This window comes from Scyliorhinus canicula, chromosome 21 (assembly GCF_902713615.1).
Source record: "Scyliorhinus canicula chromosome 21, sScyCan1.1, whole genome shotgun sequence".
Lineage (NCBI taxonomy): Eukaryota > Metazoa > Chordata > Chondrichthyes > Carcharhiniformes > Scyliorhinidae > Scyliorhinus > Scyliorhinus canicula.
Window position 1 is genome coordinate 61,692,784 of NC_052166.1, and position 242,054 is coordinate 61,934,837.

A 242,054-nucleotide genomic window follows, 5' to 3' on the forward strand; every position below is an offset into this window, starting at 1 on the left:
GAGATGGACGTGAGGGAGGGAGATGGGGGTGAGGGAGGGAGATAGAAGTGAGGGAGGGAGATGGACGTGAGGGAGGGAGATGGGGTGAGGGAGGGAGATGGGGTGAGGGAGGGAGATGTAGGCGAGGGAGGGAGATGGAGGTGAGGGAGGTAGATGGAGGCGAGGGAGGGAGATGGTGAGAGGGGTAAAGGGGGTTAACCAGCTGAGGTCCTCATCCCGTCTGCCTAGCACTGTGATTTACAGGTGCGCATCTCCTATTCCAGCCCGACCCACATGACAGCCACTCAGGCTCGCGCTCTCTCAAATACAAACTCCCAGACACTGGGCCCCAACCACTGCTGGGCATGTCAGAACTACAATTCCCACCAGGCACCACGGCTAGGTCACCCCTCATTGCATATTGCCGCTCCTCACCGCACAAGTACATGGCACCACAGGCAGCGTGGGTAATGTAGTTCCGACCGGTGAGTGTGTCAGGGAAGAGCTGCTAACCCTCCCCTCCTTGGTGATTGGCTCAGCAGAGTGATTGACATGTAAATTCTGGAAGGAATTGAAAGTAGTTCTGCCCTAGATTGGCTGCGAGAGACTCGCTTATCGTTTTGGAGTCCCCATGGCGTTTGAGGGCCCTGGGCCTAGGCACGGTGTGTTTCATTGTAAATCTGCCCTTGCTTCAAACTCATGATCGCTGCCACCATGTTGTGTTGTCTGCTTTACACAAATTCACCAATTTTACACACAGGATTATACGCAGGTCTGGTATATTTTAAATGCATTACAGGATGCCTCAGCAGACAGATCTACTTTATGGATTCAGCAACCATTACTCACAGAGACAGCACAGCGACACTTTCTAAACACACGACTCATGTTGCTTTACATCCTGGTCACTGCTCGTTTGCGGTGATTTCACAACATTGATTATATGGGTATTGGATATTTACCAGGAGCTTTCGGAGGCGGGGGAAACTCCAGTGAAGAAGCTTAAGGGCAAGTGGGAGGATGAACTAGGAGGAGAGATAGGGGCGGAGCTATGGACGGATGCCCTAAACAGGGTTAATTCCTCATCGTGCGCCAGGCTTAGCCTGATACAATTTAAGGTAGTCCACCTGGCACACATGACAACGGCTAGGATGAGTACGTTTTTCAGGGTAGAGGTGCGCGGGAGGCCCAGCAAATCGTGTCCACATGATTTGGGCATGCCCGAAGCTTCGAGGGTTTTGGCAGGATTTTGCTAAGGCAATGTCCACGGTACTAAAAACAAGGGTGGTGCCGAGTCTGGAGGCACCGATCTTTAGAGTGTCGGAAGGTCCGGGAGTTCAGGGGGCGAAAGAGGCCAACGTCTTGGCCTTTGCCTCCCTGGTAGCCTGGAGACGGATCTTGTTAATGCGGAGGGACTTGAAGCCCCAGAGTGTAGAGACCTGGATTAGTGACATGGCTGGGTTCCTCAGTCTCGAGAAAATAAAGTTTGCCTTAAGAGGGTCAATGTTAGGGTTCACCCGGAGGTGGCAGCCGTTTGTCGACTTTCTCAGGGAAAATTAAAATGTCAGCAGATGCAGTATTCCAAAGGGGGGAGTGTTGTTGTATGGTTGAGGTGCATGAAGATTGGGCTGGGGCGGGGGGGGGGGGGGGGGGGGGGGGGGGTGTTTATTTTACCATGTTGAAGTCATTGTTTATGTTACTGTTATAAAAATGTTCAAATCCCTTAATAAAATATTATTTTTTTTAAATTGATTATATGGAATGTTGACTGGCACAACCCACAATGATTGCTCCTCTCTCGGTACAGCACTGTAGTTCCAACCTCGATTAGCTGCTCAAGTCTTAACAATGGAGCGTTATCCCACAACCGACTGACCAAAAACAAATGGAGATACTTAAAAATTAGTTATGAAGCTGTCGTTTCTTGCCTCGAGGAGTCAGGTAATGTATACAAGGGCAAGATACTATAATCTAGACTAAAGGGCAATTCAACTCTGACTTCCAAGCACCTGTAATGACAATGCAGCGGTGTTCAATCCCACTTGTCTACCAATACAAGTCTTGCAGAGTGACTTGAGTTAAAAATGAATCTCAGCCTCGAATATACTCAACGGCTGAACTTCCACAGCTTACTGTGTTTGTGAATTCCAGAAATTCACAAAGCTTTGAGTGATGTGGGGGAATGAGCATGCTTTCCAGAAAGTAACATGGACTCAATGGGCTGAAAGGTCTCCTTATGTGCCATAATCATTCTATCGCTGGAATTTTTCAACAAAGCCCCTTTGCTCCCCCACCTCGCACACACACACACACACACACACACATCGGCAGGACCGGAAGACCTTGCCAGAATAAAGCTCTGAAAATTCCGACCTATGGCTCTAACAGGCAATCAAATCTGATTACACGGGGAACACAACTGTTCTGTCTGTGGTGTTCTTTGTGATTTAAAAAAAATTTTTTTTAGAATGCCCAATTCATTTTTTCCAATTAAGGGGCAATTTAGAGTGGCCAACCCGCACATCTAGAACATAGAACATAGAACAGTACAGCACAGAACAGGCCCTTCGGCCCTCGATGTTGTGCCGAGCAATGATCACCCTACTCAAACCCACGTATCCACCCTATACCCGTAACCCAACAACCCCCCCCCCCCCCCCCCCCCACAATCTTACTTTTTAGGACACTACGGGCAATTTAGCATGGCCAATCCACCTAACCCGCACATCTTTGGACTGTGGGAGGAAACCGGAGCACCCGGAGGAAACCCACGCACACACACGGGGAGGACGTGCAGACTCCGCACAGACAGTGACCCAGCCGGGAATCGAACGTGGGACCCTGGAGCTGTGAAGCATTTATGCTAACCACCATGCTACCGTGCTGCCCAATTTTAGAACAGTACAGCACAGAACAGGCCCTTCGGCCCTCGATGTTGTGCCGAGCAATGATCACCCCACTCAAGCCCACGTATACCTATCCCAGTAACCCAACCCCCCATTAACCTTATTTTATTTTTTTTTAGGACACTAAAGGCAATTTAGCCTGGCCAATCCACCTAACCCGCACATCTTTGGACTCTGGGAGGAAACCGGAGCACCTGGAGGAAACCCACGCACACACGGGGAGGATGTGCAGACTCCGCACAGACAGTGACCCAGCCGAGAATCGAACCTGGGACCCTGGAGCTGTGAAGCATTTATGCTAACCACCATGCTACCGTGCTGCCCTTTTTTTTTCTGAAAACAAAAGTTGCCCATTTCTAGCCTGCACATCTTTGGGTTGTGGGGGCAAAACCCACGCAAACACGGGGAGAATGTGCAAAACTCCACACGGACAGTGACCCAGAGCCGGGATAGAACCTGGGACCTCGGCGCCGTGAGGCAGCAGTGCTAACCACTAAGCCACCATGTTGCCCACTTTGTGATTCTTTATATCAGGATGGATCCCCAACGGGGAAGGCTGGGATGAACCGGTTTCTTGATGGACTGGACATACCAGTCGTGGGAGAGGGCAGAAAACGGGATCTGGAAGCACCACTAGCACTGGGAGAGATCATGGAGAGCATTAGCTCCATGCAGACGGGGAAGGCGCCGGGACCGGACGGATTCCCGGCGGACTTCTACAAAAAATTCGCGACAGCGCTGGCCCCGCACCTGCGGGAGATGTTCACAGACTCGCTAGCTAGGGGCACACTGCCACCCACGTTAGCACAGGCCTCAATCTCGCTGATACCTAAGAAAGACAAAGACCCAATGGAATGTGGGTCATACAGACCCATATCTCTGCTGAACGCAGACGCCAAAATACTGGCCAAAATCCTAGCCAAAAGGCTAGAAGACTGTGTACCTGAGGTGGTCACAGAGGACCAGACGGGCTTCGTCAAAGGTAGACAGCTTACCGCGAACATCAGGCGCCTGCTGAACGTGATAATGACCCCCTCCGGGGAGAGAACACAAGAGGTGATCGTCTCCCTGGACGCAGAAAAGGCCTTCGACAGAGTCGAATGGAAATACCTCATAGAGGTACTGGAGCGGTTCGGGCTTGGAACAGGGTTCACCGCTTGGGTAAAGCTCCTATACAACGCCCCCATGGCAAGTGTACGGACCAACAATACCAACTCCCAATACTTCCAGCTGCACAGGGGCACCAGACAAGGATGCCCACTGTCCCCACTGCTGTTCGCACTAGCAATCGAACCGCTAGCAATCGCGCTCAGGGCAGCAAAAAATTGGAGGGGGATCCGAAGGGGAGGTAGAGAGCACAGAGTCTCACTCTATGCGGATGATCTGCTCCTCTATATCTCGGACCCACAAAGCAGCATGGACGGAATCATAGCGCTCCTGAAAGAGTTTGGAGCCTTCTCGGGCTACAAACTCAACATGAGCAAAAGTGAGATCTTCCCAGTACACCCGCAAGGGGGGGGGGGGGGGGGGGGGGGGGCAGCACTAAAGGGCCTGCCGTTCAAACAAGCCCGAAATAAATTCCGCTACCTGGGGATCCAAATAGCCCATGACTGGAAAGGGATCCACAAATGGAACCTCACCAGCCTGACGGAGGAAGTAAAAAAGGACCTGCAAAGATGGAACACACTCCCGCTCTCCCTCGCGGGGAGAGTCCAGACGATCAAAATGAACGTACTGCCCAGGTTCCTTTTCCTGTTTAGATCCATTCCGATCTACATCCCCAAGGCCTTTTTCAAAGCGCTGGACAAACATATCATGGCGTTCGTATGGGAGGGTAAAAATGCTAGGATCCCAAAGAAGGTCATACAAAAAACAAAATCCAGGGGGGGGCTAGCCCTCCCGAATCTACAATTCTACCACTGGGCGGCAACAGCCGAGCGAGTAAGGGGATGGATCCAGGAGCCAGAAGCCGAGTGGGTGCGTGCGGAGGAGGCCTCCTGCATGGGAACCTCCCTCCGGGCCCTCGCCACGGCAGCACTCCCATCCCCACCCAAAAAACACTCCACCAGCCCAGTGGTGACGGCCACCCTCCAATCCTGGAACCAACTGCGGCAGCAATTTGGCCTGTACAAAATGTCGGACAAGGCTCCCATCTGCAACAACCATAGGTTCACACCAGCACTGACTGACGCCACCTTCAAAAGGTGGAGGCAGGACGGGGGGACACTGACAGTCAAGGACCTATACACGGATGACAGGATCGCAACACTGGACGAACTGACAGAGAAATTTCAGCTAGCTGGGGGGAACGAGCTACGGTACCTGCAGCTCAAAAACTTCCTACGAAAGGAGACAAGGACATACCCACAACCGCCACGACAGACACTACTGGAAGACCTACTGGACGCAAGTATCCTACAGAAAGGGAACTGTAGTGACATGTATGACCGACTGGTAGATAGGGACGACACCGTACTGGACGCAACAAGAAGGAAATGGGAGGACGACCTGGGGATGGAGATAGGGTGGGGACTCTGGAGCGAAGCACTGCATAGGGTCAACTCCACCTCCACGTGCGCAAGGCTCAGCCTGACGCAACTAAAAGTGGTACATAGAGCCCACTTAACGAGAAACCGTATGAGTAGGTTCTTCCCGGAGGTGGAGGACAAATGTGAGCGGTGCCAGAGAGGCCCGGCCAACCACGCCCACATGTTCTGGTCTTGCCCCAGACTTGTGGAGTACTGGACAGCCTTCTTCGAGGCTATGTCCAAAGTGGTGGGGGTGAGGGTGGAGCCATGCCCGATAGTGGCGGTCTTCAGGGTTTCAGACCAGCCAGATCTATTCCTGGGGAGGAGGGCGGACGCCCTTGCCTTTGCCTCCCTGATTGCCCGCCGTAGAATCCTGTTTGGCTGGCGGTCAGCAGCACCACCCAGAGCTGCAGACTGGCTGTCCGACCTCTCGGAATCTCTCCAAATGGAGAAAATCAAATTCGCCATCCGAGGGTCGGACGACGGCTTCCACAGAACGTGGGAGCCATTCATGCAACTGTTCCGGGACCTGTTTGTGGCCAACGTACAGGAGGAAGAATAGTCGGGTGGCCAAGAACCAGGGGAAAATGGACGGGAATCGGGGGAAGGTAGCCGGGGGGAGGGAGGGGGGGGGGGGGGGGGGCTATGGGCTCGGTATGGGGGTTTGATGGCAAGCCAAGGCCCAAAACCAAACTATAAATAAATGCCTATAAACATGTGCCTCGGCCATATTGGGGAATGTAAAATATGTATGCTGGCTAAAGGGGGCGGCCACAATTATTGTTATGAAGATGCTTACCTGTAAATATTCATGTTAAATTTTTGTGTTTTCCTTTTTTTTTTTTCTCTCTCTCTAATAACTTGTAATTTGTCATATATAAAATATGAAAACTCAATAAAAAAACATTTAAAAAAAAAAAATATCAGGATGGATGTCGTAGTGTTTACAAAGACCACAGAAGCCAAATTCAATAACAAAGCTAACATTTATTACACTACTTATTTAAGCTCAACCACTTACTCCTATAGCAAGCAATAACCTAGTAATCTGCTATCTACACTTTACTAACACTAGTCTCTACACTATCTATAACTGTAGTCTGAACTCTCTAGACCTCTCCTCTGCAGTCTCTCCAGCCCTCTCCCAGAAGCCTGAGAGTCAGTGCTTTAGATAGTTCTGCATCTAAACAGGGGCTGTTTAGCACAGGGCTAAATCGCTGGCTTTGAAAGCAGACCAAGGCAGGCCAGCAACACAGTTCAATTCCTGTAACAGCTTCCCCGAACAGGCGCCGGAATATGGTGACTAGGGGCTTTTCACAGTAACTTCATTTGAAGGCTTCTGCTGCTGGCCTGCTTGGTCTGCTTTATAAGCCTGCGATTTAGCCTTGTGAGCTAAACCAGCCCCTTTAATTTAAGCCTACTTGCGACAATAAAGATTATTATAATGTCACACTGTCCGCAATCAAATTACGGAAAGTACAAAATATAAATGACTTTTTACATTAAACTTGATGGTTTGTATACCAAATTGTTAAGTCTTGTGGCTTTTATTCACATTCCAATGTTCTCTTCCGAGTGTGAAGCATGTTAATAAGCATCAATTCATCGTCTTTTAGAAGTTCTTCTCTGGTCGGTGGGTACCACTGCGCCATTTCTGCGGGCATGTGGGCATCCTCGTGGGCTCTGGTATCCACAGGTCCCTCAGCCTCAGTCTGACTGTGAGCTGAAGCACCAATGGCCTTTTCAGGCTGAACATTTGACCCTGTGTTGAAATCATCTCCTTCAGATGCTGCAGCTGGAGTCCGTTCTGCAAACCTGTTGCAAAACCGGCGACTGTGCGCTGAACTTGGGTTTTCCATTTCCAGTGTAGACCCAGCAGCTTCAATCTGCTGGGGACCATTCACACTTTGGTCTGGTGACGGGGGAATCAATACATTTTCCATGTGAGTTTTGGCCCCATCTGCTTGAAGACGGAGAGCTGCGCTGTTTAGCAACACTCCGTGCTCGTCTTTATCTAATGGGACTTGATGTTGCATTTCCTCGATTATTTTAAAGACGGATTTGTAGATATTTTTGGAATGGTTTGACCGATGATCACAATGTCCGATATTCAGTCTGGGCTCCCTCCTTATCGCTACGTGTTTCTGACTGGAGAACCTTCCCGCCCAGTCAATAACTGGAGATTGATCCTGCTCCAAATTAGATTCCCTGTTTATTGACGCACTGCCTCTGCAAGAGACATTTTGGAAGGATGTTGCCTCCGATCGATTGGCACATTCTTCCACATCCAGGTTGTTCTCGCTGTGTTCCATCCTGGTACCCCATTGGCTAGGCTGATCATCCTTTGAAGTGACATTTGGGGAGAGGTTTGCCTCACTGTATCCTGACCCTGGACCAGACTCCAGTGTTGTGGTGCTTTGGCTCCAAGGTTCTCGACTTTGCACACTGCAAGCAAATAGCCAACTAAAGGAAGTACTGGCTGTTCCAGCTTGGCTTATTTCATCTTCAATGATTACACTGTCTGCAATTCCAACATCTGTGGGTACTGCAGAACTCCCTCCCAACAGATTAGTTTCTTTAGTGTCAGCATGACTCCATACAAATGTGTTGCCATTGAACTGTCGAGTTTCATCCATAAAAGCAGAATTTTTACAAACTGGTGTTTCATTGAGCAGATATTCTGAAATATCTGTCACAGAATTTTGTGCGGCAAGAAAAATGTGTTCTGGCTTTTTGCATTCATCGTGAGCAAATTCTACAATGTCTGGTGTACTGATATTTGCTCCCGGCGTGTCTAATAAAGTATTCTCTTTGCCATCAATTGTATCAAACACATTGATTTCTACGGAAGCTACCAATTTGTGTCCACTTGTGAATTGATAGGTTTCATCATGATATTCACTGCCTTGTTGTAAAGTGCTCTTACAAGACTTTAGGTTGAATCTCGGTTGCTCACAGCACTGACCACAGAGAGTGACGTGACTGGCCTGTTGATGTGAAGTATCAGAAAATGCAACTCGGCTAACATGTAGGCAGTTGGAAATCTGTAGACCAATGCTTGAACTTGGCTGAACGTTTCCAGACGATGTCTGTCGCCACTCAGAGTATTTATCATCAAAGCCTCCGCTTACCTCCAATAATTCTAACGTATTATTTTCCTTATGATCATTTAGAGACTCTGGTGATTTAGAAGTGGTTTCTTCTTCCTTCACTTGGTTGGCTTTGTATGGAATACCACCTCGGATCAGGTTTTGAGCTTTACATTTAGGTTTGCTTTGTTTGAATCCCGCGCGAGTTTGAACACCATGAGAAAGGAGATGTCTAGATGCTTCACTAACTATCTCCTTGTTCATGTTGCTCCATTCTCCGATGGACGTTGAAATGGTATGAGGTCCTGGTCTGACATTTACCAATGCTAGGGTTCTTGAACAAGTCAGATTGTTTGCAACTCTTTTCTTTGTACCATGTCTAATCCCGCAGAGGAAAGTCTTCCTGTTTGGTGGATCAATACTCTTCTTATTTATTAGTTTAAGCTTCTGTTTTCCAAATGACTTGCTGTTTGAGGAAAGTATCGATGTGGAACAGGTTCGACCTGAAAACAATTAATAGAAATAATGTTTTTATAATAAACAATTGACTATTTGATTGATCCAGAGTTTGAATATGTCAATAATTTCTTCAGGCAAGTCTTTTTAGGATGTCTCTCTCTCTCTTTCAAGTAGCTATTTGACGATGGCGGCACAGTAGTGCAGTGGTTAGCACTCTTGCCTCACGGTGCTGAGGACCCAGGTTTGACCCCGGCCCCGGGTCAGTGTCCGTGTGGAGTTTGCTCATTCTCCCCGTGTCTGCGTGGGTCTCACCCCCACAACCCAAAGATGTGGATTGGACACACTAAATTGCACCTTAATTGAACAATAAATTGGGTACTTTAAATGTATTTTTAAGAAGTTATCTTTGATTTGACATCTTTGCTTAAGAGTAGCCAGTTAAACCAAACCAGGACCCAACTAACACTATCGTTAAATGGTAGAAATTCAAGTGCTGCTTATTCAAAATCCTACCTTAAGTTACAAAATGGAAAAAATAATAAACTGGGGTCTCTAACCGGCGTCTAACAGTGATGGTTTGTGGAAATTGAGCTTTATTAGCCCAGGGACATTCCAGATTTTTCAGCATTTTTACAGCACACAAGGCAGTTATTCAGGACATTGTGTCTGCACCGGTTCTCCAAAGGACCAATACACCTCGTGTCATTTACCCTCCGCTGTCTCCTTGTTCATTCTTCCTTTTCAGATAATAATCCAATTCCCTCCTCGATGCCTCAATTGAACCTGCCTCCACCACACTCTCAGGCTCTACCTTCCCAGATTTTAACCACTCGCTGTCTGAAGAAGATTCACCTCATGTCTCCATTACTTCTTTTGCCAACTGAAATAAATCAGTGCCCATTTGTTCTCAACCCTTTCACCAATGGGAACAATGTCTCCCCATCTACTCTGTCCTGACCCCTCATGGTTTGAGCACCTCAATCAAGTCTCCTCTCAACCTTCTCTTCTCCAAGAAAAACAGTCCCAAATACTCCAAACTGTCTATGTGACTGGAGTTCCTCATTCCTGGGGACCATTCTCATGAATCAAATTGGATCTCTCATCTGTACAGAATTACCTAATCCACAAGGAAATTGTATCAATCAAAGTTCCAGTGATCTCTCCCGGGAAGTGTGTGCATAGGGATGCTGGATGTGGATAGGTTGATCCACCAGTAGGTTCAACTGTGGCGCTTTCTAAGTCAATTCACCTGACACCAATCCGCTATGAAGAATAAGGTTTGGAGCACAGAGATGGCACCATGAAATTTCTTCAAAGCGAGGCAGCATTTACAGGGTGAAAGACAAATTTATTGCATTATTTCAACACCATTTTAATGCTCGCGTGAGAATCATTAAAATTGGTGCTTCGGTCCATTTGCAGAGTTCCCCAAACCTGGTGTCGGACCATTCAATTTCACCGGAGTTCAATGAAATACAATTTCTGTAATTTAACCTCTTAAAAAGCGTAACCTTGCATCCAATGAAACAATAGGGACAGCACGGTAGCATTGTGGATAGCACAATTGCTTCACAGCTCCAGGGTCCCAGGTTCGATTCCGGCTTGGGTCACTGCCTGTGCGGAGTCTGCACATCCTCCCCGTGTGTGCGTGGGTTTCCTCCGGGTGCTCCGGTTTCCTCCCACAGTCCAAAGATGTGCAGGTTAGGTGGATTGGCCATGATAAATTGCCCTTAGATTCCAAAATTGCCCTTAGTGTTGGGTGGGGTTACTGGGTTATGGGGATAGGGTGGAGGTGTTGACCTTGGGAAGACTGCTCTTTCCAAGAGCCGGTGCAGACTCGATGGGCTGAATGGCCTCCTTCTGCACTGTAAATTCTATAATAATACCTAGTCACTGATTTTCTTGTTGATTTTATGTCAGTTTCTTTCTGCTAGCAGTCAGTCCCTAAAGCTCTCAGAGCATATTTTGAACTTGTGAGCTCTATTATTCATAGACAAAGTGCCCTGCCGTTAACCCTCCCCACTCCCATCCCCTTTATTCCATCTCTGTGATAGTTTCTGTTGCAGGTTCCCACTCAGCACATTATAGTATTCAAGCAGCTCCTCCTCAGGGGGAGATCGCGAATTAGAGTTGGTAGTTGTTAATGCAGTGCTTGCAGTAACGCACTTAATTATCGATCTGTGTGGGACATGTCAATCGTGTCTGCAAGGTGTGTGTCCATCACAACAGCAGGAAATGGACCTCAATGTTCCTTCTCCTCCCAAACCCATCCATCTATATCCTAGCAAACCTGGGTCCAAGGTATTTTGATTAAATTCTTTCACACAATATCTACATTTACTCTATTGTCCTGAGGCGGATTAATTTCACTTTTACAAAATGTATTTTTTTCTCATTTGTTGTGTTGGAGACTTTTTCTACTAACATTCGCTAATATAGTAAGAAGTCTTACAACACCAGGTTAAAGTCCAACAGGTTAAGACCTACTGGACGCAAGTATCCTAGAGAAAGGGAACTGTAGTGACATGTATGACCGACTGGTAGATAGGGACGACACCGTACTGGACGCAACAAGAAGGAAATGGGAGGACGACCTGGGGATGGAGATAGGGTGGGGACTCTGGAGCGAAGCACTGCATAGAGTCAACTCCACCTCCACGTGCGCAAGGCTCAGCCTGACGCAACTAAAAGTGGTACATAGAGCCCACTTAACAAGAACCCGTATGAGTAGGTTCTTCCCGGAGGTGGAAGACAGATGTGAACGGTGCCAAAGAGGCCCGGCCAACCACGCCCACATGTTCTGGTCTTGCCCCAGACTCGTGGAGTACTGGACAGCCTTCTTCGAGGTTATGTCCAAAGTGGTGGGAGTGAGGGTGGAGCCATGCCCGATAGTGGCGGTCTTCGGGGTTTCAGAACAGCCAGATCTATTCCTGGGGAGGAGGGCGGACGCCCTTGCCTTTGCCTCCCTGATCGCCCGCCGTAGAATCCTGTTTGGCTGGCGGTCAGCAGCACCGCCCAGAGCTGCGGACTGGCTGTCCGACCTCTCGGAATCTCTCCAAATGGAGAAAATCAAATTTGCCATCCGAGGGTCGGACGACGGCTTCCACAGAACGTGGGAGCCATTCATGCAACTGTTCCGGGACCTATTTGTGGCCAATGTACAAGAGGAAGAATAGTCGGGGGAAGGTAGCGGGAGGGGGGGGGGGGGCTACAGGTTCGGTACGGGGGTTCGATGGCTAGCTAAGGCCCAAACCAAACTAAATAAACATGTTGAGGGGGGGGGGGGGGGCGGGCGCAGTTACTACTACGAAGATGCTTACCTGTAAATATGTATGTTAATTTTTGCGTGTTTGTTTGTTGTTTTTTTTTTTTTGTTCTTTTTCTCTCCTAACAATTTGTAATTTGTTCAATATAAAATATGAAAACTGAATAAAAACATTTATAAAAAAAAAAGTCCAACAGGTTTGTTTGGAATCACTAGCTTTCGGAGCGCAGCTTCTTCCTCAGGTGAGTCATTTGAGAGTCACTCACCTGAGGAAGGAGCTGCGCTCCGAAAGCTACTGATTCCAAACAAACCTGTTGGATTTTAACCTGGTGTTGTAAGACTTCTTACTGCGCCTACCCCAGTCCAACGCCGGCATCTCCACATCATTCGCTAATATGTATGAGCAGTTTGCCACCAATTCATGAGCACCTTCCACGTCTGGCAGTTGGGTGTCTCCATCTCCACTGGATAAAGCTGAATTTTGCCGTTCCTGTCCCATAGAAATTTCCGCTACATTTGAGTATCCATCAGTTTCCCTTCCATGAGTTCCTGCTTTGGGACCAATGGGATTAATTGGATCCCACTGTATTTTCCCATTTCTTCCCCCAGTACAGGCATCCACAGCTGATGCACTTTCTTTCAATCGAGTCACTTTTACAAGACGGCATGCCCCTGCTGCCATCTCATTTTGCTCTTGGTAGAATGCTTCGGGCTTATCTCCCTCCAAACTCTCCGTCTTGAGGTCCTGTGATTCCGGAGCCCTGATTTTCTTCAACTGGGAGCTTAGAGTCTCACCATAGGGAATGGGGGATCCATTCACAGTGGGCAAGTCTTGGTCTTCAATTTGAGGATCACAAGCCTCGCTGGAGCCATTTTTCAGAGACTGGTTGGCGTCGGATGAAACTTTGAGCAAGTTTCCTGCTGAATTATTGGTGCCTGCCAGATGAGTCTTGGGGACATGAACCTGATTGCTTGGATATTGACCTTCCTCCTGACTACACGAATGATGTTGTGACTTATAGAGATTCGTCAAACAAGCCCTACTTTGGAATCTTTGTTCTACTTCATACGAGCCTGAAACAGAAAAAATATCCCATTAAATAACGAGTGGTTCAATGTTCAAACACAATTTGCACCATCTCAAGTTGACAAAATGAATTTTAACTTCATAAAAAAAACAAATAAATATGTCTTTGCTCTCCAAAATTTAAACATCTGAAAGATGTCTTTGTTTTGTAAAGAGTTATAACATTATTTCTTTGAATTCTACAGTGACAAAGTGCTCGTATTACAAATTGTCTTTTTCCAGTAGGAGCTTTTATATATTTCTTAGAAAGAATATTTACATAGCACCCCCATCCATAAAGGACTTTACAACAAACGGATTGTGTATCAAGTGCAGTCATGAGGCTCAATTCTGCCATGGGCTATGGCAGATTGGTGACCTTGGCACAATTAGAAATTAAAATCCATATCGCCAAGAGGGAAGGGCTCTGTCTACCTCAGGGTAAACCCCTTCAGGTGGGGTATGGGATCATTGGGGGCTGCCTTTTCTGATTGTACCCCCCTCAAGCTCCAATCGCTACCCCTGGACTGCTACAGGCCAGCTGCTTCCATGAGGCTTGTGGCCTTCCCACACAGCGAGGGACCAACCTGCCATTGGCAAAAAGCCTAGGTATCGATTACCTATTGATGCACTATCAATTAGGATGAGACAAAAGTAGAATGTCATCGAGGCTTTATTACACAGAGATGTGTGGCCTCCTACATCAGCTGACGAAATGGCTGCTGTACGGAGAGCACACATATTTATACTCCGCCTACTGGGCGGAGCCAGCAAGCAGGGATCTATCCCTGTACCTGTAGTACAGGGGCCTTTCCGTAAAACCCATATATACAGTATAATACATCAGAGGTGACTACCACACCGGTTTCAGTGTTTCCCCACACTCTTGCCTTTCCATGTTCCACATTCCTGTCAATTCCTTTATTCTGCAGATGTGGATCAGCAGCAGCATGAGAGGAGAATTGGGAGTGTTCTTACAATGCTGCAATGCCTCACCTTCAACAGCATTTTCACTATTTCTCCGCCATTCTCTTGAAACTTTCAGATGTTCCTCGCTCTTCCCTTCATGGTATTCCTGAACATTCTGTCGCTCCTCGACTGTCAGATGTGGAGCAACCACTGAGACAGCAGCCAATTTTCTGGCATTGAATTCCATCGGTGAGTCACTCTGTCTCTTTGTTGCGGCCTTCTTCTTTGTCTCATTGCGGAGTAACGTGCGGCCCCCCAACATTCCCTTTATCCAATATTTCCGACAACAGGGAATTAGGCAGATAGCTACTGCCAGTAACAATCCACCTGGAAAGGGAAGGTTATGAAATCCAGGATTAGTCTGGAATAACTTTTGGAAAAGCAGCTTCAAACTAAACTTTACAAAACACATTATCACTCAGAAACAAGGGCCGGGATTCTCCCCTACCCGGCGGGGCGGGGGGTCCCGGCGTGTTGGTGTGGCGTCAACCACTCCAGCCACCCCAAAGGTGCGGACGTCTCCGCACCTTTAGGGGCCAAGCCCTCACATTGAGGGGCTAGGCCCGTGCCGGAGTCGTTCCCACTCCACCGGCTGGTGTGAACGGCCTTTGGCGCCACACCAGCTGGGGCCGATAGGACTTCGCCGGCCGGCGTAAGTCCGCGCATGCATCGGATCGTCAGCGGCTGCTGACGTCATACCGGTGCATGCGCAGGGGAGGGGGTCTCTTCTGCCTCTGCCATGGTGAAGACCATGGCGAAGGCGGAAGAAAAAGAGTGCCCCCACGGCACAGGCCCACCCGCCGATCGGTGGGCCCCGATCGTGGGCCAGGCCACCATGGGGACACCCCCCGGGGTCAGATCCCCCCCCCCCCCCCCCCCCCCCCCCCCCCCCCCCCCCCCCCCCCCCCCCGGTAAGGTAGGTGGTTTAATCCACGCCGGTGGGAGAAGCCTGTCAGTGGCGGGACTTTGGCCCATCGCGGACCGGCGCTCCCGTCCCTGCCGAATCTCGGGGGGCGGAGAATTCTGGACAAAGCAGTGGCAGGATTGACGCTGGCCCCCGGCGATTCTCCGACCCGGCGGGGGGTAGAGAATCCCGCCCCAGGTGCCCAAACAAAGACTTCAATTTAGATTATCTTCGGATTGTAAATTTGCCTTATCTGTGGGCTTAGAAAGGTCTGTGCTCTCTTTGAAAATCAGGTTGATCAGTGTCCAAAAGTGATCAGAGTATTCGATCACTCTTGGCTTCAGCATTGTTGCCTGAGAATAAATATGCAGGAAAGAGGAAATGGATTTTTATTTTCTTGCATTGACAAACACAGTTTAAATATTCAAAAGGCAAACAATAGCCCAAGGGTAGATAATGGACTTGGACAGGACTTTCCAGGCAGTACGTTCCAGACTCTACCCGCTCACTGCGAGAAAAGGTTTCCCGCACGTTCCTTTTGCTCCTTGTGCTGACGACTGTCAGTCTGTGCCCTCCCGATCACCTCGCCCTGAAACTCCACCACTATTCCTTCACTCTCAACGGGTCAAGATCCTGGAACTCCCTTCCTAACAGCACTGAGGATGTACCCGCGCCACATGGCCTGCAGCGGTTCAAAGCGGCGGGCAGTAAATGCCAGCAGTGCCCACATCCACAGTTTTAAGTCAGTCCATCCAGCCCAGCGCTGGTATGATGGGCTGAATGGCATTCTACTGCACTGTTCTTTCATTGTTCTTTCACCTGTATTTTGCGGGCAGCAGTGAAGGGACAGCACTTGTTGCTAACCTTGAAGAAAGCTAATCACAAAATGCTACTTGGTTCTTTGGTAGTAACGTGGCACAGTGGTTAGCACTGCCACCTCACAGCTCCAGGGAGCCAGGTTCAATTCCGGCCACGGCTGACTTGTCTGTGTGCGGTTTGCACTTTCTTCCCATGTCTGTGCGGGTTTCCTCCGGGTGCTCCGGTTTCACCCACAGTCCAAAGATATGCAGGTTAGGTGGATTGACCATGATAAATTGCCCCTTAATGTCCAACGAGTTAGGTGGGTTACTAGGTTATAGGGATAGGGTGGAGGTGTGGGCTTAAGTTGGGTGCTCTTTCCAAGGGCCGGTGTAGACTCGATGGGCCGAGTGGCCTCCTTCTGCATTGTAAATTCTATGATTCTGTGCCAATTTCATTCAGGCACCATACGGGGATCCCTGGGAGCCAGGAACAGTGAGGTCATCCAGCAGGACTGAGCAGCCAATCACATTGGTGTCAGCAAACTGGGAAGTAAAAACCATTCCATTTTTAATCATTTCTAGAGAGCAAAATAAAGATTGGGACATACAGATGGGATTAAGGCAGAAGCTCAAATATCATTCTTTAAAAATTTGATAGATTCGTCATCATTCAATGGAAAGAGTTACTCTCCAGATTTCTAAATTTATTTTTTCTTTAGGGCCAGTGAGAGTGTTCCTCAGTAATTATGTTTGAGCGCATTGTAAAAAATTTCAGCAACATCTCATTCAACAAGACTTACATTTTTCAATTATTTTTTAACAGTTTGAATATTGTGTAGGAAATTGAAGTTAATGTCCAATCACTGATTCTATACTGATTGCTTCTGTGAAGACTGCAACCATACACCCTATGATGAAGCAGCTATAGACCACTAACAGCAACTTTCATCCTTCCACATTTAATTATGTACAACCGCCAGAAATTGCTGTCAGTTTTATATGATATTAACAAAAACCAACAGGGGGTTAGTGATCCTGTCACTGGACTAATAATCCAGAGAGGCAGGGTAATGCTCTGGAGATCCCGCTATGAATCCTCCAACGATGAATGTTGTAACTTGAATTTAATTAAAACCTGGAATTAAAAGTCTAGCGATGACCATGTAACCATCATCGATGGATGTTTTAAATTCATTTACGGGATGTGGGCTTCGCTGGTTAGGCCAGCATTTATTGACCATCCCTAGTTCCCTTCAGAATGTGGTGGTGAGCTGCCTTCTTGAACCGCTGCAGTCCTTCAGGTGTAGGTACATCCACGGTGCTGTTAGGGAGGGAGTTCCAGGATGTTCCCCAGCTACATTGAAGGAACGGTGATATATTTCCAAGTCAGGGTGGTGAGAGACTTGGAAGGGGACCCTCCAGGTGGTGCTGGTCCCTGGTATCTGCTGCTCTTGTCCTTCTAGATGTTAGTGGTCATGGGTTTGGAAGGTGCTGCCTAAGGAGCCTTGGTGAGTTACTGCAGTGCATCTTGCAGATGGTACACACGGCTGCCACTGTTCGTCGGTGGTGGAGGGTTTGAATGATTGTAGAAGGGGGAGAAATCAAGCGGAGCTGCTTTGTCCTGGATGGTGCCGAGGTTCTTGAGTGTTGTTGGAGTTGCACTCATCCAGGCAAGTGGAGAATATTCCATTACACTCCTGACTTGTGCCTTGTAGATGGTGAACAGGCTTTGGGAGTCAGGTGGTGAGTTACTCACCATAGGATTACCAGCCTTTGACCTGCTCTGGTAGCCACAGTATTAATATGGCTGATCCAGTTCAGTTTCTGATCAATGTTAACCCCCAGGACGTTGATTGTGGGGATTCAGCAATGGTAATACCATTGAATGTCAAAGGGGTAGTGGTTTGCTCCTCTCTTGTAGGTCATGTCTGAAAAAACCCATCTGGTTCATTAATGTCCTTCAGGGAAGGAAACGTGCCATCCTTACCTACACGAGTCTCCAGATCCACTGCTTTGTGGTTGACCCTCAAGTGCCCTCTGAAACGGCCTGGCTAGCCACTCAGTTTCAAGGGCAATTAGGGATGGGCAAACAACACTGGCCTTGCCCGCATCCCATCAAAGAATTTTTAAAACCCAACCTCGCTTTCCAGGCTAATACAACCAGCATGTGCATCCCACTAGTTATTTATACGGCAGGTTTACCTCTTTTAAATCCTAATCTCCTCAGCTCATTTGAAATGTGACTGGTTATGCACCACATCTGGAACCTGTAGGGCTTTGGTGGAATTGGACTGAGTGGCGTGTTTTTGGCCAGGTGCAGGCACGATGGGCTCTTTCTGCGGCGTAAACCTTTGAGATCCAAAAAGAAAATAAACTTGCTTTGAAGCTATATTCTCACCTATAAATCCGTAAACCACAGCTCGAGCACCCAGGGTAGGAAGGAACTGCAAGGCTGGAGCTGTTGCAAGGAGCGGAGTGGTGGCGGCCGGCAGAGCGGTGGATGAGCAGTAACTAGGACCGAGATTCAAGATGGGTTTGCCTTTCACGTACTCCGGGCTTTGGCAGAGCAGGCTCCCTGGATCCTGGATAGCCTCGCTTTGTGATTCCAACAATAGCACCAAGTGACAGCTGCACTCCCAAGGGTTGCTGTTCAGGCGTAGATTCTGCACAGACCCAGGGACCTTGGCTAACATCACAAGATGGTTATTGTTCAGAAACAGATGGCGCAATTGCTGCAGAGGTCCGAAAGCATCTCTGTCAATGAAAATGAGCTGATTGTTGGATAAGTCTAGCTCGCTGAGAGAGTTCAGACCATAGAACGTGTCTGTGGAAATATATTGGATAACATTCGAGGCTATATTAAGTTGATTCAGCCGAGCAAGTGCCACAAATATGCGTGGAGGAAGATAAGAAACCTTATTGAATTCAATATGCAATTTATTAAGTGAAGTCAGGTCTGAAAACCATGGGGGCTTCAGCATATTGAGTGAATTTGTGTTCAGCTTCAGTTCGGTCAGGTTTTGAAGGCCTGTGAATGCCAAGCTTTCAACATTACAGCTCTCCAGTCGGTTGTTGGAAAGGTCCAGCAGCTGAAGGCGGTTTGTCTCGTTTGCTGATGTGGTAAAGGCCTGGCTTAGGAGTGACATTGTGAAATCAGTAATCGACAGGTACTCCAGGTTTGAGAAGTTTGTGAACGCTCTGGGTTCAATCCTTGTGATCGATCCTCCCTGTAGCAGAATCATTACGACCGACTTTGGCAAATCTGTCAAAACTTATACACAGAACAGGTTAAATAAATATATAAAATTGCATTGAACATGCAGCATAGAAACCGATCATTTGGCCCACCTGGTCTATGTCTGTGTTCACACTCTGCACCTCCCACCTTAGAATGTTTTTCTATTCCTTTCTCCTTCATGCGCTTATCCAGTGTCCCTTTAAATCCATCAATGTCATCCGCCTCAACTATTCCATGTGATAGTCAGCTCCACATTCTAATCCCTCTCCGAGTAAAGATGTTTCTCTGGCATAGTATTTTGGATTTCATAGAATCATAACAGAATGGTTATAGCACAGAAGGAGACCATTCAGCCCATCGTCTCTGTGCTGGCTCTCTGTCAGAGCAATTCACCTCTTTAATAATAGTAATAATCTTTATTGTCACAAGTAGGCTTACATTAACACTGAAATGAAGTTACTGTAAAAAGCCCCTAGTCCCCACATTCTGGCGCCTGTTCGGGTACATAGAGGGAGAATTCAGAATGTCCAAATTACCTAACAGCACGTCTTTCAGGACTTGTGGGAGGAAACTGGAGCACCCGGAGGAAACCCACGCAGACACAGGGGAGAATGTACAAACTCCGCACAGGCTTCCAAGGCCGGAATTGAACCAGGTCTCTGGCGCTGTGAGGCAACAGTGCTGCCCAAATCCCACAGAGTATTTTGCGAAGATATTTCAGGAGATGGTGGGGGAGGGTGGGCTCACGTCCCTTCCCGAGCTGAACTGGGCCCACAAAACACTCTGACCGACGCCCCGTCCCAATGAATCTCCGCGAGCAGTAATCATGAAGTTTCCTAGCGACCAAGAAAAAGAGCCAGTCCAGAGGTGGGCAAAGGAACATCGTGACTACAAATGGGAAGGCCATGCCATCAGGTTTTATCAGGATGTAGAAGTGGGCTGGCGAAGAAGTGGGTGGTGTTGAACAAGGCCAAAGCCGCCCTGTATAAAGGCGAGTTCTGGTTGGGTTGGTGTACCCGGCGGGGATAAGAGCGACTTTTGCGGGAAAATACTATTTTTATGATGTGCTGGAGGAGGCAGATTCCTTTGTAAAGAAGCACGGGCTGGGCGCGGGCTGATTGAGGTTTTTGGATATTGGGAATGGGCATGTTGATATGTGGAATTGTTGAGGTTCCTTGTTCATGTTCCCATTTCTCTGATCTTGTTTGGGTTGAATGTTTTGAAAGTTTAACTTGTCATAATTAAAATAATTAAAAGTGGAGTTTTTTGCATCCGGGTGATAAAGGGTTACTCGGCAGTTGTGATTTCAGACCATGCGCCAGATTTTGTTCAGTTGGCACTAGAGTCAGGTCCTTCCCAGCATTGACAATGGAAATTGGATATGGCATTATTAGCAGACAAGAGAATTTGTGAATACATGTCCACCGCCGTTGGGGAATATATTAAATTTAATAAAAGTGAGTCTTCTTGAGCGGCAGGGTGGCGCAGTGGTTAGCATTGCTGCCTCACGGCGCTGAGGTCCCAGGTTTGATTCCGGCTAGGGCAGCACGGTGGCCTAGTGGTTAGCACAACTGCCTCACGGCGCTGAGGTCCCAGGTTCGATCCCGGCTCTGGGTCACTGTCCATGTGGAGTTTGCACATTCTCCCCGTGTTTGTGTGGATTTTGCCCCCATAACCCATCAATGTGCAGGGTAGGTGGATTGGCTATGCTAAATTGCCCCTTAATTGGAAAAAATTAATTGGGTACTTTAAATTTTTTTTTAAAGCGAGGCTTCTACGTTGTGGGAAGCCCTTAAGTTAGCTATCAGGTGGGAGATAATTTCCTATAAAATGCACATGGAGAAGTCAGCGAGAAGGAGTGACACAGGCTGGTGGACTCCGTCGTTGAGGTGGACCATTAGTACTCACTTGCCCCGACCCTGGATTTGCTGGCAAGTAGGAAAAAGTTGCAGACACAATCTGAATCACCATCCATGGATAAGGCGGTGGACCGGCTGCGACTTTCAAGGGTGTTTTTTATAAACACGGGGAGAAGACCAGTTACCTTTTAGCTCACCAGCTGTGACAGTAAGCTGCTTCCCGGTAGATTGTACAGATATGGTACTCGAGCGGCAGCCTGGTTTCCATCCCGCGTCAAGTCAATGTGGCTTTTGAAACAATTTATAGAATGGAGAGTTTGGCCATGACAGATTTTTGGGGTGGACTATCCATCCCAGTGGTGCAAAGGGAGAGGTAGGAAGAGTTGGAATTCCCATTGGGAAATGAGGGAATGCATTGGGTTTATGCAGATGGGTAAAGCTCCTGGCCCTGATGGCTTCCCCATTGAATTTTATAAGACGTTTGCAGAACAATTGGTCCCTCAACGGCTTCTTGTCCCGGGATTCATTGCCCATTACACTTGCGCAGGCCTCTATTTCACTGATCCTTAAGAAAGACATTCTCTTGTGCACGACTTAGTTTGATCCAGTTCAAGGTGGTGCACAGAGCTCATTTGACCAGAGCGAGGATGAGTGGATTTTTCTCTGGGGTGGAAGTCAGGTGTGAGCACTGTCCTCGGAAGCCGGCTAACATATGTTCTAGCCTTGTCCGAGGTTAGTAAGCTTTGAGTCTCTTTCTTTAGCACTATGTCAGAGATATTTAATGTCGATCTGGAGCCATGTCCACTGGTGGCCATTTTCAGGGTGTCAGACTCGCTGGTGCAGCAGACAGGAGTGAAGATGGATGTCTTCGTCTTTGCCTCATTAATAGCCCGGATATGAGTGCTGCTTGGGAGGAGGTCTGCTGCTCTGCGCAGTGCCTTGGCTTAGTGGGGTGACCTCATGTTGTTCTTATATTTGGAGAAGGTCAAGTATACCATTAGGGGGTCAGTAGAAGGGTTCTACCTAAGATGGCAGCCATTTTTAAAGAGCTAGTCAACATCATTGTTAAGAGATTTAGTTTAATGTTGGGGGCATAATATCCAGCATGGATGGGACATACGGGGTGGAAATGCTTGTCTTTCCCGTGCTTCTTGTGGAGTGTGAGCTGTCCCACTAGTGGCATGGTACCTCAATTACCTAAGGTACAGAAGGTCAGCCAGTAAGGCACCAACCAGAGAGGAACCCAGTAGAGATAGACTGCGTAGTGCATATATCGTTTGCGTAAATAATATTTTACTCAGTGTGGACTCCCTGTGTTCTTATCAAACTGGCGACGAGGAATAACCGGGATTGCTGTCAATGCTGCAACCTATTCGGCTGAGCCACCTCCTTGATTTCTGGATCCAGGTTTGGATATCATTGATTCACCGCCATGCCTCTGTTTGGGCGGTCAGAAGCATTTGACGCTGGTGTTGAAGACTGGAATCAATATGCTGAACAAATGTGTTATTTCTTCTGGGTCAACAATACCACTTGGTGGATCGAAGGGTTCTCTCTAAGATGGCAGTCGTTCATCTTCTTTTTCAAAGAGCTAGTCACTGTCTGTTGTTAAGGTGTTTAGTTTAATGGTTGGGGGAGGGGGGTTAAATAAAGCTGTGATTTAAAAAAAATAAATTTAGTGTCCCCGATTATATTTTTCCAATTAAGGGGCAATTTAGCGTGGCCAATCCACCTAACCTGCACATCTTTGGGTTTTGGGGGTGAGACCCACGCAGACACGGGGAGAATGTGCAAACTCCACACGGACAGTGACCCAGTGCCGGGATCGAACCTGGGACCTCGGCGCCGTGAGGTAGCAATGCTAACCACTGCGCCACCGTGCCGCCCCATAAATCTGTGCTTTTGATTGTTTGTCGTGTCCTTTGTCATTGTAACTTGAATTAATTGTTTTACATTGTTTTGGTATAATGAAAACTTTTCAATAAACATATCGTTTTTAAGTTACAGTGATCGCATTCCTCTGGTGGGGAAAATGTGTAATCGAGCAACACTGAATTGAAAATGATTAACTTGAGTTGCTTCCAGCACCTGCCGGAATAGAACTCACCCTCCTGCAGGGAAGACACCAGCTTACAATTGGCCAGATTGGCGACACAGGTACAGTGGTTGGAACAAGGCGGCGCAGTGGCCGACAGCAGAGGCACCATGAGACACACGAGGAAGTAATAATCTGTTGAGAGATGCAGAGGGTTTTGGGAACAGACAAATAGAAGCAGCCCCTCAAGCTCGTCACGTCATTCAGTTGCATCCAGGGTGATCTTCACCTTCATTACATTTACCCGCCCTTGTTATACAACCCTTTAATATCTTTAACAACCTAATTAAATTTTATCAATCTCAGTTTTGAAATTTGCAATTGACCCCCCCCTCCAGTCTCAATAACATTTCGAAGGAGAGTTTTACAATACTTCTGCTACCTTTTGCATTCAGAGGTGATACCTGACATCCTCCTCAAATGGCCTGTTTCTAATTTTGCGGTCATGGCCCCTCTCTGCTGGGCTCTCCCGCCAAAGGAAATACCCTCACGGGCTGCTAGCTTTGTTTGCCTGGCAACCATAATTATATCAGGGCACCCGTCAGCCTTCTACCTGTTCTTGCTGTGTTTTGAGAGGCAAAGCATGAAGAACGATGCATTAAACGACATTAACAAGCCTGGTGACCTGCAGCAGAATGCTTAATGAAGATTAAGCATTCTGCTGACATTGGAGATGAGGCTTTCGAATGAGGCTCTGATACTGAGGAAATCCTGAAAATATTCGGCCGGTTTTTGATCAGATAGGATAGAGTGCAGAACCACAAAGAGGAAACTTAGAGGGAGCGAGGACACAGATAGTACCTTGGCCAAGATTTTTAAAAACAGCGTCTGGGAGGGGTTCGGAATTTTGCTTGGCTGGTGCTGAAAATCAGTAAAGTCTCCATCGAAAGCAGAGCACTGAATAGTCAAGAAAACAAATATAAAAGCAGAAAGCAATGGGAGCACGCAACATATGTGAAGATCACAGATGGATTAACATTGTGGCTGAGGTCCCTGTTTAGTATATCACAAGTAGTGGGGAAATCAGACTTCTGGTTTACAAATCCCAGCCTGTTGCCGTCTGCTTTGCAGAGAGTTCCCGATATCTCAGTCTAGACAGGTAAATCATTCGTCTCTGCCCTCTCTCCAGATGCTGACTCTCTTGTCTTTTTATCTTTCACTACTTTAATTATGACATTTTAAAAATAAATTTAGTATACCCAATTCATTTTTTTCCAATTAAGGGGCAATTTAGCATGGCCTGTCCACCTACCCTGCAGATCTTTGGGTTGTGGGGGCGAAACCCACGCAGACACGGGGAGAATGTGCAAACTCCACACGGACAGTGACCCAGAGCCGGGATCGAACCTGGGACCTCGGCGCTATGAGGCAGCAGGGCTAACCCACTGTGCCACCGTGCTGCCCTATTTTAATTATGACTTGACAAATTTCAAGTTATTAATCACTGATCGCAATCAGTCAACCTCAATCTCTTCTTCGTGTTCAACTATAGTGTGTACAGGAGCATTTTTCCTCAATCGCAAGTCCAGCTCTCACTTTCTTGTCGCTGTCAGTGTTGCTGGAAGTTTGCGGTGGGTGGGATGGCTCTCTCCACAGCCGCATACTGATGCTCCAACGCTCCAATGCTCCCAGGCTGTACCAGCACCGGACACTAATCAACAGCAATATTCATTGTGCATTTGAGAGCGAAATAGCGGGAAATGCGTCTGCTGATTCTTCACATTATTGGCAGGTGTTAATTGGGGACTGCACTTTGGTTTAGTCAAAAAGCTAATGCGCTATAATGGCCCAGAGGTGACTGTGCAAGAGGCTGTGTAACCTCTGGCAGGACCACACATGTAAGATGAGTGGCAAAGTGTACTGACCCTTGAATACTCTTGGTCACTTGGCCACTTATGACCACGATAGCACAGGGCAGCACAGTAGTAGAATGGTTAGCACTATTGCTTCACAGCGTCAGTGTTCCGGGTTCAATTCCCGGCTTGGGTCACTGTCTGTGTGGCGTCTGCTTGTTTTCCCCATGCCTATTTGGGTTTCCTCCAGGTGCTCCGGTTTCCTCCCACAAGTCCTGAAAGACGTGTTGTTAGGTGAATTGGAGAATCTGAATTCTCCCTCTGTGACCCGAACAGGCGCCGGAATGTGGCGATTCGGGACTTTTCACAGTAACTTCATTGCAGTGTTAATGTAAGCCTACTTGTGACAATAAAGATTATTATTACTATTACCGGTCTATGAGGGACAAAGATAGATAGGAAGAAAGGTTTCTCCTTAGTTGAGGGGTCAATATCCAAGGGGCAGAGATTTGAGGTGATGGACAAGAGATTTGGAGGGGGTTTAGGAAATACTTTTTTACTCAGACGGTGGTGGGAATCGGAAACTCGCTGCCTGAAAGGGTGGTCGGGGCAGGAACCCCCACAACAGGAGTTCTTGAAATGCCTTAGTGTATCAAGTGCTATAAAATAGGATTAGACTGGATAGGTGCTTGATGGCCACTAGGGAGGGGATGGGCCACATTTTATGCTGTAAAACTCGACGTAAGAAAAGACAACAAATTGGCAGTAACGCACAAACTTTTCTGACCACTGGGGGTCCCAAAACATTTGCACAGCCAAGAAATAGAAGTGTTGTTGTTGTAATGTTGGAAGCACAGCAGCCAATTTGTGCACAACAAGCTCCCAAACTCAACAATGTTTTAATGCCCAGATATTGGGTTTTAGTGATGTTGGTTGAGGGGTGAATATTAGTCGGGACACCAGGAAACAACCTACCTACTCTTAGAAGTTGTGACGGAATCTTTAATGTCCAGCTGAGGAAAGGCAGTCGAGGCCTCGACTCAAAGTATTGGTAAGGCAACACCCTTAACAGTGCAGCACTCCCTCAGTGCAGCGTTCCCTCAGTGCAGCGTTCCCTCGGTGCAGCGTTCCCTCGGTGCAGCGCTCCCTCAGTGTAGCATTCCCTCAGTGCAGCGCTCCCTCAGTGCAGCGTTCCCTCAGTGCAGCGTTCCCTCAGTGCAGTGTTCCCTCAGTGCAGCGTTCCCTCAGTGCAGCGCTCCCTCAGTGCAGCGCTCCCTCAGTGCAGCGCTCCCTCAGTGCTGCACTGGAGTGTCAGCCTGGGTTACATGCTCAGGTCAATGGAGTGGGGCTTCAGTCACTGGCCTTCACAGTCAGAGGCAGGATGCTACCCAGTCATTGACAGCCAACGCTGATGTTACAGAAACAACCCGAGACCCATCATTCATCCATTTCCAAATAAAGATCAACTGTGGAGTGCCTACGGTGCTGAGGACCCAGGTTCAAATCCCGGCCCTGGGTCACTATCCATGTGGAGTTTGCACATTTTCCCCGTGTCTGCGTGGGTTTCACCCCACAACCCAAAGATGTGCAGGGTAGGTGGATTGGCCAAGCTAAATTGCCCCTTAATTGGAAAAAAAAATAATTGGGTACTCTAAATATATTTTTTTTAAACTGTGGAGAATGGCGGTGTGCTGGGCGTGAAGCTTAATGATTCACTGATCAGGTTTTGCAGGTATTCATAGAATCTCTACAGTGCAGATGGAGGCCCTTCGGCCCATCGAGTCTGCACCGAACCTCTGAAAGAGCGCCCTAACCTCGGCCCAATCCCCCATCTTGTAACCCTTTATAGGGGCAATTCAGCACATCCAATCCACCTGCTGCACGTCTTTGAACTGTGGGAGGAAACCGGAGCGCCCGGAGGAAACCCACAAAGGCACGGGGCGAAAGTGCAAACTCCACACAGACTCTCGGCCGAGGTGGGAATCGAACCCTGGCGCTGTGAGGCAGAAGTGCTAACCATTGTGCCGCCGTACCGCCCCAATTGCTCTTGTCCGAGAGCAATAGAAGAAATTGCCCCAGATGCTACCAGGAGATTCTAACTATGTCCCATCCATCCACCCACCCCTCCAAAATATGCCCAAGCATATACCCTGAGTTTTCGTTAAAAGGTAGTTCAACGGCAGTCATCCTTTATCGAAATGTATGTGGAAAAACCTGTCCGGACTGATAATATAATGGAGAATACCAATGTTACAGCTGCTGCCCGAATCTTACATGCAACAATTCACCTTTAAGTGTCTAAACCTCAGCTCAGACAATGGGAAATATCAGATAGTTAGCTCCCATGTAGGTCAGAGTTAGGGTGGAAGCAGCTAGGAATCATAATCCTGACGGCTCAATGACTCCTCATGGAAAACGCCTGGTCCTCAGGCGAAGGCTGGATTAGAGACAGTTGTGCCCCCAGTGCTTGGGCAAGAGTCCCCATCCAGCCTCACTCTAAAGGGCTCCCCAACTTGGACTCTCTGCACGAGAGGATCGAAACCGGAAGGGGTACATCAAACAGAATGTATAAAATATTAAGACGACCAAAAGAAATTTGCATTCTACTTACTTTTCATCCTGTTCCAGATACATTTAATGGCATCTGAGCATCTGCAAAAACAATTCATGAGATTTGGTCTCTTTTTGCCATCTGCTTCTTGTCTTGCCGATTGCAGTTTGACAGCAGATTCTCGGGCTTTAAGCGACCAGCAGGGTTTATCCTCCCAGAGTCTCTGGTTCATTGCAGATGTTAATGAGCCGTGTTAGAAGAGATAAACATTAACAAGAGGTGACAGGTCCCCACAGCAACGGGCAAATGGGAAACTGCATCTGACTCAGGACATGTCTCAATATTCTTAATCTTCTAAATTAACACATTTATTAACTGATCAAACCCATGAGGCAACTGTAACTTGACTGGTCACTATGAGGAAATGGCTCTCCCATGGCAACATGAACCATTATTAGGATCTGAAGCAGAACCGTGTTGACCGGGACTGCCCCTTTAAGGGGGTTAACTACTCTGCAGAAATCCAAAGTTGAATCATAGAATTTACAGTGCAGAAGGAGGCCATTCGGCCTATCAAGTCTGCACCAGCCCTTGGAAAGAGCACCCTATCTAAGCCCACACCTCCACCCTATCCCCGTAACCCCACCTAACGTTTTTTGGACACTAAGGGCAATTTAGCATGGCCAATCTACTTAACCTGCACATCTTTGGACTGTGGGAGGAAACCGGAGCACCCGGAGGAAAGCCACGCACACACGGGGAGAATGTGCAGATTCCGCACAGACAATGTCCCAAGCCGGGAATCGAACCTGGGACCCTGGAGCTGTGAAGCAACTGTGCTAACCACTGTGTTACGGTGCCCCCCCCCCCCATACATTTTGATGTCTGATAAATGCTCTAATAAAAGATTGGCAACTTGCTGGCAAATTTCAGGTCAATGGCGGGCTCCTTCCTTTTGCGCCAGGGTCCCAGGTTTGATTCCCGGCTTGGGTCACTGTCCGTGCAGAGTCAGCACGTTCTCCCCGTGTCTGCGTGGGTTTACTCCGGGTGCTCCGATTTCCTCCCACAAGTCCAGAAAGACATGTTGTTCGGTGAATTACACATTCTGAATTCTCCCTCTGTGTACCCGAACAGGCGCCGGAGTGTGGCGGTTCGGGACTTTTCACAGTAACTTCATTGCAGTGTTAATGTAAGCCTACTTGTGGCAATAAAGATTATTAATTCAAAATTGTTTGGCATCGGGAACAAATTCAGTGATAAGAACAGGAGTAAGACATTCAGCCCATCAAGCTTGCTCCATCACTTTCATTAGTTAATCAACTCTATCATTTTCACTCCTATTCATTGCCTCTTTTCCAGGTCCTCTAAAACTCTTACCCCCCCCCTAGGCAAGTTTCTCTCTCCCTTTTAAACATTTCAATTCAATATGCACCTAAGGCGTATCGGGAAAGCACATGCCTCATTTTCACAACTTTTTAGGTGTGAAAAATCTTTTGCTGGATTTGCTTTTTTTTAAATCAATCAAAACACGTACCCTTCAGAGCGAACCTGGGCAAGTCCTCTCCAATTGGGTAGCATGTCTTTGATTCAAGTCGTAAGTCCTGAAACTTACACCTTCTAGATAAAAGTTATTTTTAAAATATCCTTTCCATTCTTTTGAACCCCATAAAAACATCAAAAGAGAAACTTGCATTTATATAGTGCCTTACAAACAATTAACTTATTTGAAGTGGTGGCACGGTGGCGCAGTGGTTAGCACTGCTGTCTCATGGGGCGCCGACGACCCGGGTTCGATCATGGCCCGGGTCACTGTCGGTGTGGAGTTTGCACATTCTCCCCGTGTCTGCGTGAGTCTCACCCCCACAACCCAAAAAGATGTGCAGAGTAGGTGGATTGGCCACGCGAAATTGCCCCGGGATCGAACCCGGGTCCTTGGCGTCGTGAGGCAGCAGTGCTAACCACTGCGCCACCGTGACGCCTTTGTCTGTGTGAAAATAACTGCTTCTCAGCAGAATGACTTTTGTGGGACAATAACTTCATTTTGTTGTGGGAACATCGCAAACAAGGCTCGAATGACATCTAGAAGCTGAATGTATTTTTTTAAAACTTAAACCTGATAAAACACAGCGGCCTCTGAGATTCATCAGCGATATCTCCGGGATCAATATTCGCAAGACTTCAGACTTGAGTTCGAAGGCTCGCCAACGCTTACCCTTCAGAGCGAACCTGGGCAGATTCTCTCCAATCGGGTAGCATGTCCTTGATTGAAGTCGTAAGTCCTGAAACTTACATAACTGTTTAAATAAACACATAGCTATAATAAACTTGTATTAATTCAGCTGACAGTGAATATTCAATTTTGTCTGCCTTCGTCAGTTGATGTCCCACATTGGCCACTAACACCCTTGAACTGAGTGGTTTGATTGGCCATTTCAGAGGGCAGAACAATCGCATTGTTGCGGATCTGGAGTCACGTGTCGGCCAGACCAGGTAAGGACGACAGATTTCCTTCTCTCCAGGGACATTAGTGAACCAAATGTTTCTTTTATTAAAAAAGGGCAATCGATGATAATTTAATGATCACTATTACAGAGGCTAGCTTTACATTCCAGGTGTTTTATTGATTGAATTTCAATTCTAGCAACTGCCATGGGGGGGGTGGGGTTTGAACCCATGTCCCCAGCAAGGTTGCCAACTGTGATTAAACCTATTCCTGGAGGCTTCATCACATGGCTGGACCCCATGCTCTTGTCATCAGTCAGCCAACACGTCCATCCTTGTGGGGCACGCAGAAAGACTCATTACCAAGACTGATGCTTGACAGTTTGCCATATGACCTTTTTTAAAATACCGTTTTCAATATTTTTATATCTGGTGAAGGTAAATGTTCAAAGGGAATGGCAAAATAATTCAATGTTTCTTACAGTCCCGATGATCTTTCTCCAGGGTCGCACACAGCAATGTCCTGGAGATTGATCTTCAATTTCTGGGGACTCCAGGCCAATCCTGGAGGGGTGGCAACACTAGTCACCAGACCCGTACCTGGATTTCTAACTGATGCACAATCAATGGACACGAAACGTAGATGAAGTCCGAACGAAAGGCTTTAATTAGCAAGAAGTGAACCCGGCAGCAGACGTACAGAAGAATGGCTGCCTGCCGGGGAACACGGGTTCTTATACCCCGCCTCGTAGGCGGAGCTACCTTCCTCTTAGCCAATCGGGCTGAGAGGCACATGATACCTGGGCCAATGGGCAGCGAGTCCTCTGCACTATTGGCAGCTCACACTCCCAGGTACCGTAATACCCCTAGTCATACTACCACACTAACCCAGTGACATTATCAGTGCGCCACCATCTCCCTCCCTCCCTGTTGCCCTCACCTGGCCCCATCCTGATCAGACACACTCCTATATTAACTTGCAGACAGCAGCGATGTCTTCTTCGAACCTCTTTAAATACTCAAACTGGCCTCACATGATGTCAATAAGGCCCAATCTGCAATTTGTGGCTGAGGTTTCATGGGGGGGGGGGGGGGGGGGGGGGGGAGAGCAGTGGATGCTTCCATGTACCAGGCCTAACCAGAAGAGATACCAGTCAAGTCCCTGAAATGTACAGTTTTATTAATTTGTTGCCTTTTGCTTTGAAAGCCAGGAGGAACTGAAATGTTCAACCAACCCCCCCCCCCCCCCCCCCCCCCCCCCCGCCACCCCCTGCACAGAAACCTTTGGGCTCCCGTGACATTAGCATCACTGTCAATGCAGATGGGGAAATTTGAAATCAATATAAATCTGGAATTTAAAGTCTAATTATGAACATGAAACCGTTGTCGATTGTCGTAAAAACTCAGCTGGTTTACTAATGTCTTTTTAAAAATAAATTTACAGGACCCAATTCTTTTTTTTTCAATTAAGAAGCAATTTAGCGTTGCCAATCCACCTACACTGCACATCTTAGGGTTGTGGGGGTGAGACCTGCCGTGATATGCATTAATGTAAATACACGTAGACTAGCTAGACACTAGAGGGAGCACCAGAGACATGACACACAGACATTCAACCAATAGGTCAGTAAGATAGGTTACGACCAATGGACATTCGCAATACACACAGAGGTGATACTACCACAGGGGGGCATTACACCAACCCATATATAAAGGACACAGCACACATGATCTTCCTCTTTCCAGTGGAGACACTCAGTGTGTACGCAGGGTTGATTCAACACATCAAACCCACCACCTGGATTGTAGCAGACTGGTTCGTCAGTCTGAGTAGGTATAGCACGATTAACAGGAGAGTCGAATCGACGTCGGAGAATTGTTAACAGTTTAAATAAATGTGTTGAAGCTATCTCCAAGTCTGAACCTTCCTTTGTCAGAGTGTACATCAAGGAAGCAGCTTATGCTACATCAAGAGCATAACAAAACAAGACCCACGCAGATACAGGGAGAATGTGCAAACTCAACACGGACAGTGATCCAGGGCCGGGATTGAACTTGTCACCATGAGGCAGCAGTGCTAACCACTGAGACACCGTGCCACCACTAATATCCTTTAGGGAAGCAACTCTGTTGACCTTACCTGGTCTGGCCTACATGTGACTCCAGACCCACAGCAATGTGGTTGACTCTTAATTGGAGTTGATTCTTAACTGCCCCCTCAGGGGCAATTAGGGATGGGCAATAAATGCTGGTGCAGCCTGCGATGCCCACGTCCCATGAACGAATATAAAACAACTCCCCAATTGTAAATCAAATCAGGTCGTAGAGACGTCACCACAAGGCAAGAAATAACACTTTAAATGGTGAATTCAGAAAGTTTATTAGCTATTAAAAAAGTAACAAGTTTGAAAGATAAAAAGCAAAGTGCCAATTAACAGTAATCAGCAGTAACAGTAATTAACAGTAAGAAGAGAAAGCTTAACTTTAACCATTGAACAGACTTACCACCACCCTTCTCAGATGAGGATGTGAAGAGAAGGCTCCGGTAATGTAGAAAACATGCAAAACCAGCACCTCTCGTAAACATGTCTCTACATTAACATTGCTTCTTGAGAACCCTGGGCGGGATGCTCCAATCATGGGGCTATGTCCCCACTCCAGCGTCAAAACGCGGGCGAATCACCCCCGCACCCCACCAGGACTCAGTCCGCGGCCGCCACGCCAAATTCCTGATGGGTGGGACCATGAGAGAACCACGCTGTTGGGAACTCGGTCAGCTGCACTCGCTGAATTGCGGGGGTGCCTCTGTCAATGGCCCCCTACCCGTAGTCCGCGCGCGTGATTTGCGGCGATATTCTGAGGACTGGAGAATCGCGGGAGCGGCGCGCGCCGGATTTCGGCTTGGAGAATCCTGCCCCCTTTATACCGTAAAGATGTTGAAAGCATCTTTAATCAATTATTGGAAAATAACCAATTGGTGTACAATTTGTCAATAATGAAATAAGAGTTAGCCCATTGTTTTTTTTTAAATTTAGGGTACCAAATTATTTTTTTTCCAATTAAGCCGCAATTTAGCATGGCCAATCCACCTAACCGGCACATTTTTGGGTTGTGGGGGTGAAACCCAAGTAGACACGGGGAGAATGTGCAAACTCCGCACGGACAGTGACCCAGGGCCGGGATTCAAACCTGGGTCCTCAGCGCCACAGTCCCAGTGCTAACCACTGCGCCACATGCCGCCCGCCCATTGTTTTTTTAAAGCTAATTGCACACATTGTCTCAATCTTTAAGACAATGGCTTCTTCTTAAGCTGTACCTCTTATCTTGAGTTAGCCTAAAAGTCAACCAATAATTGGTTAACATAGTTGTCTGTCGTGTAAGTTGAGACATTTTGAATAGTTGCCTATTCTTTCCTACAGCCAAGGTTAAACAAGTCACGTGCCCCTTTTTCCTGGTCTGGAAAGGGTGCATCTGACAACTCTCACAAAATTTTAAGAATCTGACTTAATGTCAATAATGTGTTTATAATTACAAAAGTTATAAAATATTTATGTTCCAGATTACAGTACCAATCTTCCCAACATATCTATGAATTACTTATTCTTTAATTGTCTCACAGTGGTTGAATATTCAACAAATCTGGTTTCCAATAATGTAGGTCTACTTTTTTGTTAATGTCTTTTGTCAATTCAGCACACAAATGCTCAATAACAAATGAATTGAAACTGCAGAATGATAGTCACACTAAAGCTACTGATTTTTAAACTACAACACCAAGTCCCGTGATGCTATCTGGGTATTCAGGATTACCCATCGTGTAACTGGACACCAGCAGGCAACTTCACCACTTAACTGCACTCGCCTCAGCGAATTGGTGACCATCTCAAACCATTGTTCTGAGAGGTATTACTCTTTGTGCGTTACTTTGTGTCTGTGGGTTTGCTTCCATCTCTCTCGGGTGCGACGCCCTTGGTTTTCGACAATTTCATGCAAAAGGCTAACATATCCGCATTCACTGCTCCAAAGAGGCTCCTCTTTTATTGGGGAGCTTGTCCCCACGGTTCTTTCACTGTTTGATGAGACCAGGATGGCAGAATCACACCTTGTGCCTGGGAAAAGGGCAGCCTCATGGCCAAGGTGTCCTTTTCTCACCCTCCTGGTTGTTGACACGTCTCCCCTCATCCACAAAGTCAGGTTACCTTCTCCAGAGATGTCTTTAATCTCTTCAATTGTCAGCCTTGCGTCTGCTGCTTGGTCACCCATGACGTCTTTCCTGATACGTGCAATGTTTTCTTGGCTTCCCTCTTTCTTTGTCGCCACACTCTCCTTGCTGTGTTGTCTTTCGATCAGACTATTCATGAAGTCAGTGCTGGAATTATGTTGGTTGTCATCTTCACCTTGGTTTAATTTTTCTGCTCTTAGTAGACGCTTTGATATATCGTAACTGCCGCCCACCACTGAAGATAAGTTCTCATCAGAATTTGTGCTTGTACAAATGGAGTCATTGCCACTCATTAGTTTGGACAATGGCACGATCATTCCAACAGGTTTGCTGTTTCCAGTTCGATCCTGCTTCATAACATCAGAACCCTGGAAGAAGGGCTTGTCCAATGCTTTTGAATTGTTTGCCGATTTGGAATGCGGAGCTGTCGTCGGTTGTTCCTCAAAGGCGGTTAGCGATGGGTCAGAGCTTCCTTGTGGTGGGGTGCCATCATCTTTTTTCATTTCCTGGTTACTTCCTACATTTGGGATGCTCCTGTTTGTTAAACCTTCCCAATCTTCAGAAAGTGATGGACACATTGGTACGTTTGTGGTGCTTGGGATTGCTTGATCACACTTTATTAATTCAGCTGATGTTTTAAGAGCGTGCTCGCCTTTCTGTTGAATCCCCAAGGCAGCCACTGGTACAAACGTTGCTGTGTTCACAGCAAAACCCAATATAGAATTGATTGCTTCTACCTCCCTATTAGACTTCGATTGGCGTTTTGATAGATTCTCTTTTGTAGCTTCCTGTTGAGGGCCCTTCTCCTGTTCAATGGTTTCTTGACTGCCTGGTGTTACCTGCTCCTTCTCCTGTTTCCTTTTTACCAGCAAAAAAACCAGCAACAAGAGCAGGAAGAACAGACCTATAAAGAAACACAGTTACACTTCATTAATGAGGAAGGTGAAGGTGAACAGCTCAGAGTTGACTGGTGGATTTAAAAGCCCTGCTTTAGAAGTAGTTCAGAGAAGGTTTACTAGACTAATACCAGGACTGTGAGGGTTGTCTTATGAGGGAAGGTTGGCGAGGTTAGGTCTGTAGCCACTAGAGAAGAGGCCACTTATCAAAACCTTTAAGATCCTGAAGATTATTGACAGGATGGATGTGGAGTGGATGTTTCCTCTTGTTGGAGAATCTAGAACTGGGGGGTCACTGTTTGAAAATAAGGGGTCGTTCATTTAAAACAGATGAGGATTGAGAATCTCTAGAACTCTCTTCCTCAAAAGACAGCGGAAGCAGAGTCTTACGGCAGAGCTACATAGATTCTTGATTAACAAGGGGATGAAATGCTGTCAGAGAAAGGCAGGAACTAGGGTTGAGGTTACTATCAGATTAACGATAATCCTATTGAATGGCGGAGTAGGCTTGAAGGACCGAGTGGCCTACTCCTGTTCCTAATTTATATGTTTGTATTGACATCTTAGCAGAACCAAAATAGTCATAACTCTGGAAAAGAAAATTAAAAAGGAAAATCTGCAAGTAATTCAGACTTAATATAACCATTACTCAATAGTATGGCTTTTCTTCTAGCAACATTGAGAGATGCTCCCTCTTTACCCTTCTAAAACTAACTGCTTCTAGCAGAGCTGTGAGAGCGGCCTTCTCGCTCACTACCCATCTCCAACTGCAACTAAATCAACTAAACTAAAATGTAATACTTCTCTATCTTATATGGCCCCAGCTGCTGAGCAACCACTGCTGGCTTATTTACTTTTCACACCGTAGCCCTCTCTAAGCACAATAGAATCACCACTGGAATTGAAACCAAACCCCACACATACAGACCTTTGTCCAGCATGAATCTAACTATAGGTTTTATCCTTCTAGGTACAGAAACATTAAATTAAGCCCACTTAAATCTAAACCTTATTTCTAATGTTTACTAATACAAATATTAATCCCTTAAAACTACCTTTATTTTCCTAACAGTATGTACAATAAAAATCTGCTGTAACATACCCAGCAGTCCCAGTAATGTTGGGAGTAGTATCGGAGGTGCTGTATGCTGGTCAGGCCAGGGTGTGCAAGTAGTTACTGGGCAATGAAAATCAGTTATGTTCCACACAGGAATTCCCTTCAAATTGGGTGGGTCATTGCAAGTAACAAAATTGCCATTCTCCAACACAGATTCATCCATGAGATCTGGAAATATTAATTGCAGAATTATTCAGATAGGAATAATCTATTGACCTCGATCAACATTTTGACTCAGTACAGGGTTTTCCAACCTCCTCGTCCAACTTAAACTTCAATAACTCTGGATGTGCACATGATAGAAGCAAACTGTGAGTGACTACAGTTCAAATTTCTAGTCTTCAATAGAATGACCAGCTTGCTTGATACATATTTCAATCTGATTTCTCAACTCATTTGTAACATTCTATCACTTCAATCTCCGATGAATACTAACGCAACATTAATACTAAATTCTTGATGAATTATGCCTTTCAGATGCCTTGAGTTCTGGAGTTGGGGACTAAGGTGCTGAGAAACAGTAGGAAAGTTAATGGGTTAATCAAGTTGATGTTTGAAAGCTTCTAGAACAAAGAAACACAATGAGGATTGAGGGAGCCGAATTAAGATACTTGGGAAGGGCAGGAGAGGGTCCTAATGAATGTCTAATCACACATAGGTCATAAATTAATCACATAACGGCACGTCGTTGTTACTCAACCCAAGAAATCATAAGTCGCTTTCAGGGTTAAAAATACACCAAAACATTCCCAATTCCTTAGAGTCAGCATGTTCTTCTAACTCAGCAAGAGTTGATTAAAACAGGTTACCTCTCAGATAAGATCCAAAATCTGAAAGTTCACAGGAGCAGCTCCAACGGTTGGAGTAAAGACTGATCTTCTGGGGCTTCGGTCCTCCAAAAGCTTCTGGCCTCAGGAAAGTCAGCTCATTGTTGGAAAGATTAAGGACGGACAGCTTCAAATTTCCCTTGAAACTATGGTCAGCTATCATGCGAATCCTATTTTGAGAGAGATCAAGTTCGACCAGATTGGAGAAATGAGGCAGTGCATCCCCTTCAATTGCCAGAATTTGGTTTCTGACCAAGGAAAGCTTGGCCAGGTTTACAGGTTTGGAAAACCAAGAGGCATTAATTGTTGTAAGTCTATTACCACCTAGTTTCAGGACAGCCAGGCTGATGAAAGAATTGAATGCTCCTTGCTCAATGTGTCGAATGTTACTGCTGACTATTCCCAACTCCGTAACAGAGAACAGGCTTGAACTGTTAAACACCGTGTTGTTGATAGTCTCAATCCCACTCAACTGCTTGAAAATTATGAGTTTTAATTTGGGGGGATATAATGAAGCTGAAAGACAAAAGATTTTAGAAGTAACTTAACTTGTAGTTAGTGCCCAGAAGAGGTTGCTATTTGCGGTATGCACTTTAACAATAAGGCAGCAGGTTTCAAAGACCCACTGTTGAAACTTAATTCATTGAAGGGGCTGACGAATAGTAACCTCTTCCTGAATTGTAGGGTGCATCTGGTGACAAACTAGGGACATTAGCAAATGTGATGGTGACATAGTGGTAACGTCACAGGGTTAGAAAATCCAGAGACCCAACCTAATGCTCTGGGGATACCGGTTCAAATCTCAGAATTTAAATTCAATTAATAAATCTGGAATATAAAACTAGCCTTAGTAACGTTGACCATGTTAGCTATCAGCAATTGTTGTAAAAGCCCATCTGGTTCAATTCCCGTACCAGCCTCCCTGAAAAGGTGCAGGAATGTGGCGACTAGGGGCTTTTCACAGTAACTTCATTTGAAGCCTACTTGTGACAATAAGCGATTTTCATTTTTTTCATTTCATAATGTCCTTTCGAGAAGGAAATCTGCCATCCTTACCTGGTCTGGCCTTCATGTGACTCCCAACCCAGAGCAATGTGGTTGACTCTTAAATGCCCCTCTGAAATAGCTGAGCAAATCACTCAGTTCAGAGGCAATTAGGGATGGGCAATAAATGCTGGCTCAGCCTATCGATGCCCACGTCCCAATGAATTAAAAAACCCGAAACATTTAGCGAAAGAAATTGTGAAATTTGAACTAATCATATTACAGAATTAGCTTGCGTCGTACATATTTCTACCCAATTTTTAAAACTCATGTGTAATATTCCGTCATTGCAGTCTCCAGTTAACCTTGATGTTACATTAATGAATTTCGTAGAATTAGGCTTTGAAAAATGAAGTTTATTTTGTACCTAATTCATTATGTACAGCTCAATTTCTGAAAATTATTTTATTTGCCAGAATTGTACTTACCATCTGGTATACTGGTACAGAATAACGTATTGTTTAATACTTTTGTACATGGGTCACTGAAATCACACCTCGAAGAATACAGTAGGCTCCAAATGTAAAGCACAGGCAATAACACTGGGGAAAGGAACAGCACACAAATCAACCAAACAAATCGTTACAAAAGCTGCAAAGCCGACTTGGTATTGATTACAGAATCTCAAAGACACTGTTGGGATGATAGAACAATGTGTATTTTGTGGAAAGGAGTCACTTATTTACGTATTCATCACTAATTTCATCAATACAGTATATCCTTTCACAACGTAGAGCCTGCAGCACATAGGCCACTCAACACATCTGCTGATGTAGATATTCCACACCCGCATCTTCCAGTTTTGTCCCCCTACCACTATATTCTCTTCTCCTAAAAGGATAATTGGGACAAGGTAGCAAGCTTATTACCCTACAAGTCTTCTGTATTCTGGGCATTTAAGAATGTGAACATGTCAGTGAATCGATAATGTATGATGTGCGTCGGGGGAAAGATCCACTAATAACTCTGGATCCTGGGTATGTGCCTACCTGAAGCAAGGGTTTTGCCCAGTGAGCAGAGTGAAAAGTGATGGCGCAAGTCGCAGAACTCCACGCTCATAGACCTACATAGATATATACATAGAACATACAGTGCAGAAGGAGGCCATTTGGCCCATCGAGTCTGCACCGACCCACTTAAGCCCTCACTTCGACCTATTCCCATAACCCAATAACCCCTCCTAACCTTTTTGGACACTCAGGGTAATTTTTCATGGCCAATCCACCTAACCTGCACGTCTTTGGACTGTGGGAGAAAACTGGAGCACCCGGAGGAAACCCATGCAGACACGGGGAGAACGTGCAGACTCTGCACAGACAGTGCCCCAGGGGGGAATCAAACCTGGGACCCTGGTGCCGTGAAGCCACAGTGCTAGCCACATGTGCTACCGTGCTGGATCTGTATTATTGAGCAGGTCCCTCAACTTTCTGGTCAGGGATGGATGTGGTGGATTTGAACTCCATGTCTCCAGATCGTTAGCCCAAATCTCTGGATCACAGTCCAGTTACGTGACCAATATACCACCTGTGTGGTTAGGTTGGAACGCTAAATCAGAGTTCAATCATTTCCAGGAAGTATTTTGGTCGATGCAACGGTAGCATGTCAAGGACATGTATCAAATCAATTCCCAGAAATTAGGAAAACGTTACATCGGTCATTTGAAGCCCACGCATAATTTAGAAGTCTACGTAATACTAACATTAGATGCATGACATTTCAGTTTGTGCAAATGTCTAACCTAGGCATCCCCAGAGATCTACTTACAATTCATGTTTCCTGTGCCTTATGCTGCCAGTGACATCCTGAACATCTGGAGGAAGCTGAGCTCTGCTGTTTCACGGCTGGCTCATGAAGATGGGATCCGACTAAGACTTTGAGACTCTCTGCAAACTCTGAAGGGCTGACTAATCCATCCCGTGATTGCAAATGTTGGGGAACATGTTTCAACAGGTGCATGTTTATCCGACAGCTGTATCTATGGATACTGGACTTTACTCTGGTCCTCTGCATGAGCAGCGGTGTGTGTAGTTCTATCTACAGGGGACATGCAGCCTGAATTGTTCCCCTGGGTAAGCCCACACACTGAGATAATGCCACTCTGTTACCGATTGATTGGCAAGGTTGTCATGCCTTGGTATACACGGAAAAGCGTTCATCCTGTGTTTTTGTTCACACTTTGGTTGATGAATCAGTCGCTGTTGTAGCCTGACCTTACATCTTGACTTACAAATACCCACACACGCTGAAAGAAAGATTTACAGTTCAAGGAAAACAAAATCACGACAGAAGAATAATTGCAAATCTTAACTGCAGCTGAACAACTGCCACAGCAAGGCACACGACAGAAGCTCGACAGATAGGTGTGAAGAGATCACAGCATGTGAGAGAGCTGTATCTGGTCTCGGTGATGGAATTTTACAGTCGGAATAACAAATTCATCTCAACCTCCTACACTATACATCAAGTCTTGGGAATGATTTTGTCCCATAAAATGGGATCCTCGTAAAATTATATATTGTTGTCTGATTGTCATGGTTGCTTCAGTGATCAGATGGGGTTAAATAAACGTCAGGGAAAAAAGTTCAGTAACAGAAGAACATAGAACATACCGTGCAGAAGGAGGCCACTTGGCCCATCGAGTCTGCACGACCCACCTAAACCCCACCTCCGCAACCCAACAACCCCTCCTAACCTTTTTTTGGTCACTAAGGGCAATTTATCATGGCCAATCCATCTAGCCTGCACGTCTTTGGACTGTGGGAGGAAACCGGAGCACCCGGAGGAAACCCACGCACACACAGGGAGAACATGCAGACTCCGCACAGACAGTGACCCAACGGGGAATCGTACCTGGGACCCTGGCGTGTGAAGCCACAGTGCTAACCACTGTGCTACTGTGCTGCCCGTTACGTCTCCCTCTCTGATACACAAACAAGTAGTTCCCATAATCACCAATTCTCCATGGAAAATACGTTGCCACTAGCAATTAACCTAGATCAGGGATTTTCAAAGTGTGGGTCGTGACCCGCAGGTGGGTCGTGTGGGTCGCGAAGGTCGGCCTGTTGGCTAAAGTGGGAGCAGGGGAAAAAAATTTTGAAGAACACTGACCTGGATCGATGCTTTTTTCCCTTCTGGCAATTAAACCAATTCTATGCTTACAAACGTTATACTCACACCCTGTCATCCACCCTAATCTACTTTACACCAAATTCACTCTGTGCCAATCCTGGGATTGGCTAACCTTTCATTATTTTAAAGGTCTAACAAAAAAGAAAATCACCTCAGAGTCTACTAAAATCCCGAGCAGAATGACTCAACTTTCTAATCCTACTGTGGTAACCAAGAGCTATTAGGAGCTCCTGGGCGGGGTTCTCCGGTTGCTGACACCGAAATCGGGTTCGGCGATCGGCCAGAGAATCCCCGTTCACGACTGAATCGGGGGCGGCGCTGCTTTTGCGGTGCTCCGCCCCCTCCAAAGCAGCGTACACTCAGAGTACGCCACGCGGCGTATCGACGGCCTCAGGATATTGCCTGAGGCCACGCCCCGATGCTCCACACCTGACCGGCCGAGTTTGTGGGTCCTCAGCGCCGTAGGCAGCAGTGCTAACACTGTGCCGCCCTGACAGTATAGTTTCTTGTTAAATGAATCCATCATCCTAGTGAGGCATCTCGTACTCTATTTTCTCTTTCAATGGCCTCGCAACACTGATCGGGGATCCTTCAGCGATTCATGTGCTACAATATGCACGGTTGTCTCCTGGGCATGTGACCCTGCAGGGTGCACACAGACTTGGAATTGCCCCATCCATGTACAAAGCACTACATTTATTAAATTACACCTGTCAAAAGTTGGCCCGTTCCATTATGATATGTAGCTGTCAATCAATATACATTCCCCATCGAACATTCCTACACTAGCACAAATCTTTGCGTCATCCATGAGCTTACGAGACAGTTTTTCATCAGCTCATTGAGAAAGAGCAATAAGAGTGGCCTCCATTCTGAACCAGGATTATTAATAATAGCATAATAATAATGTCTATGAGATGCAACCAATTCCTTCATCAATCTAAAATCTGCCAGCCAATCTCACTGTTTAGCACACTGGGCTAAATCGCTGGCTTTGAAAGCAGGCCAGCAGCACGGTTCGATTCCCGTAACAGCCTCCACGAACAGGTGCCGGAATGTGGCAACTAGGGGCTTTTCACAGTAACTTCATTTGAAGCCTACCCGTGACAATAAGCGATTTTCATTTCATTTCAATTATTGTTAAGAAGCCTGGTGTTTGGTATCGGATCGGGAATGCCATCTGGATTAGCTATATCCACCCATTTAGCATCTTCTTCAAAAACTTCTTTTTCAGCAGTCATGTTAAGAGTCTCAAATAAAGTCAGTTGTCGATTGACCAGTAGCCAGGCCACCTCGGGGGTCAAATAGTTGTGGGTTTGATGGGTTTTTGAAAACTCTCCATTTTCCTTCCTTCTAAGACTATCAGGGTTGTATTTTTTCACAATATCTTCCAACGCTGGCCCCCAATCTGCTGATTGTATAAATGAAAGCTCCAGGTGTCAGCTTGGCTCAATGGTAACAAACTCACCTCTGGATCGGGTCGCCCCAGTACAAATATAAAAGCAAAGTCATAATTGAAAGTATAATCAGATATTAACTGCACATCAAGCACTTGAGTGGTTGCAACAAATCATTAACCTGCTGCTGCCCCTCACTGCTCACCTCCCCGAAAGTCCCACAGGTTACTTGGTCTTCACGCCATGCTGTTGTATTTCAAAGTTCCCATAGCGACTTGTGTATCTGACTTCAGCAAATCCTTCTCAAACACTTTGAAGAACTTGTTTGAACTGGAAATTTCGCAAGTCCCCTGTCAGCTGGGGGCCCCACCGGCTAGAGAGGGAAGATGTGTTTGGGGCCATTTATGTCAATTTAAAAAAAAAAATTAACAAAGTTTATTTCTATAAACCTTTAAATTGCACTAAACATTTTTTAAATTGTAGGACGTGCTGGTGAAATACAGGAAACAAAGACTGGTCAGCTGCGTAAGCAGGATCCTTTATCAGAACATATCCCATTCACCTATCCTTATTTTAAATGCGAAACATGATGTGGAGATGCCGGCGTTGGACTGGGGTGAGCACAGTAGCAAATCTTACAACACCAGGTTAAAGCCCAACAGGTTTGTTTCAAATCACTAGCTGAGGACCTGAGGAAGGAGCATTGCTCCGAAAGCTAGTGATTCGAAACAAACCTGTTGGACTTTAACCTGGTGTTGTAAGACTTCTTTAAATGTTAATGGCACTGATGTGCTTTTACCTCATTTCCTGCTCTTATTTCAGAAATTCCTCACTCATGGTGCTTCCTTTTTACTTCCATCATCTTGGTACCACAGCCAACAATGATAAACATATGCTGAATTTATGCATCGTGTTAATTAATTCCTAAACGATAACCTGCTCGCGGACACTCAGTTTGGGTTCCACCAGCGAGATTCAGCTCCTGACCTCAACACAGCCTTGGTTCAGACAGGGACAAAAGAGCTGAATGCCAGAGGTGTGGTGAGAGTGATTGCCCTTGACATCAAGGTAGCATTTCACTGAGTATGGCATCAAGGAGCCCTACCTAAACTGGAGTTAATGGGAATCAGAGGCAAACTCTCCACAGGTCGGAGTCATACCTGGCACAAAAGTTGTGGTGTTTGGAGGTCAATCATCTCAGCTCCAGGACATCACTGCATGAATTCCTCAGGGTAGTGATGGACCACAACAATTTTCAGCTGTTTCATTAATGACCTTCCTGCCATCATAAGGTCAGAAGTGGGGATGTTCGCTGATGACTGCACAATGTTCAGTATCATTGGAGACTCCTCAAATACTGCAGCAAATCCAAATGCAGCAAGACCTGGACAATATAAGTGGCAAGTAATATTCGTGCCACACAAGTGCCGGGCAATGACCATTTCCAAGAGGGGATCTAACCATCGCCCCTTGACATTCAAAGGCATTACCATAGCCGAATCCTCCACTTTCAACATCCTGTGGGTTACCATTGATCAGAAACTGAACTGGGTGAGTGAAATACATACCGTGGCTACCTGAGTAGGTCAAGTGTTAGGAATCCTATGGCGAGTAACTCACCTCCAGACCCCCACCCCCCAAACCCGATCCACCATCTATAAGGCGCAAGTCAGAATGATGTCAGACACTATGCTGGCGATCTTTGGGGTGTTCAGATGCCGGGGCTGGAGGAGGGTAAGGGGGCTAATGTCGTGGCCTGCGCCTGTCTGATTGCCCAGCGACGGATGCTATTGAACTGGAGGTCGGCAGCGCTGCTGGGGGTTGTGGTTTGCTTGGAGGATTTGTAGAGTTTCTCAGGCTGGAGATGGTAAAGTTCACCCTTATGGGGTCGGAGGTTTTTTTTACATGTCGTGGAGGGCGTTTCTGTTGAAATATTTGTCGGGGGGGAGGGGGGGGGGGGATGGATGCTGATAGATTTAACAGGGGAAAAGTTGAACAAATTGTAGTACCATATTTATTTTGTGCTGTGTTGATGCGTTTGAGTGTGTTTGGAATGAATTTATTTTTGCGACACAGGATTCTGTATTCCACAGTTGATGCCAGGGACGCACAAGACAAACATCAACTTCAGCTGAAAAGATCATCAACTCGGTGAAAGACACTCTTTGTTCTTCCATAAACTTTTTGATCTCCCCCTCGAAGGAGTGTTGCAGACTGGCACATTCCAAAGCCCAGGACTGTGTGTTTAGGGACACACTCAAGCTTGGGGCAGCAGCCACCAAGGCACATTGGGAAAAGGCCACCGTGTGTGAGGCCTTTTAGCCAATCCCGATTGAGGGACTGGACCGTGCAAGATGCCTCGGACTCTGTGCTTAACCCTAACTGTATGTAACTACATTGAAGCACCGCAGAGTGCAACATGACTGATGTTTATAGTTTGAAGAGGGTTGCACTCTGCAACAAAAATATTGAAACATTTGTAAGGTTCTCGTAAGGTTCTCATTACTGTATTGAAGCACCTCAGAGCGCATCTTGATCTCCAGAAAAAAATGTGAATATCATTGCCCTTTCCTGTTACGACAATTTGAAATGATTTGTAATGTTACTTTCAGGTATTTTATTTAAAAAAGTCCATTGGGGAAAAAAAAATCATTTCAATTTAATTTAATTTCACACTCGACCCACCCTCAAGTCAGGTTACTAAGTTACACCTACTTTGCCCTGAATTATGCTCATTTCTGGGCTGTGGGTCAAAAGTAACCCAGAAACAAATTTGTGTTTGTAACATTTCACAAAACAGTCTGAATCAGAATCAAGCGAATACTGAATTATAGAAGCAGCCGTGCCACAAAATCAGGAGACGAGGAGTGTTGGGTCGGGCACAGTTGGAGGAATCCCTGCCTGAGTCACAGGGGTTGTGGGTTCTCATCCCATTCCAGCAACCTGAGCAGCAAGACGCTCCAGTGCGGATGTTAAAGCGAGGCCTGATCTGCCCTCTCATCTGGGTGCAAAATACTCCATTGCACCATTTAATTTGTTATTTTGCAAGCTTGTTTTGGTGCAGTCCTCAACATTATTAGCTATACACTAAATTTAGTATTGTCTGCAAGTTTTAACACCATGGACTGAATTTCCCAGTTCTTCATGCCAGCAGGATATTCCGGTCCCGTCAGTGATCCCACCCCCCCACAGCGCGTTCCATGGAAGTGGGGCCAGCGAACAATGGAAAATTCTGTAGACATTGGCGAATGATCCCACTGGCAGCCAATGGTAAACCACTTCCACCACTGGAAAACGTGCCATGGGGTGGGAGGTGGGGTGTGAGGCCGTTTAGCCAATTTCGATCGACGGACTGGAAATCGTGCAAGATGCCTCGGACTCTATGCTTAATCCTAACTGTATGTAACTACATTGAAGCACCACAGAGTGCAACATGACTGATGTTTATAGTTTGAAGAGGATTGCACTCTGCAACAAAATTATAGAGTTTTAACTAGGTTTAACTAGAGTTTTAAATCATTTATAAATCTGGTGAAGATCCCTTAAACCCTGTTCTCTATTAATCTGCTCTGACACACACCTTTGCCATAATTCTCTTATAGCATCGTAGAGTTCCTACAGTGCAGAAGGAGGCCATTCAACCCATTGAGTCTGCACTGATCCTCCAAAAGAGCACCCTACACCTAGGCCCACTCCCCTGCCCTATCCCCGTAACCCAGCCCAATCTTTGGGACACTTCTGGGTAGCACTTTATCCATTGCTTTCTGGAAGCACACGTACAATAACCACTGCATTATTCTCATCAATTCTTCTGAAACAACTTCAAATAATTCAATATGGTTGGTGAAACATGAGCTTTCAGGTGGACTACTTTTAATATATTCTCTTTCTCCATGTTTGCTTCTCTGATCTTTCGACAAAGATCCAGTATCCTTCCTTCCATCTACTCGGGTTACACTAGCAGATCCATAGACCCTGGAGTTAGCACCACCAATAATAATCCCATATGCACTAAGTTTATTTTTACAATCCTACATATTGTTGAAAGTTTAATGGGTAAATCTTTCCTTTCTAGTTACAGGAGTGAAAATTATAATTCATAATGGATCGAATATTTTTAGAACAGTGAAGACACAAAACAGCCTTCAGGAAAGCATATTTTTAAATTATAATGCTCCTGTGTCATAGGTCTGATAATCCTACTTGAACATTACAGAAGCATTTTTGGCATACATCTTTATTTTAAAATTACCCAATAATTAGTTGCAATTTTATACTGCTTAAAATAACTTGCATAGTGCCATCGCAATTAATCTACAAGTGAGATTGTCACGATTTGATAACACATAGAAAATAGAAGCAAGAGAAGACCTTTCAAACCTGCTCTGCCATTCACTAAGATCATGGTTGATCGTCAAGTTCAATATCCTGATCCCACCTTGCCCCCATATCCCTTGAACCTTTTTAAAATTAATTTACAGGAGGTGGGCGTCGCTGGTTAGGCCAGCAGTTATTGCCCATCCTTAATTGCCCTTCAGAAGGTTGTGGTGAGTTGCCTTCTTGAACCGCTGCAGTCCTGGTGTAGGTACACCCATTGTGCTGTTTGGTAGAGAGTTCCAGGAAATTGCCCCAGCGACAGTGAAGGAACGGCGATATAATTCCAAGTCAGCGTGGTGAGTGACTTAGAGGGGAACCTCCACGTGGTGGGGTTTCCAGGTATCTGCTGCTCTGGTCCTTCTAGATGGTAGTGGTCGTGGGTTTGGAAGGTGTTGTCTAAGTAACCTTAGTGAGTTATTGCAGTGTGAATGGTACACATGGCTGCCACGGTTTGTTGGTGGTTAAGGATTTGAATGTTTGTGGAAGCAATCAAGTGGGCTGCTTGGTCCTGGATGGTGTTAAGCTTCTTGAGTTTTGATGGAGCTGCACTCATCTAGGCAAGTGGAAAGTATTCCATTACACTCCTGACTTCTGCCTTGTAGTTGGTGGACAGGCTTTGAGGGGGAGGAGGAGGTGGTTTATTCATCACAGGATTCCTAGCCTTTGACCTGCCCTGGTAGCCAGAGTATTAATATGGCTAGTCCAGTTCAGTTTCTGATCAATGGTTTCCCCAGGATATTGGTTGTGGGGAATTCAGCGATGGTAATGCCATTGAATATCAAGGGGTGATCCTCTCTTGAAGGAGATGGTCATTGCCTGGTATTTGTGTGGCGAGAATGTTACTTGCCACTTGTCAGCCCAAGCCTGGATATTGCCCCACTCTTGCTGCATTTGGACATGAACTGCTTCAGTACCTGATGAGTCACAAATGGTGCTGAACATTGTGCAGTCATCCACAATCATCCCCACTTCGGACCTGATGATAGAAGGAAGGTCATTGATGAAGCAGCTGAAGATGGTTGGGCCTGGGACACTACCCTGAGGAACTCTTGCAGTGATGTCCTGGAGCTGAGATGATTGACCTCCAACCACCACAACCATCTTCCTTTGTGCCAGGTATGACTCCAACCAGCGGAGAGTCCCCCCACTGCCCCCTCTGATTCCCATTGACCTTTAACCCCAAGAGAGCTATATCAAATTATTTCTTGAAATTACACATGTTTTGGTCTCAACTACTTCCTGTGGTAGTGCATTCTACTGATTTACCACACTTTGAGTGAAGAAATTTCTCCTCACTTCAGTCCTAAAAGGTTTACCCATTATCTGCAAACGATAACCCCTAGTCTGGACTTCCCCACCATAGAGAACATATTTTCTGAATCTATCCTGCTTAATCCTGTTAGAATTTTATAAATTTCTGTCAGATTCTCTCCCATTCTTCTAGACTTCAATGAGTATAATCCTAACTAATTTAGTCTCTCCTCATATGTCAGTCCTACCATCCCAGGAATCAGCCTGGTAAATCTTTGCTGCATTCCCTCCATAGCAAGAACAACCTTCCTTCATACACAATACTCCAGGTGTCGCCTCACCAATGCCCTATATTGTAGTAAAACAATCCTATGTCTATACTCAAATCCTCTTGCTATGAAGGCCAACATACCATATGCCTTCTTTACTGCCTGCTGTACCTGCACACTTACTTTCAGCAACTGATGCACGAGGACACCAATGTCTCGCTGAGTATCCGCCTCTCTCAATTCACACCCATTCAAATAATAATCTGCCTTCCTATTTTTGCTACCGAAGCGGATTACCTCATATTTATCCACATTGTACTGCATCTGCCATGCATATGCCCACTCGCTCATCCTGTCCAAATCACTTTGAAGCATTTCTGCATCCTCCTCAAAGCTCACCCTCCCACCCAACTTTGTATCATCTGCAAATTTGAAGATAATGCATTTAGTTCCCTCGTCCAATTCATAAAGAAATTGTGAAGAGTTGGGGTCCTAGCACAGATCCCCAAGGTATCTCACTAGTCACTGCTTGCCAATCGGAAAAAGACCCATTTTGTTTCGAACCTTTTTGCTTCCATTCTGCTAACCAACTTTCTATCCATCTCAAGACACTACCCACAATCCCATGCGCTTTAACTTTACATAGTAATTGCTATGTGAAACCTTGTCAAAAATCTGCTGAAAGGCTAAATAAATCAAATCCACCAGTTCTCCCTGATCAACTCTACTTGTTACATCTTCAAAGAATTCTACTAGATTTGTCAAGCATGATTCCCTTTCATAACCCATGCTCACTTTGTCTGATTACACCACTACTTTCCAAATGCCGTGCTATGAAATCTGTGATAATGGACTCTTAACAATTTCCCTACTACCTATAGGCTCACTGGTCTATAGTTTCCTGTTTTCTCCCTACTTCCCTTTTTTGAATAGCGGGGTTATATTAGCTATCCTCCATCTGCAGGAACCATTCCAGAGTGCAAAGCATTTTAGAAAATGGCCACTAATGGATCTATATACCTAAGGCCACTTCCTTAAGTACTCTGCAATAAAGATTATCAGGCCCTGGAGATTTATCCACCTTCAATTCCATTAATTTCTCCAAAACCATTTTTCTAGTAATACTGATTACCTTCAGCTCCTCGCTAAAACTTGTGCTTCTCAGAACTTCCGGTTCTTCCTTTGCGAGGACAGAAGCAAAGTACGAATTTAGTTCCTCAGCCATTTCTTTGTTCCCCGTTCTGAATTCCACCGTTTCGGACTGCAAGGGGCCTACATTCATTTTGTCAATTTTTTTCTCTTTACACACCTACAGAAACTTTCTGCTAGCTTACTTTCATATTGTATTGTCCCCTCCTTAATCAATCCCTGGTCTGCCTTTGCTGAATTTTAAACTGTTCCCAATCCTCAGGTCTATTGCTTTCTTTGCTAATTTGTATGATTCTCCTTTGATTTTAATACCATCTCTAATTTCCCTTGTAAGCCATGGTTTGGCCACGGTTCCCTTTCTACTCTTGCGCCAAATTGGAATAAACAACTTTTGGAGTTCACCTGTTCATTGCTTGAATGCCTGCCATTGCCTGTCCACTGTCCTTCCTTTCAGTAATGTTTCCCCAACATAGCCAGTTCATGCCTCATTTAAAAAAAAAAATCTTTATTGTCTTTTAATAATCTTTAGGCTTACATTAACACTGCAATGAAGTTACTATGAAATGCCCCTCGTAGCCTCATTCCAGCGCCTGTTCGGGTACACAGAGGGAGAATTCAGAATGTCCAATTCACTTAATAGCACTACTTTCGGGACTTGAGAGAGGAAACCGGAGCACCCGGAGGAAACCCACGCAGACATGGGGTGAACGTGCCGACTCCGCACTGACAATGATCGAACCTGGGACCCTGGCACTGTGAAGCAACAGTGCTATCCACTGTGCTACCGTGCCGCTCATACCATCACAATTACCTTTATTGGAATGCATTCATCCATCACTGGTATGTTAATGGACCACCGCGCACAATTCAACCAATTGCTAAAAACAGAAAATGCCAGTCACAGCATCTGAAAAGGCGAGAGATTATAAATGCTTCACAAGATAGTTACAGATTCGACCCAACGCAAGTCATTCATCCAAGAGATGCAAATTGATTCCAACAGTTGCTTCTTAAATGACCCAATGGTGTTTTGTCTCCATTATTCTAATTCTGGAGGTCACAAAATGATAACCTATTATGTAGAGAATTTCCTGATATCAGCCTGAAAAGTACCTTTTATTAGTTTGAACCCACATCCCCTTTTCTATTCACACCGGTTCAATTTCAAGGAATATTCAGGATTAACCTTTCCATGTCCTTTGCAATCTTATATATCTCGAAACAATCGCTTCCTCCAGGCTGAAAAATCCAACTAATTCCAGTTTATTTATTTTGCAAATGCAAATCCCCAAAACCAAACAATCAACTCCCCATTTTCTGAGGTTAAGCTGATAGTCCTCCACTTTGTCTGTGGAGAAGGAATCCTCAGTAACATGCAGCATCTTTCATCTCTTTTCACAAGTGCAAAAGGCTACACTGCACTCAGGTTGCAGTGGTGGGGTGGGGGTGCCGAGATGAAAGACAGGGAGTGAGTGGGTTGAACAGGCCACGTGAATATGTGGTTAAGTACCATTTACCTTTCTCTGGTCTTTCCTCATAATATAATAATCATTATTATTACAAGTAATCTTACATTAACACCAATGAAGTTACTGTGAAAAGCCCCATGTCGCCACATTCTGGCAGCGGTTAGGGTATTCGGAGGGAGGATTCTGAACGGCCAAATTACCTAACACGTACATCTTTCGGTAGGGAGTGTGGCGACTAGGTGCTTTTCACAGCAACTTTGTTGCAGTGTTAATGTAAGCCTACTTGTGACAATAATAAAGATTATAATATACCGGGAGCATGATTTCCTCATCTGCTGTAAATTTTTCAATAATCTGCTGCCCACAGACACTAATCCTTCACCGTGAACATCAGATGTCAGTTTAAGATGTGGTTGGTGAACTGGAAGATGTTGCCTGCTGGCCATATGGGAGCAATAAGCTCAAAAATCTACTGCAGCTGATGATCCATCCATCTTTCATACCTTCCAAAGTGGAGCCTTGCTCAGAACGAGTTCGAAAACTGGGGGAAAAATGCTCAAAAGTTTAACAGGATAAATTAATAAAAGTAACAGACACCCTGGAGGGGGCAAAAGGCTGTAACAGTTCATTTTCTTGGGTGCAAGCAGTTATTTCAACTCTTTTGGATTATTGACTCGCTTCGGATTTTCAGCAGTGCTTGCAGTTAATGATGGCCAACAGTGCAGTAAATATAAATTGTAGTTCAGACGTACAATGAGTGACTAATAATGGCAGCAGGACAGAAGATTTGGTTAAGCCCTGAAAGCATTATCTCCATTACCTCTGTCATTGCATCACGACAATGCGGAGATCTCTCAGGTCTCTATTGATCCTGCTTATTTCTGTTGGAAGTTCAACGAGGATTGCAGATTTGCAAAACAAATGGTCTTTCAAAAATAGAATCCGGGCATTATTGTGGTTCTTGTACATTAGGACTTTACTGAAACATTTGCGGTCTTTGTTCATTTGAACCCCTATCCTCTTTTCCCACTTTCACCGGAGCAAAGCTAGGCTCTGGTTTAACTTTCTGGGTACTGCATTGTTGTACATCTCGATATGGCTGTCTCTTGGCGGCAGCTGTTGAAAGATTGACTAGCTCAGTTTTGTTGCCCGACTAATTAGCTGTCCAGGTAGGTGCTAGAGGGGAGGCACGTGTCTTTTATTCACACAAATTCTAGGGATTGAAAATCTCTCTTCCTGGTCCAGTGACCAAAAGCAAACCAGGTTTGGAAGTAGAATTTGCGCCTGTCTTTCAGGTGGGACATTGATCCGAGGCACCTTCTGCCCTCTCATGTGGATGTAAAAGATCCCATGGGGTTAATTTCAAAGAGCGAGGGAGTTATCCCTGGTGTCCTGACCAATATTTACCCTTCAATCTACATCACAAAAATAAATGATTTGATGACTATCCGAGTTTGCTATGTGCAAATTGACTGCAGCATCTTTTACATTATAACAGCAACTACACTTCAAAGGTACGTCATTGATTGTAATGTGTTTCGGACATTTGGTGATCATGACGGGCACTATATAAATTGCCAGTCTTTCTTTTTATTTCCAACATCCGCACTGTTTTAGGAGGGCGTCAGATCAGTAGGGCTACAGTGACCTCTGTTGGGAAATATTGGGACAGCAATGACTTGCAGCAATGGAACATTTTGTCTTTGTATTCAAGGTAACAATTTTAAACAAATAGGAATCATATTATGCAAGGATATAGTAGAGGAGGTAGGAAGTTTCAGGGTGGTGAGGCTACTAGAATGCAAACCCCTTTCTCAGGCAGAATGACATAGCTTTAAATTGAGGGGAGATAGATATAGGACAGAGGTCAGAGGTAGGTTCTTTACTCAGAGAGTAGTAAGGGTGTGGAATGCCCTGCCTGCTACAGTAGTGGACTCGCCAACACTAAACGCATTCAAATGGTCATTGGATAGGCATATGGACGATAAGGGAATAGTGTAGAGGGACTTCAGAGGGGTTTCACAGGATGGCGCAACATCGAGGGCCGAAGGGCCTGTACTGCGCTGTAATGTTCTATGTTCTATATCTGAAAACATGCTACAGCATAGAGTCACAACGTAAAGCAGAGACTCGGGACTGGTTGCAGAGGAACATTTGCAGAGGCCCTTGAAGGGGGAGGGGGGGGGGGGGGGGGGGGGGGGGGAGTCCAGTGGTGAGACCTCTTAAAATTGAATAGCTAGGATGCCACTAGGGTAGTTTTACATAAGTTAGTTCATTAAGGATTGAGATTAATCATAGAAAGTATGCCCAGTAATCATTATTAACCATTAAACATGTATTTTTAGGATATAGCAGTAATAAGTGATCATCTGGCTACAAGCAGTGGCTACAATGCATGATTGGATTTAGGCTAGCTAACTTGCCCGTGTTTTTGAGACACACGAGATGTGTGATCAGCAAATTACTAGTAAACACAAGTTTTTTAAATCAGTGGCCCCCGATATCCTCTGGAAGCAAAAAGGAAGTCACTTCTAATATCCTGTCCTTCTGAACCAATCTATGGAGTAAAAAGGATGCCAGTTCTGCCATCCTGACCCTCACAAACAATGGGTGCGCAGGATGCAAAGATGGGGGAATAACAACTTAGGATACTAAGATTGACATCAAGCCTTTTGTAAAACACAGCCAACAGGATGAGGTTCAATCATGGGTTGATCACAATTTTATTGACAGCTTCAGGGATTGGATCCGGCCCAACTGGGGTGGGCTATGGATTTTTGGAAATTGCATAATTGATGTGTTTTTATAAGCGTTTAGTATCGATCTTGGCATTATCCAGGTCCATCTCAGTGTACACGTAACCAAGCTTGGGTTAATAAATAGCCATCTTAACTGAGCTAAGGCCTAACAATGAGGGGCGAACCCCACGTTTAGGCTGGCTCAATACTCGGGCCTTGACAATGCTCCTACAGCCCTTTCTTGAACTTGCACTTGAGCTGAAATTGGGAGAGGGGTAAAAATAATCTAAAATGAGGAAATATTGTTCATATGGCACACTCGTAAAATATCCAAAACTGTGTGAAAGGAGCATCATCAAATAAATAGCAGTAAAGAGACATTGGGGCAGATGACCAAAACCTTGGTCTTAGAAGGTGATAAGATGCATCTTTGAAAGGAGTAGTAGAGAGTTTAGTGAGAGAACTTCAGGTATCCGAAGACATGGTTGCCAACGGTGAAGCGCTTAAAATCAAGGATGCACTAGAGATCAGAATTGAAAGAATGCAGATAGGAGAGTTGTAGCGCTGGATAATAATAACAATCTTTATTGTCGCATGTAGGCTCATATTAACACTGCAGTTACTGTGAAAAGCTCCAAGTCGCCACATTCTGGCGTGTGTTCGAGTACAGAGGGAGAATTCAGAATATCCAATTCCCCTAATAGCGCATCTTTTGAGACTTTTGGGAGGAAACCGGAGCACCCGGAGGAAACCCACGCAGACATGGAGAGAACGTGTAGACTCCGCACAGACAGTGACCCAAGCCGGGAATCGAACCTGGATCCTGAGGTAAGGCGGGATTTGTAAACCAAGGCTGAGAAATTTAAAATTGAGGCATTGTAAATCACTGAGCACAAGGGCGAGTTGGTGAACATAGGAGATGGTGGTGCAATGCTGGTGGTCACTGGATTGTTTATTTTATTCTTTCACAGGATGTGGGCATCATTGGCAAGGTTCATTATCCATCCCTAATTACCCCTGAACTGAGTGGCTTATTCAGCCATTAGAGGGCAGTTAAGAGTCAACCATATTGCTGTGGGCCTGGAGTCTAGGCTAGACCAGGAGAGATTTCTTTCGCATTATGACAGTTTATGACTAGCTTTACATTACATATTTATTTTTTTCTTCCAATTTCATCCAGATTTATTTTCAGATGAGTTGTTGAAATAATAATAAGTCTTTATTATTGTCACAAGTAGGATTACATTAACACTACAATGAGGTTACTGTGAAAATCCCCTAGTCGCCACACTCCAGCACCTGTTCGGGTACAGAGGGAGAATTCAGAATGTCCAATTCACCTAACAAACATGTCTTTCGGGACTTGTGGGAGGAAACCGGAGCACAAAGGATTATATTTTCAGTTAGCTGCAATACCAAGAGGTCTTCATCTGTCCCTAACTGATCTTGTTACAGCAACCACCCTATTCCACAAAGGCTGACCATCCCTCCAATTGCAGGTCCCATATTGACCTTGGCTATGGTATTCCATCCTAACCGCAGGTTAGTCGTCAGCCGGGCAGGAAAAGGAATGCAGAAAGAATGAGGTCCTGCTGCTCGGTTTGCTGTGGCCTTTATTGTTCCCAGCCATTATCAGTAATGTCCACAACTTGCCCACCTGCATCGAGGCAGTCATTTCTGGCTGGTTAATTAATTCCCAGATTTCACTCCACCAATTCACCATAAAGCAGATTGCACAGCACCAAAACTGCAAGAAAACCTTCAGCTAAACCTGAAAATCAGCACAAAATTGATTAGAGGTGCACAAATGCACATTTGCCAGAGGGGACAATAACAAAAAGGAGACACTTTTTGTGTACAGCATACAAACTAAAACTACACTAGATCGTGGGGAGGAGTGGAATAGAAACTTACAAATGCCTGCAGGAAGTATTTATACTTAGCATGTACTTCTCAAAGCACCACAGAGTCCCTAAAACTACAGTTACGCGCATAATAAATTCTACCGTTCCTTCTTTTGTACCCAGCATCAACATTGCCATACCACAAATAGTGGCCGCGATTGCATGAATTGTGTTAACTGTTTCTCTACTGGAGCACTCATGTGAAAGAAACCATGCACAAATGTGGAAAGTCACAAAACATGTCGCCTCGCCAGACTTCACTTGTAGCTTCCTGCATGAAGTACACCACCATTTCATGTTGAGCGATGGTGGATTTTTTTCTTTTAGAGAGTGCTTCAGTGATTCTATGCATAGCTTGGCGTCAGTGATTTGTTGTAAATCAACCCTTACTCCGATCACAGAGTCAATGTTCTCTCAAATACACAGATGTGAAAAAATTGCAAAAAAATATGATGAACAAAATTAAAGTGATGGGAATCAAAATAATACAAATGACTTGATCGGTACAGTTCACCGCTCTTTATTAATTTTTCAGTGCTTTTCAAAATAAATATGTTTAATATGTCAAACATACAAGTGGACAAAACATTTAGGTGATGACGAGAAGCATGGTAAAGTTACAAAAAATGATGCCATTACCGTGATCTGTGTAGTAATACTCAAACCTTTAGAAAACAATTGAGGAGTCTTTAAGTATTTACAGTTCCAACAGACCAGCTATCCATACATATATTTACAAAACGCTGCAACATATTTCAAACTCTCAATCCATGTCACACTTCTGATTTTAAAATACACAGAATCAAAAGTAAAAATAAAAAAGCAGTGGAAGACAAACTTGCATTTGTTAGCTCTAGACCTCACTGTCAACATAGAGATTATTTCACCAAATGCATCAGTGCAACCTGGTTTTCCTGGTATCTGCAGTTTACCACAATGTAAACTGTAATTAGTGTGCTATTACATTGGACTGTGACAGCTTGTTTTGAATATGGTCCATTGAAAAAGTGCTCTCTTTGAAAATATTTCCCTTTCAAAAGATCAAGCTAATTGCACTTCCTTTATACCAAGTAATTCTCCCCATAAGCTCCGCAATGCTGTCTGTACGCTCAGCCCTGGGAAACATTGCTTTCATGAGAATAACATGGGTAGAAAAGAAGTGCATTTGCATGTCAATATAAAAACTTTTTGTTTCCATTGTTTTCACTTGACATGTTTAGGGCAACCACATTGTCTAACTATGAGGAGGAATTTGCTTTTACACTTGTACAAAGAATCTACTGCTTAAATTATCTTTGTGGGCACTCTAAATTTATTTTTTTAAATACCTGAAAAAGTCACAATTAGCTAGCTTCATCCATCTCTTGAATTGGACCATTAAAAACTGCTCTAAGACTTTTGAAATAAAACGTGGCGCTTTTTAAAATCCTCGCAGCTTGCTAAAGAAATTTTAAGATATTTCAATTATTCAGGGGAAAATAGTTAAAGACAGAAGTAGCTTTTTTGAGTATCAGTATCATCTAACTTTACAAATAATAATAAAAAAGCATTTGGGTTCAAATGCCTGAAAGTTACTCGGAAACAAAAGGGCCCAAAACATTTGAAAGGGCAGGCAGTTACTATCTGAATGTAACATAAAATGGGCAAGTTACCCAGTATACTCAAAGTGAAACAAGTCTGGATGTTCTGATTTGCATTACCTTAAAATAAATAGGATTTCACTAATAATATTCAGAAAATCTGAACCAGTCTCCTGTATCAGGGAATTGTGATGATACAAGAACAAGTTGAACTGACAGCAATTCATCAATGTTACCTTAACCCCAAGACGATTTGGAATTTAAATGTCTATTTTCAGCAACATGTACAAACGTATTAATTTTCAGTTTTGCTGGCAGGAGTGCAGAAAGAAGCAGGTAGCAGGATACAACTGTATACTTTGCTGCCATTCACTGGGTTTTAACTGAATGACACAAAGGAGCGCACGCACACACACATGCAGTTAAAATTAAATATTACATGTGAAGAGTTGGCTGTAACAATGGAGAATCTGCCCAATGAGGAAATGTCTCCCTATTCACCAGCTTGCTTATGTGGAAGCAACTTTCCTCTGTTGACTCACCATAGACAACATCATAGGTGTATATTATAAATACATTTAAGTTTAATAAATTTTAAATCTAGTTCACATTTACAAAAAAAATAAGTACTTTCATTGGATTCTGATACAGGATGTGTCCAAGAATCCACAATGAAAACACTAAATAGCCTGTTTTTCATGTGCTGGCAAGCCCGTTGAGTACTAATGGTACTTTCTGTTCTGATTTCAAATTACCAGCGTTTTGGGGGGGATCCATTTTAACTAATAAAATTGTTGTATAGAAAACAACAATGGGTTTATAAGGTTCTGACACAATGGTTGATCTGATGGTAAATTTCCACCAAACTGGCTAACCTACATTCCGAATGGGGAACTGGAGTTTTGGCAAGTATTCCATGGTATCCGACCTCTGCTGACGCTTTCATATCTTCTCCACAACTAGTCACATGCACAAGTATTTTAAAAAGGTCTCAAAAGGCTTCACTGTTTTAACATGCAACATTTCGACTGCAATTTGGCTCAACTTACTTGGAAGTATTTGTAAAGTCTGCAGTAAAGTTCCGTAGCAAAAAGAAAAACTTGCAATGCTGAGTGGCAAATAATCAGAAAATTCTGTGCTGTTTGCACAAGTGATGGTTTTATGTTAGTGGAGATGAAGCTGTGTACATTTTCAACCTTCCTTGTTGCAAGTGGGATTTTCAAAGTGACAAAGCTTTCTGGACAGAGGAGAAAACAGTTCACATAAAGGGTGTTATTAAAGGACACTTTGCCTTTAGGATAAGGTTATCCAAAGTAAAATTGGAATAACACACATTTTGTTGGGCCATATATTATACTTAATACCAAGTTACATACAGTACCTATCCTTTATTATGGACACAGCTCACATCACTTGGGAGATACAAAGAGTCAGCAAAGAGACATCAAGAGGGATGGGGAAAGCGGGGGAAAGTGACGTCAAAACGGAGGAGCAGCCACGATCCCATCAAATGACAGAGCAGGATTGAAGGGCTGAATAGCCGCCACCTGCTCCTATTTTCCATGTTTTTGTGAAACAGTCCCTTCACGAGAGGGCAGGTCAGCTACTAGGGTTGTATTAGATAAGTGGCGCTTTCCCCGGGAACTGAGAACCCCGTCCATCATCCTTGTGGCTTTGGGCACCTAGAACAACTACAATTATAAATTCACCTGGTTAAGCCGGATAGTTCCATCAGGAGTACCGGATTGTATCGCTGTCCTGGTAACGAGGGGGTCAGTGTATCTCTGTATTCAGCGTCTGTCCTGGAATGAGGGGGAGTCAGTATATCGCTGTATTCAGGGTCTGTCCTGGGAATGGGTGGTCAGTGTATCGCTGTATCCAGCGTCTGTCCTGGGAATGAGGGGTCAGTGAATCGCTGTATCCAACGTCTGTCCTGGGAATGAGGGGTCAGTGTATCGCTGTATCCAACGTCTGTCTTGGGAATGAGGGGGGTCAGTGTATCTCTGTATCCAGTGTCTGTCCTGGGAATGAGGGGTCAGTGTATCGCTTAATCCAACGTCTGTCTTGGGAATGAGGGGTCAGTGTATCGCTGTATCCAGCTTCTGTCCTGGGAAATTAGGGGGTCAGTGTATCGCTGTATCCAGGGTCTTCGATATCCAGGGTCTGTCCTGGGAATGGGGCAGGGGGTCAGTGTATCTCTGTATCAAGGGCCTGTCCTGGGAATGAGGGAAGGGGGGGGGCAGTGTATCGCTGTATGCAGGGTCTGTCCTGGGAATGGGGGGGGGGGGGGGGGGGGGGGGGGGGGGTCCAGTGTATAGCTGTATCCAGGGTGTGTCCTGGGAATGAGGGGGGTCAGTGTATCTCTGTATCCAGCGTCTGTCCTGGGAATGAGGGGGTCAGTGCATCGCTGTATCCAACGTCTGTCCTGGGAATGAGGGGGGTCAGTGTATCGCCATATTCAGGGTCTGTCCTGGGAATGAGGGTGGTCAGTGTATCGCTGTATCCAGCGTCTGTCCTAGGAATGAGGGTGGTCAGTGTATCGCTGTATCCAGGGTCTGTCCTAGGAATGAGGGTGGTCAGTGTATCGCTGTATCCAGGGTATGTCCTGGGAATGAGGGGAGCAGTGTATCTCTGTATCCAGCATCTGGCCTGGGAATGAGGGTGGTCAGTGTAACGCTGTATCCAGGGTCTGTCCTGGGAATGAGGGGGGTCAGTGTATCGCCATATTCAGGGTCTGTCCTGGGAATGAGGGTGGTCAGTGTATCGCTGTATCCAGCGTCTGTCCTAGGAATGAGGTGGTCAGTGTATCTCTGTATCCAGGGTCTGTCCTGGGAATGAGTGTCAGTGTATCGCTGTATCCAGGGTCTGTCCTGGGAATGAGGGGGGGTCAGTGTATCGCTGTATCCATGGTCTGTCCTGGGAATGAGGGGGGGGTCAGTGTATCGTTGTATCCATGGTCTGTCCTGGAATGAGGGGGGGTTAGTGTATCGCTGTATCCAGGGTCTGTCCTGGGAATGAGGGGGGGGTCAGTGTATCGCTGTATCCATGGTCTGTCCTGGGAATGAGGGGAGGTCAGTGTATCACTGTATCCAGGGTCTGTCCTGGGAATGAGGGGGGGGGGGGGGGTCAGTGTATCACTGTACCCAGGGTCTGTCCTGGGAATGAGGGGGGGTCAGTGTACCACTGTATCTAGGGTCTGTCCTGGGAATGAGAGGGTCAGTGTATCGTTGTATCCAGGCTGTGTCTGGGAACGAGGGTGTCAGTGTATCGCTGCATCCAGGGTCTGTCCTGGGAATGGGGGGGGGAAGGGCAGTGTATCGCTGTATCCGGGGTCTGTCCTGGGAACGAGGGGGTCAGTGTATAACTGTATCCAGCCCCTGTCCTGGGAACGAGGGGGTCAGTATGTCCATGTACATAGATTCCTGAAAGTTGCCACCCAGATTGATAGGGTTGTTAAGAAGGCGTACGGTGTGTTAGCTTTTATTGGTAAAGGGATTGAGTTTCGGAGCCACGAGGTCATGTTGCAGCTGTACAAAACTCTGGTGCGGCCACATTTGGAGTATTGCGTGCAATTCTAGTCGCCGCATTATAGGAAGGATGTGGAGGCATTGGAAAGGGTGCAGAGGAGATTTACCAGGATGTTGCCTGGTATGGAGGGAAGATCTTTTGAGGAAAGGCTGAGGGACTTGAGGCTGTTTTCGTTAGAGAGAAGAAAGTTAAGAGGTGACTTAATTGAGGCATACAAGATGATCAGAGGATTAGATAGGGTGGACAGTGAGAGCCTTTTTCCTCGGATGGTGATGCCTAGCACAAGGGGACATAGCTTTAAATTGAGGGGAGATAGATATAGGACAGATGTCAGAGGTAGGTTCTTTATTTAGAGAGTAGTAAGGGCATGGAATGCCCTGCCTGCAACAGTAGTGGACTCGCCAACATTAAGGGCATTTAAATGGTCATTGGATAAACATATGGATGATAAGAGAATAGTAATAGATGGGCTTTAGAGTGGTTTCACAGGTCGGCGCAACATCGAGGGCCGAAGGGCCTGTACTGCGCTGTAATGTTCTAGAGTTGTATTCCCTTAACCTGGGCGAGATTAAATCCAGATCCTAGTAGTTGGAATGAACTTAATCAATATATCATCCAATATGTTGTAGTTACCAATGTCTAAATATATCAACACCAATGTTAAAAACAATGCACAATAAATAACGCACATCCCTCAACATCCTCTATATTGAAAAAGTGCTTTTACAGACCAACATATTGCGCTCTGTGGATCACGTCGCCCGCTAAAAGAAAAATCACTACACTCAACTGGAAATAACTCCCATGGATCATCGCATGTGGTGGCACAGTTGTTAGCACTGCTGCTTCACACCGCCAGCACAACCCCCCCCCCCCCCCCCCCCCCCCCCCAGAGTTCAATTACAGCCTTGGATGATTGTGTAGAGTTTGCCCTTCTCCCAGTGTCTGTGTGGGTTTTCTCCGGGTGCTCCGGTTTCCTCCCACAGACCAAAGATGTGAAAGTTAGATGGATACCAGGGGAAAATAAATGTTTCACACCCGTTAAAAGAAAGCAAAATCTATTAAATTTAAATGTGAAATAATAAATAAACTTTAACTGAACTATCTAGTAGTTGCTGACTAGCACTATTCACTCATTTTAATCAAATATAACAAATGAGCCAAGAAATCAGAAATTCTCACTGTCTTGAGAAATTCCCTGCATTTTTAGAGCAAACTTCCGTAGAAGTATTTGTATCTCTAGCACTTTTAATGAACAGAAATACAAAGTACATAATAAAGACATCAGATAGTTTAAATCTTTTAAAGTATTTAGTGTGAATTTAAATTGTGTAGAAATACTTGAGTCTCTCATAAGTGTTGCACAGATATAAATCCTTTTAATACAAGTATCAAACATGCTTATAGCTTATTGTTGGCCTACATTCAAGACAATGGTCTCCATATAGAAAACTAAAATGAAAAGTGAAGTTCTCACATATTTAGTCATCCCTTCAAGACACTGCTTAATCAGGATTAAACATTTCAAGTATTGCTGCACCATATTTATTTATCACAATGCTCAGTCCTCTGTAACACGCACTCACTAAAAGTCATCAGCAAAATCAAATACTTGCTGATTTCCTTACCAACCAGGTTGAACAGATGCACTGTAAAGTCAGTTGAAAAAAGCAATGCATCGCAAACACTGCTCTGAAAGGAAAAAGAGTTCTTTGACACTATTCCATTCATATTTCTGTAATGAAGATACCGAGCAAACCAAAGACAGTTCTTGCAGACAGCTTTATGCCAGCTTTTCCATGGTGCTTTCATCAATTCTGACCGACCATTTTAAGTGTACACAACCCATCTCGCATACTGTAACAGTGCACCAGCAAACCTAACTCGCCTGTGCATAGACACAATTTTGAAAAGGGTCGGGGGGGGGGGGGTTGGTGTAGCGAGAGAGATAGACAGAAAAAGTAAACCATTGAACAGTCATTTTTTCCTCCAAACCAATAAAGAAAATTGAACAGCGGAAATGTAAAATCCTCATTAAGAACCATTTCAGCAAACCACAACCACAAGTTTTTTTTTGTTTGTTAGAGAAATAACCCGCTCCCAGGATGGGGCTGACTCAATTTTCATGTCAGACAGAGTCCCATTTTAGGTGAACCTGCACATCACCCTGACTGCAGCCATTAGTTACAACTGCAAACTCTAGGCTGTCTTTTCTGTATACAGATCAAGCTTGGAGTGTATATTTTGTTCATTTAAAAATAACTGGGTTGTCTACAGACAACAGCATTTAAATACTATGAATATCCATAAAGCCTTTTTTTTTAAAAAAAAGAAAAAAACAAAAATTGTTCCTATCTAAGAAACGTTCACATGTTGGTAGTGCTCCGACCCAATGAACATGCACAAGAGAAATTCAAAAGTCGTGCCCCGTAAGCAGTTTTATATTTATCCTAGTTTAGCTTATGGCTGCTGAACAATGGCACAACGCTGCTGAGTAATGGGGAAATGGATGCAGCTTGAAGGATCATCACCATGGCCACATGTACAAGAGCGATCAAATTATTTTACCACTATACCACTTATTATTAAGATTTCTTTTATTTTAAACAGAACACACACAGCTCTGAACAGGTTATGTTAAAAACTTCAGAACTGGGAATGGGGGGTGAAAAAAAGCTGTGTTTCATGAACTGGCTGCTGAGAGAACGTTCATCTTTCAGAAATTAGCCACGGATGACAATTGAAAGAATAAGCGGTAATGAAATATATTAAATACCATCCCATCCCCCCCCCCGCCAAAAACGATTAAAACAGTGTACACTCTTACAAGAGCATGCTGCTCATACAGTGTTGGGAAATGAGAGGATGGAAGATTTTCAGAATGCATGATGGAATAAAAAGCATGTAAATTTGATTGCGACCTCTCAGTATGCCTCCATACAGCAATACTGTGCTCTGTGTGGTAATACTCTACTTCTACAACAATCTTCCTTACTGGACAATTAACACCCAATCATTACTGCAGAACACAGGCTTTGTCTACAACGATGGCACTTATGAAATGTGCCGAATTCAAGTGTTTAATGAATCCGACTTTCAAAGAGGCAATTCTCCGTATTCATTATCATTGCGCCATCCTGTGTGGCTTTGCTCATATGCGTCTGCATGATTGCTGTGCCACGGGTACTATGGCTATTGATTTTAAAAAATGGTCAGGATGCTGTCTTAAAATATACAGATCACAATCCATCACTGTTCATGGCAGGAGAAAATTAAACAGCATCTGGAATTGCAGGACGTCAGCAGTTGTTGGTTTCTTGGCAGCTGTTGAATTGATCTGATTGTTACACATAGTCCCAGTTAAACCAAAGGCAGATCAGAACTTTCTTAGCCGGTAGAGGAAAATGGCCTTCTGGATTGTTTCAATTTCAGATCGGTACAGTAGTTAGAGAAGTGTTTCAAAACCCATCATCCCAAGTGTGCCTTGAGCCAAATTTAACTGCTGCATTCTTCATGGCGACACCATTCCAGCAGGAATAAAGGGAAAAGAAAGAAAAAGCAGAAAGGGCTTTTCACAACTACTGTCCACAAATACTTTTAAGAATCCACTGGCTAGAAAACTTGCCACATGCAAAGAAAAGACAGTTACAAGCCAGAGTAACCAGCGCAGAAAACTAAGCCAGAATTCTGTCACATACCACCAGATGTTGGCACCCAGAGACCGACAACCCAACAGAAAAATGGCCCAACTATTCACTCGGTTTTCTGTAGGATACATTACATTTCACATTCAAAACAAAGTTTCAATTCTCTCATCTCTAATAGAATCTGGAGGGATTAGTACTCTCCCAAAACTGAATAGCCACCAAATCAAATAGAAAAGTTGTTGATTTCAACACAATCTACTTTGCAGGGGGGAGGGTGTCTGAGAACTTTCAAAATGAACCAGCAAGATGATCCTTTCATTTTCCTGTTGACTGCTTCTTTGGCACTGCAGACCGCTTGATTTGCCACAGGTGATTGTGAATTGTGATAGCGTCCACACTGACCGACATGGTTTTAGTAGGTATTAGGCTAAACAGCTTTCTGTCCGAGCTATACTTGTAAAGCTTGTCGATCATCTTCTTATTAATGTTTTTTGGCCCTGTCCCAGTTAACTTCTGTATCTCCTCAGAGTCTGGGGAATAAGCATAAAGTGCTCGGAATTGGCAGCCCGCGTCACGGAACAAGATGATGTAATGGTTAGCCTCGCATTTCTCAAGTTCCTAGGAAGATAAATCAAAATGAATTTTCTCAAAAAGATTGAAATGGCAAATTTAACATTTTCATTGTACAAAATTATACTTTCACCCCCTTTCTTCCCCTGGTGCTGGGGAAAGCAATTTCTGCCTGAAATGGATGTAAAGTTGGTCACATCTCCTACCCTAAGCAGTAGGAGAGAATCATTTGATATTTCAGGCCTTGAATGGTGTTGAAAAGCTGCAGGTATCCTGGCTGAGAAGGACAGCTATCCCCTTTGAGGTATATAAGAAATAGGAGCAGGGTTAGACCATGTGGCTCATCGAGCCTGCTCCACCATTCAATTCAAACATGGCTAATCTTCAGCTTCAACCCCAGCTTGCTGTCCACTCTCCATAACCTCCGATTCCTTGAGAGTCTATCTCAATAATGAAGCATCTTCATCTCTTTGGGGTAGAGAATTCTAAAGATTCACAAACATTTTGAGCAAAGAAGTTCCTTACTTCAGTCCTAAATGACTGGCCCCTCATCCTAAAACTGTGCCCAGATATTCCAGATTCCCTCACCAGGAGAAACAACCTTTGCGTCTACCCTGTAAGGCCCCTCAAGTATCTTGTACGCTTCAATGAGATTACCTTCTAATTTTTGTGGACTGCAGAGAGTAGGGGCCCAATTTACTCAGCCTCTCATCATAGACAACCCTCTCATCCCAGTGAACCTGTGTTGCTTCGAGTGCAAGTATTCCTTCTTAAATGTGAAGACCAAAACTGCACTGTACCCAAAGTGTGGTCTCACCAGAGGCCTGTACAATTGTAGCAAGACTTCTTTAATCTTGTTATCCAATCCCAATCCCCTTGCAATAAAGGCCAACAGGTCATTTGCTTTCCTTATTGCTTGCTGGACTTGTATGCTAACTTTGTGTTCCTTACACAAATATGCGCTCAAGTCAATCTCAACATCATCATTTATGTGTTTCACACCTTTTCTATTCTTACTACAAAAATAACCTCGCATTCTCCACATCGCACTCCTCCTGCTACCTTCCTGTTCACTCATTTAAACCTGTCTATCACTTTGCAGCCCACCTAGCTTTTGTATGGTCAGCAAACTGAAGATACATTACTTGCTGTCTTTTCATCTAAATCGTTAATATAAAGTGTAAATAACAGGGGCCTCAGAACCGATCCTTGCGGCAAAGGGCCACACCAAAAAATTTGAAGCACTTCGCCTTAGCTGTACAATTAAATTAGAGGGTATGTTGATGGGACCACAATAAGATGATCTCAAGAGTGGTATTAAGAACTGGCCAACAAGCCAGTCTGTCCTTTTTCAATTGTCTGTCCCTTCTCAGTTGATGGCTATCAGTTGAAAAATTACATGCATAATTTACTAGCCAAGGTGAAAAAGTTCCACCTTTGACCCAGCTGAGTACAGCTATGTGAGGAAGTCTCAGATTCTTCTCTGGTCGATTGCAAGCAGCTTCAATTCAAGCCTTTCCCATGGTGGGCGGCATGGTGACACAGTGGTCAGCACTGCTGCCTCACAGCTCCAGGGAGCTGGGTTAATTCTAGCCTCGGGTGGCTGTCTGTGTGGAGATTGCATTTCTCCCACAGTCTGCGTGGGTTTCCTCCGGGTGCTCCGGTTTCCTCCTACAGTCCAAAGATGTGCATGTTAGGTGGATTGGCCACGGTAAATTGCCCTTGGTGTCGAAAACTTTAGGTGGGGTTACTGGGATAGGGTGGAAGCATGGGCTTAAGTAGGTTGCCCTTTCAAAGGGCCGGTGTAGACTCGATGGGCTGAATGGTCTCCTTCTGCACTGTAAATTCTATGATTCTATGACAATGCAATTAGAATTGCACCTCCATGACACAGCACATTGGAGATTCAAAGCTCAACTTAATAACCAAAAACAACATAAAGTACTAAGAAAATATTATCACTATGCCTCTCGTCCTCTTGCAGATATGGACGAGGTTATGTTCTTGGTTAAATGTTGGGAAGTATATATTCAGAGGAAAGGTATTGATGCGTTTGACCGGTGTGAATTTTATTCCTCAAGTTAATTTCAAATGCACCCAAGTGACGTGTCCAGTGATGCAAACACACCATCACTTAAAAACAGTCAACAGCATTTTAAAAACAGGGATTTAAAACACTTGAAATGACGAAAATTCGGAACACTGCATTGGCAACACCACTTGAACACTTGGGTGCTTCATTTCAGAAAAGGCATGAAAAAGATAATCCCGAATATGCTTAACCTGAATGATCCCAGGAAATGCTGAAGAGACTCGAGATATTGAGGCTCCATCCAATGAAGATGAAGAGCCTAAAAGTAGATTTAATAAGTCTTTGGTTGAGAAACCTTTGGTTCAAATTCTTAGGGGTGCACATCACCAAAAATCTATCCTGGTCCACTCATGTCGACACTATCACCAAGAAAGCACAACAGCGCCTTTACTTCCTCAGGAAACTAAGGAAATTCGGCATGTCCACATTAACCCTTACCAACTTTTACAGATGCACTATAAAGAGCATCCTATCGGGCTGCATCACAGCCTGGTATGGCAACTGCTCGGCCCAGGACCGCAAGGAACTTCAGAGAGTCGTGAATACCGCCCAGTCCATCACACGAACCTGCCTCCCATCCATTGATTCCATCTACACCTCCCGCTGCCGGGGGAAAGCAGGCAGCATAATCAAGGATCCCTCCCACCCGGCTTACTCACTTTTCCAACTTCTTCCATCGGGCAGGAGATTCAGAAGTCTGAGAACACGGACGAACAGACTCAAAAACAGCTTCTTCCCCACTGTCACCAGACTCCTAAATGACCCTCTTATGGACTGACCTCATTAACACTACACCCGTGTCTGCTTCATCCGATGCCAATGCTTATGTAGTACATTGTATATATTGTGTTGCCCTATTATGTATTCTCATGTATTTTCTTGAATTCTGTTTAATTCCCTTTTCTTCCCATGTACTGAATGATCTGTTGAGCTGCTTGCAGAAAAATACTTTTCACTGTATCTCGGTACACGTGACAATAAACAAATCCAATCCAATCTTTAGATAGACAATTTACATTGATTAGAGTGTGTGCTGGAGTTCATTTTGGATTGTTTTGGCAAAGGGCCAGCTGAGACACAAGGCCCAAAGGGGCTCCTTCTCTGCTGAAGCATCTATGGTCCTTCCCTACACTTCAACATAAAATGAATTTATTTAAATGATGGCTGTGAATTTTATTCCTCAAGTTAATTTCAAATGCACCCAAGTAAGTTACAGCCAATTGTTTAAAAAAAAGTTCTTTCCTCATTGAGCATGGATAAGTGACCACTTTCTGTTCCACAGAATTCTTTATTAGAATGGAATTTTTTCAAAATCAAAACCTCACACCTTATTAGTTTTCATGGGCTGCTCTTAATATATTTTAGAAATACAGAACAACTGTATAACCTGGATTGGAAACCAAGTTAAAAATCACAAATTATTTCAGTGAGCGAAGAAATGGTTTGCATATGCAGCTGCTGTTCATTGAACAAGTGTTTATCAGACTGCCACTTGAACAGTGTTCTTGTCATATTTTCTGTTACTAACCTCAAGTATTGAGTTTTTCTGTGCCTCATTTACTTTTCCTGCAAGGCAACAGTGCGAGATAGCGTTATGTAGGATTGGTTTGTTGGACTTTGAGCTCGGTTCCTTGAATAGCTTTGGACCTGCAATACAAGTCATGATGTTGATTATAACCAACTCAAAAGCTTTAACCCTCAAAAAGATTTAAAGAAAACAACATCCTACAGCTTGTGACTCTACCCGTGTACTCAGCTACTGATGCAATCGATGAGGCTGTGGACGCATTCTCCCAGTCTCGTTCTGTGTTCCGACTCGGATTTCTGCTCAACACCGAGAATGTCTCCATGGAGTCTGTCCTGTACATTGAGCAAAAGGACAAGTTTAATGACGAACACCAGCAATCAATGCTCCCAGGTTAATTCCCAGAGGCGGCGATGAGACAAGGGGGACAAACATGCATTACTCAAAAACTGTGTTCTGCTTAATTACAGTATAGAGCTAGTAAAATGTCAAGAGGCATTTCCTGCTTCCTACAAAACACCCTGACTCATTATCAGGATAAGACATAATTTCATTTTAAATCTTGCTGAAAAATTATCAAGTAATTTGCTCATTTTAATTCCTGAATATTTTATCTGAAGCACTGAAACCAACACAATATTTGATCTATTTCTCAGATCCGCTAATTTTGACTCTCCTCTTCCAACACTGGTAAATATTCACATTTCACTAGCTGACAACCAAGTTAAGTAAGTTTTCATCCAATGGTGAATGTTTAAATGTTTCTTTTTTTCACCCCAAAATATTTTGTAATATGAAGACAGCAACTGCACAAATCATTTGGGAAGCAGTGGAGAAAGTGCAGAGAAGATTTGCTAAAGAGGCCATCAGAATCAAAAGGATTAAACCATCAGGAAAGATCAAGCAGGCTGAGCCCAGGTAAAGACTGAAGTGACCTGACACAGGTTTGATAGAATGAATGTGCAGAAACTGCTGCCACCAGGTGAGGAGAACAAATGGACATTAAAATAAGATAGTCATTAAAAGATCAGACAAGGAACTTAGAAATGATTTCCTTTCTAAAGACAAGAATTAGAATATGGCAGGGGTGTCTGGAGCAGTTAAGGAGTAGTTTGACACATATATGACAGAGAATGAAATAGAGGGATACAGGACAGGGTGGAAAGCAGAGGCTCATCTAAAGCAGAAACAGCAGCACAGATCATTTAGCCTGTAGATTCTACACAGCTATAAAATGCATTGTAAAATCATGATCTGAATAGGAAGGTAAATATATTCTCCGCTGAAGGATTATAACCATTTTTCTTTGGGAATGTAACTGATTTCAATCTACCTCCATTTCAGGGACAACTGGGTTTATGCTTACCTTTGCGAATAACCACCGCTACCACTCCCACCACCGGAGTTCACACTTTCTGCTTCGGTAGTAGCAGCTGACGCCAGGGAGAGACTAGAACCAGATTGAGCACTACTCAGATTATCAGCTAGAAGAAATAAAACAAAAACGAGAGACTTCAGGAAACAATTTCCTCTTCCAAATTCTATTGTTTAAGAAAAGTAGATTTCTTTATTTTAATCCAGGAAGTTGGAAGCTAACGGTACAGCAGAACTGGGCTGGGGCCACACTTTCCAGAAAAGGAGATCATGGAAATCCTAATTTGCCTCAACAAAAATTTCAGTACTATACTCATTTATCTCAACTGCTGAAATAAAATTATGTTCCATTAGAATGGAAAATTCTCCCTAACTTGAGTTTTTCTATTTTTAAAAATGAAGTGTAAAATAGATAAGAGTTGCCTTTCACTCAATTCAAGACCATTCCTTAATAGAATGGATGAACACACATATTTCAAGTCATTTCCCATGGCATTTAAAATGGCTGTTTAAGGTGTATAAATTTTCCACACTCCAAATTCCACTCCTTCTAACGAAACTTCATTCAGTGCTCTCCTATAATTATGCGACAGATATCAAATTTGCTGCGGCAGCTGTTTTTTTGCGCACCGGAAAATCAGATTTAGACATTATAAAATTCAAAAAGGAAAAAAATGAATTCCTGGGACTAAATTTATGTTGTTCTCCTTGCGAATAAACTATTATACTGGACATAATAGGTAGAACACTTGATCCATTTTAGCTAATGCATCTATGGAAAAATAAAACGGTAGGGACCACCGGTCCCATCAACTGAAATTTGAGTGAACGCAAGGATTGCTTTCACCCACTAATCCGTCTCGAGTATCATTCCAGGTCATTGGTACAGTGCTTCCACCTCCAATTTCGAAGATGAAGAAATAGTTTCCTTTGATAGACAATTGTGATGGGCTGCATTCACCCTGCAATCATCAGCTGGGGAAGCAGGTTCTAAACATCCACTGTTGAAACTCGGGGTGACAGGTAGGTAACCTCTTCCCGAGTTGCAGGCTGCTATCTGGTGTCAAAGTAGAGAACTTAACAAATGTGATGATGGCATAGTGGTAACATCACCGGGTTAGGAATCCAGAGGCCCAGGCTAATGCTCGCAATGGGGACTCAAACTCTGAAATTTTTTTAAAATGTATTTTATTACCAACATGTATCAAAACAGGTTACAACACATAAATACCCCGGGAAACATATGCTACAGATGCTGTCAGACCTGCTGAGATTTTCCAGCATTTTCTCTTTGGAATCAACTATACAGTCAGTACAATTTTTCCCCCCTTTTTCACCCCCTCCCTGCCATGAACAGCTCCTCAAACACGGTCTCAAACGTCCCCCACCTGTTCTCAAAACCCCTCTACAGAGCCCCTTAACTCATATTTTATCTTCTCCAACCGCAGGAAGTCATAAAGGTCACCCAACCAAGCTGTTACCCCCAGCGGCGATGCCAACCGCCACTCCAGTAAAATTCGCCACCATGCAATCAGAGAGGCGAAGGCCACGACATCGGCATTCCTCCTCGCCATGAGCTCCGACTTGTCTGAAACCCCAAACATCGCCACCAAAGGATCCGGGTCCACCTCCTCCTCCACTATCCTGGTTAAGACCGCGAACACCCCTGCCCAGAACCTTCCCAATTTTTTTTTTCATTTTTAAAATAAATTTAGAGTACCCAATTCACTTTTTCCAATTAAGGGGCAATCTAACGTGGCAAATCCACCTAGCGTGCAGATCTTTGGGTTGTGGGGGCGAAACCCACGCAAACACGGGAAGAATGTGCAAACTCCACACGGACAGTGACCCAGAGCCGCGATCGAACCTGGGACGTTGGCACCTTGAGGCAGCAGGGCTAACCCACTGCACCACCATGCTGCCCTTATCTTCCCAATTTTTCACAACCCCAAAACATGTGCGTGTGATTCGCTGGCCCCTGCCTATACCTCTCACACTCATCTGCTATCCCTGAAAGAACCCATTCATTCTCGCCAGCGTCATATGCAACAAATCCTGGAATTTAAATACAATGAGGAAGTCTGGAAAAGAAAACTTGTCTTAGTAACGGCGACCATGACAACTATCATCGATTGTGGTTAAAAATCCATCTAGCAGGGCGGCACGGTGGCGCAGTGATTAGCACAGCTGCCTCACGGCGCCGAATGACCTGGGATCGATCCCGGCCTGGGTCACTGTCCGTGTGGAGTTTGCACATTCTCTCTATGTCTATGTGGGTCTCACCCCCACAACCCAAAGATGTGCAGAGTAGGTGGACTGGCCACACCAAAATTGTCCTTTCATTGGAAAAATTACACTGATGCTCTTTGGGGAAGAAAATTTGCCATTCTACCTGGTCTGATCTACAAGTGACACCAGACTCACAGCAATGTGATTGATTCTGAACTACCCTCTTCAATGGCCTTGCAAGTTACTCAAGTCAAGGGCAATTAAGGATGGGCAACAAGTGTTAGCTTTGCCAGCGATGACCACGACCCACAAAAGTATAAAGAAAAAAATTAATTCAATGTCTTCAAAGAGGCATATTAAAAAAAGGTGCGAGTGGGCAGATTTCAGCCATTATTTTTTAAATTCATACTTTAAGAAAAATGGATGCACATAACTTCAACCCAATATTAAAAGCATTGTACTTTAGCATTAATGCAAGTGCAAGCAGTCCAACTGACACTTTAAAAGTCAGCTTTGCAATTGATGATTATATTGGACGTGTGTGAACTCAAAATGCACTGAGAATGTTGCCTGGCTAGAAGCCTCTCAATACTCAAATGGTGCAAATGGAGTCAAAACAAGAACAGACAGCAGGGCTACACCGCTATTTTTACATCACTGTCCAACTAAACCATTGATGCAAAAGTATATGATAATTGCATCCCCTTAAATTACAAGACCGGCAGCACTCAATTTGCTCCTTCATTTTGACTTACGGGTAGAAGGATATTGAGATGGTGGTTCACTACAGGATTCTTCCCGATGCACTGATTTTGGGCGTTGCTTCTTAACTTTAGGTTTGGGTTTACCAAGTCCTTGTTCCTCCAGTATTTGCTGCTGCTTACGCCTTAGATATTCCTGTTTGATCAACTCTCTTCTCGCCTTCTCCTCCTCTTTACGAATCCGGTCTTCTTCAGCTTTGCGTCTTTATAAAAGAAAAGACCACAGGTTCTGAACAGGAGCACTTTGTGGATAGTTTGTGTCAAATTTAAATATTAGTCAGTATTAATTCAGATCCAGATGGCAAGGATAACTATGGGCTAAGCTATGAAAACAGCCTGACTAATTGAAGGCATAAGTAAGTGTAAGGGAACTTGGAATTATATAGCACTGCATATTGCAACCAAGACTTTAATTCAAACAAATACTAACAAAATCAGGCTCAAATAAAGGTAATAAAGAGATAATGTTCAATGCAAAAAGTGAAGTGCAAACAAACAATTTGTCGTAGAACTTCTGTGCTATATTGCCTGATTAGCTATATCCATCAGTGATGACTTGCTTTAATAAAAACTCCTAGATGTGGCAATAGGCGCCGGAATGTGGCGACTAGGGGCTTTTCACAGTAACTTCATACTTGTGACAATAAAAGAGAAATAGGTTGTGAGCAACACTCGCAATTCATACCATTCTATTCAGGGAGTTCTATGTATCTTTGCTCCTATGCTCTTCCCAGCACACATACTCTTAAAGCAGAAACACATGGATAACTAAATTTAAAATTTTACAACAGCGGACCAGTAGAAGAAACTAGGCCAAATTTCACTTGTACTTCAACTATCAATATGTTTCTAATTCCTTAAATGCTCATGTAATTTTATCCCCTCGCAACATTCTATACTCTTGCCTCCTGCTTCCGGACTGGGGTCCGGGGAAGATGAAGGAGACAGTCAGGAGCAGGATGGGAAGTTATCGCAGATATTGACACACGCAGATATTGACACAACCCCTGGAGAGTAGCATTGACATCGGAAAGTCGTCTGATATTAAGGATATTGCATATTTTAGAAGGAAGCTAAACAGAAATGGGTTGGGGAAATGTTAAATCAAAATTCTGAACAACGTACAGAAAACAAAATTATACATGGGAGCAGAACAATCAACTAATTTGAAACAGTACTATTAAACTGATGTTGACTGGGGATTTTCATCAAAGACACTTTGCAGACAAGAGTCAAACAAATGTTCAAATTTTTTTTTACTGCAAGCAAGCAGTAAACTTATTCGAAAATGCTCCCAAATATAGGAATATAGCTAAAGGTTTAATTCATCTGCATCCTTTTATGTTTAATTGTTTCTAATGTTCCATTTCAACTTATGTCACATTTTCTTCATCACCTGTCTTACCTTGCAGCTTCACTGCAATAGAGTTCAGTAATCAGTAGGTTTAAATGACTTTTGCTTCTAGTCCATAGCACAGAACTACTGGGCCATATCTGACACTACACATGTTATCTCCAGTTCTATTTAAAAACTCACTGATCCCTCACCTTGCTTCATCGCGCTTCTGCTCTATTTCAGCATCCAGCTGCTGTCTTCGTATGCGAGCTTCCTCTGCTTTGCGCTGCTGTTTAAGGAGGAACGCAGCACGTTTCTTTGCCAATTCATCTTCTGCTTTCTGGTCATCCTGTACGGAGCAACAAATGAGCAAAAGGTTGAGGACAACATACACCCGTTTTAGCATAGCTTTAAAATGACATGTTCAGTTACATAAATTGATCCTTCATTCAATATCTGATTTCTTTTCCTATGGTCTATTGAAAGATATCTCATGGATGTTATGCAATGACAGAAAGATTTATTAGGTACTTGCAATCTATTATTCTACTCCTGAGGTGAGATTACCATTTTAAAGCCACAAAAGTTAATCGCTATAAATTAACCTCCTGTAATATACAGTTTAGTTGGGAATTGTTGAGCGAAATGTTCATTATAGAAGGTGCGTGTAAATTCGCAGCTGCAGGTTTGGTAAAAGGCATGCAATGGCTCACTTCATCATAGAATATCATCATAGAATTTACAGTGCCGAGGAGGCCATTCGGCCAATCGAGTCTGCACCGGCCCTTGGAAAGAGCACCCCATTTAAGCCCACTTCTCCACCCGATCCCCGTAACCCAACCTTTTGGGACACTAAGTGTAATTTAGCATTGCCAATCCACCTAACCTGCACATCTTTTGTGTTTTTTCCCCAAAATATCTTTGGCTCTTTGAGCAAAGGATTCAAAAACTTTTCTTGAATATTAAACATTCAAACAGAAATGTTTAGGGCTATCAGTAAATATTGTATTGTCCCATTTTTGACATGCTGCACAGTGTGCTGTACATTCATTTGTATATTAAAAAGAGATGCAGTTTCACAATTTTCACCACTTGGTGGCATTTATGCAAGAACAGAACAGCGTGAGACACCTGCACAATGTCACTGGAGATCTGAAATCAGGCAATCTAACAGCACAAAGTCAAATTAAACAGCATTTTAAAAAAATCTTCATGTTTTATCTTGAGACATGAAAGTTTGCTTCCAGCTGTTTAGTCCTCCAACTTCTAACAAATAAATGTGATCTACCCAGCACATGTTGAACTTCCAAACCGTTTTAAGTGCCACTTAATAGAAGTGTAAGGGTCTTTTTTGGTTGGCTGTTATTTACATCAGGCCCAAAATATTAGCACGTTACACGCTGGTTAATTGTCCAGTTCATCAAAAAATATCCTTCTAATATGAAAACCATACAGGCTGAATTTTTGGCTGTTTTAGCACTAACCATTGAACAGTGCAACACAGAAGGTGGCCCTTCAGCCCATCAAATCTGCACTAGCTCTTTTGAACAGCAATCCAGCGAGTCCCATGTCCCAGCTCCTTCCCATATTTTCTCTCCCAAATTCCTGCAATTTTGTTCCTTCAAGTATTTATTCAATTACCTTTTGAAAGCTACTGGTGAATCTGTTTTGACCATCCCGACTGGGCAATGCATGCCAAATCCTAATCACTTACTGCATTAAAAAAATATTTTCTTAATGGCACCTTTGACACTTTTGCCAATAACCTTAAATCTGTACCTTCTGGTTACCGATCGTTTGGCCACTGGAAACAGTTTCTCCTTATTCACTCTGTCTTAACCTTCATGGTTTAAGCAGATCTCGTAAATTTCCTCTTAACCTCTTTTCAAAGAACTGCACTTTCTCCAGCCTACCCAGACATCTGCAGCCAATGTTCCTGGAACCAGTCTCACAAAAGACTTCTGCAATCTCTCGAAGGTTTTCACATTTTTCCTAAAGTGTGGTGTTCAGAAAAGGACACAATACTCTAGTTGGGGCCAAATTGTTGTCCAAATAGATTTGGCGGAAGTATTTGACTTTTGTACTTTATGGCCAGGATTTTCCCCATGGGCTTCAGTGCCAGCTTTCAAAAGCCCAAATTGTGGAGAACAGTCACATCCCTGAACTGGACAATTAGTCATCAGGAGGGCGGCTCATCATCCAATTAAGAACGACGGGTGGTCTGACTCTCAAAGCTGGAGGACAAATAGAAGGGCTCTCCAGCACTGAAAAAACATACCTTTCAAAGTAAGTGAGAAGCAGGATGCCCCACACTGGAAAAGCCGAGCGGCCTGGCTACCATTGTGAAGGGCAGGGTGGTTCTCCCTTCTACAGGGCAACCTGCAGCAGCTGAAATCTGGCAGGTGTTCTAAGCCCACATGGAGCTCTGGCCACCAGGTATGGCATGCCTGACATATTCAAGGGCTTTGCGGCTGGCTAGAAAATTCCAGTCAGTCTCCAACAATAACTCTCAATAGATCTTTAGATTGATGAATCAGCTATCCATCATTTGTCGACAGGTAACCCTGCTGTACCCACCCCCCCATCACCGCACCTCTGGGAAAATGGTCCATGATGCGATGGAACTGGTTAGTGATATGAAATACTATGTCCACTTCGCTCCATACCCTCCCCCACTGGGACCTAGAATTTCCGGTCCATTTCTCTAATTATAAAACATTGATCCTCTTGTTAACTATTTTGTAAACCTGCCTAGCCAGTCTCCGGGAGCAGGAGAGAGAGAGCGAGAGAGAGAGCTGGGGAGCAGCTTGGGAACAGGTAAGTGATATAAAAACTTACCCCCAGGTTCCAGCGGCCTTCATTTCCGGGAGCGGGAGAGAGAGAGAGAGGGAGAGAGAGAGAGCCGGGGAGCAGGTAAGTGATATAAAAATCTACCCCCAGGTTCCAGCGGCCTGCATTTCCGGGAGCGGGAGAGAGGGAGAGAGAGAGAGAGCGAGCCGGGGAGCAGCTTGGGAACAGGTAAGTGATAGATATTCTGCTATTCAGAGTGTTCCAGCTGGGGAGGGGATAAAACTGAAAGGTGACGCTAAAGGAAAGCTGTGACCTGATTGGCAGGTAGGGAATTTGCACTAAATTTAAAAATCAAACATTGTTAAACTAATTAAACATAATTAATTACTTAATCATAATTTAGAGGGGTATCTAAGCCAGAGTACTGTATTTAGCATTTACATTTATAGTAGAAATCTAGTGCTAGGAAACAGTAACTTTAAAAAAAAATTCAATAAGTGTTTATTTTTAATTTAATTTATTAATTAGTTAACGCAATGTCAATCAGAGGGTGAAGTGCTCTGACTGTGAGATGTGGCAGGTTGGAAGGCTTCCAGCGTCCCAAATGGCTACATCTGCAGAAAGTGCACCCAACTGCAGCTCCTCACAGACCGCATGGATCGGTTGGAGCAGCAGTTGGATGCACTTCGGAGCATGCAGGGGTGGAAAGCGTCATAGATTGCAGTTATAGAGATGTGGGCACGCCCAAAGTGCAGGCAGACAGATGGGTGACCACCAGAAGGGCATGCAGTTAATGCAGGAATCCCCTGTGGTTGTCCCCCTCTTAAACAGGTATACTGCTTTGGATACTGTTGGGGGGAATAGCCTATCAGGGGAAAACAGTAGCAGCCAGAGCAGTGGCTCTGATGTTCAGCAGTGAGGGCCAAACCACAGAAGAGCAATAGTCATAGGGGACTCTATAGTCAGGGGCACAGATAGGCACTTCTGTGGATGTGAAGGAGACTCCAGGATGGTATGTTGCCTCCCTGGTGCCAGGATCCAGGATGTCTCAGAACATAGAATTTACAGTGCAGAAGGCCATTTGGCCCATCGAGTCTGCACAGGCTCTTGGAAAGAGCACCCTACCCAACCGCACACCTCACCCTATCCCCATAACCCAGCAACCCCACCCAACTCTAAGGGCAATTTTGGACACTAGGGGCAATTTAGCATGGCCAATCCACCTAACCTGCACATCTTTGGACTGTGGGAGGAAACTGGAGCACCCTGAGGAAACCCACGCACACACGGGGAGAACGTGCAGATTCCACACAGAGACCCAAGCCGGGAATCGAACCTGGGACTCTGGAGCTGTGAAGCAATTGTGCTAATCACTATGCTACCATGCTGCCCTGCTACAGGTAGCGGGCATCCTGAAGGGAGAGGGTAAACAGGCAGAGGTCATGGTACATATTGGTACTAACGACATATGCAGGACGGGAGATGAGGTCCTGCAGCAGGAGTTCAGGGAGCTAGGCAGAAAGTTAAAAGACAGGACCTCTAGGGTTGTAATCTCGGCATTACTCCCTGTGTCACGTGCCAGTGAGGCTAGAAATAGGAAGATAGAGCAGCTAAACACATGGCTAAACAGCTGGTGTAGGAGGGAGGGTTTCAGTTATCTGGAACACTGGGAGCTCTTCCGGGGCAGGTGCAACCTGTATAAGAAGGACGGGTTGCATCCAAACTGGAGAGGCATAAATATCCTGGCCGCAAGGTTTGCCAGTGTCACACGGGAGGGTTTAAACTAGTATGTCAGGGGGGTGGGTACTGGAGCAATAGGTTAGAAGGTGAAATCATTGAGGGAGAACTAGGGAATAGGGCCACTCTGGCTCTGAGGAAGAGCAGACAGGCAGATGCTGCTGAAAACAGTGGGACTGGTGGCTTGAAGTGCATATGTTTTAATGCAAGAAGTATAACAGGTAAGGCAGATGAACTTAGAACTTAGATTAGTACTTGGAACTATGATGTTGTTGCCATTACAGAGACCTGGTTGAGGGAAGGACAGGATGGGCAGCTAACGTTCCAGGATTTAGATGTTTCAGGCGGGATATAAAAGGGGTGGAGGAGTTGCACTACTGGTTAGGGAGAATATCACAGCTGTAATGCGGAGGACATCTCGGAGGGCAGAGAGGCTATATGGGTAGAGATCAGGAATAAGAAGGGTGCAGTCACAATGTTGGGGGGTTTACTACAGGCCTCCCAACAACCAGTGGGAGATAGAGGAACTGATAGGTAGACAGATTTGGAACGGGCAGAGTTTGTAAGGAGCATCCAGGAGGGCTTCTTAAAACAATATATAGATAGTCCAACGAGGGAAGGGGCTGTATTGAAGCTAGTATTGGGGAATGAGCCTGGCCAGGTGGTAGAAGTTTCAGTAAGGGATAATTTCGGGAACAGTGACCACAATTCAGTAAGCTTTAAAACGCTAGTGGACAAGGATAAGAGTGGTCCCTAGGATGAATGTGTAAATTGGGGGAAGGCTAATTATAACAATATTAGGCGGGAACTGAAGAACATAGATTGGGGCGGATGTTTGAGGGTAAATTAAAATCTGACATGTGGGAGGCTTTCAAATGTCAGTTAATAGGAATTCAGAACCAGCATGTTCCTGTGAGGAAGAAGGATAAATATAGCAACTTCCAGGAACCTTGGATAACAAGAGATATTGTAGGCCTCGTCAAAAAGAAAAAGGAGGCATTTGTCAAGGATAGAAGGCTGGGAACAGACAAAGCCTGCGTGGAATATGAGGAAAGTAGGAAGGAACTTAAGGAAGGAGTCAGAAGGGCTAAAAGGGGTCACGAAAAGTCATTGGCAAATAGGGTTAGGGAAAATCTCAAGGTGTTTTACACGTACATAAAAAGCAAGAGGGTAGCCAGGGAAAGGGTTGGCCCACTGAAGGTTAGGGGAGGGAATCTATGTGTGGAGCAAGAGGAAATGGGCGAGGTACTAAATGAATACGTTGCATCTGTAGTCACCAAAGAGAAGGAATTGGTGGATGTTGAGTCTGGAGAAGGGTGTGTAGATAGCATGGGTCACATTGAGATCCAAAAAGACGAGGTGTTGGACGTCTTGAAAAATATTGCGGTGGATAAGTCCCAAGGGCCTATAGGATCTATCCAGAATACTGAAGGAGGCAAGAGAGGAAATTGCTGAGGCCTTGACAGAGATCTTTGGATCCTCACTGTCTTCAGGTGATGTCCCAGAGGACTGGAGAATAACCAATGTTGTTCCTTTCTTTAAGAAGGGTAACAAGGATAATCCAGGAAACTACAGGCCGGAGCCTTACGTCAGTGGTAGGGAAATTACTGGAGAGAATTCTTCGAGAAAGGATCGACTCCCATTTGGAAGCAAGTGGACGTATTAGTGAGAGGCAGTAGGGTTTTGTGAAGGGGAGGTCATGTTTCACAAATTTGGGAAAATGTTTCGAGGAGGTCACAAAGATGATGCAGGTAGGGCAGTGGATATTGTGTATATGGACTTCAAAAAGGCCTTTGACAAGGTCCCTCATGGCAGACTGGTACAAAAGGTGAAGTCACACGGGATCAGAAGTGAGCTAGCCAGATTGATACAGAACTGGCTAGGTCATAGAAGGCAGAGAGTAGCAATGGAAGGGTGCTTTTCAGATTGGAGGGCTGTGACTAGTGGTGTTCTGCAGGGATCAGTGCTGGGACCGTTGTTGCTCGTAGTATATACAAATGATTTGGAGGAAAATGTAACTGGTCTGATTAATAAGTTTGCGGACGACACAAAGGTTGGTGGAATTGCGGACAGCGATGAGGACTGTCAGAGGATACAGTAGGATTTAGATCGTTTGGAAACTTGGGCGGAGGTGGCAGATGGAGTTTAATCCGGACAAATGTGAGGTAATGCATTTTGGAAGGTCTAATACAGGTCAGGAATATAGAGTGAATGGTAGAACCCTCAAGAGTATGGACAGTCAGAGAGATTTACGTGTACAGGTCCACAGGTGCAGAAGGTAGTCAAGAATGCATACAGCATGCTTGCTTTCATTGGCCGGGGAATTGAGTATAAAAAATGGGGAGTCATGTTGCAGCTGTACAGAACCTTAGTTACGCCACACTTTTTGTTCTCTCTGGGCACTGCCATTAGCACTCTTCCCCCTTGGTTTCTGTGGCCATTAGCACCCGGTTTCCCTGGGTTTCTGTGGAGATGACTCATCTTTCATTCTCACTCCACAGTATAAATATTTCCCACTTTCTCTGTCTTTTAGCTTTGACAAAGAGTCATCGGACTCGAAACGTTAGCTCTTTTCTCTCCCTACAGATACTGCCAGACCTGCTGAAATTTTCCAACATTTTCTCTTTCGTCTTGGAGTAAAAAGTGTTCAATTCTGGTCGTCACACTACCAGAAGGATGTGGAGGCTTTGGAGAGGGTGCAGAAGAGATTTACCAGGATGTTGCCTGGTATGGAGGGCATTAGCTATGAGGAGAGGTTGAATAAACTCGGTTTGTTCTCACTGGCATGACAGAGGTTGAGGGGCGACCTGATGGAGGTCTACATAGACAGAGTAGATAGTCAGAGGCTTTTTCCCAGGGTAGAGGGGTCAATTATTAGGGGGCATAGGTTTAAGGTGCGATGGGCAAGGTTTAGAGGAGATGTGTGAGGAAAGTTTTTTTATTTACACAGAGGGTAACTCGCAGCCGGAGGAGGTGGTGGAAGCAGGGACTATAGTGACGCTTAAAGCGCATCTTGACAAATACATGAATAGGATAGGAATAGAGGGATACGGACCCCGGAAGTGTAGAAGTAATTAGTTTAGATGGGCAGCATGGTCGGCACAGGCTTGGAGGGCCGAAGGGCCTGCCTGTGCTATACTTTTCTTTGTTCTTTGTCTCAAAGGTTTGTGCACAATCCTGCCCAAGTCTCTGTTCTCACGCACCCCCCTTCCTGCCACCCCACTACCTCCTTAAAATTATATAACGTAAATGGTACAATTGTATCACTCAACTGACCCCACTCGAAATTCAATTGTTTAATCATTTTTTAGCCTGTGCTTAGTTGAAGTGTGAAGCCAATGAATGTCTCTATTGTGTCTCCAATCATAAAAGTAATCATTTTTGTCTGATAGCATCCTAACGCATCAGCATTTTCAGATTTTTGCAAAGACTGCGCTATTAGGCAACGCCTCTCGGTATGGGACTACAACTATTTGAGCTACCCTGTTCTGTGGAATCCAACAAAAAAAAAAGCTACTCCAAACAAAAACCCAGAATGAACCTTCCAATTTCTAAAATGGACATCTTGTACTGCGCTATGAATTTCAGAAAGTCTGTATGCATGTACAAAATGTAATAAGAAAGGGAAATGGAATGTTAGCATTTATTACAAAAGGACTGGAGTATAAAAGTAAAGAAGTATTGTTGTAATTGTGTAGGGTATTGGTCAGACCATATCTGCAGTATTGTGTCCAGTTTTGGTCTCCTTATTTGAGGAAGGATGTGGCGGCATTGGAAGCAGTTCAGGGGAGGTTCCCCATATCGATTCCGGGGATGACGTTTGAGGAGATTAAGCAGTTTGGCTTTATACTCGCTGGAGTTTATACGGATGAGAGGGGTTACAGGCCAATGACCTTCACGTCAGGATTTACACAGTCAAGATCACATCATTAACTAGAATGGATTGCTGTAAAGTGATTCCTCACCTTTACATCTGAGTCGATACGATTTATGAAAATATTACTCAGTAAGAAAATAAAGCACACTTCTATTTAGAGTTTTCTTTCTACGTAGTTATCTTGAGGAGTGTTCAATGATTTAGTAAAAGTTTACACTTTGGGGATTTCAAAGTCCTACTCAAAAGTTCAGTATTAGCCAGGAATTAAGTCCTGACCAATACAGAACTTCTGAGCTCAGTTTAGTTACAGAGATATAGATTTGTGATTAAGAAAACTGAACATCATTAAACTCAATTGCAGGCACCAACAAATGGGAGCTTGCGAATACAACAGAACACCAGTGGTAAAATCGGCATACATCCCGCTAAAACAATAAGCTGCCCAGCAATATTGTGCGACAAGATATTCGCTGTGGCTTTCAACATAAAACAAACTTCAAACAGATCTCAGGCTAATAGTCAGAATTCAGCTCACTGTTCTGAAAATCTAACATTTGTTCAGAATTTCCCAAAGAGCACAAGAGGTTATTTCAAATGGTTCATTAATGACAACCAAAGGAAAATGAGTCACTTCATAAGATCCCACTCAAATTGCTGAGGAACTCAAATGGTGTTACACAGAATACTAACTTATACAATTCCATGCCTGTTGCGTCGAATAAAAGTGTTCTTTCTTGTGTGTGTATAAAATGAATTTCACATACAAGATAAAGCATCTGTATTTACATAGTGATTTATTTACTTTACATTATCTCGTGGAAAGTTCCCAAAAGATTTCATATGCAAAAAATTAAGATAGTGCAAATCTGTTGTTATGTAGGTAAATATGAGAGCCACTCAATACCTGGCAAAATCCCACAAACAACAGTGTAATGAATATCCAATTAACCCATTTTCATTGTTGACTGAGACAGTAATGCTGGTTGGGATGTTGGAGATAACAGTGTCCTTTATTTTGAAAAGTGCATGGAAGCTTTACATCTGCCTAAACTCATGAGGATCAGAGCACTTGGGCATCAAGAGGGGCCAGAAATATCTGACCACCATGTTTAAAAGTACTTTTAAAAGCAAAGTTTTCCTGGTAATTTTCCAAAATTGTTCAAAGCAATTACAAGTTTAATTAGACTAACCTTGAAGAAAAAGCCCAATCCCGACTTCTGATCAGATTCACTGATCATTTGACTGGTGGAAAGGCCTTGGCTTTCAGCTGTTTCGCCTTCTGCAGGTGACTTCAGTTCAGAGATATCTACTTCAATGAGGTTTGCCTTGTTTTTGGATTGTTCCTCAATAGGAATATTCTCTTTCCCTGATCTATCTGAAGATATAAGCGCTGGATATTCAGGTTTTTTTGGCGTGCTAACTACTGCCTCAGTGTTGATTTGTTCATAGAAATAATTATGGCTGTCTTTCTGGGATGTAGAAAGCACCAATGCCCGCTGGTTACTTTCTTCACCCAGCTTGAGGCAATCAGCATCCTTTGTCCTTTCAGAAGACTGTTCTGCAGAAACTTTAGAAGGTCTGCCTTCTGAAGTCCCAGTCCGAAAACTGCCATCAACAGCAATATCATCAGTCTCAGACTTCAGTGGTTTACTACCTGGGGAGGGTCGCAGATGGGGTAGAGTTTCGACACTATGTGTAGGCGTGATAATACGGAAAGAGCCTGGCATTTTAGAATCCCGAGACATTTTTAACTCTGTTGGCCTTGCTGAGCGGGGACTTTTCATTGGAGCGCCACGTGGCTGCTTACGTACAGCTTGCAATGAGCTAATCCCGGTGGCCGATAGTGGTTCTGCAGTCTGCACCGCTTGCCTGACCTTTTGGTCCTGCAGGCTGCGATTAACATTTTGTAGCGGTGCAGTTGGCGTCTGGTCCTTGATCTTCATCAGTAGTTCCTGCTGCTGTGAAAGCTTGTGCATCTCAAACTGAAGGTTGCTCAGAGTTTCATTCAACTTCTCAATAGACCGGTTGTACTCATTAATATCAACATCAGCCATTCCATCCTCAAAACCACCATTAGAATTCACCTTGTTCTTGTCAACATCATGAGCTGCCTGTGAAGATTCCCTTAGCCAGCGCTGCCTAACTGCTGCAATGCTCTCTTGAATATCGTTTTCTGTGATTTTCTCACACAAATCTTTTGCCCCTACTTCTTCCAGCTCTTTTAAACAATCCTCTTTGGCCTCTTGGCTTGCAAAATCCTCATCTGCTCTAGGGGACTGGGATACATTAGCAACAGTTTCCTCATTATTTGGACGTTCAGCTTCCTTTGTGAAATATTCAGGCTTAAGTGGTTGGGGAATCCCTTCATTCTTCCCCTTTTTAACAATATGCAAGAAAGCAGCTTTGCCCAATTTTAGACGTTGTCTGGCAGAGAGCGTTTCCATTTTCTTTTTCTGAGCTTCAATTTTCCTACGTTTCTCCTCTAGCTGCATGTGAAGCTGAACAAGTTCAGAGGCTAGCATTTGAGCACTGTCTTTGGTCTGTCTGTTGGGACTCTGTTCTCGTTTCTGCCGCCATGTCATCATGGGTAAGGGGCAACATTCTGATCCATCTGGAGTGGTCTTCTGAGAGCTACTTGCACTGGATTTTGCTTCAGCACTGTTGAGTCTCTGCAGTTTGCGTTCAGCAAAGCTGGTCATTCTAATACTGGTACTGGTCATGGACGTGCTGCTAGCTTGAGAGATCGTGCTCAGACAAGGACTGGAACGCCCACTGGCGCCATCCTTGTCCTCGTGTTCTTTCACCTTCATATCATGGTGCAATTTTCTAGATTCCTCTTCCCCACTGTACCCACTTTTAACTTGTTGAACCTCCTCATCAGGAACCAGATCTTGATCAGCCTCTTCCATATCTAGCACTTCCGAATCGGAATCTTGCATATTCATAGTCCATGTTGTGTCACATGGTTTACTGTTGCTTACAATAGTTGTATTGTTTATCGACATACCATCCAATTCTTCATCAAGGTCTCCAGTATGAAGGAAAAAGCCCCCAGGCTCCCCCTGAGTTGAAGATTCAACACTACTACTAGCTAAAGGCCTAAAGTGACTTAAAGAGACTCCTGGTTCTTCCAGATGTTGCAATGGCTTTTCACTGGTTGGATCTGAGACGACTATAAAGTCAGAGCTAGTTATGGGAGTGAAAGTCCTGTTAATATCTGCCTCAGCATTGATATTCACTGCTTTTTTGCGCGTTGAAGGTAAATGTCCATCTGGTATTCTCTTTGCTGAGAAAGGTCTGTATTTTCGTTCTCCATATTCTTCATGTTTGTTAACAATTAGGAGATTTTCCTTGGCTGGTTTTAAGACTGCAGGCATTAAAGGTTCTAAACAGAAACCGCCAGTTTGGTTTGCTACATCAAGATCATTTTGCTGTCTTTTGGGCAACTTTGATGGCAATATCTGACTCGTGGCTTTTGATGAAACACTCTGTAACTCAAGATCAGAATCATTAACCAGTTGCCCATCTGACTTAATTATTGCTATAAGCTCCTCGTCATCCTCATCTTCCATGTCCACATTTCTCAACAAGCTTTTTCCATTACTCTCTGCAGGTGGAGAAAGTAACTGAGACTGATGCTTCGGGGTTACACTGACTATATTGGATGCAAGGCTGTCTTTGCTAATAGACCTGGCCAGACTGATGCTATCTCCAGAGCCGGCGTCTACGTCGCTGTCAGTAGCGTAATGAAGGTTAAATGGCGTTGGCTGAGACAGGGGTCTGAAAAAAAAAAGTTATGAGCACCAGTCACAAGACCTGAAGAATGTATATGTTTATGCATTTTGAAAATATATTTACTGATGCACAGTTTGCAAACATATTTTGCAGATTTATCATATTCATAATTAATTAGAAAAATACGCAAAATTACAAACAAAGAAGAACTCATACCAATAGCTGCATTATTGCATTTAACTGTAAAGGGTGCAGAAGTCAACTAACTTTTTCTGTTCTTAGACCTTGGAAAAAGGAGCCAATCTACAGGATGTGTTGTATACTGTACAGTTTTAAATAAAGATGCAAGAGGAAAATTAACTCCATTACAATTGTGACAGGTACCAAATGAAAGTACTTCAGAAACAGGTGAAGGTAAATACTAAAATCTTACTCATTCACTCCAGTTATATCCATTTCTGAAAAAATATACAAATTCTGAGCAGCAACATTATAAGGATAGCAAACACACAAGTTATTAAAACTAAGATTTTGAACTGCTTAGTGACAGCTCTCTTATTTCAGCGTAGCTTTGTGAATAATTGAAACTGTGGGGAAACTTGATTCACCTTCACAAATCCATGCAGCATGTTTGTCTTGCTTGCTGTGTGCTGCAGGGGGAGCCAGTAGACAACAATAAAAGTCTGCTGCAAAACTGGATTTATTTGGAAATGGGTTGACAACATACTTCACTGGGAAGTGAAAAATACCAAATTAATTTGAAAATTGGTGGATGTTATAAACTGCAAGAGTCCTATGGGGTGGGAGCAATCAACTTCACTGTGAACCTGCAGAATACGAGCTTCCCCCATTAAGAGGGCGGGGGACCGTTAAACAATGTATAGTTATATGGTTTATAAAATCAGCCAGTTTGGCACTGGCAAGGCAGACCCAGTAGGGATCTACCTTGGCAGTCCAAAGGTGTGCAGCTAAGGTGGTTGTGAATGAAATAATTTCCTTCGCTCTCATTTCCTGGTCAACCTGTCAGGCTTATGTACATGTGATGTATATAATTGTTATTGTAAATGAACAAGGTTTGTTTGAATTACTCGTTGTGGACTCCTTCATGGCCTTATAAAAGTTTATCTCCGGATTTGTTTTTGCAGAGCCAAAATGAATAAGGCTAGGTTAAAGACAATGCCAGCGTTATAGGAACAGGGAAATCTGCCCATTCATAGTAATACTCAGAAATAATTATCTTTGCTAGCAGAGTTGTTAGAAGTAATTTGACTTGTTTATCACCTGCGTACTGGACACCTGCCATGTCAGGTCTCACAATAGTTTATCCACTTACTCTGCGGCTTCAATACCATGTGACTAGCTGTCGTTATCCATTGATGGTAGGCCCCTGACTATGTAGTAATCAACAATTTAACAATTCAGTATCAAGTTAAGAAAACTTTCTCAAAATGTCTGTGAATCTACATGCCTCCTCATCCCTTGTAACTAACAGCTATAGTTTGTAAAATATTAAAAGTTGTGAAAACTGAGGGCAGCACAGTGCCACAGTGGGTTAGCACTGCGGCCTCACAGCGCCGAGGTCACTGTCCGTGTGGAGTTTGCACATTCTCCCCGTGTTTGCGTGGGTTTTACCCCCAAAACCCAAAAGATGTGCAGGGTAGGTGGATTGGTCACGTTAAATTGCCCACTAATTGGAAAAAAATGAATTGGGTATTCAAAATTTATTTTTTTTTGAAGTTGTGAAAATTGTTCCTTAATGGCACAGTGGTTGGCACTGCAGCCGCAGAGCGCCAGGGACAAGAATTGAATTCCGATCTTGGGTGGCTGCCTGTGTGGAGTTTGCATATTCTGTGTCTGCGTTGGTTTTCCCCAGGTGCTCTGGTTTCCTCCCACAGTCCAAAGGTGTGCAGATAAGGTAGATGGGCCAAGTTAACATTGCCCCTTAGTGTCCAAAGATGTGCAGGTTAGGTGGAGGTATGGGGATAGGGCAGGAGAACAGGCCTAGGGTAGGCTGCTCTTTCAGAGGGTCGATGCAGACTCGATGGCTGAATGGCTTCCTTCTGCATTGTTGGGATTCTATGATTCTAAAGCAATCACAACGTCACAAGACAAATATGCATTAAATCCTTATCCTATCAATGCAAATTTCAAACTAATTTTCAAAAACATATGCACACAACTGCTTCATTATGCTACAGTTCTTGGTATGTCTCATTTTAGCATGTCTTGAATTACTTCTATAGATTTGGGCATTTTCGGTTAGCGAGATACGAGTATACCCTTATTTTAGGGCATATATCTGGTCACAGAAGACAGTTTCTTTAAAATTAAGAGAATAAAAGGTGGCACTGCAGATCTTTATTTTTACATTTGACACAGATGTACTTAATACATTTTGGCAATGACTGCTGGCAGGCGGTCCAACCACAGGGGCACCACAGCAGAGTCCAATCTTGTACTCTCTTAATGTTGACACACCTGCATTTCCAGTGAGGTGCCGAACAAACCGCCAGGGCTGGAGGCCAATTGTAGTTCTGCAATCCTGACAGCAACTAAGTCAGTCCTCATCTGGTTGATATCATTCACCGACTCTACACTTAAATCCATTGAGCCATTACGGATGTCTTAATAGCATCTATCCCTAGACTGGACTATGCAGCAGAACCAAGGTGAATACAACCAACTCAAGGCCAGGGTGCAAGAAACAATGATGACTAGGTGACAAATTTTAAAAACAAGCTGAAAACTTGATTAACTTACTGTTTCTAACTGCAAGTATTTGCCACACATTTTGTTTATATTCAATATAAGTTTAATATCAAATGAGAAAAGTACAATTTACTAATAGGTTCAGTCAAGACAAACATCAATTAACAATGTAAACAAGTGAAAATAAGGTATTCCCCGTCTTTACCTTGGCTTCCTTTCTTGCCAGGCCAACACTGCGCCTCTTGGCTTCCCGTCAACTCGAGTTAAGGAATTTGAACGATGCCGAGTATCTAAACATTGAAAATAAAAAGAATGCGAACAATGTATATAAAACTCATTACAGCACAATTTATTTTGAAGGTATTCAGATTGAACTCTGAACATAGAGCATTTATTATGTCCACAGAATTTCTTTGAATAATTTAACTTACAGCCAAAATATCTTAATCCATCATTTGAAACATGGCAAATAGTGCACGAATGTGCAAGCACAGCCACAAGAAACACAGCTACAATACTGCAACATAGATACCCTAACCAATACTTCCTTTACGCTTCATGAGAGTGGAAGGGTGGTTTTAAAGAGGAGCAGTGCTTGAGGGGATGAAAGTTTAAAATTTCTGTTTCTGTGTTATTAGGGTGAAGATAACGTTATTAAATTTGCAACCTAGAGGTGGTGGGGATGTGAGCAAAATCATTAGGCCAGTGGTGGTGGTGAAGGTCATAGATGTTTACAGCATGAAAACAGGCCCTTTGGCCCAGCTTGTCCATGCCACCCAGTTTCTATCACAAACCTAGTCCCACTTGCCCGCATTTGGTTCATATCCCTCTATACCCACCTTGCTATTGTAACTGTCTAACTGTTTTATTTTTTAAAAGGAAAAAGTTGTACCCGTCTGTACCACTGCCTCTGGAAGCTCATTCCAGATGCTCACCACCCTCTGTGTGAAGAAGTTTCCCTTCTGGTCTCTTTTGTATCTCTCTCCTCTCACCTTAAACCTATGCCCTTGAGTTATAGACTCCTCTACCTTTGGGAAAAGATGTTGACTATCTACCTTATCTATGCCCTTCATTATTTCATAGACCTCTATAAGATCACCCCCAAGTCTCCTACCCTCCAGGGAAAAAAGTTCTAGCCTATCCAGCCTCTCCTTATAGCTCAGACCATCAAGTCCTGGTAGTATCCTCGTAAATCTCTTCTGCACTCTTTCTAGTTTAACAATATCCTTCCTATAATAGGGTGCCCAGAACTGAACACAGTATTCTTGTACAACTTCAAGATGTCCCAACTCCTGTATTCAATGAGGGGTTCAGGGAAGGGGAACACGGAGAAAGTAAGAGGCAATGTTTGGTTGGGCCGGCGGGGAGGGGGCGGTTTCAGGTTTGATCCCTGGTCTCTGTAGATTTCAGCTAAGCTAGATGTAGGAAAATTAGAATTGGGATCACTCCTCCTGGATTTTGGGGAGGGAGAAAGGAAACAGAGGACACTGCTCAATGCTGTTCCACAGAGCCCACTGATATTGCGCATGGGAGAACATTGTTGAGGCTCGCGTAGTTGAATAACCCGATGACATTCATTATTTAAAGCTCACACGACTAATTGCCTCTTGAATGATGTTGACGGAAACTGGTATCTCTGGAAACATATACCAGCAAAGATCAGCACATCCAGGAATGAGCAGAGGGAGAAAAATGGATGAGGAAATAAATCTAAAATACAGTCAGACATGGTGGTCTGGGTACTTGTATCAATTTAAATCTTGTTGGCATCCAAATATACTGCATTTCTTCACTTACAAAAAATAATTCCTCAGGTTTGAAAACTGGTTATGATATATCTTACACGGGGGAGGCAGGATGGCACAGTGGTTAGCACTGCTTCCTCACAGTGCCACGGTCCCGGGGCCGGGACCGTCCATGTGGAATTTGCATATTCTCCCTGTGTCTGCATGGGTCTCACCCCCACAAACTACAGATGTACAGTGTAGGTGGATTGGACACGCCAAATTGCCCCTTAATTGGGGAGAAAAAGATACACCTTAAGCCGGTCTTATAAACGATTTTAGAACTCTAAAGCAAATTAACCTCCTGATGTGAAACTACTTATTTTGTATTGGGAAAAATAGTTTCCATCATATTTTTAATATAGTCTAATAATCCATTTCGAATTTATTTTTAAATTGTGGAATGCGTACTTTAAAGCTCCAAGTATCGGTAAACATTAGCAAAAGCAAAATTTAAAATAAATTAAAGCAATCACAAAATTGCTCATTGATACTCCTTAAATAATTAGCTTAGCTACCTAATTTTTCCATTTGAACTATTAATGGATTCTGTCTGTCTTCTATTTCCCGTCTCCTTCAAACTTCGAAGAAAGCTAGCATTTCTAAAATTCATTCACCAGTTCATTCTGCAGCATGAATACTGTGCAATCATCTTACCTGTGTTGTCTTCACTAGATAGGGGACATTTATACTGTCTCTGTCTTAAAGGCAATAACGGGTGGGATGGACTGAAGGCAGGGCTTCCTTTGCTACATAAAGGAACAAAAATTATCAATTTTTCAGAACCACTTGCAGTTCAAGCACAAACATAAATAGGCAGGTTTGGCGTCCGATGGACAGGATTTAGATCCTTAATTACTCAAATTATTCCTGGTGTCATAACAACTGACAAGTTTTTCAATTGAATTCTACAAACCAGAAAATTATAAATTCAGGTCCATAGATATGATTAGCAGCACAGAAAAGTAGAATGGACAGAATTACACACCACATGTATGATTTTACATAACATTGAACCCAAGTTGGAAACCAAAGTTGCTGCAGGACATGCCAAGATGACGAAGACAGACAGAGACAGACTTACACAAACTCTTCAGGATGCAGGCAATACCTGGTTGCAATCTCGGAGTTACTCTGTAGAACAGGTGTTGACATATCACCCGGACCATTTGCTGGGCTGACCATAAAGCTCCGCTTTGTGGCGTTGGAAATCGGAAGAGGCGGGCGAGAACTCTTCTGTTGTAGCAGTGTTTTAGCTGAATTGAGATTGCAGATAAAACATTAGTGTACTGAAAATGAAAATCGCTTATTGTCACGAGTAGGCTTCAATGAAGCTACTGTGAAAAGCCCCTAGTCGCCACATTCCGGCGCCTGTTCGGGGAGGCTGTTATGGGAATCGAACCGTGCTGCTGACCTGCTTGGTGTGCTTTCAAAGCCAGCGACTTAGCCCTGTGCTAAACAGTCCCTACTTGGGAGCTTCTCTCCTTTGCAATTACATTGAATTCCAGAAGTTTGTGATCACTTTGAAAGATTCTCACTTTGTCCAAATTCATCTATTTATTTTCACAACAATTAGACATTGATACTAGAAATATTTTAGGATTTTCCATCCAGGACAAAACAAAGAGGTTTGGCTTGGCCAAAGACCGAGCACATGAGTTGGCAGGCAATCTCAAGAAAATGCCGCTCGGTCTAAATTTTTATATGAAATAACATCATGTATAATTTACTACTTTAAAACAAGGAGACAAGCCAGAATGAGAAGAGTCAAATCATTTGAGAAACTTACCATCTTTGATTTCTTGAACTTCTCTTGGTTGCACAAAATCAGGCTTCACAACTTCAAACCACCAGAATAACTCGGCAATGAACACCATAATATTAGGCTGAAATAGAAAGAAAGCTGTGCTGTACATAGACATATTTGTTTCACTATATTCCACAGGAATGCAATAGAATTAATGGGGGGGGGGGGGGGGGATCACTTACATCACTAAGGCTACAAGAGCAGGGAAGAGACCACATAAGTACTCTTGTCACAAATAGATCACACTTGACCCCTCACCTGGATCGGACCAGCTACAACACAAGAAGCTGCACAACATTCAGGACAGAGCAACTCTTTTGATCAGCAGCCTTTCACTGGATTCAGTCCCGATCCCTTCCACTGATGAAGAACCACAACAATGGGATTCACTGCAGCAACCCACCAAGCCCACTTCAACAGACCTCTACCACAGAGAAGGTCAAGAGTGGCAAAATCAGAACACTCCCGAATCTAGGTTCCCTTTCCAGTCACACTCAACTCTGGCTTGGACCTATACTGCTGTTGTTCTTGCACTGTTGCTTGGGCAAAAATATTGTAGATCAATATGGGAAAACTATCACCATAGAAACTGCAGTGGTTCAAAGAGAAAGTCCATCACCAGCCTCTTAGGGCAACAAGGGATATACTTTAAGAATGCAGCTTTATCAGTGCCCCTTTCACCCAAAGCGTTCATAAAACAAAACATAGATTTTCATGAAGAGGGTGTCTACTGCTGAAAGTACCACCTCTGCATGCATAGATACAATCATGTTACTTTAATTAAAAGCGAGTTCTTCACTAGATCTTACCTTCAGTACTAAAGGACTGTACAACATATCTTCTAGCGTGAGATAGAAACTTCTGTTCAGATAATGGTGTGAAAAATCTAGCAGGAGCTGAATATTATACAGGCTGTCTGCAATTGAAGTCACTTCCTTCAAACAGATATCTACGAAGAAAAACAAATTAGAGAACACCCATTTAAACCAGTCAACTTGAGGCAAACTTAATCTCGTCTTTATGAAACAAGAACAGCTGAACTTCTGTACATAAAATCCCTTTTAAACAGTGGTGGCAACAGTCATTCAATTCGATCAAGTAAAAATCTTTCAGAATGATTTATTAAAAGGGCAATGAGCCCTTGCTAAAACAAATGAAAGTTACTGCTCGTCGAAGACATTACTTTTCAAGCTAGATGCACTGCACCCACAAGAACGCAACAATTAGGAGGCGAGGTCATTTGGCTCATCGAGCCTGCTTCACCTTCCAGTAATATCTTGTCTGATCTGATTGTGGCCTCAATTCCACTTTCCTATCTGTGCCTTATAGCCCTCTACTCCCTTGTCGATCAAAATTCAACTTAAATATATCCTGCAGTGCACCCAGAGGTTTCAGTTTCCTCTCAGGGTAGTTTTGCATTCAATATTTGTTCTTTTACAGAAGTGTTCTTTCTGCTGCATACAAATAAAAATATTTTCCGTCATTTTAAAGGTGTAAACTCGCTGAAGGGGGCATTAAGAGAGAGCAAATATTTTTGGGGCGTTTTTCAGAGTTAACATATGGAAATGTTTGGATCAAAGTAACTCGCTTAGAAAGATTCAGTGAGCTGAAGAAATGATTACACCACTTCTCAATTGAAGCTTTTCCACACTTATTACATCATGATCTTTTGTGGAAATATTTACATGTACTCAGGGTTTAAGATACTGTAAAAGGGTTCTACATAATATGTTCTATTAAACTTTTGGGGACCTTTACCATCTTATTAACAGACTTGCATGGGGCGGAACGGTAGCACAGTTACTTCACAGCGACAGGGTTCGATTCCCGGCTTGGGTCGCTTTCTGTATGGAGTCTGCACGTTCTCCCCGTGTTTGCGTGGGTTTCCTCCGGCTGCTCCAGTTTCCTCCCACAAGTCCCGAAAAACGTACTTGTTAGATGAATTTGACATTCTGAATTCTCCCTCACTGTACCTGAACAGGCACGAGAGTGTGGTGACTGGGGGACTTTCACAGTAACTTTATTGCAGTGTTAATGTAAGCCTATTTGTGATGCTAATAAAGATTATTATTCACATTATTTTTTAGACTCACCATCCAAAAAAATTAATCTTCCTTTATAAATTGACCTTTAATAGATTTTCATAAATTTGTTTGCTAAATTTTGCTTCAGAATTTTATTTTGCTCCAGTATCCTAGGTATTTACTTCCACTTTGCAAACCGTAAGTGACAATGAATGATTCCTAAATGTTGTCCATCTCCAACACTCACGTCATCATCTCAGTTTTAGAAAACTACCTTTAATTAGAAGTTAAGTAGTCTGTAATTAAGATTATGGGGACAGAAGTGTTTTTATTCAGTTTTTAACTGCTTATACACTCCAATTGAACTTTTGCTTAAATTTACTTCCATCAATCTTTGCCACATCACCAAGTGATGTACCACATCTAAACTCTTATTAAGATCAGCCAAAACTAGTACCAAGATTTGTTTCTTAAAATTAAGTATAAAAAGAAATATGCCATATAAATAGACACACACTGAAACTGGTAGTTTTATACCAAATAAATACTGAGTCATAACTCGTGAGGGTTCAAACATGCACACCTCTTTGCAGAAACGTCCAGCCCTGAACATGCATCCTATCATATACAAGGCTAAAAGCAAAAAGGCATTAAATGACAAAATATTTGAATACTAAAATCGTTTGGACCTGATGTTTAAACTTTTCATTTGTAAATAAATACTGAAGACACAATCAGTGAAGCATACTCAGATAGAATTGAACGGAATGGTATGACTACACAGTGGAACAGCAGAAAAAAATATTTCCAAATACAAATACCTTCTAATTTCATGAGCTCCGGACAGTAGTAGTGAATAACTGCGAGAAGTGAACAGCCATCACACACATCCCTCATTAAATCCTCCATTAAAGGGAAAAATGGCAACTGCTTGTTCAAGGGGTGATCTCGTCGATAACGGACCTGACACAAAAATGAAGATAAGTTTGAAAAAGTGTGCGCACTGGTCACTATATATTAATGCTATAACTTAGGTGGTACCATATCCTATCCCTCTACAAGAAATATCTTCATGGTAAAGACCAGTAGATATCTGTCCAAGACTTATTTTCCCTAGCCCCAAGCTTTTTTGGAACTAGTGCCTGTCCATTAGATTGTTTAATTATTAATTAATTTTCAAGATATGCAAGAGGTTATTTAGGTTTACATACTTCAAGATTTGCAACAAAAGTAAATAATGTACAAAAATGCTGCCAAACAGGCCTCTCCAACTTTCTTACAAGTTAACATGGATCTGGTTTTGTGTAATTATGAAATTGCAGAAAACCAACAGCTAAGCCACACAGCGGATTCCTGAAAAATACGAGTAAAGCAGAAAATTAACTCGTTTTGGCTCCAAGCTCCTGAATTTTTCCACATCAAAATATTCAGCAATGCTTTATCCAGGAGTCAGAAACAATATTTTTTTTAAAAAAGCTTCTAATAATCCCAAAAGTGCTTTACAATGCTCAAAGAAAAAAATTAAATACAAGCTATCAGTAACTAGGTTTCAATCCCAATGGTGCAGGCACGATGCTTTCATCGGCAAGGGTGTGACTCAGCCTGATTAAATTAGAATCTATTCCTCACCCTGTTTCCCACAAAATACCAGACCAGTTTATTTATATCAACATTGCCAACATATATTTTTAAATTTGAAGCATACACCCGCAATTCTTTAGAACATTTGTTTACTCTAACACAAGAGGAGATGTATAGCTTATTTGTGGCAATGTGATTCACTATTTTAATACATTGTTTCAATATGGCACAAGCAGTCTTTCCGATATTTTGAAAAAACCAAATTAAGAATGCATGCCTAATGTCTAATTGTGCCTGGTCTCAGAATCAGCAAGATATGTGTTCAAGCTTCATTCCAGTGTGAGGGAACATAATGTAGACCAGGGGTGGGCAAACTGCGGCCCGCCAAAGGTCTTTATGCGGCCCACCAAGATCAAGTCATAAAAAAAAAATTTTTTTTTTTTAATGTTTTTTATTTTATTTTTTTAATTTATTTTTTATTTTTTTTTATTTTAAGGTTAATGGTATAGGGTGGATACGTTGACTTGAGTAGGGTGATCATTGCTCGGCACATCATGTGTTTCATGTGAAGTTTCTACTTTAAAATATTAATTAATAAAAATTAATTGCTTTTTTTCTTTAAACTGAGTTACTTTGTTTTGCAAATAAATGTGTTTCATGTAAAATTTCTACTTTAAAATATTAATTAATAAAAAATAATTGCTTTTTTGTCTTTAAAAACCTTTTATTTTGGCTATTTTAAATATTAATTATTTTAGTGTCCTAAAAAAGTAAGGTTGGGTTACGGGTATAGGGTGGATACGTGGGTTTGAGTAGGGTGATCATTGCTCGGCACAACATCGAAGGCCGAAGGGCCTGTTCTGTTCTGTACTGTTCTATGTTCTATGTACTTAATATACTATGCCGCCCTTTAAAATTGTGAATTTCTGAATGTGGCCCTTGCACGGAAAAGTTTGCCCACTCCTGATGTAGACTGAGACTTCACTAGGGACTGCTATATTATGAGAGGCATCATCTTTCAGGTGAGACATTAACCGAGCCCCAATTCAGGTGAATGTTTAAAAAAAAAGTTCTGACACTGAAGGACAAGGAGTTCACGGACAGGATCCCGGCCAATATTCTGCCCTCAACCAGTAACCCAAACAACTCTTAACTACTTGTAGGGTCTAGCAGAGCACACATTGGATACGGCTTTTGTCTAAGTAACTATACCTGCACTTCAAAAAGTAATTCATTAGAAATGAAATAACTATCCAGAAGCTATTTTGCTTTATGCCACCTTTATAGTTAAATTCTACCATATTATTTACACTCATGTTTACAAAGAGCAGCAAAGTTATAGTTTATTGGCGTAATGAGAGGAATGCATGGAAGTACAAAAATGGTTCTATTAGCTCTCTCCCCTCTGCAACTCCAATGGCAAAGTTCCAAATGTCAACCCGCATAAATTAGAATTGATCATCCAAATATCAAATTAAAAAGGTTACATTTACTCAAAACAAAAACGAGTAGCAATGCACAGTAATACTTATCCAAACCAAAATAAGTGAGGGGAACAGGTAAGTTTTTAGTAATGGAAAACACTGCACCAAATTCCAAAAGGGCGGGTTTTGTCACCATTTGTTACGTTAATGTTCGGATCAATTTTCACAATTTATTTCCTGAAACGTTATTTAGTCAGCAAATGCTGACATCATTAGTCTTTAGTCTGAAAGCAAGTGTGAAGAATTAACACATGAGGTATCGTTAACCAAGCCTGCTTCACTGCTAGTGTTATGTGAAGAGCATATTAATCCATAATCTCTTCTAGCTTCTTGGAGAGATGGAGACACTGCAGTGCCAATCTGTTTTGTGTCTATACTTCAAAGGAAATACTCAAGACACAATAAACCCAAAGACTATTAAAGCTCTTGCAGCTATTTTCAAAGGCATATTAATTAAACTTGAGCTTTAGCCCAGAGTTCCAAATAATTATATTTGAGTTTCTAATTATCCACTACTGATTATGTGTGATTTAATAGTGGAATTTGCGGTTTGTGAGACGATTGGCTAGTTAGGATGCTACAGGGTACATCAACAAATTGCAAGAATCAACGCCACGCAATTGGATTTATCAAGCTCAGCAAATTGATTCACAGATCATGTGTTTTTAAATTATGCATAGGGATAATTTCAGTAAAAGTTAAATCAATGCTTCTTAAAAGGCAAAGTTAAAGATGTGCTCATGCAACCAATTTCTTATAAATGAGTGACTTGCTGATCAAGACTTTCTATAGTTAAATAAATTATCTTTTATTTGCATCTATTTTTATTATTTTTTGAACCTGTAAAGATGCATCAAAAACAAAATGAAGAAAAATGATAAATGCTTATACCAACAGAACATGCTGCTCTTGGATGAAAGACAATGATGTGACAATAGGGTACCAATGAAAAAAAATTATTTTAAACCCACTGTGATAAATCAAAGCTTCAATAACGGAAACCAAGGAACCCACTGTGATAAATCAAAACTTCAATAACTGAAACTAAAGCAACTGGACCCATTTAAGGTATTTTGAATAGCCAGTTCTACTTAGCACAAAGGAGATAGAACCCAGAAAAAAATGACAGGACTACTCCCAGTTTTTTAATAGAAATTATATAAAGCATGCATTCATTTTTGGGTGATTTAAATATCTCGGACTCCATTACATATTTGAAAGCACTTTATTGCGGCTATGGGAAACTGCAAAATTTGGGATTTTGAAGTCAGACATTTCATTTAAAAATATGCACACTATATTTTATGAAGAGATGAAGTATACTGTACCACGCAAGCACATTGCTCTGGTTCCAACATGCAGTGTGCTATGGCATGCATCACATCACACTAACACAAACAGAAGACAGGAAAGACAATGAAACAGGAAAGACACAAAGCCTTGCAGAAAACAGTAAGCTTTTGAAAGGGAATGTCAAAAGACCTCAAGCTTTCCCCAAACCTAAAGGCTTCATATGAGAAGACAGGTGTAAAGGTGTGTGTGTGTGTGTGTGTGTGGGGGGGGGGGGGGGGGGGGGGGGGGGGAGGAGGGGGCAGGTTGGACTGGACAGAAGTAGGCTGGGAGGGGGAAAAGAGAAAAATATATTTGTACTGATCCTCAGGTTTGGAGGATAACTGTTCACTATTTTAATTCTTCAAATTCGTCAAATAAACTAATCATTTTGATAATTTTGTACAAATAGTTATCAGAGCAACAGCTCTGATTTGACAAAAAATGTCAAGCAGAAGGCTTGTGAACACAGGTGACAGCAAATAGTTTGTACAGTCTTTTTATATTTTTACATTAACTACACAATGTTTAATATCAGGAGTGATATTGTACTATTATTTGGACTAATTGTGATCATTTTTGACAGACCCCAAGTTTCTTGCTGAAATAAAAATTTCATGTTCACAGCAAAAGATGACAGAAAGAACACTGCTGGATAAGAGAATTTAAGCACATGCGCATCCCACAATGAAACAAGCTGATAACTAACACCAACATCAATGCCCCAAGTGTGAAAACACACAAGGCAAAGGATCGACTGAATATTCAGTTGATTCACAATGTCCTAGTTTTCCTTAAGCATTAAATACATATAAAGAACATTCTCAAGCCATCATTTCTGAAAGCACAGTGTGTTCTCCAATGTCCTAATATTGTCAGCAATAAACAACAAACCATCTTTCAATCAATGAAACCAGTCTTAACAGTGTAACACGAAGCCCATGCTGTGTAAGTGGTAAACGCTTACTGTAAACAATGGGAACATACATTAATGGCCTCAATTTCACAATCGGATAGTGAGGCCAACAGCTCCAATAATTGATTGGTGTGTCCAGTTTTTCCGATTCAATCAGATTCTTTGACAAAATTCACAAGTTTTAAAATGTAATCTAAAAATAAATGTAATTGAAAAGATGGTTCTTAGAGGTTAAAAAAAAACGTTTTGCTCTTTATTGCTGTTGTTACGTTAAAATTAGGTGAATGGAAAATGACTGAAGTAGAAATAGAAGGTTAGTAGCTCACTTACGGGCACCAGTTTCCAATACCATTTTGAAGGAGACTGCCCAAAAAGCAGGGAAAGGAGTTAGAATTTAGGCATCAAAAGGGAAAGGAGCAGTACATAGATCAGAGATAAGCAAATATAAAACACTCAATTCTAAACAGTATTAGGGCAAAATATTCAATTCTGTTTTTGACAGAATATTTTTCTTTATGTTAAAAAAATGCAGTAAAACCATCATAATCAACAGGCTTTGCTTAATTAAATATGCTATTTTGTTGCTCTAATACTTCTAAGTTTTAAGTAAAAACCTTTGGTTGGGATTAGGATCAGGGAGAAATGTGAAAGAGGGGATAAGAGGCAATTTTTGGATGACCCAGTCTGATCTTATATACTGCATGTGGTGCCTTCAATTGTTTTATATACAGGCTTAATGCAGTGACTAAATTAGAGCAACACACTTAAACAAAGTCATCTGGCTGGAAAATAGCAAAATCAGCATTTAGGATGAACACTAAACTAAAACCTATCTATGCTGTAGTCTTAAAAGACTGCAAAAACAAATTTTGAGCAGCACTCTGCCAGAATCATCATTTCCTTTTTTGTTCATGTTGTCACTTAATTGTACAAATTCATTAATTCCTTGCGGAATGCATTTTTAATTTAAACAATATCCAAAGACTTGGATTTAAGCAAGTGCACCAAATGAAAGATATTCCATCGATGTTAACAGGATTAATCCAAGCTGTATCTTTCTGCGTTGTGTGCACACTATGCTTAGAAATATACCAAAACATCAAAGCCACACGAAGTGGAATGGTGCAGATCCATTCTCTTCTTCCTCCATACAACCTCTCTTCATTCCTGTCATGCTTTGTGGAGCACTAAAGATGAGAGGCTAGTGCCACTCCATGTGATGAGGGCAGCGTGAAATCAGCTGTACCCAATGGCTCCAAGAAACCACTTTGCAACAAGTTCACAGCAGTATTCGGCATTTTCAGATGTCTCCCTACTCTTTTAATTTTTTCAAATTACTCCATTCTTTAATAAATATTCACAATCTACCGAACTCTGATGTTGCTTCAAATAACTGTCCAAGAGAAAGTCAAAGCTGTTTGAGAATGCAACTTTTCCTTCCATTTGAGAGAAATGCTATTTTCACACAATCTCAGATTTAGCCAAAATAACAGAAAAGGCCTTTTAGAAAGAAACAAAACGTAATGATTATGGAAAAAGATTAGTTTGAATGGAAAGGCAATGTACATATTTCCCTGATCAAGAGAAATATGTTCTTATGTTCTTATATCTGCACTAAATGCTAATTTTGCCCAAAACAGTCACAAACTGGCTTCTCTGCTCCTACGTTGCTGGGAAAGGTGGCATCATCCAAGACAACCCTTTCACAGTTTTGAAGTGATAAAACAATGATATGGTACAAATCAGGTAGTCCACAAGGAACAAAAGAAAACAGGCTATGACATTTCAAGACTGAGCATTGACACCTGAATTGTCATAACCTGCCTTTTTCTTTTAATACTGCTTCTGACCGGGTGTGTATTTCCAGAATTCTGTTTTCTCTTTCTGATTTCAAGTTCTTGATTATCTTACTAAGCAGATTCCAAAGCATTGCCGGGCTGGAGCAATACAGCATCCTGTCGACCAGGATCATGTTCCCCAAATTAAGATACAACTCCACTTAGATTGCAAATAAATGTGGCAATCACCAACTTTTCAGCTTAAATTAGAACAGGGTAACCAGTTTCCAATCTGCATTCTAATGTGGACAAAAGGGCAATCTGCCCCATGGGACCATACAAATCTCCATTAAATTGGCAAAAAATGACTACTGAAAATCAAAGCCTGCTGATCAGACTGTCATCCTAATTCCTTTGAGGAGAGTCTTCAACACATTTGAATTTATCTCTGTGGGTGATTTATACTGAGTGCTGTACTAGAGCTCCTACATGGAATTCAGTGGCCATTAAAGCAGCAGGACAAAGGCAAAGGTCTCCAAGGACATACTTCATGATTTCCTGTCTGCCAATGACTGTACCAGTTCACAGCTGAACATGCAGTGTAGTATGGGGTTGTTTTCCAATTTGTATGAGAACTTCAGCCTTACGATCACCCCCAAAAAAACTGAAGTAATGAATCAGCCTGCTCAGGAAAGCCCCATATCGAGCCTAAGGTTTCAATTCAAGACCACAAAGTTTCAGCAGTGGAAACGTTCACTTTTCTCAACAGGACATGCTTACGAGCTGTCTATATTAATGACAAGGTACTTGCAAGTATGGACAAAGCAAATATAGACTTTGGCAGACTTCAAACATAGTTTGGGAACTACAAGGAGCAAGTCTGCCTACAGTCTATGGATCAACAAATCCTGTCCACTCTGCTCTTTACTTGCAGACGTGGACTGTGTGCCAACATCATTCCAAGAAGCTCAACCACTTTTGCAAGCTCAGATGGCAGTAAAAAATACCAGACAGTGAAGTGTTAACCCGAGGTGGCAGGACAAGCATTCACACTATACTGAGACAACCACAACTGAGTTGGGCTGGTCATTAAGACAGAATGCCTGCCAATTGCTTACCAAAGCAAATCTCTCAAGGAGAGTTTGAGTCTGGGGTACACTCATGGCGGTCAAAAGAAGCACTGCAAGGGCACTCTGGAGATTTCACTTAGAAGTTTTGATATTGACTTCAAAGTCTGTGAGAAGCTTGCCCAGGGTCGCCTGCACCTGGTGCAACCAAATTTTAAAAAAACGGTACGGCCTCCTTCGAAAGCAAGTGCATATCGGAGGCATCTCAGAAATCACTTAAAATAACAAACCAGAAAGAAAGCCTTTTTATGATTAAGTTTACAAAAATAAGATTGTTACATGTCGGGTTCTATTTTTCCCTATTTGGTAGGTTTGGAAGATTATACTGGTACACTGTGGCTATATATAGTACTTATATCACACACAAGCTGCTACGATTCAAGAAAGTGGTTCACCACCACCTCAAGGGCAATAAATGATACCCTTCTCAGCAATTCCCACATCCTGAGAAGGAATAAAAAACATTAAAAACAGTGAAGTCACAGAAAGCACATTAACCAGCAGACTTCTGTTTAAAATAACGCACTTTCCATTGAGCAAGGGTATGAGAAAATATTCTAATTTGCATTGGGCACCAAGCTACAGGCAGATGAAAATTTAAGAAATTGATCAGGAACCCAACCTTCTGCATAAGTTGCACATTAAAAGTTGTTTATGGTGTGCAGTTCCTCTTCACAAACTGACTTCCCATGTCATGATTTTAAGTAGTGCTTTTTGTTACATTACAGGACTTCTGGTGTAAATATTTGCATTTCCACATGTAAACTTGTCATTCAAGATGCGGTGTTGGGCCTTGGTGGCACTAGGTCGCATTGTATCACTTGCTCAGCATACCAGCTGCCAAAACTACCCGACATACCTCTAAACCAGGGGTGGGCAAACTACGGCCCGCGGGCCGCATGCGGCCCGCCAAAGGTTTTTCTGCGGCCCACCAAGTCATTTAAAAAAAAATTTTTTTTTAAGGTTAATGGGGGGGGGGGCCTGTTGGGTTACTTACTGGTACAGGGTGGATACGTTGACTTGAGTAGGGTGATCATTGCTCGGCACAACGTCGAGGGCCGAAGGGCCTGTTCTGTGCTGTACTGTTCTATGTTCTATATGAGGCGCCCAGAATCATAACCGGGTGAAGTAATTATTTTACTTAATATACTATGCGGCCCTTTGTGAATTGTGAATTTCTGAATGTGGCCCTTGCACGGAAAAGTTTGCCCACCCCTGCTCTAAACCTTTGCTTGTGCACTTTGGAAGTAATCTGCAAATTTCTCTATTTGTAATATAAATAATTCTAACATTTGTGTAGTTTACGGCTTGTTCCCATTCAATAAAAACCCATGCAATCGTTAAGATATTATATCCACTTACTACTAGATTTCTTCATTCCACTGCTTGCTGCCCTGTCCATCCTGTAATTTTAGTCTGCCCACTTGCTCCGCTGTCTTTTGTCTCTAAAATTTCTATTCTAACAAGGTTTGTTGCTTTTTTTAAATGAGTTCCACTTTTGTTTCCAACTTGTCCTCCCTCTGTGGCCTTGCGCCCAACCTGGTTCCTACCATGCTCGCCCTCAACACCAGCCTGCCCTTTTAATTTTACGGATATCCTTTCCCTGCCTCAGCAACTCTAGTCTTTTCTCATTTAATGCTACTGGTGCTTCTCCACTCCAAGGTTTTATAAATGTGTCTTCTTGTAACCTCAAATTGCTCCCAATTTAGTTGCACAGGCTCCCTTTCATCAATTTGCAGCTTCCGGCTCTAGTCCCAGGCCACCCCCATGTATTATTAAACACTAAAAAGGTTAAGCAATGTACAAAATATTCCCCGACCTCTTTGAAAATTCCCCCAGCTATTTTCAGTTCGACATTTTTGTACAATACTTTTACTCCCACGAAGAACCATAATTTTGTGTCTCAGCTGTCTTCTGAAGCTGCTCCAAATGGCATAACACGAAGGGTGTACCTAGCCTCAAACTGCTTCCATTGAATGCGTTTGGTAACATTACTTTCAATTAATACAAGCAAATCACTAGCTGTTGAATACGATCCACACTTCTAGATGACACTGCAAAACAAATCTTTCACTGATTTATAAACTCTACTGATCATCTAAAAAGAGGCACCCAAATGTGCAACGTGTAACAAAGAGATCACTGGCTCATAAGATTCAGGTCTCAACCCCACAGATGATTAGTGTCGCTGCACATTAAAATATCTGAACAAAAAGACACTTATGAATCATGAATGGACCTTTATAGATGGAAAATAAGCAGCAGGATCTAAGAGAACCTATATCAAACAACCCCTATTTCTCCACTGAAATTTTGGCACAGGCAGCACATGGATTGATCAATGCAGCATCATGTTAAAATAAAATCAAGAGTTTGAATATATAGATGATTAACAAGAACAAATAATGTTCATTGAGTCAGACAGTACAGAAGAGACCCCTAGGCCCAATGAGTCTACAACAACAAAACTACACTAAACCCATTTCCCAACACTTGGCCTATAGCCTTGAATGTTATAACATTTCAAGTGCTCATTCACGTACATTTTAAAGGTTGTGAGGTTTCCTGCCTCTACTACTCTCCCAGGCAGTGCATCAGTTGTTATTAAATCTGATAACTCTGACAAACCCAAGTGGCCATGTGTTGAAGACTTCGCCTAGTCGTTCAACTAAAAATCCATGAGACCCTTTTTTAAACTACATCCAAGTGTCTTGTTTTCATCAAACATAAATGACAAAGAGTAATATGTGTCACTTAACAAGATTATGAAGCAGTTACGTGCTTAACTACGCATCTTTTAATAAATAAGTTTGAGGAAAGATGCATTTAGCCTAAACAAGCAATAGTAAGCTTGAAGTCAATGATTATTGATCTATGATTTAGGACAACTTTATAAACCCATCAGACTTACTTTTTGGTGACTTGGACTTTCCACAATTTGCTGCTTAAGTTTAAGTTCCTTTTCTGTAATCTCTCTCATTTTTAAGTTCACCTGAAATGGCAAAAGATAGCAAAGCGATCCATTTCAAAATGGGTTTGGACAGGTGTAGGTAGGCAGATATGTCATGGAGGGTGGGAGCAGTGAAAAACAAAACACTAATTGTATTTCTAATGTACAAACGCAGTATCCGACTGAGGAAACACTAAAACTTCCTCTTAAAACTGAGATAACATCTTTTGTTTCTTTATTAAATTTTCCAGCAAACATTTCTATTAATGTAACTTGTACTTAAAAATGCACCCTAACTATTCACAAAGGGTCACTCTAAAGTAGAAAATAAATTACATGTGGGAATGTAAGAGATTATACATTTAAACCATGTTGCACATTTGTAAAATAAGACACCCGACTACAACGATTTCAAGCTCAGTTGTTAACACTCTCGCCTGAGTCAAGAGTTGTGGATTCAAGTTTCACTCCAGAGACTTGAGCATAAAAATCTAGGCCTGCACTACAGTGAGGCAATACTGTGCCGTCAGAAGTGCCAACTTTCAGTTCAGGCATTAAGATGGAGCGCCACCTGCTTTTTCCAATTGGCATAAAGGACCTCGGAAGTTATCCCAAAAAGCAGCAGCAGGGGATCTACCCCCAATGTCCTGGCCAAGATTTATCCCTCAATATAAACCACGAAAACAAGTTATCTGATAGTTCTCACATTGCTGTGTGTTTCCCTATATTACAACAGTGCCTACACTGCGAAAGTACTTAATTGGCTGCAAACACCTTGGAACATTTTGTGGTTGTGAATGTTGTCAAGTCTTTCTTTTTCCTGGGGCTACTTTAAGCAATACAGAATAGTTACAATTAAATCATACAGTCGCCATTATTGTTCTAATATAGGGCCTGTTGCTCTGATCGCACAATAGGATCAACAACCTCAGAATGCTGAGTCAGCATTAACCGCAAACACTGGTCAGATCCACTTGATGATTTACAGCCAAAAGGAAGTGATTCCCAATCATTGCCAACCACTAAACATCAGAGCTTTTAGAAAACAAATTATCTACCAGGTAGTGATCTTGAAAGGATAGATTCCATTTTCTACAATGTTTTACTCATTCAGTGTCTCAAGGAAAGCAAAGAACTTGGAAGTGCTAATTTCAAAAGTTTGCGTGTCCTGAGATTATGTATTCATCAATTCTATGAGCTGACAAAATATGACTAAGTGATCGTAAGACAGCTGGATCAATGGTTAACTCTGTAAATTAATTCTTACAATGCACAACAGCATTGTAATCAGAAAAAACAACTATTTCCAATTTAATGAAGAACTCTAATGACATTCAGCAAGAAATATTTGCATGTTATGATGTCCTCTAGTGCCATCACTGATTTGTATCACTATGATTTTACTTCATCAGCTATTCAACAGTCTGGCCTTGGGCCAATTTCTGTTGCTGGCTGAATGCCTGTTGGACCAACAATCTTCTGTCATTATTCACCGTTGCTGTTGGTTGCTGAACAATGCAATACGTAACTAGCGTATGTTGCTAAGGAAATATAGGAATAACTACACTTTGCATAACATGGCAACACAAGAAAAATAATAAATGCATAGATTTTGCCATGCTTTTAATAATTTCTAATGTAGAAATTTCATGCAATTGAAGCATTGTTCTGGAAATTAAAACACCTTTCTGGATATTTAACATTGGAAAATTGAGAAACTGCATCACCCCCAGTGCTTCATTGTCTCCCTCATGCTCGGTGACCAGAATTGGACAAAGCACTCTAGGTATGGTCAGAGCAGATACTTCACAGTTTGCTCTTTACTTTTTCTGACTTGCATTCTATTGTCTTGGCAGAGTTCCAAATTTCACCCTCTATTTGCTTCTAAAAAGAACACACTATTGGCTTCCAAAAACAACATACTAACTTGCATTTATACAGCACAGTTCACCTCTGAGGACAAAGTACCCTGTGGTCACTGTTGTAATGTAAGAAATGTTGTCAGCAAATTTACATACAAGTCCCTCTAATAATTTAACAGAATAAGAAATGAGGGGAAGTAGGAGAGCATCAGGAGTTGCGAGCTAAATTAAAAAGCAGAACCACGAGAGTGATAATCTCCAGCTCACTATTTGAACCTCCTGCTAATTGATATAGGGAGATGATCAGGAAATGAACACAGCCTAAAGTGTGGTATGCGAATGTGGGGTTCCAGTTCATAGAACATTGGAATCAGAAGGGGGAAGAGAAAGAAGCACTAATCCCTGGGCTGGTCTACAATGGAACCGGGGTCCAAAGTCATAGAGGAAAAGGTAAATAAGAATACAGAAAGAACTTAAAGCAACTGATAGCAGAATGGATTGAAAATTACTATGATAAAGAAAATAGAGTGGAGGAGATCAGGAGTTTTGCACAAGGCAAAAAATGGGAAGTGACTAAATGCAAGGACCACTGTTGCTTACTGTGTATATAAACAATCTGGAGTCAGATATTAGAATTATGGTTCTGAACTTTGCAGATGATGTCAAATTTTGTGGTATAGTAAATAAATTTGAAAAGTCAGCAAATATATGGCTAGTGTGAAGTGGTTCTTTTTGGTGGGAGTAATATGAAGTTTGCTCATTCTTTAAGAGAAGTGTGAAAAATAGATTGAAAACAAAAAAGAACTATCCTTTGTTTCACATCTTGCAAGTCTAATGAAGGATTCACATATGAATAGTTACTCATCAGTTCTCTCCACAGATGGTTATCTAATGTTCAGCATATTCTGCTTGTGTTTCAGATCGCCAGCGTCTGCAGCCCTTATTTGTTTTAGTGGCGCTCATTGAGGGATGAATATCGGCCAGGGCACCAGGAAAACATCAGGTGGCCGATGGGTCCCAGCTCAATGTCTCATCCAAAAGACAGCACGGATCAACAGTGTGAACTCACTCAGCACTGCAGCGAGCTGACAGCTTAGATTATGTGCTGGAGTCTCTGGAGTGGCACTTAAGTGCAGCTACTGAATCACGGTTTAATTGGCTAGGACTGAACATGGAGGGGAAAGAAATACAAGGCATCTATGTAAAGGAGGCACGGTTTTACACACTTACTTTATTTATCCAGAACACCATGGCATCTTCCAGATCATATGGTAATTCCTTTGAGGCACTAAATGTGGAAAACCGCTTCACAGAGGCGACGACCGTTTCAATGCTGATCATCTCTACTGTATAGGCCATCATTAGTGCATCAATCAAAGCCATGTGGGCACTCTGTAGAGGCAGAAACAGCAGATTAGTAAATTACTTTACTTTCAAACACAAGTTGTTCAGGATCAAGATTAATCAGATCCAGATGAAAGAAACAGCGAAGAACAGGCCATTACTACTGAGAGTGTTCCAGGACAGACAGTATCAGATAGATGCTGCTATTGTCCGAATCATGAAAATGAGAAAGACTATGTTTGTAGGTCATTAAAAACACCGGGATCCAGTGCAAACTGATTAGTTTAGATTTACTATAACTGCCAAAGTGCAGCTTCACGTATCTTAAAAACCTCAATTGTTTAAATTCAGAACATTTCTCTGGACAAGACAGGTTTCAATCAAATGTTCCATCAAATTTATCCCGAGTTGCCCTGATTGCTTTGCATTCTCGTAAAGGATCCCATTCTGGATCAGATGTGGCACTTTGTTTCATTTTCATCCCTCCACAACAAAACACTTTCCCATCCATCCATTGAATCAAATATTCTCTATTTTTTTTTGAACAGTCCGATGACACTCAAGTGCATTAACAGCATCCCACAAATTGATGTTGAAACAAAATAAAACATTAAGCAGAGCAGCATGCATACTTTCATTCTTTGTGAAGCTTTTTTCTCCTTCAACCATCCACCTATTCCATTCAGTGCAGACATGACCCCTGAATAGCTCGTTGAAGCACACATCCAAAGTCTGAACCACAGACAATACACCCTCTGGTGTCACTGCAATGGGGTACTAATTAATTGCAGTTTCATCAGTGTGGCGACTAGGAGCTTTTCACAGAAACTGCATTGCAGTGTTAATGTAAGCCTACTTATGACAATTAAGATTATTATTATTAGTTATGTAAGATGCCACACAGCAATAAGTTCTTTGTGTAGGCCACCAAGATGCCTATTCCAAACTTTATCAATCCACAACTTCACTACATCCTAATCGATCCATCTGCTGGCATTGACATACATAAAACTAGATTTTCAGCATGGGCTTCTGATTGAAAATTACCATAGGCTTTAATTCCATTCCATTGGCCATGCAGGCTTGCACCACCATGAATGTCTTCTCATGCTCTGTGGTTTTCACTCGGACTGTATTTGAACTTTCCCATTCTACAGTTTGGTTGTTGGGCACAATGGTAACATGGATGAAACACCCATTAAATTCAATGTGACCTTTTGCTGCTGTCTGATGAAGAATCACTAGGAACTGAAAATTTTTGCACAGGTCTTTTGGTATTCTCCGTGCAGTCTTCTGCAGCAGCACTGGACATTTCCAAAAAAAGCAACTACACCAACTAGCTGTTTCTCTGAAATCTATGCTGCGTTCAAGTTTGATTTGTGCGAGGGCAGCACGGTGGCCTAGTGGTTAGCACAACCGCCTCACGGCGCTGAGGTCCCAGGTTCGATCCCGGCTCTGGGTCACTGTCCGTGTGGAGTTTGCACATTCTCCCCGTGTCTGCGTGGGTTTCACCCCCACAACCCAAAAATGTGCAGAGTAGGTGGATTGACCACGCTAAATTGCCCCTTAATTGGAAAAAATAATTGGGTAATCTAAATTTTTTTAAAAAAGTTTGATTTGTGTATATACGCTTTGCATTTCTGGTGATAATGTTCATCATGCAGACGGTGTTCAAGGACTTGTTCTTGTTTTTAAAATTATTCATTCATGCGATGTGGCCGTTGCTGGCTCGGCCAGCACTTCTTGCTCATCCTTAATAGCCCTCGAGGGGTGGGCGGCCTTCTTGAACCAATGCAGTCCATTCTAATAAATGGTTCTCAAAATCAGGCCACTGTTCTGGAGCAAATGGACTTGGGCATCTTCTTCAGGGCAGATTACTTTTTACTTCATTGTCACATGTTTTTCACCAGCACTAAATTCCCTTGCTCATAACTAAATTCCCTCGCTGCAGTATAGTTATTTGATGAGTTAGCAAATGTTCCGACTTTTAGCATGAAATCAGCTTCGTACTTCATTCTTCTTGCAGGAAGACCCATGTCTGGTCATTTGTTGCCATGCACAGTCTGCCACGTGGAGGCATATCTGAAAGTCCTATGCATTCAATTGGTAACACGGCCTATAACGCCTCCTTCATTCCATGCACCAACTTTTAAGTGAGTATAGCTCTAAACATTTATTTTTGAGTTGAAAAACTGAGGCCAACTCCAAATGCAAATACAGCCCTAGACAAGCATCTTTCAGCTGAAAAATGCAGGAGCCGACTTATATGTATTATATGGGTCTCAACATGTTTTTTGGTACCAAATAAAATTGGATCAGCTTATACACTCCAATCCATGGTAGTTATGGATCTTTGTAATAATTGTAAACAAGCGTATACAAGCATTTTAGAATATTTAAAAGTTGAGGGAAGAAATGCACCAACCTGGCTATTTTCACATTCTTGTGTCTTTACATTGCTTCAATGAAGTGAACTTTATCATCAAACAGTTGCCTGTTTTTCTATTAAACAGCTTGTAGATCATACAGCTATTAACTTGAGTGTAATATCTGTTATTTTATTCCATTCCACTTTACTTTCGTTGTCCTCAAGCATACTAAAATACTTTTTCATTTTTCAGTTCCCAGTTTTGATTCGATATTAACCTGCCTTTTCTTTACAGATGCTGATGGCCTGTTGTATTTCCTGCATTTTCTGCGTTTGTTTCAAATTTTCAGCATGATGTTTTTTCACATTTCTTTTTGCATCGTTATTTCCTTTCATGTGGATGACATTATGAATTACACATGGAAGATACAATGCAATGTGCAGATTTAATGCAAAATGCAGATTTAGTTCACTGCATTCCAAAAGCTACAACACAACAACATCTTTGCAATTAGTGCAATAAACTGCATGTGATTGTTGGTTGGGAAGAAAGTAAAGCAGTTAACAATCTCAATTAGCATGGTCAAATTACAGATTTGTGCCAAATTCACTGTACTAACAAAACTCTACATTAGCTTTTTCCAACATTAACATGACCCAAGGAAATGCTAATGCTCAGTGGGACTGAAACATGTGAAAGGCTTGTTCATCATTTGTCGCTTCTCATTTTTATCACCTGCTCATTACGTTGATGAATTGCAAGGGAAAAGATACTGCCATCAATATAAGTAGTTGATAATTGTCAATGCTGTAGAGCATCCTGAATAAAGTCATTTACTCCAAAGTATGGACATAATTACTTTGAACAGAGGCCACTGTGAACAAAATTTTCTGTTCCTTAAATCCGCATTTTCACAATTCATCTTGTCAGCTCACAATAGAAGACTTTCTGCATCAGCCAAGTCATTTCAAACAGATAGACAAACAGGCCAAAGAGACAGAGCTTCTAAACATTACTCATTATTTTCGGTGAAAGCACAAACGTTCAGCACATGCTACTGGCTTGGGGAAAGAGAATAACTGAAAGCAGGAGCAATAAATGGCATATGCAAAGTTGTTCAAAAAAAAGAACCTGCAGAAAGATTTTAAGAATATTACCTATGAAATATTGACAGAAATAAAGTAATCAGAAACCAATGGGGGGGGGGGGGGTCACATGATGAGGGCACAGGAGCGGCTGCATTTTCATGAGTTCTGGCTCTGCTCATCTTCTAATCCTTTACTTTTACCTTTGTGTATATTTCATAATTGTCTTTTTCCAGATATGTGCTTGGTATCATGTCCCTGGATGATCCTGATTGAAGTTTTGCGATGAGAAGCCGAGTTAATCCGTAAAGAATCCCTGTGTGATTGAGGCAGTCGGAGTTGGCTGGGATGGGTCCCAGCTTGAATTGATGTTGTTACTGATGAGCAGGCCTGCACTTCGGCAGTGCAACGGCATTGGGATGAAGACTGTTCGAGATGATAATCTCAGCTTCATGTCGCAGATCCTCGCTGCTCACCTTGAGGAACCACAAAGTATCCGAGAGTACAGTAGAGGTTCAGGACAGAATCCGTGCATTTGATAGAACACTTTCAATGCAAGGGCCCGCCTTCGATTCATTGAGATCCTGCTGCATGCCTCGTCACATATCCTAACTGATTCGGAAGGCAGGGAACGGGCAAGGAGTGTCCATGAGTCCAGTTTCTGGCAGGTACTGAGAGGAGAGTTCCAGAATAAATTTGAAGATTGACTGCCGTGCTTTAGTAATCCGGATTTTGAAGCTGACCGTATAAGGTTCGATAGAGCGTGATGCATCTGGTCTTTGAAGCCTGTGATCGGTTGGGTCCCTCCCCCCAACCGCTGGCCTCACAATTATCCTGTTGAGTAAAGAAGCTTTGTTCGTTGCAGTCCTCGAGACATCCTGAGAACTGGCCAAAGATTGTCTCATGGCTTTGGCCTTTTCAAGCAATATAGATGGCATTATTCTTCAATAATCATGGTTGTTACTCCCTTATGATTATGCGGTTGATTATTTGCTGCTGTCTTTTCTCCTATAAGGGCATGCGAAGTGTGAACACTAGGGCGAAAGTTGCCTGTTATCCTGTTCTAGCAAAAACCATATTAAGTCGATTATGTGATATGTGGTCTGTGCGCAGTTTTACTCCTTTCCTTTTATGTTCAGTCATCCTTGCAGTTATGGGAAAGGGGTGTATTTTGGTAGCCGCTTAGCTGGTTGATAGTGAAGATGAGTGGAGCCACACAAGGTGATGGGTGGATGGTTGGTGAAGAGTTGAGTGGTCGGGTTAGTGAAGTCCTCACCCGAGAATGAGGATAGTCCCCCAGTTAGAGCTAACCGTATCAGGTTTTTATTTCGTTTTTTGTTATTTTAATATAAGAATTTGTGCCCATCTCTGTCGATGGCCTGTGCAGGTTATGCATCCTGGGCGCCATCTGACTTTTCCACAGTTGGCATTTTTAGGGAATGAGTGGGGGGCGCATGCAGAGGTAATAATAATTGCTTATTGTCACAAGTAGGCTTCAATGAAGTTACTGTGAAAAGCCCCTAGTCACCACATTCTGGCGTCTGTTCGGGGAGGCCTGTATAGGAATTGAACCCACACTGCTGGTCTTGTTCTGTATTACAAGCCAGCTGTTTAGCCCACTGTACTAAACCAGCCCCTAGGTGGGCTCAGTTGATCCTTAATTGATTTATTGATTGTTCCAAGAACAACTGGGGTATTTTTCTTCTTCTCTTCATCTGGGTGAACAGTGTGCTGGATATTGAGCCGGGTCCTGCACTTTAGTTGATATCCTGTTGAACACCACCCCCCCTTTATGGTTGGGATACTATCTGATTGAGCAGTTCTTTTTTTTCTCTTTCTCATCAATGATGAAGCTTACCAGGATGTTGCCTGGTCTGGAGGGTGTTAGCTATGCGGAGAGGCTGAATAGACTCAGACTGTTTTCATTAGAATGATGGAGGTCGAGGGGTGACCTGATAGAGGTCTAAGATTATGAGAGGCATGGATAGAGTGGATGAGCAGGCACTCTTTCCCAGGGTAGAGGGGTCAGTCACTAGGGGACATACCGCGGGGCAAGGTTTAAAGGAGATGTGAGAGGCAAGTGTTTTTTTAAAAACAGAGGGTGGCAAGTGCCTGGAACGTGCTGCCAGGGGAGGCTGTGGAAGCAGATATATTAACGGCATTCAAAAGGCATTGTGACAAATACATGGATAGGATGGGTATAGAGGGATACGGCACTAGGAAGTGCTGAGGGTTTTGGCCAAGGGGGGTTGGAGGGCCGAAGGGCCTGTTCCTGTGTTGTATTGTTCTTTGATGGTGAGCATGCACCAGGGGAATACGGATCCAGTTGGGTCCTGACCCCTTTATTACCCTGTGATCCACTCCTGGTAGTTCTCCATCTGTTAGAGTTCTTTGAGGAGAGAACAAGGAAGTTAGACAAAGGAGAACCAGTGGATGTGATTTATTTAGGTTTCCAGAAAGCCTTTGACAAGGTGCCGCATAGGAGACTGTTAAATGTTAAAAGACCATGGTGTTAAGGATAAGATCCTGGCATGGATAGAGGATTGGCTGACTGGCAGAAGGCATAGAGTGAGGATAAAGGGTTCAGGATGGCAGCCGGTGACTAGTGGTGTGCCTCAAGGGTCCGTGCTAGGACCACAACTTTTCACAATATACATTAATGATCTGGAAGAAGGTACTGAAGGCACTGTTGCTAAGTTTGCAGATGATAAAAAGATCTGTAGAGAGACAGGTAGTATTGAGGAAGCAACGGGGCTGCAGATGGATTTGGACAAGTTAGGAGAGTGGGCAGTGAAGTGGCAAATGAAATACAATGTGGAATAGTGTGAGGTTATGCACTTTGGAAGGAGGAATTTAGGCATAGGCTATTTTCTAAATGCGGAAATGTTTAGGAAATCAAAGCACAAAGGGACTTGGGAGCCCGTGCTCATGATTCTCTTAAGGTTAACGTGCAGATTCAGTCAGCAGTTAAGAAGGCAAATGCAATGTTAGCACTCGTGTCAAGAGGGCTAGAATACAAGACCAGGGATGTACTTCTGAGGCTGTACAAGGCTCTGGTCAGACCCCATTTGGAGTATTGTGAGCAGTTTTGGGCCCCGTATCTAAGGAAGGATGTGCTGGCCTTGGAAAGGGTCCAGAGGAGGTTCACAAGAATGATCCCTGGAATGAAGAACTTGTCGTATGAGGAACTGTTGAGGACTCTGGGTCTGTACTCATTGGGAGTTTAGAAGGGTGAGGGGGTATTTTTTGAAACTTACAGGATACGTGAGGCCTGAATAGAGTGGACGTGGAGAGGATGTTTCCACTTGTCGGAAAAATTAGAACCAGAGGACACCATCTCAGACTAAAGGGATGATCCTTTAAAACAGAGATGAGGAAGAATTTCTTCAGCCAGAGGGTGGTGAATCTGTGGAACTCTGCCGCAAAAGGTTGTGGAGGCCAAATCACTGAGTCACTTTGGAAGGAATCACTTAAGACAGAGAGATAGATAGATTCTTGATTAATAAGGGGATATGGGGTTATGGGGAGAAGGCAGGAGAATGGGGATGAGAAAATATCAGCCATGATTGAATGGCGGAGCAGACTCGATGGGCTGAGTGGCCTAATTCTGCTCCTGTGTCCTATGGACTTATCTCTTCTGTTGGGAGGCGCTGATGGCACTGATCATAATCCGAATATATAGCTGCTGGTCCTCTCTGTATAACTGTATGGAATGATGTTGGCTCTGTACTGGACCCGAGACTGGGGTTATGTTGTATTATGTGGTATATATGTAACATGCTTTTAGAACTGGGCTTCTTGCAAATTAAAAAAAATTTTTTTTTTTTTTTTAAATAGGTGGGTATAAAGAATACATGATTGGATCATACAGGAGTACAGACGGACCTGGTATCGGAGGGAAAGGGGTGTTGGTGTGCTTCTGGTGCTGCTGGGTGAGGGAGTTGTATATGTGCGCAAGCCCAAACTTGGCGAAAATATATCCTGAACTCTCGTGATAATTGTGAGCAATTGCCGTGTGGGAAGGTGCGCACTACTTTACCACGTCTTCATGGCTTTATTCTTTTCTCCCTTATTCTCTGGTGGGGCTTTCAGAATTACTAAAGTTATGCATAATGATTGCATTGGCTCAGTTGTACTGCTGTTCTCTCATTCCACTCTATATTCATTATGTTGAACCTTTACTTTTTCTTGCGGTGCTGGACCATTCCTGTGGTTTTGTTGCCTTGTTGTTAAAATGTAAAAGCTCAATGAATATAATATTTTTAAAAGTATTTCCAAATGTTTGCAGAAAAATTGATCCCTATTCCAACATAAAGTTAATCTTAAATCTCCCAAAAAAGCAAGTGCAATTATCATCATGTGACACAAGCATTGAACTGAGGACGATTTTGCATTATTGTAGCGCAATCATCTCCACCCTGCAGTTCTCACGCAATCAGCAGCACAAAGCAAAGACAAGCTTGTGGAGGTCCAAGCTGCTGATGCAGTGAGAACCTATTTATTTCCCTGGTCTCTCACTGCTCCACTAGCTAGCCTGGCTTTGTAAACTGGTCAAGGTGGTTCAGCATATAAGCATTCTGGCATCATGATGTAAAGTAATATCATGATAGAAAATAGCATTGTGATAGAAGCAAACTGATGCTTTGGACTGGTGAAACATTAGGCACTGACCTTTTGAACATGTACAGTACTGGGAATCTCAACATCAAAACAAGGATCCATCATATACAGAACAGCAGGTTTTCATCTTCACAACTGTTTTAAAAGGCGGGGGGGGCTGGCAACAATTCAGAAAAAATAACTAACAGATTGAAGTCCCTGCGCTAAACCTGATGCAGAGTGAGCACCAGAGATAAGGACACACTCAAATATGACCACAAACTGTCACTGCCGACAGCGGAGAAAATCTCCCAACTCAATGCAGCATTGGTGTATGAACATTGGCGTGTGAATCCCTTGAAAGACGAATGACAACTGAAGTGTGAACAGCAACTGCTTGTGAACGACTGAAGGGCAGCTTTAGTCTGTGCAACATGCAGGAGAGGTTTCTGCTCAATAACAGCCAGAATCTCAGATATCAAGATCAGTTCTCTTTTCAAAAGGAGGGCTTAACTTTGAGTACAACGGACTGCCCAGCACACATTTAAAATAATCACTGCTTCATTACATTCAAGCCACGAATGTCTACCTAGCACCCCACAAAATCTACTATTTTAAACCAAGACCAATGTGGTACAATTAAAGCATTTTTGCCAAAAACCTTTAGAACAATGATAATGGTAGATTATCACATAAACAAGTTGTTTTTTATGTTGTGCGCTATTTTGATTTCCGCACACTCAAGGCAGGAAGTGAATTTAATAATTCATGAAATGATAAATTTACTCACAAATATTAGATAACCACCAATGTAACCTAATAAAATATAACTCTGATTTATGGAAAAAGCAGAATTTCTTTCACTCACCATTTTGATCGGAGACTGTGTGAGGTCTGACTCTGAAACTGGTACATCATCACTTTCCATGACATAAATGCCTTTGCGAGACAATGCTTGAATGACAGGCTGGTGACCCTGCAATGCAGCCACCTGATCGCCTTTCAAAATTAGGCTGCAGACACGGCAATAGAGTTCACTTGACAGCAGTAGCTTGATGACAGGTGGTTTAATGTGCTCCTGTTCATACTGGTCGGTGTAGAAAGCATCCCTTAAATCCTCTGGGATATTATCTGCAATGAAGCAAAAAAGAGATTAGAAAAATCTGCACACATTTACAGCCAATCATATTTACAGTTACTTTAAGATAAATTTCTCATTTGTCCCAAATATAAATTTCTAATGAAACAGATGGTCAGTTCATAACCCCATTCCTTGACCTTGCCTGACACTGAAATCTGCAAAACAATACATTAAAATAGATATAACCATTCCAGAGCATTGCGTTTTAAGGATGTTAGAGAAGAACTCAGTGATGCCATATTAGAATAAAGTAGCACTTTTATTTATTCTTTCATGGAATGTGGGTGGCACTGGCAAAGCAGCATTTGTTGCCCATCCCTAATTGGCCCCTGCACTGAGTGGCTTGTTCGGCCATTTCAGAGTCAACCACATTGCTGTGGGTTCAAAGTTACACGTAGGCCAGATAAGGTAAGGATGGCAGATTTCTTTCCTGCAGGACATTAGTGAACCAAATGTTTTTTTTACAACAATCGATGACAGTTTCATGGTCACCATTACCGAGACTAGCTTTACATTCCAGATTTAATTGATTTTAAATTTCACTTAGCAAGAATCTGCCTCTGCTTCCACTGCCATTTGAGAAAGTGAGTTCAAGAGACTCGCGTCCCTCAAGAGAATAAATTTCTCCTCATCTCGGTCTAAACTGAGGAACCTATTTTTAAACAGTGGCCCCTAGTTCGAGATTCTTCAACATGAGGAAACATCCACTCCACATTCACCGTGTCAATACCCCATGGGATCAGTTTTCGATCAAGTCGCTCTTATTCTTCTAAACTCTAGTGAATAAAACCTAACCTCTCCAACCTTTCCTCATAAGTCAAGCTACCCATTCCAGGACTTAGTCAGGTAAACCTTCTCTGAACAGCTTCTAATGCATTTGCACATTTCCTTAAATAAGGAGGCCAATACTGTGCACATTACTCACCAATGCCCTGTAGAACTGAAGCATAACCTCCCTACTTTTAGAACATAGAATGATACAGCGCAGTACAGGCCCTTCGGCCCTCGATGTTGCACCGACATGGAAAAAAACTAAAGACCATCTAACCTACACTATGCCCTTATCATCCATATGCTTAGCCAATAAACTTTTAAATACCCTCAATGTTGGCGAGTTCACTACTGTTGCAGGTAGGGCATTCAATTCACGGCCTCACCACTCTTTGCGTAAAAAATCCACCTCTGACCTCTGTCCTATATCTATTACCCCTCAATTTAAGGCTATGTCCCCTCGTGCTAGTCACCTCCATCAGCGGGAGAAGGCTCTCGCTGTCAACCCTATCTAACCCTCTGATCATTTTGTATGCCTCTATTAAGTCACCTCTTAACCTTCTTCGCTCTAACTAAAACAACGTCAAGTCCATCAGCCTTTCCTCATAAGATTTTCCCTCCATACCAGGCAACATCCTGGTAAATCCCCTCTGCACCCGTTCCAAAGCTTCCACCTCCTTCCTATAATGAGGCGACCAGAACTGTACGCAATACTCCAAATGCGGCCGTACTAGAGTTTTGTACAACTGCAACATGACCTCATGGCTCCGGAACTCAATCCCTCTACCAATAAAGGCCAACACACCATAGGCCTTCTTCACAACCCTATCAACCTGGGTGGCAACTTTCAGGGATCTATATACATGGAAACCGAGATCCCTCTGCTCATCCACACTACCAAGAATTTTACCATTAGCCAAATATTCCGCATTCCTGTTATTCTTTCCAAAGTGAATCACCTCACACTTCTCCACGTTAAACTCCATTTGCCACCTCTCAGCCCAGCTCTGCAGCTTATCTATGTCCCTCTGTAACCTGCAACATCCTTCCGCACTGTCTACAACTCCACCGACTTTAGTGTCGTCTGCAAATTTACTCGCCCATCCTTCTGCGCCCTCCTCTAGGTCATTTATAAAAATGACAAACAGCAACGGCCCCAGAACAGATCCTTGTGGTACGCCACTCGTAACTGAACTCCATTCTGAACATTTCCCATCAACTACCACTCTCTGTCTTCTTTCAACTAGCCAATTTCTGATCCACATCTCTAAATCACCCTCAATCCCCAGCCTCCGTATTTTCTGCAATAGCCGACCGTGGGGAACCTTATCAAACGCTTTACTGAAATCCATATACACCACATCAACTGCTCTACCCTCGTCTACCTGTTCAGTCACCTTCTCAAAGAACTCGATAAGGTTTGTGAGGCATGACCTACCCTTCACAAAACCATGCTGACTATCCCTAATCATATTATTCCTATCTAGATGATTATAAATCGTATCTTTTATAATCCTCTCCAAGACTTTACCCACCACAGAAGTTAGGCTCACCGGTCTATAGTTACCGGGGTTATCTCTACTCCCCTTCTTGAACAAAGGGACCACATTTGCTATCCTCCAGTCCTCTGGCACTATTCCTGTAGCCAATGATGACCTAAAAATCAAAGCCAAAGGCTCAGCAATCACTTCCCTGGCTTCCCAGAGAATCCTAGGATAAATCCCATCAGGCCCCAGGGACTTATCTATTTTCACCTTGTCCAGAATTGCCAACACTTCTTCCCTACGCACATCAATGCCATCTATTCTAATAGCCTGGGTCTCAGCATTCTCCTCCACAATATTATCTTTTTCCTGAGTGAATACTGACGAAAAGTATTCATTTAGTATCTCGCTTATCTCCTCAGCCTCCACACACAACTTCCCACCACTGTCCTTGACTGGCCCTACTCTTACCCTAGTCATTCTTTTATTCCTGACATACCTATAGAAAGCTTTTGGGTTTTCCTTGATCCTACCTGCCAAAGACTTCTCATGTCCCCTCCTTGCTCGTCTTAGCTCTCTCTTTAGATCCTTCCTCGCTTCTTTGTAACTATGAAGCGCCCCAACTGAAACTTCACGCCTCATCTTCACATAGGCCTCCTTCTTCCTCTTAACAAGATATTCCACTTCTTTGGTAAACCACGGTTCCCTCGCTCGACCCCTTCCTCCCTGCCTGACTGGTACGTACTTATCAAGAACATGCAATAGCTGTTCCTTGAACAAGCTCCACATATCCAGTGTGCCCAACCCTTGCAGCCTACTTCTCCAACCTACACATCCCAAGTCATGTCTAATGGCATCATAATTGCCCTTCCCCCAGCTATATCTCTTGCCCTGCGGGGTATACTTATCCCTTTCCATCACTAACGTAAAGGTCACCGAATTGTGGTCACTGTTTCCAAAGTGCTCACCTACCTCCAGATCTAACACCTGGCCTGGTTCATTACCCAAAACCAAATCCAATGTGGCCTCGCCTCTTGTTGGCCTGTCAACATATTGTGTCAGGAAACCCTCCTGCACACATTGTACAAAGAACGACCCATCTAATGTACTCGAACTATATCTTTTCCAGTCAATATTTGGAAAGTTAAAGTCTCCCATAACAACTACCCTGTTACTTTCGCTCTTTTCCAGAATCATCTTCGCCATCCTTTCCTCTACATCCCTCGAACTATTAGGTGGCCTATAGAAAACTCCCAACAGGGTGACCTCTCCTTTCCTGTTTCTAACCTCAGCCCATACTACCTCGGAAGAAGAGTCCCCATCTAGCATCCTTTCCGCCACCGTAATACTGTCCTTGACTAGCAGCGCCACACCTCCCCCTCTTTTGCCCCCTTTTCTGAGCTTACTAAAACACCTAAACCCCGGAACCTGCAACAACCATTCCTGTCCCTGCTCTATCCATGTCTCTGAAATGGCCACAACATCGAAGTCCCAGGTACCAACCCATGCTGCCAGTTCCCCTACCTTATTTCGTATACTCCTGGCATTGAAGTAGACACACTTCAAACCACCTACCTGAACACTGGCTCCCTCCTGCAAAGTCAAATCTGTGCTCCTGACCTCTATACTCTCAATCTCCCGTACCCCAAAACTACAATCCAGGTTCCCATGCCCCTGCTGAATTAGTTTAAACCCCCCCCCAAAGAGCACTAACAAATCTCCCCCCCAGGATATTGGTGCCCCTCAGGTTCAGATGTAGACCATCCTGTCTATAGAGGTCCCACCTTCCCCAGAAAGAGCCCCAGTTATCCAGAAATCTGAATCCCTCCCGTCTGCACCATCCCTGTAGCCATGTGTTTAATTGCTCTCTCTCCCTATTCCTCATCTCACTATCACGTGGCACGGGCAACAACCCAGAGATAACAACTCTGTTTGTTCTCGCTCTGAGCTTCCATCCTAGCTCCCTAAAGGCCTGCCTGACATCCTTGTCCCCTTTCCTACCTATGACGTTAGTGCCAATGTGGACTACGACTTGGGGCTGCTCCCCCTCCCCCTCAAGGACCCGGAAAACACGATCCGAGACATCACGTACCCTTGCACCTGGGAGGCAAAATACCAAACGTGAGTTTCTCTCGCTCCCACAAAATCTCCTAACTGTGCCCCTGACTATTGAGTCCCCAATTACTAATGTAATCAATTCACCCCGTAATAAACATGAACATTTTATTAGCTTTCCTAATTACTTGCTGTATCTATATACCAACTTTTTGTGAGTCATGCACCAGGACACCCAGATCCCTCTGCATCTCAGAGTTCTGCAATCTCTCGCTATTTAGATAATAAGTTTCATTTTTATTCTTCCTGCCAAAATGGACAATTTCACATTAGCCCACATTGTATTCACTTGCCAGATTTTTGCCCACTCTATGTCCCTTTTTAGCCTCCTTACGTCCTCTTCACAATTTACTTTCCTACCTACCTTTGTGCCGTCAGCCCATTTTGCAACCATGCCGTTAGTCCCTTCATCCAAGTCATTTATTAAATTGTAATGTTAAGGCCCCCGCACTGATCCTGTGGCACCAAACTCGTCATATCAACCAGAAAAAGACCCATTTATGCTAACTCTGTCTCCTGTTAGTGAGCCATCTTCAATCCATGCCAAAATGTTACCCCCTACACCATGAGCTTTGCCGCAATAATCTTTGATGTGGCACCTTATTAAATGCCTTCTGGAAATCTAAATACAGTACATCCACCAGTTCTCCTTTATCCACAGCACGTGTGACTCCTTCAAAGAATTCCCATAAGTGCTGGAAAATAGGATTAGAATACTTACGTGGTGGGCCAAAGGACCTTTCCTGTGCTGTAGACCTCTATATCTCTGACTCTAATTTGGTTAAACATGATATCCCTTCCACAAAACCATGTTGACTCTACCCAAATACATTGAATTTTTCCAAGTTCCCTGCTTTAACATCTTTAACAATGGCTTCTAAAAGCCATAAGGGGAACAAAGGGAGGGGGGGGGGGGGGGGGGGGCTAGGCTGACTATAACAGGTCACATGCGGCAAGGAGAAAAATGGATTCGCAGCCACTTTGGAGGATTCCCAAACAAAGGGAAACCCCGGAGTACATGGGCTCACCCACATTGCGCACACATTGTTGGTGGCCATGTTGGGTGGGCCCGGACAAAGGGAACCCCCAGAGCGCAGGGGACCAGCCTCATGGAGAGTACGGGGGGGGGGGGGGGGGGGGGGGGGGGCTAACAGAGGGAAACCCCGGAGTGCAGGGGCACAACCACAATGCAAGTTGACCGCGTAGATTTGAGGGGGGAGGGGGGGGAAACAACAGAAACCCTCCCCAAGCAAAATAGTTAATAGTTATTTGGAGCGTCAGGTGACTTAATGGCCCAGTGAAAAGATCCAGAGTCTTCGCCCATCTGAAAAGTATGAAAGCTGACATAGTCTTCCTCCAAGAGACACACCTGAGGGAGAAGAACCGACTGCGGGCAAGAAAGGGCTGGGGGGACAGACATTACCATTACTACTACAGAAAGAGAGCCAGGGGAGTAGCCATACTGTTAAATAAGAGGACGTTTTTTACTGCGATGAGGACGGTTATGGACTCAGGGGGTTGGCACATCATGGTCAGCGGTGTCCTGGAACGGGCACCACTGGTCTGGTCAATGCGTACGCTCCCAACTGGGACGACACGGAGTTCATCAAGAAGAACATGGCGGAAATCCCCGACAGATATGCAGCAACTGGGGGCGCATTAACTTCTTTGTAGTAGGAAAAGCTGTGCTTCCAGAAATAGTAGGAGCAGAATACTCAGTGATCGTAATCTCCAACCACTCTCCAGAATGGATAAGGGAGCCGGAATCAGAATGGGTGATGATGGAGGAGAGCTCCTGCAAAGGAACATCTCACCTGGCCATTGCCACAGCAACACTCCCAGCCCAGCCAGCTAAGCAGTCTACAAGCCCAGTGGTAATAGCCATGCTCCGGATGTGGAACCAGTTAAGTACTGACCGAAATGTCCACCATGGCCCCCATATGCAACCACCATAGGTTCGCACCAGCAACATGGACACCACCTTTAAGAGATGGAGACAGGATGGGAAGACATTGACCTACAAACTTAAAACTTTCTCCCCCAAGGAGATGACATCATACCCATGGACGCCGAAAAATTCAATGATAGAAGAACTGTTGGACACGGGTGACTTAGGAAGGTGGAACTGTGGGGACCTGTGCAGCCGACTAAGAGGCATGTTTCCCATAGGACGAGACATGGGAAAAATGGGAGGAAGAACTAGGAATAGAAATAGGGTGGTGACTCTGGAGCAAAGCACTGAGCAGGGCAAACTCAACCTCCACATGCGCAAGGTTAAACCTAATGCAGCTGAAAGTGGTGCACAGAGTGCACCTAACCAGAACCCAAATGAGCAGGTTCTTCACGAAGGTGGAGGACAAGTGTGAATGGTGCCGAGGAGACTCGGCCAACCACACCCACATGTTCTGAAAATCGCTTGTCACAAGTAGGCTTCAAATGAAGTTATTGTGAAAAGCCCCTAGTCGCCACATTCTGGCACCTGTTCGGGGAGGCTGGTACGGGAATTGAACCGTGCTGCTGGTCTGCTTTGAAAGCTAGCTATTTAGCCCTGTGCTAAACCAGCCCATGGCATACCCCAGGCCTGTCGGGTTCTGGACAGCCTTCTTTGAGGTAATGTTCAAGGTTATGGATCAGGGTGGAGCTGAGCCCGAAAGTGACAGTCTTTGGGTTATCAGACCAGTCAGAACTCTTCATGGGGAAGGGGAGCAATGCCCTTGCCTCCTTAATTGCCCGCTGAAGAGTCTTGCTCAGTTGCCGATCAGCAGCACCATCTAAACCTACAGACTGGCTGGCTGACCGGTCGGAATTTCTCCAGCTGGAGAAATTAAATTTGCCATCCAAGGGTCGGAAAAGGGCTTTCCACAAGACGTGGACGCCATTCATCATCTTGTTCAAGGTCCTGTTTGTAGCCAACAGGCAATAGAGAGGGGGAAAGGGAGGGGCGCCACAGATTATAAAAGAAAGGGAAGGGGGGGAGAAGCAAGAGAGGGGGTGGGGAAACGGAGAACATGAGGGAGCAGCAATATGTGTGGAAATACATGCCAGGGCCAACAACAGACAGGCCAACACCGGCAGACCAGCAAAATAGGCAGATGTAATGATTCTCGTTGGTGTGGGTTTTGTTGCTCTCGCTCTTTGGTCTATCTTTCTTTTGTAACTTGTCATGGGAATGTCACTTTAAGAAATGTTTGTCTTCTCAAGTGGCTGCAGTGATGTCATTGTGTGGGTGGAGCTGGGCTCTGTTTTTACTTTCGTTTTGAGCTGTAAGCTATTTTTGGCTCTGAGTTTTAGTTTCGTTTTCAGTTGGAGAGTTGCATTCAAACCAAGGAGGTGTATTTTTGTCTCTGTCCCTGCATGCTAAAGAATGTCTCCAGATCACTTGATGATTTCAAAGTTTCTGTTTCTGTAAAGAATGCAAACCTACTGTCTTTGTTAAAAAGGGTCTTTGACTTACAGTGCAGAAGGAGGCCATTTGGCCCATCGAGTCTGCACCGGCCCTTATAAAGAGCACCGTACTTAAGGCCACATATCTACCCTTCTCCCGTAACCCAGTAACCCCCCACTTAACATTTTTGGACACTATGGGCAATTTAGCATGGCTAATTCACCTAACCCGCACATCTTCGGACTGTGGGAGGAAACCGGAGCACCCAGAGGAAACCCACACAGAAACGGGGAGAACCTGCAGACTCCGCACATACAGTGACCCAAGCCGGGAATTGAACCTGGGACCTTGGAGCTGTGAAGCAACTGTGCTAACCACTATGCTACTGTGCTGCCCAAATTAAGACTAATGCAAAATACCTGTTTAATTCATCCGCTACTACCCAATTTCCATTATCAATTATCCAGACACACTTTCTATAGAACCAACTCTTTTCTTACTAATATCTATAGAAACGCTTCCTATCCATCTTTATCTATCTAGCTTTCTCCTGTACTCTAGTATTCCCTCCCCCCATCAATCTTTTTTGTCATTCTTTAATGTTCTTTATATTCTTTCCAATCTTCTGATCTGTCATTCGTCTTTGTGCAAAAATGTACCTTTTCTTTAAGTTTACTACTGTTTTTAGTTTTACTGGTGAACCAGATAATGGGCCCACCCCTTGGAATTTTTCTTTCTCATGGAATGAGTCTATTCTGTTAATTTTGAAATATTCCTTTAAATGTCTGCCACTGAACCTCTACTGATCAATATTTGCCAATTCATTTTAGATTTGCCGACCTAATTTTTCCAATCTATATGTACAAAGAAAAAAGAAAGGTACAGCACAAGAACAGGCCTTTCAGCCCTCCAGGCCTGCGTCAACCATGCTGCCCATCTAAACTATCGTCCCTGCTTCCACCACCTCCTCCAGGAGCGAGTTCCAGGCACCCACTACCCTCGGTGTAAAAAAGCTTGCCTCGCACATCTCCTTTAAACCTTGCCCCTCGCACCTTAAACCTTGGCCCCCTAGTAATTGACCCCTCTACCCTGGGAAAAGTCTCTGACTATCCACTCTGTCTATGGCCCTCATAATTTTGTAGACCTCTATCAGGTCGCCCCTCAACCTTCTGCGTTCCAGTGAGATCAAACTAAGTTTATTCAACCTATCCTCATAGTTAATGCCCTCCATACCAGGCAACATCCTGGTAAATCTCTTCTGCACCCTCTCTAAAGCCTCCACATCCTTCTGGTAGTGTGACGTCCAGAACTGATCACTATACTCCAAGTGTGGCCTAACTAAGGTTCTGTACAGCTGCAACATGACTTGCCAATTTTTATACTCAATGCCCCGGCCAATTAAGGTAAGTGTGCCGTATGCCTTCTTGACTATCTTCTCCACCGGTGTTGCCCCTTTCAGTGACCTGTGCACCAAGATGTCTCTGACTGTCAATACTCTTGAGGGTTCTACCATTCACTGTACATTTCCTACCTGTATTAGACCTTCCAAAATGGATTACCTCACATTTGTCCGGATTAAACTCCATCGGACATCTCTCCGCCCAAGTTTCCAAACGATCTAAATCCAGCTGTATCCTCTGACAGTCCTCATCGCGATCCGCAATTCCACCAACCTTTGTGTCGTCCGCAAACTTACTAATCAGACCAATTACATTTTCCTCCAAATCATTTGTATATACTACGAACAACAAAGGTCCCAGCACTGATCTCTGCAGAATACCACTAGTCACAGCCCTCCAATCTAAAAAGCACCCTTCCATTGCTACTCTCTGCCTCATATGACCTAGCCAGTTCTGTATCCATCTGGCCAGCTCACCTCTGATCCCGTGTGACTTCACCTTTTGTACCAGTCTGCCATGAGGGACCTTGCCAAAGGCCTTACTGAAGTCCATATAGACAACATCCACTGCCCTACCTGCATCAATCATCTTTGTGACCTCCTCGAAAAACTCTATCAAGTTAGTGAGACATGACTTCCCCTTCACAAAACCGTGCTGCCTCTCGCTAATACGACCCCTTGCTTCCAAATGGCAGTAGATTCTGTCTCGAAGAATTCTCTCCAGTAATTTCCCTACCACTGACGTAAGGCTCACTGGTCTGTAGTTCCCTGGATTAACCTTCCAATCCTTCTTAAACAACGGAGCAACATTGGCTATTCTCCAGTCCTCCGGGACATTACCTGAAGACAGTGAGGATCCAAAGATTTCTGTCAAGGCCTCAGCAATTTCCTCTCTTGCCTCCTTCAGTATTGTGGGGTACGTCCCATCAGGCCCTGGGGACTTATCTACTTAATATTTTTCAAGAAGCCTAATACCTCGTCTTTTTAGATCTCAATGTGACCCAGGCTATCTACACACCCTTTGCCAGACCCGACATTCACCAATTCCTTCTCTTCGGTGAATACTGATGCAAAGTATTCATTTAGTACCTCGACCATTTCCTCTGGCTCCACACATAGATTCCCTCCCCTGTCCTTAGTGGGCCAACCCTGTCCCTGGCTACCCTCTTGCTTTTTATGTACGTGTAAAAAGCCTTGGGATTTTCCTTAACCCTATTTACCAACGACTTTTCGTGACCCCTTTTAGCTCTCCTGACTCCTTGCTCAAGTTCCTTCCTATTTTCCTTATATTCCATACAGGCTTCGTCTGTTCGCAGCCTTCTAGCCCTGACAAATGCCTCCTTTTTCTTTTTGACAAGACCCACAATATCCCTCGTTATCCAAGGATCGTGAAATTTGCCATATTTATCCTTCTTCCTCACAGGAACATGCCGGTCCTGAATTCCATTCAACTGACATTTGAAGCCTCCCACATGTCAGATGTTGATTTACCCTCAAACATCCGCCCCCAATCTATGTTCTTCAGTTCCGGCCTAATATTGTTATAATTAGCCTTCCCCCCAATTTAGCACATTCACCCGAGGACGACTCTTATCCTTGTCCACCAGCAATTTAAAACTTACTGAATTGTGGTCACTGTTCCCGAAATGCTCCCCTACTGAAACTTCTACCACCTGACCAGGCTCATTCCCCAATACCAGGTCCAGTACAGCCCCTTCCCTGGTTGGACTATCTACATATTGTTTTAAGAAGCCCTCCTGCATGTTCCTTACAAACTCGGCCCCGTCCAAGCCCCTAGCACTAAGTGAGTCCCAGTCAATATTGGGGAAGTTAAAGTCTCCCATCATGTTGCTTTTAATCCTTTCCAAAATCTGTCTACCTATCTGCTCCTCTATCTCCCACTGGCTGTTGGGTGGCCTGTAGTAAACCCCCAACATTGTGACTGCACCCTTCTTATTCCTGATCTCTACCCATATAGCCTTGTTGCCCTCTGAGGTGTCCTCCCGCAGTACAGCTGTGATATTCTCCCTAACCAGTAGTGCAATTCCTCCACCCCTTTTACCTCCCCCTTTATCCCGCCTGAAACATCTAAATATTGGAATGTTTAGCTGCTAATCCTGTCCTTCCCTCAACCAGGTCTCTGTAATGGCAACAACATCATAGTTCCAGGTACTAATCCAAGCTCTAAATTCATCTGCCTTACCTGTTATACTTCTTGCATTAAAACATATGCACTTCAGGCCACCAATCCCGCTGTTTTCAGAAACATCTCCCTGTCTGCTCTTCCTCAGAGCGGCCCTATTTCCTAGTTCTCCCTCAATTTTTTCACCTTCTGACCTATTGCTCTGGTGCCCACCGCCCTGCCATACTAGTTTAAACCCTCCCGTGTGACACTAGCAAACCTTGCGGCCAGGATATTTATGCCTCTCCAGTTTAGATGCAACCCATCCTTCTTATACAGGTCACACCTGCCCCGGAAGAGCTCCCAGTGTTCCGGATAACTGAAACCCACCCTCCTACACCAGCTGTTTAGCCATGTGTTTAGCTGCTCTATCTTCCTATTTCGAGCCTCACTGGCACATGGTACAAGGAATAATCCCGAGATTACAACCCTTGAGGTCCTGTCCTGTAGATTGAAACCCCCTGTGATTATCGCCGGACCTTTCCAATAACCTTCCATTATCTTTTCCTTTAAACTATATCCTACCATGTAGTTATAATTAGGGGGCCTGTAATATCACTCCCACAAGTGACTTCTTGCATTTACCATTTCACACCTCAACTCAAACTGTTTCTACATCCTGGTTTCCTGAATTTAGATTATCTCTGAGACAATACCATCATTAATTAAGAGCCTCCCCTTCACCTTTTCTTAACTTCCTGTCCTTCCCAAATGTCAAATACCCTACAAATTGAGTCCCCAATCTAGATCATCCTATAGCTCTGTCTCTGTATGGCTATCAGACAGTACTTATTAATTGTTTTGATGTAAATGCCATGTGTGCTTATGATACAAAGCCTTTGGTACTGTCCTTTTATTACTTTTGTAGCTCTAGTCTTACCTGCTGATTTATTCTTAGATTTGTACTCTGTCCCTTCCTGTCACAGTGTGTTTATCATTTCCCATATTAGTACCTGTCGATGTTACCTTGTCTTGACACTTTGGTATGCAACATCTTCCTAAACTTGCACCCACTGTAGGGAAGTAGAGAGTTTAAAATTCTCTACTTCCCTAGTTATATGGCTTGCTCGAACATCAGCCCCTATATGGTTCTGGTGTAGACAGTCCCAACGGTAAACATTCCACTTTCCCTAGCTCTGGTGCCAGTGCCCATGAACCAGGACCCACTTCTCCAATACCTAGTCTTTGAGCCATGCATTCATTTTTCTAATCTTATTTGTCTAGGCCAATTTGCACACGGCTCGGGTAATAATCCAGAAATTACCACCTTTGAGGTTCTGCTTTTTACTATGCAGAACCTCATTCTCCATTATGCCAATGTCATTGGTACCCTCAAAGACCATGACCCCCAGATGCACCACCCTGGAACTGGTCCAGCAACACAGCTGCCTGGACTCTTCTTACAGAGAACAGTGCCAATACTCCTCACTATAGTCCCGTACTACCACTATATCCACCAACTGAATGGATTATCGCACCACGATGCCATAGGCAGTCACCTCATCCACCCTGCAGCCCTCGCTGTCATCCAAACAAGCTGAAAGAACTTCAAACCTGTTGGACAATTGCAAAGGCTGGCACTCTTACCTCTGGGTTCCCTTACCTACCTCATACAGTCATATTCTCATGTCCCTGACCAAATCAGAAGATCATATCTTAAGTGGTGTGACTCCCTCCTGATACAAAGCATCCAGGCATCATTCCCCCTCCTTGATCTGTCACAGAGTCTACAGCTCAATGACTGAGCCAAAGTTCCTCAAGCCACAAACACTATACTGAAGGTGTGTTTGTCCTGGATCACAATGTTATCCATTCAAATAATTAATTAAATATATAATTAACTTTACCACTGAGTTGTGTACTGTTTTAAACCTTAGGATAGAGTAGCATATACCCATTTACAAAATTCTCACCAAACAGTCGTAGAGTAACAACCCATCTCAAAGGGTGAGAAAGATAGAAAAAGCAAAGGGAAACTAACAACGCCTCGCTTCGCTGAGCTCCCCACTTACCAAACCCCAAGTTTGAACTCAGCTTTCTTGCTGCACTATTTGCTTAGGCTTCACTCGATGAACTGAATTTATAGAAAACGGAACTGGGATTACAGAACTCGATTAAACCAGTTAGCCAATTAACTACTGAGCTCCCACAGCTGAGAGCGAGTTTACCCTTGTCTAAACTGCTAGAAAGAAAGCACTTAATCTGTTTATACAGTACTTTCCAGGTACTTCTAATTACAGGCTAGATTAAATTTGAAGAGCAAAATTTAAGAACAAGATTAGATTTAGAGTCACATGTACAAAGGTACAGTGAAAAGTACTGCTCAGCATACAGTCCAGGCAGATCGCTCCATACATGTAAACATAGAACATACGATAAATACATGAGGATACATAATTAAATTACATAAACATAGTATATAGTGAAGTATATAGTATATAGTGCTAACAATTTAAACACTCCCACTTACTAAACTCCAAGCTTGCACTCAATTTGGGAAGTCTAGTTATAGGGGTATTGCAACTGAAGGCTCTTCAAAAACACCATGAAGTGAAAACATAATAATAGATGAGAAAGCACATGCTGGTATGTAGAGCTCGAGAAGACAACAAAGGAAAGGTGAAATGAAAACATGAGAATGAGGAATCATAGAATTTATAGTGCAGATGGCCATTCGGCCCATCGAGTCTGCACCGGCCCTTGGAAAGAGCACCCTACTTAAGCCCATGCCTCCATCCTATCCCCCTAACCCAGTAACCTTTTGGGCACTAAGGGCAATTTAGCATGGCCAATCCACCTAGCCTACACATCTTTGGACTGTGGGAGGAAACCCACGCAGACACGAGGAGGAAGTGCAAACTCCAGTCACCCGAGCCGGAATTGAACCCGGGTCCCTGGAGCTGTGAGGCAGCAGTGCTAACAACTGTGCCGCCGTGCCGAATATGTGAAGTGCATACACTGTGGTAAGAGAAGCCATGAGAGTTGAGAGCGCACTGGAACATATGTGCAGCATTTAGTTATGAAATAGGATACAGCAGCAGAGATTTGGTTCAGCTGGACATCATGTAGGCTGCAAAATAAAGCTACAGGGAATTTGTGAGAATGAGATGCAAATTAGGTATAGGTAGGAATGAAGCCAGGCAATATTGTAAATGAAATGAAGTGCTGTGGTAACTGACTGAATATACCATTTAAAACTCAGTTCAAAGCTATTCGCAGATTTTGTTTAATGCCAGAGGGGGGGTACAATTTTCCTTTAAAAAACAGTTAGACAATTACATGGGCAGGGGGAATATAGAAAGATATGGGCCAAATGCAGGCAAGTGGGACTAGCTTAGTGATAGAAACTGGGTGGCATGGACAAGCTGGGCCCAAGGGCTTGTTTCCATACTATAAACATCTATAACTATGTGCAGCCAGCAGGGAGGGGATGGGGATGTAGAATCAGCAACTGAGGGGTAAAGTTGTTAAGAAAAACTGAACAGGAGACTTTGGCCTCAAGGAAAATTCTAATTTATCCAGGAACGCACACTGGAACATAGGAGGAGGCCATGAAAATGGAAAATGAAAATCGCTTATTGTCACGAGTAGGCTTCAATGAAGTTACTGTGAAAAGCCCCTAGTCGCCACATTCCGGCGCCTGTCTGGGGAGGCTGGTACGGGAATTGAACCGTGCTGCTGGCCTGCTTGGTCTGCTTTAAAAGCCAGCGATTTAGCCCAGTGAGCCATCCAGCCCCTTGTGCCTAATCTTCCATTTAACTAAATCATGGCTGATCATCTATCTCAACATGTTTCCACCATCTCCAAATCCCTTTATGTCAGTATTTATAAATCTATGTATCAATTTCAGTCTTGAACATACTCCAATGATTGAGCTTCCACAGTCCTCTGAGGTAGAGAATTTCAAAGATTCAGCATCGTCCGAGTGATGAAATTCTTCCTCATCTCAGTCCTAAATGGCTTGGTCCCTAATTTTGAGACTTTGTCTCCAGTTTTAGATATCCCCAACCAGGGAACCATTCTTCCTTCATCTACCCTGTCTAATCCTTTAAGAATTTTGTACGTTTTAATGGCATCTTCTCTCATTGCGAATACATCCCCAGTCTCCTGAATCGTTCCTCATAGGACAGTTCCACCATCCCAGGTGGTCTGGTGAACCTCTGCTACACCCCTTCTGTGGCAAGTATATCCTTCGTAAACAAAAAAAAGGGGGGGGGGTGGAGAACTGTACACAATTCCTGTACTCAAATCTTCTTGTCCAACATACCATTACCTTCCTAATTGCTTGTTGCACATTTAAGCTGGCTTTCAGTGACTCATGAACAACGACACTCGGGTCCCTTTGAACACCAACATTTCTCAATGGCTCACCATTTAAGGAATACTCTGCATCTCTATTCCACCTACCAAAGTGAATAACCTCACATGCATCCAAAATTTAATTTCATCTGCCATGTTCCTACCCACTAACCTACTGGATAGATAATCACACCACAGCCACAAGCATGAAGTCAAAGGTGAAAGAGAGGGAAAGTTGGATGCCACTGGCATATATTAACCAATCTTGTGGACAATGTTGAAGCAACATTTAAATGAAAAGTAAAAGGAAATATACAAGGTAACAGATGAAGACAATGCTTAAATTAATCATTTAAGGGCAGCACGGTGGCCAAGTGGTTAGCACAACCGCCTCACGGCGCTGAGGTCCCAGGTTCGATCCCGGCTCTGGGTCACTGTCTGTGTGGAGTTTGCACATTCTCCCCGTGTCTGCGTGGGTTTCGCCCCCACAACCCAAAAATGTGCAGAGTAGGTGGATTGGCCACGCTAAATTGCCCCTTAATTGGAAAAAATAATTGGGTAATCTAAATTTATTTAAAAAAAAATTAATCATTTAATCCTATAATAAGTCATTTTAATTCAGACGACCCCATAAACCTCAAGTCATTTTCAATCTCAACTGAAATTAATTAATCTACCGTTACTTAGGCCAGTGTGACACCTATTTCTTACAGAGGCATCACATTAGCTCTCTTCCAATTCTACAGACACCTCTAGTGGCATTGTCAATGATTGCCAATATTTCACAAATCTTCCCAGCTAGGATAAGCCTCTGAAATTCTTCATTCGGCTGAAGTGCACTTTTTTAGAACTTGCATCACTTTCACATAAAAGTCATTAATATTACAAAGTATTATGAGGTATTTACAGCATTCTTAGGCCATTCTTCCCAGCAGGTCCATGCTTGATGTTTATGCGCCACACAAGGTTCTCTCTATTTGCAGAAGGCACGTTACTTATGAATGGTTGGAGGAAGCACTCTTTCAGAATATTGACAACTTATGTTCATCTTCAGATCCAAGTTCACTCCAGTCTTTTATGGTTCTTGCTCTTTCTTTTACTTTCTTTTGGAAGTAAAAGCATTGAAAATGTCTCTCACTGTTAAGTTTTTACCCTGCAGGTACTACATTGAAATCACAGCACAGAAACAGGCCATTCAGCACAACTGGACCATGCAGCTGTTTATCCCCCATACAAATATTTTGTTCTCCCCATTTCTCTTTACCTATGCCATTACCCTGTTTAATACATATTTCTGCAAGTTCATGATGGATAAATTTGTTTTTACATTATATTTGTGGAGGAATTTTGGGTGTGGAGGATTATTGTTGTGTAACAAAAGTATGATAAGTGAATTTGATACAAGCAGGCATGATGTGGAGATGCCAGAGTTGGACTGGGGTGGGCACAGCAAGAAGCCTTACAACACCAGGTTAAAGTCCAACAGGTTTGTTTCAAAAATGATTAGAAACAAACCTGGTAAATATTAAGTAAGACTTCTTACTGTGATACAAACAGCACCATGTTTCCCTCCATCCAAACAAGCCAGCTGAAGCATCACATTCCAATACACATCAGCAAGGGGTGCATCTAAATCATACAATTGTAGAGCACAGGGGAGGTCATTTTTCCCATCATGCCTGCATTGGCTGTTTGCAAGAACTATCCAATTAATCCCACACCCCTGCCCAGCAATTTTTTCCCTTCACGTATTTATTAAATTCCAATTTCAAAGTTACTACTGAATCTACTTCCAATCCTCTCAGGCATTGCATTTGAGTTCATAACAGCATGTTACATTAAAATGTATTCTCATCTAGCCTCGGATTCTTTTGCCAACTACGTTAAGTTTTGTGTGCTCTGGTTACTCGCCCTCCTGCCAATAGAAACAATTTCTCCCTATTTACTCTATCAAAGCCCCTCATTTGTCTTTTGTATATGTGGCTCAGTTCTGGGCAACACATTCCAGGTTGATTGTGATAAACAGTAAAAATAGTAACAAATTCCTTGCATTCTTTTGCAACATGTAATACTGGAATATTACCATTTATAGAAAAAAATTAGAATACCAAGGAGTAACATTTGCTTCTATCAAACTACGAAACCTGAAGCACTCAGCAGACTGAATGAATTACAGGATCAAAACACATCTATAACACTAAGATTTTAAATAAGAGTAGACCTCACTAAGAAAGATATATTATATTTACTATACAAATAAATGCAAATGTAAGTAGATAAGAATGAACAAACAAATCCTTGACTTTGTATCCTAATGCATAGAATATAGATGCAAGGAATAATGTTGAACTGCTACTAGACCATTGTCAGCCTTCTGCTGGAATACTGTGTAAGCTTCTCTGGATGCCATTAAATGAAGGAAAGAACGAGTCAAAAATAAAGGAACTGCATAAATTCACAAGATATCATCATGAATGAGGGGTTACAATTATGGAAGACCTTAACTTGGGGCTTTTTCCACTTAAGCTTAAAAGATTAGGAAGTGACCTGTGAAGCCATCTAAGATGGCCACCTGCAAAGGACCATGGGAATTATGGCCAACCCAGGACTCAGACAGATACACAGGTAACTAGACCTGAACGAAACCCCCGCTCTTTTGCATTTTAATGGCCCATTTTCCCAGGACAATAGAATTCCAATCAAGCAACCGGTACAGCCAGACTGATCGGCGCCACTCCCCTTACTCAGAAAGCACAACTGCCAAGGTCAATGACCACTAAGGACCCACCCAGCTACCAAGGCACCCACCCCTTTATTGGCCGAAATCGAAGAGAGTGATCAGAGCCCTGTCGAACTATTGGATCCAAGGTTAAGGACCGCCCCAAAGAGGGCAAAATCCCAGAGGGATAAAAGAGGACAGAGCCATGTGTTCGGTTTCTTTTGGATCTGGCCTGTGCCAGCCCAATTGCAGCAGAAACAGCCAGCCAAGTTCAAGACCAATGATCGCTACCTGACGGAAGAGCCTTGCAGAGACAGAGCCACTTTCTTCGAACCAGCCAAGTGAAATCCAGATAAAAGCCTTATCTATTTGCACAGTGACGGTCTCCCTGAAGTTAATTATAGGTTATTGTAGCTGATAGGTATAGCTTAACTCATAGTAGATATTGTGATTGCATGTTGAGATAAACCCTGTGTATGTAAATAAACCATATTTTGAACTAACTAACTGGTTATGTGGTCATTTGATCGATATAAGGGAAGGCTTGTAGTTCACTTAGATAAATAGAAATACCCACAGTATTGGCGACGCTGTTGGGACCGAAACAGAGCAACATTATTGGCGACCTCTGACGGGACTCGATTAGAAGTGACTTTGTCACTCCGAGAGAACCCACAAACTTTGAATCCAATTGCGAGAAAGAGAAAGAACCACGTGCAAGTCCCATACAACCAAATAACCGAATTTCCGAAGTGTGTACAACCCGCATGCGTACCTAACAGGAAGAGTAAGGTAAACTCGTTAGAATTGTATGCAACTATCGAGGGAATGTGAGCCGGAAAATAGCTTAAGCCATACCCGCTGTTCAAATCGCTGCCTTATTCCCCTGTCCCAAGTTAAAAGTAGAGAAAGAGGTAAGAGAAGTAATAGCCACTAAAGCAATGGAAAGATTGATGAATCCACAGGAACCTGTGGTCAGAGCGACCAACAGAGCAGAGCAATGCCCCATTAGGGGGGGGGGGGGAGAAAAGAGTTAAGGAAATACTTAAAAGGGGAAAAGTTTGGTCAATTTTTTGCGCTAATGATGAGTCAGGTCCAGGAAAGATAGGACAGACTTGGTGGGAGAGCCCAAGCGAGATCCACAAGAAAAATGTAGGGAAAGTCAGAAAGCCGATGGCAAAAGTGTCCTGTTTGGCACAGTTGCGAGGCACAGAGGAGGTCATGAAGACAGTCCGTGGGCAGTTAATTGAGAAGGAAGAAAAGAACGAGGGAATAAGTAACAAAAGCGAGAAGATAATTGAGCAACTCCGAGAACAGTTAGCAGCTAAGGATAAGGAAATGGCCGATGTAAAACGCGCACATCAATCTTGTCTAGTTCACCTTAGTAGCTTCTAGACTCAGTACGATAAAGCCTACCAAGATACACAGCGCGCAGTCCCGGTAAGAGAGGAAACAGAACAACAGGTTGCCCAGCTAACTAGCGACTGCGCAGATTTAAAAGCAGCTTTCAGAGCGCTCCACAACTCCGCTAAGGAACAGAGGCAGAGTACCGTTGACCATGCTAAATGCCGACAGAAGATAGAAAGGTTACAGTCGCTACTCTCAGTACAGAATGACTTCAGGTACACTTTCGGGCAGGGTTTAGATGAGGATGATGCTCCCGATTGGCAAGAGTTCAACGAAAGCAATCAAAGATACGTCGAGGACACGGGAAAACAAAATCAAACCCCCCCTACGCCCCAAAAAAAAAAGCATCTGCAGCACTGACTGCACAGGCAGCACACACCCCCACTCACAACTTGACCCCCACAAATCCGGTTACCACACAATGCAGGTCATCGGATCAGGAGGGGCCTGATATCATTTGCACCACCCCACCAACCATAACCCAATTAAGAGAAGCTTGTATGCAAATTATAACAAAGGAGATCGAGTCGAGGGTTTAAATCACTGCAGGCAAAAGAAGGGAGAACATCCGACCACATTTGCTGGTCATCTATGGATTGATTTCATAGCAGTCTACGGATAATTGAACCGCGCATACCTAACTAAACACCACTAAATGGTCCCGCACCTTAGTCTCGCATGCCACAGACGCAGGTCAAAAGGCTTGTGGTTCATTAAGATAAATAGAAATACCCACAGTATTGGTGACACTGTTGAGACTGAAACAGAGCAACACCTGTTAAGAGAATAGTTAACAATTAACCAGAATTCAAAGCATTTTCAATCAGTTCAAAAAAATGCGACTGAATCCAAAGAAAACAGATACTGATCAAAACAAAATAAAATTCTGCTGATGAAGGTCACGTGTAGACAACCAAAATCTTAGCAAGATTCTTAAATCATAAGCTGAAAACAAATTACATTTCAGACGTTAGCGAGGAATCAGACCCCGACTTGGAAATAGATCGCCGTTCCTTCATTGTCGCAGGGGCAACGTCCTGGAACTCCTTCCATCGAGCCCCCCACTTCTCCCCTATGTCGCCTCCACTGCCCCCAAATCTTGAGGGTAGTCGCCACCACCGGACTCGTGGTATACCTCGTAGGAGGGAGCGGCCACGGCGCCGTTACCAGGGCCCCCAGGCTTGTAACTCCACAGGACGCCCTCTCCATCCGTTTCCATGCTGCCCCCTCCCCCTCCATTACCCACTTGCGCACCATCGACACATTGGCCGCCCAATAATACCCCGAAAGATTGGGTAACGCCAGCCCCCCCCCCCCCCCCCCCCCCATCTCTACCCCGCTCCAAGAAGACCCTCTTCACCCAAACAAAGCTCATGATGCTGCTAGTCACCCTTCTAAAAAAGGCCCTAGGGATAAAGATGGGCAAACACTGAAAAAGGAACAAGAACCTCGGGAGAACCGTCATTTTGACGAACTGCACTCTACCCGCCAACGATAGCGGCACCATGTCCCACCTTTTAAATTCCTCCTCCATCTGCTCCACCAGCCTGGTAAAATTAAGCTTATGGAGAGTCCCCCAACTCCTGGCCACCTGCACCCCCAGGTATCTGAAACTCTTCACTGCCCTCTTAAATGGGAGTCTCCCAATTCCCTCCTCCTGATCACCCGGGTGTACTACAAATACCTCACTCTTGCCTAAATTTAACTTATAGCCCGAGAAGCCCCCAAATTCCGCTAACAGCTCCACCACCCCCGGCATTCCCCCTTCTGGATCCGCCACATACAACAGCAGGTCGTCCGCATACAGCGATACACGATGTTCCTCCCCACCCCGCACCAGACACCTCCATCTCCCTGACTCCCTCAATGCCATAGCCAAAGGTTCAATCGCCAATGCAAAGAGCAAGGGGGACAGGGGGCACCCCTGCCTGGTCCCACGGTAGAGCCTAAAGTACTCCGATCTCCTTCCATTGGTAACTACACTTGCCATCGGAGCCGCGTAGAGCAGCCTCACCCATTTGATGAATCCCTCCCCGAATCCGAACCGCTCCAGCACCTCCCACAGGTACCCCCACTCAACTCTATCAAACGCTTTCTCCGCATCCAGCGCCACCACTATCTCCGCCTCCCCCTCCACTGCCGGCATCATAATAACTTTTAGCAGTCTCCGCACATTCGTGTTGAGCTGCCGTCCCTTGACAAATCCTGTCTGATCCTCGTGTATCACCCCTGGCACACAGTCCTCTATCCTGGTGGCCAGGATCTTCGCCAGCAACTTAGCGTCAACATTGAGGAGCGAGATAGGCCTGTATGATCCACACTGCAAGGGGTCCTTATCCCGCTTCAGGATCAGAGAGATCAGTGCCCGCGACATCGTCGGGGGCAAACCACCCCCCCCCCCCCCCCCCCCCCCCCCATGCCTCATTAGGCTCGCACCAACAGGGGGCCCACCAGATCCACATACTTTTTATAAAATTCCACCGGGAACCCGTCCGGCCCCGGCGCCTTACCTGACTGCATTTGTCCAATCTCCCTGACTAGCCCCTCTACCAGCTCCTCTTGAACCCTTGGGAAACATAGCCTGTTCATGAAGCTCTCCATCCCCCCTCTCCCCATCGGAGGTTCTGACTGGTACAGTTCCTTGTAGAAGTCCCTAAAGACCCCATTTACTTCTGTCCCCTTCTGCACTACATTCCCACCCCTATCCGTCACTCCACCAATTTCCCTAGCCGCATCTCGCCTGCGGAGCTGATGCACCAACATCCTGCTCGCCTTCTCCCCATACTCATATACCGCGCCCTGCGACCTCCTCCACTGTGTCTCCGCCTTTCTGGTGGTCCAGAAGTCAAATTTGGCCTGCAAACTACGCCGTTCCCCCAGCAACCCCTCCTCCGGTGTCTCCGCGTATCTCCTGTCCACATCCAGGAGCTCCCCCACCAGTCTCTCCCTCTCCTTCCTCTCCCTCCTTTCCCTATGGGCCCGGTTGGAGATCAGCTCCCCCCGGATCACTGCTTTCAGAGCCTCCCAGACCATCCCCAACCGGACCTCCCCCGTGTCGTTGGTATCAAGATACCCCTCAATACTTCCCCGGACCCTCCTACACACCTCCTCATCAGCCAGCATCCCCACATCCAGGCGCCAGAGCGGGCGCTGGTCCCGCGCCTCCCCCATCTCCAGATCAACCCAGTGCGGAGAATGGTCTGAAATCGCTATGGCCGAATACTCTGCATCCTGCACCTTCGGGATCAATCCCCTGCTCAGGATGAAAAAATCTATTCGGGAATAGACCCTATGGACGTGAGAGAAAAAGGAGTACTTCCGCGCTCTCGGCCTCCCAAACCTCCAGGGATCTACACCTCCCATCTGGTTCATAAACTCCCTCAGCACTTTGGCCGCCGCCGGTCTCCTACCCGTCCTTGAACTGGACCGGTCCAGTGGGGGATCCAGCACTGTGTTAAAGTCTCCCCCCATGATCAGGCCCCCCCGCCTCCAGGTCCGGAATGCGGCCCAATAAGCGCCTCATGAAGCCGGCATCATCCCAATTCGGGGCATAAACATTAACCAGCACCACCTTCTCTCCCTGCAGCCTACCCTTCACCATAATATATCTGCCCTCCTTGTCCGACACCACCTCAGCCGCCTCAAACGCCACCCTCTTCCCCACCAGAATCGCCACCCCCCGGTTCTTCGCGTCCAATCCTGAGTGAAAAACCTGCCCCACCCACCCCTTCCTCAGACGAACCTGGTCCGCCACCTTCAAGTGGGTCTCCTGGAGCATAGCCACGTCCGCCTTCAGCCCCTTCAGATGAGAAAATACCCTAGTTCTCTTAACCAGCCCATTCAACCCCCACACGTTCCAGGTAATCAGCCGGATCAGAGGGCAACCTGCCCCTCTCCCCCGCCGGCTAGCCATAGCTTATCGACTGCTCGCCCCAGGCCACCTCGTCCCGCCTGACCCGTTCCCCATGGCGATAACGCCTCTCCTCTACCCCCCGGCCCACGCCAGCTCCTTCCTGGCCATTCCAGCAGCAACCCGGTATCCCCCCCACTCCCCCAGGCTAGGACCCCTCCTAGCCGCGACGCACCCTCCATGGTACTTCCGTGAGTCAGCTGACTTCTGCTGACCCGGCAGCTCCCGCCAAAACCCATCTCCTCCCGGCATGGGGTCATCCCCCTCTTGCCACACCTCCTTGGCACCGCTTCAGCAGGGGAAAGAAAACCAGTGAAGGCCACGCCCCCACCTCCAGCTCCGCCCCCCCCGCCCCGCGGACATCCAGAGGAAAGCCCGCGCTTTCACACTGCCACACCCCACCCTTCTGACGCAGCTCCTCAAAATCCAGTTTCACCCCAACCCCCAGCCCTGTACAGAAGAGAACATATAAAGCACATACCCCCAACGTTCCCCACATACCCCACACCCATACCCAACAGACAAACCCACCCGGAAACAGAGCAAAAAGAAAACCAGCATAAAAATAACACCTGTCAAAATTGAAGAACAGCAACAGCGAAAACAGCAACGGCCATAGTGTGTCCCCAGACCCTAGTTCGAGTCCAGCTTCTCCGCCTGTACAAAGGCCCACGCCTCCTCCGCGGACTCAAAGTAGTGGTGCCGGTCCTTATATGTCACCCACAGACGCGCAGGCTGCAGCATTCCAAATCTGACCTGCTTGGCATGCAGCACCGCCTTCGTCCGGTTGAACCCGGCCCTCCACTTTGCCACCTCCGCACTCCAGTCCTGGTAGATTCGTACTACCGAATTCTCCCACTTGCTGCTCCTCTCTTTCTTGGCCCAGCGCAGCACACACTCCTGGTCACTAAATCGATGGAACTGCACCAGCACCGCCCGCGGGGGTTCATTTGCCTTAGGCCTCCTGGCCAGCACTCTGTGAGCTCCCTCAAGCTCCAGGGGCAAATGGAAGGACCCCGCTCCCATCAACGAGCTCAACATCGTGGTCACGTACGACGGGAGATCCGACCCTCCAGCCCCTCCGCCAGGCCCAGGATCCTCAAATTCTTTCGCCTCGTGCGAACGTCCAGCTCCTCCAAGCGGTCTTGCCACTTTTTGTGAAGTGCCTCGTGCAACTCCACTTTCCCCACGAGGACCACGGCCTCCTCCTCCCGCTCAGCGGCCTGCTGCTGCAACTCCCGAATAGACACCTCCTGTGCCGCCTGTGTCCCAAGCAGCTTGTTTGTAGTTGCATTCAGGGAGTCCAGCAACTCAGCCTTCAGCTCCGCAAAACAGCGCAGAAGAGAGGCTTGCTGCTCCTGCGCCCACTTCCACCAGTCCTCGGGTGTTCCGCCGGCCGCCATTTTGTCTTTCTTCCCCTGCTTTTCTTGAGGAGCTGCTGCAGCTTTTTCCTTTACCCCACTCCGGGTGAGCACCATAGATTATGGGGAATGCTCCTCTAGACACCTTCCCCCACTGGGATTCGTCGGGACAGCGTCGACTGCTGCTAGAATTCAGCTTTCATAAAGGCCCTCAAGTCAGCTTGAGAAATCTGAGCTGGCCCTTCCCCCGCCTGCCTGCTTGTAGAGGCTTTTGTCTGCTGCTGCTTCAGCCCAATCTTGGCCTGTTTCTGAGGGTCTGATAACCAACAAACATACTATTCCTGGGGGAAAGTACTCCACGAACATTCACCTACGCCTTTTCATCGAAATTCCAACCCGTGCCGCCCAAAAAAAGAGCTCTTTTCTGTAACCTTGGGCAGGAGCTGCCTCTGTGTGCTCACTCACTCCATGCTGCACACCGGAAGTCCCCCTGATCAAGAGAAATTTAATTACGATTACTTGGCTAATAGGTTTGAGTGCTCACCCGGAGGGATCAGAATGGCAACAGAATCATAAATTTGGTAGAAAAATCATCTTACGATCAGCATTCCTGTAGGGTGCAATTTAAATTAGAATCTATTAAAATAGTCCCGGTTTATTTCAAAATTGATCTCAAGTTTGCCCAAGAGCTAAAATTTCATTCACACCATGGACAAAATTAATTTTACTCGGACAAATGTTAACATTTCTAGTTAAGCCATTTTAAGATTTCTATCGACTATAGAGTCACAAGATAACTTCATGCAATAAAACTCAACGGGTCACACTGAACCAAAATGGCTAATAGGTAACCCCAACTAAGCAACATCTTTTCTACACATTGAGGTTCCATTTGCTAATTCAAAAACGGTGGTAAAATTGACTTGTACTTTTGTGGATACATTTTCCTGCAAAGCAAACATAATTTGCTTTCCTTGAAATATGCTTTCTAAATCTTTGCATTTATTAAATGTACATTCCTCCACTTTGTTTTTAAACTACCAAATATTTCCTACAGCACCAGAATATTCAATCGTCCAAATTGTTTGATTCCAAGATATGCTTCAACACAGTTCAAAAAAATATATCCTTAAAATTGTTAGGTGTGGCCTGTTCTCACCATACACAAAAAATGGAACAAAGGTTAACACAAAAAAACATACAACTTTGATTGAGTAGTGGTGTAGCTTGATATTCCAGTTCCAAAGTCAACCCTACCCTAATTTGCAGGTATTTTGAATTTAGAATGCATTGCCAACATTCTCAAGCAATCTTCATGGTCCTTCAAGTTGTTATGAATACAAGACTTTATAAGATGGTTATGTTTAAACTCTCTCTTTTAAGGTAAAACAAAATGTCCTGGAATGAGAGGGGTGGGAGGGGGTAAGTGAAATTGTGTCCAGGATAGTATGTTGCCACCCTGGTGCGAGAGTCAAAGATGTCACACAGCAGTTGCAGGACATTCCTCTGGGGGAGACTTTGCTGGGAGCTGAGCCTGAGGAGCAGCTTTTACAAAAGGCTGTCGGGTTAAGCAGTAGTCTGGCACAGACAAGAATCTGAAGGTTGTTTCCTGATAGGATCTCTCTCGCCAAGCAGTCTCGCCAAGCAGTATTTCCAAGAAATCTCTATTCATTTGTACAGCAGATGTTCCTGTGATTGTAACTATATTTATAAGTGGTTTTGACCTGTCATGGATTTGCTTGTTTGGAGATAGAGAAAGTATACGTTAGAAGTTTAAAGTGTTTCCTTTCATTGGTGAGAACTATTCATTGTAAGCTATTATCTGTGATGTTAATGTAGTTTAATTGTGTGTTAATAATAAAGTTTGCTTTAACATAACATTTGCTAATGAAATCACTTCTGGAGCAAAGTATCCTTCCCTCACAGTTTTACAAATTAAAAAAGTGTTTGGAGTTCTTGTCCAGTAATCTGGGGGAATCTTATAGAAATGTATAAAATTATGAAGGGAATAGATAGGATAGACGCAGGGAGGTTGCTTCCACTGGCAGGTGAAAGCAGAACTAGGGGGCAAAGCCGCAAAATAAGGGAAAGTAGATTTAGGACCGAGCTTAGGAGAAACTGCTTCACCCAAAGGGTTGTGAATCTATGGAATTCCCTGCCCAGCGAAGCAATTGAGGCTCCTTCATTAAATGTTTTCAAGGTAAATATAGATAGTTTTTTTGAAGAATAAAGGAATAAAGGGTTATGGTGTTCGGGCGGGAAAATGGAGCGGAGTCCACAAAAGATCAGCCATGATCTCACTGAATGGTGGCGCAGGCTCAAAGGGCCTGATGGCCTATTCCTGCTCCTAGTTCTTATGTTCTGAACCTATCATCTGTTGAGGTCTAACACAAGGTGTTCAGAAAAGGAAGTAAAGAAGGAAGGGTGCTGGTATTGGTTAAGTAGAGCACTGCAATGCTAGAGAAAGAAGATGTCCCAGAGGGTTCATGGACAGAATTAATTTGGCTAGAACTAGGAAACAAAATGAGTGCAATTACATTGCTCAGTGTAGTCGATAGATCGCCAACTAGTGAGAACGATGTAGAAGAACAAATCTGCTCGAAGGACCTGATGGCCTATTCTATTAATTATAAACATGGAATAATTATCACTCGCTAACTCAGTGGAAATTGGGCCAATCGATCTGAGTTGATGTTTTATGCTCCACTCGAGTATTCAGCAATCCTGAGGAGGGCCAGGTAGATCAAACATCAATGAGGGAACGTTTAGGAGACAGTGGTCATTGTATCGTAAAGTTTAGGATGATGATAGGAAGAAATAGGCAAACCAGAATAAAAATAATTAACTGCGGGAGAGCCGACTTCAATGGGGCAAGAGCAGAGCTGGACCAGTTACACTGGAACAAAGGTAGAAAGGAAAAACTGTAGCTGAACAAGAGGTTACTATCAAAACAGAAATGGTCCAGACACAGTCAAAGTATATTCCCTTAAAAGGGAAAGGTAGAGCAAACAAATCCAAAGCTCCCTGAATGAAGAAGATAGAAATTATAAGGAAGAAAAATTGTGCTTATGACAGATGTCACATAGAAAATATAGCTAAGAATCAAGAGGAATACAGAAGGTTCAGAGGGGAGGGGAAAAAGTACATTAGAGAAATAAAGAGGGATTATGAGAAAAGACTGGTAGGCAACATGAAGGGGAAACCCAAAGTCTTATAAAGGCATATAAATAGTAAAACAGCAGTATAAGGAGTAGAGCTGATCAGGGACCTAACGGGAATTTACACATCAAGGCTGGCGGCATGGCTGAAGGATTAAATTAATACTTTATGTCTGTGTTAACCAAAGAGGTAGATGACATCCAGGCCATAGTGACAGACAAGGAAACTCTGGCCCTAGAAAGATTTAAAATGGATAGGGCGGCACAGTGGCGCAGTGGTTAACACTACTGCAACATGGTGCTGAGGACCCAGGTTAGATCCCGGCCCCGGGTCACTATCCATCTGGAGTTTACACATTCTCGCCATGGGTCTCACCCCCACAATCCAGAGATGTGCAGGTTTGGTGAATTTGACATGCTAAATTGCCCCTTAGTTGGAAAAAATAATTGGGTACTCTCAATTTATATATTAAAAAAAGGATTTAAAATTGATTAGGAAGAAGTGTTGAATAGACTGTCGGTACTGCAAATTAACAAGGCACCGGGATCAGGTTAGAAGTATCCAAGGATATTTAAGGAAGCGAGACTGGAAATTGTATAGGAACTGGTCTGAATCTTTCAGACTTCTCTAGACTCAGGGAGGTGGCAGAGGACTGGAGAAATGCAAATGTTATGCCCTTGTTCAAAAAGGGTTGTGAAAGGTGATGCATTTTGGTAAGAGGGGTAATACAAAATAAGGGGTAAAATATTAAAGGTATTGCAGGAGTTGATGGACCTGGATGTTTATGCACATAGATCATTGCTGGTGGCAGGACTGTTGGCTGGAGCAGTTGATAAAGCAAATTTAGGCGTCATTAATAGGGTATAGAATACAAGAGCAAGGAGGTTATGCTAAACTTATACAAGACAGCAGCTAGACCTTAGCTAGCTACAGTTCTGAGCGCCACACTATAGGAAGGATGTGAACACATTGGAGAGAGAGTGCAGAAGAGGTTTGCAAGAATGGTTCCATGGATGAGAAACCTCAGTTATGAGGACAAATTGGAGAGGATTTGACTGTTCTCTTTGGAGAGAAGGTGGCTAAGAGGAGATTTGATAGAGATGTTCAAAATAATGTGGGATGGACAGAGTAGATAAGAAGAAACTGTTTCCGCTCTAAAAGGATCAAGAACGAGTGGGCACATATTTAAAGTGATTTGCAAAATAAGCAAATGTGATGGGAGAAAAAAACTTTTTCCACAGTGAGTGGTTTGGGTCTGCAATGCTCTGCCTGGAAGTGTGGTGGAGGCAGATTTAATCAAGGCATTCAAGAGGCATTAGATGATTATTTTAATCAAAACAATGTGTAGAGGCACAGGGAAAATGCAGATGAATGGCACAGTGGCACCAAGTCATGATGCTCATTTGGAGAGCCAGTGCAGACACAATGGGCCAACAGGTCTCCTCCTGTGCCGTAACAATTGTGTGAAGACCAAAAATAGTTTCCACTGTGCCAAGCTGAGGGAAAGACTGTTATGTGTTATCCAACCAGTAAAATGGATTCCCTGTTTGAAGAGTCCCTACTTGTCGAGATTTAAAGACCAAGGAGTTGTCACAGAGTGCTTTGTTGCTGGTAGCCAGTTTGGTGATACTCAAGAGATTAAATGAAGGGAAGAATAAAAGGCCATTGGAAGTTGGAGAAGTTGGGACTTTATCTACATGGCTACCAATCTGCTGAGTGTGTGGCAGAACATATAAATGTGGTGTGGATTTTTGGTTGTTAATTAGTTGATAGGGAAAGTCCCTTTTCTGTAGCTTAGTATTAGTTGTCTACTATGTTTAGTCAGTATTTATTTTAGATTCTTTGTTGCAGTAAAAATCTTAAAACTTGTCTTGCAATTCTTTGTCAGTTGCTGGGAAATTCATATCTTTTCTTTAAACTTATCAGTATGTTTGGGGATCATAACAGAAATCTTGTAGTATACTACCCAATTACCATTAAAATGCAGAGTAATTAAGGTGGGTGTGGCGGGTTCCTTGGCTTTGTTTTTTGGTGGTTATCGAGTGAGGGAGACTCTGGCAGGTGTACTACCCTTCTAGAAAACTGCAGTTCACTAGTAAATGGTGGCAGGGGTTGGGGGCTGCGGCATGCTGATCCTGTGTATGCAGGTTTTGGTGTGCCTAGGAGGTGTGAATGGTGGGGGGATGATAGAGATAGAGCTTAGTTGGGGGGTTTTTGGGATGGGGATGAGTAGGTTGCTGACGGTGATTGAGGTGTGTTATTTGTCCCATCTGATGGGTGGGTGGCACATGATGGGGAGGATGCGAGCATCCGCCATAGGGAGAGATTGAAGAGATCCCCGATTCGGTTGGTAACGTGGAATGTGCTGAGGCTGGGAGGCCCAATAAAGTGGTTGCTGTTGCAGGAGAAGCACTTGCGGGTGAAGGATCGGGTAAGGCTCCGTAAGTGTTGGGTAAGCCTGGTATTTCACTCAGGCTTTGATAATACAGCCCGTCGGGTGGCAACTCTGATCAATAAAAGAGTCCAATTACAGATACAGAAGGTGGTGGCGGATCAGTAGGGGGCAAATATGTGATGGACTTGGGGGTGTTGGAAGACAGATAGGTAGTTTTGGTTAATGTATATGCTCCAAATTGGGATAATGTAGAGTTTATAAAGAAGGTGGTGGCGACTATCCCAGATATGGATACGTATCAATTGTTCCTGGGTGGTGATTGATGGAAGGTTTTGGATCCGAAGGAGCACCACTCCAAGCCAAAGACTTTTTCCCCTTCGGGGGCGCCAACGGCTGGTGGATAAAATTCTGGAGGTGGATGTAAGTATGCTAGTAGGAAGAAACTCCATGCTCAGTTTAATCTGTTGACTACGGATAAGGCAGCTATGGAGGGTTTTGGCAGGGGCGAGCGCACAATATAGTGAGAAGGCAAGCCGCTTGTTGGCTGGCCAGCTGCGGCGGCAGGCAGCTTCCTGAGCGATTGTTCAGGTGCGGGATATGAGAGGTAGGTTAATGGCATGCTTGAAAAGGTGAATTGGCCGTCTGAGGCATTCTATGAGACCTTGTATAGGTTAGAACCGTCAGAGGACAAGTCAGACATGGAGGGGTTGGAGAGTCCGACATTGGAGGAGGAGGAGGATCGGCAAGGGTTAGAAGAGCCATTGGGGGAAGAGGTTTGGACGGCAATTAGAAACATGCAGATGGGCAAGGTGCCGGGGCCAGACAGGTTCCTGGTGGAATTTTATAAAAGGTTTGCCGACCGATTGATACCACTGCTAGTGGAGGCAATTGAGGACTCAATAGCTCGGAAGTTGCTCCAGGCATCCATCTCGCTTCTACTAAAGAAGGATAAAGACCTCGTGGGAGTGCAGGTCATATCACTCAATATCTTTATTGAATGTGGATGTTGTGGCACTGGGTGCAGAAAAGGCCTTCAATAGGGCTATCTGTTGGCAGTGTTGGAGCAGTTTGGGATTGGGCCCACGTTTGTTCCATGGTGAGGCTGTTATAAAGGGAATATAACTCTGGTTTCACACGAATAGTACGAGTTCGAAGTACTTCCAGTTGCACAGGCAAATAAGGCAGTGGTGCCCTATGTCTCCTCTTTGTTGCGTTGGCGATTAAGCTTTTGGCCATCGCATTGAGGAATTCAGGGGAGTGGCAGGGTGAGGGGGAAGGAAGGAGCATAGGATTTCCCTGTATACTGATAACTTGTTATTGTACATTTCAGACCCGGTCCCTATAATGGGGAGCGTAATGCCACTGCTGCAGTTTTCAACGTCTCTGGGCATAAGTTACATTTTGAGAAGAGTAAGGGTTTTTCAGTTGCCCCGTTGGAGAAGGCAGCTAATCTAGGGGAGGTGGCCATTTCATTTTACGGGCATACATTTTAGGTACTTAGGGGCGCAGGTAACATGGGATTGGGCTTGGCTTCATAGGGAATACTGCCTTTCAGGAGTGAATAACATGGTACCAGAATGGTCAATATTTTTAGGACGTTTATGGAATTGGTCAATATTTGTCAAGCTTCCCAGACAAAAAAGTTGTAAAGATATTGTTCAGCTGTAACATGAAGCCCATCATTCATATTATCGCACATCTAGTATACTGACTTATTTTTCTAAGAATTCAGAAGTTCATTAAAAATGGACCAAGTCTGTTGCAAGACAGTAACACAATGACATGGTAAAACTGCTAAATCAGAGGCTTATTATAGACTGCAATAGCAACGTTTACATCTACCAACAGGAAATGCACATAATTACTGGGAGTTCTTGAGAGCTCACAGGACTCCTCAAATTCAGGGTGTAACAGCTACTGGACCTGTCGGTCAAGTTCTCAAAGTTATCACTGAAAAAACAGATTTTAAAAACACAGAATGAAGACGGAATTGCTCCATTTCAAATTACTTTCACACTCAAGTCATTTCATGCAATTCCATTTCCTCTACTGGATCAGAAACCTGATCACTGTACTCCTCAGTAATGCCCCATCACTAACCATATACCAGAGCAGTTATGGTAACCTCCCTTCAAACCTTTCTTCCTGTAACGATCTGCTATCCATCACTTCAAACTGGCAGAGATTGGAAATGTTATCACACTGAAAACCACCGATATAAATCTAGATTAGACTATTCCATGGCGCAACATACAGGTCAGATCATGGTTAAATTAATTATGTAAAAATATATGGTCCATCTTAGACAAATCCTAGAATCCAGATTTTATGCCAATATATTTTGACAATGGACATAATGGAGCAAATTGTCTCCTTCGCAGTAACCTTTCCATGAAATAAAATAAAATATCTTACAACAGTATTAACCAATAGTAATTATTGACCAACCACATATGGGGCTTTGCAGCATGTGCTTTAATTTTAATACAAGCAAATATATTTCACATGCATGTGTTTACGTAAACATCTATCACTATTCAATAGCCAAGGTAAAGCATTCAACAATCAAAATCTTGCATATTCTTTGCATTTCATAATTTTACTAACAAATACACAATTGATTAAAGTACTAATGCTACATGTGTACATAAGATCAGATGTCCAACAATGATGTTTATTACTCATTTTACATTTAATCAAAAATGCAATTAGCCACATCTGGATTTGTAATTAGTCACACGTGGCTGCTCGCTAACATACTGGATGACAATGCTCGAACAGTCAGTAATCTTTTTTGATCGACAACATTAAATTAAGAAAGGGAATATATTTTTCTGGTGCTAACTTTCACAGGATATATAAATATATTGAAAAACATATTCTCCAAAGAAGTTAATGTATTAGCTTTTTATTTTGAAAAGAATGTGAATGCAATTTAATCTACTTTTCTTTGGTCTCCTGCAAGCAGCTACACATCCAGATCTTACTAATCCTCTGCTACTCAAATTTAATAAAATTTCTCCATTCGGCACCTTGGATAAACAGCTAACTTTCATTTAACACAATGAAAATTGGAAACATGGTGGGCGGGGCAGATCTATATTTTAAAAAGCTATATTAAGAAATAAACTCTGCCTGCAGAATACTGAAATATTGATGCATTTGCACACTGCACTAGTTAACCAATGTGCCATCTAAACTGAAAGGAGCACGTGACCTCTGCCGCTTAGCAGCAGCACAAAGAGATTTAATAATTTGGGCACAAAACAGCATGAAATGTATCTCAAAAAAATAGTCTGCTAACCAATTGCTTTGCTAGAAAATAATTCAGAAATTCAAATCCATACCAACTCCTTGATCTCAGGAAAATCCAAATTCAACAGAACTGTCAATTCAGGAAGCTCTAAAGTAAACAGGGCTAATTTTAAAAGATTTTAATGTGAAAGAATGCAAGATACCATCACTTCAATAATGCACTCCAGAGTTTACTAAAAAACCAAAGAATGCGCAAATTATGGAAAGTGTACAAAATATATGGTCAATCAATTTACAATTCTTTTATTATCAAAATGCCACATGAAATTTAAAAAACTAATTATAAAAATGCAGTCATACTAACAAATAGTGTGTGTGAATTATCCCTTTCCCATTTAACGTCCTAGCAATCTGAAAGCTGATGTGAGGGGTACCAGCGTGGTCATGTTCTGACTGGAAAATTAAAGCCATGTTTATACAACAGAAGTCCCTTTTGAGGGTAGAAAAGCTTTTAAGTTTCAGTTTTAGCTGGATGTATTGCAGTTGGAGAAAGGACACCGGGGAGTGAACATCTCTCAACTCTGCCAGGAGAAGCTGGGCATGAGAAGGGAGTTGCAAAGATGTAGCTTTCTTAAGGAACAAGTTGCAGTCTAGATAACCAGGGAATTGAGACAGAAAGAATGTCTTGAGACACCTGAAGTTTAGTGCACAAGAGGTCAAAGTATTGCTCAGAAGAGTTTAAGGAAAAGTAAATAAAGTGTGCTGATTTAAAGAGACAACTGCAGTACCCAGATTTAAAATGGGACAGCATACTCCAGAGGGAAAACGTTTGATGCCATTTTATTAGTGGCTGGGAATTAAGAGTTAAAACAATTGTGAATAGCAGGAGAAAGGAGTATTGTATCATAATCCAATTATTTCATGTTTATTTTTTAAAAATCTTGTTGTTAAAACTAATTAGCGGTCCTGTGACTCTGTTCCTCCACAATTTTTTTAAAACGTAAAAGTCTTTTGAGCCAGGGTTCCATTCTGGAATCTTCCTGTCCAATTATAACATCAACTTGGTTTATAATAAATGATAGATAGATAGAGAAATACAGCACAGAACAGGCCCTTCGGCCCACGATGTTGCGCCGAACTTTTGTCCTAGGTTAATCCTAGAATTTTGGACAATTTTTCATGGCCAATCCACCCAACCTGCACATCTTTGGACTGTGGGAGGAAACCGGAGTACCCGGAGGAAACCCACGCAGTCACGGGGAGGATGTGCAGACTCCACAGACAGTGACCCAAGTCGAAATCGAACTTGGGACCCTGGAGCTGTGAAGCAATTGTGCTATCCACAATGCTACCGTGCTGCCCTTAAGAAGTTAACCTACACTCCATTATTCTACCCTAATCCATGTACCTATCCAATAGCCGCTTGAAGGTCCCTAACTTTTCCGACTCAACTACTACCACAGGCAGTGCATTCCATGCCCCCACTACTCTCTGGGTAAAGAACCTACCTCTGACATCCCCTCTATATCTTCCACCATTTATCTTAAATTTATGTCCCCTTGTAATGGTGTGTTCCACCCGGGGAAAAAGTCTCTGACTGTCTACTCTATCTATTCCCCTGATCATCTTATAAACCTCTATCAAGTCGCCCCTCATCCTTCTCCGTTCTAATGAGAAAAGGCCTAGCACCCTCAACCTTTCCTCGTATGACCTACTCTCCATTCCAGGCAACATCCTGGTAAATCTCCTTTGCACCTTTTCCAAAGCTTCCACATCCTTCCTAAAATGAGGTGACCAGAACTGCACACAGTACTCCAAATGTGGCCTGACCAAGGTTTTGTACAGCTGCATCATCACCTCACGGCTCTTAAATTCAATCCCTCTGCTAATGAACGCTAGCACACCATAGGCCTTCTTCACAGCTCTATCCACTTGAGTGGCAACTTTCAAAGAACTATGAACATAGACCCCAAGATCTCTCTGCTCCTCCACATTGCCAAGAACCCTACCATTAACCCTGTATTCCGCATTCAGATTTGTCCTTCCAAAATGGACAACCTCACACTTGTCAGGGTTAAACTCCATCTGCCACTTCTCAGCCCAGCTCTGCATTCTATCTATGTCTCTTTGAAGCCGACAACAGCCCTCCTCACTATTCACAACTCCACCAATCTTCGTATCATCTGCAAATTTACTGACCCACCCTTCAACTCCCTCATCCAAGTCGTTAATGAAAATCACAAACAGCAGAGGACCCAGAACTGATCCCTGCGGTACGCCACTGATAACTGGGCTCCAGGCTGAATATTTGCCATCCACCACCACTCTCTGTCTTCTATCGGTTAGCCAGTTTGTTATCCAACTGGCCAAATTTCCCACTATCCCATGCCTCCTTACTTTCTGCATAAGCCTACCATGGGGAACCTTATCAAATGCCTTACTAAATTCCATGTACACTACATCCACTTCTTTACCTTCATCCACATGCTTGGTCACTTCCTCAAGGAATTCAATAAGACTTGTAAGGCAAGACCTACCCCTCACAAATCCGTGCTGACTATCCCTAATCAAGCAATGCCTTTCCAGATGCTCAGAAATCCTATCCCTCAGTACCCTTTCCATTACTTTGCCTACCACCGAAGTAAGACTAACTGGCCTGTAATTCCCAGGGTTATCCCTATTCCCTTTTTTGAACAGGGGCACGACATTCGCCACTCTCCAATCCTCTGGTACCACCCCTGTTGACAGCGAGGACGAAAAGATCATTGCCAACGGCTCTGCAATTTCATTTCTTGCTTCCCATAGAATCCTTGGATATATCCCGTCAGGCCCGGGGGACTTGTCTATCCTCAAGTTTTTCAAAACGCGCAACACATCTTCCTTCCTGACAAGTATCTCCTCAAGCTTATCAGTCTGCTTCACGCTGTCCTCTCCAACAATATGGCCCCTCTCGTTTGTAAATACTGAAGAAAAATACTTGTTCAAGACCTCTCCTATCTCTTCAGACTCAATACACAATCTCCCGCTACTGTCCTTAATCGGACCTACCCTCGCTCTAGTCATTCTCATATTTCTCACATATGTGTAAAAGGCCTTGGGGTTTTCCTTGATCCTACCCGCCAAAGATTTTTCATGCCCTCTCTTAGCTCTCCTAATCCCTTTCTTCAGTTCCCTCCTGGCTATCTTGTATCCCTCCAGCGCCCTGTCTGAACCTTGTTTCTTCAGCCTTACATAAGTCTCCTTCTTCCTCTTAACAAGACATTCAACCTCTCTTGTCAACCATGGTTCCCTCACTCGACCATCTCTTCCCTGCCTGACAGGGACATGCATATCAAAGACACGTAGTACCTGTTCCTTGAACAAGTTCCACATTTCACTTGTGTCCTTCCCTGACAGCCTATGTTCCCAACTTCTGCACTTCAATTCTTGTCTGACAGCATTGTATTTACCCTTCCCCCAATTATAAACCTTGCCCTGTTGCTCGCACCTATCCCTCTCCATTACTAAAGTGAAAGTCACAGAATTGTGGTCACTACCTCCAAAATGCTCCCCCACTAACAAATCTATCACCTGCCCTGGTTCATTACCAAGTACTAAATCCAATATGGCCTCCCCTCTGGTCGGACAATCTACATACTGTGTTAGAAAAGCTTCCTGGACACACTGCACAAACACTACCCCATCCAAACTATTTGATCTAAAGAGTTTCCACTCAATGTTTGGGAAGTTGAAGTCACCCATGACTACTACCCTGTGACTTCTGCACCTTTCCAAAATCTGTTTCCCAATCTGTTCCTCCACATCTCTGCTGCTATTGGGGGGCCTATAGAAAACTCCCAACAAGGTGACTGCTCCTTTCCTATTTCTAACTTCAACCCATATTACCTCAGTAGGCAGATCCCCCTCGAACTGCCTTTCTGCAGCTGTTATACTATCTCTAATTAACAATGCCACCCCCCCCCACCTCTTTTACCATCCTCCCTAATCTTGTTGAAACATCTATAACCAGGGACCTCCAACAACCATTTCTGCCCCTCTTCTATCCAAGTTTCCGTGATGGCCACCACATCGTAGTCCCAATTTCAGATCCATGCCTTAAGTTCACCCACCTTATTCCTGATGCTTCTTGCATTAAAGTATACACACTTCAACCCATCTCCTTGCCTGCAAGTACTCTCCTTTGTCATTGTTACCTTCCCCACTGCATCACTACGTGCTTTGGCGTCCTGACTATCGTCTACCTTAGTTGCTGGACTACAGATCCGGTTCCCATTCCCCTGCCAAATTAGTTTAAACCCTCCCGAAGAGTACTAGAAAACCTCCCCCCCAGGATATTGGTGCCCCTCTGGTTCAGATGCAACCCGTCCTGCTTGTACAGGTCCCACCTTCCCCAGAATGCGCTCCAATTATCCAAATACCTGAAGCCCTCCCTCCTACACCATTCCTGCAGCCACGTGTTCTGTATTCCTAGCCTCGTTATCACGTGGCACCGGCAACAAACCAGAGATGACAACTCTGTCTGTCCTGGCCTTTAACTTCCAGCCTAACTCCCTAAACTTGTTTATTACCTCCACACCCTTTTTCCTACCTACATCGTTGGTACCAATGTGCACCACGACTTCTGGCTGCTCACCCTCCCCCTTTAGGATCCGGAAGACACGATCAGAGATATCCCTGGCCCTGGCACCCGGGAGGCAACATACCTTTCGGGAGTCTCGCTCGCGACCACAGAATCTCCTATCTATTCCCCTAACCATTGAATCTCCTATTGCTATTGCTTTTCTATGCTCCCCCCTTCCCTTCTGATCCCCAGAGCCAGACTCAGTGCCAGAGACCTGGCCGCTGGGGCCTTCCCCCGGTAGGTCACCCCCCCCCAACAGCATCCAAAACGGTATACTTGTTTTGAAGGGGAACGGCCACGAGGGATCCCTGCACTGTCTGCCTGTTAGTTTTCTTTCCCCTGACTGTAACCCAGCTACTCTTGTCCAGTACCTTTGGTGTGGCTACCTCCCTGTAACTCTTCTCTATGACCCCCTCTGCCTCCCGGATGATCCAAAGTTCATCCAGCTCCAGCTCCAGTACCTTAACACGGTCTCTGAGGAGCTAGAGTTGGGTGCACTTCCCGCAGGTATAGTCAGCGGGGACACCAGTGGTATCCCTCACCACCCACATCCTACAGGAGGAGCATGCAACTGCCCTAGCCTCCATCCCCTCTTACTTTACAGAATTAGCTGCCCCTTGGACCAACTGGACCTCCGCCCTCCGACTCTACTTCCAGTCAGCTGTACTCTAAACTCCTGGCTCCCTTCACGCTCTTTGATAAATATAGGAAATGAAATGTAAGGAGCACCTTACTCCCTCCTCACCTAACTCCCTCAGTCACCAAACTCTCACTGTAGCACTCAAATGCCACAAGCTCAGCCCTCCCTCAGTCACCAAACTCTCACTGTAGCACTCAAATGCCACAAGCTCAGCACTCCAGTGCAAACAAAGTCTGCACTGTAACTAGCTCCTATTTATACTGTGACTCTAGCTTCTGAAAACTGGCCTAATGCAATTAACTAATTAACAAGCTCCAGCTGCAAGTAAGTCCAAGTAGAACCTTGTTTAAAGCTGATTCAAAATTCACCTTCTTATAGACCAAACAGTAACTTTTAAGTTAATTAACTAAATAAAAGAAATACTAGACTTTAAATAAAAATGAACCCTTATACTCCCTCAGTCACCAAACTCTCACTGTAGCACTCAAATGCCACAAGCTCAGCACTCCAGTGCAAACCAAAGCAAATGCTGCTCAAAAAATATGGCCCACTACCACCTTCTCAGTGCAACTAGGGATGGGCAATAAATTCTACTCTTGCCAGCAAAATCCATATCACAAGAATGAATAACATTTTTAAAAAATGCAACAGTAAGAGTAACAAGCAATTCTATAAAAGATAAAAGGAAATTACTACAAAAACAAAATACTGCAGATGCTGGAAATGTAAAATAAAATAAAGTGCTGGGAAGACTCAGCAGGCTTGGCAGCATCTGTGGAGCTAGAAACAGAGTTAACATTTGGAGTCAAATATGGCTTCGTCAGAAATGAAGGAAGGTAGAGATGGGATAGATTTTATGCTGTCAAAAGAAAGGGACGTGGCAGGAAGATGGGGGGAAACCAAAGCCTGTCCACCGTCTATAAGAGTACAAGAGAAGGCTAGCTAGATATATATAAAGACAGATAGTAAGAGTTTTGGGGAACCAAGAGGGAAAAACATACTGGAGTTCATCCTCACCAACCTGCCTGCGACTGATGCATCTGTCCATGGCAGTATTTGGTAGAAGTGACCACCGAACAGTCCTTGGAGACAAAGTCCCATCTTCACATTGAGGATACCCTCCATTGTGTTGTGTGGCACTACCACCATGCTGAATGGGATAGACTTCGAACAGATCTAGCAACTCAAGAATGGGCACCCATGAGGCACTGTGGGCCATCAGCAGCAGCAGAATTATATTCAACCACAAACTGCATATCCTCTATTCTACTGTTACCACCAAGCCAGGGCATCAACCCTGGTTCAATGTAGAGTGCAGAGGAGCATGCCAGGAGCAACACCAGGCATACCTAAAAATGAGGCGTCAACATGGTGAAGCTACAAAACAGGACTAGTTGTGTGCCAAACAGCATAAGCAGCAAATAATGGGCAGAGCTAAGCGATTTCATAATTGCCTCATCCAATAGTGAATGGTGGTGGACAATTAAACAACTCACTGGAGGAGACAGCTCCACAGATATCTCCATCCTTAATGATGGAGTAGCCCAACACATCTGTGCAAAAGACAAGGCTGAGGCATTCGCAACAATTTCCAGCCAGAAGTGTCAAGTGGATGATCCATCTTGGCCTCCTCCAGAGATCCCCAGCATCACAGATGTCAGTCACGATTCACTCCATGCGATATCAAGAAATGGTTGAAGTCTCTGGATACTGCAAAGACTATGGGCCCTGACAAGTACTGAAGACTTGTTCTCCAGAACTTGCCGCAACCCTAACCAAACTTTTCCAATACAGCTACAACACTGGCATCTACCCAGCAATGTGAAAGATTGCCCAGGTGTGTTCTGTACACAAGAAACAGGATAAATACAATCCAGCCAATTACCGCCCCATCAGTCTGCTCTCCAACGTCAGCACAGTGATGGAAGGAGTCATCAACAGTGCTATTAAATGGCACTTACTCAACAATAACCTGCTTACGGATACTCAGGTTGGGTTCTGCCAGGTTCACTCAACTCCTGACCTCATTACAGCCTTGGCTCAAACATGGACAAAAGAGTTGAATGCCAGAGGTGAGGTGGGAGTCATTGCTCTTGACATCAAGGCAGCATTTGACCAAGTATGGCATCAAGGATCCCTAGCTAAACTGGAGTCAAGGGGTAAAAGGGGGAAAACTCTCTGCTGATTGGAGTCATACCAGGCACAAAGGAAGATAGTTGCAGTAGTTAGAGGTCAATCATCTCAGCTCCAGTAAATCATCGCAGTTCCTCGGGGTAGTGCCCTCGGCCCAACCACCTTCAGCTGCTTCATCAATGATCTCCCTTCCGTCATAAGGTCAGAAGTGGAGGTGTTCACAGATAATTGCACAATGTTCAGCACTATTCGCTCAGATATTAAAGTAGTCCATGTCCAAATGGAGCAAGACCTGGACAATATTCCTGCTTGGGTCACTGTCTGTGCGGAGTCTGCACATTCTCCCTGGATTTCCTCCAAGTGCTCAGATTTCCACCCACATGTCAGTCACGATATAATTCTGCTGCTGCTGCTGAATTTGGATATTTTAAATTCTCCCTCCACGTATCCGAATAGGCACCGGAATGTGGAGACTAGGGGCTTTTCACAGTAACTTCATTGCATTGTTAATATAAGCCGACTTGTGACAATAAAGATAATTAGTATATTAATACTGTGACTACCAGGGCAGGTCAAAGGCAAGGAATCCTACAGCGAGTAACTCACCTCCATACCCTCCAAGGTCTGTCCATCACCTTCAAGGCATAAGTCAGGAGTGTGCTGGAATACTCTCCACTTGCCTGGATGTGTGCTCCAATAACACAAGAAACTCAACACCATCAACTCAACACCATCCAGGACAAAGGAGCCTGCTTGATTGCTCCCCTTTCCATAAACATTTAAACCCTCCACCAGCGACGAACATGTGTACCATGCACTGCAGTAAATCGCCATTGTTCCTTAGACAGCACCTTCTAAACCCACGACCACTACCATCTAGAAGGACAAGAGCAGCAGATACCTGGGAACCCCACTACCTGAAATTCCCCTCCAAGTCATCAACACCCTGACTTGGAAATATATCATCATTTCTTCACTGTCGTTGGGGCAAAGCCCTGGAAGTCTCCTCCTAACAACACTATGTGTGGACCTACATCTCAGGGACTGCAGCGGTTCAAAAAGGCAGCTCACCACCACCTTCTAAAGGGCAACTAGGGACAGGCAGCGCCTAACCAGCGATGACCACATCCCGTGAATGAGTTAAGAAAAAATTATTGACCAGAAACTGAACAGGACTTCAGCTCAAACAGAAACCCAACACCATCCAGGACAAAGCAACCTGTTTGATTGGCACTCCATCCACCACCTTAAATATCCACTCCTCCTTAGGCAGCATCATCCAAAACCTGCGACCTGGACCAACTAGAAGGACAAAGGCAGCAGACACATGGGAACTCCACAACCTGCATGTTCTCCCCCAAGTCACTCACCATCTTGACAACAACACTCCCTGAACGGATAGGAATTTATCAGGGAGTAGGTTGTTATCCCAGCATGGCAATGCATGCATTAACAGTCAATTTTTGAAATTTATGTTTAAACTAGTGCAGTCTGGTGCATTTCTCTGCTCATAGATTAGAATCTCAGAAGTACTGCCATGCAGACAATAATTATGTGTTCATATTTTTCTCAGCATGCGTCATGTAATGCAAACTGAATCTCTTGTTCACTCCCAGTTCTTTTAATATTCCTCTTTCTCATCCCATTACCTTTTAAAACAATTCATGACATCTATGGTATCTGTCAGAGGATGACACATTACATTGTGACAAACTCCTGTATTTTAATGGATTTTCCCTTATTTGACTGTACACCTTTTGTCCTTTACTTCCAAATAAATAAGTAAATAATATTTTATTGTCACAAGTAAACTTACATTAACACTGCAATGAAGTTACTGCGAAAAGCCCCTAGTCGCCACATTCCAGCACCTGTTCGGGAACACGAAGAGAGAATTCAGAATTCTCAGCTGGTACGGGAATTGAACTGGTTCTGCATCACAAACCAGCTGTCTAGACCACTGAGCTAGGATAGTATGTGGGAGACTTAACCTGGGAGTCACCTCTTGTCTTTGCCTCTTTTGTTTAGGAGCATGTGCACTGCCGATGCCCAGGAACTACAATGAGTAATGACAACCAGCATTTCCCCCCCCCCCCAAAACCGACCAATGGGTCACCAGAACCCATCACCAATCCTACCCTCTATGATCACCAGAACCTTCCCCAGAAAAAGTGTCCCTTATTTTATAAGAGTTGGTTTCACTTCACACCCTAGTCTTTATAGCTGAAGTCATGATATTGAAATGAAATGAAAATCGCTTGTCACGAGTAGGCTTCAATGAAGTTACTGTGAAAAGCCCCTAGTCGCCACATTCCAGCGCCTGTTCGGGGAGGCTGGTACGGGAATTGAACCTTGCTGCTGGGCTGCCTTGGTCTGCTTTAAAAGCCAGCGATTTAGCCCAGTGTGCTAAACCAGCCCCTACTTATTAACTTTTATAAGAAATTTAAACACTCTTACTACCCGAAATGATTTCACATATTACCAGCTTCCTCCAAGTTCCGAAAGATGTGCTTGTTAGGTGAATTGGACATTCTGAATTCTCCCTCAGTGTAACCGAACAGGTGCCGTAGTGTGGCGGCTTGGGTAACTTCATTGCAGTGACACTATTTGTGACACTAATAAAGATTTTTAAACAAAAACTTCTGTACAAGAGTCAAACAAAGAAAATATTAACCAACACGATATTACGTAAACACATATATTGCACCTGAAAATCTCAACAGAACACTCCCTGTTCTATTTTTATTAACATCCAAGAGTTTCCCTTATATTATAGGATCCTGGGGGCTGCTTCACTTCTCCTGGGACCCAACAAAGATGTGCCAGTTTTCAGGAATTCACTTTTATACTCCTCACTTCCCACTATGATTGGTATAGATTCAGCAAAATCTTTTTGCTTTATATACTATGCCTACAGTAAGTCAGAATTAAAGATTAGCTATAGTGCACGTTGAGGCCATTCGGCCCATCATGTGTGCACTGGCTTCCCAAATGAGCAATTTTTTTTTTAAATTTAGAGTACCATTTTTTTCCCAATTAAGGGCAATTTACCATGGCCAATTCACCTACCGTGCACATCTTTGGGTTGTGGGAGAGAGACGCACGCAGACACGGGGCAAATGTGCAAACTCCACACGGACCAGTGACGGGATCATCAAATGAGCAGTATAACTTAGTGCCATTCTCCTGCCTTTTCTCTGTACCCCAGAACATTGTTTCTATTCAAATAAACATCTAACACCCTCTTGAATGCTTTGATTGAACCTGACTGCATTCCAGACCCAAACCACTCATATGAGGTTTTTCCTCATATTAAATTTGCTTCTTTTGCAAATCACTGAATCTGCCCTCTCATTTTCGATCTTTTTACGAACAGGAACAGTTTCTCCCTATCTACCTGTCCATCCCCCTCATGATTTTGAACACCTCTACCAAATTTCCTCAACCTTCACTTCAAGGGGAACAGTCTCAAATTCTCCAATCTATCTTCATAACTGAAGTTTCTCTTCCCTGGAACCATTCTTGTAAACTAAATAAAATAAAATAATTCAATGATTTAATTGCTATTTTATTCTATTCACCTTTACTAATTTGGTTGCTTTTGCTCAGGGATTCATATTTATATTCAGGCAAACACCTGAACTCTTTCATGAAGAATTGCCTAGAGGGGACACCATCATAATCTTGTTAAGAGGATAGTAGATGTACATCTCTTTTACTGTCCAGATGATGCTACATTCCCCTTTCTCAGTAATTCTGTCTCAATGCAGCTGGTGTATTCTTTCTCAATCCAACAATCTTTACATAGCTCAAGCCACCTTGTCAAGATTACAGAATTAAATTGGAACAGGCTCACATGGCTAGGCACAGGAACTCCTTAAATAAAGGGCCTCTTGTATTAGCAGAATTTCCAAATATTTTAAGCTAATCCTAGTGAAATCCCTTGCATTCTTCAAAATGGGCTCATATGCATTAAAAGCCATAAAGCAAAATGGACCACATAAAACAGCCCTTGTGAAACTTTGAACTCAACTCTGCAGTTCGACAAACCAATAATTTCAGTAACAGCTAAAAATATCCTTACACTACAACTGAATGCCATCCAATTTCTTCATGAAGCTGCTTCCTAAGCAGTTACAATATTGTTTTGAAAGCATTATGTTTCACCAAATACCACAATGAGAATATTGTGTCTATACAAAGATCAGTTAGCCCATCAAAACGGCTCCACATTCGTGATGCTTGATGCATCATAACTAGACACTTCCTACCACCCCCCAGCAGACATGCAATATTTTGAGACAGGCAAACAACAAGAACAAAAGATCTTTTTTTAAATTATCTGTGCTAGGCATATGGGCAGTGTTGACTCTCAGGGTCATATTTATTGTGCGTGAGCAGCGAGTGGCTTGCTAGAGCACAAGACAGGGCATGAAGGGCATCTAATACGGACTACAACAGCCTGGTGGTTAGCAGGTACAAAAGAGGAATTGTGGTTTATGTTACTAAACTAGCAAATCAGAGGCTGGAGTTTAAATCCAACTGCAACAAGTCATTACGTTGAATTTAATAAATCTGGTACCATGCTGGCTAGCAGCAAAAAACTGTAATGAAAGCGTCCTTTGGATCATTGAAACCAAAATGACTCGTTAATGTCAAACAAGGGAGGGAACCGGTCAACCTAGTTTGGAAAACATTTGACTGTAGTCCCGCACTACACGAGTGCCTCTTAATGCCCTCAAGGAATAGTAATAAATGCCAACTCCTCAAGAACAAATAATAGTGGAAGCAGAAACTAAGTTAACATTTAAGATTAGACTGGATTTTAACAACTTTTATTCATGTAGCACCTTTAACATAGTAAAAACATTCCAAAGCACTTCACATGATTATTACCAAAATTAGACACCAAGTCACATAGGAAGCCAGCATTGGAGGAATAGGCAGATGAAGGAAAAGGAATTGAAGGAAACAGGGTGCATAAACATGAATAGAACTATTTGCTCATGGGAAGGGTTCAGGTGTTATTCATATTGCTTATTTCCAGGTTGTAATTGCTGCTTAGAGATTGATAGAGTTTTACTAACCAGAGGTAGATTTGGAGAACTTGATTGGGATTGTGAAGTATATTTTTATTATTGTATTCTTCTCTTTGAAGTTAAGGTATTTTTTGAGTCATCGGTTAGCTGAGGTCTGTATAAAAGACAGACAGACAGCGCACACAGTAAGCTAGCACTTTTCCAGGAGACACATCCGGAGTGAGACTCATCCAGAGTGGGGATTGAAACTTGGTAATTTGGTGCAGTGAGGTAATTTGGTGCAGAGTGTGAGGAGGTGCTTTTTAACCCTGGTAAGTGACTGGTAAGTAGTCTCTCTTTTTCTTTTCATTGTCTAATTTATTTATTTTTATTTTGAAATTCTAGTTGTTTAAGTTTACCAAGGGTTTAAGACATGGCAGGAGATCCCAGACCCGTGTCATGCTCCTCGTGTGCAATGTGGGAGCTCAGGGACACGTCCACTGTCCCTGGCTCCTTCACGTGCAAGAAGTGTGTTCAGTTGCAGCTCCTGTTAGACCGCTTGACGGCTCTGGAGCTGCGGATGGACTCACTTTGGAGCATCCGCGATGCTGAGGAGGTCGTGGATAGCACGTTTAGCGAGTTGGTCACACCGCAGGTGAAGGTTACTGAGGGAGATAGAAAATGGGTGACCAAAAGAAAGAGCAAGAGTAGGAAGGCAGTGCAGGTGTCCCCTGCGGTCATCTCCCTGCAAAACAGATATACCGCTTTGGATACTGTTGAGGGAGATGGCTCACCAGGGGAAGGCAGCAGCAGCAAGGTTCATGGCACCATGGCTGGCTCTGCGGCACAGCAGGGCAGGAAGAAAAATGGCAGGGCTATAGTGATAGGGGATTCGATCGTAAGGGGAATAGACAGGCGGTTCTGTGGACGCAATCGAGACTCCAGGATGGTATGTTGCCTCCCTGGTGCAAGGGTCAAGGATGTCTCGGAGCGGCTGCAGGACATTCTGGGGGGGGGGGGGGGGGGGGGGGGGGGGTGACCAGCCAGCTGTCGTGGTGCACATAGGCACCAACGATATAGGTAAAAACCGGGATGAGGTCCTACAAGCGGAATTCAGGGAGTTAGGAGTTAAACTAAAAAGTAGGGCCTCAAAAGGTAGTAATCTCAGGATTGCTACCAGTGCCACGAGCCAGTCAGAGTAGGAATGTCAGGATAGATAGGATGAATGCGTGGCTCGAGAGATGGTGCAAGAGGGAGGGTTTCAAATTCCTGGGGCATTGGGACCAGTTCTGGGGGAGGCGGGACCAGTACAAACCGGACGGTCTGCACCTGGGCAGGACTGGAACCGATGTCCTGGGGGGGGTGTTTTCTAGAGCTGTTGGGGAGGGTTTAAACTAATGCGGCAGGGGGCTGGGAACCGATGCAGGAAGTTGGAAGGTAGTAAAACAGGGACAGAAGCAAAAGGAAGTAAGGGGAAAAGTGCAAGGCAGAGAAGACATAGTCAAAAATCTAAAAGGGCGACAGTACAAGGTACAGTGACTGAGGGGAGCTCAGTGAATAGGCCCAGTAATAACAAAAGGAATAAAACTGGAGATGTTAAGATTCAAAACAGAGGTAAAAAAACCAACATAAGTGTACTTTACCTGAATGCTCGTAGTAGTCGGAATAAAGTAAATGAGTTGATGGCACAAATCATCGTAAATGACTATGATTTAGTGGCCATTACTGAAACATGGTTAAAGGATGGTCACGACTGGGAGTTAAATATCCGAGGGTATCAAACTATTCGGAAGGACAGAGTGGATGGTAAGGGAGGTGGTGTTGCTCTGTTATTTAAGCATGACATTCGGGCAATAGTAAGGGATGACATTGGTGCTATGGAGGATACGGTTGAATCCATTTGGGTGGAAATCAGGAATAGTAAGGCGAAAAAGTCACTGATAGGAGTAGTCTATCGGCCACCAAATAGTAACGATATGGTGGGGCAGGCAATAAACAAAGAAATAACTGATGCATGTAGAAATGGTACAGCAGTTATCATGGGGGATTTTAATCTACATGTCGATTGGTTTAACCAGGTCAGTCAAGGCAACCTTGAGGAGGAGTTTATAGAATGTATCCGCGATAGTTTCCTAGAGCAGTATGTAATGGAACCTACGAGGGAACAAGCGGTCCTAGATCTTGTCCTGTGTAATGAGACAGGATTGATTCATGATCTCATAGTTTGGAATCCTCTCGGAAGGAGCGATCACAATATGGTGGAATTTAAAATACAGATGGAGGGTGAGAAAGTAAAATCAAATACTAGTGTTTTGTGTTTAAACAAAGGAGATTACAAGGGGATGAGAGAAGAACTGGCTAAGGTAGAGTGGGAGCTAAGACTTTATGGTGGAACAGTTGAGGAACAGTGGAGAACCTTCCAAGCCATTTTTCACAGTGCTCAGCAAAGGTTTATACCAACAAAAAGGAAGGACGGTAGAAAGAGGGAAAATCGACCCTGGATATCTAAGGAAATAAAGGAGTATCAAATTGAAGGAAAAAGCATATAAAGTGGCAAAGATTGGTGGGAGACTAGAGGACTGGGAAATCTTTAAGGGCAACAGAAAGCTACTAAAAATGCTATAAAGAAGAGTCAGATAGAGTATGAGAGTAAACTTGCTCAGAATATAAAAACAGATAGTGAAGTTTTTACAAATATATAAAACAAAAAAAGAGTAGATCAGGTAAATATTGGTCCGTTAGAGGATGAGAAGGGAGTTTTAATAATGGGAGATGAGGAAATGGCTGAGGAACTGAACAGGTTTTTTGGGTCTGTCTTCACAGTGGAAGACACAAATAACATGCCAGCGACTGATAGAAATGAGGCTATGACAGGTGAGGACCTTGAGAGGATTGTTATCACTAAGGAGGGAGTGATGGGCAAGCTAATGGGGCTAAAGGTAGACAGGTCTCCTGGCCCTGATGGAATGCATCCCAGAGTGCTAAAAGAGATGGCTAGGGAAATTGCAGATGCACTAGTGATAATTTACCGAAATTCACTAGACTCTGGGGTGGTCCCGGTGGATTAGAAATTAGCAAACGTGACGCCACTGTTTAAAAAAGGAGGTAGGCAGAAAGCAGGAAATTATAGGCCAGTGAGCTTAACTTCGGTAGTAGGGAAGATGCTGGAATCTATCATCAAGGAAGAAATTGCGAGGCATCTGGATAGAAATTGTCCCATTGGGCAGACGCAGCATGGGTTCGTAAAGGGCAGGTCATGCCTAACTAATTTAGTGGAATTTTTTGAGGACATTACCAGTGCAGTAGATAACGGGGAGCCGATGGATGTGGTATATCTGGATTTCCAGAAAGCCTTTGACAAGGTGCCACACAAGGTGCTGCATAAGATAAAGATGCATGGCATTAAGGGTAAAGTAGTAGCATGGATAGAGAATTGGTTAATTAATAGAAAGCAAAGAGTTGGGATAAATGGGTGTTTCTCTGGTTGGCAATCAGTAGCTAGTGGTGTCCCTCAGGGATCCGTGTTGGGCCCACAATTGTTCACAATTTACATAGATGATTTGGAGTTGGGGACCAAGGGCAATGTGTCCAAGTTTGCAGATGACACTAAGATGAGTGGTAAAGCGAAAAGTGCAGAGGATACTGGAAGTCTGCAGAGGGATTTGGATAGGTTAAGTGAATGGGCTCGGGTCTGGCAGATGGAATACAATGTTGACAAATGTGAGGTTATCCATTTTGGTAGGAATAACAGCAAACGGGATTATTATTTAAACAATAAAATATTAAAGCATGCCGCTGTTCAGAGAGACTTGGGTGTGCTAGTGCATGAGTCACAGAAGGTTGGTTTACAAGTGCAACAGGTGATTAAGAAGGCAAATGGAATTTTGTCCTTCATTGCTAGAGGGATGGAGTTTAAGACTAGGGAGGTTATGTTGCAATTGTATACGGTGTTAGTGCGGCCACACCTGGAGTATTGTGTTCAGTTTTGGTCTCCTTACTTGAGAAAGGACGTACTGGCGCTGGAGGGTGTGCAGAGGAGATTCACTAGGTTAATCCCAGAGCTGAAGGGGTTGGATTATGAGGAGAGGTTGAGTAGACTGGGACTGTACTCGTTGGAATTTCGAAGGATGAGGGGGGATCTTATAGAAACATTAAAAATTATGAAGGGAATAGATAGGATAGATGCGGGCAGGTTGTTTCCACTGGCGGGTGACAGCAGAACTAGGGGACATAGCCTCAAAATAAGGGGAAGTAGATTTAGGACTGAGTTTAGGAGGAACTTCTTCACCCAAAGGGTCGTGAATCTATGGAATTCCTTGCCCAGTGAAGCAGTTGAGGCTCCTTCATTACATGTCTTTAAGGTAAAGATAGATAGTTTTTTGAAGAATAAAGGGATTAAGGGTTATGGTGTTCGGGCCGGAAAGTGGAGTTGAGTCCACAAAAGATCAGCCATGATCTAATTGAATGGCGGAGCAGCCTCGAGGGGCCAGATGGCCTATTCCTGCTCCTAGTTCTTATGTTCTTATGTAACAAAAAGGTATTCCCCTTTTTCATCCCTTTAAGAACTACAATCTATTTAATGACAGCAAAATAGGTCTTCCATGGTATGTGCCTTGCATTGTAAAGCCCAGTTTGAGAGCTGGTTACAACTATTCACTTTGAACTGACATCAATTAACTCTTAGGACATTGTTGCTACTGATCAAAAGCAGATTTTGACAGTGCAAAACTAATATCCCAAATTGAAGACACATGCTTCTGAGTCAACAGTAGATTATACACACTATTCCCAATTTCTACAAACAATCAGTATCCATCGAGTTCTCAAAAATTAGATTTTATTCCTATGTAGCTGCACAATTGTTCATTCTGGAACTCTTATTCTTCAGAGACACAGCCAAACTGGTGGTTAGCACTGTTGCTTCAAGTGCCAGGGTCCCAGGTTCGATTCCCAGCTTGGTTCACTGTTTGTGCGGACTCTGCACGTTTCTCCGTGTCTGCGGGATTTCCTCTGGGTACTCCGGTTTCCTCCCACAAGTCCCGAAAGACGTGCTGTTAGGTTCCTCTGTGTACCCGAACAGGCGCCGGAATGTGGCGACTAGGGGCTTTTCACAGTAACTTCATCGCAGTGTTAAAGTAAACCTACTTGTGACAATAAAGATTATTATAATACTTTAAATTCAAAAGCTGTCAAATCATAAATACTCCGAATATTGATGTTTTTTTCCCACTCTGGGAAATCAGCCAGGATGGGTAGGCCAACACATTTTTGTTGTCATCAGGTCATCCATTTAGGTCCAAACAGTTCAGGTATCCTTCCTGCTATTGCTGAATTTCAGAAAATCAAAATAGATATTCCAGCAAACAGATCCCAATCAATGAAGTATACTATGAATTATACTATCATAATAGACCAACAAATTAAAAACCTAATACTTTGTTGGGCTTAGTTTCCTCTACAGCTGTGTCTCATATTAGCTACAAGACAGTCCAGGCTGGACTGCCATTGTTTGGACGTGATCTATTTTAACATTCTGTGCAAATTTACCAAAAGAAAACCTCAGTGGGAACGCCCAGATGTTCGTGATTAAGTTTTACTTACCCATTTGCTCTGTGGAAATAAATAAATTTGGTTAGAATTTAGGGAAAGGTACATGCATCAATGTCGACAAATTCTTCTAAGTCCACTTAATAATTCAAAACTATAATATTGGCTTGGATCAAACTCATTTCCATTTTACACATATAATTAAAATGCCATTTCAAATATCTAGTTCTGTTTGTGCAAGAACAGCCTCCCCTATTACAAAAAGCATCTTATGTTCTAATGTCTTCTCTCCACAGTTGTATTTTGAAGTTCGGATCCAGTTGAAGATGAGAAATTAAAATAATGGGAATGAGCTTAAAAATCACAGTTTCCAGGGTGGCATGTGGTGCAGTGGTTAGTACTGGGACTACAGCGCTGAGGACCCGGGTTCGAATCCCGGCCCTGGGTCACTGTCTGTGTGGAGTTTGCACACTCTCCCCATGTTTGCGGCGGTTTCAACCCCACAACCCAAAGATGTGCAGGTTAGGTGGATTGGCCATGCTAAATTGTCCCTTAATTGGAAAAAAAATAATTGGGTACTCTAAATTTATATATTTTTTTAAAAAATCACAGGTTCTTTGCAACAATAGCATCCAATAGTTTTTTTCCCTAATGTTAGAAAGTAATGTCTTCTTATTAATGAAGTTTTTTTCAAGATGCAGTATATTTGTAATGTAATTCACAAAGATTTTTTTAATTCCATTTTTTTTTTAATTGGTGCTACTGAATAAATAGCATGCGTCATCAGTTCTGTAAATCTACTTTTTAATTACTCAGTTACTAAATCTTTAGTTGCAGCATTATGTCATGTTTTAAATTAATAATTGGTCCACTTCACTCATAACTTTAAAGAATTCCAACTTTATTCTGCAAGTTCCTGAAGTTTCCATAAAAAGAAATGTTAGTGCACACAATATAATGTGAACTGTTTTGCCTCAAGTCAAAATTGGAAGCAGCAACTCTGAATCTTAAGGAAATTTACACATCATTAGAAGAGTACCACAAGACACACTAAACTTATTTTTGTCATTCTGATCAAAGAATCTCTCCAATTTATATGCATGCCTACAACCACCACTGTCTACGTCAAAAACTAGATTCAAATGCCAAATGAAAACACAATGAAAAACTGAGAGAAAAGGTCCTTATTCAATTTGTTCACATCTTAAGGGAAAAGGTTTTGCATTAAAAAACATCAGGAGGTAACTCTGGAAAACGTCTGTAATCTTTCTCTACATTTGTCTTTGCACTTGTGATACAATCCACCTTGTACCCACCATGTCGTCAATGAGGTCAAACAAGATTTTGGTATTTTCATGCTGCAGTGCAAAATCCTGGAACATCGTAGCCTTTTGTGGCATCAGTTAAGGAAATGTCTGGTATCGCCCAACTCCACGTGGATTCCGATGGTCGTCTCTACTGGAATTTCCATGCTGACCTCTCACAGGCAAGAAGTGTCTCGAGTGGGTTGGCCTCACCCTGTTCCTCCTCGATTTTGACATCTTGTACAGTCATAACCTGTTTGAACTCAGTATGGTGGAAACAGTTGGCAATTGTGGCTCCGTTACCATCTTCCACACCCATCTTGAACATGGCCTCCAGTGCAGTTAGGTTTTACTCCTGCTTCTTCTCAATAAGATTTCAGGTTCCTAATCATCCTTTGGCTGGAGCTTGGTCGTGTCATTCAGAGGCAAGAACATCAGCTAGATACTCAAGGCCAGCAATGTCAGTGTGCCTGAAGCACTTTTCTGTAATGAAAAAAGAAGCATTTTTCTTTTGTGATGCATCTTGTCCACTTTCCTGATCCATGCCTCAGAAAAAAACCTTGGATCACGCAGGCGGTTTGGTTTATCTCTTACTGCAGGAGTAGCATCTTGACATTTGCAAAGAAACATGGCTCCTTGAACTTTCCTATCCTTTGACAATGTGTACCTTGTCTTGAATTGGTCCAGTCGTACATTATTACAGGTGAACTTTATGTTGCCCAGCTTCTTTGCCACAGCGACTCCCCTTTCCTGCAGGATTGGACGAAAGATGGGAATGTCCTCTGTTTAGCTGCCTTGAGCCACATTAACAGAGCTTCTTCAACATCAGAATAGACAGCAATTCCCATCCTTTTCCTTGCTGGACAGGATGCCTCGAACTGTTCCAAGTTAGTCTGTGTTTCATAATGGTGGACAAACATGGTGGGGAAATGCCCACTCCATCTGGTGTGGTCTAACTCTGCTCTGATTGATCAGTGTGGTCACAAGACAAGCTTAGATAAATTTGACTAAGCAGGAGTTACCCTTGTGGAATTTTAACTCATCATGGGCATTTAAAAAAAATGGGATTTGCTATTCTGCCAGCAGGAATGGTTCGCAACTTTGACATAATTGGGAGTCCCCAATTAGCTGATTGGAGTGCTGAACTAAACAGCCAATCTGGACACTGATAGAATGACCAGAGTTGCAAAAAAAAGTACACAACTAACGAACTGTTTGGGGGAAAAAATTCACATCATGATCAGAACCTCTGCTCAACAGACATCACTACCGGCTCAGACAGAGCACGATATCCAAAACGATAGATCAGCAACCCAAAGAGAGTTGCAACCAATGGTTTGAGAACACTCGACTTAATATGTGCTTTGCAACAGTGTTTACAAACGATGATACTGGGGAGGATGTAAATCCCAAATTGAATAAAAATATTACAGAAGTTATATAAACTGAAGAAAGGCAAAATGCTGAGATTTGACAGGACACATGCTGAGAGATAGGATGAAATGAATAGCAATGAATCTAGAAATATCCAAAGATTTTATGAAGTGAATGCCAGAGCACTGGAGAGCAACCAATATTATGTCCTTTTTTAAAAAAGGAAGGCAGAGCTGGCCCAGTTAATTATAGGGCAGCTAGTATTTACAGTCGAAACATTTTTGAATCCTTAATTAAAGATAAAATTGCTAAATATCTAGGTGATGAGGTAATAATTAGAAACAACTAGCAGATTTCAGAAAAGGAGTTCCCACTTTACAAACCTGATGCAACCCTTTGAGGAGGTGACAGATATGGTGAATGGCGGTAATGCAAACAGAGTGTTATGTTTGAACAGAGGACACGTTTGGAAATGATTAAGGAAGCATAGTAAATTTCATGAAAAACTGTTTCCTCCCCTTGCACCAAAGTAAAATGTCAACTTTCTCAGAATGACTGCAAGTGAATATTGAATATCTACAGGATTCCGTTCTGGTATCGATCCTGTTCATATGCAGTTCAGTGATTTGTATACAGGGCAATCTCGGAACGGAGCAGGGAGAGGTTGAAGATGTCTGCGAACACACCCGGCAGTTGGTCCGCGCAGGATCTGAGTACATAACCAAGGACTCCGTCAGGACCTCTTGCTTTCCGAGTTCACTTTCAAGAAGGCCAATTTGACTTTGGAAGCTGTGACGGTACGTGTATGGGTGTATCGGAGGCTCCTGGGGCAGCTGACAACGTTTTGATGGTTTCCTGTTCGAAACGAGCATAGAATGCATTAAGTTCATCGGGGAGGAGTGCACTGCTGCTAGAAATTCTACTCGTCTATGCTTTGTAGCCCGTTATTTTGCTTAAGCCTTGCCACAACCGACAAGAGTGTGTCGTTAGTCTGTGACTCGAGCTTAGTCTTGTATTGTCGCTTGGCATCCCTGGTGGCTTTGCGGAGGTCGTACCTGGATTCCTAGTATAGGCCAGGGTCACCTGTCTTGAAAGCCTCAGACCTGGCCTTCAGAAAGGAGTGGATCTCCCAATTAAACCATGTTTTCTGGTTGGGGAACGTACGTACTATCTTCTATGGCATGCAATCTTCTACACACTTGCTGATGACGCCTGTGACGGTGTTGGCATACTTGCTCTGCCTGGTGGTGCCTTACCTCCTGTGGAGTCTGAACCTGCGGTGGGTCCACCTCTCTATACGTGCTGTCCATGATACTCTCCCTGTCGCGCAGTGCTCCACAGTATCTCCAGCCACCGGTCCAGCTCCAAAACCCAGACTTGCAAGAGCTGCAGCTGGAGACATTTCCTCCACGACCAGAAATGGCGATTGAAGCAAACATTGTGTCAACACTTGGGAATGGGTCATTGATGGGAGTTAAAAGAAGTAGTTGTGGAACAGTTAAAAGTTAAAAGTTTGAGATTAAATAGATATCATAGAATTTACAGTGCAGAAGGAGGCCATTCGGCCCATCAAGTCTGCACCGGCTCTTGGAAAGAGCACCCTACCCAAGGTCAACACCTCCATCTTATCCCCATAACCCAGTAACCCCACCCAACACCAAGGGCAATTTTGGACACTAAGGGCAATTTATCATGGCCAATCCACCTAACCTGCACATCTTTGGACTGTGGGAGGAAACCGGAGCACCCGGAGGAAACCCACGCACACACGGGGAGGATGTACAGACTCGACACAGACAGTGACCCAAGCCGGAATCGAACCTGGGACCCAGGACCTGTGAAGTAATTGTGCTATCCACAAGGCTACCGTGCTGTCCACACAAGGCTACCGGGCTACCAAACTACAATAATACTGTTTGTGTAGTGAATCAGCAGCACACAGTTTTGCTGAAGAGCCTGTTTCTACATTCTATCTCTATGCCAGCTCAGAGATTTTTAATCAATATTTTTCCGAGATGCTGGGCACACAGATATATACAAAATAGCACAGACAACCCTCGGATTAACCTTACCTCCAGCTTTTAGTGAACCACCTACACTGTTCAAAACTATTCCAAACAGATACATCTGTAACGTAGCTGACTGCATGGAAGAATCTGGAATCCTAGTGCAACTTAACAGTACAACAGGTTCCTAATATCATATTGTCCAGCTACTGTTTACTTCATCTGCATTTTCCTGACAACTAAATACCATGTTTGGGTACTTGGAATTTTTGTAATGGATACTGTGACCAAGACTTGAAAACTTTACCAACCAAGTTCAGAACATTTTCTATTCGTATTGAAAGAACATAAACAAGACGCAAAAAATGTTAACGCCACAAGATATACATAAAGAATCTTACAAAGGATTTGTTACAAAGTATTTCCAAACACAGTAAACCTCAAAAGTAGCAGTACTATCAAAATGATAAGATGCTGGAACTAAAAATAGCCAATGAGCAAGTGTTAATGGTACATGCCAAAAACATGCATAGAATAAATGCTATGGACAGCTCACAATCTGGAAGGGGCATTTCTCTGTGTCATAATTGTGTGGTGTAACTAACAGTATAAGTCTTAAGGGCTGTAATTTAATATAATTATAATTAAATTTGATACTAATCTTGCAGTCAAATGATTAACCCCAAAAATTGAACTACTGTCCTGAGAAGTCGCTCATTAAGGCACCTGCCGCATACAACAATAGTTCATTATTGAATGTGAACACTGACACTTGTAATGAGGTGTATTCCTCCAATGTGCAGTCGCTATGCTAAAATTTGAGATGTTGTCCAACTTTAAATTAGCTTTCCATCTCCATTCTATTGCATGACCTATTCAAATGCAAAGCACAAAATGAAAAATTTGAAAACTGTCAAGCCTATTTTTAATTTCATCATCAGGAGAACATGTATACATATTAACTACAGTACATCAGTGGTTTCACTACTACTTTTGCGACCCCTTATAAGTGAAAAGTGCTTATAAGGCAGAAAAGGTTTGCCAACATACTGGCAGCCAAACTGTGCTGCTAACCTTAGCAATCCAAACAAATTCTAAAAGTCACCTAAAACTCTCCCTTTATTGTAGATGATAGACAGTAGTAGGATTAACAGGCCTAGATGTCACCTACTCAGACAGCCAAATATTCCATTATGCTTGCTCTACAGAGGGCAGCACGGTGGCACAGTGGTTAGCTCTGTTGCCTCACGGAGTCAAGTATCCGGGTTTGATCCCGGCCCCGGGTCACTGTCTGTGTGGAGTTTGCACATTGGCCCGTCTGCGGGGGTCTCACCCCCACAAACCCAAAGATGTGCAGGATAGGTAGATTGGCCAAGCTAAAATTGCCCCTTAATAGAGAAAAAAAGCATTGGGTACTCTAAATTTATATTTTAAAAACCTTGCTCCACAGAAGTGGTGAACTTCCTGAAAAATACTAATATATTCTGAATACATGTATACACATGTAAAAGGTATCTAAAATGTTTTCATACAAGGAGATACACTATCATACACTTGCATAGCAACACTTGCATAGCAATTGGTTCTCTAAGTATTAACATCTGGTGATATGATTAATAAGCAAATCCTCAGACACTGAAGCAATCAACGTGAAAATCCTGCAAGATTTGGACAATATCCAGGCTTGGGCTGACAAGTGGCAAGTAACATTCATGCCACAAAAGTGCCAGGCAATGACCATCTCCAATAAGAGAATCAATCAATCGCCCCTTGACATTCAATGACATTACCATCACTGAATCCCCCACTATCAACATCCTGGATGTTACCATTGACCACAAACTGAACTGGACTAGCCATATAAAGACTTTGGCTACAAGAGCAGTTCAGAGGCTAGAAATCCTGCGGCAAGTAACTTACCTCCTGATTCCCCAAAACCTGTCCACCATCTACAAAGCAAAAGTCAGGAGTGTGATGGAATACTTCCCACTTGCCTGGATGAGTGCAGCTGCAACAACACTCAAGAAGCTCAACACCATCCAGGACAAAGCAGCCTTTGCTTGATTGGCTGCCGTTCCACAAATATTCACTCCTTCCACCACTGATGCACAGTAGCAGCAGTGTGTACCATCTGCAAGATGCTCTGCAGGAACTCACCAAGGCTCCTTTGCAGCACCTTCCAAACCCACTACCATCTAGAAGGACAAGGGCAGCAAATACATGGGAACACCACCACCTGGAGATTCCCCTCCAAGTAACTCTCGATCTTGACTTGGAAATATATCGCCATTCGTTCAATATCACGATCAAAATTCTGAAACTCCCTCCCTAATAGCATAGTAGGTGTACCTACACCACAGACTGCAGCAATTCAAGACGACAGCTCATCACCATCTTCTCATGGGCAATTAGGGACGGGCAACAAATGTTGGACTTGCCAGTGAAGCCCACATCAAGTAAATAACATGAATTTTAAAAAAAAACAGCAAAATCTTGGTGAACAGATTTCGGCTCCCATCTTAATCACTGATGAATCACTCAAAACAATGGTGAGTGCAAATCATTTCAAGCATCTGAAGCTTGCAATGCTTGATAAAACAGCTGTTGTCAGAAGTACCGAATCTCTCAGACTAGGAAGATCCTTGGTTTAAAATCTGGTTTAGACATTAGTAAACACTCCCAGTCATGCACTTGGGATTTTGGCAGTGTCTTGAGATGGGTAGAAAGCTGGTTAGCAGACAAGAAGCAAAGAGTTGGAATAAATAGGTATTTTTCCGATTGGCAGGCAATAACTAGTGGGGTACCACAGGAACAAAACTTTTCAAATTATATATCAATGATTTTGACAAAGCAACTCATCTCCAAATTTGCAGATGATACAAAGTTGGGTGGGAGGGTGAGCTGTGAGGAGGATGTAGAGTTGCTCGAGCGTGATTTGGACAGGCTAAGTGAGTGGACATATGCATGGCAGATGCAGTATAATGTGTATAGATGTGACTTTATCCACTTTGATAGCAAAAATAGGAAGGCATATTATTTCAATGGGTGTAAATTGAGAGGTGGATACTCAGTGAGACCTTGGTGTTCTCGTGCATCAGTCGGTGAAAGTAAGCATGCAGGTTCAACACGCAGTAAAGAAGGCAAATGGTATGTTGGCCTCCATAGCGAGAAGATTTGCTTTTAGGAATAGGGATGTTTTACTACAATTGTATAGGGCCTTGGTGAGGCCACACCTGAAGTATTGTGTGCACTTTTGGTGTCCTTATCGGAGGAAGGATGTTCTTGCTATGGAGGGAGTGCAGCGAAGGTTTACCAGATTAATTCCTGGGCCAGCGGGACTGTCATATGAGACACTAGGTCGGGCGGCATTGTGGTTAACATTGCTGCCTCACAGCATCGAGGATCTGGGTTCAATCCCGGCCCAAGGTTATTGTCCATATGGAGTTTGCACATTCTCCCCCATGTCTGCGTGGGTCTCACCCCCACAACCCAAAGATGTAGGTGGATTAGCCATGATAAAGTGCCCCTTAATTGGAATAAAAAAGAATTGGGTACTCTAAATTTATATTTTTTTAAAAGGATTATACACATCGGAGTTTAGAAGAGCGAGAAGGAATCTCATAGTAAATTATAAAATTCTCACAGGATTAAACAGGATAATTCAGAAAGAATGTTCCTGATGGTGGGGGAGTCCAGAACTGGTGGTCATAGTTTGAGGAGGAGGTAAATCTTTTAGGACTGAGGTGAGAAATGTCTTCCACCCAGAAAGTAGTGAATCTGTGGAATTCTGTATGCTGATGGTAGTCATCACTACTGACCTTAGCACTACAGGGTTCGGTGGGGGAGCGGTGGGGTGCTTTGGAAGAGATGGGAATCATGATTTTTAAAGCTACAAAAAGTCTGTCCTGATTTCAATCTTGAACAATGTGACTTAACCTAACCTCAGAGTGCCTCCCACTAGTTCAATATAACATTTTCCACACCAATCATCCTTTGCACTGCCCAAATAACACTGACAATTGATGACATACTAGGGTAAACTTTGTGCTGAAGCTAATATTCATCAGAAAACTGACTGATGCTGCACAAATCATTCAGTGTGGCACAACAGAAATCGCTGACAAGCCATAGGTGTGGCTGACGCGACAATTTCAGCAACTTGCACTATTTTTTATAATGGAAAACGCCTTGCACACAACACAGGTACTTCACATGTATATTTACTTAGTAAACATCTATCACCATTCCGCGTGAAGCTTTGCAGTCTTTCACTTTCAAAATTTGGAATTCTGGCATAAATTTATCAGATAAAACACAGCTGGTTACATTTTTGGCCAATTGTTGCATGCAGTACTTTGACTTTATCAGAATAGTTGCTGAGAAAGTACATTCATGCAAAGGGACATCAGATCAGACCCGTCCCATTCTCCTTTCAAAACAAGATGGATTTTGTTTGTCCTCGTTGGTGACCATGTCTTCAACTGTCTAGTGGTCCATGTATGCTGGAACTCCCTCCCCAAACTCTTACACCTCTTCAATCAATGCCTTCTATTAAAACGATCCATCTTAAAATCCACAACTATAACTATAACCAAGCTTTTAAATGACTCTTGCTAATATTTCTTTCATTTTGTCTCGATGTTCACTGTTGTCAGGAATAAGCCTCTGGAGTGCCTTGAGGCAGTATGTACATACAAATATTTATTACTGTCCAACCTTTAACTTCAGTTGTTGGGATGTATCTTTTAACATATTAAAAACTGAAAATGTGTTACATTTAAACTGTATAATTAAAATGTTACTACAATGTTAAGAATAACTGAAAATACTGGAGATGCTTGTGAACTTCCTTGGAACATATTGAAAATACTTCTCAGGAAATAAAGACCTTAGGTTATGCAGGTAGGATTTTTAAAATTCATTTATGGGATGCAGGTGTTGCAGACTCGGCCAGCATTTGTTACCCATACCGGGTTGTTCTTCAGATAGTGGTGGTGAGCTGCATTCTTGAACTGCTGCAGTCTCCGGGGTGTAGGTACACCCACAGTGCTGTTAGGGAAGGAATTCCAGGATGTTGTCCCAGCGACAGCAAAGGAACAGCGATATATTTCAAGTCAAGATGGTGAGTGACTTGGAAGTGCAACCTCCAGGTCGTGGTGTCCCCAGGTAACTGCTGCTCTCGTCTCCTGAGATGGAAGTGATCGTGGGTTTGGAAGGTGCTGTCTAAGGAACCTTGGCAAGTTACTGCAGTGCATCTTGTAGATGGTACACATGACTGCCGCTGTTTGTCGGTTGTGGAGGGATTGAATATGTGTGGAAGTGGTAGCAATTGATCTGGCTGCTTTGTCCTGGATGATCGAGTTTCTTGAGGGTTGACGGAGCTGCACTCATCCAAGCAAGTGGAAAGTATGCCATTACACTCCTGACTTGTACTTTGTTGATGGTGGACAGGCTTTCAGGGATTAGGAGACAAGTTACTTGCCACAGGAGTCCTAGCCTTTGACCAGCTCTGGTGGCCACAGTATATATATGGCTAATCCAATTCAGCTTCCAGTCAATGGTAACCCGCAGGATGTTGATAGTGGGGGATTCAGCAATGGTAATGCCATTGAATGTTAAAGGGCGATGATTAGATCCTCTCTTGGTGGAGATGGTCATTGCCTGGCACGTGGATGCCACGATTGTAACTTGCCACTTGTTAGCCCGAGCCTGGATATTGTCCAGGTCTTGCTGCGTTTGCACATGAACTGTTTCAATATCTAAGGAGTCACAAATGGTGCTTAACATTGTGCAGTCATCTGCAAACATCCCCACTTCTGACATAATGGAAGGAAGGTCACTGATGAAGCAGCTGAAGATGATTGTGCCTAGGACACTACCCTGAGCAACATCTGCAGTGATGTCCTGGAGTAGGATCGATCTCCAATCACCACATCCTCCAACCATCACAACCATCTTCCTTTGGGCCAGATGTGACTCCAACAGTGGTATTTTCTCTCCCCAATTTTCATTAACTCCAGTATTGCTAGGGGCACGGTAGGTTCTGGAGCACAAACCTTCAGGATTATTGCCAGAATATTGTCAGGGCTCATAGCCTTTGCATCCAGTGCATTCAACCATTTCTTGATATCACATGGAGTCAAGCGAATTGGTTGAAGACTGACATCCATGATGCTGAGGACCTCCACATGTGACCAAGATGGATCATCCACTCAGCATTTCTGGCTGAAGATTGTTGCGAATGCTTCAGCTTTGTCTTTTGTGCAGATGTGTTGGGCTCCTCCATCATTGAGAATGGGGAAACAGGAAAGTGAAGGCCTCAGTTTGGGCCCCGATACGGGGCAATCACCGTTTTGCGCCAGGGAGAACGGGTGGGGGATTTGGGAGTTGGCACAGGGCAGGCATCAGACAGTTTGGGGACCACTTCTTGGATGGGAAGTTCGCGACGCTGGAGGAGCTGGTGGGGAAGTGGATCCTCCCCCCGGGAATGCTTTTAGGTATATGCAGGTCAGGGACTTTGTTAAGAGGCAGGTGGAGGAGTTTCCGCGGCTGCCGCCAAGGGGGGTGCAGGACAGGGTGCTTTCGGGGACGTGGGTCGGGGAAGGGAAGATCTCAGCTATCTACCAACTGATGCAGGAGGAGGAGGAGGCCTCAGTAGATGAGCTCAAAGCGAAATGGGAGGAAGAGCTAGGGGAAGAGATTGAGGATGGGACGTGGTCGGACGCCCTGGAGAGGGTGAATTCTTCCTCCTCTTGCGCACGGCTCAGCCTAATTCAGCTGAAGGTGCTGCACAGGGCTCACATGACGGGGGCAAGGATGAGCCGGTTTTTCAGAGGGGAAGACAGGTGTGGGAGGTGTTCGGGCGGCCCGGCAAATCACGCCCATATGTTTTGGGCCTGTCCGGCTCTGGACGGGTTTTGGAAGGGTGTGGCGGGGATTTTGTCGGAAGTGGTTGGGTCTAGGGTCAGGCCGGGCTGGGGGCTCGGGGTCGCTTCTGAGCCAGGAGTGCAGGAGGCGAGAGAAGCCAGCATTCTGGCCTTTGCGTCTCTAGTGGCCCAGCGCAGGATTCTGTTACAGTGGAGGGATACGCGGCCCCCAAGTTCGGAGACCTGGGTCAACGACATGGCTGGGTTCATCAAGTTGGAGAGGATGAAATTTGCCCTGAGGGGGTCAGTACAGGGGTTCTTTCGGCGGTGGCAGCCCGTTCTCGATTTCCTGGCAATGGGGTAGAGAGTGGTCGGTCTCGGTAGCAACCGGGGGGGGGGGGGGGGGGGATGGTTGGGGGATTTGTTTTTGCGGTGGTGGATTTGTTATGTTATTTTCTTCTTTCTTGTATGGCTATTTGTTATTATTTATTTTTGGGGGGGGGGGGGGGGGGGGGGAAAGAGTTCTTTTATTGTTTTGGTGTGGAAACACACCTTGTTTGTTTTAAATTGCAGGGAGAATAATTTGTTATTAAAAAACTTGAATAATTATTTTTTTTTAAAGAGAATGGGGATACTTGTGGAGCCTCCTCCTCCAGGAGTTGTTTAATAGTCCACCATGATTCACAATTGAATGTGGCAGGACTACAGAGCTTAGATCTGATCCGTTGGTTGTGGAATTCCCTAGCTCTGTTTATTACTTGCTACTTATGCTCTTTGACACGCAAGCAGTCCTGTCCTGTAGCTTCAACAGGCTCTTTGTTTAGGTTCTGGTGTTGCTCCTGGCATGCCTTCCTGCACTCTTCATTGAACCAGGGTTGATCCCTGGCCTGGTGGTAACAACAGAATGGGGGATATGCTGGGCCATGAAGTGAGATTGTTCTGCTGCTTATGATTGTCAACAGCACCTCATGGACGCCCAGTCCAGAGTTGCAAAATCTGTTCACAGCATGGTGATAGTGCCACACATAATAATGTAGGATATCCTCAATGTGAAGATGGGACTGTGTCTCCACTAGGACTGTGCAGTGGTCACTCCTACCAGTACTGTCATGAACAGATGTATCTGCGGCAGGTAGGTTGGTGACAATGAGGTCTTGTTGGTTCCCTCACCACCTGTCACAGTCCCAATCTAGCAGATATGTCACGTGATGAAATAGGACTCTTGGTAAGAATACATTCTATGTCCCTGCCCATCCTCAGTGCTCCAACTGATGGGACAGTGAACTGATGAACTGATGGGTGTTCACGACGGGACAGTGCATGATAATCAGTAGGAGGTTTCCTTACCCATGAGAACACGAGGTCCAAAATCGATGTTGAAGATTCCCAGGAAACTCCTTCCCGATTGTATACCACTGTACCCCTCTTCCGGTGAGACAGGACATACCCAGGAATAGTGATGTCTGGGACATTATCAGTAAGGTATGATTCCGTAAGTATGACTACTAGCTTGTGAGACAACTCTCCTAATTTTGGGACTTAGTCACACCTAGATCAAAGGCAGGTGGTCCATCTTGTGTGTTTTTTTTACTTTAAAGTACCCAATTCATTTTTTTTCCCCAATTAAGAGGCAATTTAGCATTGCGAATCCACCTACCCTACACATCTTTGGGCTGTGGGGGTGAGACACACACAGACACGGAGATTCCACATGGACAGTGATCTGGGGCCGGGATCAAACCTGGGCCCTCGGTGCTGTGAGGCAGCAGTGCTAACCGTACCGTCCATCCTGTGTGTTTTCTTGCTAGGCCACGTAAGAGTCAGTAGTTGTGGGTCTGGAGTCACATGTAGGCCAGGTAAGGACAGCAGGTTTCCTTCCCTCAGGTGAACCAGTTGCCAACCGACCAATCTACAATGACTTCATGGTCACGATTAGACATTTATTTCCAGATGATTTATCTGCCATGGTGAGATTCGAACCTGGGTCGCCAGAGGATTACCTTGAGTCTCTGGATTACTAGTCCAATGACAATTCCACTGCACTACCACCTCCCCATATGTGCTAGCAGTTTTGCCTGATATAAGAAGCAATTATATTTGACAAGATCCACAGATTGTAATAGCTCCTGTTTTCTTAATAAAAAATGTAACCAGCATATGCAATATTTATGTTACATTAAAAATTCCAAGTTATAAAGGTCTCCATTTGACCTGGACACTGAAGAATTACGATTGGCAATGACACACAATCAACAGGTACACAAGGTACTAGCATCTAGTGCACTAAAATCCAAGCAATGAATTGTGACAGGATCACTAATTTCTCTTCCCACTACTGGCCTCTTGCTTCTCTCAGAAACCATTATAACAAATTTACATTATTTGATTTGCGAATAAAACTGCAGTAAAGAGTCAAATGTTTTGTTCAGATTTGATTTCAGATTGTCATCAGTTTATATTCAGCTGAACAGCCAAATAGAGTAATTAATGTCAAATTATTTCTAACTTACCACACCCCTAAATAAAAGAAAATACTCGAGCAATTGACCATATCCAAATCAAGTGTCCATTTGTTTCCAACATTCTAGTGCTCTTGAACTCCTCCACTCCATAACGATAAGACACAAGGAGCAGAGCTTTAGATCAGTTGGTGTTTATAGGGTAAAGGATAGGAATAGCAGAGCCTGGAAGTCACAAAGGTATGCACAGGGGCTTGAACATCGTTATGGGCAGAGGTAGGCAAATTTATGGTGGGAGAAGGGTGTCTTTGTGATAAAAAGGATATGGAAACAGATTATTCAAAAGGTGCATATCAGTTGTTGATAAAAGCCATGAGGTTTTGAGGCAAATTTTGGGAGACAGTTCAAGACTTAGCAATGTAAAAACCAGTTAAAAACGTATTTTAAAAAACTGAAGACATTTGTAAGTTAGAAACCTGATCAATACTAAATCAGAGAACAGATTTGTTTTTCAAAATTAATTAAACCTCTGTTTATTCTGGTTTGTAAAGCAGCTGATACATGTTCAATCCAATCTACTGAATGTCACTTGACAGTACAGAACACCAAACCAAATTAGTCTGCAAAGTATAAAGTTTAATGGTGTTACTGTAATAAATGTTCAATCAGCATCTAATCCATTATATTATTGCTCCTTACAATTTACAGTGTCCTCAGAGCAGGGGAATTCTTTCCAGTGTCCTAGCAACCAATATCTAAGAACAATAAACAGATCATCAGATAATCATTGCACTGACGTTTGTGGGATCTTACTGTGCACACATCTGTAACATTGTAAATGCAGCAGCCAAAGTAACTACACTTCAAACATACTCCATTGGCTGTTGAGCATTTTGGGACACCCAAGCTTGTAAAAGGCACAAAATAAATGCAAGTTTCCTCTTTCTATACTTCTCATTTCCCCTCCTACAATTTGGCACAGGACAGAAAATGTAACATTCCCTGATGGGTACATTTCTGACAATACTACAAATAGAAAAACACTTGCTTTTATATAGAGTATTTCACAAATTCTAGACATCCCAAAGCACTTTACAAGCCAATTAAGTATTTGAAGTGTATTTAATGTTTTAATAGAAGAACTGCAGCAGCCCATTTGAACACATTAGGGTCCCACAGTCCAAAATATGATTTGGCCAGACAATCTATTAGTTTTCATACTGGTCAAGGGATCAATATTGGTCAGACACCAATAAGATTTCACTGGGCTTTTTTCAAAATATTATCATGGAAGTGAAGACCGGGCCTCAGTTTAATGTCTCACTTGGAAGATAGCACTTCTATAGTAATGCACCGAGTCAGCCTGGAGTCTTTTGTGTGGGATGCAAGCCCATGCCTTCAGACTCAGAGGCAAAGTGTTGCACACTAAGCCACAGCTGTCACATTGTGCTGCTTTGGGAGGGTTTTCTTTAAGATTTACTTTCGGAAAGCCTATTTTAAACAACATTCCCCAAGGATGTCACTGTGTGCTACCTACGGCGCTGAGGACCCGGCTTCAGTCCCGGCTCCGGGCCACTGTCTATGTGGAGTTTGCACATTCTCCCAGTGTCTGCGTGGGTCTCACCCCCACAACCCAGAGATGTGCTGGTTAGATGGATTGGCCTCACTACATTGCTCCTTAATTGGAAAAAATAATTGGGTACTCTAAATTTATTTTTTTAAATTTTAAACACATTCCGAAATTAAGTTTGAGATTGTTTATATCATTGCTTACAATCTGCAACAAGGTGAAAATTATCATGATCCATCAATCACTGAAACACCGATCTGTTTGGGTAACAGTGCAAGTCAATAGTTTATCCAGAATGGATTTAACACAAGATTCCAGTTACAGTGTTCCATTTCACAAAGTAAACCTACATCATATTAACGAATATTAAATAATTTATAATTCATCAATCACTCTATTACATTAGATCTAGGACATTATGGAAGAACTTATTTCCATTGCTGATCTGAAGGTGCTTGAAGAAGTGCTAATAAATGGTTTAATGATTCTGACCTAAGAAGGGAATAAACAGGCATTCTGTGACATCCCTGCTGTAAAGTCATGTGTGCTAGCAAGGTTTGAGTCAGGCTTGGATAAAATATTCTGTCAAGGTTGAATAACCAGAGGCAGCATCTTCAGCAATGGAGGGAACAACCGGAACAAAAATTAATAATTGTAGCAGCAATGGCCTGAGTTAATGCTGGCAGCATATTTTAGGAGCAGCAGATTCAAATCTCAAGCTCAACTGGACTTCAACGTTGCCCAATAAACTGACAATTTAGAACATAGAACACTACAGCGCAGTACGGGCCCTTCGGCCCTCGATGTTGCGCCGACCTGTGAAACCATCTGAAGCCTATCTGACCTACACTATTCCATTTTCATCCATATGTCTATCCAGTGACCACTTAAATGCCCTTAAAGTTGGCGAGTCTACTACTGTTGCAGGCAGGGCGTTCCACACCCCTACTACTCTCTGAGTAAAGAAACTGCCTCTGACATCAGTCCTATATCTCTCACCCCTCAATTTAAAGCTATGTCCCCTCGTGTTCGTCATCACCATCCGAGGAAAAAGACTCTCACTGTCCACCCTATCTAACCCTCTGACTATCTTATATGTCTCTATTAAGTCACCTCTCAGCCTTCTCCTCTCTAACGAAAACAACCTCAATTCCCTGAGCCTTTCCTCGTAAGACCTTCCCTCCATACCAGGCAACATCCTAGTAAATCTCCTCTGAACCCTTTCCAAAGCAGAGACATTGTCAGGTAAAGCAACTGAGTCACAGCAAGATGCTTAGCCAAGAAAGGAGGGAGAGGAAATAAAGACAAGACAGAAAGGGTTCCATGAGGGAAAAGACAAACAATGCCTTACAAGCTTTCAAAGCTGCAGTATTAATCAACGTACAGTGGTTAATCGTTATCCTCTCAGTTACGATGCATCATCCAATAAGTGGTATGAAAGAAGCAAAGATTAAAACAACTATTTAGATAATATTTTTCTTATACTTCATATCCAAGTTGGTACATTTATTTTTGTATCCAGAGTACTCAGAAATTGTTTTGCTTTCCTAAAATTTTTGTTGACAAGACAAATAGCAGCAGTTTGGAAAAACATAACAAAACAGGTATTGCTTACACCAGATTATCAAAACACTGTACACAGCAGACAAGAGGAATTGGCATTTCTGGTGCAGAAGTAGAAATTTGAAACTTGCACCATGTTGTTTCATAAATCTTTCAAAGCCCATCACTGACAAGAATTCTTTCAGTAAATGGAATACTACACTGGAATTCTTCAAGTAAATATGTGTTACAAGGTAACATCTCCTGCAAGTTCAAAATGTTCACATTAATGAATTAGTGGCCCTTTACTGAAGTATAATGTCAACATATTGCAATGACTCCTAACAGATTTATAAGGGATCCAGGAAACCAGGAGTGGTCGATTTTTATTTATTCTCGAGTATGTGGATGACACTGGCAAAGACAGTAATTATTATCCACCCTAATTACCCTGAATGCATTAACAGTGGGACTGAAATCACACAGCAATTGATAGCTAGTTTCCTTCCCAGAAGGACATTAACAAAGCAGTTGGATTTTAATGACAAATAGGCAGTTTTGCAATGAGTTTTTTCCTGTTGTCAGTTCACAAACTACCAGATTTATTGATTTCCACTTCACAACTTCCAACTTGTGCATGCTAACGGGTAACAAAAGAGTGCCAGTGGATGAACAGACAGCTATTCCTATATTAAAAAGTCAGATAGAACAAGTACAGGAAGCTATACATCAATAAACTTGATATTGTGGTAGGAAGGAAAATGGAAATTTACAAAGCGATGTAATAGAAAAACATCAATAAACCAAAAATAGCAAAAAATCTAGTCAGCACAGATTCCAAAACAAAGACATGGACTTCATAGAATTCTTTGTGGAAGTAACAGAAAGAGTAGACTAGTCATGGTTCACCTGGCATCCGTGATCCCTGCACTCTTATACCTTCAGAGACTTGGACAGCATACAGCAGGCACATCAAAGGACTGGAGAAGTACCACCAGTGGTGCCTCCACATATAGCGACAAGGAAGATGGTCCAACAACAGCATCATCTCCCAAGTCAACTTAACCAGCATCAAGGGACTAGTGATTGAAAATCAGCTGGGCAGGACATGCCATTTGTCTAGGGGTGTGTGTGTGTGTGTGTATATATATATATATATCTCCCAGGAAGCAGCGGACGATTATGGGGGGCAGACAGAGAGCACGTCACCCTTGATCCTAAGGGGCTGTCCGCATCAAGTTACATCCAGTCATCGTCCCATGTTCGCTGACCTACATTCGCTCCTGGTTAAGCAACTCCTCGATTATAAAATTTCCATCTTTCTTTTCAAATGCCTTGTCTCTCCCAATCTTTGTAACCTCACCAGCCTTACAACCCTCAGATCCCTACATTCCTTCAATTCTGGCCTCCTGCTCATCCCCAACTTTAATCGCTGCAACACTATCTGAGCCCAAGGCTCTGGAATTCTGTCCTTATCCGCCACTATCCTTCTTTCTTCCTTTAAGATGAACTTTAAAACCCACCTCAACCTCCCTGACATTTGACCTGACTGACTGCCAAATTTTGTTTGGAAACACTTCTAAGAAGCACCTTGAAATATTTTACTGCATTAAATGCAGGTTTTTGCTGAGGTGAACTGCAAAGGTGCATTTAAGGGGAAGCTGGACAAATTCGGAGGGTGAAAGGGATAGAAGGATATGCTGATAGGGTTAGATAATGTCAAGCTATGGCAAAACAAAAAACTCCCATGAAGCAAAAGGGCAAGAAATTAACTATATATTAATTTCCCAGTGGCTTGTATAGAACAGTGGCTTGTATATAAAACAGACTAGTCGGCTGAATGTTTCTGTTACAAATTCCATGCAACTCACCATGGGTGGAATGTGAACTGTGGTCTCTCCAGGATTGAGTCCAATACCATAATAACACTTCTATAGTAACTCTTCCCCTGCATAAAAATGTAGCTTTGCATTTATATATGCATGCTTTCCCATCTGAACAGGAAGTCAGTCCTGCCACCACCTCAGTAGTTCTACATTTCCTTGCTGCCTAATGCCATAAATCATCCAAATATTTCACATTTTAACCCATTCCTCGTGCCCACAATGAAGAAGTTGATACCTGCCTTCGCTCACCTATGTTTCACATTTTTCTAGACACCAAATATTTTCCTTCAGAAAGACACCTACCTATCTGGTCAAATATGACCGGCGTCAATATGGAATGGGGAGCAAAAAAAAACATGCGTTCAAGGAAGTCTGATTATTGTAGATACGAATTCTACTTGAAGGTTTGCCCAAGTACTACAGTCAAATGTTCCAAATCAATAGTTCCTCTTCAATCAAAAATCTAAGCAGCTATTCACAGCTCTGAAACTAATCCCCAAATCCTGGTGTTATGTTAAATAGTGCTGAGAGGGATCCATTCATACTTTCGGCTGCTGCTTTGAAATATCCCATTTACAGGGCATTTGTCTAAGAGGAGAGGCGGTTGCATATTTTAACCCTTCACTGCAAATGTCAGGATTCAAAGAATCGTGTCTTGCCAAACCCACTTTTTCCCCCTTTTGTTTGTGTCGAAGCAGGGAGCCGGATACAACGTCCCTGGAAGGACTCAAAAAACGTTATATACTTTTTAAAAACAAAAGACATATCGAAGTGGTCAACGTTTAGAAAATGCCCATTTTACCTATTCCGTATGCTTTGGAAAAGATCCACGCCAGATTGGCGGCTATTTTGGCCCTGGATGAATCGTACAGCTCCAGAGGTACAACCTCGGCGCAGTCAGAGTCAGTCAGCTCCAGCATCTTTCTGCTGCTGTCTCCAGATGCACCGCAGCCACTGAAATCCATATCCACCATCTCCATATATGTTTGAATCGCGGAATTTTCCCAGAGAATTAATAAATATCCAACGGGTGATCTTCTGTTCCGCCGAGGGTGTTTTTCCTGCTCCGCCGCCGCGGCTCAGCCCAGCCTGTCGGAAGGCTGCATGAATCGAACTCGGCGGCCGCCTCCCTCAGGCGCGGCCTACAGCCACAGGCGCTCCAATGAATGGGAGTTTACCTCACAACACAATAAAATGGCCGGCTGGGCCCGGGGAACGAGCTACCCACTCCGTCCGTCAGTCAGCAATGTTTTTTAAAAGAACAGCGTGTCATGATGGCTCAGCCGCCGCTGTCAAGGCTGGCTGGCGGCCTTTTGTGCGCGACCTCCTGCTTCTGCTGCCCTTTTCCCTCCGGCCCGGCCACCCGACTGGTTGCTCGCTTCTCACTGACAAGCGGCACCGCCGCGGCCGTTAGAAACGCCCCTCCCCCCACTTCAGACCAATCCTATACTGCGCACGCGTCGGACGCCGGCCTCACCTCCCCGCGTACGCGCGTCCGACGCCGGCCTCACCTCCCCGCGTACGCGCGTCCGACGCCCGCCTCACCTCCCCGCGTACGCGCGTCCGACGCCCGCCTCACCTCCCCGCGTACGCGCGTCCGACGCCCGCCTCACCTCCCCGCGTACGCGCGTCCGACCGGAAGCCCGGCTCCCCTCCAAGGCGGACGTTTCAGAAGCCCAACTCCTCTCTAATGCGCACGCGCCGGCCGGCGCCCCGACCCCTCACTTCTACTGCGCACGCGTAAGGAGTCCGACTCACTGCGACTGCGCACGCGTGAAGAGTCCGACTCCCTACTACTGCGCATGCGTTTGACTACTGGCTCTCTCTCTCTCTTCCTGCGCTTCCGTCCCCCCTCCCCCCCCCCCCCTGGAGAGCTCGCCCTGGCTGCCCAAGGATTGGGGAAATGGAACCTCCCACCCGCTGCGCACGCGCAGGAATAGGCCCCGCCCACTGCGCCTCTGCGTCGTCACCAAGGAAACAGTCGCCCAGCGACCGCTGTGGAGGGAAATTCAAACGGGGACAACTAATCCTCCTCTTCTGAAGACCTATTGGTTTCAACTTTAAAACTTTTATTTTTATAAGTTTGTAGCGATTGTTCAGTGTGATTTTCCTCTCCGAACAAATTTTGAAAGTTTATTTTTTGATCATTTATTTCTCACTGGCCCAATGGATCCAACTATTGAAATACATTCTGACCTCAATCTTGCTGCTATTCTATAAAAGTTGCCTTTACTTTATTCTAACATTTGATATTGGTGTCTCGGACAGGATTGATTTCATCTATGTCGACAAGGAATTTCCTGGTCAAACTATTTTGTCCCTCCAGCTCCACGGTGCTCGGCCTGCATTGAAGCAGAAAACTTTAAGGAGAGATGGTGGTGCAGTGGTAATGTCATTAGACTAGAAATCCAAAGGCCCAGGCTAATGTTCAAGTCCCACCATGATGGCTGGAGCAATTTAAATTAACTTAATAAATCTGGACTACAACGCTGGCAGTGAGTGACTGGCTGATTTCCACCCCCGCTGATCTCAGGACATCATATAATACAGCAGGTCACCAAGTATCTTCTGTCGGGTGGGTTTCTGGCTGGGGACATTTCAGGAAGGTGGCCTCCCTGCCTGAGGAGGGGCATCCAGGTATTGAACTTCAGAACCTCATCTTTAGGAGCCTAATTGTCTACTCTACGATGGCCCTGGTTGTGTCGTGGCTATCATTGTACCTCCTCTCTGCATCCTAGGAATCCTCAGTGGCATTAAGAGTCATTTCTTCAAAGGGTAGCCCTTATCGCCCAGCAGCCATCCATCCAGGGCATCAGGTCCAGTAAACATGTCTGACACTTGAGGGTTCCTAAGGATGTAGGAGCTATGGCTGCTGCCGAGGTACTTTGCGCAGAGCTGTATAATTCTCTGATGGTGGTCACATTTAAATATCGATAGCCCTTTCTGTTTATTAATGTGCAGAACTGGCCTGGAGTCTTTCTAGTGATGTGTGTGTAGTCTATCATTCCCTGATAACTGGGGAAACCTGCCACTGCCGTGAATCTTCTGGCTCATTCAAATTGGCTGCAGGGATCCATGGAGAATGTAATACACTGACCTTACCCTTTGGAATATTGCAGTGGTAAAGATCATCATGCAGTGCTGGGCAACAGGTTGCATTATTCCACTGAGATTCCATATGCAGCCTGATGAGATCCAGTTGCAAAAGAATTCTGGGCCACAGAGACCTTCATGGTCACTGGCATTGGGTCCCACCCTGCACCCTCCCTACCCCCCCCCCCCCCCCCTTACAGGTGGAAGCAATGTCCACAACCGGCATGTACTACCGAGAGGTTACAGTGGCTCTTGACAGTCACTGTGTCTCAGATAATTGAAGGTAATTCATTCTCATCCTGTATACACGCCTGGGAGGATAAGGCGTTGTTCAATGCGAGACCAGTTGGCCTGATGTCGATAGTGGGGAAAATACCAAAGTCTGTTATAAAAGATTTAATAGCAGAGCACTTGGAAAACAGTGGCTGGATCGGACAGAGTCAGCATGGATTTACAAAAGGGGAATCACGCTTGACACATCTACTGGAATTCTTCAAAGAAGTAACTGGTAGAGTCGACAAGGGGGAGCCAGTGAATATGGTTTATTTTGACTTTCAGGAGGCTTTTGACAAAGTTCCACATAAGTTCTTAGTGTGTAAAATTAAAGTGCGTGGGATTTGTGAGTAGTGTACTGAGATGGATAAAAACTGGTTCACAGACAGGAAGCAAAGAGTAGGAATTAACAGATCTTTTTCCAAATGGTAGGCGTGACAAGTGGGGTACTATAGGGATCAGTGCTAGGACCCTAGCTATTCGCAATATATATTAATGATTTAGATGAAGGACAAAATATAATATCTCCAAATTTGCAGATGACACAAAGCTGGGTTGGAGGGTGAGCTGTGAGGAGGATGCAGAGATGCCTCAGTGTGATTTGGACAAGTTGAGTGAGTGGACAAATTAATGGTATATTATTATTATTAGATGCAGTATAATGCGGATAAATGTGAGGTAGCAAAAACAGGAAGGCAGATTATGATCTGAATGGCTATAAATTGAGGAATGTGCAAGGAGACCTGGGTGTCCTTGTACACCAGCCGCTAAAATGCAGGTGCAGCAGCTGGTTAAAAAAAGCAAACGGTATGTTGCCCTTCATAATGAGAGGATCTGAGTACAGGAGCAGGGATGTCTTGTCTTGTTGCAATTTTACAGGGCCTTGGTGAGACCTAAAATATTGTGCGCAGTTTTGGTCTCCTTATCTGAGGAACAATGTTCTTGCTCTAGCAGGGGTGCAGTGAAGGTTTACCAAACTGATTCCTGGGATGACGGGGCTGACGTATGAGGAAAGATTGAGTCAGTTGAGATTATATTCGCTGGAGTTTAGAAGAATGAGGGGAATCTCATAGAGACCTAGAAAATTCTAACAGGCCTAGACAGGGTAGATGCAGGAAGGATGTTCCTGATGGCAAGGGAGTCCAGAACTAGGGGTCACTTTCTAAGGCTATGGGGTAAACCTTAATTGGATAAATCTCTTCACCCAGAGAGTGGTGAGTCTGTGGAATTCACAACCACAGAAAGCAGTTCCAAAATATTGTATGTTTTCAAGAAGGAGTTAGATATAGTTCTTGGGGAAAAGGGATCAAAGGATATGAGGGAAAGCGGGAAGAGGTTATTGAGTTGGATGATCAGCCATGATCACAAAAATGGTGGAGCTGGCTTGAAGGGCCGAATGGTCTACTCTCGTTACTACTTTATGTGTTTCTCCATGGTTACAGCATCCTGCCCCCTGCAGCCACTTGCTCCTGTGTAGGTCGGGCACAATGCCTCCCCAGGCTTCCTGCCTCTGACCATCTGTCCTTCTCCACCTCCTCCTCTTACCCCCCACTGAAGGATGTATCCCACATGAACACCACTGCACTTTCCCCATGCAGGTCCCAGCATAAAGACTGCCGTGCAGCTGAAGCACCAGTAGCACCATTCTCAACATTCAGCATTGAAACGCCTACAGATGACACAATACACACCATCCAAGAATAACATCACACATGACTCACGCAGCAGGAAGGACTGCTGAATTCAAACACGGAACCCAACTGCAGCATTTCAGCCTGGCCTGACAGACAACCATATATAAAAGCTTAGGAGACCTGAGAAGGAGAATCAAATTGGCAGTTTATTTTCAGCCAAATAAAAAGCATAAAGGTGCCAACTGGGACTATCAATCATACCGGTCCCAATCTGGGCCGGCTTTTAAAGGTTAATTGTATGAGCCCCACCTGATGGACGCCCATTATTGGGGAAGCTCCTATTCCACGAGTCCCATGGGGAGATCAATTGGGTTGTCCCCTGGGGGTCTCATGGGGGTTGTTACACCATAGAAAAGAACAAGTTTCCCACCTAGCGTTTTCCCCGCACACTGAAAGTATTATTGCGTACAGCACCCAATATTGCAGTCGAATGGACTGCCAATGAGCTCAAGTACCCATTAATTGACGATTTGAATAAGGTGGGTGGCTCCTGATTCCGAGGGCCACCCACCCTCCGCATTATTGCATCCTGGAGTGAGGACATTGGGAACGCCGCCTGACATCATTGCACGCGGACAGTCCGGTCTTCGATGTGTGTTAGTCAGCCCCTCATTCCTGCAGTTGCATATAGCTGATTAAAAGTTAAAAACACGTTGGTGCAAAAAAACTATTTTCTGATGTTGCTGGTTGCCATGGAAATGGATAACATATGGCATAGCTGTTTTTGGATCAGCCGAAGGCAAACAGAAACAGTTAAATGAGAGGAGAAGTCTTTACTAATAAGGGCATTGAGGAAATGGCAGGGAAGGTTATGTACACAAGACCACGGAGGAAGAATATTAACACCACCACCTCCCCCCCCACTCCAAAAATAAATCACAGGTGCTAAATAATATAGCACCACAAGCAAAGGCAGTCCTATGTAATAATCTGCACATATTCTGAAAGCATTGGTTTGTTCTAGTGAAGAAATCTCAGTAAACTCATGCCTCTCTGGGCTTTACAGTCAATCCCAGCTGAAGTGATGACAATGTTTACCCCATATGTTTGTAATAGTATTGTAGGCTGATGCTTTCATGCAGTTTTAAAGGACTGCTATACTGTCAGAGCTGTCAATCTTCAGCTGATTGAAGAAACTAAGGCCTTGTTCTCATGAATTGTGGCATTGTTATAATCTTTATTATTGTCACAGTAACACTGCAATGAAGTTACTGTGAAAGCCCCCAGTCGCCACATTCCGACGCCTGTTCGGGTACACTGAGGGAGAATTCAGAATGTCCATTTCACCTAACAAGCACGTCTTTTGGGACTTGTGGGGGGAAACCGGAGCATCTGGATGAAACCCACGCAGACACGGAGAGAATGTGCAGACTCTGCACAGACGGTGACCCAAGCGGGAATCGAACCTGGCGCTGTGAAGCAACAGCGCTAACCACTATATTACCGTTACACAACACTATTCGAAGAGCAGTCGGAGATTCTCTCAGTGTCCTGGTCAATATTCCTCCTTCCATCAATACCATAGATTATCTGCTCATTCACTTCACTGCTCTTTGTGACATCCTCTTGTGCAGGACAGTGTTTGGCCACGTAACTACAGTCTTTGTAACCATTACAAGAAAAATCTTCAGGAGATGTGTGTGACCCAAATCTTCCGTTCTTTCTTTACTTTCCAGATAAGCGTGAGGAAATTCTCTTGATGATAAATGATTTCATGTGCGTGTGTTTCATTGCTCCTCTCCCCATATCTCTCAATCGCGTACTAATACCTAATCAGGAAGTATGTTCTCTTTCTCTCTGTCAATCTTCTTTATCTGGCCTCTGACAAGTTGTGCCAGGGCAAGGCAGTGATTCACACTGCCAGCATTCGTCAGTGACTCCTGGAGAGGAAGGGAGAAAATCAAAAGACAAACAATTTGAACAGCAGGATTCATGGTCCACTTATTAAAAAACATTTGATTTTGGGTTGTGGGTGACACTGGCAGAGCTGTGTTTATTGCAGGACTGTGTTTATTTTGATTGTTGTGCCCTTATAGGACAATAGGTCAATGAATGACACACCTTCTTGCTGTCCTCAGATGACGTTAGTCGGTCTTGCCCTTGACTGGAAGTTCAATGTTCTGCAGTTTGCAAACTCCTTCTCTATATGTAATGTCACAATTATTTTGTTACGATTTTGATAAATGTTTCCTCGGTTGTAACCCATCAAAGGGTCCCGATGCCAAATTTTCTTATCATTCTCAGGATGTGGCAAGACAAGCATTTGTTGCCCATCCCTGATTGTCCTTGAGAAGGTTGTGATGTTGAGTTGCCTTCTTGAACCCCTGCTCTCCATGTAGTGTAGGGGCACCCACCAAGCTGTTTAGTTTTTTAAGATGCACTTTCAGAGACTCCTTCAGTGAACATACAAAATATTTATTAATAAGAATTGTACTGCAACCATATGGCTGTAGCTAGCTCCCAAAATGTCTCTGCCTGAGAGAACTCCACCCCAGGGGTCATTTTCCATTCCGAGTCCCAATTGGTCCCCAGGACAGGTGACCCTTATCTGCTTTGTTTCCCTTAGAGGGACAATCACCACATCCCTCCCCCTTTAACTCCTTGAAACAATCTTCAATAACTAGTTACTCAGTTCTAAATTCTAACTAAACATTATGTATATGAGTTGGACAATTATAAATTAGGGGCGTGATTCTCCAAAACCGGGAGAAATCGTGAGGCTGGCGTCAAAATCGGGCGGGTTTGACGCCAGCTTCCGCCCCCCTGACCGGGAACCGATTCTGGTCCCCGGTCGGGGCTAGCATGCCGCGGCCGTGAACTCCGGCATCGCGGGCTTAACGAATTTCGTTAAGCCCGCTTGCCAGAGTTTGCGACGGCTGACGCGTCACATGACGTCAGCCGCGCATGCGCGGATTGGAAGACTCCAACCCGCACATGCGCGGATGACGTCATCACGCATTTGCGCGAAATCCGCGCATGCGCGGGCCGGTATGCCCCTCAGCCGCCCCGCGAATGGATACAGCGGGGCGGCAGAAGGATAAAGAGTGCGCGGGGTAAGTACCCGCTGCCCGTGATCAGTGCCCACCGATCGCGGGCCCATGGCACCCTTGGCACGGCCGTGGTACTGCCGTGCCAATCGGTGCCATTGTTCCCAAGATCGCAACTTTACGGCCGTTTTTACGAACGGTCAGACCAGGTGTGTTTGACGTTCCTAAAAACGGTCGTAAAGGGCTTGGACTTCGGCCCATCGGCCAGCTGAGAATCGCTGCTCGCCGTAAAAAAACGGCGGGCAGCGATTCGTGTCGGGAGGCGGGCGTGGGGGGGGGGGGAGAATAGCGGGAGGGCGTCAGACCAGCGTGGCCGTAAAAATTTATGACCGCCGCTATTCTCCGCACCGTCGTGAGTGCGGAGAATCGCCCCCTAGGTCTTATGGGGGGTTTGCTGTTTCTTGATGAGCGGCGTAATTCTGGTGTCTGAGATGCTGCCACAGGATCGACATTAACAGAAACTGCAATAACGAATAATCCGTCCAGCACAGGCAGTTTGTTGCTACTTGTTTCCATAGAGACACCAGTTATGTATATAACAGGTCGATCAGGTACTTTGGTGCTTATGGGTTCGAAAACATTTCTTGATGGCAACACTTGACTGCTGGAGCTTCTCTCTACTCCTTACGTTGTCCACGTGTTTTTTAAAATATTTTTTTATTCTCCTTTTTCACATTTTCTCCCAAATTTACACTCAACAATAAACAATAAATAGTAACGAATGTAATGTCAATCCCTATATTAATAACAACGATCCCATCCTCCCACCAAACATTGGCCCGCATGTTAACATAAACAAATGACCACTCGCAATGGAAGTTAGACATAGGATTGTTTTTGGAGGAGGGGATATGTGAGAGACTTCAGGGGCAAAATTCTCCGACCCCCAGCAGGGTCGGAGAATCGCCCGGGTCAGCCGAAAATCCCGCCCCCGCCATGTCCAGAATTCTCCCACCCGCAAAAAGTCGGCGTGCTGCCAATCCCGCTGCCAATCCCGCCGCCCGCCTCGGAGAATGGCTACGGGTTTCTGTGCTGCCGTTATTCTCTGGCCCAGGATCCTGGGGGGGGGCGCGGGTCGATCGGACCCTGGGGGGTGCCCCCACGGTGGCTAGGCCCGCGATCTGGGCCCACCGATCGGCCGGCGGGCCAGTGCCATGGGGGCACTCTTTTTCTTCCGCCGCTGCCACGGCCTCCACCATGGCGGAGGCGGAAGTGAATCCCCCAGCATGCATGCGCCGGTGGTGACGTCAGCGGTAGCTGACGCACCGGCGCATGCGCGAACCGGCGAAGGCCTTTCGGCCAGCCCCGGCGCTGGGCGTCAAAGGCCGCTGGAGCCGGATTGGGCGCCAGTCGGTGTGGTGCCAACCGCTCCGGCGCGGGCCTAGCCCCTCAATGTGAGGGCTTGGCCCCTAAAGGTGCGGAGAATTCCGCACCTTTGGGGAGGCCCGACGCCGGAGTGGTTAGCGCCACTCTGCTACGCCGGGACCCCCCCCCCCGCCCCGCCGGGTAGGGGAGAATTTCTCCCCAGAAGTGTATGCAAAATTACTTGCAGGTGAACGATACGGGGGAGGTTTCAGCAGCGACCCTGTGGGAGGCGCTGAAGGCAGTAGTGAGGGGGGAGCTGATCTCAATTCGGGCTCACAGGGTCCGGGGGGACAGAGCAGAAATGGACAGATTGGTTAGGGAGATTTACCAGATAGACGAGGAGCATGCGGGGTCCCCGGGGGAGGACCGACTTAGGGAGAAACGGAGATTGCAGGTGGAACTGAGAACTGAGGGTGCTATCCACGAGTAGGGCCGTGGGACAACTTAGAAAGGCGAGGGGAGTGGTGTATGAGCATGGGGAGAAGGCCAGCAGATTGCTAGCGCAGCAACTCAGGAAGAGGGAGGCGGCCAGGGAAATAAGTAGAGTGATTGATGGGGAGGGGAGCAGAGTGGAGGACCCGGCAGGACTGAATAAGGTATTTCGGGACTTCTATAGTAAGCTGTACATTTCAGAACCCCCGGAACAGCCGGAGGAGATGAAAAGGTTCCTGGACGGATTAACCTTCCCAAAAGTAGGCGGGGGACTAGTGGACGGGCTGGGGGCCCCGATTAGAGTGGAGGAGGTTTTGGGGGGCCTTAAGGCCATGCAGTTGGGGAAAGCCCCGGGGCTGGATGGATACCCAGTAGAGTTTTACAAGAAGTTCTCGGAGATAGTGGTCCTGACTAGGGTTTTTAATGAGGCAAGGGACAGAGGGACCCTGCCGCCGACGATGTCACAAGCCACCATCTCGCTGATATTGAAGCGGGACAAGGACCTGGAATTCTGCGGATCATATAGGCCAATCTCCCTGATCAATGTGGATGCCAACCTCCTGGCCAAGGTCCTGGCGATTAGAATTGAGGACTGCGTACCGGAGGTGATTGGAGACGATCAGACTGGGTTTGTGAAAGGCAGGCAGCTGACAGCTAACTTGAGAAGATTGCTTAATGTGATCATGACGGGCAAGGAGGTGGAGGTAGTGGTGGCAATGGACGCTGAGATGGCCTTTGACCGGGTGGAGTGGGGCTATTTGTGGGAGGTGCTTGGACGGTTTGGGTTTGGGGAGGGACTGGTTAACTGGGTCAGACTATTGTACCAGGCCCCAAAAGCTAGCGTTAGGACGAACAGGATGTCAGATTATTTCAGACTACATCGCGAGACCAGACAGGGATGCCCACTCTCCCCGTTGCTGTTCGCGTTGGCCATTGACGATTGCATTGAGAGCTGCGAAGGGGTGGAAGGGAATGACTAGGGGGGGTGTGGAACATAGGGTCTCTCTCTATGCGGACGGCCTGCTCCGGTACGTGTCGGACCCATTGGCCGGGATGGAAAATATACTGGAAACATTGAGGAAGTTCGGCTGGTTTTCAGGGTACAAATTAAATATGGCCAAGAGTGAGATGTTTGTGTTGCAGGCAAGGGGCCAGGAGAATAGACTGAAGGAGCTGCCATTTAAGCTGGTTGAGGAAAGTTTCCGGTACTTGGCGATACAGGTGGCACGAGTCTGGGGCAGGTTGCATAAATTAAATTTGACTAGAGTGGTGGAACAAATGACGAGGGAGTTTCGGAGATGGGATGCACTCCCGCTGTCACTGGTGGGGAGGGTGCAGACTGTAAAGATGACAATCCTCCCTAGATTCCTGTTCATCTTCCAGTGCCTCCCGATCTTTATCCCATGGTCCTTCTTCAAAAGGACTAGCAAAATCATCATGAACTTTGTCTGGGCGGGAAAATCCCCGCGGGTGAAGAAGGCGTTGCTTGAAAGGAGCCGCAGCGAGGGAGGACTAGCATTGCCAGTCTGATCAACTATTACTGGGCGGCTAACATAGCCATGATAAGGAAGTGGATGGTGGGTACGGGGTCTATCTGGGAGCGAGTAGAGGCGGCTTTGTGCAGGGACACCAGCTTGGCAGCCCTAGTCACGGCTCCCCTACCACTGTCGCCGGCCAGGTACTCCACCAGCCCGGTAGTGGGGGCGGCCCTGCGGACATGGGGCCAGTGGAGGAGGCATGTGGGGGAGGTGGGTGCGTCTTTCTGGGCTCCAATATGTGATAACCATCGATTCGCCCCCGGGAACATGGATGCAGGGTTTCGAACATGACGGCGGGCGGGGGTGAGGAGGGTGGGCGATATGTTCCTGGTGGGGAGCTTTGCGAGTCTGAGGGGCTTGGAGGAGAAATTTGGGCTGGTAAGGGGAAATGACTTTAGGTACTTAGAGATGCGGGACTTTATATGCAGCCAGGTCCCATCCTTCCCACGCCTCCTGCCAATAGGGATCCAGGACAGAATAATCTCTAGAGGAGAAGGAGGAGAGGGTAGAGTCTCGGATATCTACAAGGTGCTCATGAAGGGGGAAGAGTCCCAGACGGAGGAACTGAAACTCAAATGGGAGGAGGAACTCGGCGGGGAGATGGAGGACGGGGTATGGGCAGAAGCCCTGACTACGGTAAACTCAACCGCAACATGTGCCAGGCTCGGCCTGATTCAATTTAAGGTCGTTCACCGAGCCCACATGACGGTAGCTCGAATGAGCAAATTCTTTGGGGTAGAGGACAAGTGCGCTAGATGCGCGGGAGGACCAGCGAGCCACATTCACATGTTTTGGGCATGTCCTCAGCTTAGGGGGTACTGGGAGGGATTTGCGGGGGTCATGTCCCGGATGCTGAAAACAAGGGTGATGATGAGTCCAGGGGTGGCAATTTTCGGGGTTTCGGAAGACCCACGAGTCCAGGGAGAGAAAGAGGCAGATGTTCTGGCCTTTGCTTCCCTAATAGCCCGGCAGCGAATACTGCTGGCATGGAGGGACTCAAAACCCCCGAAGACCGAACTATGGATTTCGGACATGTCAAGTTTTCTGGGTATGGAAAAAATCAAGTTCGCCTTGAGGGGATCTGTACTGGGGTTCGTCCGAAGGTGGCAACCATTCATCAACTTCTTCGCGGGAGAGTGAACGTCAGCAGTGGGGGGGTGGGGGGAGAGATTAGAGTAGAGTAGAAGGGATAAATAGGCGGGTAGTGTCTATGGGAGAGGAGTGGGCATGTGCATTATAGTTTGATTGAAGTATTGGTTTTATGTTGATGTTTGCATATTTCTGTTACCTGTAACTGTTTACAATGCCAAAAAATACCTCAATAAAATTGTTTGCTAAAAAAAAACCCAAATGACAAAGAGGAATCAGGAATCACCCATAGTCACCATTAACACAAACTGTCCCCCTCCCCCCAACCCTCCCAGCCCCTCGGCAGCAATGTTCCAGGTAAGCGTTCTCCAAGGTGGTCTTCAGGACACGCGACAACGCAGAATTGCCGAGCAAAAGCTAAGTTCCGCACGCATGAGTGCGGCCTCAACCGGGATCTTGGATTCATGTCGCATTACATTCACCCCCCCACCATCTGGCCTAGACTTGCAAAATCCTACCAACTGTCCTGATTTGAGACAATTCACACCTCTTTAACCTGGGATTACCCCCTATCTCTGGATCTGTAAAGATTTGATTACCCGCAAATGCTCGCATTCCAAGCGTTGTCTGGCATCTCTGACTTTGTCTATATAAATGTTTCTGGAACATACCTCTCCATTCACCTGAGGAAGGAGCAGTGCTCCGAAAGCTCGGGCGGAATTCTCCGCTCCCCACGCCAGGTGGGAGAATCGCAGGAGGGCCGGGCAACTCACGACACGCCACCCTAGCACCCCCCGCGATTCTCCTCCCCCCCCGCTCGCAGAATCACCGCTTGCCGTTTTTCACGGCGACAGCGATTCTCCAGCCCGGGTGGGCCGAGCAGCCTGACGTTCCCGACCTGTTCACGCCAGGGGCAACCACACCTGGTCGCTGCCGTCGTGAACATGACGCCAAATCTTCGTTTGTGGCTTGTGGGGGGCGGAGAGGGGAGTGAGCACCATGGCCGTGCTCGGGAGGGGACTGGCCCGTGATCGGTGCCCACCGATCGTCGGGCCGGCATCTCCAAGCGACGCACTCTTTCCCCTCCGCCGCCCCGCAAGATCAAGTCGCCACGTCTTGCGGAACAGCAGAGGGGAAGACGGCAACCGCGCATGCGCAGGTTGGAGCCGGCAGCCATCGTGACGTCAACCGCGCATGCGTGGGCTGGAGCCAGCCAACCTGCGCATGCGCGGCTGACGTCACTTAGGTGCCGCCGTCGCGTCATTCTCGGCGCGCCGCCTTGCTAGCCCCCTGGGGGAGGGGTGAATAGGATGCGAGGAGTGGCCTCCGAGGCCGTCATTAAATCGGCCGAGTTCACGACGGCCTTCCCGATGCCGTGCGGGAGCGGAGAATTCCGCCCCTCGTGTTTGAAACAAACCTGTTGGACTTTAACCTGGTGTTGTAAGACTTCTTACTGTGCTCACCCCAGTCCAACGCCGGCATCTCCACATCATCCCAGCCCCTAACCCCCCTAATGTTCGATGTGATCCAATTCTCGAAAGTGTATAATGAATAACACCCATGAATTGTAGAACTCCTCCATCCTTCCCCTCAGTTCAAATTTGACCTTTTCAAGCGTCAAGAATTCCCGCCACGCCAGGGTACAGGGTGGAGAGGTTGATCCCCACCCTAACAGGATCCGCGTTCGGGCGATCAACGAAGCTAAGGCTAGAACATCTGCCTCCGCGCCCGTTTCCAACCCCAGCTGGTTCGATATCCCGAATATGGCCTCCCAAGGGCACGGGTCCAGTTTCACATGCACCACTTTAGAGATTACCCGAAACACCTCCTTCCAGTAATCTCCAGTTTTGGACAGGACCAAAACATATGAACGTGGTTTGCGGGGCCCCCCTCGCAACTTTAACATATATCTTCTACTCTCTCAACGAGCCGGCTCATCCTCGACCTTGTAAGATACGCTTTAGCACAGGCAGTTTGTTGCTACTTGCTACTTTGGTGCACAGGGGCTGGTTTAGCACAGTGGGCTAAATAACTGGCTTGTAATGCAGAACAATGCCAGCAGCGCAGGTTCAAGTCCCATACTAGCCTCCCCGAACAGGCGCCAGAATGTGGTGACTAGGGGCGTTTAGGGCAGCACGGTAGCACACGTGGCTGGCACTGTAGCTTCACAGCACCAGGGTCCCAGTTTCGATTCCCTGCTGGGCCACTGTCTGTGCAGAGTCTGCACATTCTCCCCGTGTCTGCGTGGGTTTCCTCCAGATGCTCCGGTTTCTTCCCACAGTCCAAAGACGTGCAGGTTAGGTGGATTGGCCATGATAAATTGTCCTTAATGTCCACTAAAGGTTAGGAGGGGTCATTCGGTTATGGGGATAGGGTGGAAGTGAGGGCTTAAGTAGGTCAGTGCAGACTCGATAGGCTGAATGCCCTCTTCTGCACTGTATGTTCGATGTATCTATACACCACTTCAGCTGTATCAGCCCCAACCTTGCACATGAGGTGGAGGCGTTCACCCTCCGGAGCACCTCACACCAGAACACCTCCTCCATACCCTCTCCCAACTCTTCCTCCCACTTTGCCTTGATCCCTTCCAGCGGCGCCTTCTCCTCCTCCAAAATATCCCTGTAAACCACCGATACTACCCCCTTCTCCAGCCCCTCTGTCGTCAGCACCTCCTCCAGCAAAGTGGAAGCCGGCTCTACTGGGAAGCTCTGTATCTCCTTTCTGGCAAAGTCTCGAACCTGCATGTATCTAAATATTTCCCCCTGCTCCAGCCCATACTTCGCTCCCAGCTGCTTCAATCCCCGCAAAACGATCCCCAAGAAACAAATCTTTTAGTGTCTTAATTCCTTTCTCCTCGCATCTCCAAAAATTTCCATCCCACTTCTCTGACTCAAATGGTTCCCCCAAATCGGCATTTCCCTAGACCCTGCCCCCAACCCAAAGTGCTGTCGAAAATGCCTCCAAATGCTCAACAAAGCTATTACTGCTGGACACACTGAGCATCTCCCCGGGGCCATCGGGAGTGGCGCTGTCGCGAGCGCCTTCAATCCCGACCCCCTACCCAAACTCTCCTCCATTCTGACCCACTGGGAGTCAACCCCTCTGACCCAGCTCCGTACCTTCTCCACATTCACCGCCCAGTAATAATATATCAGGTTAGGAAGACCCAAACCCCCTGCCTGCCTTCCTCTCTGTAGTAGCACCTTTTTAATTCTGGCCACCTTCCGTCTCCATATGAACAAGGTAATCATCCTTTCAATCTCTCTAAAAAATGCCTTTGGCAGGAAAATCGGCAGGCATTGAAAAACAGAAATCGCGGCAGCACATTCATTTTAACCGCCTGTACCCGACCCACCAGTGACAGAGGGAGACCATCCCACCTTGCCAGATCAGCTTTCACCCTCCCCACCAAATTAGAAATGTTGTACCTATGGAGCCCTCCCCAACCTTGAGCAACCTGGACCCCCAGGTATCTAAAGTGGGTCCCTGCCTTACGGAATGGCAACCCCCATCGCAGCCCCCACCCGTGGCCAAGACACCACAAAATACTCACTCTTGTCCAGATTTAATTTGTACCCTGAGAAAGACTCAAACACCTGAAGCAGCTACAGTATTGACACACTTGATTCCGGCACGTATAATAACAAGTAATCGGCATATAAGGACACTCTATGCTCTATTCCCCCTCCCCCCCCCCACACCGACCCTGCACCGGGGGGGGGGGGGGGGGGGGGGGTGGCATAGGACATCCCTGCTTCGTCCCACAGTGGAGAGGAAAGTATTCTGAGCTGATGTTATTTGTGCGGACACTTATATAATAGCTTTACCCAGTCCACAAATCTGGTCCAATTCGAAACCGATCTAGAACTGCCATCAAGTACCCCCATTCTACCTGGTCAAAGGCTTTCTCGGCGTCCACAACCACCTCTGTTTCCTTCCCCTTTGCCGGTACCATAACCAAGTTCAATACCCTCCTAAAGTTTGAAAACAGCTACCTCCCTCTCACAAACTCCATCTGATGTTCACCTATCACCTTTGGGAGGGTGGTCCACGTGTTTATGAACAATCCGCTCATCCATGTCCACAGGGGTCAGGTCTTAGAGACAATAATTCTGGGAATCTAACTTGACCCACTACTGAAGTTTCATATTACGACAACATGTCATATTATGTACTTAATATGGGTTTTTATGTTGTAGTGGGAATGGCTTATTGATAAGATCTTGTGGCTTATGTGTTGAAACATAAACACTTTAATTGGTAGACTTTAACTATTTACAGTTCCAAATATGATCTTGCATGGTCTTCCATGCAGGCTTGCTGCTGAGCGAGTTCTGTCATAGACTGTTCTTTAACCGTATGTCATTCTATTGGTGGTACCACATTCCAGTCCCATGTTAACCCTTGCTCTACCATACACCTTATTTTTTTTTTTAGAAAATATTTTATTCAGGCATTTATAATTTTAACAATTTTAAACATCAAATTTCAATAAAAACAAAACCACAATAATATACCCAACAAACTCCAGCCAACATGGCTTACAGACAGTGCCACCTTCCCCAACCACCTTACCATACACCTTATAATCACAATGTCATCACACTACAACAATGTCTTATATCTCGACAGTTCTTTCACAATCTTGGTCTGTCACATGTGGAGGAAAGGTCTGTTTCTGGTATTTAAGTTGTGTGATAAAGTTTATTCTCTTTCCAGTATTTCAATTTGGCATCTTTTTCATTGACCATTTTATCATATTGATTCTTGTGCTTTTCTATGAGTGTGAGCATTTCAGCAATCATGTTCTGGCGCTGTAATCCCAGTTTCTTTCTCTGTATAAATTGCTGATTCTGCTGTCAATTTGGACGTTTTTACCTCTTAATTCCGTATCACCAAGGTTCCCTTCCTCAAGTTCTTTATTCTCCCGATTCAATTCTTCACTGGACTTGTTCATATTTTCTAGTTACTTTTTCATGGAGTACAACTTATTCTACATTGTCCCATTAATTTCTCCATCTTCTTAACTTCATTTTGCAATTTTTCTTGCAAATTCTTTATTCTCCAAGTTTGCTGTCAGTCATTTAATCTTTTCATTTTAATATTTTCTCTAGAGTTTTAATTCTTTTGCTGATTCCTCTTTATGTTCAATAGTTCCTAGCTTCAGTGCAGCACGGAGGTACAGTGGTTAGCACTACTGCCTCACGATGCTGAGGACCCGGGTTCGATCACGGCCCCAGGTCGCTGTCCACGTGAGGTTTGCAAACTCTCCCCGTCTCTGCATGGGTGTCACTCCAATAACCCCAAAAGATGTGCAGGATAGGTGGATTGGCCACACTAAATTGTCTCTTAATTGGAAAAAAAAAAGAATTGGGTACTCTAAATTAAAAAAAATAGTTCCTAGTTTCTTTTGAAGTCTTTAATTTCTGTGTTTCTTCCAAGGGGAATGCATCATGTCCTGATTGGACATATACATTTCATAAATGGAACCTTAATTTCTATTTATCTTAACTTCAGTGAAACCCTTTTGGCTTCACTGTTGTTCAGGTCTGTCTCCGTGTCTCCGTCGTAGTGTTGACTTGTTTCCACTCTGCAATTCTCTCGTTACCTTTCTTGTGGGACCTTTTGCCCTCCTTCTGGAGTCATTTATTGCCTGCCTTCTGGGGTCTTTGATTGCCCTTCTGGGGTCTTTCATTATCCAACCGAGGTCTTCTATTGCCTCCTATCTAAAGTATTTTTCCCTCTTTGTGGGATATTCCATTTCCTCCTTTCTGAGGTCTAGCCTCTTCTTTGAAGACTGCATTGCCTCCTCTGACATCTTCCATTGCCTCTTCGATGAAATCTGCATTGCCTCCTCTGATGTCTTCCATTGCCTCTTGCGCAAGGTCTTCATTGCCTCTCCTGAAGTCTTCTATTGACTCTTTCATGAGGTCTTCATTACCTCCTCTGAGGTTTTCTGTTGCCTTTTCTTGGTCTTTATTGTTGACCGACCTGAGTAACATGGATAGAGCCCAAAGTATTGTTCAGAAGAATTCAAGGAAGAGTAAACAAAAGGTTCTGAGTTAAAGAGTCAATTACAGTAATCAGGTTTAAAGGGGGACAGCAGACTTTAGAAATAAATTAAACGCATGATGCCATTTTACTGGAGTTTGGAAACCGATAGTTAAAGCACTTGTGGACAACTTGTCCAATAGTTAAAACAAAGGCTGGGACTGGGACTGTTACTTACATAAACTTTACTTTGGTAATAAACCATTCTTTTAACTCTCCTTTCCAGACTCCACTATGACTACTAAAGTGTTCAAACTAACTAGCAGTTTGGTGACTGCTCCTTTATTTTTTATTTTTAAGAAGTAAAAGTTACGCTCTGTTGAGCCAGAGTTCCATTCCGGTATCTTCCCGTATAACACCAACTAGGATTGTAACATATTACACTCCTGACTTATGAGTAGGTGGTGAGCCATGTCAAAGAATAGCCAGCCACTGACCTACTCTGATAGCATTTGTCTGATAGTTCAGTTGCATTTGCAATCAATGGTGACTATCCAGGACGTTGTTGGCGGAGGACTCAGTGATAGTGATGTCTTTAAATGCCAAGGAGAGGTGCTTGAGCTCTGGTTGGAGATAGTCATTGTCGGACTTTTGCGTGGCATGAATTTTACATGCCACTGATCAGCCTAAGATGTGGTCCAGGTTTTGCTACATGCAGACACAGACTGCTTCATTTATCTGAGGAATTGCAAATGGAGCTAATCTCAACATATCCCAGCATGGTTCCGTGCACAGGTTGCAAAGAACGCAGTCAGATCGGAAAGTCTCAATCACGTTACATTCCCCTCTGAATTGAGATAATTGTATAACCCACCAGGAGTCAAGCCTAGCACCTTACAAATTTAATTAGCAGCTCAAAGGCATGTCAACGTCCACATTTCCCCACTAGGCCCTCTGGGGAAAACTTGTACGGGAGGGTACAGTGGGGTGTGGGCTGACTGACTGACGGAGATAAGGGACAGCAGGAGCTTCACTGAAGCTCTGTGTTCCTACTCATGGTGGGCCCTGGCAGCAGGTCTGTTTGATCGGAATTTGCAGCTGTCGAGAGACAGACTGACTCCAGGCTTCCAACCCACATTCTCTGACTCATTCCAAACGTGCTACAGTCAGCATGGTACGACGTAAACAAAATATGCCTGTCTGGAGCCCTAGTCTCCATGACAACTGCCAGAGGAATCATGGTCTTCATCTAATGCAATGACATCACAGGAACAGAATGAACAAAAGAGGCTAGTTAAATAGTGCTTCACTATATCACCATCGCAATCCAGGCTTTACAAGCCTCACCATTCAGACCTCCCATTTCAGTTTCTGTTTGGCTTTCATTTGATGACAATTTTAACAACGACCTGCTTTATAATGACCCGCTTTCTTGTTCTTCGCTTTCTATTATGAAAAAAAATAAATGATGTCCATCAAATCAGATAACTCATTAAAATGTGACAATTACCATCTCATCCTTAATATTACAAAGAATTAATCTGCTTTGCTGTATGAATCGGCATTTAGATCATTGTGTTTTATAGGTCAATGAATGACTCACATGTTCTTGAAACATTCTATTCAAAATTTGTCTCTGTTATATGTTGAAAGGACTTTTCACAGTAACTTTATTGCAATGTTAATGTAAGTCTACTTGTGACAATAAAGATTTTTTTATTTTTAAAGTGGGTAAGAGGAGAGCAAGACATTATTTTCCTTCCTCTCCCCAAGGCACTAACACTTTTCTGGTAGCCTTCACTTAAGAAAGTAACAAATAGTAGCAGGGAATAGACCATATGGCCCCTCAAGTCCATTCTGGCCATTCCATAAATTCATGGCACTTCCGGCTGTGGCCTTAACTCCACTTTCCTGCCATCCCCCCATAACCCTTCTCCCGTGTTGATCAAAGTTCGGTGTAACTCCGCCTTGAATACGTTTCAGTTAACATTCGCTATGTGTGAGCCCAGGAAGCAGTACAATGCAACAGCAACCTGAATTTGTATAGCAACTTTAACGTAGTAAAATGTCCCAAGGCATTCCTCAGTCAAAAACTGACACTGAGACCACGATTAGAGAAAAGTTTGGTCAAGGAGGTAGATTAGAGAAGCTTCTTAGTGGACGAGTGTGGTATAGAGATAGAGAACACAGAACAGTACAGCACAGAACAGGCCCTTTGGCCCTCGATGTTGTGCCGAGCATTGTCCGACATCAAGATCAAGCTATCCCACTCCCTGTCATTCTGGTGTGCTCCATGTGCCTATCCAATACCGCTTGAAAGTTCCTAAAGTGTCCGACTCCACTATCACAGCTGGCAGTCCATTCCACACCCTAACCACTCTCTGAGTAAAGAACCTACCTCGGACATCCCTCCTCTATCTCCCACCCCAAACCTTATAGTTATGCCCCCTTGTAACAGCTACATCCACCTGAGGAAATAGTCTCTGAGCGTCCACTCTATCTATCCCCCTCATCATCTGGCTGGTTTAGCTCACTCAGCTAAATCGCTGGCTTTTAAAGCAGACCAAGGCAGGCCAGCAGCACGGTTTGATTCCCGTACCAGCCTCCCCGGGCAGGCGCCGGAATGTGGCGACTAGGGGCTTTTCACAGTAACTTCATTGAAACCTACTTGTGACAATAAACAATTTTCATTTCATTTTTCATTTCATCTTATAAACCTCTATTAAGTCGCCTCTCATCCTCCTCCGCTCCAAAGAGAAAAGCCCTAGCTCTCTCAACCTTTCCTCATAAGACCTATCCTGCAAACCAGGCAGCATCCTGGTAAATCTCCTTTGCACCCTTTCCAATGCTTCCACATCCTTCCTATAATGAGGTGACCAGAACTGCACACAATACTCCAAATGTGGTCTCACCAGGGTCATGTATAGTTGCAGCATAACCCTGCAGCTCTTAAACTCAAGTCCCCTGTTAATAAACGCTAACACACTATAAGCCTTCTTCACGGCTCTATCCACTTGAGTGGCAACCTTCAGAGATCTGTGGACATGAACCCCAAGATCTCTCTGTTCCTCCACATTCCTCAGAACCCTGCCGTTGACCCTGTAATCCGCATTCAAATTTTTTCTACCAAAATGAATCAGCTTGCACTTATCAGGGTTAAACTCCATCTGCCATTTTTTGGCCCAGCTCTGCATCCGATCAATGTCTCTTTGCAGCCTACAACATCCATCCACCTCATCCACTACTCCACCAATCTTGGTGTCATCAGCAAATTTACTGACCCACCCTTCAGCCCCCTCCTCCAAGTCATTGATAAAAATCACAAATAGCAGAGGACCCAGCAGTGATCCCTGTGGTACACCGCTGGTAACTGGTCTCCAGTCTGAAAATTTTCCATCCACCACCACCCTCTGTCTGCTATGTGATAGCCAGTTACTTATCCAATTGGCCAAATTTCCCTCTATCCCACACCTCCTTACTATCTTCATGAGCCGATCATGGGGAACCTTATCAAACGCCTTACTAAAATCCATGTATACGACATCAATTGCTCTACCTTCATTTACACACTTAGTTACCTCCTCAAAGAATTCAATCAAATTTGTGAGGCAAGTAAGACTAACTGGCCTATAATTACCAGGGTCATTCCTACTTCCTTTCTTGAACAGAGGAAGAATATTCGCCACTCTCAAGTCCTCTGGCACCATCCCCGTGGACAGTGAGGACCCAAAGATCAGAGTGAAAGGCTCTGCAATCTCATCCCTTGCCTCCCAAAGAATCCTTGGATATATCCCATCTGGCCCAGGGGACTTGTCGACCCTCAGGTTTTTCAAAATTGCTAATACATCCTTCCTCAGAACATTTACCTCCTCCAGCCTACCCACCTGTATCACACGCTCATCCTCAAAAACATGGCCCCTGTCCTTGGTGAACACTGAAGAAAAGCATTCATTCAATGCCTCTCCTATTTCTTCTGACTCCATGCACAAGTTCCCACTACTGTCCTTGACCAGCCCTACCCTCACCCTGGTCATTCTTTTATTTCACACATAAGAGTAAAAAGCCTTGGGGTTTTCCTTGATCCGACCCGCCAAGGACTTCTCATTCCCCCTCCTAGCTCTCCTAAGCCCTTTTTTTTAGCTCATTCCTTACTACCTTGTAGCCCTCAAGCGACCCAACTGACCCTTGATTCTCATCCTTACATACTCTTCCTCTTGACAAGACATTCAACCTCTTTTGTGAACCATGCTTCCCTCACACGGCCATTTCCTCCCTGCCTGACAGGGACATACCTATCAAGGACACAGTATTTGTTCCTTGAACAAGCTCCACTTTTCATTTGTGCCTTTCCCTGACAGTTTCTGTTCCCATCTTATGCTCCCTAATTCTTGCCTAATCGCATCATAATTACCCCTCCCCCAATTATAAACCTTGCCCTGCCGTTTGGCCCTATCCCTCTCCGTTGCAATAGTGAAAGACACCGAATTTTGGTCACTATCTCCAAAGTGCTCTCCCACAAACAAACAAATCTAACACTTGGCCCGGTTCATTACCCAGTACCAAATCCAATGTGCCCCCCGCCCCCTCTTGTCGGCCTATCCACATATTGTGTCAGGAAACCCTCCTGCACACACTGTACAAAAACTGCCCCATCCGAACTGTTCGACCTATAGAGGTTCCAATCAATATTTGGAAAGTTAAAGTCACCCATGATAACTACCCTGAGACTTCCACACCTATCCATAATCTGCTTTGCAATTTCTTAATAAAGTGACCGCTCCTTTCCTATTTCTAACTTCGGCCCATATTACCTCAGTAGGCAGATCCCCTTCGAACTGCCTTTCTGCAGCCGTTAAACTATCCTTGATTAACAATGCTACTCCTCCACCTCTTTTACCACCTTCCTTACTCTTACTGAAACATCTATACCCCGGAACTTCCAACAACCATTCCTGTCCCTGTTCTAACCGTGTTTCCGTAATGGCCACAACATCGTACTTCCAAGTACCAATCCATGCTCCAAGTTCACCTACCTTACTCCAGATGCTCCTTGTATTGAAGTAGACACACTTCAACCCACCTTTCTGTCTACCAGTACATTCCTGCGACCTTGATACCCTCCTCAGTACCTCACTACTGTCAACACTGGCTTCTGGACTACAGCTCGTTTTCCCAGCCCCCTGACAAATTAGTTTAAACCCCCCCCCCCCAAAGAGCGTAGCAAATTTCCCTCCAAGGATATTGGTGCCCCTCTGGTTCAGGTGCAAACCGTCCTGTCTGTACAGGTCCCACCTTGCCCAGAATGTGCTCCAATTATCCACGTACCTGAAACCCTCCCTCCTACACCATCCCTGCAGCCATGTGTTTATCTGCACTCTCTCCCTGTTCCTCACCTCACTAGCACGTGGCACCTGCAACAAACCAGAGATGACAACATGGTTTGTTCTGGCTCTGAGCTTCCACCCTAGCTCCCCAAATTCCTGTTTTAACTCCCCGTCCCTTCTCTTACCTATGTCGTTGGTACCAATGTGTACCACGGCTTGTGACTGTTCCCCCTCCGCCTTAAGGATTCTGAAAACACGGTCCGAGACGTCACGGACCCTGGCACCCGGGAGGCAACATACCATCCGTGAGTCTCTTTCGCTGCCACAGAACCGTCTATCTGTCCCTTTAACTATCGAGTCCCCCATAACTATTGCTCTCCTGCTCTCCCTCCTTCCCTTCTGAGCCACAGGAACAGACTCAGTGCTGGAGATCCGTTCACCGTGGCTTACCCCGGGTAGGTCATCCCCCTCAACAGTATACAAAACGGTATACTTGTTACTGAGGGGAACGACCACAGAGGATCCCTGCACTGACTGCTTCCTCCCAGCCCCTCTCACCGTCACCCATCTATCTTGATTCTTCGGAGTAACTACATCCCTGAAGCTACTATCTATGACCACCTGTGCCTCCCGAATGATCTGAAGTTCATCCAGCTCCAGCTCCAGTTCCCTAATGCAGTTTCTGAGGAGCTGGAGATGGCTGCATTTCCCACAGGTGAAATCAGCAGGGACACAGCAGGCGTCCCTCACCTCAAACATTCTGCAGGAGGAACACTGCACTGCCTTCCCTGCCATCCCCTCTAGATAAAACAAGAAAAAGAAAGAAAGAGCTTACCTGTTATTCATTCTACCCCTTAGGTTAAATGAGGTGGAAGGGTGGAGGACACTACAACTGTAGTGTCTAGGGTTTAGGAACTGACAAACTTAAATACAGGTAAAAAATAAAACACTTAACCAGCAATCCCTGCGCCCCACACAAGAACAGCAATCAGCTGTTATGGGCCCGCACAAACAATTTAAACCTTTACTACTTACCCAACAACCTCTGTCCTCACTCCGACCGGATTCAGCTTGAATCTACCAACAGTAAGTTTTTTTAAAATTTACTCCCCTTCTCAGCAAGCACTCACTCAGCAACCACTGCGCCCCGCACGATAACACCTGAGGAGAAAAGAACAACTACTTACCAGTCACCAGCCAATCATTTACCTGCCGGCTGTGACATCACGGTTCAACTTTCTTCTACTTCTACCTGCCCTCGAGTCTCCCTCTTTATCTTTACTCGGCTGGGATCCTTGCAGTGATTGGTTTTTTTTTTGGTTAGAGGAGGTAGGGAGGGAAACATTGAAGAAGTGTTTGGGGTTTAACTGTCACTTGACAACAGCTCCTCCACAAACCACCTTCAAGATACGGTGATCGCAATGCACTGATGCAAATTTTCCCCACAACAGCCAATCAGCAGCACCACTCTACTGCCCTCTGCTGGATGCTTGCCTTCACTTGAACACGGAGGGTGTCTCGCTCAGGTACACGTTCTGGATGCAGTGACTGCAATGCACTGATGCAAATTTTCCCCGCAACAGCCAATCAGCAGCTCTGCTCTACTGCCCTCTGCTGGATGCTTGCCTTCACTTGAACACGGAGGGTGTCTTGCTCAGGTACACGTTCTGGATGCAGTGACTGCAATGCACTGATGCAAATTTTCCCTGCAACAGCCAATCAACAGCTCTGCTCTACTGCCCTCTGCTGGATGCTTGCCTTCACTTGAACACGGAGGGTGTCTTGCTCAGGTACACGTTCTGGATGCAGTGACCGCAATTTCAGTGCTTATGGCCTAGATGGCTCAAGGCACAGCTGCTAATGGAATGGGCAAGCTATTCGATCATTAGAAGCATCACAACTGAGCTCAATCCAGAATAATGTAGCACTGATGGAGGCCATTCATTCCATCATCCTTATGCTGACTCTTTGATAGGGTTATACAAGTAATCCCACCCCCCTGCTCTCTCACCTTCCCCCCCCCCCCCCCACCCATTGATAAGTGAGAGCTATGGTTTGCTTTTCACCTCCCCAGCTCAGGAGGACCAAGTCTAATTGTGACACCTGCACCTTCGCCTTGAGTAAGATCATAAACTCAACAAAGACCAAGAATTGAACTAAGACTTTCGCAGAATCATAGTAAGTTTATGGCACAGAAAGAGGCCATTCTGCCCATTGTATACGTGCCAGCGGAGACACGAGCTACCCAGCCTAATGATGCTTTCCAGCATTTGGTCTGCAGCCCTGCAGGTTACAGCACTTCAGGTGCATATCCAAGCACCTTTTCAATGGGTTAAGGGTTTCTGCCTGTCCTACCCTTTCAGGCAGTGAGTTCCAGACCACCTACAGTTTCCTTGGTGAAAAACAAAACCTCATCACCCCTCTAAACCTTTTACCAATCATAATCCTTCCGCCCTAGTCACAGCCCTCTCTATGAAAATAAATAAGTCCCTGCACCCACTCTATCCAGGTGCCAAAGCCAACTTTCCTGGGTGGGTCACGTTGATCACATGTCTGGCAACAGGCTCCTGAAATGGCTGATTTACTCCGAACTTCGTTGCGACAAGAGAAGGACAGAAAAACGTTTCAGGGATGTTCTCACAGTATCCCTCAATTGACGCAATATCCTCTCTGATTCACAGGAATCCCCGGTTTGCCAGCCCAAAATGGAGAAGGAGCACTTGTGAAGGCACTGAATGCGATATTCTTTCTTTTTTTGAATGAGGATGGCTTCGAAGTGTAGTATCTCACAAAGAACATCAAGCTGAGTTTTGAAGAAAGCTAATTTATTTACACTAAAACTAAATAGATTGGACTTGCTTGCAAAGATATAAAAGATTACAGATTGACCGGAACTATGATTCTAATTACAGAGCTCCTGATAACACGACTATTCTCTATCTCGCCTAACAACCTTCTCCCCGAATCAAGAGTATCACATGATCCATGTGTGTGCGCTTGATCGCCATCTAGTGCTTGGATGCAGTAACAGTAAATTGTTAACCCTTCATTATTCTTAAGATATAGAACATAGAACATAGAACAGTACAGCACAGAACAGGCCCTTCGGCCCTCAATGTTGTGCCGAGCCATGATCACCCTACTCAAACCCACGTATCCACCCTATACCCGTAACCCAACAACCCTCCCCTTAACCTTACTTTTATTAGGACACTACGGGCAATTTAGCATGGCCAATCCACCTAACCCGCACATCTTTGGACTGTGGGAGGAAACCGGAGCACCCGGAGGAAACCCACGCACACAGGGGGAGGACGTGCAGACTCCACACAGACAGTGACCCAGCCAGGAATCGAACCTGGGACCCTGGAGCTGTGAAGCATTTATGCTAACCACCATGCTACTTTTGTCACACTGAATACCTCAAGAGACAGAGGGAGAAGAGTACAGCACCCGTCCCCAAGCAAATCACCGCCTCAATTCTTCAAACTGCAGCTGCCCACCTGTGTCTGCAGATCACGCTCAGGCTCGTTAGCCATTTTAGAATGCACAATACCCGAGTAAGAACAAATCATCCTGGATCCTGAGGGACTTCCAATGAAGAGGAAGACTAATATATGTGGGCGGCAGGGTGGCACAGTGGTTAACACTGCTGCCTCACAGTGCCAGGGACCCGGATTCAATTCCAGCCTTGGGTGACTGTCTGTGTGGAGTCTTCACATTCTTTCCGTGTCTGCGTGGGTTTCCTCCGGGTGCTCCAGTTTCCTCCCATCATCCAAAGATGTGCAGTGTCATGTTAGAGCACCTTTGAGAAATGGGTGTTTCTAAATGGGTGTGTATATAAGTATCTGTAGTGAGAGTACCTTAAGAAATGCAGTGATGTCAGAGAGTGCGTGGAGCTGGGCTGTCTGTCAGCTTTTTACTTTTGTTTTAGGCTGTTTGCTGCAGGGTGTGTTTTAGTTTCGTTTTCAGAGCAGGATAGCTGCAGTCACAGCCAGAAGGTGTATGAATCTCTCTCTGTAATCTAAAAACTGTAAATCGATCCTGGTGATTTAAAACTAATAACAGTAGTGACTTTAACCTGATGTGCTTCTGGTAAAAGGTTTTTTAAGTCTTATGGATGTTAAAAGAAAAGCTTAAAGGATTAATTAGTGTTGGTTTTTGGGGGGTTGTATTTGAATTAATGGATGCTGAGATGTTCACTGTATGTTTCAAAAAGGTTAACTTGAGTTCATAGAATAAACATTGTTTTGCTTTAAAAATTACTTTCCCATTTCTGCTGTACCACACCTGTAGAGTGGGCCATGTGCTCCCCATACAACAATCTATTAAAAGTTGTGGGTCAGGTGAACTCCATGATACACTTTGGCGTTCTCTAAACCCTGGCCCATAACAGCAGGCTAGGTGGAATGGCCATGTTAAATTGCCCCTTCGTGTCCAAAAGGTTAGGTGGGGTTACGGGGATAGGGTGGAGGTGTGGGCTTAAGTCGTGGAAATAGTTTCTATTTATCAACCTGAAATGTTAACTCTGTTTCTCTCGCCACAGACGCTGCTGGACTTGCTCAAAAAATGTTCCTAGCATTCTTTTATTTTTATTTTACATTTCCAGCATCTGTCATCCATGGTATTTTGTTGTGGTTTCAGAATATTGGCAGGGATTTTATGGCCGTTCTCCCCAGCGGGACCTTGTTGTCCTGTCAATCGGTATCACATGAGAGTAGGACTGATTTAACACCTTATTCAAAAGAATATATCTCCACCAAGTGTCAACCTAGATGCTGTGCTCCAGAGGACTTGAAACCCCCAATCTTCTGACTTTCCCCCAATCTTCTGACTTGACTCTTTACTGAGCCACAGCCTGACAGCTAAGAGAGTTGCTTAAAATGCAAAAGGCTTTGAGAAGATGAATTGCGAGGGATTATTTCTGTCGGCCTGTGCATTGAAAAGCAGTAAAAATAAAAGGAGAAAATAATACTGTTGAAAATGTGATCTGTGGAATGCTCTCCCTCAAACATCAGTAGAAGATGGTGGTGAGCTGCCTTCTTGAACCGCTGCAGTCCATGTGGTGTAAGTACAGCCACCGTGCTGTTAGGGAGGGAGTTCCAGGATTTTGACCCAGTGACAGTGACGGAACGGTGAAATATTTCCAATTCAGGGTGGCGAGTGATTTGGAGGTGAGGAGTGACTCGGAGGGGAACTTCTAAGTGGTTGTGTTCCCAGGTTTCTGCTGCCCTGGTCCTTCTAGATGGTAGTGGTCGTTGGTTTGGAAGGTGCAGCCTAAGGAGTCTTGGTGAGTTCCTGCAAGGCATCTTGTAGATGGTACACACGGCTGCCACTGGGAATCGGTGGTGGAGGGAGTGAATGTTTGTAAATGAGGTGTCAATCAACGTGTCTGCTTTGTCCTGGATGGTGTCGAGCTCCCTGAGTGTTATTGGAACTGCATTCATCCAGACAAGTGGACAATATTGCATCACTCTCCTGACTTGTGCCTCGTAGATGGTGGACAGGCTTTGGGGAGTCAGGAGGTGAGTTTCTCACTACAGCATTCCTAGCCTCTGACTTGATCTTATAGTCACAGCATTTATGTGGCTAGTCCAGTTCAGTCTGTGGTCAATAGTAACACCCAGGATGCTAATAGTGGGGGATTCAGCAATGGTAATGACATTGAATGTCCAGGCACGATGGTTTGATTATCTCTTATTGGAGATGGTCATTGCCTGGCAATTGTGTGGCGCGAATGTTGCTTCAGTTCTTGCAGTGCATCTTATAAATGGTACACACTGCTGCTACTGTCCGTTAGTGGTGGAGGAAATGGATATTTATGGTGGAGTACACAAACTCAGGTTGTATTCCCTGAAATTTAGAAGTTTGAGGGATGTTTTAATTGAAGTTTTCAAGCTTTTAAGAGAACAGATAGGGTAGGTCGAGAAACACTGGCCGGAATTCTCTGATAATGGGGCTATGTCCCTATGCCCAGGAGAAAGTGGGCGCAAATCACTCTGGACTTGCTTGGAGAAAGTGATTCTCCATTTTGAAGGGGGCTAGCAGGACCCCGGAATAGTCCTTGCAGCTCCTGCTGCCGATACGAGCCCTGCACTTCCTGCAGCCCCGCGCATCCTCTCGTACCAGCCTCCCTGGACAGGCGCCGGAATGTGGCGACTAGGGGCTTTTCACAGTAACTTCATTGAAGTCTACTGTGACAATAAGCGATTTTCATTTTCATTTTCATTTCATTTCAACATGGCGGACCCACACAGCGGGCCGGCACCTAAATATAGGCTCCCCAGATCGTGCACGGCCACCGATCGGTGGCCCCCGATCGCGAGCCTGGCCGTCCTGGAGGCCCCCACCGCCGGTGACGGATCGCCTCGCCCTCCCCACCAGGGCGGCCGCAGACTGGGTCCACAGCCGCCACTCCGAGCTCCCGCCAGGTGGAACCATGAGTGAACCAAGCCGGCGGGAACTCAGCCAGTTGTCGGCGGAGAATCGCCGTGGGGCCTCTGTCAATGGCCCCCGACCGGCTCCATGTCGACCGTGCGTCCGCTACTGGTGGTGATTCTCTGGTCGGCAGAGAATCTCGGGAAGGCGTCGGACCCAATCACGGGTCTGACACCCCATTCTCTGCTCCCGCACCGAGCGCGATTTTGGCACGGAGGCTCAGAGAACCCCCTCCCACTATTTCCATTGGACGTGGAGTCTAGGACTGGGGGACGAGGTCTAAAGATTAAAACCAGATCTTTCAGGAGTTCCTGAAATGCTACGTGTAAAGTTTGGAACTACTTCAGCAATACCAATTGACACTCGATCTATTGGTAATTTAAAATCGGAGCTGCAAAAATGTTTGTTATCAAGGGATTTGGGATAAAAATGGGTGAATGATGTTGGATTACAAATCAGGACATTATTTTAGTCAAGGGGTTGAATAGCATCTTCCTGTTCCCAAATTCCTAAAACACACTGGACATCAACAGCATGTGCAGCCTGGGCTCAAATGCATAAAATATACATTCTGTGGATTTTTAGTCACAGAAAGCAACAAGTCATTCTTGTATTCCCCCCCCCGCCTTTGTGCCTTTTGTCGTATATGCGCTGGTATATCTGCAAGAAAACGGCCAATAGATCAGCCCTAGACCTCTCAGCTCTACTTCCTAACTAGCCCCAACGTTAGACACTGCAGGATACATACACGGTGTAGCTTGTGACGTACTTTTTCATTCAACAGTTGTGATAACAATGCAGTCATCAGCTCTTCTTTAACAAAAGCGTGGGGATAATGTTAAGCATGCAGAAAGCCCTGGTTAAGCTACTTTCAGAATTGTCTCGATTTGGATGGCGTGTTTGAATCTTTAGAATTTACAGCGCAGAAGGAGGCCATTCAGCCCATCAAGTCTGCACCGGCCCTTGGAAAGAGCACCCTACTTAAGCCCAACACCTCCACCCTATCCCCGTAACCCAATGACCCTACCTAACCTTTTTTCTTGGACACTAAGGGCAATTTTAGAATAGCCAATCCACCTAACCTGCACATCTTTGGACTGTGGGAGGAAACCGGAGCACCCGGAGGAAACCCACGCAGATAAGGGGAGAACATGCAGACTCCACACAGACAGTGACCCAAGCCGGCAATCGAACCTAGGACCCTGGAGCTGTGAAGCAACTGTGCTAACCACTATGCTACCGTGCTGCACAAGGGAAGTTTGAGGGCAGTCTAGGTAATAAAGGATGATGTTAATACTGCAGATGCTGGAAATCTGAATTGGAAACACAGCTGCTCTGTCCTTGGAGCGAGAATCAGTGTTAACTGTTAACTTTCTGTTGTATTCCTCCAGATGATGGTGTTGCCTTTAACACAGCTGTTTCCAATGGGACCTATTACACTAATAGCTTCTGCTCGCCTGAGTGAGATGCACCACCTCCTGGTTCAGATGTACAATGACACCACCCACACATTGCAAAGCCCAAGATCATGAGGAGAGGACAATCCCCTCCAAGATTTTATTAATTTAGACAATTTTGTCCCCCTTCCTCTCCTGCTGGCAGACACTCGATAATTCTTCCCCAAATGGCCATCTTTGACATGTCAATCAGGACCAGCTTTGCCAGCGTGAAAGTCAGGCAGAAATTGATTTTATTCTCATTTGACCTCCACGGAGGTGCAGATTTATGGCAGGGTCACACCCCTTTACATTATCAATGTCCAATTTAAATTCTGCCGCTGGTGCTGCTGTATGTAGCTACTCCTACCAGAGGAGGTCTGCTCTAATGGCATGTCAACGTCGCCTGTAGTGTGTCATCCTCTCACATCCACTGTAGCTCGTCTGCAACCACTCATCCAGCTACGCCTGGGTCGACCCTGTAATATTCCGCATGGGGCCTACAGGGTGGGAATGTTGTCTTCCCCGTGCTCCTCGCGGAGTATGGGCACCCCTGCTAGGGAAGGGGTATCTCAATTATCCAGGATATATAAGGTCAGCTAGTAAGGCACCGACCAGAGAAGCACCCAGTAGGGGTCTACCAGGGAGTGTAAATGTGCTGTTTGTAAATAAAACTTTGTTCTTATTTCTACTCAGTTTGGACTACCATGTCCTTATTAAAGACCTCTCTTCCTGCTGCCTACTCTTTATCCTCTAGAAGTGATCTCTGTAGCTTTTCAGCTCTGATCAAATGGCCAAAATACTGCCATTTTCTTTTCCACATGTCACTTTTTAAGAGTTCCTTTTCCCCTGCAAATTCTTCATCGTTCTTATTCTGCATATGTGAAATTTTGAATCTTAGTATCTTTCAGAGACCTCTTTTTTTAACACGAATCTTTACTTATTGGCTCAGTTTCTGAAGCAAATAGGAACTTGGATAGATTGCAGCCTCTTGTGAGTTTTCTTTCCTCGTTACAAACCTGAGGTCTCTTGTTCACCCACTTTATTTCACTACATCGACATTGAGAGCAGAGGTCAATCAAAAGGTTATATAGCTGGTTTGAAAGTGGAAAACATCACATTAGTGTAAAGATGCTGTGTGAAAAGAATGGTTATTTGTTTTTTTAAAGTCATTCTAAATATGTAGGATTTGCTGGTTCGGCCATGATTAATTGCTCGTTCCTCGTTGCCCTCAAGAAGATGATGGTGATCCTTCTTCTTGAACCGTCTCAATTCCCACATGGTGAAAGTGTTTTAACAAAATGTAAAATTGTAACTACACTTTATAGAGCCATCATCAATGCCGGTGGTTTGGAAGGTCAATTTACAATATAAGACTGACTGTCACAGCAAACAGTTTCAACCCATTAAATGTTCCACAATTTATTTTACTACTGAATTGGCTTGACTTGAAATTATTTTTTAAAAATAAATTTAGAGTACCCAATTCTTGTTTTTTTTCCAATTAAGGGCAATTTAGCCTGGCCAATTCACCTAACCTGCAGATCGTTGGGTTGTGGGTGTGAGACCCACTCAGACACGGGGAGAATGTGCAAACTCCACATGGACAGTGACCTGGGGCTGGGATCGAATGCAGGTCCTCGGCGTCATGAGACAGCAGTGCTAACCACTGCGCCACCGTGCCGTCTGGCTTGACCGGAATTTTTTTTTTAAAAATCCTCAGTTTAATTTGGTAAGGATTTCCGAGAATAATGCCCAAGTCAGGAATGGTGTGCAACTTTGAGGGGAACCCAAAAGTGATGTTGTTCCTGTGCATCTGTTGCTCTTATTCTTCCTGGTGGTGGAGGGTGGGTTTCCTCCAAAGAAACCTTGGTGAGTTTTATGCCGTCAATGGTACACATTGCAGTCACTGTGTTCCATCTGTAGACTGAGTGCATGTAAACGCCAGCGAGTAGAGTGCCAATCCAGCATGATGTCCACTTCGTGAGTGCTGCTGGAGCTGCAATCATCCAGGCACATTTACTCCGAGAGTTACACTTTGTTTAACGGCACAAAGTTAGGAAGAACTGAGATTAATTTATTAAACAGCGTAAGCCACAGATTTACTCCACCTGATTCAGCCAATTAGGAGGTAAAAGAGTAAAACAGGTGATGGGTCTCACAAGAGGCCCTTCTAATGACTACATTTCCAAAATACTCCATCCTTATATTGTTAAAGGCACTATGTAAATGTAAGTGCTTCCCTGAACATAACAAAAGGTCAGAAACATGGAGAACGGGGCAGCACGCTGGCACAGTGGTTACCACTGCTGCCTCACAGCACCAGGAACCAGGGTTCGAGTCCGACCTCGGGTGATCCTCTGTGTGGAGCTTGCACGCTCTCCTATATCTGCGTGGGTTTCCTCCGGGTGCTTTGGTTTCCTCCCACTGCCCAAAGATGTGCAGGTTAGGTGGTTTGGCCGTGCTAAATTGCCCCTTAAGGTGGGGTTACAGGAATAGGGCCATGGTAGGGTGCTGTTTTGAAGGGTCGGTGCAGATTCGATGGGCTGAATGGCCTCCTTCTGCACTGTAGGGATTCTATGATTCTCTGAACATTTTCTCACACTGTGACCAAAGCAGTATGGCCTTTTCTAATGTAATAATCAGCATTTACCTTGTCAAAGCAATTTAACGTAAGAAACATCTAATCTTCCCACAGATTATGACATATTCCGTGATAATAGCTGCAGGCAAATTTCAACCTTCTGATGCTGTCTGTGAACATTCACGAGGGATGACGGCATCCCTGACTACTGACATAGACATGTTGCCAACACTACTGAACACGTTCATCAGGCAACATTGCGCCTGATCTCAGGGTGGAATTGTTGCTATTGGAAACAGTGGGTGATAATTTATTGCATGTTGTCGGTGACGGACCCGCTTAGATTCCCTTACTTAAATTGGAGAGTTTTCCCAGTTCCATGTACATTACTGATTACCGGTGTTACATTCTATCTGATCACCGATAATTACAAAGCAGTAACCTCATTGTGTGATTGGAATAACGTGAGGCAAACACCCTGGGCTCCTTTCAATTTCACCAGCAGCCTGAATGATAGCAATAACCGACTGATCAGTATGTCTCCTCTTTCAAGTGGGCTTGAAGGATCCCATTATTCCAAGAGAAGAAAAGAGAAAGAGGAGAGTTCTTGCTTGTCTTCTGGCCAATGTTTATCCCTCAACCAACACTGAGAAACAAATAATTTGATTATCATATTGCTGTTTCTGGAAACTTGCAAATGGGCTGCCACATTTTCTACATTACAACAGCAATTATATTACAGAACAAATGTGACGGATGTCTGGCACTTTGGGACTTCTGAGGTTGTGAAAGGTGTATGCATGCAAGTTACTATCAGTATCTTAAGGATAACAGAGTGAATGGATAGGAACTCAATTTCCACATGTTAGGAAATCTAGGACTAGGTGTGGAAGGGAAATTAAATTAAACCAACTTTGAAGCATGCTGGGAAATGCCTGATTATAGTTCAACACTGCTTTTGAATGAAAATAAGTAGGTCAGGTAACATAAATGAAATACTGCTGAAATATTCTGCTTTCGGCCTTATTATGAAAACACATTGTCCTCCGAAAGATAACAAAATGTGTACTCGAGTTGTTTTTAGCCAAGGGCAAGAACATACGTACTACGTATTTCATCTTACGTACTTTCCAAGGTCTATTTAATATAAACATGCCTGTTTACTTCAAGCTGTTATTTCAGACTATAAAACATGCTGTCTTCAATCAAATCTCAGAGTGCAGTGCACTGGCTTTTGCAGCTGGAACACTCTCTCTACGCAAATATATTTGTGTAAATAAATTTCCTTAAATCGAACCTCGAGGAATTTGTCTTTATTATGATTTCCATGACACTAGGGAAGTCTGAAAATCAGAGCCAGGTATTTCAGGGGTGAAGTTAAGAAACATTTCTACAGACCAGGATGGTAGAGATTTGGGAGTATTCTTCACAAAGAGCAGGTGACACGAAATACATTGTTAAATGATTAATGGATTCCTGTTAACCACGCTTTAAGGCTGTTAAAGGTGTGTATGGATCAGAATTTTCGATTTGCTTTGGTGATAGGACTGGCGACTGTGACAGTCGAAAAACTGGTGTTGGAGAGCAGCATGCCAGTTATCTGGTGAGCCCCCACTTCCAGTCTGATTTGGTACAAGCCGATTTGGCAGGAAGGTGAGAGGAGGGGGGGGGGGGGGGGGGGGGGGGGGGTGGTGACAGATACTAGCCCACAAGCAGCAAGTAGCCAGTTAAGGCCAATAATCAGAGGCTGAGTGGAAATCAGTCCACCACATTGAGGTAGCAGGCGCGATTCTCCCAAAATGTAACAAAGTCCCATAGTGAGCAAGTTGAGCTGCGTTGTTCCCGGTGCTCGCAGTGTCGAGAAACACATGGCTATTCAACTCGACTCGCATTGTATAAGGGGCCTGAATGGAGATCGCATAGCCGACGCCACACATAGTCCCATTTTATTCAGTGGGGAGCTCCGCTCACCGGAACCTCCCATTGCAGCGAGAAATCGCGGCACCATTTTTAAATGGCATCCCCCTCTTCAATGCCCCCTTGGCGATCCCTGACCTCCCGCCCAGCCCGATCGCACTATAGGAATTCCGCAGCCCCGCAACACCCATGCAGGGCACCCCTGGCCCAATCGCGCGTGCATGCAAAATATGCCAGCTTGGCACCTTGGTAGTGCCAGGCTGGTAGCCAGGTGGCACTGCAAGGTGCCAGGCTGGCACTGCCAGGGTACCCAGGTGGTACCAGCAATGCCAGGGCACCACCCTGCGCAGAAGGGAATCCAGCTGGGGGCCTCCAATGCCCTGGAAGACCCCCACAAGTGCCGTTCCGTCTGGTCCCCGTTTGCTCTAATATGAAGATTTGACAAAAAGTGATAATGAGCATTGGATCTTGTGAGGCGTGACAAGCCGGTTCGATCCCAGGACCGTGGTCTCCAGGTTTTTATTGGCCATGCTGCACTGTGGCAAGCTGCTTTTCGGTGCTGCATGGCCATTGAATCGTGCCCAGCGTCTCAGTGGCAGACTGGCTGGGGAGGGGGGGCACTGCTCATGCATTGTTTTAAATGCTCCCCCCCCCCCCCCCCCCCCCAAAACTACAGCCAACATATTGAAACGGCCACAGTTGCGGCTACAACCTGACCTTTGGAAAGATTCTCCCTCCACAGTAGCAGTTTGGCAGCTGTGTGTAGTTTTAATACAAACCTTTGCAAAAGATCTTGAGAGGGTGTCTCCATCTTGAGACACTTTCATTCTCCTACATACATCAGCGGCTCCTACTTCTAATGGCAAGGCCACTGCACTGTGAGTGAAAAAAGGCCTCCTAGAAAACCAGGCTCACCGTCTGTTTGTAACTGGATGGCTAGAATGCTCCCTGGCCACTGTGGTCAGAAGATTTAAAAAAATACTTTGCACATTAGGGCCCAGAAATGCAGCCAACATCATGGTCCCAACCCAATGGTTGGTTTTCTGGGCCAATGCATTGAGCAGCCAACAAGGGAACAGACCATAATGGATTGGGTACTGTGTAATGAGAAAGGATTAGTTGGCAATCCAGTTGTGAAAGAAACCTTAGGGATGAGCGACCATAATATGATCAAATTCTTTTTCAAGATGGATATGGTTGATTCTGAGATCAGTGTCCTGAATCTCAATAAAGGTAACTATGATGGTACGAAGCATAAGTTGGCTATGATGAACTGGGAAACATTACTGAAAGGATGGACAGTGGACAGGCAATGGCAGGCATATAAGGAAAGAATAGGTGAACTCCAAACATTGTTCTTTCCTATTTGGCGTAAGAATGGAAAGGGGACTGTGGCCAAACCATGGCTTACAAGGGAAATTACAAATAGTATTAGAGTCAAAAAAGCATACAAATCAGCACGAAAAGGCAATAGACCCGGGGATTGGGAGCAGTTTAAAATTCAGCTAAGGTGGACCAAAGGATTGATTAAGAAAGGGAATATAGAGTTTGAAAGTAACTAGCAGGGAATATATCATCTATTGTTGTAAAAACCCATCTGGTTCACTAGTGTCCTTTAGGGAAGGAAATCTGCCATCCTTACCCGGTCTGGCCTACATGTGACTCCAGACCCACAGCAATGTGGTTGACACTAAATGCTGATCTTATCAGTGATGCCATTACAGAATAAAATAAACAAAGGTTCCTTCCCTGGAATGGTGCCATTGGAATTATAGTGTAGCTCCGGCTTTTACGGCTTCTGTTTAGAATTAGCAGCATTTGTGGTTTATTTTTTCTCTTTGTAGATGCCCATTTGTTTTGTTCCTAATAATTATGGAGTTACTGACTGATGGATAGTCCTATGTACTTAGTATGTGATGCATTTGTGTCTAGACGAGGCAGATGGGTGACCATGAATGTTGAATTATCTAATTTAAATATTTTCCAAATGACTGTGGAAAGGATGTGTGGTGTTTGCTGCATAACTCTTTGCTGGCATAATTTACCCAGGTATTTGACGGAATCTGATGTCTCAGAGGTTTGATGAATGCAGTTAGCTCCCGGGGACACTCCGTCACCTCCAAGGGGGAAGTACAGCAAAGTGAAGCAACAACTAAAATCTCGCAGTCTCTCAAATCTAACGCTAATATAACTGAGCAAAACGCTAGCAAATCTGAAATAAAAACAGAAAATGCTGCAAATACCCAGCAGGCCAGGCAGCATCTGTGGGAGGAGAAACAGAGTTTAGGTTTCAGCTTCATGACCTTTCAGGAAGTACTTGATGAAATGTACTTTTTTAAAACTTCATTTCGTATGTGGACTTCTGGAACCCCCACCCTCCCACGCCCCAACTCTTATGAGAAGGCCCCCCCCCATCCGCACAGGGCACTCCCCCCCCCCCCCCAACATCCCCGTTGGGCATCCCGGCCATATTGCCTCCATGCAAAAAATGCCAGCTTGGCACCTTGGCAGTGCCCCCGCCAGCTGACAGTACCAGGTGGTACCAGCAGTACCAGGGTGTCAGGCTGGCACTTCCAGGCTACCAGTGCACCACCCTGCCCAGCGGGCAAACATCTGGGGGTCTCTAATCCCCTGGAAGACCCCCATGAGTGCCATTCTGTCTGGTTCCAGTTTGTGGAGACCAGTACTGAACGATGCTGGCCTGAGGTCCCCGAGGTAAAGGGGATAGATCCCAACACCTTGGGAAACTGCATTTAAAGTGAGAGTAGCTGTCTCGCTCCAATATACAGATTAGCCAAAAAGTGATCCCGCCACAATGGGCGGGGTTCACATCGCAACGTCTACCAAGATCGCGTTAGATCTCGCAAAGCGTTGCGAGCGGGTAGATCTCAGGAACAGGGTCTTCCGGCTTCTATCGGCCACATTGCGCCGTGTCGCGCTACTTTTCGGGCGCAGCTTGGCCGTTCGATCACGCCCAACATTTCAAGTCCATGTGACTCTTAGTTTTGCAAAAGAAATATACGGACTAGAAATGTTAACTATGCTGCCAGACCTGGGGTTTTCCCAGCATTTTGTGTTTTTATTCAGCATTACAGCAGTATTCGTGAGCTAGGTCATAAACTCCACCATGTGGACTGACTTAAATCTGGACCTGACTGGTTGCTTAATTGCAACATCGCACCAGCATTTACTGCTTTTAAGGTCACAATTCTGGCGCACAGTCTGATATACAAGAGGGACACAGTTGTTGCCAACTCCTCTATTAAAAGCTGCAATTGCCACTGCTGGTTTGGAAGTGTGCGAGTTTGCACCACCTTGACTGATCCTGCAGCCTGCCGCTGACATTTGCACAGGGTAATTTTAAAATTTGGAGAGTTGGGAGACATTTATTTTTAGCAGAGTTGTGCAGTGGTGATATTGTCACGCCAGCAAAATGACTCTGAATAAATAAATGGGAACTGGGTTCGCAATGGCTTTAGACATAAGCCTTGTACCTCAGGAACTTGGCTGTCAGTCCAGCCTAGGCTGATGTGACATATGTTGGGATATTTGTTGACTGTGAAGGTACTGCTGATACAAACATGGGGAATTCAGATAGCAGCAGGAAAGCTCCCACAAAACTTCAAACAGCCTCCATTTTGGCATCTGGCCACCAACTGCTAGTGCAGCTTGGACAGGACTAAGAAAGGCTTGTGTGGGAATTGGGCCAAGAAGAAATGTCATGTGATTGCAGGAGAGGGTGCTTTTCGAAGGAGGGAGCTAAGGCACGGACCGGAGGGAACTGTGTTGGCATTTAACAGAGTTATACTTAACCGGGAGCTAGATGACGAGGCAGACACGGCAAGAGAGAGGCAGACAGACCATGCTGGCCAACACTTTCCTCCTAGGCCTGATCGCAAACCAGGGAAGGGTTAAAGATATTTGTCACTGATATTAATGCAACTTGAAGATTATTTAGGTTATCAAGAAAGTGAGAGTCCTTGACTATTTTCACAGCAAGACTTCCGTGTGTAATTTTCCTAACCCTCCCTCTCTGGTCTGTTACCATAATTGCCCGGCTGATAGCTCATAAATAATGTAGAAATTGAAGATTCCACAATCAGCCTCTTCCGAGCCTACTTTTCTTCTGGAGGCCTGTTATCATTCTCAAACGCCTTAAACCTTCCAGGTTCGAGTGAGCGCTGGTGAAATGGGGCCAGGGGAGGAGCCATAAAATCTGTCTTGAACCAATGAAATAGGGATAATTGCTCCAGGCCTGCGACAGTAACATGGTGATACATCTGAGGCTGCTACGGAATGCTTAAGAGATGAGGCCTGCATCAGCTATTACAGCTGTTTCAGCTATTACAGCTGTAAGTATAATAGCAAGGTGCTAGGTAACAGTTCAAGTCAAATATTATTGTCCATTTGGATGATCATTGCAGGTACATTGCTTGTTCATTAAAAATCACATTGAAATGAAAAATAGAAGAATAACTACATTGTCACAAAAATTTGCAGTTGATTAAATATATGTTAAAAACTATTTTGGACCTGGGCCCTCGGAAGGCCATATTCGGGGTGTCGGACCAGCCGGGGTTGGAAACGGGGAGGCAGATGTTGTAGCCTTTGCCTCGTTGATCGCCCAAAGGCGAATCCTGTTAAGGTGGAGATCAACCTCTCCACCCTGTGCCCTGGCCTGGCAGGGGGACCTGCTGGAATTCCTGACGCTTCAAACGGTCAAATTTGAACTGAGGGTGAGGATGGAGTGGTTCTACAATTCACGGGCGTTATTCATTATGCACTTTCGAGAATTGGATCACAGTGAACATGGGGGGGGAGGGGGGGGGGGCTGCTGGGAGGGTTTGGGGGAGAGGGACTGTATGTGTTAATGGTGACTATGGGTGATTCCTTTTTGTCATTTGTTTATGTTAACATGCGGGCTGCTGTTTGGTGGGAGGATGGGATCGTTGTTATTGATATGGGGATTGACATTACATTCATTACTGATTATTGTTTCTTGTTGGGTGTAAATTTGGGAGAAAATGTGAAAAAGGAGAATAAAAATATATATTTTTAAAAACTATTTTGGTACATTTAAGATAATCAATGAGGCAATAAAGCCATAGAAATCACATGAATTCAACCAATATTCCTTAAAATTTCCAAAGATCCCTAAAAATGAAGCTCCTTTTCCATAAATCCTCACACCAACTACCCCGTTCCCCTTACCAGAGTTCATAAAGAACGTCACTCTCAAGGAAAACCGTGAACATGGTTACACAAAAATGGCTGCCATGGGAGAATTAAGATAGATTTAAAAAAAAGAGAGGAAGATGGAAGAGTGCTAGAGAAAGAGAGGGAGATAAGAAGAGGCGTTGATTGGAAAGGATCGACCATGGCATGAGGCTGACATATCCATGGCTAGTCTCTGCCATTTAGACCTGAGTTTCTAAGCTATGAAAGCATTAGGCCCAGATCTCCTAACGATGTACGCGGCAGTTAACAAGCACAAGTGTTACATTTCGGAACATAGGAGCAGGAGTAGGCCATTCAGCCAGTCGAGTTTGCTCCGCCATTCAATATGATTATGGCTGATTTCGCCCATTTCAATGCCTTTCCCCCCCGCACTATCTCTACATCCCTTTGTGTCATTGCTACTTAGAAATGTAACTCTCTGCTTTAAACACATTTGATGACTGATCTTTCACACCCCTGTGAGGTAGAGAATTCCAAAGATTCATAACCTCTGTGCAGAGATGTCTCCTCATCTCGGTCCTAAGTGGCTTCCCCCTTATTTTGAAATTATGTCCCCTGGTTCGAGACTCCCCATCAAGGGAAGCATCTTGGCTGCATCTACCCTGTCTTTTCCTTTCAGTATTTTGTAGGTTTCAGTGAGATCACCTCTTATTTTTCGAAACTCTAGAGAACACAGGTCCAGTTTCCCTTCATGGGACAGTCCTGCCATCGCAGGAACAAGTCTGTTGAACCCTCGCTGCACTCCTTCTATGGCAATAATATCCTTCCTAAGGTAAGGGGCCCAAAACTGCACACAGTGCTCTAGGTGTGGTCCAAGGTCCTTAACAATTGAAGTAAGACTTTGCTATTCCTGTACTCAAATTCTCTTGTGATAAAAGCTAACATAAGCCTTCCTAATTGCCTGTTGCTCCCGCATGTTAGCTTTCAGTGACTTACTGACGAGGACTTCTGTCCATCATTACTGAGCTTTTAAACCTTTTCCAGTGGGTGCGAATTGAATTTTATTATTGTCCGCTTGTCCTTTGATCACAATGACAATTGGTTAGTTTGCTTTTCTATAGATTCACTGGCAGCTGTGAGTTGGGTATGGTACTGGGCTGATAGTCCAGAGGTGATGAGTTCAAACCTCACAGCTGACAAATTCTGATGTTGAATTCAATAAATCTCCTCATTTACGGACTCACACTTGGAGACCCTGCCGCCTTATCTGGTCCGGCCTATGTGAACCTCTCGTCAGAGCTCTTATGCCTTCATTAGAAAGGGCAATTAATGTGCCCATTCTAAAGTAATGGGAATGCCCACCGCTGCGATGCGTGAAGCAGAGGATTCCTACACCCGGAGTACCTCAAAAGATCAGCAGTGAATCGAGTTGGATGATCAGCCATGATCGCGATGAATGGCGGAGCAGGCTCAAAGGGCCAAAAGGCCTCCTCCTACTCCTATCTTCTATGTATCTATGAAAGAATTTGGCAGCCCAACAATGGAAAAGGCACTGGCACAAGACATACAGAGGGTGGCTGTAGTGACCTGCGGCAGCTTCTAATCCTCGGTTCATGACAAAAAGAGGGAAAAGCATAGGGATAGGATAGTCCTGTCATTTCCCTCTCATCGTGGTAACTCTAAAGAGGTAAATTTTCTCCCTTACATGTGAGACGGTTAAGGGTTGAGTTGGGGGGGGGGGGGGGGGGGAGGATTGGTTAGATTGATATCTCCATTAACCAGAGAACTGAGGGGTGGCACGGTTAGCACTGCTGCCTCACGGCACCGAGGACCCGGGTTTGATCCCGGCCCTGGGTCACTGTCCATGTGGAGTTTGCACATTCTCCCTGTGTCTGTGTGGGTCTCACCCCCACAACCCAAAGGTGTGTAGGGTAGGTGGATTGGCCACACTAAATTGCCCCTTAATTGGAAAAAAAAAGAATTGGATGTGCTAAATTTATGGGGAAAAAAACAGGGAATTGAAGAATCTTGGCACAGAATTTTTAACAGCTTAATAAACGAGGCATTCCGTGTAAGGAAATGAGAGCGATAGTGAGGCATCAGGCCAGGAGACCGTTATGTAAATATCACTAAAAACCCTAATCGGTCGATGGTCTGGATCATTTTTCCTTTGGACTGGCATTTCTGGTGTCTCTGGTTTTGTTTTCTTTCTCGCAATGTGGACTAAGCTGGCAAAGTGGTCATTTTAAGCCCATCACCTCGTTAGCCTGAGAACTTGGTGGTGTAACTGATCGGCTTGTTCGATCAGTTCAGAGGAGAGTTAAGAGTCAGCGGTAAAATAAAAACGGTAGGTGCTGGAAAAACCCAGCAGCAGGTCTGGCATCATCCGCAGAGAGAGAAACAGAGTTAATGTTTCCCAGTCCAATATGGGCTCCAAAGGAACTCGAAACATTGACTCTGTTCCTCTCTCCAGATGCTGCCAGACCAGCTGAGTTTTTCCAGTGCTTTTTGTTTTTATCTCAGATTTTTCAGCATCCAGGGTACTTTGCTTTTATATAAGACTCACCTATGCCACTGTGGGACTGGAATTTCCTTCCATAGGGAATATCTGCAATCCAGGAGGACATTTAATGAAAATCCATCAACTTCCTTATACTGATACCAATTTTTTATTTCCTACATTTTGCAAACTGAATTCAAACTCTCAAATGGCTGTGATGGGATTTGAACTGACATTTATCTGCATTGATATACTAGTGATATAATCACTACTCGTCCATTCATCAAAAACATTGCTGGAAGAGGGAAGCATTCTGTATTTACTGACAGCGCCAGTGGCTTCCAGGTCAGGTAAACATTAGGTTTCTTTTATTCATTCAAGGGATATAGGTTTCACTGGTTAGGCCAGCATTTATTGCTCATCCCCAAGTGTCCTTGAGAAGGTGGTGGTGAGCTACAGTCTTGAACTCCTGCAGTCCATGTGGTGTAGGAACACCAACAGTGCTGTTAGGGTGGGAATTCCAGGATTTTGGCCCAGATACTGTGAAGGAATATTTCCAAGTCAGGACGGTGTGTGGCTTGGAGGGGAACCTCCAGGTGGCGGTGTTCCCAGCCCTTGTCCCAGCTGGTACTGGGTTTGGAAGGTGCTGCCTGAGGACGCTTGATGAGCTCCTGTGGTGCATCTTGGAGATAGTAAACATGGCTGCTGCTGTGTGTCATGGTCGAAGGAGTGAAGGTTGAAGGTGACAGGCGGGGTGCAAATCAAGCGGGGCTGCTTTGACCTGGATGGTATTGAGCTTCTTAAATGTTGGAGCTGCACTCATCCAGGTAAGCGGAGAGTATTTCCCCCTCCAAGGGGAAAGCAGTCTATGGTCATCAGCGATCTTTGTAAATGTTTTCAGAAGGGCAAATGCTGCAGCTATTGAGAAAATCTGCCATTCACACCTGATAGATTTTGTTTTCCTGTTCATAACATGGAATTGTGAATTCATGCAGAGGCCATTGATTTAATCCTGTTTGTGATGGCTCTTTGAAAAGTTCACTAATTAATTCCATTCACTTTTCTGACCCTTCCCCCTTTAATAAGGCACGGGGAGTCCAGTTGTAGTAAAGACATTTTTTTGGATTAGATTTGTTTTATTGTCACGTGTACCGAAGTACAATGAAAAGTTTTGTTCTGCATAGTCGAGACAGATTGTTCCATATATGAAAAAAACATAGGACATACATAAATACACGCAGGCAACGGGTGACCATACAGAGTGCAGTACTACTCAGTAGAAAAGATGTGTGAAGAGATCAGTTCAGTCCATAAGAGGATCATTCAGGAGTCTTTGATTATGCTGCCCACTTTCCCAAGGCAGCGTGAGGTGTAGATGGAGTCAATGAATGCGAGGCGGATTTGTGTGATGGACTGGGCGATGTTCACAACTCTCTGTAGTTTCTTACCATCATGGGCTGAACAGTTGTCATACCAAGCACTGATGCAGCCAGATAGGATGCTTTCTATGATGTATATGTAAAAATTGGTAAGAGTCAATGTGGACATGCCGAATTTCCTTAGTCTCCTGAGGAAGTATAAGCGCTATTGTGCTTTCTTGATTTTAGGTCGGAGCGTCAACGTGGGTGGACCAGGACAGATTGTTGGTGGTGTGCACACCTAAGAATTTGAAGCTGTCAAACATCTCTACCACACCACTATTGATGCAGACAGGGGTATGATACTTAGCTTCCTGAAGTCAATGACCAGCTCTTTAGTTTTGCTGACAAGGAGGCTAAATATGCAGCTCCCTACAATATTATCTACACGAGGCCTGGTTACACCTCACTGGGTCCCCTCTCCTTTCTGGTCCGCCTTCTCTGGCCAACTTATTATACCAGTGCTGGACAGCAATCCCACCCAAAGCAGGGGCCCGACAGTCCAGTGAGCAGTGCGAAACAATCATCCCCAGCTGGATATGTCTCGTGCAAATTATTACCCCCCCCCCCCCCCCCAATGCCCAATTTTTCCTTTTCTAATATTAGTCCAACTCCCATTGAAAGTTACTGCTTGCTCAGCTTCAATTTTTCAATTTTAAGGAGGTCCTCAAAGGGGAAAGAGACATCAGGAGGCAGAGAGATTTAGGGCCTCGGGGCTTAGGCAGCTGAAGGCATAGCCATTGATGTGTCAACAGAAATTGGGGATGTGCAAGAGGCCAGGCTGAACAAAGATCTTTGAGACTTGTAGAGTTGGAGGTTGTTACATAGACAGGATCGGGCAAGGCTTTGAAGGGATTTGAGCACAAATATGAGAATTTTAAGCTCAGCTGTTCCAGTCTGGGAGCCAGTGTTGGTTAGTGAGCACAGGGATGGTGGGTGAATGGGACTTGGCGTGAGTTAGGATGTTCGCGGTTGATGATACGGGTAGCAGAGTGATTGTGGTGACACCGTCATTTCTGGGCATCACACGAGTTCAAGATCTGTCATTGTGAAGGGAGAATAATTCTGGGAAAATGTTGCTTTTCAAGATCACGTCCGAGAAATGCTCCTACAACAAGCTCAGATGCACTAGATCTATTGTTTTTGGAAAGCCTCACTTGGGAACAGGTGCAGATGTGCTATCCCTGGAGACTCTGGGTGGCGTGCAGGCTGCTTTTGAAATGTCAGCAGTTTGAAGCGCGCATACACAGACACACTAATACACACATCGGCGTGGAAAACAGCGATGCCTACATCCTATGAACGAATAAAAACAAAAGTTACATTCCACACTGGGGAAAAAAAACATGGTGAGAGCAAGTCTTGGATCAGCACCTACACAGTACTCAGACAAATAGCGACAAGGAATGTGTGAAAGGCAAGTTTGAAATGCAACATGTCAAAGCAAGTCAGTTCAATAGCAACCATGCTAGGATTCATTTGTTTGGAGCTTATGTTACAACTTTGTACACAAAGGTTTCTGGTCTAGGTTAGATCAGCTTTTAAGTCATATGCTCCGAAATTAAAAACAGCTCTCGTTACAGTCTGGCCATTCAGCCCAGACTATGTAATGAGCTGGTGTTTATACATCACTAGACCTTTTGGCTAAAATCAATCAGAGGATTAAGCTAGAGGTCCGGTGTAATGCCTGCTCTCATCAACTTGGATCTAGAATGTCCCTTTCATGGGGACCATGAATTGGATTCAATTTGAATTGTTTTTTTGGAGCAAGCAGATGGATTAAGGGCTTGTCCACACTGGTTTTGAAAGGAATAAAATTTAAAAAATAGAACAAATGCTTATGCATCACCAGAGCCTCCTTTGTCCAGCCCCACCCCGATCAACAATCTTCTAATCCTTTCTCCCCCATGCACTTATCTAGCTTTGTCAATGCATGCATACCACTCAACTCAATTACTTCCTGTGGTCACGAGTTCCACATTCCCACCACTTTTTGAGTAAAGAAGTTTCTCCTGAATTCCCTACTAGATTTATGAGTGACCCTTATTTTTATGGTCCTTAGTCCTGGTCTTCCCCACAACCAGAAAAACCTGCTCTCCATCTACCCTATCAAACGTCTACCAAGTCACCTCTGTCTTTTAAGACGATAAGACGCAAGAGCAGAAGTAGGCCATTCGGCCCATCGACTCTGCTCCGCCGTTCAATGAGGTAATGTGAGAGTACCTTTAAGAAATGGGTGTTTATAAATGGGTATGTATATAAATATCTGTAGTGAGAGTACCTTTCAGAAATGGGTGTTTATTACTGCAGTGATGTCAGAGAGTGGATGGAGCTGGGCTGTCTGTCAGCTTTTTACTTTCGTTTTTAAGCTGTTTGGGTGTGTTTTAGTTTCGTTTTCAGAGCTGGATAGCTGCAGTCACAGTCAGAAGGTGTATTAGAGTCTCCCTCTGTAATCTAAACAATGTAAATCGATCCTTTGGTGATTTAAAACTAATAACTGCTCGCAGTAGTGACTTTAACTTGATGTGTTTCTGGTAAAAGGTGTTTTAAGTCTTATGGATGTTAAAAGGAAAGCTTAAAGTATTACTTAGTGTTGTATTCTTTGGGGGTTGTATTTGAATTAATGATTGCTAAGATGTTCACTGTATGTTTTTAAAATGTTAACTTGAGTTTATAGAATAAAGATTGTTTTGCTTTAAAAATACTTTTCCATTTCTGTTGTAGCACACCTGTAGAATGGGCCTTGTGCTCCCCATACCACAATCTGTTAAAAGTTGTGGATCAGGTGAACTCCCATGATACACTTTGGGGTTTTCTAAACCCTGGCCCATAACACATAGCTGATTTGATATTCCAAAGCAGAGGACATAGCCGATTCAGTCTTTCCTGACTCAGTTCTGGTGTTATTCTAGTGAATCCTTATTGCACACTCTCCAGTGCCTCTATAATAGGGAGGTCAAAGCGATATGCAATATGCCACGCGTGGCCTCAGGTTCCATAATGTTTAGGGCAACTTCTCTGCTTTTCAATTCTCTCTCTCGGAAAATAAACTCCAGTGATTTGCGTTTTTAAAATCAGATTTTAACGTGTAGTTCAAGTTATCGCTTGTTCAAGAAAGAATCTATTCAGGCCCAGACTAAACAGTGATTGGGGCAGGGGTGAAAAAAGAGAGAGAGAGAGAGCGAGAGAGCGAGAGAGAGAGAGAGAGAAAAATCTGCAGAATTGACTCTGCATTCAAATGAATTGCAACTATACTTCTTGCCCCAAACTACCCCACAGTATTTAGTATGTGATAAGACCATAAGACTTGGAAGCAAAGTCAGGCCATTCACTGAGATTATGACTGATCTGATAATCCTCAACTTCATAACCCTCTACTCACTTACTGATCAAAAATATCTATCTCAACCTTCAACATACTATTAAGGGGCAATTTAGCATGGCCAATCCATCTACCCTTGCATATCTTTGGGTTGTGGGGGCGAAACCTACGCAAACACGGGGGGGAATGTGCAAACTCCACAGTGACTCAGAGCCGGGATCGAGGAGCCGGGATCGAACCTGGGACCTCGGCGCCATGAGGCAGTAGTGCTAACCACTGCGCCACTGTGCTGCCCTAGCCTTGAACATACTTAACGACCCAGCCTCCACAGCTCTCTGCAGTAAAGAATGCCACAGATTCACCACCTTCGAGGGAAGAACGGCCTCCTCATCACAGTCTTAAGTGGGCAACCCCTTACTGAGATTATGCCCTCTGGTCCTAGACTCTCCCAGAAGGGGAAACCACCACTCAGCATCTACCCTGTCGAAAGCCCTGAGAATCCTAGATCTCTCAATAAGGTCGCCTCTCATTCTTCTAAACGCCAATGAGTACAGGCCCAACCTACTTAATCGCTGATATAACCTATTTACAAAACGTTTCTCCAGGGTTTAAGGTTAGTTTGCCTATTCTCATGGAGAAAGCAAGGGGCATCTTACAACAATCAGGTCACATCAAAATACAACGAAATAAATCTGGAGACTTTGGGAATCTGGTTTCAAAACCTATCGTGTGGAACTGAGGTTCTCCCTGTTGCAAATTGACTATCACTGTGCTCATATCCTTTTTAAAATCTGGTTGATAAATGCCAGTGCAGGTCAAGACAGTTAAGCCACGTCACCATGCCCTTGCTCTCAGCAATGTTGGGTTTTGCATTTCCACAGTCCCTCCCCCTCATCTGAAAGTGATTCAGTCAGCCTGTTACACCATTAGAACTATGCACATATGCTCCCTCTGCACTTGCTGCTTCCCAGTAATCACACAATCTAACCAAAGCAAAATATGTTACAATCACTGGTCTTTAGCCGCAGCACATGGTCATGCATTATATATTGAGAGGAAGGAAAAACAGTCTGCATTGAGCAAAGTGAATGGGGTGAGCCCCACAGACAACCCCGGAAACAGATTCTGTGTATCAGAAGCTGTGTTAGAGTTGGTGTCTGGCGAGCTTTGCCAAATTACCATATTCAGGCAGGATGAAGCTGGTCCATCTTTAGATGGTTCGGTGACAGTAGCCAACTCTGGTTGGATGCATTCCTGGAGGTTTCATCACATGACTACCTGCCTGCAATTTGTCCAACAGCTCTTCTTACCGCCTCAAATGTTTTAGTAATGAAAAGTGTTCAAGTGTAAAAGAAAGGCACCACTTTAAAAAAAATGGCTCTAACTTTCTCTCCTAGGTTGCTTGTAACCGATTAAATTAACCTTTAATTCCTGGGTACTCCAGGGTAATTCTGGAGGGTTGGCAACACCAGGCTGGGTAGTGCATAAGCCAAAAGCCAGTCACTCATAGATCTAAGAACAAAACTCTCTCGGCTCCACCTGGGCAGCAAGCTGGAGAGGCGGCAGAAGATCGGCAAGCAGTTGCTCAGTTATTGAGCGGTCAGGAATGTGGTAGTTCCCACGTTTAGCGTCGGGTTTTACAATCTCCCTGACAAAAGGGACCACCACCCAATTCTGTCTCATTTAAAAAGTGCAGAGTAACTTTATTGATCAGTGCAGTCACGGAAGCTTCCATGTGGGATCTTTCTCTGCTGTCACCGAGCCACACAAACAGAAAAGTCTAGCAATGATCGAATTCTCCCTTAATCGTGGAACAGTGTCAAGCCTGCGCTTCATATATTAGATCATTCACCTGAAGAAGGAGCCGTGCTCCAAAAGCTCGTGTTTGAAACAAACCTGTTGGACTTTAACCTGGTGTTGTAAGACTTCTTACTGTGCTCACCCCAGTCCAACGCCGGCATCTCCACATCATGATCATATATTAGAGGCAGAGTAGTTGCATTAGAGGCAGTTCAGAGGAGGTTCAACTACATTGATTCCGGAGATGAGGCATTTGTCTTCTGGTGAGATTGAGCAGTTAGGTCAATTCTTGAGTTTAGAAGAATGAGAGAAGATCGGAGGTATGCAAGATGGTAAACGGTAATGACAAAGTAGGTGTCGAGCTGATGCTTCCTCTCGTGGGCCAATTTGAATGAAATGTCAGAGTTCCAGGTTAAGGGGTAGCAGATTTACAGCAGACATTAGGAGAAATTACTTCTGGTGAATCTGTGGAATTCGCGACCCAGAGTGCGTTGGATGCTGGGACTTGAGTAAATTTGAGGAGGTAGACAGATCCGTAATTAGTAATGGGTTGAAGGGTTATGGAGAACGGTCAGGAAAGTGGGGTTGAGGCAGACAGGAGATCAGTCACGATCGTATTGAATGGTGGAGCGGGCTAAATTCTCTACTCCTGCTCCTAGTTCTTATTTTCGAAGTTAAGACACTCATCATGAACATAATGTTTCATGGTTTATTATGGATCTAAATTAATCACAAAAAAAACAAAAGAGCAGTTATTTCCTGCTGGCTTTTCTGACCCAGCCAAGAGTTACAGCCATCTCCTTTAGTGCAAGTTAGCCTCTTGCTGACCTCAGTATAAGAGTGTGTATTTAAAGACTTGCATTTCATGACATCCCAAATCATTTACAATCAATCAATCATGCAGAAAACAGGATCACCATTCTGCACACACAAATACCCCACAAACAACATATAAATGACCCCCACATCCATATTAGCGGTGGTTGAGGGCTAAATATTAGCTAGATCTTAGAATCATCAAATTTAGTGCTGAAGGAAGCCATTCAGCCCATTAAGTCTGTACCGGCCCTTGGAAAGAGCACCCTACTTAAGCCCATGCCTCCACCCTATCCCCGTAACCCCACCTTCCCTTTTAGACACTAAGGGGCAATTTAGCATGGCCAATCTACCTAACCTACACATCTTTTGACTGCGGGAGGAAACACGAGCACCCCGAGGAAACCCTCGCGGACACAGGAAGAAAGTGCAAACTTCCGGGACCCTGGTGCTGTGAGGCAGCAGTGCTAACCACTGTGCCGCTCCACGACTTCAGAGGGTTCTACTCTTAATCCTTGAAATAGTGTCATGGGACATTTTACACCAACATGTGAAGACTGGCAGGGCCTCAGTTTAACATGTTTCATTTAAAATGTGGCATTTCCAAAAGTGCAGCACCACCCCAGTACTGCACTGAAATGTCAGTTTGGATTACATGCTCAAGGTCTGACCCAGCCAAGAGTTACGGTCATCTCCTTCTTTAGAGAAAGTTAGCCTCTCACTGACCTCAGTATAAGAGTGTGTATTTAAAGACTTGCATTTCATGACATTCCAAATCACTTTACAATCAATCATGCAGAAAATAGGATCACTATTCTGCACACACAAATACCCCACAAACAACATATAAATGACCCCCACATTAAAAGTGGTGGATCTTAGAATTTAGCTAATATTTATCCCTCAACTACCACTATTAATGTGGGGGTCATTTATATGTTGTTTGTGGGGTATTTGTGTGTGCAGAATAGTGATCCTATTTTCTGCATGATTGATTGTAAATTGATTGTAAAGGTCTGCAGTGGGACTTGTGTGCATAACCTTCTGACTTGGGCACTGAGATAGGAGTACTAACAATTAATTTTCAAGAAGGCCCCCCTTCTCAACCTTGCCCTTTGCCCGAAGTATGATGATCCGCAGGTTAAATCACCGCCTGTGGTCACCTGGGACTATGGCGACTTTACCTTTGCTGCCAATGAGCCATGACCAACAACAAGGTACTGTGATTAAAGGCTGCATAAAACAGATAGACAGAAGAAATTTCAGAGTAGAATCTCTGTCGAGCTTTATAATAGAACAGTGCTTTCTCTGGAATAATATGCCCCTGTTGGGCAAACAACAGTTGTTTACACATCTAATTCAACACCGCTGAGGTAGGGCAGCACAGTGGTGCAGTGGTTAGCACTGCTGCCTCACAGCGCCGAGGTTCCAGGTTCGATCCTAGCTCTGGGTCACTGTCTGTGTGGACACTAAATTGCCCCCTAATTGGAAAAAATTAATTGGGTACGCTCAATTTATGCAGAAAAAAAAAACACCTCTGGGGAAACATGAACTGTCCTCTAGTGTTTGGTCTGTTCACTGGGGGAGGGG

At 44.4% G+C, this 242,054-nt stretch overlaps 2 protein-coding genes across 6 annotated transcripts; both read right to left on the reverse strand.

The window, feature by feature from the left end:
• Positions 1 to 33,139: 33,139 nt before the first annotated feature.
• On the reverse strand, positions 33,140 to 40,530 carry LOC119955390. The gene is made up of 5 exons (XM_038781450.1): positions 39,814 to 40,530; positions 38,478 to 38,591; positions 36,988 to 37,521; positions 36,164 to 36,346; positions 33,140 to 35,069 (listed from the first exon to the last, which is right to left on the reverse strand). Exons 1-5 carry the CDS (start codon positions 39,818 to 39,820, stop codon positions 33,850 to 33,852), a joined length of 2,058 nt encoding a protein of 685 aa, XP_038637378.1. The 5' UTR covers positions 39,821 to 40,530; the 3' UTR covers positions 33,140 to 33,849.
• Positions 40,531 to 62,199: 21,669 nt separating this feature from the next.
• Positions 62,200 to 190,630, reverse strand: camsap1b (calmodulin regulated spectrin-associated protein 1b). Of its 5 annotated transcripts, none has more exons than XM_038781523.1 (19): positions 190,012 to 190,630; positions 118,130 to 118,392; positions 109,095 to 109,256; positions 105,964 to 106,044; positions 100,478 to 100,510; positions 99,231 to 99,290; positions 95,659 to 95,800; positions 93,623 to 93,762; positions 92,796 to 92,892; positions 92,118 to 92,262; positions 91,664 to 91,755; positions 89,428 to 89,512; positions 83,969 to 86,558; positions 74,587 to 74,723; positions 73,033 to 73,241; positions 70,041 to 70,158; positions 68,894 to 69,009; positions 68,678 to 68,796; positions 62,200 to 65,105 (listed from the first exon to the last, which is right to left on the reverse strand). In XM_038781523.1, exons 1-19 carry the CDS (start codon positions 190,187 to 190,189, stop codon positions 64,803 to 64,805), a joined length of 5,070 nt encoding a protein of 1,689 aa, XP_038637451.1. In that variant the 5' UTR covers positions 190,190 to 190,630; the 3' UTR covers positions 62,200 to 64,802. The 5 variants fall into 5 exon arrangements, with proteins under 5 accessions (XP_038637451.1, XP_038637450.1, XP_038637453.1 ...); XM_038781522.1 differs by having other exon boundaries at positions 92,091 to 92,262; XM_038781525.1 differs by lacking the exon at positions 99,231 to 99,290.
• Positions 190,631 to 242,054: the final 51,424 nt, after the last annotated feature.

Coding starts and splice junctions, on each gene's coding strand:
- LOC119955390 (XM_038781450.1), bottom strand. Junction 36,347..36,987: donor TTTTGGATCTTATCTGAGAG/GTAACCTGTTTT, acceptor TAATATTTCCAG/ATCTCATGGATGAATCTGTG. Junction 35,070..36,163: donor AACATTACTGGGACTGCTGG/GTATGTTACAGC, acceptor GTTTCTTTATAG/GTCTGTTCTTCCTGCTCTTG.
- camsap1b (XM_038781522.1), bottom strand. CDS start 190,189: ATGGAGATGGTGGATATGGATTTCAGTGGCTGCGGTGCATCTGGAGAC. Junction 95,801..99,230: donor CAGAGCAATGTGCTTGCGTG/GTACAGTATACT, acceptor TTTTTGTGTCAG/GTCCGTTATCGACGAGATCA. Junction 74,724..83,968: donor GATTGGGCTTTTTCTTCAAG/GTTAGTCTAATT, acceptor TGCTCCGTACAG/GATGACCAGAAAGCAGAAGA.